Source organism: Globicephala melas, chromosome 17 (genome assembly GCF_963455315.2).
Source record: "Globicephala melas chromosome 17, mGloMel1.2, whole genome shotgun sequence".
Classification (NCBI taxonomy): Eukaryota; Metazoa; Chordata; class Mammalia; order Artiodactyla; family Delphinidae; genus Globicephala; species Globicephala melas.
Window position 1 is genome coordinate 61,757,997 of NC_083330.1, and position 288,358 is coordinate 62,046,354.

At 41.5% G+C, this 288,358-nt stretch overlaps 1 protein-coding gene across 1 annotated transcript; it reads right to left on the reverse strand.

The window, feature by feature from the left end:
* Positions 1-8,948: 8,948 nt before the first annotated feature.
* Positions 8,949-232,707, reverse strand: SNTB1 (syntrophin beta 1). The gene is made up of 7 exons (XM_030875696.3): positions 231,839-232,707; positions 134,208-134,424; positions 92,035-92,242; positions 51,717-51,856; positions 21,135-21,331; positions 13,749-13,939; positions 8,949-10,836 (listed from the first exon to the last, which is right to left on the reverse strand). Exons 1-7 carry the CDS (start codon positions 232,404-232,406, stop codon positions 10,744-10,746), a joined length of 1,614 nt encoding a protein of 537 aa, XP_030731556.1. The 5' UTR covers positions 232,407-232,707; the 3' UTR covers positions 8,949-10,743.
* Positions 232,708-288,358: the final 55,651 nt, after the last annotated feature.

The window sequence follows — 288,358 nt, forward strand, 5'->3', positions numbered from 1 at the left end:
CTGTTCATATTTTCTATTTCTTCCTGGTTCAGTCTCAGAAGGCTGTGCATTTCTAAGAATTTGTCCTTTCTTCCAGGTTTTCCATTTTATTGGCATAGAGTTGCTTGTAGTAACCTCTCATGATCTTTTGTATTTCTGCAGTGTCAGTTGTTACTTCTCCTTTTTCATTTCTAATTCTATTGATTTGAGTCTTCTCCCTTTTTTTCTTGATGAGTCTGGCTAATGGTTTATCAATTTTGTTTATCTTCTCAAAGAACCAGCTTTTAGTTTTATTGATCTTTGCTATCATTTCCTTCATTTCTTTTTCATTTATTTCTGATCTGATTTTTATGATTTCTTTCCATCTGCTAAGTTCGGTTTTTTTTTTTTCTTCTTTCTCTAATTGCTTTAGGTGCAAGGTTAGGTTGTTTATTCGAGATGTTTCCTGTTTCTTAAGGTAGGATTGTATTGCTATAAACTTCCCTCTTAGAATTGCTTTTGCTGCATCCCGTAGATTTTGGGTCATCATGTCTCCATTGTCATTTGTTTCTAGGTATTTTTTGATTTCCTCTTTGATTTCTTCAGTGATCACTTCGTTATTAAGTAGTGTATTGTTTAGCCTCCATGTGTTTGTATTTTTTACAGATCTTTTCCTGTAATTGATATCTAGTCTCATAGCATTGTGTTTGGAAAAGATACTTGATACAATTTCAATTTTCTTAAATTTACCAAGGCTTGATTTGTGACCCAAGATATGATCTATCCTGGAGAATGTTCCATGAGCACTTGAGAAAAATGTGTATTCTGTTGTTTTTGGATGGAATGTCCTATAAATATCAATTAAGTCCATCTCGTTTAATGTATCATTTAAAGCTTGTGTTTCCTTATTTATTTTCATTTTGGATGATCTGTCCATGGGTGAAAGTGGGGTGTTTAAGTCCCCTACTATTATTGTGTTACTGTCGATTTCCCCTTTTATGGCTGTTAGCATTTGCCTTATGTATTGAGGTGCTCCTATATTGGGTGCATAAATATTTACAATTGTTATATCTTCTTCTTGGATTGAACCCTTGATCATTATGTAGTGTCCTTCTTTGTCTCCTCTAATAGTCTTTATGTTAAAGTCTATTTTGTCTGATATGAGAATTGCTACTCCAGCTTTCTTTTGGTTTCCGTTTGCATGAAATATCTTTTTCCATCCCCTTACTTTCAGTCTGTATGTGTCTCTAGGTCTGACGTGGGTCTCTTGTAGACAGCAAATATATGGGTCTTGTGTTTGTATCCATTCAGCCAATCTGTGTCTTTTGGTGGGAGCATTTAGTCCATTTACATTTAAGGTAATTATCGATATGTATGTTCCTATTCCCATTTTCTTAATTGTTTTGGGTTCGTTATTGTAGGTCTTTTCCTTCTCTTGTGTTTCTTGCCTTTAGCAGTTGTTGTAGAGCTGGTTTGGTGGTGCTGAACTCTCTCAGCTTTTGCTTGTCTGTAAAGGTTTTAATTTCTCCATCAAATCTGAATGAGATCCTTGCTGGGTAGAGTAATCTTGGTTGCAGGTTTTTCTCCTTCATCACTTTAAATATGTCCTGCCACTCCCTTCTGGCTTGCAGAGTTTCTGCTGAAAGATCAGCTTTTAACCTTATGGGGATTCCCTTGTGTGTCATTTGTTGTTTTTCCCTTGCTGCTTTTAATATGTTTTCTTTGTATTTAATTTTTGACAGTTTGATTAATATGTGTCTTGGCGTATTTCTCCTTGGATTTATCCTGTATGGGACTGTCTTTGCTTCCTGGACTTGAATAACTATTTCCTTTCCCATATTAGGGAAGTTTTCAACTATAATCTCTTCAAATATTTTCTCAGGTCCTTTCATTTTCTCTTCTTCTGGAACCCCTATAATTTGACTGTTGGTGCATTTAATGTTGTCCCAGAGGTCTCTGAGATTGTCCCCAGTTCTTTTCATTCTTTTTTCTTTATTCTGCTCTGCAGTAGTTATTTCCACTATTTTATCTTCCTGGTCACTTATCTGTTCTTCTGCCTCAGTTATTCTGCTGTTGATCCCTTCTAGATAATTTTTAATTTCATATATTGTGTTGTTCCTTGTTGTTTGTTTCATCTTTAGTTCTTCTAGGTCCTTGTTAAATGTTTCTTGCATTTTGTCTATTCTATTTCCAAGATTTTGGATCATCTTTACTATCATTATTCTGAATTCTTTTTCAGGTAGACTGCCTATTTCCTCTTCATTTGTTAGGTCTGGTGGGTTTTTATCTTGCTCCTTCATCTGCTGTGTGTTTTTCTGTCTTCTCATTTTGCTTATCTTACTGTGTTTGGGGTCTCCTTTTCGCAGGCTGAAGGTTCGTAGTTCCTGTTGTTTTTGGTGTCTGTCCCCAGTGGCTAAGGTTGGTTCAGTGGGTTGTGTAGGCTTCCTGGTGGAGGGGACTAGTGCCTGTGTTCTGGTGGATGAGGCTGGATCTTGTCTTTCTGGTGGGCAGGTCCACGTCTGGTGGTGTGTTTTGGGGTGTCTGTGGACTTATTATGATTTTAGGCAGCCTCTCTGCTAATGGGTGGGGTTGTGTTCCTGTCTTGCTAGTTGTTTGGCATAGGATGTTCAGCACTGTAGCTTGCTGGTCGTTGAGTGAAGCTGGGTGCTGGTGTTGAGATGGAGATCTCTGGGAGATTTTCGCCGTTTGATATTATGTGCAGCTGGGAGGTCTCTTGTGAACCAGTGTCCTGAAGTTGGCTCTCTCACCTCAGAGGCACAGCACTGACTCCTGGCTGCAGCACCAAGAGCCTTTCATCCACTCGGCTCAGAATAAAAGGGAGAAAAAGTAGAAAGAAAGAATTAGTAGAAGAAAGAAAGAAAGGAGGGAGGGAGGGAGGGAGGGAGGACAGGAGGAGGGAAGGAAGGAAAAAAAGAAGATAAAGTAGGGCTTTCCTGGTGGCGCAGTGGTTGAGAGTCAGCCTGCCGATTCAGGGAACACGGGTTCGTGCCCCGGTCTGGGAAGATCCCACATGCCGCGGAGCGGCTGGGCCCGTGAGCCATGGCCGCTGAGCCTGCGCGTCCGGAGCCTGTGCTCTGCAACGGGAGAGGCCACAACAGTGAGAGGCCCGCGTAATGCAAAAAAAAAAAAAAAAAAGATAAAGTAAAATAAAGTAAGATAAAATATAAAAGTTATTAAAATAAAAAAATAATTATTAAGAGAAAATAAAAACAAAAGCAAAAAAAAACCGGACGGATAGAGCCTTAGGACAAATGGTGGAAGCAAAGCTATACAGACAAAATCTCACACAGAAGCATACACATACACACTCACAAAAAGAGGAAAGGGGAAAAAATAGTAAATCTTGCTCTCATAGTCCACCTCCTTAATTCGGGATGATTCGTTGTCTATTCAGGTATTCCACAGATGCAGGTACATCAAGTTGATTGTGGAGCTTTAATCCGCTGCTCCTGAGGCTGCTGGGAGGGATTTCCCTTTCTCTTCTTTGTTCTCACAGCTCCCAGGGACTCAGCTTTGGATTTGGCCCCGCCTCTGCGTGTAGGTCGCCGGAGGGCGTCTGTTCTTTGCTCAGACAGGGCGGGGTTAAAGGAGCAGCTGATGCGGGGGCTCCGGCTCACTCAGGCCGGGGGAGGGAGGGGCATGGAGTGCGGGGCGGGCCTGCGGCGGCAGACGCCGGCGTGACGTTGCACTAGTCTGAGACGCGCCGTGCGTTCTCCCGGCGAAGTTGTCCGTGGATCCCGGGACCCTGGCAGTGGCGGGCTACACAGGCTCTCCGGAAGGAGAGTGGCTGGTTTCTTGGTGGCGGCACACTGCACACTGGCTTCTTGGTGGCGGCAGCAGCAGCCTTGGCGTCTCCCGCCCGTCTCTGGAGCTCCTTTAAGCAGCGTTCTTAATCCCCTCTCCTCGCGAACCAGGTACGTGGGGGATTTCTTGCCTTTGGGGAGGTCTGAGGTCTTCTGCCGGCGTTCAGTAGGTGTTCTGTAGGAGTTGTTCCACGTGTAGATGTATTTCTGGTGTATCTGTGGGGAGGAAGGTGATCTCCGCGTCTTACTCTTCCGCCATCTTCCTGGAAGCCCCAGAAAACCTTTTTTAAAAGAGGATTTTTAAATGCACATTTAAGAAGTTCATGTAATATAGTGGGTATTACAGTCATATGATCCCTGGCCCCATTTCTCAGCAGTAACTGATAGTAAGAGGCCTTTTTAAAAAAATGTATCCTTGTGGACATTGTTATACAAGTACAAGCGTATTATACACACGTGCATCTCTCCTCAACCGAGCAGACCCAACACCCCTTCTAATGTGCCCTTTGCTGTCATCAGGTGAAATTCATAAATACTGGTCTTAGGCCAAGTTCCCTAGAAAATGAAACATGTGGCAAGGATTAGGTGCTGATGCTTTATTTAGGAGGCCCAATTCCAAGGCCTTCACTGAGAGTGAAGACAGGAAGCGGGCAGGAGGCAGAGAAGCAAGGCAGGCGATGCATGATGACACCGGCTGCTGCTTCATGAAGCGCAGAGAGACACGGCCAGTCACCTAGCAGGTGTGCAGTCACATGGGATGCCTCTCAGGATATACGGTGCATGGCGGGTCCACAGGAAGGAGGCAGAGGAAGGTTATCTGCCCAGCTCCTTCCTGTGATCATCTCCCGTTTGGCTCCACAAAGGTTTCAATAAATCGCCTACAGATCAGGGTTGCTCAGGTCATCACCTTTAGCAGCTGCTCAGGACACCTATGCCCTACAGAGCGGCTTTTCATCCAAGTCTGGCATTGATGAGAGAACCCAGAAATGCAAGTATGTCTCTCCTTAGCCTGGCTGCCTGGCAGCAGCCCAGGGGAGAGGTCAGGGGAAGCAGCGTTTATAGGCAAGCAATGGATTGGCTCTAAGTGGCAGAAACACTTAGGTCAAGCAGAGCTGTCTGTGGTGATGCCTGAAGTTGAATAAGCGGGTGAAAAGTCTGGGAGACCAGCCAATCGCATTGAGGGAATCTGAGGAGATACGCAGGATGTGCCTAGTAGAGTAATCTAACTTACATGCACTCAGAAAATTGTTTTAATTGATATCCTCTAATTGTAAAGAAGTTTTGGAAAAGATTAATGATAATAAAATAATATGCATTTCAATATGGAGAAGCTGGGGTACTACTACACTGAAAGACAAAATGAAGTAGTCGAATATTTGACTTTTAGTTGGATTCAGCATGAATGAGGCACATATAATAGCCGTCATGTGTTTGACTCAAGTACCACAAACACACTCGCTACCAGTGACTTGTTTTTATAAAATGTTTTCTAAAATGCCCTGAGCAAAACAAAAACAACCTTTCTTCCATATGCATGGTAGTCGTATACCTAGAAAATTCAGAATATATTGAATCAGTCAAAAAATGTTTTCATTTGTAAAATGTAGTCAGGTCTAGGCTCAGATCATTATATGTGTTTTTCACCTAACTCAGCAGGCACAAAAATTGTGTGGCAAATGGTTCTATTGGATGTGAGGACTGTTGTCACATTGCAGGGAATCTAACCAACCCTGGCTCTTGTTCATCAAACTGATAGCGTCATACTCCTGCACCCCTTACCCCGCCCCAGCCCCATCATTGTGACAACACTAGCACAGACTTCCAAATGCCCCGCAGTACCATTCTTCTTGAGAACCACTTCTTTTTAAAGAACAAATGGACTATATATCTACATATCTATATCTGCATTTTTCAGAACTTGCATTTAGAAATTTTGTCCATATTAGATGGACCATTCTTTGTAACAGCTGCAGAATATTCTGATGCATTGGTGAGCCATGATTTATTTAGCTCTATCGACGGTCACGTGGACCTTTTCAGCTTCTTGTTATGAATGTTGCTGCAAAGATGATCTTTATACATTAGCCTTTGTGCACTTCTGTAATATATCTGTAGGACAAATTCCCATAAGTCAAAAGGTACATTTGTAAATTTTATAGATATTGCAAAATTGCCCTCCAAATATATATCTACTAATGGGTGTATAAATGCCTGTTTTCCCATCACTTCCCACCACTAAGTATTGTGGAAGCTTTAATCTTGGCCAGTTGGTTCTTTAAAGATAAAAACGAGAAAGTTTAAATATCCTATTTAAAGCCATTTTCAGATCATTTTATATTACCTGGGAGCCCCCAGCCTTGATTTGTCTTTTATACAGGACACTCACGTGGAAAAGAGATTGGACTTTCAGTGTTTTCTAGAGTAGAACAGGGTGATGACTAAAATTGACACAGACGTTAAGTTTTGGCTCTACGAGTGTAAGAATTTTCTAACAACTCTAGCCATCCGGCAATGGGATGGCTGGCCTCAGGAGATAAGGATCCTCCTCCGTATAGCTGAAAATTTTCAATTTCAGGTGGAATGAACAAGTACAAGGGATGTTCAGAAAGAGATTCCTGAATTTAGTGGCATATGCTACAAGGTCAATGTTTCTCAAAATGTAGTACTTGGATTATAGTGTATGTGGTGGTGGTACAGATTTTTCCAAAAATTATAATTGGTGTACATTCATTTTTTTTAAATTAATTTTATTTATTTATTTATGGCTGTGTTGGGTGTTCGTTTCTGTGCGAGGGCTTTCTCTAGTTGTGGCAAGCGGGGGCCACTCTTCATCGCAGTGCGCGGGCCTCTCACTATCGCGGCCTCTCTTGTTGCGGAGCACAGGCTCCAGACGCGCAGGCTCAGTAATTGTGGTTCACGGGCCCAGTTGCTCCGCGGCATGTGGGATCTTCCCAGACCAGGGCTCGAACCCTTGTCCCCTGCATCGGCAGGCAGATTCTCAACCACTACGCCACCAGGGAAGCCCTACATTCATTTTTATATGTATTCACCATGTTGCTATATTACTAGCAAATTCCATATCCTAAAATATCAATACTAAGGTAGTATTGCTAAAATTATAGGTAAACTTTGAGCAATAATGCGCTTGATGACCTCTGAAGTCTCTTCAAAACAGATTCTACAGTTCTAAATCTCAATACTACTAAATTTTCAAATAGTAAAAGACTTCTCAACCCCAGCCTGTTACATTTATTACAAGTAACTTAGACACGAACCAAGTTCTACGAGAATTTGAGTTTTTGGAGCTTGGTGTACAGGTAAAATCCCATGAAAATTTAGTTAAAATGAGAGTTGAAAGCCCTAAGCCCCAGGTGAAGACCCATCCTGGAACTATACACACAAAAACACACAAAAAAATTGCTAGTGGCATCATCCCCTCACCTCCACCCACTAGCACCTTTCAAGGCCAGTCTTGGAGGCACAGACTAACAGGATGTGTCTTTACACACCCATATCCCTCTGTGGCTATTAGGAAACCACCAGCCAGCCCACCATATTCAGAGATAAATATTTATTTAATTCATATATCAATTTTACATGATAGCCATAGTGCTATAAACATAGGCACATTTTTTTTTTTAAACTCATGGTACATTCAAAAATTACTCCCTTACCCCAGTCTACTCCAATCCCGTCAAGATAGAGTATCCAGTATTTGTAACAGGGGCCAGAAAGGCCCTGCTCATTAATTTCAGAAGAATCCTTCTGCCCGTTAAGACCTCCTTCTGACTTCAACCAAGCAGGGTCAACAAGCATTTGGATAAAGAAACATGCATTTTTCAGCATTTTAATGCATCAATTGATAGAATTAATGAAATGTCTCTGCCTGAGTGTTTTTTTGAATAGGTTTATAGTTTTGTTCCTCCTGCTTAATTCAAGTCAGAAAAAAAAAACTGATAGCAGTCTTCCTGTTGGCTTTCTTTAAATTCCAACGGGATGGTTTAAAGATATGTCACCACACCAAAGGGCTCACCTAATCACATCTAACAAATGGGCAGCTTCCCACAAAATATAGATTAAGACATCATTCATTGGTGTTGGTCTGCCCCTAAAAGGACAGACATTGTGAGTTTAATAATTCATCAATTCAAATAAGAAACAGATTGAGCACAGAGGGAACTGGACAAAAACCCCCAAAATCACTCAGTTGATTTGCTAACCATACCCACGCACGATCCAGATGTATGAGTTTGTGTTATTCACAACATTCATAACACACATCAACAAGATTAAATCTACAGTGTAAACTTATAACCTGTTGAATTCAGAATGAGAAAAAATGAGTATTTAAATTGATTCATCATAGCCACTCTGATATGATACAATTTAACTTTGAGGAAGAAAAATGATTTATATACACAATTCTCTTAGTAAAATTTTCTATTTCTTGCTAATAACACATTTTAATTCAGAAAATGCATTAACTTTATTCAAATATATTTTTCTAAAATATAAATATTTAAATTAAACTTTTATAAACACAGAGAATGTAGTTTCTGTTGACCCGCATCCAGATATTAATCAGTCCAAAACTCAAGTGATGAAGAAATAATATTTGTAATTATGATCATTTTGTCTATAAATATATAATAGGATCTCTGCAACTAAATTATGAGTAATTAACTCACACTTCATGTAGTACTGAGCACCTTAGATTACACATTGTTGAATTAAGCTATTGGCATTAATATATGTATTTTAATATGTTATTTACAATACACAAGTATAATTCTCTCGTATAACAACAATCCAGTGATTCTGAAAATATATAATGAAAGAGTACGTTACAATTTACAATTCATCAAAGATTTCCTACAATATTCAGGCTGGGACTTCACTCTTTAGCATTTTAAAATAGGAAACAAAACAAAATCAGTGTCCTAAAGCTGTGTTTTCCAAAATGTATTTTTTGTTTTGTTTTGTTTTGTATGTGTGTGTTTTAACACTAGCTTCACAAGATGCTCCTTTAGAGAGGAGTTCTGTAGGTAAGCGTTAGGAATGGCACACAGGATGCCCCCCCCTTGCAGAATCGCAATGTGCAATAAAGTCTTTGAGGAGGCCTGCAATCATGAAATCTGTTTAACATTTTTTAACTCAGTATTGAACAAACTTTTTTTTTTTTTTTTGCGGTACGCGGGCCTCTCACTGTTGTGGCCTCTCCCATTGCGGAGCAACAGGCTCCGGACGCGCAGGCTCAGCGGCCATGGCTCACGGGCCCAGCCGCTCCGCGACATGTGGGATCTTCCCAGACCGGGGCATGAACCCGTATCCCCTGCATCGGCAGGCGGACTCTCAACCGCTGTGCCACCAGGGAAGCCCTGAACAAACATTTTTGATGACCAATCCCTTTAATTGCCCCCTGACAAAACACCAGTCAATCAATGCCCCTTGGAACTTGTATTACATGTTACCTGTATTACTTTGGGGAAACACTGATCTAAAATAAAATGCTGATCTAAAGTAAAACTCAAGAAACACATGTATCTGAGTGAACAAAATCACATTCTTTTAAAACAGTTTTACTTTTTAAAGCTCTTTGCATAGGTATTTGCTAAAATACGGTTCTGAAAAATAACACACAAACCTAACCTGAAACATTTGTCTATGTAAAACTATAGGGGAGAGAACAGTTACAAATACAGAAATTCTAGAGCTAATTTTCAAGATTTGAGAAAAGTGACTTTAAAATCAAATAATAGGTGTGTTTTCAGTGAATTTGTTTTGAAAGATAAAAGCAAAAGTGTTAAATCAGTAATATGCTATACGATGTCTGAAAATATTCTTGTAGAAAAATATCAGGTCATTATATTATTTCCCTGGAATTCCAAAAGAGCTGTTGATGGGTTTGATGGGTCTGATTATAACATTGGCTCTCTATGTAAAACCCAGCATTAACCAGAATCATATAAGGCTGCTCTATTACTTGCTTGAAAATGCATGCATACAAGCACAGGCAGAAACAAGGGCCAATAAATTGCTGAGTACTTCCACTGAAAACCACAAAATGGGGAAAATTAGTTAACTCCGCATGAATTATTTTTTATATATATATATATCCATTGACAATCTTTTAAAAAAATCCATAATTTGCTTTTATAAATAAAGCTATAAGTCATGGCTCTAAGATAGCAGACTTTGGGTATGAGTGTAGTCCCAGAATTAATCATCTTTCACGCACACCACTCTTCAGCAAAGCTTTGCAATTTAAGCAGTCTACTTTGGCTCAGAATCCACCAGCTTAGAGCTCAGATCAGTATCTGATGCTTTATTTAATTCCCACTCATCATATGCTAATAAGAACACTTCAGAATCATTCTATATCACTGAAAGATAATTCATTAAGAAAAAGTAACAGCTGTTTCACACTTAAATAAAAGGTGGGTTTCCATTTGAAGTACTTTTCTTTCCTTACCAGCGAAAGTCAACTCAATTAGAAATAGGAAATAAAGCACAATAAAACAAGGGGTCCTTATTACTGGGGTGGGGAGGGGAGAGGTGAAAAATGTCCATTTCTCATCTATACAGCCCTTGCTTACCTGGGTGAACCAGTTGCCTAGAAACTGGTATGATTAAGATCTGCACATGCTGTTCTAATGTTCATGTCCTTGATTGTCATTATTTAAAAGCTATGCTGTGTATTTCCAATCAGCCTCACCTCTTTACCCTTTTACTGTTCTAAAAAAACAGTTTCATTCTGATAGTCCTTGTGGAATTTTTCTGAAGGTACCCTTTATAGTTGCTGAAATTGACAGAGGAGTCTGGGACTGTTACACAGGACTCTTGGGATCTAAAGCTGACAGTGGCATGCTACATCTGGTGCATCACTGCAAATGGTGTCTGATATGACACTTTTCGGTGGCATCGCAGCCCTCCTTTTCTCAAAGGCAATTCGCTCCTCTGTTCAGGCCACCAACCCCAGCCTTGTAATCTTAGCTGACAGGAAGGAATGAATGATGAAAACAATCGGCTTGGGGCAGGAATGAAGGTCCAGTTGCTGAAATTCAAAAAGAAGAGAATATGAAAGATTTTAAACTAATGCTTGATACAAAATAGTGATTTACACATCAAACAGATCTATGCACTTCCTGCTTTTAAGTGTTAACTGGAGCAATTGTGTTTTTAAATCCTTGCCCCCCCAGTGAGATAAAAAAATAACTCTTTGAGCTTATTCCTTACATCTCGTATATCTTTTTTTCCAAAATAAGTTCTGTGAAATTTATACATACCCATAGCATAAATATCAGTGTTGCCCTTCTTGACTGTCTAAACCATTTATTTTTGGTATCACGATAGTGATATTATTTATGTCGGATTAGGTACAGTATGAAGCAGTACTAAATTTCACATCATAGGTTTCAGTCGTGGTTCTAATACTTTTTAGATGTGTACATAATCTTGGACAAGTCACTGAAAATTTTTCCCAGGCCTGTCTAACTCACAGCGGGTAGAGTATTAAAATGAGATACTGTATGTGGAAATTCCTTATAAACCATAAAATGCAGAACCCAGGTTTTGAAGCAGCTGTGTCCTCACTGTCCTATACTCGTAGATTGTTGTAATCACATACATCACTTGTCTGTTAAGGCCCCCTCTAAAGTTTTATCTTTCTCCGTGTGTTCCTACTGGGCTGGCACGTGGTCAGAGCCTAATAGGCTGAATTTTTATCACCTGACCTAATTCAGGAGCATTGAGTGTGTTGCTCCCAATTCTCATCCACTGTCCCCAATTCTGTTCTGATGATGACACTGTTGGGGAATAACAACCTGATCATAAAATAACATCCAGCAAAGTTAAGTTGTATTTAGCATGAACCAGGTGCTGTGTTAAATATTTTTTATATACTATCTTATTTAATTTTCATAAAATCACTATGAGGTAGCTATCGTTACTATCTCTATGTTTTATAAGGGAAACTAAGATTTGGAGAAGTTATAAAACTTTCTGAGATCATAGATCTTGCAGTAAAGAGAAAGCATGGACTCAAACGCAGGTCTGTCTGATGCCAGAGTCTGGGCTTAATCACCATATTCTATTTCACTAACACAGAATGCAACTTTTAGAAGTAACCTTAGAGATTATCTACTTCAGTCACTGTATTTTATGGATAAAGACTCAGATCCAAAGAAATAAAAGGACTTGCGCAAGACAATTGGTGAGTTAGTTCCACACTCAGAAAGAAAGCAAGGGTCTCCTGACCCTCCATTTATCGCATTTTGTACAGCTCACCTCTGTTCCTTTCCTCCTCCCTGGCACCTGCCTCTGGGGGTTGCATAGCTAGACCCTGGGGGAGCTGTGTCTGAACTTGAGCTTATCAGCCTAACATATTGGCAGCAAAAAATCAGTCCTTCCTAAGTCTTTCAAGTCAGGTTGTAATTACAGGCAGAAAGGCTGAAATTTAGACACAAGTGATTTTTTTCCTCATGGGCAAAAATAGCCTTGAATTTTCAAGCCATGGATAAAACAGGAGACTGCTTCTTGTTCCTTTCCCTGCTGCTAGGGAGCAGTCACCCTTAGGAAAAAGTGCACAGCTGGGTGATGGATAGAGCAGCAACTGAACCAGAAGCATTCTCAGCAAAATGGACTTTCCAACCACTTTCTTCTTTCCAAACTGGTGCCTTCAGGCTGAATTTACTGATTGAACACACAAATAAACAACAAAACTCTAAAAAATTCTGCGGATCCATTTTAAAGGTTAGAAAAATGACTGGCTGGAAATTGTTCTCAGAAAGTGAGTTCAGATCACCTGTCAGCCACGGGGCACTGACTTCGTCATGACTCCTGTGACACCCATAGGAAGAAACCTGGTACTGCACTGGGGCTAGTAGTATTGCATGACCTAGGACAGTGGTGCTGAAACTTTGAGATTTCCGGCTCCTATGCTCTTTCAAGTGTGGCCCTGGCCCTTTCCTTCAGAGAGACGGGAGTAGGGAGAGGGAGAATTGTGCAAGGCTAGTAGCCGAGTTAAAATGACTAGATCTTTAAAATTGAGGTTTATCTCTGCATTTTATATATCCCCTGTCCCCGTTATCAAGTGTGAGTCAACAGATATTTGTTGACTAGGAAGGACCTAGACAGAGACTAGTTCCAAATCAAGGTCCTGTTTGAAGTTCTACATTCCACAGCTTAAATGAGATGCTATGTCTTCTTGAGAACTATACTTGCTAGAAAGTAGAGGAATGTGCCACTTTCACCCTTCAGTGGAACTAGAGTAACATATTTTTTCACTATGGTAGGCGGTAACAATCACAGGAAATCATGATTTTAAATACATGGGCAATTTGCAATGATATGAGAAGTACAAATGTTATGTTAACTGACAAACTTGCTGAGCTTGTTGGACACTTTTTGATATGAGCTCAAAACTTCTGGGTCCTTGTCTGGCCCTCTCTCCATTCAGGTAGAGTTGACCACTTTTGCTGGGTTTCCTCACTGCCCCCTCCACTCTGCCCCTTCCCACCCCCTCCCCGTCTGTACTCTTCATGCTCTCTGCTCCGTTGAGAACCCCCAGGTTGCCAGGACTGGTGTTTTACATCCCTACATCCCTGACACCTGGCGCAATGCCCAGGTTAGATCAGGTGCTTGATACTTTTAAACAATGAATGGTATATCTTAAAGCTGGTGGGACCCTCTTTGAAAAGAATTTAATGCTGACTTTGTAAAGGATCCTTTCCTTGATTCAAATATTTCTGTAATATTCCCATGGGAAATGAGACCAAAGTAAAGAACTGTGAAAAAATTGGATCCCCTCACTGTTTTTAAAGGTTCAATTAAGACATGAACCTATAAGTACTTTGTAAATAGTCAAATGCTAAATAAATACAGGCAGCGTTATGTTTGCAGGCCATAATGGGTGTACTGCAAGACAAAATACACGAAACCACACGGTCTAAAGAAAAGTGCACTTACAAGCTCTCCATCTTTGCCTCCAAAATCTAAATACAGCATCCTGATTCCATCATCTGAAGACATTTTCAGCTTTTCATAAGGAGCCTGTATGATTGTCTTGGGAAAGACACCCTCCTGTGGTTCAGTGGTAATAGAAAATCCATTCTCATAATGTACGGTCAACCGGCACTCCTGGTTTTTATAGGTGCAAGCTGAGAGAGACAGATGGAGACAGAAGTATGAACAATGGAAGTCCATCCATTTTCCCAGGCACTTAAGCTTCTAGTCTTCCCAAACCCAGGGCCCAGCCACCAACTTCTTTCTAAAGTTAAAAATTAATAATCATGCATGAAAATATTCTCCTTAGATTGATTGTGACATTGTAATTTAACTTGCCCTGTGAAACTAAGGGAAATAAACTGAAAGAAATTCCTTTTGCTGGCTTTTGTCTGGGCTCTAGCCCTTATATGACCATCTGACAACATGTATGTAGGGAGACGGGTGTTCCAATGGCCTTGTATCAAGCTGGAAAAAACTGACATTTGATTTAGAGTAAGCTACCTCTGATCATCGTCAACACACACACAGTCAATCAATCGATCAATCAATGCCATGTCTACCACCTGGTGAAAGAAGCAAGCAATCCCCCAGTGACATTACCCAAGGTAACAAAAACACACGTAAGAAGTCAGGAGTGAGTAGTGAAAAAATAACCTGATTTTTAATTTTAAAAAAGTTGAATAAAGCTCATTTTATAAACAGAAAGAAGTGCTTTTTGAGTTTCCCTGATGATCTGATCATCTTGGGTCCTGGAAAAGCTGCTGCTGTAGATCGATGTCAGGTGTGGCACCTTCGGTGAAGGATGCTGTTTCCTCCCTCTGTCCAGTGTGGTATTCAGGAACCTCAGCTGGTGTCCACAAGGTGCCCTCTGATCCAACGGAACAAAAGTAAAACCTTCTGATCAGGTTAGGTGCCAGCATTTTTCTGTGGTCCACCTTGCGTTTAGGAAAAGAGACCAGCGCTCTCAGATTATGAGCTGGACAGGGGGACTGCTACCTGATTCCAAGTTCCCATTAGGAAGACTTGTGAGTGTTTAAAACCCTTAATCAAAAAGTTCTAGGGGGCTTCCCTGGTGGCACAGTGGTTGAGAGTCTGCCTGCTGATGCAGGGGACGCGGGTTTGTGCCCCGGTCCGGGAAGATCCCACATGCCACAGAGTGGCTAGGCCCGTGAGCCGTGGCTGCTGAGCCTGTGCGTCCAGAGCCTGTGCTCCGCAATGGGAGAGGCCACAACAGTGAGAGGCCCGCGTACCGCAAAATAAATAAATAACCCAACAGGGACTTCCCTGGCAGTCCAGTGGTTAGGACTTCACCTTCCAATGCAGGGGGTGTAGGTTTGATCCCTGGTTGGGGAATTAAGATCCTACAGGCCTCGCAGCCAAAAAACCAAAACATAAAACAGAAGCAATATTGTAATAAATTCAATAAAGACTTTAAAAAAAAAAAAAAAGTTCTGGAGGAAATTCCCTGGCGGTCCAGTGGTTAGGACTTGGCACTTTCACTGCCGGCCCCCGGTTCTATCCCTGGTCGGGGAAGTAAGATCTCGCAAGCCACTCGGCCAAAAAAAAAAAAACGCAAAAGTATCAGATTGGATTTTTTTGCCTCACAAAACACATTTAACCGGCCCTGGCAAGTCAATTGGCTCTGGCCTTCATATACATCTGAAAGCTCTTTGGGGATAGGAGGACATAGGCAGTATTGATTACTCTCTACCAACTTCAGCTCAGCTCGGCTTTATATACCAAACTGAATTTCACCTCAGCACACTTTAGAAGCAGGACCTTAGCTTAATATTATAGGTGATAAAAGCAAAGCTCAGAGAGGTGAACATGTCGCAACCCAGTGGTTTAGACTTCTTTCCTTCCAGTCTGTCTTGTACAGCCTCCTCACACGCTGGCGCTTAGGACACGGAGGCGTGTGGGGAGGGATCTTGGCAAAGAGGCTCTCAGACTAATAACTGGGGTGGGGGGAGCCCCTCAGAGTTTGGGGGAAGGAACAGAGTGTCTATCTGCCCACAGAATGAGGTGGCTTTTAATTGGTTAAAACATATACCCCTTCCTTCGACTGACCGCAGCCATCTTTCAACTTGTAACAAAGGGTTGGTATTTTCCAAAGGTGCATTCTCTAATGAGTCCAGGGAAGAGCCCCTTGGCAAGTCTTAAGTTATCCTCTCAGAAGGGCCCTAGACCCCTGCCACCCGTCCAGTTCAAGGATGACCAAAACATAACATAGACACGGCACAGATGTAGTTATGACTTCCCATCTCGAATCCTCGTTTTTGAAAGTTTTCACTTCTAACATCTGCAGAATATGTGGGTGCCTGAGCTCTAAACATGTTTTTTCCCCCTTCCTCTATGTTTGAATTTGAAAGCTGTGCCACTGGATGGTTTGAATTAATTGACTCTGGTTACTTTTAATTTTAATTGACCTAAAGTGGTATTCGTGGCCTTTATATATAATGTAATCAGGTATCTGAAGACATTCTTAATCTACACAGGATAAATTGAACCCATTATCAAGTTAATTGAAGCTCTGATTAAAACATAAGCCCCTCCCCCCAACTCTCTGCAGGCATCTTTCCATTTGAAACTGGGCTGCACCTTTGGCCATTTCCATAATTTCTTCTCTCCCACCACCCAGCTAGCTCAGTCCACACAATTCTTTGTTATTCTCCTTTGGCTAGTCTATTAACAGCCTCATTGTTTTCCTGTCAAAGTAGAGTTCAGCTTACTGAGAGAAGGATTTTATGAAATTTGTGGAATGTAAACTAAACCAAACCCCTTTGGCCATCTTCATTCTTTTCTAGAACACACCAGAAGTTGTTGCAAGGAGTCTGGACTTCTCTGCAATTACACGTATAACTTCATTAAATTTAGTTTTCAGGTGACTTGAGCCTTTTCCAACTCTCAGGTTTGAAACTCTAGTTTTTCGTGCCATACAGAGTGGCTTAAAAAATAAAAACTTCAGTGACACTCCGAGAGACATTTTCAACAATGTTGGAAAATATTGGGGGGTACTAACTAGTTTCAGGATAATTTTTAAAAGACAGTGATTATCTCAGAGATGCTGCAGCAGAAATTCTACAAAACATCTGGTTTTTCATGTTTGCACCAGTAAAGGAAATGTGGAGAAACCCTACTACACGTTGACGTGGGTCACATCTTTTAGAATCCTCCTGGGTGCTGGAGGAAGTTGCACCCTAGTGCAGTACTGCACACAGAGTGGTCCACGGACCAGCAGCACCAGCACTGCCTGGTATCGTACTAGATGCAAATTCTCAGGCCCTGCCCCAGAACTGCTGCGTCACAATCTCTAGGGATAGGCATCAGCAATCGGAGGCTTCTGAGGGTACAACTAAAAAACTTTGTTTTTGTTGTTCTTGTTTTCAGTGTGACTAAAGTTTGGAAACACTGTACCTAAGAGGTCTTTTTTTCTTTTTTTTTAAGGCCAACTTAATTTATTTTAACCTAAAGTAAACACAAAATGTCTTGTTTTTATATGGCATCCCTCCCTGGATGAAACACCTAATTCAGGAACCTCAAGAGACAGATATTCGTTTAGGATAGAGGAATCTCTGCTTCAGAGCAGAGATGGAGAACGGATTTATATTCCACTTGATTCTTTTTAAAAGAATTTTTTTTATTGTGGTAAAAGTTACATAATATAAAACATACTATTTTAACCATATTTAACCATATACTATTTTAACCATATTTAACTATTTAACCAGTTCAGTGGCACTAAGCACATTCACATTGTTGTGCAATTCTCACCATCATCCATCTCCCAAATTTTTCACCTTCCTAAATGGAAACTCTGTCCCCATTAAACACTAACTCCCCATTCCCTCTCCACTGCCCACCTCCCAGCCCCTGGCATCTACCAGTGTACTTTCTGACTCTATGAATTTGGCTATTCTACATACCTCGTGTAAGTGGAGTCAAACAGTATTTGTCTGCATCTAATGTATATTGGAGTGCATTTTTAAGGTTAACTTAATATATGTCCTTCAAACAGATTTTACCGTCTTTCTCCCCGCCCCGTGCTACACAGTAGGCCCTCACCAGCCATCTACTTCATACACACTAGTGTACATACGTCAGTCGCAATCTCCCAACCCATCCCACCCCCGAACTTGGTGTCCATACGTTTGTTCTCTATGTCTGTGTCTCTATTTCTGCTTTGCAAACTGGTTCATCTGAACCATTATTCTAAATTCCACATACATGCATTAATATACGATATTTGTTTTTCTCTTTCTGACTTACTTCACTCTGTATGACAGTTTCTAGGTCCATCCATGTCTCTGTAAATGGCACAATTTCGTTCCCTTTTATGGCTGAGTAATAGTCCATTGTATACATGTGTCAAAACTTCTTCATCCATACCTCTGTTGATGGACATTTAGTTGCGTCTATGTCCTGGCTATTGTAAATAGTGCGGCTATGAACATTGGGGTGCATATATCTTTTGCAATTACAATTTTCTCAGGGTATATGCCCAGGAATGGGATTGCTGAGTCATGTGGTAGTTCTATTTTTAGTTTTTTAAGGAACCTCCATACTGTTCTCCATAGTGGCTGTATCAATTTGCATTCCTACCAACAGTGCAAGTGGGTTCCCTTTTCTCCACACCCTCTCCAGCATTTACTGCTTGTAGATTTTTCGATGATGGCCATTCTGACTGGTGTGAGGTGATAACTCATTGTAGTTTTGATTTGCATTTCTCTAATAATTAGTGATGTTGAGCATCTTTTCATGTGCCTCTTGGCCATCTGTATGTCTTATTTGGAGAAAAGTCTATTTAGGTCTGCCACCCATTGTTTGATTGGGTTCTTTGTTTTTTTGGTATTGAGCTGCATGAGATGTTTGTATATATTGGAGATTAATCCCTTGTCAGTTGCTTCATTTGCAAATATTTTCTCCCATTCTGAGGGTTGTCATCTCGTCTTGCTTATGGTTTCCTTTGCTGTGCAAAAGCTTTTAAGTTTAATTAGGTCTCATTTGTTTGTTTTTGTTTTTATTGTCATTACTCTAGGAGGTGGATCAAAATAGATCTTGCTGTGATTTATGTCAAAGAGTGTTCTGCCTATGTTTTCCTCTAAGAGTTTTATAGTGTCTGGCCTTACATTTAGGTCTTTAATCCATTTTAAGTTCATTTTTGTGTATGGTGTTAGGGAGTGTTCTAATTTCATTCTTTTACATGTAGCTGTCCAGTTGTCCCAGCACCACTTATTGAAGAAGCTCTCTTTTCTCCATTGTATATTCTTGCCTTCTTTATCAAAGGAAAGGTGACCATATGCGTGTGGGTTTATCTCTGGGCATTCTATCCTGTACCATTGATCTGTATTTCTGGTTTTGTGCTAGTACCATATTGTCTTGATTACTGTAGCTTTGTAGTGGAGTCTGAACTCAGGGAGCCTGATTCCTACAGCTTCGTTTTTCTTTCTCTAGATTGCTTTGGCTATTCGGGGTCTTTTGTGTTTCCATACAGACTGTGAAATTTTTTGTTCTAGTTCTGTGAAAAATTCCATTGGTAGTTTGATAGGGATTGCATTGAATCTGTAGATTGCTTTGGGTAGTAGAGTCATTTTCACAATGTTGATTCTCCAGTCCAAGAACATGGTATATCTCTCCATCTCTTTGTATCATCTTTAATTTGTTTCATCAGTGTCTTATAGTTTTCTGCAAACAGATCTTTTGTCTCCTTAGGTAGATTTATTCCTTGGTATTTTATTCTTTTTGTTGCAATGGTAAATGGGAATGTTTCCTTAATTTCTCTTTCTGATCTTTCTTTGCTAGTGTATAGGAATGCAAGAGATTTCTGTGCATTAATCTTGTATCCTGCAACTTTACCAAATTCATTGAGCAGCTCTAGTAGTTTTCTGGTGGCATCTTTAGGATTCTCTATGTATAGTATCATGTCATCTGCAAACAGTGACAGTTTTACTTCTTCTTTTCCAATTTGTATTCCTTTTATTTCTTTTTTTTCTCTGATTGCCGTGGCTAAAACTTCCAAAACTATGTTGAGTAAGAGTGGTGAGAGTGGACATCCTTGTCTTTTCCTGATCTTAGTGGAAATGGTTTCAGTTTTTCACCATTGAGAATGATGTTTGCTATGGGTTTGTCGTATATGGCCTTTGAGGCCATATGTTGAGGTAAGTTCTCCCTATGCCCACTTTCTGGAGAGTTTTCATCATCAATGGGTGTTGAATTTTGTCAGTTTTTCTCCATCTATTGAGATGATCATATGGTTTTTATTCTTCATTTTGTTAATAATGGTGTATCGCATTGATTGATTTGCGTATATTGAAGAATCCTTGCGTCTCTGGGATAAATCCCATTTGATCGTGGTGTATGATCCTTTTAATGTGTTGCTGGATTCTGTTCGCTAGTATTTTGTTGAGGATATTTGTGTCTATGTTCAACAGTGATATTGGTGTGTAGTTTTCTTTTATTGTAGTATCTTTGTCTGGTTTTGGTATCAGGGTGGTGGTGGCCTTGTAGAATGAGCTTGGGAGTGTTGAATTTGAGAAGGATAGGTGTTAGCTCTTCTCTAAATGTTTGAAAGAATTTGCCTGTGAAGCCATCTGGTCCTGGACTTTTGTTTCTTGGAAGATTTTTAATCACAGTTTCAATTTCATTACTTGTGACTGGTCTGTTCATATTTTCTATTTCTTCTTGGTTCAGTCCTGGAAGTTGTACCTTTCTAAGAATTTTTCCATTTCTTCCAGGGTCTCCATTTTATTAGCATATAGTTGTTTGTAGTAGTGTCTTATGATCCTTTGTATTTCTGCGGTTTCAGTTGTAATTTCTCCTTTTTCATTTCTAATTTTATCGATATGAGTCCTCTCCCTTTTTTTCTTGATGAGTCTGGCTAAAGGTTGATCAATTTTGTTTATCTTTTCAAAGAACCAGCTTTTAATGTCATTGATCTTTGGTATTGTTTTCTTGGTTTCTATTTCATTTATTTCATAACCTTAGAGGTCTTGTGGGAAAATCCTGTTCATCCAGAGCAGATACCATCAGGGCTTTCTACCATGATGGAAATGTTCTAGATTTGCACCGTTTACCATGGTAGAAATGACATCTGACTATCCAAGTTACCCACTTTTCCTGAATGACGATAAGGCTTTTCACAATCAGACCCCTAGGTTCCATTTTAGTAGGGCATTCAGTGCCTTAATTTAGAAGAATTTTAAATTTACCTCTGGAATTTAAGTTTATCTCTGGAATTTTAAGTACCCCAAATGGCCAGTAATGGAAAAAATTTTGAGGCTGTGGTGGAGTAGAAGGTGCATTCTTTCCATAAGGATGTGACATCACAAAACCAAAGCCAACGATGCTCACCTGTGGTGACTTCAATAGTGAGTTCAGCTGAGTTATGGCACCCCTGTACTATGCTCCTTGTCCAATGTGAGAGGTCCCTGCTGATCTCAGCCCTGAAGAGATGCGTTTCAATACCCTGCCTGGTACCAGTTCGTGTTGCAAAGGACAGATCTACACCAGCCTGGGGTGATCCTTTCCCTGGACCTGAATGGACCAGCCTGTTGAGAAAAACAGAGAGAGAGAAATTATCAAAATGGAAACTACTGTATTCACCTGATACACCTGTGAAAAGCCCCAAATTGGTGATTTGCTCTCAATTTTCTGATCCACAACCAAAAGGTCCACTATACCCTAATGTTCACCATGGTTTTCTGCCATCTCCTCACCCAGTGCCTGGCCAATGGTAGAGTGAGATTAGCATAGTGGCCAAGAACTGTGCATCTGGTTGACTATGCAGAGGAATTGAATATTGTGACTTTAACTTTCTTTAGACAAATTCAGCTATACTCACTCAACCAGAAAGGAAGATAATTAAGTAAATGATTGAGAGAACAATTTAAATAATGTGGAAAATCCCATCTCCCCCATTCCATTCCTGGGCATATGTATGACCCAGTGAGAGCATGAGACAAGAAAGGAAATCTGTTGTTTCCTGGGTTAGACTTAGTTACCCCCTGTGTTTCTTGTACTTTGGATCATCTGGCTGCACTTCTGCATGCATTTCTCATGCTCACAGCCTCCAAATGCAAGCAGACAACCAGGGGACTCAGCTGAAGAAGTAGCAATCTGTGTATCAGTGTTAAAGCTTGAAAAAGAACAGTAATGCTGGACTTCTTGAGACATGGAGGAGAACTGCATTTTATGGGAGATTAAAGGGATTTTAAAGAGTGATTTTCTTTTAACATCTTTATTGGACTACAATTGCTTTACAATGGTGTGTTAGTTTCTGCTGTATAAAAAAGTGAATCAGCTATACGTATACATATATCCCCATATCCCCTGCCTCTTGGGTCTCCCTCCCACCCTCCCTATCCCACCCCTCTAGGTGGTCACAAAGCACCAAGCTGATCTCCCTGTGCCATGCGGCTGCTTCCCACTAGCTATCTATTTTACATTTGGTAGTGTATATACGTCCATGCCACTCTCTCACTTCGTCCCAGCTTACGCTTCCCCCTCCCCGTGTCCTCAACTCCATTCCCTACATCTGCACCTTTATTCCTGTCCTGTGCCTAGGTCCTTCAGAACCTTTTTTTTTTTAATTTCATATGTATGTGTTAGCATATGGTATTTGTCTTTCTCCTTCTGACTCACTTCACTCTGAATGACACACTCTAGGTCCATCCACCTCACTATAAATAACTAAATTTTGTTTCTTTTTATGGCTGATTAATATTCCATTCTATATATGTGCCACATCTTCTTTATCCATTCATCTGTTGATGGACACTTAGGTTGCTTCCATGGTTTGGCTATTGTAAATAGTGCTGCAATGAACATTGTGGTTTATAACTTTTTGAATTATGGTTTTCTCAGAGTATATGCCCAGTAGTGGGATTGCTAGGTCATATTGGTAGTTCTATTTTTAGTTTTTTAAGGAACCTCCATACTGTTCTCCATAGTGGCTGTATCAATTTACATTCCCACCAAAAGTTCAAGAGGGTTCCCTTTTCTTCACACTCTCTCCAGCATTTATTTTTTGTAGACTTTTTGATCATGGCCATTCTGGCTGGTGTGAGGTGATGCCTCATTGTAGTTTTGATTTGCATTTCTCTAATAATTATTGATGTTGAGCATCCTTTCATGTGTTTGTTGGAAATCTGTATATCTTCGTTGGAGAAATGTCTATTTAGGTCCTCTGCCCATTTTTGGATTGGGTTGTTTGGGTTTTCTGATATTGAGCTGCATGAGCTGCTTGTATATTTTGGACATTAATCCTTTGTCAGTGGCTTTGTTTGCAAATATTTTCTCCCATTCTGAGGGCTGTCTTTTTGTCTTGTTTATGGTTTCCTTCGCTGTGCAAAAGCTTTTAAGTTTCATCAGGTCCCATTTGTTTATTTTTGTTTACTTTTGTTTTTATTTCCATTTCTTTAAGAGGTGGGTCAAAAAGGATCTTGCTGTGATTTATGTCATAGAGTGTTCTGCCTATGTTTTCCTCTAAGAGTTTTATAGTGTCTGGAGTTAAATTTGTCTTTAATCCATTTCAAGTTTATTTTTGTGTATGGTGTTAGGGAGTGTTCTAATTTCATTATTTTACATGTAGCTGTCCAGTTTGTATATTCTTGCCTTATCAAAGGAAAGGTGACCATATGCCTGTGGGTTTATCTCTGGGCTTTCTATCCTGTTCCATTGATTTGATATTTCTGTTGTTGTGCCAGTACCATACTGTCTTGATTACTGTAGCTTTGTAGTGGAGTCTGAACTCAGGGAGCCTGATTCCTACAGCTTCGTTTTTCTTTCTCTAGATTGCTTTGGCTATTCGGGGTCTTTTGTGTTTCCCTACAGATTGTGAAATTTTTTGTTCTAGTTCTGTGAAAAATGCCAGTGGTAGTTTGATAGGGATTGCATTGAATCTGTAGATTGCTTTGGGTAGTAGAGTCATTTTCACAATGTTGATTCTCCAGTCCAAGAACATGGTATATCTCTCCATCTCTTTGTATCATCTTTAATTTGTTTCATCAGTGTCTTATAGTTTTCTGCAAACAGATCTTTTGTCTCCTTAGGTAGATTTATTCCTTGGTATTTTATTCTTTCTGTTGCAGTGGTGAATGGGAATGTTTCCTTAATTTCTCTCTCAGATTTTTCATCATTAGTGTATAGGAATGCCAGAGATTTCTGTGCATTAATTTTGTATCCTGCTACTTTACCAAATTCATTGATTAGCTCTAGTAGTTTTCTGGTAGCATCTTTAGGATTCTCTATGTATAGTATCATGTCATCTGCAAACAGTAACAGCTTTACTTCTTCTTTTCCAATTTGTATTCCTTTTATTTCTTTTTCTTCTCTGACTGCTGTGGCTAAAACTTCCAAAACTATGTTGAATAATAGTGGTGAGAGTGGGCAACCTTGTCTTGCTCCTGATCTTAGTGGAAATGGTTTCAGTTTTTCACCACTGAGAACGATGTTGGCTGTGGGTTTTTCATATATGGCCTTTATTATGTTGAGGTAAGTTCCCTCTATGCCTATTTCCTAGAGGGTTTTTATCATAAATTGGTGTTGAATTTTGTCAAAAGCTTTTTCTGCATCCATTGAGATTATCATATGGGTTTTATCCTTCAATTTGTTAATATGGTGTATCACATTGATTGATTTGCATATATTGAAGAATCCTTGAATTCCTGGGATAAAACCCACTTGATCATTGGTGTATGACCCTTTTAATGTGCTGTTGTATTCTGTTTGCTAGTATTTTGTTGAGGATTTTTGCATCTATGTTCATCAGTGATACTGGCCTGTAGTTTTCTTTTTTTGTGACATCTTTGTCTGTTTTTGGTATCAAGGTGATGGTGGCCTCGTAGGATGAGTTTGGGAGTGTTCCTCCCTCTGCTATATTTTGGAAGAGTTGCGAAGGATTGGTGTTGGTTTTTCTCTAAATGTTTGATAGAATTTGCCTGTGATGCCATCTGGTCCTGTACTTTTGTGTGTTGGAAGATTTTTAATCACAGTTTCAATTTCAGTGTTTGTGATTGGTCTGTTTATATTTGCTATTTCTCCTGTTTCAGTCTTAGAAGGTTGTGCTTTTCTAAGAATTTTTCCATTTCTTTCAGGTTTTCCATTTTGTTGGCATATAGTTCCTTGTAGTAATCTCTCATGATGCTTTGTATTTCTGCAGTGTCAGTTGTTACTTCTCCTTTTTCATTTCTAATTCTATTGATTTGAGTCTTCTCCTTTTTTTTCTTGATGAGTCTGGCTAATGGTTTATCAATTTTGTTTATCTTCTCAAAGAACCAGCTTTTAGTTTTATTGATCTTTGCTACTGTTTCCTTCATTTCTTTTTCATTTATTTCTGATCTGATCTTTATGATTTCTTTCCTTCTGCTAACTTTGGGACTTTTTTGTTCTTTCTCTAATTGCTTTAGGTGTAAGGTTAGGTTGTTTATTTGAAATTTTTCTTGTTTCTTGAGGTAGGATTGTACTGCTATAAACTTCCCTCTTAGAACTGCTTTTGCTGCATCCCATAGGTTTTGGATCGTCATGTTTTCATTGGCATTTGTCTCTAGGTGTTTTTTGATTTCCTCTTTGATTTCTTTAGTGATATCTTGGTTATTTAGTAATGTATTGTTTAGCCTCCATGTGTTTGCGTTTTTTATGTTTTTTTTTCCCTGTAATTGATTTCTAATCTCATAGCATTGTGGTGAGAAAAGATGCTTGATATGATTTCAATTTTCTTAAATTTACTGAGGCTTGATTTGTGACCCAAGATGTGATCTATCCTGGAGAATGTTCCATGAGCACTTGAGAAGAAAGTGTGTTCTGCTGTTTTTGGATGGAATGTCCTATAAATATTAATTAAGTCCATCTTGTTTCATGTGTCATGTAAAGCTTGTGTTTCCTTATTTCTTTTCATTTTGGATGATATGTCCACTGGTTAAAGTGGGGTGTTAAAGTCTCCTACTATGATTGTGTTACTGTTGATTTCCCCTTTTATGGCTGTAGCATTTGCCTTATGTACTAAGGTGCTCCTATGTTGAGTGCACAGATATTTACAATTGTTGTATCTTCTTCTTGGATTGATCCCTTGATCATTATGTAGTGTCCTTCTTTTTCTCTTGTAATAGTCTTTACTTTAAAGTCTATTTTGTCTGATATAAGAATTGCTAAATCCAGCTTTCTTTTGATTTCCATTTGTATGGAATATCTTTTTCCATCCCCTCACTTTCAGTCGGTATGTGTCCCTAGGTCAGAAGTGGGTCTCTTGTAGACAGCATATATATAGGTCTTGTTTTAGTATCCATTCAGCCAGTCTATGTCTTTTGGCTGGAGCATTTAATCCATTTACATTTAAGGTAATTATCAATATGTATATTCCTATTACCATTTTCTTGTTTTGGGTTTGTTATTATAGGTCTTTTCCTTCTCTTGTGTGTCCTGCCTAGAGAAGTTCCTTTAGCATTTGTTGTAAAGCTGGTTTGGTGGTGCTGAATTCTCTTAGCTTTTGCTTGTCTGTAAAGGTTTTAATTTCTCCATTGAATCTGAATGAGATCCTTGCTGGGTAGAGTAATCTTGGTTGCAGGTTTTTCTCCTTCAACACTTTCAATATGTCCTTCCACTCCCTCTGGCTTGCAGTTTCTGCTGAAAGATCAGCTGTTAATCTTATGGGGATTCCCTTGTATGTTATTTGTTGCTTTTCCCTTGCTGCTTTTAATATTTTTTCTTTGCATTTAATTTTTGATAGTTTGATTAATATGTGTCTTGGCATGTTTCTCCTTGGATTTATCCTGTATGTGACTCTGCACTTCCTGGAGTTGATTGTCTATTTTCTTTCCCATATTAGGGAAGTTTTCAACCATAGTCTCTTCAAATATTTTCTCAGTCTCTTTCTTTTTCTCTTCTTCTTCTGGGACCCCTATAATTCGAATGTTGGTGTGTTTAATGTTGTCCCAGAGGTCTCTGAGACTGTCCTCAATTCTTTTCATTCTTTTTTCTTTATTCTCCTCTGTGGTAGTTATTTCCACTATTTTATCTTCCCGGTCACTTATCCGTTCTTCTGCCTCAGTTATTTTGCTACTGATTACTTCTAGAGAATTTTTAATTTCATTTATTGTGTTGTTCATCATTGTTTGTTTTCTCTTTAGTTCTTTTAGGTCCTTGTTAAACATTTCTTGTATTTTCTCTATTCTATTTCCAAGATTTTGGATCATCTTTACTATCCTTACTCTGAATTGTTTTTCAGGTAGACTCCCTATTTCCTCTTCATTTGTTTGGTCTGGTGGGGTTTTACCTTGCTCCTTCATCTGCTGTGTGTTTCTCTGTCTTCTCATTTTGCTTAACTTACTGTGTTTGGGGTCTCCTTTTCACAGGCTGCAGGTTCGTAGTTCACGTTGTTTTTGGTGTCTGCCCCAATGGGCAAGGTTGGTTCAGTGGGTTTTGTAGGCTTCCTGGTGGAAGGGACCAGTGCCTGTGTTTTGGTGAATGAGGCTGGATCTTGTCTTTCTGGTGGGCAGGACTGCGTCCGGTGGCGTGTTTTAGGTGTGTCTGTGAACGTGTTATGATTTTAGGCAGCCTCTCTGCTAATGGGTGGGGTTGTGTTCCTGTCTTGCTAGTTGTTTGGCATGGGCTGTCCAGCACTGTAGCTTGCTGGTCGTTGAGTGGAGCTGTGTCTTAGTGTTGAGACGGAGATCTCTGGCAGAGCTCTCGATTGTTATTACAAGGGGCTGGGAGGTCTCTGGTGGACCAATGTCCTGAACTCGGCTCTCCCACCTTAGAAGCTCAGCCCTGACATCCGGCTGGAGCACCAAGACCCTGTGAGCCACACAGCTGGTTGGCAGGAGGGGTCTTGGTAAAAAGCAGATTCTGGGGAATTCCCTGGCAGTCCAGTGGTTAAGACTCTGCGCTTCCACTGCAGGGGGCTTGAGTTTGACCCCTGGTCGGGGAACTGTGGCAGGCACCCAACACTTGAGAGACAGAAGGGTTTAAAGTTGGAAGAACTGGATGAAGGGGTGCCTCAGTCACTTGCCGGTTGTGGAACCCAGGCACAGCCCTAAAATCCGTGAGCCTGTTTTCTCACCTCCACTCAGCCTCAGGGCTGTTGCAACGTCGTCGTGGCTCTGCCTGTCACCTGGGTCTGATGCACCTCCAAGGGTGATTTTTACTGTACATGATTTCACACTGACTTTAGAACAGACATTCACAGCATAAAATGTGACTCTCACGGTAAATATTTTCTAAAAGGGCAGAGGAAACATGAGGAATCAAAGGCTGTGAGTGCTGCCTTCTGAGCAGGCACTGGCTCCTGCTTCTCACTTGCCCCCTGTAAACACTCAAATCTCTTATGCTCTCTCCTTCTCCTCCATACCAACCTCCTTCTGGGAGAGACTCTCATATCAATAATTTGCAGGAGAGAATGAGTATAATTTAGTAAATATTACTTCTCTCCAGGGTATTTGCATATTCAGCCTTATCTTTTAATACGGAAAGAAACACTTCAGCATTGGCTAGAGAAATTCCAGGTGTCTGTTCACTTGGTGGATGAGAGAGTTATTTTCTTAGGCAAAGGGCTTGTTACCTCTAGATTAAAAACTGTACAGAGGAAATCCAAAAGCTTCTTTTCTCTTGCAAGCTTAAATATTGTACACCAAAATTATCACTGAAATAAAACATACTGTAACCCACTGAATTTCTAGCGACAGGCTCGTTTAACTCTGAGGAGCTTTCTTTTACTTACAAAGTTGAAACTCAGTGGGAGATGTGGTCTGCAATGCTGACTTGAAGCAAAAGGTTAATGGAAAAAGGTTTTCGGCTGTACAATTCTTTGAAGATAGAGACATTACAAATGATAACAAATGTTGGCAAGAATGTGGAGAAAAGGGAACCCTTGTACATGTTGGTGGTTATGTATCTTGGTACAGCCACCATGGAACACAGTATAGAGGTTCCTCAAAATATTAATATTAGCACTACCATATGATTCAGCAATGCCACTTCTGAGAAAATATCTGAAGGAAGCAAAATCAGCATCTGAAAGAGATACCTACACTCCCAAGTTCACTGCAGCATCATTCACAATAGCCAAGATATGGAAACAACCTAAGAGTCCATCGATGGACAAATGGATAAAGATGATGTGGTGCATATATACATAATGGAATATTATTCAGCCTTAAGAAAAGGGAAATTCTGCCATTTGCAACAACATGGATGAACCTGGAAGCATTATGCTAAGTGAAATAAGCCAGACAGAGAAAGATTCTGTATGACGTCACTTATACGTGAAATCTTTTTAAAAAAAAAGGCAAACTTACAGAAGCGGAGTGTAGAATGATGATTGCTGAGGCTGGGGGAAATGGGGTGATGTTGGTCAAAGGGTATAAATTTTTAGTTGTAAGATGAATACGTTCTGAGGATCTAATGAGCAGCCTGGTGATATAGTTAATAATATTGTATTGTAGACTTGAAATCTGCTAATAATTAAAATTTGTGAAAAAAGACGTAACTATGTGAGATGATCAATATATTAACTTGATTGGTAACCAGTTCACAATATACATGGACATGAAAGCATCGCGTGTATACTTTTTATTTGTCAATTATACCCCAGTAAAAAGATAATGCAAGACAGAAGTTCCATGAATCTCACTGAGAGGAGAGTCCAGGACAGCGTGAAGGAAAATGTCTGCTGACATGGGTGCCGCCACCCAGGGATTTAACATGTAGAGACTGAGTCGAGTTCGTCGGGAGGGAGGAGGGTGTTTTGTAATAAGAAGGGAACAAGAGTAACTGAGAAGCTGCTGGGAGGTTTCAAAATCTGGGTGAGAGTAGAGAAAATGGAAAGCACTTCTCAAAAGCCTAAGAATTTAAAGGGATTGAGGGTCAGATAAAACTTCATTAAGAAGAAGTATGTACAGAAAGCACAAATTCCTATTGTGTTTTCTTAGTTGCTCAAAAGTGTTCTTCTCCTCAAAGGTGTTTACGTTTTAGTTGCTTCAAGAAATATATCTAGCTCTTCCTTTTTAAAATCTTAAAATCTGTGTCAGTTGGGCACAGGTGGCAGGCTGCATGGTAAACCAAAAAGGGACATAGGTTTGGGAGGCATAACAAACTGCATTAGAACCCTCTTCTACCATTAGTGAAATGTTCTAAGAGTCACCACCTCATAAAGTAGTGTTATAAAGATCCAGTGAAATGATCTGTGTACCGTACTTGTACAGAACCTAGATATGGTTTGTAATCAATAATTCCATCCCTTGCCCCTACCCTCTGTTTCCTTACTTTAAAAATATAATTCTTGCCTCATATGATTAGGATTAAATATAAGAAAATATATAAAAAAATATACGTTGTGATGATCTGGAACCAAACCCGCAATATCTCCAAGGTCAGCCTGTGACGGATTTGTATGAGTCTGTCATTAAGGCAATCTGAAATGTTGTCCTTAAAATATTTTTTAAATGCTCCTTTTATAGAGAAATATAAGGAGACTGAACCTACCAGACATAAAAATATATTTTAAGGCTGTATTATTCAAAACAGGTTAGTACTCATTCAGGTAGAAATGGGAAGATCAGTGGAACTAAACAGAAGATGGCTGGCTAATCAAAATAACAATGAGATGCTAATGTTAACCAAAGAGAAATGAAGAGGTCAAAAAGTTTGGTAACAGATTTGGGGTATACATTGGGGCAGCTTCTACATAAATTAAAAAGTATGTGAAGGGGGCTTCCCTGGTGGCGCAGTGGTTGAGAGTCTGCCTGCCGGTGCAGGGGACGCGGGTTCGTGCCCTGGTCCGGGAGGATCCCACATGCCGCGGAGCGGCTGGGCCCGTGAGCCATGGCCGCTGGGCCTGCGGGTCCGGGGCCTGTGCTCCGCAGCGGGAGAGGCCCCAACAGTGAGAGGCCCACGTACCGCAAAAAAAAAAAAAAAAAAAAAGTATGTGAAGGAATGTATGTATATTCAAGGATTTTCAATGCCACATTGTTTATAAAAGCAAAAGACTAGGAATACCTGGTTAAATGTCATCATATATATATACTCATAGTATATATACTCAGTTATAATATATGCTTGTGGAAAGAATGGGCTGTATTGATGTTTACAGAAATGAAACATCTGTAATAAACAAAAGTGAATAGACCAGCCTCCCATTTGTTTAAGAAAAGAAGGTGGGGAAGGAGTAATACACACACTTACATATTTATATATGCTTTTGTGTGTTTATAAAATATTTATGTAAGAACATATAAGAAAATACTAATAGTGGTTGCCCTGGGAAACAGATCTGAAGTAGAAAATTTGACTTCTCCTTGTATATCTTTTTCTACTCTTATTTGCTTTTAACTGGGTACTTTTTTTTTTTAGTTAAAATTACTTTTTTTTAAGGAAAGAAAAAACAAACAAACCTGATTCTTTATGTTCCTAAGGGTACATAAATGTTAAATGCATTAAGTGTCATGTTTATACACACACACAAAAAGAAAATATATAAAGGACTTGATCCAGTATTTAGTGCCTTCCCTGTTCACGTTCTCACTTTCTATCCACTAAATTTCCACCCAGAGGACATCAACTTTGTCACAGTCCAGGGATAGTGTAAATGTAACACAGAGGCACAAGTGAAGCAAAAAAGAAGTTACACCACCCTCTGAAGAATGTCACATGTTTGTGAATTTCTTACCAATATTTATTTTTCTCTAGAGAGACTATAAAATTAAAGCCAATAATAACTGGAAAATGCAATTTGTTAGGAATTTTGCATTTGGTAAGTCTGGATATAAAGGAATGAAATTACTAACAGAGTGTAACAAGGTATGAGGAAGCCCTGTATCTAGCTGACCAATACCAGGCACAGGGAGTCCTTGATGGGGAAATTCACCGTGTTACAGGAAATAATGATTAAAAAAAAAAAGCCCTTTGTGGGGAGGACTATTGGTGTACTTTGTTTCATCACCAAATTCTCACTGAAGAAGAAAAGGGAAGAGGCAAAATGGATTTTTTAACTACCCGAGTGTGAATTATCTAACATTTGTATCAAAGAACAAGTTGATTTGCAATCTGAAGAACATGCTGAATTATGTCTTCTTTTGAATATACCAATATTGGTTAATGAAACGTACAGTACTGTATGTAAACTGTGAGACAGAGCAAATTGTCTTTTCTGCTACCTAGTATGCATACTGGTAACAAAAGGATACTTTTTCCAGATGAAAATCAAATGAAATACATCAGATATCCACACAATGCACTTGGGTACACATCTTCTGGATGGGGTACTACACAGTCCCAACAAATTATTTTAGAAACACATATGTGAATATGGAGAAGTGCACCTGTACTCATTGAAAGGCTCCAAATATGCAGTTGAACTCTGTAACATAAAAGCTCAGAAACAAATCCATTAAACTGTCAAGCAATTTCATGCTTGATTTTATTTCTACTTTATTTTTTTAATTCTTAAATTTTTCTCTAAGCAACATATACTGCACAAGGTAAAGATTAGCTTTACAAGGTATGGGACTAAAATGAAACCAAATATTTCACCTTTAATTTCTAGAATCAGGCCTTCCATTGCACTGAAAAATATATGCATTCTGACTCAGTGTGGAATACATGTTTTGTTTGTTTAATGTTAGTGGGAGCTCAGGGCTGGAATACTAATGAACTCATCTGTGTCCTCTTGCATTGGTTTGTGTCTGCGTTAGTCTAAATTGTCCATGTCTAGCTCCTATTACCTGACACCTGCAGCCTGTGGCTGTGGAATAGCCTTTCTCAGAATGAAGTTAACCGATCCATGTGGGATGAAACCTACACTCATGGCCTCATTAATCCCTTACATGAACCTACTGGCCTCCAGCAAGTGAGTCACGAGGGCTGCTGAGACCTGCCAGTTGAAGTTACACGATCCTTTTGGATTCAGGGGTGCACTGGGGGGCCTTCGACGAGCTTCTTGCTCTGTTCAAGCCTCTTCTTCCATCCTTTCAACTGAGCACCAGAAATCACTCAGAACATAATTTGGCGATGAGAGACCGTGTGAGGAATGGGAAGGAGGAAGGGGGCAAGCATACATGTCTGCAGTATCTGTGGAAGTGTTCAAGCATGGGCTGGTCAGCGACTCCCCAGGGATGGTAGAGTTCTCACCTTGAGAGTGTATGGTTAGATCAAAGCCATCCGTGGACTTTGGGCCCTCTTGGGAGAACCACACTTGGAGTAGATGATTTGCTTCTTGGGATCTAAGGTGAGGTAGCGACATTTCCAGCAAGGCTCAGACTGCCTAGGCTGGCAGCCAGCAGGAGTTCTTGGGTGCCCTCTCTGTATGTAAGGTTTGTTGCTCGTGTGTCAAAGTTGACAGCTCCTGGGTAGGAAGATGTTGGGGGAAGCAGGCTTGCTGTTGACAGCACAGTGATTGGCTGGTGCTCAAGACCAAGCATAGCATGGATCTCCTCAAGGTAGGCGTCCCTCCTCTGGACGCCACACATCATTATCAATTCATTTACCCCACTGCTTAAGATCACCACGTCATCTCCCCTAATGTCCTTCAAGGTAGGAGCCTTGTCCCATCTCTCATTGATTCCTCAGTGTGTAGTATCTTACCTGATTCATAGTCGGTGTTCAATACATGTTGGCTGAGTAACGGCATCAATGCAAGTTTTTCAAAAGTTTTTGAAATGTGAGTTCAGTTTTACAAAGAGAAGTGCACACACACACAAACACACACACTCATACACAATTGACCTATTTTGAAATCCTTTGAAATTTGGGGCCAGTGAAAAGCTCCTACTGGGCTCTTCATTTGCAGACTGCATTCGAGAACACATTACAGTAGTCAGATTCTGGATACAGTGTACCAAGTAACTGTCAGCTGGACAGTAAGATTTTAAAAGTCATCATTTGGACTTCTGAAAGGGTAGGGCTAAGGACAGAATCTGTCTGCCTGAGTTTTTCCCATCCTGCCAGGAGCAGCCTTTTTACATTCCTCTCAAGATTCTTGCCAAAGATCTTTCCTGATCTGCAGTCTCGGTGGGGTGGGGGGCAGGGGACTCTGAAACAGCTATTATTTATCTTTCAATTAGTTTACATTTTTAAGCAAGTGTATCCTTAAAAATACGACCATCTGTCTCTTATCTGCAGTGGGGACTACACTACAGAAACCAAGGAAATGCTATCTCCCTAGAGAAGATAACTTTCTTACCCAGCTGGAAAAAATACTGGCGCCCAGGGACAGGGTTTCCAGGTGCAATTCACACCCAATTTCCTTTTTTTTTAAATGTTTATTTATTTATTCTCTTATTAGTCATCCATTTTATACACATCAGTGTATATATGTCAATCCCAATTGCCCAATTTATCAAACCACCCCCCCACCCCCCCGTGGCTTTCCCCCCTTGGTGTTCATACATTTGTTCTCTACATCTGTGTCTCAATTTCTGCTCTGCAAACCGAATAATCCGTACCATTTTTCTAGGTTCCACATATATGTGTTAATATACGATATTTATTTTTCTCTTTCTGACTTACTTCACTCGGTATGACAGTCTCTAGATCCATCCACGTCTCTACAAATGACCCAATTTTGTTCCTTTTATGGCTGAGTAATATTCCATTGTATATATGTACCACACCTTCTTTATCCATTTGTCTGTCAATGGGCATTTAGGTTGCTTCCATGACCTGGCTATTGTAAATAGTGCTGCAATGAACACTGGGATGCATGTGTCTTTTTGAATTATGGTTTTCTCTGGGTATATGCCCAGTAGTGGGATTGCTGGGTCATATGGTAGTTCTATTTTTAGTTTTTTAAGGAACCTCCATACTGTTCTCCTTAGTGGCTGTATCAATTTACATTCCCACCAAGAGTGCAAGAGGGTTCCCTTTTCTCCACACCCTCTCCAGCATTTCTTGTTTGTAGATGTTCTGATGATGCCCATTCTAACTGGTGTGAGGTGATACCTCATTGTAGTTTTGATTTGCATTTCTCTAATGATTAGTGATGTTGAGCAGCTTTTCATGTGCTTCTTGGCCATCTGTATGTCTTCTTTAGAGAAATGTCTATTTAGGTCTTCTGCCCATTTTTGGATTGGGTTGTTTTTTTTAATATTGAGCTGCATGACCTGTTTATATATTTTGGAGATTAATCCTTTGATGATTCATTTGCAAATATTTTCTCCCATTCTGAGGGTTGTCTTTTTGTCTTGTTTATGGTTTCCTTTGTTGTGCAAAAGCTCTTAAGTTTCATTAGGTCCCATTTGTTTATTTTTGTTTTTAATTTCATTACTCTAGGAAGTGGATGAAAAAAGATCTTGCTGTGATTTATGTCAAAGAGTGTTCTTCCTGTGTTTTCCTCTAAGAGTTTTATAGTGCCTGGTCGTACATTTAGGTCTATAATCCATTTTGAGTTTTTTTTTGTGTATGGTGTTAGGGAGTGTTCTAATTTCATTCTTTTATATGTAGCTGTCCAGTTTTCCAAGCACCACTTACTGAAGAGGCTGTCTTTTCTCCATTGTATATCCTTGCCTCCTTTGTCAAAGATTAGTTGACCATAGGTGCGTGGGTTTATCTCTGGGCTTTCTATCATGTTCCACTGATCTATATTTCTGTTTTTGTGCCAGTACCATTTTGTCTTGATTACTGTAGCTTTGTAGTATAGTCTGAAGTCAGGGAGTCTGATGCCTCCAGCTCCGTTTTTTTCCCCAAGGCTGCTTTGGCTATTCGGGGTCTTTTGTGTCAAGTGTCAACATACAAATTTTAAGATTTTTTGTTCTAGTTCTGTAAAAAATGCCACTGGTAATTTGATAGGGATTGCATTGAATCTGTAGATTGCTTTGAGTAGTATAGTCATTTTCACAATATTGATTCTTCTAATCCAAGAACATGGTATATCTCTCCATCTGTTGGTATCATCTTTAATTTCTTTCATCAGTGTCTTATAGTTTTCTGCATACAGGTCTTTTGTCTCCCTAGGTAGGTTTATTCCTAGGTATTTTATTCTTTTTTGTTGCAATAGCAAATGGGAGTGTTTCCTTAATTTCTCTTTCAGATTTTTCTTCATTAGTATATAGGAATGCAGGAGATTTCTGTGCATTAATTTTGTACCCTGCAACTTTACCAAATTCATTTTTTTTTTAATTTTTTTAATTTTTTAATTTTAATTTTTTTTTTTCATTTTAACATCTTTATTGGAGTATAATTGCTTTACAATGGTATGTTAGTTTCAGCTTCACAACAAAATGAATCAGTTATATATATACATATGTTCCCATATCTCTTCCCGCGTGCGTCTCCCTCCCTCCCACCCTCCCTATCCCACCCCTTCAGGCGGTCACAAAGCACCGAGCTGATCTCCCTGTGCTATGCGGCTGCTTCCCACTAGCTATCTACCTTACATTTGGTAGTGTATATATGTCCATGCCTCTCTCTCGCTTTGTCACCGTTTACCCTTCCCCCTCCCCATAGCCTCAAGTCCATTCTCTAGTAGTAAGTCTGTGTCTTTATTCCTGTTTCACCCCTAGGTTTTTCATGACATTTTTTTTTCTTAAATTCCATATATATGTGTTAGCATATGGTATTTGTCTCTCTCTTTCTGCCTTACTTCACTCTGTATGACAGACTCCAGGTCTATCCACCACATTACAAATAGCTCAATTTCGTTTCTTTTTATGGCTGAGTAATATTCCATTGTATATATGTGCCATATCTTCTTTATCCATTCATCTTATGATGGACAGTTAGGTTGTTTCCATCTCTGGGCTATTGTAAATAGAGCTGCAATGAACATTTTGGTACATGACTCTTTTTGAATTGCGGTTTTCTCAGGGTATATGCCCAGTAGTGGGATTGCTGGGTCATATGGTAGTTCTATTTGTAGTTTTTTAAGGAACCTCCATACTGTTCTCCACAGTGGCTGTATCAATTTACATTCCCACCAACAGTGTAAGAGGGTTCCCTTTTCTCCCCACCCTCTCCAGCATTTATTGTTTCTAGATTTTTTTGATGATGGCCATTCTGACTGGTGTGAGATGATATCTCATTGTAGTTTTGATTTGCATTTCTCTAATGATTAGTGATGTTGAGCATTCTTTCATGTGTTTGTTGGCACTCTGTATATCTTCTTTGGAGAAATGTCTATTTAGGTCTTCTGCCCATTTTTGGATTGGGTTTTTTGTTTTTTTGTTATTAAGCTGCATGAGTTGCTTATAAATTTTGGAGATTAATCCTTTGTCAGTTGCTTCATTTGCAAATATTTTCTCCCATTCTGAGGGTTGTCTTTTGTTCTTCTATATGGTTTCCTTTGCTGCGCAAAAGCTTTTAAGTTTCATTAGTTCCCATTTGTTTACTTTTGTTTTTATTTCCATTTCTCTAGGAGGTGGGTCAAAAAGGACCTTGCTGTGATTTATGCCATAGAGTGTCCTGGCCTATGTTTTCCTCTAAGAGTTTGATAGTTTCTGGCCTTACATTTAGGTCTTTAATCCATTTTGAGCTTATTTTTGTGTATGGTGTTAGGGAGTGATCTAATCTCATACTTTTACATGTAGCTGTCCAGTTTTCCCAGCACCACTTATTGAAGAGGCTGTCCTTTCTCCACTGTACATTCCTGCCTCCTTTGTCAAAGATAAGGTGACCATATGTGCATGGGTTTATCTCTGGGCTTTCTATCCTGTTCCATTGATCTATATTTCTGTTTTTGTGCCAGTACCATACTGTCTTGATTACTGTAGCTTTGTAGTATAGTCTGAAGTCAGGAAGCCTGATTCCTACAGCTCCGTTTTTCGTTCTCAAGATTGCTTTGGCTATTCGGGGTCTTTTGTGTTTCCATACAAATTGTGAAATTTTTTGTTCTAGTTCTGTGAAAAATGCCAGTGGTAGTTTGATAGGGATTGCATTGAATCTGTAGATTGCTTTGCATAGTATAGTCACTTTCACAATGTTGATTCTTCCAATCCAAGAACATGGTATATCTCTCCATCTATTTGTATCATCTTTAATTTCTTTCATCAGTGTCTTATAATTTTCTGCATACAGGTCTTTTGTCTCCTTAGGTAGGTTTATTCCTAGATATTTTATTTTTTTTGTTGCAATGGTAAATGGGAGTGTTTTCTTGATTTCAACTCAGATTTTTCATCCTTAGTGTATAGGAATGCCAGAGATTTCTGTGCATTAATTTTGTATCCTACTACTTTACCAAATTCATTGATTAGCTCTAGTAGTTTTCTGGTAGCATCTTTAGGATTCTCTATGTATAGTATCATGTCATCTGCAAAGAGTGACAGCTTTACTTCTTCTTTTCCGATTTGGATTCCTTTTATTTCCTTTTCTTCTCTGATTGCTGTGGCTAAAACTTCCAAAACTATGTTGAATAAGAGTGGTGAGAGTGGGCAACCTTGTCTTGTTCCTGATCTTGGTGGAAATGCTTTCAGTTTTTCACCATTGAGGACGATGTTGGCTGTGGGTTTGTCATATATGGCCTTTATTATGTTGAGGAAAGTTCCCTCTATGCCTACTTTCTGCAGGGTTTTTATCATAAATGGGTGTTGAATTTTGTCAAAAGTTTTCTCTGCATCTATTGAGATGATCATATGGTTTTTCTCCTTCAATTTGTTAATATGGTGTATCACGTTGATTGATTTGCGTATATTGAAGAATCCTTGCATTCCTGGAATAAACCCCACTTGATCATGGTGTATGATCCGTTTAATGTGCTGTTGTATTGTTTGCTAGTATTTTGTTGAGGATTTTTGCATCTATGTTCATCAGTGATATTGGCCTGTAGTTTTCTTTCTTTGTGACATCCTTGTCTGGTTTTGGTATCAGGGTGATGGTGGCCTCATAGAATGAGTTTGGGAGTTTTCCTTCCTCTGCAATTTTTTGGAAGAGTTTGAGAAGGATGGCTGTTTGCTCTTCTCTAAATGTTTCACAGAATTCACCTGTGAAGCCATCTGGTCCTGGGCTTTTGTTTGTTGGAAGATTTTTAATCACAGTTTCAATTTCATTACTTGTGATTGGTCTGTTCACATTTTCTATTTCTTTCTGGTTCAGTCTTGGAAGGTTATACCTTTCTAAGAATTTGTCCATTTCGTTCAGGTTTTCCATTTTATTGGCATAGACTTGCTTGTACTAGTCTCTTAGGATGCTTTGTATTTCTGTGGTGTCTGTTGTAACTTCTCCTTTTTCATTTCTAATTTTATTGATGAGTCCTCTCTCTCTTTTTCTTGATGAGTCTGTCTAATGGTTTTATCAATTTTGTTTATCTTCTCGAAGAACCAGCTTTTAGTTTTATTGATCTTTGCTATTGTTTTCTTTGTTTCTATTTCATTTATTTCTGCTCTGATCTTTTTGATTTCTTTCCTTCTGCTAACTTTGGGTTTTGTTTGTTCTTCTTTCTCTAGTTCTGTTAGGTGTAACGTTAGATTGTTTACATGAGATTTTTCTTGTTTCTTGAGGTAGGCTTTTATAGCTATAAACTTCCCTCTTAGAACTCCTTTTGCTGCATCCCATAGGTTTTGGATTGTCGCGTTTTCATTGTCATTTGTCTCCAGGTATTTTTTGATTTCTTCTTTGATTTCTTTAGTGATATCTTGGTTATTTAGTAACGTATTGTTTAGCCTCCATGTGTTTGTGGTTTTTCCGTTTTTTTCCCTATAATTCATTTCTAATCTCATAGCGCTGTGGTGAGAAAAGATGCTTGATATGATTTCAATTTTCTTAAATTTACTGAGGCTTGATTTGTGACCCAAGATGTGATCTATCCTGGAGAATGTTCCGTGTGCACTTGAGAAGAAAGTGCAATCTGCTGTTTTTGGATGGAATGTCCTATAACTGTCAATTAAATCTATCTGATCTATTGTGTCATTTAAAGCTTGTGTTTCCTTATTAATTTTCTGTTTGGATGGTCTGTCCATTGGTGTAAGTAAGGTGTTAAAGTCCCGCACTATTATTTTGTTATTGTTGATTTCCTCTTTTATAGCTGTTAGCAGTTGCCTTATGTATTGAGGTGCTCCTATGTTGGGAGCATATATATTTATAATTGTTGTATCTTCTTCTTGGATTGATCCCTTGACCATTATGTAGTGTCCTTCCTTGTCTCTTATAACATTCTTTATTTTAAAGTCTATTTTATCTGATATAAGTATTGCTACCCAGCTTTCTTTGATTTCCATTTGCATGGACTATCTTTTTCCATCCCCTCACTTTCAGTCTGTATATGTCCCTAGGTCTGAAGTGGGTCTCTTGTAGGCAGCATACAGGTGGGTCTTGTTTTTGTATCCATTCAGCAAGCCTGTGTCTTTTGTTTGGAGCATTTAATCCATTCACAATTAAGGTAATTATTGATATGTATGTTCCTATTACCATTTTCTTGATTTTGGGGTGTTTGTTTTTGTAGATCCTTTTCTTCTCTTGTGTTTCACACTTAGAGAAGTTCCTTTAGCACTTGTTGTAGAGCTGGTTTGGTGGTGCTGAATTCTCTTAGCTTTTGCTTTTGATTTCTCTATCGAATCTGAATGAGATCCTTGCCAGGTAGAGCAATCTTGGTTGTAGGTTCTTCCATTTCATCACTTTAAGTATATCATGCCACTCCCTTCTGACTTGTAGAGTTTCTGCTGAGAAATGAGCTGTTAACCTTATGGGAGTTCCCTTGTATGTTGTCATTTTTCCCTTTCTGCTTTCAATAATTTTTCTTTGTCTTTAATTTTTGCCAATTTGATTACGTGTCTTGGCGTGTTTCTCCTTGGGTTTATTCTGTATGGGACTCTATGAGCTTCCTGGACTTGGGTGGCTATCTCCTTTCCCATGTTAGGGAAGTTTTCAACTATAATCTCTTCAAATATTTTCTCTGGTCCTTTCTCTGTCTCTCTTCCTTCTGCGACCCCTATAATACGAATGTTGGTGCGTTTAATGTTGTCCCAGAGGTCTCTTAGGCTGTCTTCATTCCTTTTCATTCTTTTTTCTTTATTCTGTTATGCAGCAGTGAATTCCACCATTGTGTCTTCCAGGTCACTTATCCGTTCTTCTGCCTCAGTTATTCTGCTATTGATTCCTTCTAGTATATTTTTCATTTCAGTTATTGTATTATTCATCTCTGTTTGTTTGTTCTTTAATTCTTCTAGGTCTTTGTTAAACATTTCTTGCATCTTCTTGATCTTTGCCTCCATTGTTTTTCTGAGGTCCTGGATCATCTTCACTATCATTATTCTGAATTCTTTTTCTGGAAGATTGCCTATCTCCATTTCATTTAGTTGTTTTTCTGGGGTTTTACCTTGTTTCTTCATCTGGTACATAGCCTTCTGCCTTTTCATCTTGTCTGTCTTTCTGTGAATGTGGTTTTTGTTCCACAGGCTGCAGGATTGTAGTTCTTCTTGCTTTTGCTGTCTGCCCTCTGGTCTCACACCCAGTTTCTAAGTTTTATCTGAAACTGCTTGAGAAGCCGAAGGACATGTTTTGTTCCGGTACAAAATTCAGATACACATTTCCATGTTTGGAAGCAAAGCCACAAACTCTAGCAAGATTTTACACTCCCTGTTAGCAAGGAGTGTAGATAATTGAACAAGTGAATAGGACCATATAACATGAGAAGAGTGGAGCAAGAGAAGAGTGGAGCAAGAGAATAAAGCCGTAGGTAGGAGGGGACATAGCAGAGAGGCAGATACCCCAATGGCTCTTTGCCAATGGTATGACCTTGACAAGTTTCTTAAACTCTTCATGCCTTGGGTTCATCAAGTGGAAACTGGGGTTAGCAACATGTCAGGATGAAATGAGTTACAGGAATACTGTATGGAACAGCACCTGGCACAGAATATATAGTAATAGTCATTATTATAATTAATTTGATCTGCGCAGGACTTATTATTTGATTATCCCCTGCTGTACGCTTAGCACCTAGAACAACTCCAAGCACATGGCAGGCGCTCAGTAAATATTTTTTAAATGAATGACTAAATGAACAGCTAGACTACAAAGAGGACTCTTTTCCAAGAAGTTTGTGATTAATTACTGCTATGAGATATTGACTTCTCTCCCACCCTCAACCACACCAAACAGTAGTTACGGCTAAATCCAAAGAATTTGGTTTGCATCCATTAAAATGCTAATTTCCAGATTAATTCAGTCCTTAAAAAAAAGTGATCTTGAAAGGTATCTGGGATTGGATGTTCTACGAGATTAGTCTAACATCCATTTCCTGTTTCTTCTTTCAAATCCATCTTTAGCAACTGGTGTTTTCAGTAGTAGCTTGGTTGCTTAGGGAGTCTGAGTGTTTTGGGGGTTTTTTTGGTCTGGGAGTAGAAGGTAATCATCTTATCAAAAAAATGAAAGTCATTAAGATTTTACATTCATGGCTAGCATGGATCCAGTGTACATTTAAAGAATTATATATAATTGGGTCCCTAACCCATTTATCTTTCTATAAGATAGAAAGGGCGAAACATTTTAAAATTACTTCCAATTCCCAAAGTGGTGGATTCCATGAGGCTCAGAAGGGCTGTGTGATAAGCCCACTTTCAAGTCAAATTCTTTGTCCAAGATTTGGGGGAACAAGACAGTAGAAATACTCATTCCTGCGGGAGGCCAGGCCACCTGTTTCTCTATCAATAACTGAGGTATGACATAAGGCTGCATATTGTTTCTTGATCCTCAGATATGCCCCTTTTGTCTGACTGGTTTTGAGATAAACAGAAACAAAAAAATCTATCTCACAAGGGATGCTTATGCACTAATTTAATTCTGGATAGGTGTTCACATAAAATGTTCCATAAAAAACATTATTATTAATATCCTTAATTAAAACAAAAACAGTTGCAGCACACAGATTCAGCCAAATTAGTAAAATTACAGATTAGGTAACTGGGTTGCTAAGCAATATTACATCCTCATTTTACTTAATTGCTGTAATTAGCATCTCCCTGCATACCACAATGCAAGACACACAAAAATAAGTAAAGAAAAGAAAAGGAAGGAAGGAAGGAAGAAGAAAGAGAGAGAGAGAGAGAGAAAGAAAGGGAGGATGGAAGGAAGGGAGGGAGGAAGGAAAAGCAGCTGGTTAGATCCCTTCAGTGGTTCTGGTGCTCCTTTTGAATACTTTCATCAACTGGTCACCCCTAATGGGGCTCAGCAGTCAACAGACTCTTCAGGAAAGAAGTGAGGGGAAATAATCCCTAATAACCCCCAAACTATCAGACAGGAAGGGCTGCCCAAGAACAAGCGTGCTGTCCCTCGGCCAAGAATAACTGAACACTTACCTCATTTCTACCTTCTAAACTTCTTTCATCTGAATATGGTGGTAAAAGACTTAGGCAAGTTCCCATCTCTCAGAAAGTTGATATCATTGAGGGATACTGAGTGTAAGCAAAGACCCTCTGAACACAGGAGAATGAGCAGCAAAACAGATTGGAGCCCAGTTTTGACTAGTTAATGGTATTACCCAGGTGCATTTCGAGAGACACGTGATCATCCTCCACACATTCCCCATGGCCTCACAATCATTCAGAGCCAGCTTCTGGCAGTTATGAAGAGGGAGGAAAGTAGATGTGAAAAGTTGCACTGATAAACTATCTCGTCTGTCCTCCACAATGACTCTTGACAGTGTATTATGAGCTCCATTTTCCAAACAAGGAATCCATGGTTCTCTGTGGTAAAGTAGTTGCCCAGGACCACATATTGAGTGTCCAGCATTTGAGCCCAGGTCCACAAGACTCTTTCCATCATACCAGGAAAAGGGGCCAAACTCTACCTGGTCAACTTTAGGTGGGAAGGAAATTAAAGTGAGAGAGTATAATGAAGACTTCAGGTCATCCATGGGCTTAACTCATCCATGTACTTTCCTTCTCCAGGGATAAACAAGACTCACAGTCTGATGGCTGCTGTCACATCATGATCATCCAATGTCTTGGTAAGTTTTTCCTTTCAAGTTAATAGCCTTTTAATTATTTAGCAATTTTAGAACTCTCATTTTTAGATATATTCTTTGAATTGTCTGATTATCTTTACATATTCTTCTATCCCATCTATGCTTTAATTACTTCAACGTATATCACAATGGGTATAGAATACATATTATTAAAAGACCTTCAAGAACTTCTCCATGTAAGGTAATGACAATTAAAATCAGCCCTGGTTTACTGAGAAAATAAAGCCATGAGTGCATAAACTGAACAATTAGCTCTTACAACATTTGGCTTTTATCTCTCGCTTTTTTTTTTTTAATTCCCCTACTATCAGCCTCTAGTACCATGTTGGCTCCTAACAGGAGCCTGTTAAAAGTTTCTTAAATTGAACTGAAATTCCTTCTCCAAGGATGAAGCCATCAGTTAAGCCACCTACCTGCAATGCTGTTACAGGCAGCATTCAGAACTAACTCTGTGATGTGAGGTAAGGGGTTCCAGGTTCCCTATTTCCATCTCACACTTCCCTCTCCCTATAAACAAACCCACAACTGTTAATTAACCCAATCCTTACATCACAATGACTTTGGGACACTACAAGTCCCTGATAAATACAGTATCACAGGTAGGATCAAATAGGTCCAATTACTTCTCATTCATACATTAATGCCAATTATTAATATTTTCCCCAATAATAACAGTTGCTAGCATTTATCAATCACTTATTATATCTCAGTAATCTGCTAAACGTTTACATACACTGTCTCAATCAGTCCTATTAATAACTATATGAAGCAGAAGATACCATTACCTCCTTCATATAGATGAGGAGACTTGTTTTCAGAGAGACTGATATTTTGCCCTAAATCACTTTGCAAGTAGAGGTCTCAGAATTTGACTCCTGGTTTGTCTGATTCCAAAGTCCATGAATCTCCTCACTCTGCTAATCTCCCACTCACCACCTCTGAAGAACTCCTGGATTGGTAAGAAGGAGGTCAGGAGGCTGACAGTTAATATGTGTACTAGGTATATGGGAACAATGGAATGGATGGGTATGTAGGCAAACCCCACACTTTTCAGTTTGACAGAGTGCAGATTCTTGGGCATGTAGATCCTTTCATGCTACCCTAGGGAATGCCCATGGAATATGCCCACATTCTGTAAGAGTGAGGGTTGCTCCTAAGCTTAGCGTGAAAACCAGGGGCTGATTATAATTTAATGTTTGACAAATGCAATTGGCCAGCCTTTTCCAGTGGAAAGCGTTCTTAAAGTGTCTGAGGCTGGCCTGAGGCAGCAGCTACTTTTAGCACTTAGAAACAGGTTAGTTCCTGAGGCACCAAAGATTCCCCCAAATGTTCCATGTCTCTGGTTCCCAAGTGATATCAAAGGAGAGGAGTGCATATCCGTCTGTTCCTTTTTTTGAGCTACTTCAAACCCACAGGTCAGGGAACTGGGCTCAGAGCAGCGTCATTCTTTTTACAAGCTCTGTGCTTCTGAATTTTTCACCAACCACTGGGACTGGGTGGGCAGAACTTCTGGGTTAAACTTCTTCTAGAATTCCAGAAATATTGCAACCTTACTTCTCGCTCTCTGTAGACCTATCTCACTTGCCATTTGTGACGACAGTGACAAAAAACCAACACACTTACTCCTTATGGGCAAGAATACCTTTCTTTTTTTTAATGTTCAGCAACATCAAATAAGCTTTTAGCTAAGCAAAAAATGTTTTCCCAGGGATGCATAAAAAGCTGAAGGATGAGAACAACTAAAATTACAACATGTTTGCAAACTTCCTGAGCACACTGCTATGAACTGCGCCATCAATGTACAGAGGCACCATGGGATTTTGTCAGTGGAAAAAGTGACGCCTGTGACTTCTCTGCATGGAGGCTGACACCAAGACCATTGTGAGCGTTTCTAGGGCCTCTGCCTTGAAATACAATCAAATTTTCATCTCCCAGAAAAATATAAATTAGATGTGCCTGGGCCCCCCCAAAAAACCTCAAAACAAATCAGCAAATCAACTATGAACTGTCTGAGCTGAGGGATAACTTGATTTTAGAAGAAAACTGTTTCCTACTGGCTACAGTCCCAGCCAGTTCTTTCTGTGCAAAAGAAAAGACTATCTCTGACCTCCTGAACAATGCTTTCCAGAACTGCTAAGATGAAGGGAAGAGGACTGACAGCTGCCCAGTCCTGCTATGTGCCAGGCATCATGCTAAATAAGGCTGTAGTTAAGTCAGTGCAATGGATTGAATTCTGCTCCACCCCTACCCTATCAATTCATACGATGAAGCCCTAATCCTCAATGTGACTATATTTAGAGATAGAACCAAGGTCATTAAGGTTAAATGAGATCTTAATGATGGGGCCATGCTCTGATGGGATTAGTGTCCTTGTAAGAAGAGGCCCTGGAGAGCTCAAGTTTTCTCTCTCCTCATGCATGCAAAGAAGTCATGTGAGCCTGTAGCAAGGTGGCAGCCATCTACAAAATCAAGAAGAGAGCTCTCACCAGAAACCAACCATGCTTGGACCCTGATCTTAGACTTCCAGCCACCAGAATTGTAAGAAAATAATTATCTGTTGCTTAAGCCACCCAGTCTATGGTATTTTGTTGTGGCAGCACAAGCTAATACAGTCATCATATTTTAACTTTCATAATCACTCTGCAGTAGACATTTTTCAGACAAGGAAAATGTTTTCAGACAAGGAAAATGAGGATCAGAGAGGAGAAGTGATTTGCTCAAGATCATACAGCCTGTAAACTTGGGCTTAACTGGGCAAAACTGGAGTGTGAACCCAAGTCTGTCAAATCCAATACTGTGATCTTTCCTCTCTGCCATTAAATTAAGTTGTTGTTCTTTTATTTTTTAAGGAGATAAGAGTAAAAATAACTAAATTTATTTAGCATTTACCATCATATCATATGCACGTTACACTGTCTAATGTGATCCTCTTTTTTTTATTAATTTATTTTTGGCTGCATTGGGTTTTCATTGCTGCATGCAGGCTTTCCCTAGTTGCAGCGAGTGGGGCTACTCTCCGTTGTGGTGTGCGGGCTTCTCATTGCAGTGGCTTCTCTTGTTGCGGAGCACAGGCTCTAGGCACGTGGGCTTCAGTTGTGGCACGCTGGCTCCTTAGTTGTGGCTCATGGGCTCTAGAGCGCAGGCTCAGTGGTAGTGGCGCATGGGCTTAGTTGCTCCACGGCATGTGGGCTCTTCCCAGACTAGGGCTCGAACCTGTGTTCCCTGCATGGGCAGGCAGATTCTTAACCACGGCGCCCCCAGGGAAGCCCCTAATGTAATCCTTATAACAACCTTGTCAGGCAGGTACAAATATCATCCACATATTACAAATATGGGGCATGAGGCAAAAAGAGACGATATGATTTGCCCAAGTTTCCAAAGCTGGTAAGTAGCTGGGATTTGGAGCCATGTTTTACTGTCTGAGGGATAATTCAACCATAGAAGAAACCTGTTTCCTACTGGTGACACTCCCAGCCAGTTTCTCTCATGCAAGAGAAAAGACTGTCTCTAACATTCTGAACAATGCTTCCCAGCACCGCTAAGCAAAGAGAAGAGGACTGACAGCTGCCCCGTCCTGCTATGTGCCAGGCATCATGCTAAATAAGGCTGTACTTAAGTCATCACTGTGCAGTGACATCCTGTGCACTGGAGGATCCATGCAGTGGGGCACTGCACAGTCATTCAAAGGAAGCTGAGGTAGAGGGCAAAGGACCCATGGAAAATGCCTATAAGATGAAAAAGCAGGGCAGCCATACTGTACATTCTAGGAGCTGTGAGCACCTGGATCCAGGACACCCTTTGAACTAATTCATCATTGGTCATCACAGCTTGAGGCAAAACAGTGCTTCCGAAGAACCACAGAGGAGAAAGAACCCAGTCCTTGCTATGGCATTTCCTTCCTACCATGAACCCTGGAAGGCAGCAGAGCCTTCCAGGAATCTTCTAAACCAGTGGTTCTTATTAGCCTGCATCAGAAACACCTGGAGGGCTTGTTTACTCACAGATGGGCTGGGCTCCACTTCAGAAGTTTCTGATTTAATTGGTCTGAAGTGGGATGGAGAATTTGCAGTCTGGGACCCTACTTTGAGAACCCTTGGTCTAAGTCCTGGGTAGAAACTCCAGGTCTCTGAGAGCATCCCCAGCTCCGTCCTCACTCTGTTGGGGGATCTGAGTGGCCATCTATTCATGATTAAGTTGTTAGGAGAGCTAAGGAAAGCTTTGAGCAGATTCAAAGAGCCACCAAAACTTCAGGGAATAAGAAACGTGCTCCTGGGACGCTGCAGAGAATGGTGGTTAAGAAGGTGGGTTCAGAAGCAGAATCTCAGGTCTGATTCTCACCAGCTGTATGACTGTGGGTAGTTACTTAACCTCTTAGTTCCTCAGCTTACTTCTTTGTGAAATCGGAATAAACCTTAAACCTTGTAGGGTTGTGAGGGTTAAATGTGGTATCCCTGAGGACTACATGTGCTTGATGCTTGTTAAAAACACAGACTCCTGGGCTTCCCTGGTGGCGCAGTGGTTAAGAATCCGCCTGCCAACGCAGGAGACATGGGTTCGAGCCCTGGTCCAGGAAGGTCCCACATGCCGTGGAGCAACTAAGCCCGTGTGCCACAACTACTGAGCCTATGCTCTAGGGCCCGAGAGCCACAACTGCTGAAGCCCGTGCTCCACAACAAGAGAAGCCACTGCAATGAGAAGCCCGTGCACTGCAATGAAGAGTAGCCCCTGCTCGCCGCAACTAGAGAAAGCCTGCAAGCAACAATGAAGACCCAACGCTGCCAAAAATAAAATAAATAACTTTTTTAAAAAAGGAGCTGCTTTCTTAAACAACAACAACAAAACAGACTCCTGACTCGTAACCCTGGCCTGCTCAGCCAGAATCTCCAGGGCAGGGCCTTGGGACCAGAATCCTTAATAAACAGCCAGGTGATTCTTAAATTGGGTAAGTTTGCAAACTCAGATAGAATCCATGTAAAGCCCTTGGCGTTGATCTATGCTCCCTCCACAAAGGTCAGCCGCTGGCTTATTACCAGCTGGGTCTAGCTATTTGCAAATGGTACTACCATGGCCTTTGTGATAACGTTACCCAGGATGATTAATTAGTAGACACCCTAACCTATAATAAAACTTTAGAAGATGTGGCTCTGTATCCACAAATAAAAATTAATTGAACCATACATTTAAGATTCATGTACAGTACTGTTTATAAACTTTACCTCAATAAAAGGTTTTCAAAAGAAATATTAAAAAGACATGACTCCCCTTCCTTAGAGAAATGCCCTCGAAGACAAATAACGCTACTAGACAGGCTATGTGCCCAAATGCTCATATATCAAGGGCACAGTGCCACATGTGACTGCCTGGAACACATGGAAAGTAAATGAAAGAGTCACCTGATGAACTTCAACATGCGGTCGGGGAAGAAGCCACTGGAAGTACTGGGGTAGCTTCTATAATGCAATGATCCAGAGTTTCCTTGGACTTCTACCGCTTCTAACGGTGGTTTCTCTAAACCATCCTCAGCCCAGCCTCCCACCTCAGAGAACCAGCTTTACCTGCAAGGACACAAGAGTTTCAGTCCTCAGCTGAGATGAACGCTGCTTCACAGCCTGGAGCTACAAAGGGGCTACATCTCCCTCGCGTGATTACACAGGGGAAGAGAGGGGTCGTTTTCCTCGCTCTTTGCCAAAAGTCTTTTTCTAGACACATCCACAGGGTCGAGGAGGGGAGCTGACCATGACCAATGTGTGCAAACCACGGTAGCTGATGAACAAGCCAAAAGGTCAGTGAAAAACCCATTTCCCCAAAGCGCATCTCTCCCTGGGTTTGGCAGAGGGCAGCATTCTGCCTAGTGCATTAACAGATGAGGACTCAGAAGAGGGAGGTGAAGTGATCAGGCGGGGTAAGACTGTTTTCGCGGGAGCAAAACTAGGATGGGAAGTTCAGCTCCTGCATCTCCAGCCTGCTGCTCAAGGACAGACAGCTCCTTACCTACTAGCTCAAGGGGCTGAAGTAAGAATGGACTGCCAGCGCTGCCTTAACATCTTACCTCTGCCTCACAGGCTTCCAGCTTAAGATCAGGGTCATGATTATGGGCCTAATTTTATCATGGCTCCTATGGCTAATATACGCACATCATAGTGAAGTTTTTTGCAGTGCAGAGGTCAGTAATTTGGGAGAGGGGTAGCGAGATGAGAGGTCAAGTATCCCCACTACATCTCCTTTATATTTAGGTGGCAGACATTGATTTTTTAAAACGTTTCATCTTCTGTTCTAAGTGAGCAGTTTGCACTGAATGGGGTTTCCATTTCCTATTTCCATACTGGACGCAGGCTTATGGTTTTAGGCTATTCATGTGTTTTGCTCATAATCCAGACCTGACATCCCTATGGCTCATGAGCCTATGACAGGCGCCCCACCCAAACCTACTCAGATACCCTTCACTGTGTCTGTGCACCCATCTCTCCTTCTGGGGGCTTTGCTTTTTTATGGGTTCATATCTATGATTTTCTTCAATGAGTGCCCTGAGCCACAGGTGCCCCAGTCTGGGAAGATCCCACATGCTGCGGAGGACCATGAGCCATGGCCGCTGAGCCTGCGCATCCGGAGCCTGTGCTCCGCAACGGGAGAGGCCACGGCAGTGAGAGGCCCGCGTACCGCAAAAAAAAAAAAAAAAAAAAGAAAGTGATGGGGATTGTGCTGAATTTTAATGAACCCCAAGACATAGCCTGAATCTTCGCAGGAACATTTCAGGATGCTTGGATTCTGATCATTGAGGTTTTATTGTAAACATCAGTAGTACTTGAATAGCTAGCCTGCCGAAATTTCTGAGGCTTAGGAGACTCAAATTAAATTACTGTTTTATTTCATTTTATTTATTTGATTAATATCTAAGTGATCTAGGCCTGGTTCCTAGCCCCGGAAGGCTTCCTCTGTTCACCTCTGGGGCCAATAATTGGCATTTTCAGGTTACTTCTGCTGTTCTCCATAACCAACCATGAGTGGAAGTAAGAGGGATTTTAGGGAGTTTCAGCTCTATTCACTATTGCCATTTTGAGTTTGTGGTACTTTTGCTCTGCTACTGAGTCTCATCGTCTTCCCTGCACCTGAGCCTTGACTATAACCTGTCAGGCATCTCAATCCCTTCAGAACGGAGAACCCATCTTGATTCTACCTCTTGCTCAGAACAGATGCCCCCAAACCTCAGTCCACTCTGCTGCATCCACTGGACCAAACTCCTTCCAGAGTTTGCCCCACATTGTTCAATAATTCATTCAACAGACATTTAAGGGCCCCAAATTACCAGGCACTATGCCAGCGGGGGCCACAAACATTATGTTAACACACATAGCTTCTAGGTAGAGAAACAGAGGTAACAGGAGTAATGAAAACTGCACCCATTGTCATAAGGCACATACAGAAAGAGCTCGCAGCAGAAGCCAGGCGTGAAGGCAAGACTCTGGTTTGATGTGCTTTCATGCTCAGGATATAGGGCCTTAAAGAAGGGGGTAAGCATATGATGTATTAGGATAATGTCACATGAACAGTAAGTATGCATTGAAGGTGCTAAGAAACAGACCCTGGCAGCCCCACTTCCACGGGCAGCATCACACAACTGCAGAAGAACTTGTTATGGGGTCTCCCGCTGAGTGAGCTTTAAAAAGCACAATGGGATATTCCCACGTGACATTTTTTGTGCCACCAAGTGAAGTCCCTTTCTTAATTCTACCTGAACGTCAAGACTGTAAACACACTGGTATAGTTCATCTCAGAGGGAATGGGATGGAGACCCAGGAAGGTGACTAGGCTGGGACCGTATCACAGATGGCACTGTTCCTTCCTGATGGAGAAGCAGTTTGTTCTCTGGCTTTGTGTTGCCCTGTGTTTGGTCATAAATAATAATCTATCAATAAACGGCTAAAAACGTGTGGCTATATTCTGGAGGAACTCTCAGCTCTTACTGCAAGAGGAAGCAGTAATATCATAATATGCTGAAATAACTGTAATTGATTAAAATAGTTTCAAACAGGCCACACATCATACCCGGACACAAAACCTACCTGGTGGCAAGAAGAGGGTACGTGTGAACTGGGCTGAACCAGGCTTCCTTCCTCCGTGGCATGTTGTCATAAATGAGAAGGTCCTTCTCAGTCAGCACAACCAGGGCTGGCTTCCACTGTTTCTCGCTGTCCCCGGGCACCTGAAACAGAAAGCAGAGACCCATCAAGCAACAGCCTGAGAAAAGAGTACCTGAAAAGAAGTTGGCATCCCCCCATTCAGAAGACTCAACAATACAAGTGCCTTTTGGTTCAGGCTGTAAAAATCAAAATGAGAAGAAACTATTCATGGTTGCATGATTTTTTTTTTTTTTTTTTGGTGGTTCGCGGGCCTCTGTTGCGGCCTCTCCCGCTGCGGAGCACAGGCTCCGGACGCGCAGGCTGAGCGGCCATGGCTCACAGGCCCAGCCGCTCCGCGGCATGTGGGATCTTCCCGGACCGAGACACGAACCCATGTCTCCTGCATCGGCAGGCGGACTCCCAACCACTGTGCCACCAGGGGAGCCCCGGTTGCATGATTCTTGATCCTTGAAAATATGTTTTCTCAAGGGCCCTGGTATATACAGTCAGTGCAGCCAAGAAGTAGCCCAGCAGCCAAACATCTGTCACTTTCTCACCTGCCAGTCAGCACTGAAATCTCTATTTCATAGTGGGACGCAAATGTGTAGGGGAATAAGCACTCCCAGCTGGTCCTCTGGTAGAGTGCATTGTTTTTATTATGAAATGGTAAGGTCTGAAGGCTTCTGAATAAATATCCAAAGGCTCCAAAAATATACCATGGAGGCAAATGTCTGTCTCCACAGGAATGAGACGTCACAGCTCTTCCCCCAGTCTTTCACTCTTAGATTGTTTCTGTGATTCAGGCACCATCTTAAAATTCTTTTGTTCAACTGAATGTTTATTTCCTTTCATGGAGAATACTTCTGTAACTCAAGGGCTGAGATGACCTGGCAGGGATACAAGAGGATTCAAACATCAGCTGGATGTTTGGACCAGATGACCTTTAAAGTTCCTTTCAATCCTGAGAGTCTGTGTAGCTCAGACCTTATCTCATGAGCCATCCCTCCTCTGCCCAGTGTTGATTTGACCAGACTCCCTAAGTGTTCTTCCACCCATGAAAATGCCCTCCTTCCCACTTGAACTCTGGGCCCTGGCATAAATCTTTCTGATCAGTTTGGAAAAGCTCAGTGCTCTAGCCTTGGTACTCCAAGCACAGATCATGTTCCAGTAGCATCAGCATCACCTGGAAGCTTGCTAGAAATGCAGAATCTCAGGTCCATCCCAGACCTGTTGAATCAGAATCTGCATTTTACCAGATCTTCAGGTGATTCTTATCATCATGAAAGATAACAAACACTGCTGTAGACGAGATTAAGATTGTCTTTGATACTGGCAGTTAATCCAGTGATGATTCAACTCTCTCATAATGAACCACCATCTCCAATTTATCCAGAAATAAAAGAAACAGTAAACTAAATAAATAAACAGTAAGCTAAATAAATGATAAAGCAATTTCTTCCCTTTCTATGCTTATCATTATCTTTTCTAAGCACCACAGTGAGATCTGTATTGAGGTGGAAGCAAGTGTGTGTGGCTTTACAACTGACTGATCAGAGAGAAGGTGTGCAGGATGATATGAGGGTTGAGCTTTTGTAGGTTTATGTAGCTTATAGGCTGCCTGACCTGTGTAACTTGGAGCAAGTTGTTATTCTCTGTCCTTCTGTTTCCTCACTGATAACATATACAACAGTATATTCTGGAGCTAGAATGCCTGAACATAAATCATAGCTCCACAATCTGCTACAACATCCCCACAAGACCGTGGGATCTTGGGCAAGTCAATTACTCTCTTTGTATCTCAGTTTTTATATCTGTAAAATGGGGAAATAATAGTACCTATATCAGAGGGTTGTTGTGAAGATTGAGTTACAATGTCTAAAATGCAGATTAAACATCATTTAGATCCTGTTTAATAGCATGGACCTCATAATGCTGGAGAGGAGATTAAATGAGACAGTGCATGTTATGTGCTGAGCCTGGTACCTGGCAGATGGTGAAACTCAGGGTGGGAAAATTGTGGCAGGCACCAATTTTTAAACTTATCAAAAAAAGGTATTCTTTGGAAACAGCAACAATATAACTACCTGCTTTCCCTGGGAAAAACTATAAGGCAAGACACGATTATCTTTGGTGCTGACAATTTCAACTCATTCTCCTCCCAGGAAGAATTCATTACACAATGATCACCTTTACTTTTGAATGCCCACCTTCCAACAATTCCAAATAAACATTTACTTTTTAGAATGAAGAAATCCCCTGTAGAGCTATTTATACTAGAATGTGAATGACTGCCTGGCTTATTTCCCCCTTTATGCATTTTATGCATACAAAAAAATTGAGCCTTAGCTTATTGCTTTTTCCAACAGTATCTTCAAGAGATCAAAATGAATTGTTAGAGAAGGCAATGTACCAGACCCTACAAGGTGAATAAGCTATGGTCTCAAGGCATAAAGTGTTTGGGGGGTTTAGAATAAATTTTTTCCAGCCTCTACATTAAACCTAGTAAATTACTTTTCCAGCTCATTAAATAGGACTGGAGAAGCTACAAACAATCCTCCCAAAGCGCCTGTCTTACTTACCTCGTCACATCTGATCCATTAACTTTGACTGGAACCAGTCACTTAAATGTGCACACAACTAAGCATCATTCTTCAAAAACAATATTAAGTTTGTAAAATAAATGTCAACAGTAAATACCATCAGTAAAGTGCAGACCTTTCTAATGGTGGAATCATAAACTCACCCACATGTTAAGTGGCATATATAGGTATGAATAATCCCAAAGCCCTAAAACATTTTGTGGTTTACTAAGACTTCTGTGTTGATAAGTTAATTCTGCTGCAAGAAGACTCAGAGTGGGCAATCCCCACCATCCTTGTGTACAGAATGTTCGTTTTGATACTATGTGGATGCTCAAAGGTAGAAGTCTGCTCATGAGGACCACCGACTTTCCAAGGAGAAAATATTCATGTTGAAGAACAGGTTTTTAAAACTATGCTTTGGGCCACGAGAGCTCCACATTGTAAAGCCTTTCAAGGACACTTTTCTTCAGGCTTGAATATTTAGGTTGTAGTTTGGTGACAACTTCTGTTACAAGTCCAAATTTCCTGGCACCCAAAGATTCTCCAGTGTCTATGCAACAGTTCTGGGGATGTGTCTGCATTTTACTGAAACGTGACTCCTGAAACGGATGTGACAACTTTCATCTCCACTCCAGCTTCCCGCCATCAGATGCTGCATCGGTCAGAGACTCAAGAACTGATCATGTTTCTAATGAAGAAGGTGAAGCGAAAAAGCAGGGAAACAGACATTCAATTTTGAAATTATTCTGATGCGCAACTGAAGTGAGCTAAATCCCATAGGGGGATATTGCACAGTCACCTCTGCAGAGCATGAGAGAAAAGGTTTATGAAAAGACAAGCAGAATCTAAGAGAGAGTGGTAAGAAGTCAAGGTTGAAAACTGAGGGAAGTAGATATAAATGTATGAAATCAACACGTTGTATACCTTAAACTTACACAATGTTCTATGTCAATTTTATCTCAATTTAAAAAAGAATTGAGGGAAGTAGTCATTGAATCCTCAATTTGAGGCAGGTCTCAACAGTCATCTAGTCATAAAACAAAATGTGAAACAACTGAAAGAGAGTTTGTATAGGGTTGCAGCCGGGTTGGGGTCCCAGACTTTATGGCTTTATCCTCCAACAACTCACATCTCTGAGCGGGGTTCCTAACACACACTGAAACACAGTTTGAAAACTGCTGAACTCGTTTCCTCTAAAATACCTGGAATCTGCAGATTACTTTCAAAGAGATGGTTTTACCAAAGCAGAAACTAACATACCATTGTAAAGCAATTATACGCCAATAAAGATGTTAAAAAAAATTAAAGTTATAAGATAATGAAAAATACAAAAAAAAAACCCCAAAACTTTTCCGTGCCCTTTCTGTAGGTACTTGCAAAGAAAAGAATGATGCTGTTGCCTCTTAGAGCTGTAAAGGTTAAATGAATAAATACACATAAAGAACTTAGAAATGTCTTGAGTACAGTAAACAGGCAAGTCTTAAACACGTTAGGTTTTCTCATGGTAATCATTTTGCAATGTGTAGAAATATCGAATCGCTATGTTGTGCACCTGGAACTAATATAGTGTTGTAGGTCAATTATACTTCAAACAAACAAACTCATAGAAAAAGAGATCAGATCTGCGGTTCAGAGGTGGGGATGGGGGAGGGGGAATTGGAGGAAGATGGTCAAAAGGTACAAACTTGCAGTTACAAAATAAATAAGTACTAATGATGTACAATATGATTAATACAATTAACACTGCTGTGTGCTATATATGAAAGTTGTTGAGAGCAAATTTTCTCATCACAAGGAAAATATATATATTTTTTCTTTTATTTTGTATCTTTACGAGATGGTGGATGTTCACTAAACTTATTGTGATAATCAGTCCATGATATATGGTAAGTCAAATCATTATGCCGCATACCTTAAACTTATACAGTGCTATATGTCAGTTATAACTCAATAAATAAATAAATAAAATAGATAAAAATTAACAAACAATAAGTAAAGAGGTCTATGGAATTAAAAAAACATTAGCTCTTTCTACTAAGAATATCAAATTAAAGATCTGAGTGACCTTGGGCAAGAATTATTTGCCTTTGGAGCTCTAACGTCCTCATCTGTCAAAGGATAGGGTAAGACTAAATTATTGCTAACAGCCTCTCCAATTCAAAATCAGATTTTTTTTTTTTTAGTTTAAAATTCCCTGCTATATAGGCTGGGACTGCTTTAGTTTCTAGACTCTTGCTTTATACCTCTTCTGTGTTCAGTGGACTTTGCTCACAGGGCAAAAAACAATGTGTGGGTCTCTTTTTCTCTCCTCATACCAACTCACTCTTCCCAACATACTTATTTTCTTTTTTTTAACATCTTTATTGGAGTATAATTGCTTTACAATGGTGTGTTAGTTTCTGCTGTATAACCAAGTGATCAGCTATACGTATACATATATCCCTATATCCCCTCCCTCTTGCGGAGGTCTCCCTCCCACCCTCCCTATCCCACCCCTCTAGGTCATCACAAAGCACCAAGCTGATCTCCCTGTGCTATGCGACTGCTTCCCACTAGCTATCTATTTTACATTTGGTAGTGTATATACGTCCATGCCACTCTCTCACTTCGTCCCAGCTTACCCTTCCCCCTCCCCGTGTCCTCAAGTCCATTCTCTACATCTGTGTCTTTATGCCTGTCCTGCCCCTAGGTTCATCAGTACCCTTTTTTTTAGATTCCATATATATGTGTTAGCATACGGTATTTGTTTTTCTCTTTCTGACTTACTTCACTCTGTATGACAGACTCTAGGTCCATCCACCTCGTTACAAATAACATACTTATTTTCTCCTTCTACTTGAGCACAAGGTGAGGAAGAAGTGTTTGGAGCCAAACAACATCTTCAAAATCTGGCTTTACCAGTTCTTAGCAGAACTGCCATAAGCACTTGTTCACTGATGTGTAAGATGCTAATAATGACCTCCTATGCATATTATATGAGGGTTGAATGAGACAATGCATATAAAGCTCTTCCTATACGGCAGGTACTGGCAGCTTAACTCTCTCCATTGCGTACCTCGAGTGCACTCTTCTTCCATCCATCCTGCTCAGGAAGGAAGGTGTAGCATAAGCGGAGTGACTAACAGTAGAGTGAAAGCAGTTCATAAAAGAAGGTCAATCACAGCCTTTGTTTTGGAGACCATGGTTATCTCGACCACTTTTTAATTTATGTCTTTTCACCTCAGGTTGCAAAGTATTTAGAACAAAGGACAAGACAGCCGGGTAAAATAATTAGCAGTTATCGACTTCCAAATGCGTTACAAACATTAGATAATCCCTGCACCAACTCTCCGAGAGGCAGATAAAGATCATCTCCAATTTACCAAAGGGAGCACAGGGAAGCGCTAAGCAAGTCCCACGCAACCTGCAACTCTCTTCCAAGTGGTCCTGAACCACGCCGAGACCCAGCATTCAGGAGCCAGGTGGGTCATCCACAGCCTGACGCAGAGAATGGAAAGAAAGAGAAAGCAAAGGAGAAAGGGGAAGAAGGCTAGAAAAAGAAGGCTCAGGACGGGGTTCTGGGGGAGCCTCAGCTTCACAGGACTAATTTCTCGCCTCTCACACAATTCCCAGATTGTTTGGCACCTGGATTACACGGTGAATTCAAGGGTGGCTTAGAGTGAGCAGCAGACTGAGTGATCCCTTTTGTCTGCTGGATGTCAAGACAGTGATGAAAAATGCTGGAGAAAGCAGAGTGAAAACTATGGCATGAAAAATATAGTCCGACTGTGGGGCAATTAAAGAGGACATCATTTTTATACGCCAACACTCCCAACAACCAACAGCAGCAGTCCTCAGGTTCAAGCTTGCTCTCTTCTGCCAAACTGTGACACTGGGTCTGGACTCCTATAAGCCATATATAGTAATGCCCCAGATTCTGGGCTTATGGTTGGAATGCTCACCACAGTCAACATACAAGTTAGTGAGGTGAGACTCTGGCGCCTGGGTGATAGATAAATCAGTCACCTCAGGTGTCGACAGGACGATGTTCCCTCTGGAGACTCCAGGGAAGAATCCTTCCTTGCCTCTTCCTATCATGTGGTAGCTACCAGTACTCCTTGGTGTTTTGTGGCTTCTTACTGCATGTGTCCAATCTCTGCTTCCATTGTCCCATGGACTGCTTTCTGTGTGTCTTCTTGTGGCTTTCTTATAAGCACACCTGTCATTGAATTTAGAGCCTACTGTATTCCAATATGAACTCAACTAATTACATCTGCAAAGACCCTATTTCCAAACCAGGTCACGTTCTGAATTGGGGGCGCAAGGTTAAGACAAGAAATTAATCATAAGAAAATGGTCTGAACCCACTATATTTTCAGTTTTCCAGTTTTGTCTTTTTTTCCCTTTGAACACTTGCAGACCCAGAGTAGATTTTTTTGAAAGTTATCTTATTTACTGAGTATGCAGAAGGTCAGATGCTAACGGACTCTCCCAGAGGCCTTGGTGGCTCTATTAAAAGTAATGCCTTGGTCCCCGGTATTTCATAATGAAGCCAACCTTAGGGCAGATCACACATATCCACGGAGGTAAGTGCACAGCCAGGTTTTTTGCTTGTTTGTTTGTTTTTGCAGTACGCAGGCCTCTCACTGTTGTGGCCTCTCCCGTTGCGGAGCACAGGCTCCGGACGCACAGGCTCAGAGGCCATGGCTCACGGGCCCAGCCGCCCCGCGGCATGTGGGATATTCCCGGACCGGGGCACGAACCCGTGTCCCCTGCATCGGCAGGCGGACTCTCAACCACTGCGCCACCAGGGAAGCCCTATTTTCAGTTTTTTGAGGAACCTCCATACTGTTTTCCACAGTGGCTGCACCAATTTACATTCGCACCAACAGTGCAAGAGGGTTTCCTTTTCTCCACACCCTCGTGAACACTTGTTATCTGTTGCTTTCTGATGACAGCCATTCTGACATGTGTGAGGCTTATTAGATTTTGAGTCATTTAAATCTGACAATTTAAAAATCTATATGACAAGGAAGAATTCTCTTTATCAAGGGAGGATACGGCTGAGAGAGTAAACACGTATTAAGAGCCTACTCTATGATGAGCACCGTTATGGGTTGTACTGTGTTGCCCCCTCCCCCAAGTTCATATGTTGAAGTCTTAACTCCAATACTACAATATGTGACCATTTTTCGAAATATGGTCATTGCAGATGTAATTAATTAAGATGAGCTTATACCAGAATACAGGGGCCCCTAATCTGATTGGTCTGCTTATACCAGGGGACATCTGGACACAGACACACAAGGAGCACATCACATGAACACGCAGGCAGAGATCAGGGTGATGCTTCTAGAGGTCACAAAATGCCTAAGGTTGCCAGCAACCCAGCAGAAGCTAGGAGAGGAACAAGGAACAGATTCTCCCTCACGGCCCTCAGAGGGAACCAACCCTGCCAGCGCCTGAATCTTGGGTTTCTAGCTTCCGGAACTGTGAGGCAATACATTTCTGTTGTTTAACCCACCCAGTTTGCGGCAGTTTGTTATAGCAGCTCTAGGAAATAAGACAAGCACTGTGATATGTTTCACTTCTTTCAATCCTTCCAACACGATGAGGCATTTATTATTATCCCCATTTTATAGAAGAAACTGTGGTTCAGAGAGGCCACGTACAGCCAAGGTTACATTAGTTCCTGTCTTCAAAGCTGTGATACTTTCGTATCACAAAGCTGTCTCCTACAAGAAAAGGGGGATGATGTGGGAAAATGAGGTAAAAGGTAGGAGGGAAGACGGCTGGGAACTCAGCCATGATGCTTCCTGCAGGCTGGAGAGCCGGGACCCTGTTCTGTGCACCCGCGCAGCAGGCTGTTTCCCACGGGTCCTTCCCTTTGCCCCTCTTTCCCACCTCCTGGCACGTAGGGCTTCACTCAGGCCAGACATCAGTCTAATCCAAGCTCCTGACTTCCCTTCCCTTCATCAAAGCTCTTGACTCCCCCAGTCTCACATCTCATTAAAGTATTTCAAGACTAAGGTGTAAATGTCTCATAACCCATAACAGGTTGTTCCACTAAAGGGATATTTCTATTTAGAACGAAAATTAGTCTCTTATGTTTACTCTTCATTGAACAATTGAGGGGCTAGTAAATGAAACACAGTTTGTTTTCTAAAGGTGATGGAACATTCCATTACACTATAAATTTAATGTGCATGTTTTTGTTATTTTGGTTAACACATTTCCTCATGGGTGGTGTTCACCCCAGTACAAATGTTTGCAAGTTCTAAGAGGGTGAGGTCCAGTTTAACGTGCTGTGTAGTTTTAAATCATCCACATATCATATGTTTAGGGACATATAACAGATGAGTACAGTAGACTATGAAATAGTGTTTGAATATTTGTAACTACCAAACCTTTCTAGATATTGGAACCACTAGGAAGTTAAGTGGCTTCTGACCCTTCCAGCTCATGGCTTAAAATAACGGTCGATTCAAAACACATGCTTTCAGCAATGTTATGGAGGCTATATGAACTACAGAATCTTCTAGACAAGCAGTCACAAATTCAGAGACTACAGAGGACCAGATACAAGAAAAAAACAAGCTAACCACATCCCAGTTATAAGGTAGCTTCTTTTCAGCTTTAGCCTATCATTGCCAGGAAAGACTGTGGGCTCAGCATTGCCCAGTCTCTGATTTTTCAAAAGAAGCCCTAAATCTGTATTATTATGTGAGTTCTCCCTATTTTTAAAAGTTTGTGTATTAGTTTCCTATTGCTGCTCTAAGAAATTACTGCAAACATAGTGGTATTTATTATCCTACAGTTCTGGAGGTCAGAAGTTCTAAAATCAAGGTGTTGGCGGGGCTGCTTCCTTCCAGAGGCTGGAAGGGAAAATCCATTTCCTTGCCTTCCAAATGCTGCTGCCTACATCCCTAGGCTCATGACCCCACATGGCATTGCTCCTTCTGTTTCTGTCACCACATCCTTTGTCTTGATTCTGACCCTCCTGCCCCCCTTTGTAAGAACCCATGTGATGAAATTGGGGCCGCCTGGATAATCCAGGAAAATCTGACCACCTCAAGAGCTTTAACTCAATTACATCTGCGAAGTTCCTTTTCCCACCTAAGGCAGCATATCCACAGACTCTGAGGGTTAGGCTGTGGACACCTCTGGGAGACCACTACTCTGCCTACCTCAGGTGACAACTAGTTCAAGTTAGAAAAATAACGTATGGAATGAAGTGATATGAAGTTTGGCATTTGTTTTGAAATCTCCTGCCCCCTGTCCCCCAAAAGGAAACCAGTTGGACAAAATACTCACGGTTCCATGCTGTATCTAGGTATGCATGGTGCCTACATAACGCCTAGGATACAGGGGGGCGTTCAGTAGATTCTGGCTGAATGCCGAAGGACTGAAGTCATACCTCGGTGTCTCAGGCCCCCGATAAACACCGTAAATAGGACCTAACCGTTACTGCCATTGGAGCCCAGAGGCCTGTGATCACCGTACTCTCCCATGGGCATTCTTCACATACCCATGGCTCCAATTCCTTGTTCCCTTCACTAGGTATGGGCTGTCCATACTCAGCTTCTAGAAGTGAATGAAAGGCTGCTTCTAATCTGGGACACTCACAGATAATTAAATTAGACTCCTCTCGGTCTGCTGGGGAAAAGCTATTTCATACTTTCATTAATTCCAAAGGGCTATTTCAATTACAGTCCCTGTCTGGTAAACAAGTTATCTTTGACTTACAGCCTTCACTTCTCTAATGCCCAGGAAATTTGCCCTCTAAAGGGCTGCTAATAGGCAGCAGAAATTTATAAGTTTTTAAAAAGTTATCTTTTGAAAGACAGCTGACATTATCACTAAATCTAAAAGAGCAAGTTATTAAAAAAATAATCTATGCCTCAGCATCCTTTGTTCTGTTTTCACTGTATCTGCGGGCTTCCTTATCTATTTTCTTACTTTATTTATCCTTTAAAGGAGAAAACCAACAGCTCGTCAAAGGAATAAGTCTCGAGGATGTAACATACAGCATAAGGAAGATGGTCAATAATATTGTAATAACTGTGCATAGTGACTGATGGTTACTAGATTTATCGTGGTGATAATTTCATACTATATGCAAATGTGAAATCATTACGTAATAAACCTGAAATTAAGATTATATTGTACATCAACTGTATTTCAATTTTAAAAAACACTATCAAAGGCAAAAAAATGTAGGGAGTGTCAGCCTCAAAAACACATCAGCATTTTCTAAAGTCATGGCCTAGTCCAACAGCTATTCAATAATGTCAGACACCATTCCACTATTTACTGTATGAAAAAAATATCAACACGCTTGCTTGCTTTCAGTTGGAGCTCTCAGAGTTTTATAACTAAACAAACAAAAGCAAAAAAGGCTTCATTTTAGAGACAGCTCAAACTTTATGTGTCCAAGGACCAAGCAACAAATTCCAAAGTCCCCTTATCCTACTTTTGTTTAAATACCTTCATAAAGCCTGCCTCAACTGGGAAGATTCTTTTTTTTTTTTTTTCCTCTGACCTCCTGAAAGCAAGGAGGCAATCTAGTATTAAGATCATAAATCTTGCTGTCAGACAGTTCTAGTCTGCAAGTCAACTCAGCTATTTACAGTATGATCTTGACCCAGTTTTCTCCATGCTTCAGTTTCCACATCTGTAAAATGGGGGTAATAAAAGTCCCTCTCCCATATGATTATTTGAAGGATGGAGTCAGATACTGTGTATATATGGTTTATAGCACAGTGCCTGGAAAATATCAAGTTCTCAAAAATCAGTGTTTCTCAACATTTGTCGTGCAGATCACCTGCTTTTGAATCAGCTGGGCTGCTAGTTACAAATTCAGATGTCTGCCCCTTCTAAGATCCAGTTCTTCAGAAGCACTGGGGGTGGCACCAGGACCCTGCATTTACAGCAAAGGCTCGGGAATTTTTGTGTCCACTATTGTTTGAAAACATCAACGTGTCAATTACCATGTGCACAATCATACTGTACAGAGCACTCATTTTCTACCCGTGATTTCCAAAGACCAGTGCCCTTGGAGTCTCTGCCTCAGTATCACCAGGGGACTCCTTAAAAGTACAGATTCTAGAATCCCAAATCCACTGAATCGTAATATCTAGGTATTGACACTACACAGCTCTATTTTTTGCAACTTCGTCTGGAGATTCTGATGCACAGCTTGCTTTGGGATTCCCTGGCCCATTACTCATTCTGACACTGGATCATAGCCTTCTTTTTTTAAATTTTATTTTTTTAATATTTATTTATTTGGCTGTGCTGGGTCTTAGTTGTGGCACTCAGGATCTTTTAGTTGTGGCATGCGAGATCTAGTTCCCTGACCAGGGATCGAACCTGGGCCCCTTGCACTGGGAGCGTGGAGTCTTAGCCACTGGACCACCAGGGAAGTCCCTTAGCCTTTTATTTTTTAACCATTTCATCAGTGTCTACAATAGTATGATAAATGTTGCTGAAATGAGTTGACCTGAGTAAAGGTGTGTTGGCCCAAGGAAACCTCTAATCTAGAAAAGGCTCTGCTCAGGGATTTTCCCTCTTCGTTTCTTCCTAATGGGATATCCATGGACATTTGATTCCTGCACAGTAGTTTTTCCAAACTCTAGTCATTAATGTACCATTTTCATGATTTTTTTTGTATTTACTTAATATGGGAATAAATGCTGGCTGCCCACCCAAAGTCTGTTTTCTCCTTCTTTTTATTAAGAGAATTAGAATTACCAAAATTATTAGGAGTGACAATATGTCCAGTTAGGACACTCTACCTCCTAGCTTCAGCTTTCACATTCCTTCATATTCATCCCCTTCTGACAATTCCAACACAGGCATGTCCTCCATCTCTACCCTATTAGGATTGTCTAAATATCCAAGTTCATAGGCATTTGGCGGATCACACATCCAGGCACCTCCTACTCTGAAAAGAGGTCTCTTTCATGTCTGTGGGTGCACTCTTTGTAGGTATCAAACAGGAAACAATATAAATGTCATTTCCAGATAGAAAAGTAACTGTGAAAACATAGGGTGACATGTGCTTTTCTTTCTCTCTCTAATAACGTTTTCTCTTTCAGCTTTCCCTTATGCAACGAACAATCTCTTTGTGATCAACATGCTACTTTCAGGAGTAAAAGAATCATGAGGAAAATTCCAAGGTCATTTGAACATTCTACAATAGCTCAGCAGAATTAAATGAGACACTGTTAAGAAGGCACAGTTTCAAATGCAGTACCAGGTCAGAGCTGCAATCTCTCCAAAGGTGGACATTTTCTGGATGACCCTGAATCTCCCGGGAGGACTTTTAATGACAGGTTTCATATAAAATTACCCTCATACTAATTAAATCTGAGATCTAACTTCAAATTTATAAAACTGCTAATGTAGTACACTATTAAGAATCTAAAAAGAATGTTGTTTTCTGAAAAGAAATGTCATTCTTGTCATTTTTTTCTGCTTTCAGAACTCATTCATTCATTCAAGAAGTATTTATTTACCACAAATTGTGTGCTAGGTACTCTGCTCCCTGTCTCAGGCCACTTAATGGAAGTTAGACGAGGCAGCAAAGAGAGTAAATCAGCAACAAATATAAAAAAGTTAACTTGGCCAGTGTTGTAAAGAGACAAAATAGGCTAATATGGTTTCAGTACGCTACAAACTATAGCTGAAATTTTCATTTAGGAATAGTTTTAACTGCTATCCAGTGACAGTTCAATGTGCTAACTCTGCAGAGAGTTTTGAAATCGAAATTTTTGCCTTCACGTTATTAGTCATCCCTTAGTGCAACTTGGCTTCTCCCTGCTCTTTTCCTCTGGTTTCTAACCAGTGCCTCATGCTGGTCTAATTCAAGGAAAAAACTGTATCTACTTCACAGGATAACTGAGAATCAAATGAGGTAACATATGAAAAGTAGGAAGTATTAGAAGTATTATACAGAGTGTCAATAGGAGTGTGTGTTGTAAAAGTGCACAGTTAATAATGATGCTTCCTGGAATCCCCACAGTTCTCGTTGGCCTTACAGGGCTCATCACATGAAGTGATGCCCACTGTCATATCAGCACATCCTTAACAAGTCTGATCCTGGCTACCCCTGTGCTAATCATAGGTCTCAACTGAACATGACAACACTTTTGATTCTCTGGAATGAATTGTCTTTGAGGTGTTATACAGTCATCCCTAGGTGTCTGCTGGGGATTGGTTCCTTAACCCCGTGGATACCAAGATCCTTATATAAAAGGATCCTTGTATCAAGTCTCTTATATAAAGTGGCAATACAGTCAGCCCTCCATATCCACTGATGCAGAACACACAGACTGGGATGCAGCACACACTGACTGTACTTCTCTAAAGAAAGCATCTGCAGAAGTGGTTAACACACAAAACATACACTGTAACGCATCCGACACTCAGCATCATGGATTCTCAGACACTCGTCTCCTGGATTTTCCCTGGCCCTTGGATCATCAGTAAGTTCTGAAAATTAGCCATCCCCAACCCCACAAGAACACACGTCTTGTCTTTTCCTCTTTCGTTTCCCAAATTTACATCTTCCTATAGCATCTTCTTATGTGCTTTTCATTTACCAAACGCCGTTAGATTTAGTCCACTTCATCTTTGACCCCTAGAGAATTGGTGACCTTTTTCATTAGAGTCACTTTTTTCTCCCATCCGTCTTAAGAACTGAGGATCAAAGGCTTACATGCTATTCTAGATAAGATTTGCCAGAGACGCATAACTCCAGGACCTCCTCGCTCACTGTCAGGAAGGAATGTCTAAGAATAACTCTGGCTTTAAACTCACAGTGTGGGGAGTGTAACGTTTGGGATTGAAAACATATTAACCATGACAACGCAATGGGTTATAGAAGGACTGCAGCTGGTAGCAACAATGGCCCTGTTTTATGAGTCTGTAAAGGCACTCATTCTGGTCTCTTCCCTTGCCTCATACCTCGCCTCCAACAAATTTTGGGGTCCTTTCCAGCCTCATCCCCCTGAGTGTCCTACACAGTCCAGTCTGCACCCTTTTCTCTCCCACCCTTGTAAAAACTCTTTCATCTTCATTGTGTGCAAAGGGGTGTGAGTTAGGTTAAAGGAAGTGATTTCCGTAATATGCAAGCGTTTGGTCTCTGGATGCAAAGAGCCATTCTCATTAAATTAAATTGAACATGAGATCGTTCAGTTGAAGACAATGATGATGAAACATGTAAAAAGAAGAACATAGACTACTTGAGTTTAATTTTACTACTTTCTCATTACGAGAATCTTCGGGGACAATCTCTTCCAACTGCTTCTATTATAACAGTCACTAATGATCCACAGTTAACACCATTCGTGAGAAAAGCTGAGTCATCTGTCAGCATAAATTTTTTTTTAAAGTGTGAATAAAGTCTGAAAGCTTTGCTAGAAAGCTACTCAGACAAAAATGATAAATGAACAGTCCTATGTCAAACTAAGAAGCTGAACAATTTTTAAAAATCCATTCACACCACCAGTACTGGCCATCCTAACTGAATGAGGTAATAAGTATTCATTCACGGGACAAATATTTTTGAGCCCATGCTATATGCAAGCACTGGGCCAGGAGCTGGGCATGTTGTAAGAAGCAGAACCAGACTCCCCAGATGGAGCTTATAGGCTGGAAGAGGAGACAGATGTTACAGAAATCATCAAACAAACAATAAATATCCAATTTTAAACTGTGGTGGCTGCTACCACTCATCATGAGGCTTATATCAGAGTCCCATTGAGTCAAGTCTACTTTCTCCTATTCCGGAAGCGTTGTTATTCTTAGTTCCCCAATTCCCTGTGCATTGAACGCCATTCAAGGCAAGTGCTAACATGGTCAGTGAATTCGATGTGCACACCTGGAATAACAGGTGCGTGGAGGTTGCTACCTTTCTGTAAATATTTCTGCAAACAGCGGATTCCTTTGCAAATGATCCTTCACCCACACCCTGTTCTCATGGTTTTTTGTTTTTGAAAATGTTTATACAGCTGTTAAAAAGAAAAAGGGGGAAAATACAGCTTTTGGGACTCAGAGAGAAAAAAACCCAATAAAACAGATACTCTTGCTTTGATTTTCTATCGTCTCAGACTTTAAAAAATCAGTTCCAGAGAGTTTTGATTTACAGGGTGGGTAATTAAGAAAACTGTGAGGTCAGTAAATTTTTATTATGGCATCAGGTGTGATATTCAAGCTATTTAACCACAGCACAGCCCCACCAACGGAAGTGGGAGCCAAGAGGAAGGAAGCCCTAGATGCTGACGGGTACACATCAGCAGAAGAGCAGGCCTGGGAGGCAGCCCCACCCTCTCACACTGTATTGCCCTGCCTTCCATAATGTTCCAGCACCCTTTGGTCTCATGTCTGATTCCATTATTTCAAGGTCTTCCATCCAATCACATCTTTATTGAGCACATCTGGTATCGTTGTATCCCAGTAACTGGATAGTGACAAAGGCATAAGTAGTCCCTGACCTCATGAAATTTAAGAGTCTGTGGTGGTGACAGACAAAAAAGCACCGAAACACACAAATGATTCCAAACTGTGATAATAAACAAAGCAGGTGATGAGATAAGGGAGGAGGGAGAAAGAAAGTCTTAATTTAAATAAACTCATTCTTATAAAGATCGTTAGGGCTTAAAGGGTTAGTCTTGTATGAGGTATCTGCATCTTAAGAAACCAAATCATTAAGCCAAAGAAATGAATTGCTCATGATGGAGTTTCAGCCATAAAATGGCATAATGAGAACATTATTTGGGGAGATGGCAAGTTGGACAGGGCTTTTTCCTAATCCCATAAATCACCTCATCTAGGAAGGCATCCGGGGAGTCTGTTTTTAAAGCTGGCTCAAATTCACAAATACAAAAAGTCCTTGTCTTGAAGAAGGGAAATACTGAACTGCTCAAGGATAAGATCAGGCAGGAAGAGAGGAAGGGCTTTCACTGTTTACTTTACCCAATTCTCTATTGTTTGAGTTTTTGATGAGCCTTTATTACTTTTGTCAATTACAAAGTGGGAGTCTCTTCTAAAAAGCTCATGCCTTCATGTATAAACCTCAAATGATTTTGATATTTCTGAATCATTTCAAACTTTGAAGTTTGTGGTAATAGCAGCTGTAGAAAAGTAATACAACATCTGGTGGGCGTGAGGGGCATTAATCTGCCCCCCACAAGGGGTGTGATGGATTTTTATAAGCATGTGTGATTTGCACATGCCTGTTTCATAGCCAGGGTTCTTGCTAAATTGGCATTTTTACAGGATGGCGGTTTTCGGAAGTACCAGTGGAAAAATGAGTATCCTTCACAACAGAACCACAAGGAAGGATCCCAATTAGTGAGTTTGCTAATTAATCACCATTTTGACTGGTAAGCTCTTACTGAGGACGTAAGTCATCATTATACAAAACAAGAGTTTGGGAGCGCCACCATCGGTGATCACCATTTGCTGATCTCTGCAGACTGGAAACGATCCACTGTTCTGAGCCACATGGGGCAGCGGCAGGACACAGCCCTGGCCAGGGATGAACCAGTGCTTTCTAGCCCATCTTGCAGCTTCAAAGGCTTAAGATCTGCAGAGGCTTAATGTCCTAAAAAGGTTGTGGATTTACTTATTTACATGTAATTCAAAATAAAACCAAGATTTAATTTTAAAACAGAACACACATTGTATGCTAAAATTAAAAGAATATCTCGGTAGATTTTCCAGTTGCAAAATTCTTCATTAATTCCTCAAAGATAAAGCTTTCTCTTTTGTTAAGGGAGGCTACTTTGTTGATGCTTATAACTGCCCACTGGGTAAACCATTTGCCCACCAGTCCAAAGCTATCCAGCTTTCACTGCATCCCTTTCTACTCCTATCATCTTTACTGGGTTTTCAAAGTCCTGCTTAATCTGCTCTCATGTCATCCCTCCAGGGGAGAGTGTTCTTGTTTCTCAATGAGAACTCAGAGTTTATTTGGCCATTTCTTTTTTCATTCATATCCCCAAACCCCATGTTAATTTATTCTCACCTTTGCACGTTTGCTCATAACAGCGCCCCCTGTCTGTAACGCTCTCCCCTACTTTACCCACTGTCTAATGTTCATGCATTCCTCCAAAAACCTTCTCCAACTTGTCATTAGCTTCAGTATCACTTTGTATACATTTACTCTATGCCAAGCACCCAACTGCGTACCGTGGATACAGCAGTAAAGACGAACAAAGTCCCTACTCCCAGGAGCTTAGTGTTCAGTGAGGGAGGAAAGAATAAAAAGAAGATAAGCCAACAAGTAAATCAAATTGTGATAGGTACGTATTAGTATCCTATGCCTGCTGTAACAAATTACCACAAACTGGGTGACTTAATACAACAGAAATTCATTCTCTTACAGTTCTGGAGGCTAGAAGTCCAAAATTAGTGATACGAGGCTAAAGTCAAAGTGTCCACAGATGAGCAATCGCTTCAGAGGCTCTAGAGAATTCTTTCTTTGCTTTTCTAGCATCTAGAGCTGCATTCTTTGCATTTCTTGGCTCAGGGGCCCCTTCCTCCATCTTCAAAGCCAAAGGCATAGCATCTTCTCTCTTTGACTTCTCCTCTCCACTTCCATCGCATCACTTTCCCTCTTCTGTATGAAGCCTCCCCCTACCTCCCTCTTATAAAGACATTTGTGGTTACTGGTAGGGTCCACCAGGATAATCCAGGATTACCTCCTCATCACATGATTCTGAACTTGATTACATAATCAAAGACCCTTTTTCCATAGAAGATAACATTCACTGGTTCCAGGGCTTAGGACCTGGTTATATTTTGAGCCTATTATTGAAGGTATCACAGGGGTTAGGTAGATAACAAACAAGGTGGGAAGAAAGGGTCCTTCCTCTAAATAAGGTGGCCAGGGAAGGTGCATGCCATGAGGAGACTTTAAGTCAAGACTTAAAGAATAAGAACAAGCCTTGGTTCTTGATCTTTTATCAGTGCCCATTTCAAAATATAAATGCACATTAATCAGAATTCTGTGTAATAGTCAGTTGTGTAATTGTGTGATTTCTAGCTCATGAGAATCTAGCTACTACCTCTGAAAATAGTAAAGTGGACAAAATGACACTATGTGCACATGCAGATTTTTTTGTGTGTGTTTCTGAAGCTAATTGCTGGATGATGCTTTTGCTAAAACCCCTAATTTTATATTTATTTATGCCTCATTTCAAAACACATTTGAAGAATTAAATACCGTTTTGACAATGATAAAAGCTTTGCTAAGAAATATAGGCCATTGGTCAATTCACTAAACATTCAGACTGGCCACTCAACTGTCAGGAAAATGCACTTCCATTCATTTGTTACAAATTGATGGATATTAGTCAATTGGGCCCTGAAATCTATAATTTAAATAATCATGAAGGGTTGGTGGTTATTTTGCAAATGTCAAAGATGTGGTTTTACCTGTAAAGGATAGAAGATTGGTAAGAATTGCTGTTTTTTATAATAGATCCTTCTTTTTCAACACTTTTTTGGTCACAGTAAGAAGCAATAGCTATTGAAGAAGCTCTCTCGGGTGCTGATAATGTTCTCTTTCTTGACCTGGATGCAAGTTGCATGGGTATGTTCAGTTTGTTAAAATTCATCAAGTTGTACTAATAACATATGCACATACATGCATGTATTATACTTATTAAAGTTAAAAAATAGCAATTTATGTATTTCAGAAAATATAGTGAAGCAACTATATTGAAGTACATAAAAACCACCATTACCTCCTCAAAACTTTAACTGGAATGTTTCACTTCACCTATTCTTTATTCATCTGTTGATCTGTCTTGATGTGGCAGATTAAAGATGGATACAAGTGCATCAAGAAATGGAGTCTATTTCCCTTTCCTAGGCTGGCCCTGTGACTAATTTTGACTAACAGGATGCAGCACAAGTGATGCTGTTGTAGCTTCTGAGACTGGGTTTTGAAAGATCTGCAATTTCTGCTTCTGTACACTTGGAACTCCTGGGATCCAACTGCCATGCTTCAAGAAGTCCAAGCCCTACAGAGAAGGCACACAGAGGACCAAGGTGCTCCAGGTGACAATCCCAGCCAAGCTCCCAGCTGACAACCAGTATCACTGGACAGCCGTATGCGTGTGCCATTCTGGATGGGGCAGCTCAATCAAGCCCCCAGACTGCAGCTCCAGCCGATAGCACATGGAGCAGAAGTACTTTCCAGATAAATCCAGTCAGCCCACAGAATTGCAAGAGATAATAAAATGGTGGTTGTTTTGAAGCCACTACCCCAATCAAAAAGGCATTTAATTGTTGTAGATATTACTTAGCAATAGATAGCTGAAATTCTCTACTTGTCTATTATTGTATCTATCAATTTATTATTTAATTGACCTACAGACTGTCTTGGTCAGCATGGTGTAGTGTCTCTACAGCCAGATTGCATGGTTTTGTAGTCCAGTTTCAGGCTGGCCATGAAATGGGGGGAAAACTGGGAAAACTGGGCTTGGTCACGGGGAAATGGATGGGCCGTCGCTGCAAGATGGGGAGTGAAGGAAGCAGAGGCATAAGTCACAGAGCAGGGCTGTCAAGGTTAATCTGACTGGTGGACAGAACAAGAGCCCGACACAGCTATGCACAGCCTGAGAAAAGGGGACTGGTTACACTAAAGCTGGAAGGAGAAGCCAGTAGTACAGAGAGAAGGAAAATCGTGCCAGCACATCCGCACACTCAAGTGGGTAAAAGAGCCTGATGCCCAAGGGACCCAGACAAAGGGGAAGAGGCACGGCAGTCAAGCTGCTTCCCTGTGGGGTTACATCAGGACCGGCTGTCTCCTAGCACTGCTGGGAATACAGCTGGGCCAGGCCAGCTGGGCACTCTCACTCTGGGGAATGATTCCAAATCTCAGCAAAGAACGGGGCCAGCTCTGGCTCTCACCATCAGACTGGTCTCAAGGGGTAGGGGGTGGCCACATCGGGGGCGGGGGTTCATTACCTACCTAGGGATGGTGAATGTCGATGTTAGAATTTAGATTTCACTAGTCTCATGAGGATGAAAGTATCTGAGATCCTGAGACAGCTTACTTGGACGAAACAATATGAAATTACCTTAAAAAAACCTTTAAATTGTAAATGTGTTACCAAAAATACCGCTCAGACATTCCGTACCTCATACCGAGCCTGACCCCATCTCTAGTCCCACTGAGAGCCTCACCACATCCTTCGTGCTAAAAAAAAAAAAAAGATCCTTAATTTCACAGCCCTTTACAAAATAAAAAATACATAGTAACGCGTATCACAGACAACTTCGTCCACTGCTGCGTCTCACCCCATCCACGACTCATACTGTGAGCCTTGCCTGGGGACGCAGTGGGAGCTCAGGAGCATCAGCTAAGCACGGAACTGCTTAAGAAACCACAGTGTTTTTATTTATTTGCTCTTTATTTTTAAATTTTACTGGAGTATAGTTGATTTACAATATTATGTTAGTTTCAGATGTACAGCAAAGTGACTCAGTTATATATGCACAAATATTCATTCTTTTTTAGATTCTTTTCTCATATAGGTTTTATAACCAACAAGGACCTACTGTATAGCACAGGGAACTCTACTCAATATTCTGTGATAACCTATATGAAATCACAGTGTTTTTACGCTTAGAAGCTGCCAGGTCAAAAGAGCCTCCTCAACGAGAACTGCTTTGGCTGCATGTTAATGATACAGGGAGCCTCTGTTTAATCATCTTGATGTGTCTGTGAGATGTGCCTGCCAGCCTACACGTGTTTTCCACTCGGTTCAATCATCCCAGGCTTGGCGTTACAATCCCGCAGACAGTCACAAACATATGGCTGTCTAGAGTAATAACGTTGACAGCCAGATGAGGCTCCTGGAGTCTGGAGACTGTGTTCTCCCCGCTGGGTCTTTAAATTGGAGGCAAATAAAGATTTCCTTGCATTCCATTTAGTGTGCCTTCACCAAAAGTAAGAAAGCAGGTTTTCTGTTTGTTTTGTTGACTTTATGAAGTTTTCTAAAGCCGAGGCTTTCGTACTTTTAAATCTGCGCATCACAGTCATGAAGACATTTTAAATCACAAGCCAGTTCATCTGTGTGCAAATGGAAACAACAGTTTCACGGAGTGATATTTTTACTGTGTGGATGGTAAATTGTTTATGTCAGTTTTATATGTCTGGCTAGGCTATGGAGTGAAGTTGTTTGATTAAACAATCTAGGTGTTGCCATGAAAGTATTTTTTAGATGTGGTCAATATTTGAATCAGAGTATGTCTGAATAAAGCAGATTATCCTTCATGATGTGGGTAGGGCTCATCCAATGAGGTGAAGACCTTAGGAGAAAACACTGAGGTCCCCCAGAGGGGAAAGAGTTCTGTCTCCAGACTTCCTTTGGACTCACGATTGCAACTGCAAATCCTGCCGCAACTGCCAGCCTGCCCTGCAGATTTTGTCTCTGTCTCTCTGTCTGTCTCTGTATATATCCTATTCTTCTGTTTCTTTGGAGAACCCTGACTAATGCAACATATAAAACACATGCTGATATTTTCTATTTCATTCCAATTAATTAAAAGAAAAATATTGCTTGCAACCCACTCTAATTAAAGTCATGACTCTTTGAAAAGAGCTTTATTATCATGTGATTTACATACCACAACATTCTCCCATTGAGAGTATACAATTGGATGATTCTTCATATATTTTTAGAGTTCTGTGGCCAGCCATCACCATAACCTAATTTTAGAATATGTTCATCATCTCCAAAAGCAGCCCTGGACTCTTTAGTATTCACTCTCTAGTTATCACTTGTGTTTTGTTCTAAAGCTGTTTCTCAAAGCGTGATCTGGAACCAGCATCATCAGCATTATCTGTGAACTTGTCAACAGTGCAAATTCTTGGACCCCAATCCAGACCTAGTGAATCAGAAACTCTTGGGGTGGGGCCCACCCACCTGTGTCTCAGCAAACATTCCAGATGATTCTCATGCAAATAAACATTTGAGAACCACAGTCCTGGAGGACAGGACAGGAAGACCATGTGCTCTCGAGTGTTCTCTGTGCTCCCAGGATGAGACAGGGCAACGGCTGAGTCTCCCAGAAGTTCTGTGGGATTCAAGTTTCATTCAGGGATCACGTCGAATGTTCAGACCTAAAATTCAGTTCAATAATCAATTCACTCATCACTTGGGGGATTAGTGGATTGATTGAGCTCTTAGTGAATTGTTGGAGCTCTTTCTAACAGAATAGAAAGTTTGAGTCAAGGCCTCATCTCCCCAGTGTGGATTCTAACCTGGACGGTGAAGAGGTGGCTGCAGCCCTTCTCAGCAGGATGAAGAGAGTCATGAGGTGAAGACTTTGGGTGAAAGGACCCCTGCTCCCCCAAAGGTTCCATGTCCAAGTGTCTGAGAGTGACAGCTGGCTTTGGTTCAGACACTGATTACAAAAAAGGAAAAATGACAAATATGGGACCAAATCAAGAGGGGGCGTAGAAAGTGAGGCTGGAGAGGTCTCACAGAACCCAAAGACCAGGAGGGAAGGTGAGCCAGGCCCCCTGAGAAATGGAAAGGCAGATGGAGTGGAAGCAGCTTCTTCCTCTTCAGGTGTCACCTCTGCTTCTTCATGTGTGTGTTCAGCTGTCTTTGCAGATGGGCATCCTCTGCTTTCTCATGGCTCAGGTGCTCTCAGGTTCTGAGTCCCAATCACCTGTCAGTTAGGCTTCCACATCTAGCAGCTCACTCTAGCAAGCTCCCAAAGTATCAGTTCTTCTTTTCTCGTGTGGTCATGTCATCAGCCACTGCAGTATTAGCCTAAGGATAGGTAGCCTGTGTCCCATATTCATACATCCAACTACTCCACCAACAGAAACATCAGATCTAAAGACTGAACTATAGAAATCATTCCCAGGTAAGACACATAGAAATCAGGATTCAAAGCCAGGCAACTGTCTCCAGTAAGAGGTGCTTCCTTATTCAAGCCATTGCTATTCCAGAGACTATGAATGCATGTAGTGGGTGCATCGTAAGTTGTTACTGAAGGAATGAAAGTGCTTGAAATCTCACAAGGAGGGGCCTCTTGAATCCCAGAGTAGAGGTCCGTGCTGCATTTTAGTCTCTACTTTCCCATGACAAGCATGTGATCTTGGATTGGTAAAGAACCTTCCCACACTTACGTTCCTTCATGTGTGAGGAATGTAGAGCGGGCGATGTACACAATTCCCTGCCCCCCCGTATTCATTTGAATCATCAGTGCTGACTCAGCAGTTCCCTTTCTCCGAAGCTTGGAGGAGCAGCAAGAGATGGGCTGAGTCCTCTGCTGCAGAAGAGCACGAAGACTTCCATCTGCTTTCAGGAGCCTTATGTGCTTCTCCCGCGTTTTGTAACTCACTCTGGAAAAAGATGTTACTTCCTCCAGCTCCCACAAAGACTGCCAACCTCCCAGGAAATAGCCGCAAGGCTAACAGATGGAAATATGTGGCTTCCAGTGACCTTACCACGTCTGCTTGTGCTTCTTTAGAAATGTCGCTTCAAACAAAAGTAATACATCTACGAGACGATCCATGACACACACCTCTGGCTACTGCTTGTTAAGCAGACATGCTGAGTTCAACTCTTTTCCACCTAGTGCGTATTAGTGATCCCTGCTTAGTAAATACCCAGTAGATGCGTGTTGTTGACAGTGATGAAGACGGTATAATGTTTCAAAACTGAGAGTTATAAAAGGGAACCCTCTGCAAAAATTATCTCACATTTGTAAAAACAAAGTCCAGATTAGGACAGGACTAAAGAAGCAGACGTACAGAATGGACTTGAGGACACGGGGAGGGGGAAGGGTAAGCTGGCACAAAGCGAGAGAGAGGCATGGACATATATACACTACCAAACGTAAAACAGATAGCTTGTGGGAAGCAGCCGCACAGCACAGGGAGATCAGCTCGGTGCTTTGTGACCACCTGGAGGGCTGGGATAGGGAGGGTGGGAGGGAGGGAGACGCAAGAGGGAAGAGATATGGGGATATATATATACATATAGCTGACTCACTTTGTTATACAGCGGAAACTAACACACCATCGTAAAGCAATTATACTCCAATAAAGATGTTAAAATAAATAAATAAATAAGTTTTTAAAAGTCCAGATTAGGCAAAACCCCTATAAAACACTAGCATGAATTTGCACCGTAACCCCCATGAGCTGTGTATGGACTTATGCTTTAGGGGAGAGGGTTTAATCCATGGCTTGTGGTATCAGCCTATGTCCTCTTTAAGAGAATTAGGAAAAGGCGCCCTCTTCTGGGAAGAAGCAGCCCTGCAGGTACACCATTTAGCTACAGACTGTCATTATGTTGAAAATAAAGGGCCCTTTCTTCTGGTGGGGTCAGGTTCCTGCTAACACCCAACGCAGGAGGCTTGGCAAGTGGAATGTCAGTTGGATTTTGCCCTATTACTCCCCACTGCTGGGCACCTTTGTGGGGTGCACGAACTGTACAAACTTACAGAGCAGCCTTAGTGAATATCAACAACTGTGTAAATACAAACAGAACAGATGAGGGTTTTTCAGCACTTTATACAAGCATCTCAAAGCAACAGCTATTATTCCCCTAAAAGTTTACACTGAGACATATCTATTCCAGTTCAAAACATTCCACTGCTTTTGGATTTTTCTCACTTGCTTTTTAGTTAAAGAGAAGACCCAATTTGGGTTTTCAATAAGAAATAAACAATAGGAAGTCTGAATAGGAAGGTCTTATTATTAAATCTGGTAACCAAAAGTGGATAAAACTTCCACCGGTATGTACCAGTTGAAGGTCACTGCCCACTCAGGTCCAATTTTCAATAAGTCGTCTTTAAAAGAAAATTAAGCAAATTGGGCATTTTTCTGTGTCTCACAAAACCAGGTGGTGGTGAGAATTCAAGATGACAATGTACAGAAAAGTGCTTTTAAATTCTGAAGACCTACAGAAATGTCAGTTACTTTAATCTGCGAACTAGCCAGTGTCAAGCTTAACAAGAAACCACAAGTGGCATTCCTGTTCAAGTTAGGGAAAAGAAAATATCAGAATGCTTTCTATCCTCACTATTATATAACACTGCTAAGAAAGTACTATCAATCCAGCAAAATAAATAAAATAGGGTCATAAAAAAATTGGAAGACAGAGGTAAAATGATCATATTTGGGGGTTGAGATGACTCTATAACTGGAAAACCCAGGAGAAGCAATGGGAAAACTTACAAGTAACAGAAGAATACAAGTTGGCTAGGTACAACGTTAATACACAGAAATCACAGACTTCACATATACAGTCTGGAAAAGTGAAAACTGAACAGATCCTATGTATAGTAGCTAAAAGTAAATAAAAATAAGTACAAATCCATGTAAAGAAAATTAAAAAGAATAGACTAGAGGGATTCAAAGAAAATCTAAACCAATACTCAGTTCTTGAAAGGGACTCTTCATCATTATAAAGATGTTACTGTTCCCTAGAACCCATCATTTACATTTTCATTCTGGCAGTGGGAGACTAGCTATCTTGAAACACTTAAAAATGCTGGATAAAATCTAACACATATCCTTTTAAATGAATACCTCAAAATCTCAGGTGCAAGAAAAAAAGAGGGAACTGCAAAGCAATGGGTTGATGCTATGGCCAAGCTGGCGTAGAGAGGCTGGGGTAGACTGAAGGAGAGGTTACTGGTTTCCATAACCAAAACCAGGTTTCAGCACTCCTTGGGAATAGCGGGTTGCTGCCCAATGCCATGGCAGGCCATGCCTGCAAGGTGGGAAGTTGTAATTGCTGTCTATGGATAAATCTGAACCCTTGAAGGGCTTCACAGTTAGTGAAAGAATAGACAGAAAAAAATTTCCTTGACAACACCCTGTGATTTGAATAGGATAAAAGGCCTCCTCTGATCATTTATAACCACAGGCTATGGCCCACGAAGGTCTGGGGTCAGCATTTACACTGCCCACATGGTCCATGAAACCCCAAGCTGAGCAATTATCAAAAATGTTGACCTGAGCCACTGAACCTCTGGCTGCACCTGGCAGATCCTTCAAGATAAAGCTGTTCTGTAGGGACACAACTTTGACCCAGGCACTAAGTATTCCAATAATTAAGCCCCCGATGGAGATAAGTTTACAGTCCAAAATTTCACAACACATGATAAAAATCTTCCATGAGAATGGGTTAACAGACACATCATATAGGGTTATCAGAACACTAAGAACTTATGCTATAAGCTTAATTGTGTCTCCTCTAGTCCCCAAATTCACAGTCGAAGTCCTAACCCCTAGTACCTAAGAATGTGACTGTATTTGGAGATGCAGTCTTTGGAGAAGTAATTAAGTTAAATGAGATCATAAGGGGGGCGCTTAATCCAACATGACTTATTCTTTTAAAAAGAGGAGATTAGGAGACAGACACAAACAGAGGGAAGACCAAGTGAAGACACAGAGAAGACGGCCCATGAAGACACAGGGAGAAGACGGCTGTCTACAAGCCAAGGAGAGAGGCTTCAAGAGAAAGAAACTAACACTGTCAACACCTTGATCTCAAACTTGGAGCCTCTAGAAGTGTGAGAAAATAAATTTTCTGTCGTTTAAGCCACTTAGTCCGTGGTACTTTGTTACGGCAGCCCTAGCCAACTAACACAACTAACTATATACAGTAAAAGGACAGACACTAACATAGAAGTCTGTTAAAAATATTAGAAACCATAAACATGGAATAAGATGCTGAAAATAAGAAAAGAACTCCTGCTGAAAAAAACAAAAACAAAAGTGAAAAACACTAAAGAAGTACTTCATCAAGAAGGAAACTGAATTCCAAAGGAAGAAGTGGGGTGTAGAAAGCAATGATGAGCAAAGAGAGCAGTCAACTTGTATGCAAATCTAAGCAAGTGTCTGTTGTTGGATTTAAAAAGTGACCACTAATTTGGGGAATGTAAAACAAGATGGCAAATAAGACATTGAACAAAATAACATGTAGGACAGGAGTGGAGCAAAAGCTTCCTAAGATCCTTACATTTGGGGGAATGAGTTAGAGATATTAATTTTGTTTAGATTTTGTGAAGTCATATACACATATTGAAAATTAAAGGGAAACTACTAAAACAACAGATAAAGGCTATATAATTTACAAAATAAGTAGAGAGGGAAAATAAAAGAACAAAATAAAAACAATAAATCCACTAGCAGGCAAGAAAAAAAAAAAGAAACAGAAAAAGCGAAGATCCTAACATAGGAAGAACTCAGTGTAGAATTGCCTGCTTCCCTCTCGTGTAGTTCATGACCCAGTGTTCCTTAACCCTCGGGAAATAATGGGGTAGACCATGTGTACAGCTCCATGCTGGAGCATTTCTCCCACCAGTGACTTCTATGGGTGATCCAATGACCACCTACCAGCAACAGTCCAGCCAGCAGGCATCAGATGGGAGCAGGATGCCCTGAGTCATCAGAGGAGACTCTTGCTAAGATGTGAAGTTCCAACTCAACCTGCCTCCCCATCATCAAGGGAGTGTCTCTGGGGAGAGCTGCCCGCACTGCAGAGTCACCCTTGCAAAATCCATAATCAAATTAAAAGATGAATGGACAATAGTTTTTACAACAAGCACCCGTTAATTTTCAAAGAGAAAAATAAGTTTAAAAAAATCTCAGAAGCGAGTGAAAACGAATCATGTCACCCTCTCTCTCATTCTTCCTCTTTTTCTGCTTGGAAGGGAGAGAAGAGAAACGTGTGTCACTTTATCTAATATTCAACATGTCTCTGCGCACAGATATTCCAGCAGCGCTGGGCCACAGTTCTGCCTGATGTTTTCCAGGCTTTGTAGGAAATACTTGACAAATTGGCTTGATATACTCTGGAATCATAGCACAGACCTGATGCCTCTTGTGAAAATATGTAATCCCTAAGGGTACTGGAGATGAGACTTACTAAATTCATATTTTCCACCCAAATCTTTCCTTAGGGGCTCTCCATGAGGCTGGACCAATGTTCCTAGCCCACCTGATCTCAGATGTACCTAATTAATCACAGGAAGACTTATACTGTTATTTAATCCAACAGGATTGGTTTTTGCCTTGCACATTTTCTCTGTGGATCATGGTTTGATTTTGAAACTTCTCACTTTGTTGTTTCCTTTTTTGATCAGCTTATAAACTACCTGAGGACAGGGACTGTGTTTTGCATTTGTAGCCCACGTATGCCCTTGAGCAGGGCTGACCCTCCCGCAGGCAATTAACCTAACTTTGCTAAATTTTCTTGATAATGCTAAACAGAGCACTTAAGAAATTAATACTGGCTGTTATTAGTTTTATCCACCACTAAGCTTGGAAGTAATTAGACCTTGCTTCATGGTCACTCTTAGACACTTGCTGGCCAGTGACCAAAGAGTGGGGATGGGAGAGAAGCAGCAAAATCAAAAGTTATTAAATAGCAACTAGAAGCAGCAGGGGCAGGGGGGAGTCAATAAAGAAACTGGAATCATTATTTTAAATTATTTTAGAATATCTACAGGGTTTTTTTTTTAGTGCTTCCTATGGCAGTCTCTGCAGAAAATTAAATCAGAGAAAGAACAGTTACCTTTAGACATGAGGTGACAGGAAGCCAACTCACATAACTACCAAGAAGGCAGTGTCAGACACGTGGTGAATGTCCTGTGAGTTTGCTGGAAGTCCTATTAGGATTGGTTTTTTGTTTGTTTTTTTCTGTTTATTAGTGGGCTTGTTTGGCTGTCACCTAGAAGACATCTACTTCAAAGCTAGCTCAAATATTGTCTTTGTAGAGCCTTCCAGGTGTCCCTCCAAACAGTGAATCCCTGTTTTCATTTGACTTCATTCATATCCCCGCAGCACGTATCGTGGTGTCCATAGTCAACTGCTAAAATTTAACTCCAGCCCTGGACAGAGCACACTTGAGGAAAGCGATCATGTTTGTATCTCCACCCTGTATAGTGGTCCTAATAATAATAGCAATTTGTATGGAGCTCTACAGTTTACAAAGAGCTTACACATGCATCATTATTGCCTTTTTCAGGGTTGCATGTAAGAGTTCAGAGAAACTATCAGTGGTTTGCCCAAGACGAAGGAGCTTGTGTGAGCAGAGTGAGGGTCAAAACCGGGTCTTTTGGGCTTGGTGTCCACTGTTTATCCATGCCATCATAGCAGGTACTTTCTTATATAAACTTAATGCTTAATGGAAGCAGTGCAGTAAAGTGAAAAACCATTTACCTTTCTTTGCCTCAGTTTCCTCATCTGTAAAATAAGGCAGTTGGAACAAATTTAAGAGAGGTGCCTTGTTCAAAGTCAAATAACTGTCTTCTGTAGCATGGCTGAGTTTGTAATCAATTTTCTCAACTCCTTAACCAGTTCAATCCATTTGCCCTGAACTATAAGCCAGCAACAGTGCTAGGCGCTCTGGGTACCATACAAAACTAGGCACGATTCCTTCTTTGACATATTATGTCTCCCAGGATGTGCTGGTAGAAATTTTTGTGCACAACTGTCTTCTAAGGCCAGAGTGGCATGCCCTTTTGTACCTCCAACCTGCCATCTCCTGAAAAAACAAAAAAAACCAGACAACACAGCACTGCCTTGAAATGTCACCAATGTCCTTGCGGTCAGTGCCACGTGGCCATGCCTGAAGGTCTTAAATCTACTGTTACTCAACAGCAAGGCTGGAAGTCACTCAGCTTCCCTTTGGTAATAAAAGCTATTACCTGACTTTAAACATTTCAACTTTCCTCCCTACTTCACAGTTCACAGAGCACCCCTCTGATGCAGAAGGATTTTTTATTTAAGAGGAGATATAAGACATGTTTTTCCACCTCTTGATGGCTTATTACTTCCTGTAAGCTACGAAATGGTGATTCTGCAACACAGCTTTGCTAATTGCTCACGTCTGTTAAGATGTCAGTGCACTGGGTGTCTCGCTGCCCTCCTCCCAACTCCATCTCATGGCTCGTCTGGCATTAGCACTGCCAGAGCCTGGGTTAATATGTACGCCATGCAACTCATTAGTTGCACATTAGTATCAGAGCCAGGAATCAATATGATGAGGCCAACAATGTGTTGGAACTTGGGTCAGAGTCTCAGCTGAGGACTCCTCAAATGCAGAGGCCAGCAGCCCGGCGTGGGCTCCACAGCCCACACCGAACACATCGTGCTCCCAGGAGCCACTGGGGAGGACGACAAATATGGGGCCTCATTAAAAATTGAGGGGAGGAAAAAAATCCCTTTGCAGGACCCACGAGACTTCATGGTTATTCATTTGCCCTTCCACTAACATGAAGAATTTACTAGGATTATCACCTAAATAAGACAGTGCTGAACTGTCAAGTGCTATTATCATAGTTCCAGGAATCAAATGCCATGCATCAGGGATCCAAGTGAAAGTTTTAAGCATGTCTCTTTAAATCCAAATGTTACTTTTATCCTCTGAATAACATAAGCTGGTTTCAATCTAACGGAGGTAAAATTATTAAAGCATGTGTTTCTCTCCCATTCCCTCCTTCCTTCCTTCCTTCTTTCCTTCCTTCACTCCCTCCCTCCCTCCCTCCTTCCTTCCTTCCTGTTTCCTTCTTTCCTTCCTACCAACTTCCTCCTTAAATGGATATAGTAATAAATAGCTCTTTAAAACCTGTTCTTCCAGACTGGGGCCTCTCAGGTCATCCCCGTGATGCATCATTTGGCGCACAAATACTGCTCACACACCCCCTATCACCTTTTCCTGGAGGACAGCAAACCCCAGCAGGACCAGAAAAACTGTATCAGAAAAGAAAGGCTTCGTCAGGTCTCCAAATCCGTCATGTTTCAAAGTAATTATTTAATAGGACATTTTTGGGTAGGACTGTCTTGCTATTACTAAACAGTTTCCCTTTCTTTACGAGTAGAACAAGGAGGTAAAGACTCCCAGCAGTCGGTATGTTAGAGATGATTACCTGACCCTGCATGGATATTTAAAATTAGCTTGATTTTTGTAGGTCTGGTTTGAAGAAGAAAAAAACCCCAACACTCCCTGTTTAAAATTACGGTGCATGCAGTGCTCATATTTTCATAAAACCACTTAAAAACGAAAGGTCAAACTAATCATTCCAACACCGAGAATCGGCTTTCTTGTCAGCACGGTTCAAAGAGTAGCTTTTATTTTCAACGATCACACCTTTTTTGGGCAGAATCCCAATAAGCACTTTTCACCATGACAACCACGAGGCGTGCACAACATCTCCGATTGTGCCTGTGTTCTTTCTGAAAGGGAATGTGTTCCTGCAGAGCAAGGATGTCCCCACCTCTAAACTGGGCACACAGCCTCATGCTCACTCACTGAGAGAACAGAACTCGACTCTGCTCTGGTAGTTAGATGGAGTAGAATCAGTGAGTTCTCAGGAATGTCAAAGGAAACGAAGATGAAATCACTATGAAGCATGAAGCAAATATTTAATTCTACATATGGTCTGAACGTTTCCCTGAAATTCATATGCTGAAAACTAACGGACAAGGTGATGGTATTATGGGGTTGGGCTTTGGGGGAAGTGATTAGGTTGTAAGGACATGGAATCTACATGAATGGAATCCATGCCTTACAAAAGATATTCCAGAGAGGTCCCTGACCCCTTGCCCTTTCCCCCATCTGAAGACACAACAAGAAGTCTGCAGTCCAGAAGACAGCCCTCACCTGACTATGCTGGCACCTTGATCTTGGACTTCCAGCCTCCAGAGCTGTGAGAAATAAATTTCTGTTGTTTATAAGCTACCCAGTCTATAGTGTTTTGTTAAAGCAGCCCAAACAAAACAATTGTTTATTTATTTATTTTGGTCTGTTTGGGTCTTTGTTGCTGTGCACGGGTGAGTAGGGGCTGCTCTTCGTTGCTGTGCTCAGGCTCCTCACTGCGGTGGCTTCTCTTCTTGTGGAGCACGGGCTCTAGGCGCATGGGCTCAGTAGTTGTGGCTCACGGGCTCTAGAGTTCAGGCTCAGTAGTTGTGGCGCACAGGCTTAGTTGCTCCGCGGCATGTGGGATCTTCCCAGGCTAGGGCTCGAACCCGTGTCCCCTGCATTGGCAGGTGGATTCTTAACCACTGCACCACCAGGGAAGTCCAAGACAATTGTTTATTATAACTGGTGTGCTTCCTGGAGTTGGGACACCAAGGAAGAACACTTCTACGAGAGAGACAGTGGAGTGTTCACTTCTAAATCTATTTTGGTACAATACACAAAGCCCTAGGCTATATTTCATAAAAAGCAATATGCTACAGCACTCAAAGGTTTTTTAAAAAAAAGATAGTCCTGAAACAAAACAGAGGAGATGGCAGCGTGGGAAGATGCAGAGTTAGTGTCTCCCTACAACTAGGGCGCCTGCCTGCCGCTGGTGGAGAACTCTGACACCCAAGGAGATGGAAGGAACCCCAAGGTGAACTGGTAGGATGTAGGGGGACTGAGGGGGAAGAAGTGGAGGCCAGACAGGCTCGGCGCCCCTGAGATGGGGAGATCAGGAGAGGCAGGCGGGAGGGACTCTCCGGGAGGAGAGGGAGAGGAGCGGAGGGCGATCACCTGGCCCACTTGGGCTGGGGAGCCTGCTGAGCTCCCAGGCCGCTCCCCTGCCCTCCAAGGTTCCCCCTTCCCCACCGGCCGTACTGGTCCTGGGGGCATAGGAGGGAGGCCAGGGAGATCTGGAGAGGCAGGTGGGAGGGGCCCTCCCAGACCCCAGACCAGAGGAGCAGGAGAGGAGAGGAGGGCGTTTGCCCCGCCCACTCAAGCCCAGGAAGCCTGCTGGGCTCCCAGGTGAGGTCCCCTGTCCTCTGAGACCAGGGTGGGGGGCATGGCTGGGCCCCTTCTGTTCCTTCAGCCTAAGCCCTACCCCCCACAGGCCCCAGGGCCTTTCTAGCCCTGTGGGTCCTGAGCATTGGCCCCTCCCACTGCCCAAACCTCGCCACTGCTTAGGCCCCGCCCTCCACAGCCAAGGCCTCCCCATCCCACCCCTTTTTTTCTTTTCCCTCCTCTTTTTTAATGTTGTGGTACTGATGTACGTTCCAGTTGTTGATTCATCTATATTTTTATTTTTATATTCTTCCTAACATACCTGTTAGTTTCCTAGTCTAATTCTGTTTTTTACTTTGTTATTTTTGTTTGTTTGTTTATGCGGCCTCAGGCAGCTTGCGGGATCTTGGGTCACGAGCCTGGGGTCTGGCCAAAGCTCCTGTGGTGGGAGCTCCGAGTCTGAACCACTGTACTAACAGAGAACCTCAGGCTCCAGGGAATATTCATCAGAGTGAGGTCTCATGGAGTCCCTCATCTCAGCACCAAGACCCAGCTCTACCCAATAGCCCACAAACCCCAGTGTTGGAAGCCTCAGGCCAAACAGCCAGTAAGACAGGAACACAATGCCACTCATAAAAACAAAAATGAGATGGCAAAAAAATATGTCACAGATGAAGGAGAAAGGTAAAAACATATGAGACCAAATAACTGAAGAGGAAATAGGCAATCTACCTGAAAAAGAATTAGAGTAACGATAGTAGAGATGATCCAGAATCTCGGAAACAGAATGGAGGCACGATTGAGAAAATCCAAGAAATGTTTGACAAAGATCTAGAAGAACTAAAGACCAAACAAACAGAGATGAACAACACACACAGCATCGGCCTTGCTTTGCATGTTTCCAACATCTATGAATTCCAATTATCATGGTTTAATGAAATAATCCCAGTCTCTCAACAACATGGTTCAGATTTCAGTTACCATGGTGTATTAGCCTCTGAGCCATACAGTAAGTCAATATTTTGCTGAAAGGACCAGTGCAAATCCTTTTTACTGCATTTAATAGACAATGTGTGTGTGTGTGTGTGTGTGTGTACACAAATTATATTTGTGTGTGTGTGTGTATTCTAGTGTTCCTCTAACCTATCCTACCAAAGATAATTTCAGTCTTTGTAGGACAGGAGAGAAAAGATTTTAGTAAGTGTTGCTCTGTCGTGGTATGTAAATTCCCTCTGCTGTGGAATGAATGTTTCTGTCCTCCTCAAATTTATATGTTGAAGCCCTAATGTGATGGTATCAGGAGGTGGGGCCTTTGTGAAGTGATTAAGTCACGAGGGTGGAGCCCCCAAGATAGGATTAGTGTCCTTATAAGAAGACAGCTAGCCCTTTCTCTCTCTCTGCCACTTGAGGATACAGAAGAGAACTGTCTATAAATCATGAAGAGGGTCTTCACTAGAACTCAACCATGCTGGTACCCTGATCTTGGACTTCCAGCCTCCAGAACTGTGAGAAATAAATATCTGTTGTTTATAAACCACCCAGTCTCTGGTACTTTGTGATAGCCCGAACTGACAAAGACACCCTTTATTTTCATAAAGGCAAACGAAGGATTTGAGTTATTTTGATACGTCTCTTAGTTCTGAAACTGTGCTTTTGGTATGTAGTGGTGCTCTGACACGGGGTTCTGGGGGGGTCTCACTCATATGGACACTTGTTCCCTGGGTCCCTTATTAGCTCAGCTTAGTGGAGAGTTCTGAGCTGTGGAGTTAGAAAGAGGGGTTCAGACTCTGGCTCTGCCACTTTCTAGAGGAGTGATCTTAGAAAAGTTTCTTAACTTCTCCAAGTTTGCCTCCTAGGATAGGGATTATTTCAAGCACATTGCCTGAGACAAACTAGGCACATAATAAATACTAATTACCAGCTTCATCTCTTCCAACAACACCCTGGGGAGGCACAGCTCTATAAAACTGACCATATGAAGGAAACTAGTGGAAATGAGGAAAGCTGAGAATTGAACTTGCATCTCAGAGCTACGAATGGGGTATTTTTTTTTAATTGTGTTGTGTTTTTAATCTGACAAGAAATGTTTGCAAACTGAGATAACAAGGTAAAGCAAAGACAGTAACCTACAAACTGAGCACAAAACAGAATTTAACAATTCTGCCATATCCCTGTTTATTATTGTTTTCTTAAGTAGTGAGAGAGTCACAACTTTATTTTTTTTCTATTTATTTTTTCTTTATTATTCCTTATTTTATTCTCTTTTTTTTTTTTTTTTTTTTTTTGGCGGTACACGGGCCTCTCACTGTTGTGGCCTCTCCCGTTGCAGAGCACAGACTCCGGACGCGCAGGCTCAGCGGCCATGGCTCATGGGCCTAGCCGCTCCGCGGCACGTGGGACCCTCCCGAACCGGGGCACGAACCCGTGTCCCCTGCATCGGCAGGGGGACTCTCAACCCCTGCGCCACCAGGGAAGCCCTATATTCTCTCTTTCTTTTTCTCTTGTCTGAAATTGGACCATTGAAAACACCTCAATAATTACTGTAAGAAGATTAACTGAAGAAAGATGATTGAAAAAACTTGTTTGGAGCATAATGCATTTTTATTGTTAAGGGTAGGGATGAGCATTTATGGGCCTTTTGGGGCAACTGGGGCTTTGCAAAGAGTTAAAAGGCTTGAGACTAATATGATCACAGGAAAGACTTTATATTGGTGCACCTGGCCCATCTACAGGTGAGGGCACTCACAGGGGAAAGCAGTCCAGGACCTGTCACTGTGGTGTCGGTTCACAGGACCGAGGACACCAAGGAGACAAGGAATACAGCCGCACTCAAAGGCGACTGCAGAGCTGACCTTGATTCTGTAGAGAGTTCAGGGCATGGCTGCCAGAATTCAAGGAAAGAGTTAAATTGATCGCCATGAATGAGCTGCACTGGATTCTTTTAAAAATTAAAAATTATGTCACAGCACTGTCCCATTCACTAATTATTCCTGTATCTTGACTTAAAGTGTGACCATAAATAAACCACCTTCCATTTTCTAGGTCCCAGAGTTCAGGCTACTGTAACACATTACCACAGACTGGGTGGCTTAAAGAACAAACATTTATTTCTCACGGCTCTGGAGCCTGGAAGCCCAAGATCAGGGTGTCAGCCTGGGGTTCTAGGGAGGGCTCTCTTCCTGGCTTAGAGAAGTCTACCTGCTTGCTGTATCTTCACGTGGTAGAGAGAGAGCGCTCTGGTGTCTTCATCCCTTATAAGGGCGCCAATCCCATCATGGAGCTCTCCATCCTCATGACTTCATCTAAACCTCATTACCTCTCAAAGCCTCCACCCCCAAATTCCATTACATTAGGGATTAGGGTTTCAACTTACGAATTCTGGGGAGACACGTTCAGTCCATAGAGGTCACTTCTAAGTTCCCTTCTCTCTGATTTTCTACATGAAGATTTCCTATTGCTGCCAAATCAAATTCAAACCATCTGTCCAGCTTTCAAGATCTTCCATAATTGGGTGCCATCCAAGGTAACAGATTTGCTTACCGCCTTCCTTCAGGATGACCCCACTTCCCTTTAGACCAGTCTCTGGTCTGCTCTCCCTACAAACTCCACTTTTTTCTCATTCTCATTCTCCTCTCTTGGAGTGTACTGAACTCTCCCCATTGACTCAAGACCTAAGCATTTCTTAGGAGACATTCTTCTAGTCCCTGGACCATCTCACAATGAAGAATAACGTTAAATATAAAGTTTTCCTTCTGTGTAGTGTAGAGGAAGTTTTAGGGTTTGCACTGAATAGGATTTTAGAAGGGAAAATGTTGCTTCATATTGTTTTAGTTCATGTAAATGCGTTTTAAAAACTTGAAATTGAATAATATGTACAGACCTTGTCCTAGAGCTACTGTTATTAATCCAAAAAAATCAAAGATCGACAGTATAGGAAAAGACAAAGGATATCAATTTAAGGTAAATTACAGCTGAATATATATAGGATCATACTTTATATCTTTACAAATACCAAGTGAATTCTCTGATATTTGTGATAATATAAGAAAGCCACAGTATTAAGGATTTGCCATTCATTCTAACATTTTGCTAAAAACCATTCATATGTCTACACACTAGGATTCAGTATTAAATATTTATTCAAAAAATTCCAGTTTGCATTTGCTCCCTTGGACTTGATCTATGGTAATCTTTTAAGAAGTTCTGAAGATGAAAGCAATAAAAGACATCCTTGCCTCTGATAATTATCCATGATAACTCATTACTGATTGCTCTTATGGATAAAGCGCATACTACAATTTAAAGAAACATCTGTAATGATGATCTGAAATTACATCAAAAGAATAAGAATATTCTAAAAGCAGAAAGCTTTTTATGCACCTTTATGACTGCTCCACAGGAATGCTTAACGTGTCTACTGATAATCTGGGATAAGCAAAAGGCATAAGCAGACAATTTATAAGTGAGAAAATGGAACCTTTGGAAAAAATGTCAAGATCACTACTAATGACACAATATCATTTTTCAACTATCCAGAGAGTAATGGTTTTAAATGTAGTTGGTATTAAAAGAGATGAGAGAAAAGTAGCTTCTAGAGTTGAGACCATCTCAGTTACTTGCAAGGTAGAGGGATGTGTGTTGGACAGCCTCCTTTTGCCCCTAGATCCATGCTCCATCCTTTTCTGCCCTGGTCGGAGCCCTGGGAGTCTGACCCTAACAGAGCCTCAGTGGGGTTCTCTTGCCTCTGGCTTCCGATCAGCCTCAGCCAATGGGAGACACCGCAGGAGATCGGCAGGCAGGGATTGGCAGGCAGGGATCGGCAGGGGTTGTGTTTCTCTCCCGAAGACCATAGCTCTTAATGGATGCCTTTTTCTATAGCTACAAGTCTTGCTGGTTTCAGGTAACTGCTCCCGTTCCTGGCCATTTCAGGTTAAAGGATGGCAGTGACCTCTAACTGTTGAGCTCTGGAGTGCTTCTCCATCCCTTACTGGTTTTCCTTGCCTCGGCCACACCTTATAAATTATTGCTATGTTAAATCCCTTCCAATCATCCCTTTTGAGTTTGCCATCCACCTCCTGCTGGATCCTAAAGTATGCAGTACACTTCCACGTCCATTCCGGACCCTAAAAAAGTGAGGACACTTTTCATCCCAATCAACTCCTCCCCTTTTCCTTCTATAGTGAATGTCTATTGTTTTCGCTTTCCCAGAACCCATTCAGTCTTTTCCTTGCACAGCGGCCTAACTTTCCATGGGAGAACCACCTCCCTTCAACAAACGGGGCACATGGTTTGGGTCAGGCTGATCTTAGGACTTCTGTGGGAACTGACGAGAGCAAAGAGGTTTCTATTCACTGAAATAGCCACAGCTACAAAAACAAATCAAAACAAAACCGCCCCCACGAGCCTGAAACTCTTAGGCCAAGTAAAGGGGGCTTGCTAGGGTATAAACCAACAAAGTGGACAGGGTACAAAGAGATGGAGAGGCAGGTCTATTATTATTATTTGAGTCCCTGGATCCCACCATGCCTGAAGCTTACCCTTGGACACTGCAGTTTTCAGAAGTGGTAGGTCCCCTTTCATGCTCAAGCTGAGCTGAGCTTTCTGTCACTTGCAACTGAAAGATCCCTGACTAACGAGACTACTCCTAATAAAAACACATACATTTGGAGAGAGTAAAAAGCGGAGAGGGTTAGAGAACGACTTCTGAAATGCTATCATCCAGACCTGCAGTGTTGTTTTCGTCAGGAATCCCCACACACGGTGTCATGAGAGACTACCTGTGGTTTTTGTTTATTACGATCTTGGTGCCACCACAACCTGCACTGTCCCTTTAGTCCTTTGAAACCTGTGAGAGATGGGACAATACCAAACCAAACAGCCCACTTTGTGTTGAACTTTGTGGCTGAGACCCACACATGAACTGATGCGAACAAAGAACAATGGTGGAAAACTGCCGAATGCTGTGTTCAAGTATTATTTTCAGTTGCCATTGGACTGGGTCTTCTCAGATGACATGATTCACTGGCAGGAAAGCTGTTATTGCAACAATCATTATTCCCATTTACCACCTATTAGAATGTGAGTCACTGGGAGGTCAGACTGTCACCAAAGCCCAGTGTTCTTGAGCACTGAAGGTCAAGTTCAAGGGACAGCAATCAGATGTAAGGGCAATGGCAAAGGTTGAATCCTTTGAAATCAAGAGGAGCGTTAACTCCCAGGAGATTGCTGCAGTGAGTTTTACTATCTTCAACGTATCACACCACTTGGGAAAAGAAGTCAAAGTGACAGTGTTACCATGACCCTAGGTCCCTTCCACAGCAGCTGTCCTCCCTGGGGAAAGACATTAAGCATTTTTTCATATTTATACACCTCTCCCCAGTCCTGCCTAGCACCATGCCTAGCACAAAATAGGTGCTCATAAATGATGACACATTCAGAGCCTGCTGGCTTAAGAATACAACTTAAAGATAATATATAAGAGTCAGCATGGAGTAGCTGCTTAAGAAATCCTTGCTGTTATTATCATTGTTATTATTTGTAAATGCGTCGATGTTAACCAGCAGGTCCATCAGACCCCACACGAACCCTCTTTTAAGCAACAATTTCAACTTCCTTCCCTCCCAAGGAGACAGCTGTGTTGTGAGTCTGAGTTATTTCCCCTGCCCTTCCTGTGTACATGTGAGAATCAGACTCTCCGGTCACTTTCTCACTCATTCATCCATGCAACAGACAATTAGTGACCACCTGCATTTTGCCACATATTGGACCGTCTGTGGGGAATCAAGGTTGCTGAAGACACAGCCCCTGCATAATGCAACGGAAAATCTGCTGGAGACAGACGAGAAATCCCAATGAGAGAATCAGCCTGTGGAATGAGGTACCTGACTTCAGTGGTTGCAGCAAGTGCTGGGAAAGCCTGGGGAAAATGCCTACGACGGGGGGGAACGTTTTCCCTACCTTTTCTGCAAGCCAGCCAAGATGCCTGATCTCCCGGCTCCCAGCAATGCCCGTCTTCCCCAGCTGCTCTCGGACCTCGGTGATCACTCGGGTGAGCAGGTCACTGACGTTGCCATGGATGGCAGTGAACCAGGCCTGGGCAGTGGCTGAGTCCTTGCTTCTCAGGATCACCGTGTGCTTAGCATCTGGAGAGTGGATTTCAAGCTGCCTAGAGAAGCAAAGAGAGAAGCGTTGGAAGGTTCCCTGGCAGATCATGCTTCCTAAGTCCTGGGCCTCAAAGGTGAACTAATTCTTTGTTTTCTTTTCCTATTATACATTTTATTTTAATTTTTAGCTTTTCAATTAAGATTTTTGATTTTATTTTTCAATTGAACAAAAGATTCTTTATAGTGCTTTACAATTTTCAAAAGTTTCACACAGATGAGAGTTCATATAATTCCGTAATAACCTTTTTCCCCACCTCCTACCTCTATATTGCCTCTCCCCGCTAAGTTGAACTAATTCTTTACTCTTACTTTTAACTTGTTTCCCATGGTTTACCTTAATGCCCCCATCATTCATTCATTCATTCATTCACTCACTCATCCATTCATCTACAAACACTGACTGTACGCAGGCATTGGTCGAGGTACTGGGGGCCTAGCTATCCAATCATCCAATCACCTGAATTAACGATGTCTGGTTTTCCTGTTACTCAGCTGAGTGGGTTTTTAGTAGTATCGTATTAAGACTTCCAAACTGTGAGCTGATATTAATTTACCTTACCTCTCAATCCACAGAGGATTTTAACAATATACTCACAACCTAGCTGCTGCTGGTGGGAAGTAGATTGAAATATCTACCCACTTGCTTAATCCTACTGCTAGGGTTAATTGTGAATTAGCATCAAAGACAACCAAACTGCACTCTTTAAGAATCCTGTCTGTGGCTCATTTCCCTACCACTTAATACTTGGACAAGTGTAGTGCAGGAGTGAGTTGGCCGAGGAGAGGGTAACAGTGGGGAGAGAGATGCACGAAAAGTGTTGTTTATTTATTTTTTTTGGCTGCATTATGCAGCTTGCAGGATCTTAGTTCTCCGACCAGGGATCGAACCTGGGTTCCCGGCAGTAGACGCACGGAGTCCTAACCACTGGACCACCAGGGGAATTCCCAAAAGTGTTATATTTAAGTCAAATACCAAAGTTTATGCCAGAACTCCAAAGGGATCACCTGAGATTCAGAGTGAGATCTACATACTGTAATTATGGTAAAAGGCAGAAATTCTAGACAAATCCTTTTAGTTTCTAAATTTTGTTTTGAAATACTTACAGATTTACATGGCATTGCAAAATTAAGACAGAGAGCTTCAGTATACCCTTTACCCAGTTTACTCCGAGGTTTCTATTTTACATAACTCTCCCCCCACTCACCCCTCACAGTCACAAATGCTGCCCTCCCCTCCACCATCCCAAGTCCCTGGCAACCATTAACCTGTTCTCCACATCTATAATTTTTAGACAGATAATTTTTATTGCAGAGAGAAAAGCATACATTTTATTTATTCATTCATGTATGTATACATGCAAATAAATAACATTTCTTCACTCATGTTTGCATTAGAAAGCTACAGGGATTGGGAAATTCAAAACTAAATGAAATGATCCATGTATCAATTTCCCTTCATCCCTCAATAATTATGCTAACATTAACTGAGTATTTACTATGTGTCAGGCAAAAATTTAAACCCTTTTATATTATTTTTTATAATTTTTGTAATATCCCTATGACTCATATTATTTACCTCATTTAACAGGATAAAAAAAAACACAAAAACTAAAGTTTGGAGGGACAAAGAAAGAACTGACTCAAGGCCACAACGTTGGTGATACTGGGATTCAACCCATGATGCTGAGGCTCAAAAGACCATGAATTTAAATACTGACTTACAATGCCTCTCCTTTTAGACTGGATGGCATCCAATAAGGGAGCATCCATTGTCTTCTACAGCTGTCTCAAGGCATCAGCACCAACAAATATGCCCAACAGTGTCCTACTTAGCTCCTAAATTTAAAATAACGGTTTTGCAGATCACCAGAAAATTAGAAGTCCCAGTGTAACCTGGCCTCATTTACATTTGAAACCAACATTTTAGAGTGAGTAAACCTTTTCTACCCGTAAACTTAAATGATAGAAAAAGAATTATTTAAAAAGTAGAATATCTCTAGGGGAGTTTTAGCAACAATTAGCGGATTCTTTTCGGTAAGAAATTTGCAAAACAAGTCTTCTCGCTAAGACTTCAAAGGTTTTATGTGATGAAACGGGGAATTTTTTAGGTGACATGTGTTCTTACCCAGAAGAAAATACTCTCATGCCTCTTAGGCACTTTTCAAAGAAATGGGTGGTCAATCTAGGGTGAGTTTTCCTTCCCTCCCAAAGTTCTCAGTAAACTTGAGTAGCCAAACACAAACTAGGATTCTCCAAAAACATTACTGAGAGCTCAACTTGCTTTTCAAATTATTCTATCAATATCCATTATTCTAGGAATTTAAAACATGCAAATATTTCTCTTAGAATATTTTCCTTTGAAGACCTGGATTTTTTTTTCTTAATGACAGTTTGGGAAGCAGCCACTAGCCAGGTACCACACACACACACACACACACGCGCGTACAAAAATGATGCCAGCAAGAAAGAAAGAAAGAATAATTTCTTTGTTGGGTTGCCAGCGTAACCAGAGGAAAGCTGGCCTATACACAGAGGTCCAGGCTAGTGGAGGCCCATTTTCCCCAGATTTTGACAGCATTTATCATTACTATTAATTTTTAAGTAAGCTTTTAAAGCGTAACATATAGAAAAGTGCACAGATGGTAAATGTATTTTCACAAAGGGAACACATTCCTGTAACCACCACTCAGATGAAGAAACAGAATATTACAAGTATCCCAGACGTCACCTCACACGCCCTTTCCAGTTATTTTCCCCTCAAATAACCACCAGCAGAATTTCTGTCACCGTGGATGACTTGTTTCAGGCAAAATGGGTGAGGTTTTGTTTGCCTGTTTTCATTTGTTGTTGTTGTTGCCTGCACTGCAGGGGGGATTTTGGACTGTTTTTGAGGCAAAGTTTAAATACCAGGTCCTATGCCTGTTTAGTGGTGGTTCTCAAAGTGTGACCACAGGCCAGCAGCAGCAGAATCAGCTGGGAACTTATTAGAAATATAAATTCTCAACTCGTACCTGGACCCACTGAATTAGGAATTCTGGGAGTGAGGCCCAGCGATCCCCCTCCAGGTAACTCTGACACAATTTCAGTTTGAGAAGGGTGCTCTATGGGGTCCTAAGAAAAAAGCATTGAGCTTGGTTGTTTGCCAGGGTCCCCAGTGGCTGAAGTGAACATGCTGAAAAGTGAACTGACCTCACCCCGCCCCATCAGTCTCAAAGAAGGAACAGAGGGGATACAGAATAGAGAGGCTTGTGGCTTTTTATAGTCAAAAAAAGAAGGCAGCAGAAGTTCTCCATCAAAAGTATTCTTCAGGAATCCCTGAGTAGTTTTCTTTTTCTTTTTTAATCATTTAATTAAATGCAGATGTTTGGGGCTTCCCTGGTGGTGCAGTGGTTGGGGGTCCGCCTGCCGATGCAGGGGACCAGGGTTCGTGCCCCGGTCCGGGAGGATCCCGCGTGCCGCGGGGTGGCTGGGCCCGTGGGCCATGGCTGCTGGGCCTGCGCGTCCGGAGCCTGTGCTCCGCGACGGGAGAGGCCACGGCGGTGAGAGGCCCACGTACCGCAAAAACAAAAACAAAACAAAACAAAACAAAAAAATACAGATGTTTGGACCCCATCCCAGACCTATTAAGAATTTCTAGAGGTTGAGGCCTGGGTAAATGCTTTACATGTTCCACAAATTATATAGATTAAGGATCATGGCAGGCCTTTCTGAGCTCAAGCTCAAACCACCCCCCAAAGAGCTATGCCCGTAGGGGATTGTCACCAGAAGGGCAACACAACAGAGGGCTCTTGGAAAGTGTATTAGTAATCCACTGCTAAGTAACAAATCCCCCCAGAATTAAGTGGCTTAAGACTCCAAACTTTTGGGACTTCCCTGGCAGTCCAGTGGTTAAGACTTTGCCTTCCAATGCAGGGGGTGTGGGTTTCATCCCTGGTCTGGGAGCTAAGATCCCACATGCCTCGGGGCCAAAAAACCAAAACAGAAGCAATACTGTAACAAATACAATAAAAGACTTTAAAAAATAGTCCACATCAAAAAAAAAAAAAAAACTCCACACTTTTGTTATCTCACAAAAGTTGCTTGAGTGTCTTCATGACGTGGTAGCTGGTTTCCCCCAGAGAGCAAGAAGAAACTACTATTCCTTTTATCACCTGGTTTCCAAAGTCATATACCATCAGTTCTGTTTCATTCTTTCTTTTTTTTCTTTTTGATTTGAATTTTATTTTATTTATTTATTTTTATACAGCAGGTTCTTATTAGTTATCTATTTTATACATATTAGTGTATATATGTCTGATTCATTCTTTGTGTTGGAAGTAAGGCACTAAGTCCAACGCACACTCACGAGGAAGAGTTAGGCTTCACTTCTTAAAGGGAAGAGAATCAAAGGATTTGGGGACATATCTTAAAACCACCACAGACAGGCCTTGGATGAAGTAAGGCTCTGGAGAGTCTGTCCTGAATGTAAAGGGCGAGTGTTCGGGGTTGTGAATCAACAGCCTAGGAAGGGCTTACAGATCTGAGTGAAGAGGGAGACCATTCTTTCTGACAAAGCTGCAGCTCTGTCAGCTTTATAGATTCTGTAAAGAGACAGAACGTGACTCAAGAGAGGGGTCAGTGTCAACAGGGCGATGAGAAAGAGCCTTTCACTGACAGCATACGGGAGCAGCATGAAATCACCAAAAAATGATAGTGGGTGAAGAATTGTTGGCTCGTCTGGCACAGAAATGATGTCAATTATTTGTGCAATGAATAAATGAAAGAATTCAGTGATCCACATTCACTCCTCCCTAAACCCAAAGGGGAAGGAGGAAGAAGAGTACAACCTTTCCTTTTAATACCAATGTACTCTACACGCTAAAGCAAACAAGTAGCTGGTAGCACGAAAGTCCCCAGAACTTCCGAGAGACAACTCAAGATTCTGGTCAAGGTCATGGAGTGACTATGCATATATATGGTTACTTGTCACACTACCTAGCACAAATCTCAAACACACACACTTTGGCTTAATTTGTCATTTAATATTATTTTGCCAAAATGTAAATGTACCAGGTGCAATGCATGTCTTGGAGTATAAGGAGAGAAAGAAATCCTATTCCTGGGCTGGCTGTGCGGTAGTTTTTTCAGTAGCCCATTTTTAAAGAAAACGATTCAAACCCACATGTGTCAGGAAGTAGTTGTTAAGCATATAGATTTTGGGGTTCAGGCTGACTTTAAACTTGTTGGCTGTGAGCCAAATTCCTTAACCTCCCTAAGCTTCAATTTTCTTATCCGTAAGATGGCTCAATCTTGCCTCTCAAGATCATTGAAAAGACGAAAATGAGATAACATATGCATGGGATATCACAGTGCCAAGCTAATCTTGATCAATTCTGGTTTGTATTCTGGTTTACAATGAAGAGTCTTCCCAATTTGCGTACAAGAGGATGGTAGTGGTCCCATGAGGCGAGGAAGAGTCCTCCAGGGGCCCTGAGACTCTTTTTCAGAGTACTTGGACTTGAAAAATGCAAGCCCCAGGAGAAACTAAAAAGTTATACAAGGGCTATTTCTAACATCTTGGGATGGAAAAAAAATAACTTTGGGGAGAGATGCATGAGTTTCTTGAGAGATACTGGAAGATTTGGGGCAAACCTGATTCTACATTATCCCTTATCCCAACTTCCTAATTTGTTCCACCTAAAAGGACTTTATGAGGTTTATGTTGAGTTTTAGCCATAACTAGAGCTACAACTATCTGTTGAAGTCCTTTTGCTTTCTGAACTGCCTGAGCTAACGAGTGACTCTGGGGGTGAAAAGAGATGTGGAATGGTTTCATCTTACTGAAGTATTTTGCTGACAACCTACCCCAAAAGAACCATTTTGTAGGGTCAAATATTTCAGGCAACTCATTCTTTAAAAAGGCACTTTCAACTCTGATAATTACCTCATCCATTTTTAAAGGAGAGATAAAGATGAGGAAATAAAGTAGGAAGAGGGGAGGCGGCCGGGGTGGGGGGAGAAAGAAAAGAAAAGCTCAGGGGTGGAAAAATAACTAGGTGGTGTGTAAAAATGGCACTGTGGTTGGGTGGCTGAAGTCATGAGAGTCAGAGAACCAAAAAACGTCTGATACAGTGGACGTGAAAAATGCACAGGGCCGACAGTGAGAGCAGTATCATACCATTAATGTAAAAATGATCCATAGAAATGTTTGTAAGTGTGGAGACTATGCCTGGAGAGGTGTACAGGTAGGTTCAGTTAGGAGGGAAATGGAGTGACAGGACAAGATAAGAAGGGAAACTTCCTCTTTTTTAAAAAATTTTAAAAAAATTTTATTTCCAAAAAAATAGTTCTATGCTAGACTTTACATATGGAGACATAAACATATACACATTTAATAACAGAAGAGGTACAATAGTCCCCCAAAGCCAGGTTCTGTAATCGAAGCCATTATCTTCACAATAGAGATAGCATCAAACTATGTTTGCAAGCCACATAAAAACACAGCCACATTATAAAAACTGTCTTATTGGCCCGCCTGAATACAAATGCCAACAAGCAACTGAGAACACAATCAATCCTTGCAGAATGTTAGAACCAAAATGAATCAGCAAACCCACTCACTTAAGAAGGGAAACTTTCACAGTATAACTCTGTATTTTCTGAATTTTGTTCCATGTGTACCCACTGTGTATTCACTGTATTTGAACAGAAGAGGAGGAGGGGGGAGGGGAGGGGAGGGGGAGGAGCCAGACTGGCCTGTTGGTTAAAACAACATTGTCCCAAAGCCCAAGCTCTGTCATTTATAAACTATGCTTCCTATGGACATCTGTGGTTCTGTCTGCCCAGTTTCTACTCCCCCCCTTTCTGGTAACAGGCTTTACCTCCATTCTCAGTTTATGTGATTTGGGGGCTTGATGGGTTAAAGGTTGTAGGCGTGATGCAATTTGGCCAAGGAGAGCCAGGCCCAGGATTTCTTCAGGAGTCGTCGTTAAGATGATGTTTTTCTCTCATCATATATACAGAGGGAACAGTTATAATCATGGATCTGCTGATGGCCATCTGGCCATCAAGAGGGGTGGTCTGCCTGCAGATGAAGCCAATACAGAGGAAAGCAGAGCTGAAAGATGAGAGACCTGGATCCAGCCGTACCTGACACTCAGCATATCCTTGTATTTTCTTCCATGTTCCCCTTCTGCAGAAGCCAGTTTGAGCTGTGTAATTTTCAAACACAACTACAAGTCCTGAATCATACACAGATCGCAAATAGGTCACAGTTTCTATGAGCCTTGAGTTTCTTTATTCCTATCAAACAGGAATGATGATGATGATGATGAAAGTGATAATGATCATTATAATGAAAGTGATAATAATAGCCTTCATGGGGTTATTACTAAGGAACCAAATGAGATAATAACTGTGAATGTGCTTCGTGACTGGTAAATCCTGATGTTAGCAGTTGTCATTTAAGCTTTGGGCATTTTAAGACTGTGTTGTTGTCTCAGTTACTGGAAAAAGAAACTATATTAGTGGACGCAATGCTTTTATATTATCTGGACCCATGGGCACATATAAGCAAGTCAGCTCTCTCTTAGCTACACTATTAGTAAAGAGACAGTCATGCCTATTAAAACAGAAAATGCCAGTAAATCTCTTGGGTTACAAAATGGAGTTGGGAACATGCAGCGATGTCTTTACCCATGCACACAGAAAATATGCTGTGAGTACTGGTGAGTCTTCCAGACACTCAATGTGTGTTGGGTGCTGCAGAGAAAAGTAGAATGCATGGTCCCTGCACCCAAGAAGCTCACCATGTGTAGATGGTTGCATAGTATCTCCCCCAATTCATGCCTATCCAGAAACTCAAATGTGACTGATTTGAAAATAGAATCTTTGCAGAAGTAATGAAAGTAAGGATGATAATGAGATGCTTATTTTATTCATCTACCCACTGGATTAGGATGGGTCCTAAATCCAATGAGAGTCTCAGTAGAAGAGACAGAAAAGAGACACAGAGACACAGAGACGAAGGCCTGGTGACGATGCAAGCAGAGACTGGAGTCAAGCATCGCAAGGTCAAGGAACGCCAAGGATGGCCTGGAACGGTTTCTCCCTCACAGCCTCGGGAAGGGACCAACCCCGCCAATTCCTTGATTTCACACTTCTGGCCTCCAAAACTGAGAGAGAATATATAAAATTCTTTTCTTTTAAGCTTTCAGTCTGTGCTCATTTTGTCACTGCAGTCCTAGAAAACTAATAAACCGTGGAACTATCTTCCCGTGCATAGCTGACCTGGGACTGCACTAATGTTTAAAATATATGATGCTTAGAGCCAAGACAGATTTTTCATGACATCATGTGAATCACTCCATCCACCCAGGCCTGTAGTTGGAGTCACCCCCTTGAACTTCCTGGTTTCCCTTTTTCATTTAAGTAGTTTGAGTTGAGTGTCTGTCACTTTCAAAGAAAAGAGTCCTTAACTACTTTTTCTTCCTGTCTTCAAGATGGTCTTCATAAAATATTTAAAGTTAATTTTTCCTGGGTTTCTATTACTATTTATGTTTATGTTATTTACTTGCTACTTGTTACATTTATATACATGCACATCTTCTTGTAAATGAATAATGTTTTGAAATTTAAGAAATTGAAATTATTATAGAGAAACTTGGAAAAATCAGCTGCTATCCTCTGTTCAGTTAAAACACAGTATTTTACCGTGGTTTTATCTTGTATAGCTCAGTGTTTTATTACAAAGCAAACACCCATTTAACCACTACCAGAACAAGAAACAGAATATCGCCAGCACCCTATATATATGTGAATGCTGAAAGGAACCTGTAAGATGCAGACCACTTAAAGCTGTGGCAATCCTGCTTCCATTCCAACACATGTTGGTATTAAAAAATCTTCTCCTTGGCAAAATAATCTTACTCCCTACTCACATTCAATTCTACAACCCGAAAAAAAAGGGAAGCCTTCTAAAATGAGACGCATAGATAAAGCACCCGGAAGATACTGGCTCACAGTAGGTCTACACGCAGTAAACAGACTGAGGGGCTTCCACTTCCTCCTTGGTGTAAAAAAAAAAAAAACCTAGACAACTTCTTTGAGAGCTGATGATTTCTACATTTCTGGAACTGGGGGAGGAGGAGGGAGGGAGGGAGGGAAGGAGCAATAAAGTCTCAGGCTGGCTGATTGGAGCTATTTTCAGCAGGCCAGTCTTTTCTAACTCCTGTTTTGTTCCCCAGTTGAACTGACCACTGCTTGATGAATTGTGTTTATCTTTATTCAGCGATAAAGTTCTCTTTTAATTCCCTACTGAATAGAAATATTTCGGGCAATGCCACAGCTGTGTTTATTCTCACACTCCACCACAGTTATGTAAATACTGCCTATGGAACTATTTCTGATAAAGGCCCATACCAACCCCGAGGAATTATATGCTCGCTCTAGATGTCTGCCAAGATGAGCCGTTTCCATGCAGCCTGGCAAGGCCTATGAATGATATCACAGCTTCTCAGAGATCATTTGGCAAACCTCACACCAAAAGAGTCATTTTCTTCCCCTCTCACTCTCTCAAAGGCTCTCACAGAGCCAGATAATATTTCCCAGCATCCTCTACTTCCCCTGTTTAGAAACACAAGGCTGACACACAAAACTGAAGCCTCCTAACACAGTATTAATAAATAAAACATAACTTGCAACCTGGCAACGAAGGTTTCAAGTGACCTTTCCCCTCCAATGTGAGGCTGGAGAAAACACAGACGAAGGTGGTGAGTAGGAAGGTGGCCCATGGACTTGCAGAACTACAGGGAATCAAGGGGAACGCAAACCACATGGTTGTTTACTGTTCCACAAATCTGTGACTCTGGTGGTTGCTACAAAATTTCCCGACAAATACATGGCAGACCTTTAACAGTGGCTACCCCTAGATAGTGGAATTCCGAGGCATTTTTATTTCTACTTTTCTGCTTTTCTACAATTTCTCATCTTTTTGCAATGTAATCAGAAAAAAAATACTAGAAAAAAAGTTGAAGACAGTGAATGCTTGCATACCTTCTGCGATATGTCGTTAGTGAAACAATTCACTAGAAAAAAGATAGTCTTCTGTGAAAAAGACAACACTAAAGAAAGAGGTAAAATATGGCAGTAATAATATTCAAAAGGAGGATGAGGATTTGTCCTGTGGGATGTAAACTCCACCACCAAACGAGTTCACTGTCCTCCTTTTATCCTTATCACCGTCCTATGAGGGGAATGGTATTAATGTGTCTACAGCACAGATGAGAAGATTGTGCCTCAGAGGGGCTAGGCTTGTCCAATCTCCCAGTTAGTAAGAGGCAAAGCTAGAACTGGAACCCAGGTTCACCTAACTGCAAGGCTTGTGTCTCAGTCATTACGTTCCATTTAGCAGGACGTTTGTAAAGCATGGTCTGTTGCTTAAAAGAGTAGAGAAGAATTTTCACGCTTTGCTCAATATCTTTTGAACACCCTTCCTGTGTATTTGGAAAGTTTTCCAAACTCTGAGTTGAGCTTCCCCAAAGTAGAAGCCAGAATTCCAGTTCTCAGCCCTCCTCACCGCTAGGGCACCGAGCCACTCACTCAAAATGGCAATTCTGAAGGAGGCAATGTGAGAAAGTAGGTGAGTACAGGGTTCATCCTTTGGCACGTATAGTGGTGGAGGCACCCTGCTCTTGATGGCAGTAGTGGTAGAGCTCGGCCAGTGCCAGCTGTCACAGGAGCAAGCTGAGGCAGCTGTGTGGGCTGTGGATGGTTGTTAAGCGATGGCAACGGTGGCATTTCTTCTAGAACAGCCTTCACCATGTGGTTGGATGTTGAACTTCCTAGCCTGGCTATCTGAACTCCGGGAGATATGCGAGCACCCTAATATCCTCAGCCAGAGTTGATTCTGTTGCTTAAAACTACACTCCCCAGCTAAGAATGGAGATTTGGGAATATGGCTGCCATGATGGGAGCTGACGAGATCATCTAAGGAATGTGTCAAGTGTGAGCAGAAGCCAGAAAAAGGTGTTCTGCTGTTTTTTCACAAAACCCCATTTCAAAAACAGGTCATGCATGATACAGTATTCTGCTCAGCTCTGAGGGAACCTGACAATATCTCTCACGTTGGCTCGTTTCAGTGTTTCACTAATACATAAATTTACACAATATGTGAAGAATTTCAGCACTTTGGTCTCTCCTACGGGAGCGATATCGTTATCAAAGTTTTGGAAGAGGAGACAGCTAATGTCAAACTAGAGAAAACATTTTGTTCTTCTACTCCACACTTCATCTGTACCTCACAAAATATTCTGTGGTTTGACCTTACTCAACTGGAGTTTTCTTTTTTTAAAGCCATGTAAATATACAAGGTGCAATGCAGGTCAGATAAATATACATTTGTCTCTAGAATCTTAGTACAATATACTGACAAAATAAACAATCCACCCCATGGTTCACTCCAGAGCATAGCATTTGAAGCCTAAAGACATATTTCTGCTTCTGTGTAATCAGATTATTTGGGCTAAGGTTGCCAGATTTCACATATAACAATATAAGCTGCCCAGTCAAATTTGATTTTCAGATAAACAATGAATAATTTTTTACTCTAAGTATGTCCCGCACAATATCTAATGGTGGAAATCGTATGAAGTACATGGATTAGAAATGTATAGAAAACAAAACTGATAGGACTTCATGATGGATTAGCTATGAGGAGTGAGGAAAAGGGAAGAGTCTATGATGCCTAGTTTTCTGGCTTGTACAACTGAATGAATGACAGTGCCAATCACCAAGACAAAAAAAAAACAAAGTCCAGATTTGACAAGAAACATTATAAATGCTCCATCTTCATTTAGGTGTCTTGTAATAACTTCATACTTGTAGAATATACATATACCAGCTACTCTCCAAGAGTATTCTGTGGTTACTCTGTCTTCACAGCATCAGCATCCTCCCAATAATCCAGGTTGGGTGACCCAATCCTTGATGCCTCCTGTCTTTTTTTTCCTGGTGCTCATTCAGTCTCCAAGTGTTATCAGTATTATCTCCCTTTCAGAAAAGCTAGCCAGACTGTAAGTTACCAAATTTTCATAGTGGAGCTGGAGCAATATCTCAGGTGGGATATAAGTTCTACTTTCTAGGTCAACTTTGATTAAAAAGTAGTGGTTTCCTGAAATGATGTCTTGTGAAGGAGCCAGAGGTCTCATTCTAGGCTCAATGAGGTGAAGTAACATAATCATACATTGCTGTCTGCCATGGGCATGGCAGTGAGGATTGACAGCACTCATGCTATCTGTTTGATATTTCTAGAAATATCTAGAAAGCATTTTGACATGTAGCTCCTTATTGCCCTACCTTTGGAGAGGGTTCTCATTTTTAGTCATCTGATAATTTCTTTCAAGATTTATCCTTTTATAGTTTATCTCCCCCATCAGACTATAAATTCCTTGAGGGTATGACATATAGCAGAATTATCTTCATTTCACCCCCACTGTCTGGCACATGGAGGAGGGTATTCCATAAGTATTGGTTGGGCTAAGTGAATGGATGGCTCTGTCTACTAGTAAAAGATTGTCTCATCTCTATAGTAACTCCCTTTCCAGATAAAGTTCTATCACTGCCTGCACTGACATTTTTATTTTTTCCCTTACTAGAAATTAACCTTTTTAGTCTTGAAGAATAGAATTTAATTCTATGGTACAAAGTATCTTCAGTTCTAAGTCATAAGCTTGGTACATTAAATAAAATCAAACATGTTTTAATGTCCCACGAGAAGGCTAGTTTACATGGGTGAAGTGCAATAGCATTCAGCTCAGAAATATTTATTGTATTTTATTTCATATTATAATGTTTATCACACAATTTGCCATAGATGATTTTCTTGGGCTAAAATAATCAATTTGTGATCTTGTGAGACTTACCCGGATTAGATGTAAAAGCAGGCAGCCTTGCAAATGTGTAAAACAGGGTAAAATGATGACACAGAATTGAAGCAACGAGGAATGCTAATTCAAAGTGCTTATCTCTGAGAGAGAAGAATAGAAGTGGATGTCATCCAACTCTTCTATGTCAGAGTTTCATGTGAAAAAGTAAGACTTATTGGTCTGCCTCATTTACAAAATTGTGAGATGCCTTTTTCATTTATTTCCTTATCATTTTCTGAGTGTCTGGTACCTACTAGACATGGCATTAGGCACATGAGGAGAAGGGCAACTCAACACGGATATGGTTCCTGTAATCACTAAGATTACTGTCTAGCAATCTTGGACAAACATACACACTTTCTTAAGTTTTCAAATATCATAAGAAATTCCTAACACAAGAGAAGAGTTTGTATCTGTTCAAGGAGCAGAGAATCTTTTGTTAAATTCTCTATAAATTACTTAAGCAATAATTAACCATGTGAAACTGGCAGCTGCTTACATAGAGAACAGTACTTCACTAGCACCAAAATATCACTCATCCATTTAGTTTTAATTTTGACTAAGTCTTTCAAGGAGGGAGGAGAAGAAAAGGGGAGAATACAAGGGCAAAAGCACTACTGTATGTCTATGACCCCTATATAAATAAAGATGTGTTAGCTACGGAAGGCAGCACCTTAAACCATTAATAGACGTGAACCCTTCAACAAAGATTATTAATAGCCACCAGCCAGCAGAGAAGAGGGCCCCGAGAGAATGGCGAAGAGGAGACATAAACTGGATGGGACAAGAAAAATTTGAAGAAGTTCTACCACCTGAAAGGACTAGAGCTGCCAGGGAATTTGGATTCAGGAAGTGGAAAAGACCATTGGCAATTTTCGTTAGCATGAGAGAACTAGATAAAGATAAAGAAAGGCAGAAACCAAAATTATCGTAGTTTAATGTATGAATGAATGAGTGATCAAAGACAGAATTAGCAATCCAGAAGGAAGTTAGAGGTCATTTAAGCCAACCACTAGTTTTAAAGATTAAAAAAAAAACAACAAAACCCTAACTTCTGGAAGAGGAGAAGTGATTTAGCCAAGGTCACACTTACAGGCAGTAGTATCAATATTACTGAGCCTCGAATCCAACTTCTTTTTATTATAAAAATTTATTTATTTTTGGCCGCATTGGGTCTTCGTTGCTGCATGTGGGCTTTCTCTAGTTACGGCGAGCGGGTGCTACCCTTTGTTGCGGTGCGCGGGTTTCTCATTGCGGTGGCTTCTCTTGTTGTGGAGCACGGGCTCTAGGCACACGGGCTTCAGTAGTTGTGGCGCACGGGCTTAGTTGCTCTGTAGCATGCGGGCTCTTCCCTGACCAGGGCTCGAACCTGTGTCTCCTGCATTGGCAGGCAGGTTCTTAACCACTGCGCCACCAGGGAAGTCCCTAGAATCCAACTTCTTAACAACCATGTTAAGTTCCAAGTTCAGAGAATAGGGAAAGAATGGAGAACTCATGGTGTGCTGGAGCCAAACAACTTTCTCTACCATTTTCCAGAGGGTTGATCCTGAATTTGAGGCTAGTAGCTCTTTCTGTGTTTGAAACACTCACTATAGTATTTTGTAGATATTTCACTGTCAAGGTATTTATGGAAATGACAGCTTCATAATTATTTTCTCTGTGAAGGCTTTGCTCAAAGACACTTTCACCTCTTTTGTAGATAGCAATCATCATTTTCATTACATGAAGGATTTAAACAAGCACGAACAAATGAATCAGCTACCCACAAAATTGCTATTTAAAAAAATCTATATCTGAACTATCTAGACAAGTTTTAAATTGTCATGCAATTCTGTACTGGTTGCAAGAGAGGGTGAAAATCAGAATAATGCAAATGATCATCCTGAGTTTCAAAAGGTCACGCTACACGAAATTCAATCTTCCTCATTCTTATAGTAAATGCCAAGGTGTGAAACAAGTTGGAAAGAGAGTCAGTTTCTCTGTGAAGCAGCAAGGCTGTGGGTTAGATTTGTTTGATTTTGTTTTGACTTCATTTGCTTTTTTTTTTTTTTTTAAAGAAAATATATGTTAAAATAGTGGAACTGGAAAATTGTTACAAATGAAGGAATTAACTCAAAGCTCTCTACTTCTTGGCATGGGAGTGCATGGGGTAGGGAGGTGCCGGGGACTGGGGTGGGTGACAGTGGGAGGGGGCAGGCCTTGGAGGGGAGAAAAGAATGCAGTGACTTCTATGGCTGCTGCCAGGGAGACTTGCCTCTGCCTCAAGGCATTCCAAACATTTGTTCCCTCCAGATGTTCAAGGCAACTGATTAAACTTTATATCCAGCTTTGTACCCTCGGGCAATCTGCATGAGGACTGCTTATCAATTAGCCCAGACTGCTTTTACCGAGACTTCAATATACTTCCTCCAAAAAAAGAAACCGAAAGAAGACAGATTTGAGGCTGGCGCAAGTACATATAACCTTAATCATGTTTGAATCATTCATTCAAAAAGATTTATTGAAGGTCTGCTCTCTGCCAGGTAGTCTGCTAGGTGCTAGGGACACTGAGTCTGACAATATGGCCATGGCTTTCGAGGAGCTTATTGTCTGCAGGGACTGAAAGGTGAGGGGGGAGTGGGTAGTGGCAGACAAAGAACTCAATGACTGGGCTTCCCTGGTGGCACAGTGGTTGGAGAATCTGCCTGCCAATGCGGGAGACACGGGTTCAATCCCTGGTCCGGGAAGATCCCACATGCTGGGGAACAACTAAGCCCGTGCGCCACAACTACTAAGGACGCGTGCTGCAACTACTGAAGCCTGCGCACCTACAGCCTGTGCTCTGCAGCAAGAGAAGCCACCACAATGAGAAGCCCGCGCACCGCAACAAAGAGTAACCCCCGCTGGCCGCAGCTAGAGAAAGCCCGCACGCAGCAAAGAAGACCCAACACAGCCAAAATAAATAAATAAATAAATAAATTAATTAATTAAAAAAAAAAAAGAACTCAATGACTGCCCTCCAGGAAAGGCCACATAGCACACTGGTTAGAATATCGTTGATGGAGTCAGTTGGCTAGCCCAGGGAAGAGTATCCCAAGGAGAGGGGCAGCCTGAGCAAAGGACAGTAGAGGAAATCCACACTGCACGTTATGGAAACTCTGTGTGGGTCTTGGCTTAGACGAAGTGTAGGGGAAATGTGGGCAAGAAAGTGAAGGGACAAACAGGGGAGAGAGGCTGAAGGGGACCCACTGACAGAATTTCATTTCAGCAAGTGACATGACCAAGCTGTTTTTTAGGGAGATCATGCTGGGGAGATGGGACTGGAGGGGAGAGACACCTGCTAGGACATCTCTGCAGTTATGGGGGTACCAGCAGTAGAAATGCAGAGGAGAGAACAATTTACATACTAAAGGTTAAACTACAGCAGAGTGGAAGAGCATTCTATCCTGACCATTTGATTTATGAATTAATACTTGTATCTTTGGAGAAATGGGTCCACCAAACCATACATGGATACAGAAGTCTGCTAGGCATGGTGGGGCACGGTGGGATACAAAGATAAGCTGGATGTAGTCCATTTACAGCCTAGTGAGGGTGGTGGCAGAGCATATGGCAGAACAGGTATGCCATTAAAGAAGCATAGGTTATCCAAGGAAAGCTGCTAGATGGCAAGGATCAGGAAATACTTCTGGAAGACAAAGGCATTTGAGATGGGGCTTATGGAGTAAGTGGATTTTGACAGGTGGAGAATGGATGGAGGGCATTCCAGTCTGCGGGACAGGGGGACCACGACCAGGGACAGAGAGGCGCAGAAGCGGAGGATATTCTCAAACAGCAAATAGTCCAGTTCATTGGAAACTCTTTCTATAACTGCATTTCTTTTTAAACAGCGTTAGAGTTATAATTGACATACAATAAACTGCACATAATTTTTTTTTAATTTTTTTTTGCGGTACGTGGGCCTCTCACTGTTGTGGCCTCTCCCATTGCGGAGCACAGGCTCCGGACGCGCAGGCTCAGCGGCCATGGCTCACGGGCCCAGCCGCTCCGCGGCATGTGGGATCTTCCCAGACCGGGGCACGAACCCGTGTCCCCTGCATCAGCAGGCGGACTCTCAACCACTGCGCCACCAGGGAAGCCCCATAAACTGCACATAATTTTCAGTGTACAAGATTTAGACACATGTATACCCTCCATGACTCTTCTTCCCTCCATTTCTCTTACTATAGCTTAGTTTGCATTATGTAGGATTTTAATAAATGGAATCATACAGTATATATTCCTTTTTATCTGACTTCTACACAGCACAATTATTTTGAGATTCATACAATGTTGTAGCACATGCCAATAGTTCATTCCCTTTTATTGCCAAGCAGTAATCCATTGTATGAATATACCACTGTTTGTTTATCCACCACCTTTTGATCGACATGTGGGTTGTTTGTAGTTTTTGGTTATTACAAATAATGCTGCTATGAACAACTGTGTTTTTTTATGGACACATGCTTTCATTTCTCTTGGGTAAACAGCTAGGAGTGAAATTGCTGGTTCATATGATAGACGTGTGTTTAACATTTTAAGGAATTGACAAACTGCATTGCAAAGTGCTTGTAACAATTTTTCATTTCCAATCAGCAGTGTATGGAGGTTCCAATTCCTTCAAACCCTTGTCAACACTTGGTATGATCAGTCTTTTCAGTTTTAGCCAGATAAATGTGCGTAGTGTTATTTCGTTTGTGGTTTTAATTTGCACGTCTGTAATGACTAATGATGTAGAACATCTTTTTATGTGCTTACGTCCTATCCATCTATCTTCTATGGTGAAGTGTCTGTATACATTTTTGCTCTTAAAAAACTGCATTATTCCTTTTTTTATTATTAAATTTAGAGAGTTTTTAATACATTGTTCTGGATACAAGTTCTTTATCAAGTATTACTCTGCAAATATTTTCTTGTGTTTTCATTCTCTTACGAATAGGTTTTTAATTTGAATGAAATCCGATTTACCAGTCTTTATGGATTGCACTCTTGGTGCCATATATAGGACCTTTGCCCAACTCAAATTCACAAAAGTCTTCCCTTATTTTGTTAGAAGTTCTATAGTTTTAAGTTTTACATTTAAGTTGATGATACATTTGAACTAATTTTATATACTGTGTAAGGTACGGAGTGGTTTTCTTCGCAGTTGGACATGCCATTTTTACAGCACCACTCACTAAAAAGACTATCCTTTCTCCATTACTTTTGCATTTCTCTTGGAAATCAGTTGTTCATCTACGTATGAGTCTTTTTCTGGACCCCTATTATTTTCCATTGATCAAGTCATCTATCTTGAAGTTAGTACCCCACTGTTTTGATCATGTAACTTTATAAAAATGCTTGAAAGAGGTGGTGTTAGTCGTCTCACTTTGTTTTCTTTGAAACTGCTTGGCTATTCTGGGTCCTTTGCATTTCCATACGAATTTTTTAATCAGTTTGTCAATTTCTATAGAAAACCCTGCTGAGATTTTGATTAGTATGGTATTGTATGGTATACAGCAAATAACTTTGAAAGGAACCAATTATAGGACTTGGGTATGACCCATGCTTTTAATACTCCCTCCTTTGTTCTCGTGCCTGCCAACACCATCACTCATTTTGCATCCTGGACAGCTAGAGGAAATAAGGAACTCAAGTCACATGATTTTACTAATTGTAAGCAGCCCTTAGGCTTAGACTTAGGGGCAGAAGTTGAAACTCTAGAGGGAAATATTTTATGCTAATGAGCTTCCCTGTTTCACACTGTTATTCTATTGCCATAACCATAACAGAAAGTTGGCTCTACTTCAGATGGGAGAAAACAAAGCCTCAAATGGTTCCACCTTAGATCCTGTGGGAACAAAGCAGGCTGGAGTAAGGGTACAAGGTTGATGACATTGAGGTGTTGGCTTACATATAACCATCTTTATAGTGCTTCCAATTTTGAAATGAGCATTTCTTTCCTTTTTTTAAAACAGCAACTGGCTTTTTTTTTTAATTAATTAATTAATTTTTGGCTGCGTTTGGCCTTCATTGCTGCACGCAGGCTTTCTCTCGTTGCGGCAAGCAGGGGCTACTCTGCCTTGCGACGCACGGGCTTCTCATTGCAGTGGCTTCTCTTGTTGTGGAGCATGGGCTCTAGGTATGCGGGTTTCGGTAGTTGTGGCACTCTGCCTCAGTAGTTGTGGCACACAGGCTTAGTTTAGCTGCTCCGTGGCATGTGGGATCTTCCTGGACCAGGGCTCGAACCCGTGTCCCCTGCATTGGCAGGCAGATTCTTTTTTTTTTTTTTTTGCGGTACGCGGGCCTCTCACTGTTGTGGCCTCTCCCATTGCGGAGCACAGGCTCTGGACGCACAGGCTCAGCGGCCACGGCTCACGGGCCTAGCCGCTCCGCGGCATGTGGGATCTTCCCGGACCGGGGCACGAACCCGCGTCCCCTGCATCGGCAGGCGGACTCTCAACCAATGCGCCACCAGGGAAGCCCGGCAGGCAGATTCTTAACCACTGAGTGGCAAGTGGATTCTTAACCACTGCACCACCAGGGAAGTCCAAGATGAGCATTTCATAAAAGTTGTTTGAAACAATATGTTGACCTTTCATGAGCTGGAGCAGCTGACATTTTGCCTGGATCTGAGCCAGGTTGGGTGCTGTTCTAAACGAGAAATCAGTCGTCCCATCTGCACTGAAGGAACTTTTTCTGATCATTTGTTAAAGCTTTATTTCCAAGGCACTGAGTGAATTTAATTAATTTCACCACCACCATCCCCTCCTTAATAAATTCCTCACATACGTGGTTTCACTAGGAAATTGAATGTCATCTTTAGAAAACAAAAACAAGGACAGTCAACCAAAGGATGAGAGATTAATTTGGTGAAAGCTCAGTGATTGAGTCAAAATGAAAATGCCTCTCAAACTGTAGTGAGACGAATCATAGTAAAATGCAGGTTCTGGTATAACAGGTCTGGAGGGGGTGCCTGAGATGTGGCGTTTCTCACAAACCCACAGGTGATGCACTGCTGCTGGTGTCTCTGTATCGTACTTTGAACAGCAAGGAGCTCGAAGACATCAAGACATCATTCATGTCTTATTTTACCACTAAGTCACTGCTGTAACCTGGGAACCCTCCTCAGCTGGGCTTCAGTTTAGTATGAATTGTTCTCTAAAGTTCCTTCCAGCTCTTAAAAATGTATCGTGTTCTTGAAAGCATGGGTCTAGCTTCCCTGTCTTCATGAATTCACCCCTTCTATTGGCAGACATGTACTGAGCACCTACCAGGGCTCAGGCACTGAATAAGCTACTGGCTAGTTAAGTATGCACTAGATCAAACACCTGCACTAAGAAATCAGTTCACAGAGAGAATCAGGCAATGATAACAAGATGCCACACATGCTATAAAGCTGCTTAAGCAATGGTTGTTAAGAGTACACAGAGGGCTGAGAACCTGTGTTTTGGAGAGCAGGTAGGAGGGAGTGTGCATCTTTCAGATGACTGTGCATCTGAGTCATCTGTTGGGCTTGTTAGAATAGAGTTGGCTTGATCCCACCCTCAGATTTCCAAGAATCTGCATTTCTAATACATTCCTAGGTGACGCTGATGTTGCTGTCTGGGACCATACTTTGACCTCTGCTCTATTATAAATCATGCATTGTGCTAGGACACAAAAATGAATGGAACATGGGGTTTTGCTCTGGAATGGATGCCTAGAAGGTCAGAGCTCAGTGGAGGAAATAGGCTTTCCCCCCTTTCCCCCATCCAGAATGGTTAGGGCAACTTTTTTTTTTTTTACATTTTATTTTTAAATTTTTATTTATTTATTTTTTCAGTTTTAAGTTATTTTTTAAACATCTTTATTGGAGTATAATTGCTTTACAATGGTGTGTTAGTTTCTGCTTTATAATAAAGTGAATCAGCTATACATATACATATATCCCCATATCTCCTCCCTCCTGCATCTCCCTCCCACTCTCCCTATCCCATCCCTCTAGGTGGTCACAAAGCACCGAGCTGATCTCCCTGTGCTATGCGGCTTCTTCCCACTAGTTATCTATTTTACATTTGGTAGTGTATATATGTCCATGCCACTCTCACTTTGTCCCAGCTTACCCTTCCCCCTCCCCGTGTCCTCAAGTCCATTCTCTACGTCTGCGTAGGGCAACTTTAGAAGGGGGTTGAAGACAGAGAGAGAGAGAGAGTATGTGAAGTTATGGTTCTATGCCATATGAGCTTTGGAATAAAAGGGCTGGGCTCAAACCCAGTTCTGTCACTTACTGCCTTGGTCTTAATACAGTAAGTGCTGTAAAAATGATAGCCAGGGTTCCTCGGGATAATAATAGCAATGATTCTGTCTTGAGAGAGGGAGACCGCAAAGACTTCCCAGAGTAGGTGATATCTCCCCTGGTGTGATGACTAAAGAATGACCGGAGTTTATGAAGTCCATCTGTTAGGAGTCAGTGGGTAGGGAGGTGAATAGGTGGTTCTAGGTGGAAGACGTCAGCAAGGTGTCAAATAACACACTGCTCTATTCATTGAGTACTTCTGCTAAGTAGGCATGTCTTACAGCTTTGTGAATAGAATCAAATTTATAATTCTTTGGAGACACCTAAGAAATTCTTTAAAGAATTCCGACGTAGACACCTCTGTGAAGTCAAAAAGAAGACAGATTTCGGGCTTCCCTGGTGGCGCAGTGGTTGGGAGTCCGCCTGCCGATGCAGGGGACACGGGTTCGTGCCCCGGTCCGGGAGGATCCCGCGTGCCGCGGAGCGGCTGGGCCCGTGGGCCATGGCCGCTGGGCCTGCGCGTCCGGAGCCTGTGCTCCGCAACGGGAGAGGCCACAGCAGTGAGAGGCCCGCATACCGCAAAAAAAAAAAAAAAAAAAAAAGAAGAAGACAGATTTCAATGGAAAGTTCATGGTGAACACAGACTAGAAAGTTCTAGATTCAAGTCCCAGATCTGCCTCCTAGCAGCTCTGCCACATTCAGGGTTCATGTACACATGTTCTTTCCATTTTTAGAAACCCTACAATGTAGCTGACATCATTACTACCATTCTACAGATAGGGAGCCTGAGGCCCAAATATGCCCGAGGCTATAAACTAGTGAATCCCGGCACAACCAGTATTTGATCTCAAGTCTACTGGAATCAAGTTTTATATTTGGGGATTTTTGCTTTTGTTTGATTATTTCAAAAGAGGATTTTCTATACTTAACCAATGATTAGACGTGCCAAGAAAATGTGTTAAAACTGCAGATTTGTATGCTCTTTTTCTGGAGGTTCCAGTTCTGTGGGTCTGGGGTAGGCCCAGGAATCTGTATGCTTAATCAGTGACTCTCTCCCTCCCCATACGAGTGGCCCTGTGCCCTGGATGCTGGTACACCCCCTCCCTACTTTGTCCCTTCAGTCTAAGAGAGCTTGCTCAGCTCTGGGTGGTCATATCACCCCTGTTGGCTTCTCAGCTCTTCCTTCACCAGTATAACCAATTTCCTGCCTTTCACTGCCTCTGTTTAAAATGCCCAGAGTAGTCTGTTTTCCTGGGTGGACCTTGAATGACATCTGTCTGCAGGCTGGATTTTGATTTCCTGTGGTTGGAAGCCATCCTCTCTGCCTGGGTTACGTAGGGCAATGGAGGGACAGCTGCACCACCTGGAGTGGCACAAACTCCGTCTGATTCCCAGAATGCCTGGAGCTGGGGTCCTCTGGCTCCATTGGGACTGATTAGCTCCAGGACCTCCTGGAAGAGGAGGGACACTGACTTCCCAAGGCCAGTCTTTAGTCCAGTCCTTCCCCCCACCAGTCCTCTGGGCCCAAGTTCATGGCTCTCTGGGACAAGTAATTCTAAGCTGAAGGGTTACAACATGCAATTAGAGCACTGGCTACATGGAAATAGGGAAGGTACAATATTAAAGCTATCCAACTCTTACAAAGAGGCCAACAGAGGTCAACCGAGGTTCCCTTGAAAAAAATGAATTCTCTGCCCTTTGGTCATAATTGGAGGGTAGTTTTCCTCTCATAAATGGTGCCTCATGGTTTTTGCAATCTAACATACTGACTGAGGCAATCATTGTAAGGAAGAATTTTTCCATCTGGGAACCAGAAGTACCTTGGGGAACTTACAAGGTACCATAAAGATCATAGTTGAAGAAATTCTAGACATCTGTTTGGCCCATCGATGGTAACCTGCAGACTACAGAAATGCTGGACAGGAAAGTTGAGAAGCGCTTTCCTATCTCCTGGGTCTTTCTTGTGTTCTTTTTCTCTCTTCCGTTCATCAATCCATTCATCCATATATCCCTACATATATACATCCAATGACTATTTATTCAGTACCTGCCCTGAGCCAGTCACTGATGAGCAAAAGCAAACATGGCCAGTGAACTCAGGGAGCTAGGGGGAGAGTCAGATGTTAATCAAATAAAGACACAAATAAATGTAAAACCTTCACATTGTAACAGCTGTAAAAGGGTGATTCATGGAGACTCAAGTTGGGGAAGTTGTGGGTTTCTTTGGGCCTTGATGAAGGGGTGATGAGATATAGACATCTTCAGTGAGGTATGTTTTTCTCTTACATTCTTATATCTTTATAGATTGTGAACTACTTTAACATACATTATCTCACTTTATTTTCACATCAATTATGCAGTGACAAGATTAAAAAAAAGAAGCTTGAGAATTATTGTAGAGAAGCTAATATAGATGAAAACTTGAGAGAATGGGTAAAGGGGCAAAGGTAAATTAGAGAGGAAAGTGTTTTCAAGTCTGTTCTTCATTGACCAAACAGGTGTCCTCTGGCCCCTGAGGGAAAGAGCCTTGGCCACAAGTAATAACAGTCCCCAAAAGCAACAGCTATAATTGCAACAACGAAGGATGCTTTTCACATGTCCTGAGTGTGAAAAGGCCCGATGGTCCTTCATCTGGTAACTCTAAGTCATGCTCATTCACATGCTCATTCACTAAAAAAAAAAAAGCAATATGGTTGTTTTTGCATTCTAAATTAAAAACTATATAAAGTGGGAAAGAGAAAATTTCATTTACTGAAGACTCCTAGCTTCAGGAGAAACACGGGTGTCTTCCAGTAAATATCAATCAGCTTGACTGACTGGTTAGCGCGTTTACAGGCTGATCGCATTAGTCATGATGGGATAGGTTTAATGTGGTATCAAATGATCCTGGTATCTCAGTCATTCCACATAACCAAACTTTATGAAAATAACATGCTATATGTCCATAAAGGGTCCCAGGTGGGTAAGGTGGGGATCTGCTCATGGAGTCACTCAGGAAGCTCCCCCATTTTGTACTTGTATCTCCAAGAACACATGTGCCCATCACAGCCTCAGCCCAGAAGTGTGCCCATCATTTCTGCTCATATTTCATTAGACAGAATTAGTCACAAGGCCCAACATAACTATAAGAAGGCCTGGAAATTCAGAGGAACAAATGGATGCGGTGAGCACTACTGTTCCCGCCACTATCATCTATTTCCAAAACTCTACAAAACTGATCCAGGAGAGGAGGTCCTATCTTTGCCACAATTCCCCAAACCATATCAAGGCACAGAATTTCCTTTAAGCTCTTGTTTTTGAGTCTTTACAGAAAAAGAGAGGAGAATGAGCTCCCACTATGTAGCCAACACTGTATGTAATGGATACTCTGAATTGGCTAACTCAGCCTCATTATACCCTCTCTATAACGTAGACTGCTTAGAAAAACTTATCCACCTTTCCCGATTCTGTTGCAGCTAGGGTTCTGGAGACATATAAGATTATGCCAGATATAGGTTTTATATATTCCCATGAGATTTGGGAGGTGGAAGTGAAGAGGAGGACAAACTTCTAATGTTTTAACTGCCACTGCTGGCAAACAAGGCTGGCAGCATCAAAAGGAAGAGGCGATGGCAGCTGGCTTGGAGCTGTGGTGTCCAATCACCAACTTTCTATGTGTCACAAGGCAGATGCAAGGTTCCAGCATCTTTATTCCAATTTCCTGACTCCTGGATCACTGCTCTGGTGCTATATAATTTCAACAGTTTCAGTGGCAACCTCCTGGTTCCCCACTTTCCTGATTATATCAGTATTATATAGTTCTGAGGGTCATTAAGGGAGACCCATTCCAAAGGCTTCCCATTTTTTGTAAGCAGTGAATTCCTTATATTAAATCCCTCTCTGTTTAAGTTACCTAGGCTGGTTACTATTGCTTCACTGTGATGTGACGGACAACATTTGCTAAATACTGTTATATATATATAGGTTCTTCTAACAACTTTCTAAGAACTCTTAATTGTTGAAATGAGTAAACTTGTACTTTCAGGGAATCTAGGTTTGAGCTAAAATAACTCCAAGCATAAATTTGTTTGAAGTCCCATGTTTTGGCTTTAAAATTCATGTGAATGAACTCCATAATAAATTCTATTCTCCCAAAATTCAGAGAAGAATTCGTGCTCCTGGAAAGTACACTTCTTCATTTACTGGTCTTATATATTCCCTGATAAAACCTACTTTATCTAAGAGGCTATGCATACCTCATTTTGAGAGGTATTTAATCTGTGTAACAACTCTGAAAAGTAGGTCTTATAATGCCCATTTTATAGATGGATTAACTGAGGCTTAGAGGGATAACATAAGATGTCCAAGATCCAAAGAGCCAGGATGTAAACCTAGGTCCCTCTGTTTTCAAAGGCACAAGCTCTTTCCATTACAACACACAGACCTGGAGCAAAAACTCTCAGCTGCTCTGAACGTTGGCTTGTAATGGAGCTTTGGTTAGTTCATTCAGCTCAACGCCCGTATGTTTAGTTAGTTCTCCTCTCCTCCACAGACATCAAAAACTATAAGCATCTGCCTGAAAATGGTGCATTTCTCACCTTATAAACACTATCAAACTCTTAGAGGAAAACACAGGCAGAACACTCGATGACATAAATCACAGCAAGATCCTTTTTGACCCACCTCCTACAGAAATGGAAATAAAAACAGAAATAAACAAAGGGGACCTAATGAAACTTAAAAGCTTTTGCACAGCAAAGGAAACCATAAACAAGATGAAAAGACAACCCTTAGAATGGGGGGAAATATTTGCAAATGAAGCAACTGACAAAGGATTAATCTCCAAAATTTACAAGCAGCTCATGCAGCTCAATATCAAAAAAACAAACAACCCAATCTAAAAATGGGCAGAAGACCTAAATAGACATTTCTCCAAAGAAGATATACAGATTGCCAACAAACACATGAAAGGATGCTCAACATCATTAATCATTAGAGAAATGCAAATCAAAACTACAATGAGGTATCATCTCACACCCCTCAGAATGGCCATCATCAAAAAATCTACAAACAATAAATTCTGGAGAGGGTGTGGAGAAAAGGGAACCCTCTTGCACTGTTGGTGGGAATGTAAATTGATACAGCCACTATGGAGAACAGTATGGAGGTTCCTTAAAAAACTACAAATAGAACTACCATACGACCCAGCAATCCCACTACTGGGCATATACCCTGAGAAAACCATAATTCAAAAAGAGTCATGTACCACAATGTTCACTACAGCTCTATTTACAACAGCCAGGACATGGAAGCAACCTAAGTGTCCATCAACAGATGAATGGATAAAGAAGATGTGGCACATATATACAGTGGAATATTGTATATTCTACAGCCATAAAAAGGAACAAAATTGAGCTATTTGTGATGAGGTGGATGGACCTAGAGTCTGTCATACAGAGTGAAGTAAGTCAGAAAGAGAAAAACAAATACCGTATGCTAACACATATATATGGAATCTAAAAAAAAAAAAAAAAATGGTCTTGAAGAACCTAGGGGCAAGACGGGAATAAAGACACAGACCTACTAGAGGATGGACTTGAGGATATGGGGAGGGGGAAGGGTAAGCTGGGACAAAGTGAGAGAGTGGCATGGACATATATACACTACCAAACGTAAAATAGATAGCTAGTGGGAAGCAGCCACATAGCACAGGGAGATCAGCCCGGTGCTCTGTGACCACCTAGAGGGCTGGGATAGGGAGGGTGGGAGGGAGGGAGACGCAAGAGGGAAGAGATATGGGGATATATGTATATGTATAACTGATTCACTTTGTTATAAAGCAGAAACTAACACATCATTGTAAAGCAATTATACTCCAATAAAGATGTTTAAAAAGAAAATAAGAATTCAAAAAGAAAAGATGGATGGAACATAACAGAAGAATCTGCACATCCAGAAAGAAATGACTAAAATACACGTTCTATACTGCTGGTCGCCCATCAACAGCACTGCTATAACTCTGTACATAGACATAATGATAATAGATTTGTGAAGCCTGGAAAACTGATGCAAATTGAAGTCAGTAGGATCCTGGGATTACTGTGGTATCCGCAGAAATATTTTGGTTTTAATTCCTACTCTGGCGCATGCATGCGCTTTTTTTTTTTTCTATCACTCTCCTTCTCTACATATCTGACAGCTGGCTAGGGAATTCTTCCATCAAGACTTATTGGAATATTTCTATAAAACTGTATGTGGCCTTGGTAGGAGTCTACCCCTTCTTAGTGATTCAAGTCCTGTCTCTTTCTTTCCTGGAGAAATCAATCTAAAGATACTATTTACAGACTGACCCAGTTCTTCAGACTGTCAACTACTACAGATGCGGTATCAGACAGAACTGTATAAAATCACGATGGGGTTTTCATCTACCTAAACAGGTATTTTATACTTTCGAACTCAATATTCTTCCCAGGGCTTTCCCAGCACTTAATAAAACTACCTAAAACATTCTTAACATATCTTCATGACACTAAAAGACTCTCTTGATAATCTTATTAGGGTTGGCTATTTCTGCACCAGAAAAAAAGCTAAATGGGAAGGGATTAAGTGCCTACTATGTGGCAGGTAACTAGGCACATACCAAGTTATTTAATTCCTAAAACAGCACATACATAGAAATGCTATCACCCTCATTTTATACATATATTAAAAAATTCAAAGAAGCTAAGTAAATTGACCAAAATCACCCAGATAATAAGTAGAAAAGCTAGCAATGGAACTCAGGTTATCCTGGCCTGAAAGTCAATCATCTTTTCAAGATGACACAACACATCCAGTAAAAAAATATTGCCAGAGAGCTTGAGAAAATAGCTCCGAGAATTCTAACTTCTGGATCTAGTGTTTCATTTCCAAGTAACATGAGGAAACATCTTCCAATTGCCTGAATATTTAATAATACAGGAAATGAAGCACATTGTACTCCTTGGCCTTTACTGTGTGTTTCATAACAGAGGTAGAGGAGAGGGTTTTTATTCTAGGGGGAAAAAAAAAGCACCATATTCCAAGTCAAAGCGTGTCTCTAAAGGGTCAGTGATGTGGCATTTTAGAGCAGAGCAAATGCATGTTAAAAAGAGTTTTCAGTTTTGATTCCCACTGACCAACGGGTACTGCTCAAATGTACCCCCGGCTCCTCACATCTCCATCTGTCTACCTGTTGCCTTTTTATGGAGACTTCACTGTCAAAAGCAGCTTGGTATAGTCACAGCATTGCTCTCACCTGCCCTTTCTCCAGCCCTCAGCTCTGTCATAATGGAAGAGGACACCCCCTCCAGACCTCTGCCACTTTCCGAAGAGATGACAACAATGATCATCAAGGCCATTTCTTAGCTATGCTGCCCTGTCCACTCCATTTCCCTGTCCTTCTGGCAGCTTCCAGCCTGCGTAAAATAAACTGTCTTTTTCTCTAAGCTTCTCAATTGTCATCTCTATATCCAGCTCGCATCACCGTGGTGAAAAGAAATCTTGATCAAAACTCTAGACGGGGGCTTCCCTGGTGGCGCAGTGGTTGAGAGTCCGCCTGCCGATGCAGGGGACATGGGTTCGTGCCCTGGTCCGGGAAGATCCCACATGCCGCGGAGCGGCTGGGCCCGTGAGCCATGGCCGCTGAGCCTGCGCGTCCGGAGCCTGTGCTCCGCAGCGGGAGAGGCCACAACAGTGTGAGGCCCAAAAAACTCTAGACGGGGCATAACACCATTTATTAAGCAGGAACCTACAAATATTGGCTTGGGACTGTCCAAGACGTTTTTATCCAACAAGATCAGGAAACGAAGTGTTGGGGTCAACCACATTTTTCTTATAACTAGTATATAACTTGTATATAACTTGTCATAAACATATCAGACCTATGTTCAAAAAGGCAGAATGTATATACACTTTTGTGATTTTTTTCTATGTTTGCCTCCAGATTCATTCTCTGCCCTTCTCTGCCTTGCTCTGTGCTCCAAAATGTCAAACTCTAACTAATCATTCAGGCTCCCTAGCTTCTGGCTCCCAGTTGCATGCAGCCAATTGGAAGCATCGACAGGAGATTCTAGGGCAGAAGAAGAGGAGGGTTGGGCTTTCCTGGTGGCACAGCGGTTAAGAGTCTGCCTGCCAATGCAGGGGACACGGGTTCGAGCCCTGGTCCAGGAAGATCCCACACACCACGGAGCAACTAAGCCCATGCGCCACAACTACTGAGCCCGCGATCTAGAGCCCGTGAGCCACAACTACTGAGCCCACGTGCCACAACTACTGAAGTCTGCATGCCTAGAGCCTGTGCTCCGCAACAGGAGACACCACCACAATGAGAAGCCCGCACACCGCAGCGAAAGGTAGACCCTGCTCGCCATAACTAGAGAAAGCCGTGTGCAGCAATGAAGACCCAAAGCAGCCAAAAATAAATGAAATAAAATAATTTATAAAAAAAAAAAAACGAAGGGTTGAGGGTATTGACCTACCCCCAACGCTTCCTGGGCCACTGTGCATCTCCCAGGGTCCTCACTGGGCTGCAGAAACTTGTGCCCTCTGCCCCTCGGTCCCAGGAGGTAGGAATAGCTTCCTGCTGTTGCTAAATGCTGGGCGCCTCTCCATCCGTTGTTGGTTCCTTTAACCCAGCCCACTCTTCCATAAACAGTCCCTTCATTAAAAGCTCTTCAGTTAACCCTTCAAGACAGACACCTGCCAGGACCCTGAGTGGAATCACTGCAGTTGCCTTTCTATATTTAGCGAGTGATTTCTATGTGGTCTTCTAAGAAATGTGGCAAATGCGAAAGAAAGCCAAGCCATGCTACTGGTCCTCAGGATGCTTGTGAATCCAGGTAGGGACATAAAACCATCCAAAGGTGTCATACTCACACTCTCAATGGAGGCAGTATCTCCAAAGGCCTAAACTTGTTCTAAGCCTCTACCTACCCCCAACCCTGTACCAAAACATACGTGTCCTCAGTCCCGTTCACTCAGGGCCAGTGTAATCGTCTAGGAAACAGTGGCCAGGTGTGTGGCTCTGCTTCCATGGATTAGTTCTGGGCAGCTTCTTTCCCCTCATCCCTCCAAGTCCATTTTATCATGAACTCCTGCAGATTCTCTTTCTTAAAATCTCTCAAATTCGTCCAACTTCTCCTTAGTGCCTCTGTCCTACTCTGGTAGAAGCTGGGATTATTTCTCACCTCCATTTCTGCGAGAGCCATCTCACCGCTCCCCCAGCCTCCAGTCTTGCCTTCCACTTCCAGCCCCTGCTTCACCGTGAGGCCCGAGGGATCTCTGTCCTGTTGTTCCACTGCTCCAGACCCTCCCAGGATGAAGTCTAACCATAAAATGGCTTAGCTCAGATTGTGACAACCTTTCCAGACTCTTTTTTTTTGGCTGCTCTGGGTCTCAGTTGTGGCACGCGGGATCTTTAGTTGCAGCACGTGAACTCTTAGTTGTGGCATGCACGCGGGATCTAGTTCCCCGACCAGGGATCGAACCCAGGCCCCCTGCACTGGGAGCGCAGAGTCTTAACCACTGGGCCACCAGGGAAGCCCCCTTCCAGACTCTTGACACAGTCTTCTCATCGACTGCTCCAAAAAGACCGATTTCTTCCAGTTCTTTATCAGAACTATGTCTTTTCTTGCCTTGGTGCCTAGACTCATACTATTTCCTTTGCCAAGAATCCCTTCTCTGCCTCCCTGCAGTGACCTTTGGCCTAACTAACTTCTATTTTATGATTCAAGTCTCAGCATAGACATCACCGCCTCCGACAATCACCCCTTATTGCCTGCACCCACCCCCTCCAAAACCAGAACTTTGGATTAGGTAGTTGTCCCATGAGACAGCTTCTACAGCATCCTTCACTTCTCTCGTCACCCTTCCGTAGTATTGTTTTGTAATTGCCGGCATGCTTGTACCTATTTCCCACCTGACAGTAAGCTGTGTCAGGGCAAGAACTCTGGCACTGCTGCCGCTTCAACATCTAGCAAAGAATGATCAAAACTATCTATTTAAAAGTTGAAATTAAGAGAAGGAAGGAAATCTCAACCTGGTTTGAAGGACTGGCAATGTCAAAATTCCTATTATTTAGAAACAGAGTATCTCTCAACAGTCACAGGCTCTGTATATCCAAGTGGGTGTTGTTCTAAATGTGTCTGCAGCTCTTTGTGCCCCAAACCCATCCTCTACTAAGGAGAAAAAAATTCCACGCATGCGTCAAAGGACCGAAGGGCAGGGACTGCTCTGTGAACCTCCCTCTCTCCCCCTTGTCCCCATTGCCCGGTAGGTGATGCCTGCTTGAATAGAGAACGCCTGCATGAGAGCATTGGAGTTATTTTCAGAAGCTTCATTATCTCAGCTGGAAATCCTGGGGCAGCTTTTTGCAAACCAAATGGAGTTCAATTAATGAATCAAGAGCAAAGGATCAAGACCTAAATATTGAGAGTCAACATTAGCAAAAATCTCTCAGCACCCAGATGGTCAAGTTCAATGTCCCAAAGTGCGCTTAGAAGAGGGGAAACTGAGATTTTCCTGGAATGGTGTTTAGAGGCACAGGAATGGACTAAAATGAACTCATTTTACTGGTGTATTGATGAAATCACAGAACCATGCTTGGCAAGTCTTCTCCTCAACTCTTTTTCTCAAGGCTAACTAAGGATAGTTGGAATTCCCTTTTGTAACTTGCTTACCATTGCCAGGGAAGCCTTACTAATTCATCTCCCACTGGTTAAAAATGGATGATAATTAGGATGAATACAGTCCTGAAGTGTATCTATGGAGGAAACTGATTTTCTTAAAAATAACAAGGCTATGAAAATGTTTTTTAAGCTCATTAAAATGAACCTTTGGTGCACCCTGTTGTATACAGAGGTGCAAATCGTGTAAGGGTTCTCACTGGGAAAAACATAGTGGCTTGGCCACCCATGTTCATCTCCCCTCCCTTAAAAGATCCCAGGAAAAAGACAGTAAAATAGGTATAAAACCCACAAGAAAATAAGAGAGGCAAGAGTTCAATGCATGTGTGAAGGACCGACGGCAGTGGAACCAGGTAACTGACTACAGAGTCAGAGGCAAGGAATTCCTCTTAATTCCTTACTAAGAGGCAAGGAATTTACAATTTGAAGGGCTGAAGACAGGATTTCAGTGAAGTGTGAGCCCCTTGGATCTGCAAACCTGCAGGGGCTTGGAACCTCCAGAGAGAGGACTGGGGATGATGCAGGGCTCAAAACAAGGGTCCTGTGTGAGGTCTGCAAGCTGAGTGGTGGGACAGTGAGAAAGCTGGCAGAGGGAGGTTCTCCACTCTTCCCACCACCCACACCCACAGAAAGACTAGATGGTTCTCCCCTAAGTAACTCAAACTTCCAAACACCAACATTTGCAGAATCAGAAGGGGCCTCTTAGGATGGCTGACTCAGCAGGCAGCAACTGTGCATGAATTCTCAACAATGATTAAGCCCCACTCCTCACACACATAGGTTCCAACAGGCTTCTTAGTCTCTCCATGTAAAAAATGAACAGATAGCAATGGGTCACCAGCCATTTGAGGAAAACCTCCAGCAAGGAATATGAAATCGAAACAAGCAGAAATAAGGTAACTGGAGAAACAAAGAGCACAATGAAAAATAAACAAAACTAATTAATAGTCTACAAGAAGTAAGAGAAAATATGGGATCCATAAAACAAGAACAAAATTCTCTTAAAAAAGAACATTCAGAGAACAAAAAGAGCTAAAATATAATAGTTGAAATTTAAACAAGATATATTCATGAGAATGGTCAAAAAATAAAGTAAAAAAATATGGTGGAAATAGAGAAAGAAACAGACTTAGAAAATCAATCTAGGAGGTCCAATATCCTTCCAACACGGGAGGCAGAGAGAAAGAACAAAGAAAACAGAGGAGAATTTTATCAAATAAATAATATGAGGAAATTTCCCAGATCTCAGACATGAGTCTCTGGATTGGTTTACAAATGGGCTGCAGATTAATGGTAAGAATCCATTGCTTTTTTTGTAAAACAAATCTTTTAGATTTATTTGATTTTTAAACTATCTGCCTTTATTGTTTTTTGATAAAATTTAAACTTTCATTTAAAATAACTTTAAAAAGGGAGCATCTTACCTATTTTCTTAGGTCTGTTTTATGAATGCTGTGAGGCATGCCTCCTTTGTCTCACTATGTACACTTAAAAACAATACAACTGATTAGGACTTTATTTCCTATGTCAGATTTCTGACTAATTCAGCCCAATCTCCCTGAATTTCCCCTTCCCATTATCTTTAAACAAATTGTTGAAATAATAGTATATATTCCATTTCCTATATTTCCCAAATGCAGAATGTGAGCACAGTTGAAACAAACACCAAGGCCATCTCTTGTTTTATGTATATTCTTCCTACAGTAACAAAATAGTTCACTGGGCTTGTCTGAGTAAGAGACAAGAACAGAGAGCAAGATAGGTAGAAAGAAAGATAGATAGATAGATAGATAATGTGATTGATAAAGATGATAAATAAGTAGATGGATAGAGAGATGGCTAGATAGATAGATATAGATAGATATGTGATTGATGAAGATGATAAATAAGTAGATGGATACAGAGATGGATAGATAGATAGATAGATAGATAGATAGATAGATAAACGGACAGGTATAGACAGATGAATAAGCATGACCAAAATTGTGCTCTTGGTGGTAGAGGGAAGCCCACATTTTCAAATGAAAGTGGTAGATCATCCAAAGGTTAATACTCAAATTGTTTGTTTTTAGTTTTCAACATGATGGTAAAGTTTAACTTGTTTTTCTAAATAAGTTGAAAAAATAGAACATTGACTTTTGTTCATGATACACATGGCCAATTACAAGCAAGTCTGCAGTCATGAGAGGAGGCTTCCCGTTCCAGCACAATGGTGGTCTACACAGATTCAGAAACCCTTCTGCTATGAACACCTAGATATGCTGGATAAGATATAATAAGAAAAGTTTGCTTCTTTATGTTTTAATGTAATACTGAGCTTGCAAGAAAGAAAAGGAAACTCCGAGGTATAAAAAAAAGGGTACAAGGGCATTGAAAACCAGGAGGGTGAATATTCAGTCTGACCATGAGGCATCCCTGATGAAACGGGGTGGAGTGGGGTGGTGTCAGAGAGTGCATCAGGTAGTGGTGGGGGGCTGAGGACCGTCTTGATACATAAATGACAGCTAAGGCTTCGTGAGCCCAGGAGTTGGGAAACTGGAACTGAAGTTTCTGCAGAGAGCCAGACGTCTCAAAAGGCTAAACCCCTCTGTGAAAGAATGTCTTACAAAACAGCCTCTGCTCAACAGCTTGGGGAGATCACCTGGAAACTTCTCTGCTGGAAAAAACTCCCCCCACCCCTCTTGCACGCAGGAATAAGGATATTTTGATCGAAAGCTGCATTTATGCCACGGTTATGCTGCCAGGAATTAGAGGATATCTACATTAAGTCATCTAATCATCACAACAATCGTATGTGGTCAGTATTTTAAAGCACATTTTATAGATGAACCTGGGAATCAGAGAGATTAGATAATCTGTCTCAAGTTAAAGGGAATAAGTAACAGAATTGGGATTCAAACTCACATTTTCTAACTTCAATCTAGAGTTTTATTCATTGGTATTAGTTAATCTGGGCCTCTGTTTTAGATATTTAAACTGTGTCCACTTACTACAGCACCAATATAATTGATTTTTCATTTTTCCTTTGTTTCCAAAATGTAACATCAATCATGATCTGCTGGTGGTATTCTCAGTTATGAGGCCACCATGATGTGTCCAACCAAGAGTGAAGAAAACCGAACCAAGAAAATACATGTTTTGTGAGCCTCTTAACAGGAGAAACACTTTTCATACGCAAGAACTTACTGTGGAAACAAGGTGGTTATAAGTACCTCATGAATCTTCTTTCTGGATGTACTACAGGAGAGGATTTTTCACTAGTATTCTAAGTTTAGAGAGTATAGTTTAAAATTCTACATAAGATATGGGGGGCGGGGGACGACAATAATGTGTCCCCAGACAATGGGAAAAGGAGAAAATAAGGTGAAACCAGTAAAATGATTACTGTTCCGCTGGGGGTCACTAAAAGACCATCTGTTTATAAATGTGTAACTGAAGTATTTGGGATCACCTAAAACTCTGAACCAGGGGATACTGGAGCAAATTCAGGGAGCCAGGGCTGGAAAATCATATAACTTGATCAGCAAAAATTCAGTCCACTGTTCTGATCCCCATCAGGTATAAGATCATGTGAAATTAAGGGGACAGTGGAGAGCCACTTGGGGGAACCCCGGGCCATTTACATACAGACCAAAGGAGATGGGAGTCTGAGTAGAGCAGAAATTAACATAACGGCCACGTGGCAAAGCTCTTCTGATGTAGGAAAGGACAGCTTCCAGCTTCCTCATGGAAAATATACTTCTTATGGTCGATTGGCATATCTTGTACTGATAACCTTGGTGACAATCTAATTTCTCACATAGCTGGCCTACATGGAGAGAATGCATTGCTTAGGCTGCCTTGAAAATCCACGGTGTTTTTGTTACTTGGAGTTCTGGTATTCTGCTTATTATTTACATTTGTCTTCTAATACGGCCTGCCCCTAACGGGGACACACAGATCCTCCCATGCAGGTGTTTACATCTGTTTGACAACTGCTCTGCCCGTTACAAGTGAACCCTAGTTTGCTTGGTTAATATGAGTCCACCCCTTAGAGATGGATCCAACGTCACTGTGCCTCCAATTAGGTTTCTGATCCTCTGTGGCAGAAGCTTGGGCACTGGATTATGGGGATATCACCAAGGGCACTTTGTGGGAACAAATCCATGGGTCCTATAGGATTTATGAGATCCCATCCCTCTGAATCATGGTGTGATGAGCGGAGCTTTTCCACTTGAAACCACAATGACGCTTTCTGTGCACTTTTCACTTACGTGCTGTAACTAGAGATGTGCACTGTTTTTCAAGAAAGATTGTGTGCTCTGTAATTTAACCATGAAGATCTACAGTGGGATCTGTTACTAGTACACAGAGTCATGAACAAAGCTTTGTAAACCACCCACTGCATTGGTCCATCTGCTTTCAACGGGCTTGGTTAATGAATTGTCTTGGTTTAAATTTGCTGAGCGTGGCAGGATAGAACCGTGCTTTTTCTTTTATTTGCAAGAATATTTAGTAGAAGATTTTTTTAAAAAGAAGTTTTTGAAAAGGTAAGAATAGCAAAACTGGGCAGATAAATATGCCATTTATCATTTATTAACATCGTATATTTTTGAATGCCTGCTTTATATCAAGCAATGTTCTAGAAAGCTGGGATTCTTATTTTTGGCAGTGTGTGGATTTTTCTTTAACTTTTTATTTGGAAATAATTTCAAATTTACAGAAAACTTGGAAAATTAGCAATTGTGCCAAGAATATATGAATACCCAGGTGTACCTACTGTTAATGTTTCCCTCCATTTACTCTATCACTTGCTGCTTACCTCTCTTCATAATAAATTTTAGAAAGCTGGGATATCAAAGTAAAAGCATGGGGAATCCCAGACCTCAAGGGTCCTCTGGCTTTAAGAACTGGGTAATCATGTTAGGGAAAAAAAATCACAAGTCATTATAAAGGATGCTATCATGAATGGATCTATATACAATGTTTAGCAGGACCTGTGCTACCCCTGTGTTGAGGCTTAAAGGGTGACTAGGAAGCTGTCAGGGTGGCAAGTGTAGGGTGTGCAGAAATTGTTGAAGGGTTCCTGGAGCATAACGGATGAGATGCAGAGGCGCTGGACAGTTAGGAAAGATCCAAAATCTCATGGGGATTTTATGCAATACTGAGGAGTTTCATGATTAGTGAAGGTGACGGAAGCCACGTTGACCAAATGGATAAATTTTGAGTGTTTCACACTCCCTTAACTAGCTGAGAGTAGGGTAGATGCTAGGGGATGGGGGAGGGGCAAACTAGAACCTTGGAAGCATCCAGTAGAAAATATGTCCCAATAGTCCAGAGGACTTGGGATAGTCTGGGCCTGGACTAGGGCAGTGGCCATGATGGCAAAGAGCTGACTGTGAAACACAGGAGATATTTACGAGGTGGCAAAAGAACTATTGTAATCATTGACAACCAACACTAGCAGTGACATATTCTTGTGTATTCAGTGCCTGCTGGGTGACCTTTTTTACACAAAGAGCAGCAATGCTACCTGCTGTTCTATGGCTGTTTCAATTTGAGAAATTGAACATTAGAGCTTTTTTTTTTTTTTTTTTTTGCTGTACGCGGGCCTCTCACTGCAGTGGCCTCTCCCGTTGTGGAGCACAGGCTCCGGGAGCACAGGCTCAGCGGTCATGGCTCACGGGCCCAGCCGCTCCACGGCATGTGGGATCCTCCTGGACCTGGGCGTGAACCCGTGTCCCCTGCATCGGCAGGGGGACTCTCAACCACTGCACCAACAGGGAAGCCCGAACATTAGAGCTTTTAATGCAAACTATGAGTAGCTGTGTGTCACCAACCGAGGGGATTAGCCCCAAGATGCTGAGGTTTTAGCATCCAGGAGACTGTTAATTCCTGGCCATGGTGCTTACAGTTCAGGTGAGCTGTTCTGCCAGGCGCTAAAATCAGAAGCAATGGGGTGTCATGTTTAAGAAACTGAGCTTGGTGCCAGCCAGGCCTGGGTCTGAATCTCAGATTTCCCGTTGGCTTCAACTCTTGTTTCTGAACGAAGTTTCGTTGTCCATAAGATAGAGATTAGAGTACTTATGAGCTAGGGTTGTTATCGGGATTAAATGAGATACTTGCTTAAAGTCACACGTAAGTGGTGGGGCTAAGATTCCACCGTAGATCTAGCTGACAGCAGAGGCAACACTCTCCCTTTCAACTTCTTTCCCTTTTATATTTAATATTTGCATAATTTTCATTATTTTTAAAAATGGTACACTTTCAGTTTCTATTTCCCTTTTGACCCAAGAGTTATTTATTTCAGAGAGAGCTTTTGAAACTCCATGAAGAAAGGCTTTCTGTGCTTTGGTTTAGTTATTGATTTTCTAGTTTTATTCCACAATCATCAGAGGATGTTGTTTGTATTACTTCTACCTTATGGAACTTACTGCATTTTTTTGTGACAATCTATGGTTAATTTGTGAATGTTCTATGTGGATTAGAAAAAAAAAAAAGTGTACTCTTTATTATCAGGGTACAAAGACTGTGATGTGTCCAGACATCCCTTAATTATGTCATTTGGGTCTTCTGTATCTTTATCTTTTGTCCAATTGCCTTGTCTTGGATTGAGAGTAGTATTGAACTACCTAATTTTAGTATGCTTCTATTTCTTCTTGCATTTTCTGCATATTTTGCTGTAAAGGTTGCTGCTCTGTCACCTGATGTGCATGCGTAACTGCTGAATTCTGTTCCTTGTGAACTCTGGCCTTTAACATAAACCAGTTCTTCTTTGTCTTGTTCTGTGCTTTTCAGTCTGCACTTTACCCTGTCACATATCAAGATCAAAACTGATGCTTTCTGTTTTTGCTGTTAGTTTGCATTTGCCTTTTATAATCTGCCCAGCCTATATTTTTGGCCTTTTAAAATCACTTTGTCTTAGGTGTGTCTCATACTCAGCACAGAGTTGAATTTTGCAGAGTCCATATTTCTGACTGGTACATTATACTCTGCCCGGCATGTGACTGGAGTTCCCTAAAATACGTTTCTTTTTTCTTTTCTTCTTTTATTCAACCAGGGTCAAGACTCAATTAAACCCCTAGTCTTTTGGGGTTTTTTTCAGTTTTAATGAGGTATAACGGACAAAATTGTAAGATATTTAAAGTTCACATCATGGTGATTTGATACACGGGCACATTGTGAAAGGTTAATTTACTGTCAGCAGTTTTGTATCTGTTTGGACCAAAATCCCCTCCTGGACCCTCTGGCTTAGCTGGATTCTCTTTTTCAGTCTTGCCCTACTGGTTCTCACACCCCAGCAGGACAGGCTTTCCCTTACCACCTAGGAGGCCCTACATACACTTATCAATGGTCAACTTGAAGAGCACCGATATAAAAGTTTAAAAATGGGAACTATATTCAATATCTTGTGATAAACCATAACGGAAAAGAATATGGAAAAGAATGTATATATATGTATAACTGAATCACTTTGCTGTGTAGCAGAAATTAACACAACATTGTAAATCAACGATACTTCAATACTATAAAATTTTTTAAAATGCATCCTCTCTACTGGCTTGACAAAATGAAGCTTCCAATATTTGAACTAAGGCCTGATATCTCCCCAAATATTCTTTACAATGTAATTAAATGATTGGGAGAAATATGATAGCATGTAAGTCCACCGTTGAAAGGAACCCTAGAAATCATCTACTCAAACTCTCTCCCTAATGTATTAACCACTTCTACAATATTCCGAGTTTTCTAGTCTCTGTATTTTTCTGGGAATGGTAAACTGACACTGTCACCCATTCTATAGGCATGACATTAAAGACCAGTTGTATCATACGTTAACTATATGACCACAGGAACTTACATAAGCCCTGAGCCTCAGTTATTTTTATCTGTAGAGTGGGGATGATGTTAGAAACTCAGAGGACTAAACACGATTACAAATTCAAGGACAAGGCAGGAAATGTGAAGACCCAGGCAGGTAATTAACTGAATCCCCTAAGTGTAAGGCAAAAGGAGTGACTAGGGGAGTTCATTCCCTTTTCAAAGGATAAGACTCTACTGGGCTCCTATAGATGGGAGGCCTGCCTGCAGCAATATAGATCTAATGATATCATTAGATCTTCTTATTTTTCTAGAAACGTAGAAATCTGGCTTTTTTTTTTTAATAAAGTAATTTCTTATAGCCCATGTGAAAGTTGCAGAAACCTTTTTTTTTTCTTTTCTTTTTTTTGGGGGGTGCACCATGCAGCATGCGGGATCTTAGTTCCCTGACCAGGAATTGAAATTGTGCCCGCTGCAGTGGAACCACACAGTCTTAACCGCTGGACAACCAGGGAAGTCCAGAAATCTGGCTTTTTAACGTGAAATTTTCTGACTATTCAATGTGGCAACTAATTCAAATTTCTTTGCAACCCTAGATAGACCACTAAAAAAACATATCTGTGGGCTGGGGACACCTAAAGGCTGCCACTTTGCAGTCTCTGGGTTGAAGTAATTAGCATGCTGCCCAGCACAAGACAGCCACTGGATAAATTATGAATTCATCAGATCTGAAACCTTAGACCTCAGACCCTTGGGAGAAAGGACTTGTTTGACTGAGTGGGTAAAAGCCCAGGGAAGAGGAAACTCAGGAACCAGGATGTCAACTGGAGGCCCAGGAAAGTGGTAGAAATTGGGGGGAGGGGAAGCAAAACAGAGAACGGGTGGGAATGGACCATCTAAGAATTCTGCCTCCTTCCCAATCTGCCTTCTCAGATTCATCTTTTGCTAATACCCCCTGGCTCGCTCATACAATGGCTGATCTCTGATCCCTATGCTGATAGAACTGACGGGCGGGGAGCAGGGTAGACCCTGCAGCTGACTGGGGTCAGAAGGGCTAGCAGCTTCCTTAGCATAAGTTTACTGGGAAGAGAACAAAAAAAGCACTCAGCTGTGAGCCAAGGAGGCAACTTTCTCCCTGCTCTTATTTCCTTTGGGTTTTCCCCATCAGCAGCTCGGAACCCAGCCAAATACTTCCTCGTTGGGTTGGGGTGGGGTTGCAGCTGTCCCACTCATTTGTAAATAAGGGCCAGTAGAGCTGTTTCTTTTTCTAGCATTTGAATGAGGATGCAAAGGTCACCACGATTCCCCCTTCTCTGGCTCAATTTCTCTCTCTCTTCTCTACATGTCTTTTATTTTCCTTCCAGATGTATGTTTTCTGTCAGCAGAGATAAAGGAAAACTTTTGGGGGAATAGGGACCCCAAATACTGGCTCATCTTGCCTGGATTCCTTCTAATTGCCATGGATTGGGTTATATATCTATCCTGTGGCAAAGATGTCATGTATAGGCTTTGGGAAATAGCACTCCAGGCTTGGATGGAGGCCACTCCTTTTTCTCTCTTGAGGATAAAGAGAGCTTCAGAGCCGAAAAGTGTTAAGGATGCTCTCATCAAACCCTCCAAGTACACAGTTGAGAACACCGAGGCCCAGAGAGGCCTAGTTGCTTATTGTTACCTAACATCAACAATACATAGTACTGGGGACCTCCCTGGTGGTCCAGTGGTTAAGACTCTGTGCTTCCAATGCAGGGGGCAGGGGTTCGAGCTCTGGTAAGGGAACTAAGATCCCATATGCTGCATGGTGTAGCCAAAAAAAAAAAAACCAATAGGAATAATACATAGTATTATATAGCTTATATTCATGGAAGGTTTTCCTGGGCTTAGCAGTTCACATGGATTTCCTCATTGAATCTTCACAACTCAACGAGGCATTGATTTCAACTATTTCCATTTTACATACGACAAAACTGAGGTTCAGTGCTCCGAGAGACTTGCCCAAAGTTCCATATACTGGCAGAGGCAGACCCAGGGAAGACACATAAGATCCTGACTCCACTGATTCAACTCTTTCCAGAACCAGAGCTTAGTATACAGATTCTTCATGAGGATAAAAGGAAGAAAAAGAAGGATGGAGGAAGAAAGAGAGGGAGGCCTAGCTTGACATATACATTCCTGCATCATGGTCCTTTCAGGCTATTCTTTGGAAACCGTCCAGTGTTTCCAGACACAAGTACAACCTGATAAAAGCTCTCTTTCAACCGCAGAGGCCAAAGAGCAGTGAGATACGGAGGAGGGCGTTAGCCATCCTTACCTGTTCTCAGGGTCAGCCAAGGCCATGCTCCGAGTGACGAAGCACATCTTGAGAGGGATGCTTTTCCGGTCTCTATGGAAGGAGAAGGACTGCGATGACAGAGGATCTGAGGACCCGCCGCCTAACCGAGGGGATTCTGGCGGAGGCGTTTCCCACCCGATCTCGGATACTGGGGAGCCTTTCTTCACGTAGGGTGTGGCTTCCCGCATATACTTCACTGCAAGCAAAAAGACAACAGTAAGCACTTTTCAGTACATCAGGGCTGAATTTCTGGAAAGTCTGATGGCATTTTTGAAACTTGTATTAGATAAGCTCTTAAACAGAGACTCTTAAAATCTGAACAAGATTCAGAATTTCTATTCCTTAAATTATGTACCAACGTGGTTTTTAGAACTTGCCATAAGGATAACCTGAACTTGAGAATTACTCTCAGCTTTTTTCAATTATGACAATTTCTATCTTTTCTGATTATGAGGTGCATTCTGGGAAAGAGGCTGAAAAACAAATGGGCAGAGAGTGAGAAAGCATATCTTAGGCTAAAAGACACACAGTTATTCAGTATAGATGTAGGGAATCTGGTGGCCACATTAACTATCCACGTCTCCATTATTCTGTTGAGACTCAGGGATAGGCTTTTCAATTTAATAGTATTAAGAACATATATGCAGGGACTTCCCTGGTGGCTTAGTGGTTAAGAATCGCCTGCCAATGCAGGGGACACAGGTTCGATCCCTGGTCTGGGAAGATCCCACGTGCCACACAGCAGCTACGCCCGTGCGCCACAACTACCAAGTCTGCGCTCTAGAGCCCTCAAGCCACAACTACTGAGCCCGCATGACACAACTACTGAAGCCCATGCATCTAAAGGCCATGCTCCGCCACCGCAATGAGAAGCCTGCGCACCGTGATGAAGAGTAGCCCCTGCTTGCTGCAAATAGAGAAAAGCCTGTGCACAGCAACGAAGACCCAACACAGCCAAAAATAAATAAATAAAATTTTAAAAAATTTTTAAAAAAGAACATATATGCAAAGAAATACATAGAATAACACTTATTTTGTAATGGTAAAAATCTGTGATGGCAAAAATATTACTTGTATAAGCCAAAAACTAGAAACAACCTAAATGTCCACTAAAAAGAAAGAGGACAGGTTAAATAAATTGTAAGACGTTTATACATTCATTAAAAAAAAATGAGATAGCTATAGAGGCGTTGATGTAGAAAAACCTCTAAGATCTATTAACAGTCTAAAAAAACTTTAGAGAACAGTGCATATACTGTACTCATTTTGTGTATAAAATCATAGATATTTATCCTCGTATAGCTACAACTATTTCTGGATAGAAATCCAAGAAAATGTTAACGGTAGTTAGCTCTAGGAGTGGAACTGCAAGTCAAGACGATGGAAAAATAGACCTTTACTATTCATTTCTTACTCTTTTATACCATTCTCATGTTTAGCCATATGCATATATTACTTTATAAAATTTAAAGAAACAAAATCGTTTAAAAGCTGAATGGAGCGGACTAAAATTCTGCTCTTTGATATGCTTACTAAGGTGGTATTTGCCAATTCTAAATTTAAGCATTTGGTCCTTTCAAGTGGACAGGGAAACTGGATTCTTGGAATATGCAATATAAGCTTCCATATCCTTCTCTCTGTCACTTACATGGTAAGTCCCTTAGAGGTATTTGTTATTACAAATGGCAGTGGATTGGAATGGGTGCAAACCAGGGGGCACTTCCTCCAGATCTCTGGTGATTCAATTCCACAAACTAGTGCCTTCCCTGTGTAAGACTTGGACTCAGGTTCATGGAGACTGCAGGAATAAACAATACGTGGCTTCCATACTTAAGAGTTACAAAATCATGGCTGACTGTAGTGGGTGCTGTTGGTGTCCCGGCAGATCCTTTTCGGCCGCTAGGGCACCTATATCCTAGCTGCTGTGTGTTGGCTGAGAACAATTCTTAGCTACTCTCCTGCTCTGGAAAACTGCTCTTGGACCATCAGAAGCCGTCAAACCTGGGAGACTATAGAGCTGCTGCCCGATTCCCCAGACAGAGGCTCTGCTTCTAGGGAACCCCACCTAAGACAGTCGCATAAAACAAGTACATAAACTGTGGCATAAAGCAGAATGAGCTATAATAAGAATAAAGGACCTTGGAAGAATTCATCAGACAAATGGATCTAGGGGCTTGAGTGACAGGTTAGGTTTGCAACACTTTAATAAGCAGACCAAACATACCCACATGCATGCAATATGGATCTATATATTGGAGGACCCAAACTAAATATCAAAACCAGCCACATGAATTTAAGACAGAGGAGATGTCATTTAGCACCAACACATATTTAAAAAGAAGATTTCAGAATTTTCACTGAATATAAGTGCAACTGGGAGAAAACAGCTCCATGGTTGCTGCAAACCTGTTAGCACAGGTTGCAGTAACAGAAGAAGAAAGGTGATTCATGGACAGTGTATTTCAAGGAATATTGTTTATTTCTGGGCAGTGTATTTAAAGAGGAGCACAGACATACCTATAAACAAATGTAGAAAATTTAGTGGGACAGAATTAAGCTGTCTAAAAACTGGAATAAATAAATTCTCTTTTGAAGGTACTGAATTTCCATCTCTAAAATGCTTTTGCAGAAGCTAGAACTCTGCTTAGCTTTGTATATTGTAGACTTATACTTATTGATATATGGGAAATTCAAGTATCAGCTGAGATTGAAGATTCTACTTTGATTGTATTATTATCCTTCTGGCTGGAGTAGGGGGTGAGCATTGTGGAGGTGAGAATCTAGGGATGCTTCATGGAGTAGGTGGCATTTGAACTTGGCCTTAAAGGGCAGCTAGGACTTTTAAAAGTAGAGGTAAGAATAACAGTCCTTCTTTTATATAATGTACTCTGATTTATAATTTCTATCACAATTCCATAGGAAAGGAAAATTGGACCTCAGTTTGGAAGGGGGATAAAGAAGAACATTTATCATTACTCTCATGATGTACCAAGTATGAAATCAGACACTCTTCCTTAGAACCTATGTTTCCTCTGAGAGCTTTAGATGTCATCTCTCCTTTTCACCAGTGTTGGGAAGATGGCTCAGCAAAATCCCTAAATGAGTCTTGAGATCTCTGGCACCGCCAGAAAATAAGATTCAATTTCAAGGAAATAAAGGAGACTAAGAGATTATCATCATTGCTCCTAAGCAAGATACACTAAGATCACTGAACAATTTCCATATCTATCCTGAGGAAGAACTAGCAACACCACCACAATCCTGCTTAAAGTTCCTTTGTTTAGGAGGCCTGCTTCTTTTTGATATTTATAGGAAGTGGAGAAACTTGTTCTTGGGTATAGCAACGAGAGCAAAAGAAAATTGTCTTGGATTTGTCCAGGGGCTCACAATTTCTGGCCCAAGGGAAGCAATAAAATTGTCAGACTATCCCTTCTGAGGGATATTACAAGTAGTTTCTACAAGATTTGGCCATCAGTTATGAGCGTAATTCTACTGTCAAGCGGTGCCCTCTCCAATCACCAACTGAGGCCTGAGGCTAAGTCCCCTCATTCAGACAGTAAAAGCACTGCAGCCACGTCTGGGTGTTGTAAAGCAGTGCCTCTAATAGGAAATTAAGAGTGTGTGAAAACTTTCCGTGGTTCTTTGTGCCTTAGTGTCCCGAAACTTCTACACATTGCAATCAAAATAATGAATGTGGTCTAATTCAGGGAGGGTAAGATGTTACCTCAGACTAGATCTGACAGCAATAGGTGCCCCAAATTACAGTGTATTAAATAATATAGAGGTTTGCTTTTACCAAAAGTCTAGTGTGAAAGAAAAGGGCTGTTAGGGCAACTCTGCTCCCTGAAGTTTTTAGGTCCTCAGGCTTCTGCTCCTTTCCTGCTCTACATTGCTAACCTGCCATCTAATGACCCAAGAGGGCTGCTTGGGTTCCAGCCATCGTGACCAAATTCCCATCGTGACCAAATTCCCATCGTGAGGTAGAAGGAAAAAGTCAAAGACACACTACCCTTCCTTCAGGGTCATTTTTCAGAAGCTGACACACTATCTACTTACAACCCATCAGACAGAATTTAGTCACATGGCCACTTCTACATGGAAAAGAAATTTACTCTTAACTCTGGACAATTCTATGCCAACCTGGCTAAAAGTTGGTGTGAGGGGAGGCTATTACTGTGGAAGAAAAAGAGAATAGACATTAGGGGACAATTCTTAGCTTTTGCCACAGCGAGATATCCCTAACCGTGCCAGCTTAACACAACTAGATTTTATAAGATATAACCACAAATAAATGTATTGGAGCAATCAGTAAAAAACATAAGAACTAGGTTTCATGAACTCTGATAAGTGTTTGTTGTGTACTAACTCACTTGAACCTCACAACAACCCTAGGATACAGACATTGCAATCATTCCCATTTTACTAAAGACTGTGCAATAGAGAGAGAGAGAGAGAAACTCATAAACTCAAGTTAGAGTGCAGGAAAGTGGCAGACACATGAGTCAAATCGAGGCAGCCTGGCTCCAGAGTCCTTACCTTTAACCATGAAGCAATACTGTTTCTCGCACTTTTAAAAAAATTAACTGGATGAGTGTGTGTGTGTGTGTGTGTGTGTGTCTGTGTCTGTGTCTGTGTGTGTCTGTGTATTTAAGCCAACGTTTTCATGTACTGGGAGAAAACATCCAATTAAGAGGCTATTTGCCTATAACATAAGAGAGCTGGATTTTGTAAGGCTGAACTAATAAACTGGCATTTCAACAAATGCCTTTTAAGGCACTGTCATATGTATAATACAGGGTTTAACCTGGCAGATCTGAACAGCTAGTGTCTGCATAATTAGACCGCCATGTGCTTACAGACAGTAATTTCAGGCAAAGAACTGTTGAAACTGATCAAGCAGCAGCCAGGCCCAGGCTCAGGGCACTTCATAATCAGGACTAATTAATAAACCATGCCCTTTCTGGGCATCATGAATTAAAAACCATGGCTGAGCAATTAAAATTCCAATCTTCCCTTACAAAATAGGGGTAGAAGAGAAATGAGAAGTGGTCTCCAAACCAATAATGCACCAAGTCACTTTCAATATGTTTCCAGTTTTTCATCTGAAAGATGCACAGTTGTGAAGATTTCAAAAGAACATTCAGGAAACGTACGTTTGCAAAGGCCCCAAGTTGCCACAATTAAATCTTTGTTGAGGAGGCCAGGTGACATCTGAAAGGAAAAGCACACACAGGCTACTAATGAGGAAATGCTTTAGGCAAATCCAATCAACTCTCCTACCAGGCTGGTTTCTGAAGAACCAGCAAGTCCCTCTGTTATGTGCAAGTTTTCTTCTTAAAAATAACAACAAAACAACCAAAAAAGGGATTTCCAGATTACAGGAGGAAAAGAAATATTTCACTACTCTAGGGGATGTGAACATGAAATGTACATTTTCTAATGTGATTAAGGGGAAAAGGCATCAGCTGGAGCCAAGAAACCTGAGTATTAGGACCTTCAGTGAAACTTGCAAATTGGGTACAAGCTGGTGACAATGGGGTTTGCTGACTCAATGAAATACGCAAGAGACTTCTCTTAATGCCATTTCCTGGGTCATCTTAGGAAAGATGCAGAGGGAGATCATCAATATTTCCAAAAAGACCAAGAAATGATGAAAGAGGTAATATAAGCTTCTCAGAAACTATAGCTAATCTCTCAGGAGGCTGAGCGGTGAACTGGAAAGAGAATTGACCCTGGGAGTCAGGGACCTGGTTCCAGTTCCAGCCCTGTCGCTAACTACCTCTCCAGCCCTGGGCAAGTTATTTCACCTTCTAGACCTCATTCTCCTCACATGTCAGGGGTGGGAAATAGGCTCCTACCCTTCAAACATTCGATGATCCCTTGGGAAATCGCTGTTAAACATTTAACATCACCGTTAAAATGTGTGCCAAATCCTGAGGCCTTAGGCAGATGTGCCTTCTGACTTTTTACCAAGCCCTATGGGCACCTGACAAATGAAAACAAACCTATGTTGAGCTTATATACTTAGGTTACTTTTTCTTTACTTTGGCACAGTGGCCTAGAAGAATCATTGTTTTCATTCACTTTCCAATATTTTTTTCACTTATATTTTGCCAGGTGGGTCCTTGAGGGTAGGATTTTCAGACATTTGAAGGATGACCAAAGGTTCGCATGAGGTCACAAGGACATTGTGGGTGAGGATGCTGAATTTTCATATGTGGAGTCAGAACTAAAATAAACTGGTTATGAATTTGCTAAGCCTCTACTTTAAAAACTAACTCAAAAATTACCCTATTTTCTACAGCAGAGTCATCTGAGGTGACCTCCTGCCTTGACTCTTCAACAAAGCAAGCTCATTGTCACCAGGGATGACAGGTGGACCCAGGGAAAGTATCCTATTCCAGAAGGATGCTGATTGGTTTAGTTATCCATTAACTGAACAAACATTTAATGAGCTCCTGCTATGGGCATGGCCTTTAGTGCTGGAGTTATTTCAGTGAACAAAACAGACTGGGTGCCTGCCCTTGAGGTGCTTACATTCCAGTGCATATGAGCAGGATTGGGGTGTGTGTTTGACAATAAACAAACAGATATAGAACTCTGCTCTGAAAGAGACACCCACTAAAGGACTTGGGTCTGTCCCCATTCCTACAGAGCCATTCTGGCCCTGCCCACTTCCTATCAGTGACTACCTCTTGGGCCCCATTGTCTGCAGACCAGCCATAGAGAAATACTGTTTAATTCTCTGAACATGCCTCCGTTCTTTGCACATGTGTTTTTTCCTCTGCATGGAAAGCTTTCTGGCAAACTCCTCTTAATATCAAGTAAGTCTCAATTCAGGTAAGATTTCCTTCTTGAAGTCCTCCAGGCATGCCTCCCTTAAGCTCCAACCATGGTTTGTGGCGATCCCCACTGATATTAACAGCATCAGGACCTAAACATTATGACGACGGCTTATGCCACGCAAGGCACTGTGCTGGTTCATCTTACAAATATTTAAACACACATCACGTGCAGTTATCTGTTCACATATAGGTCTCTCTGGTGGAATCATAAGGTCCTCAAAGTTGAGTGACTACAGTAGAAGTGAAAACTCTACACTCTGGAACCACACTGCATAGTTTCAAATCTTGCCACTGCCACCTGCCAACTGTGTGAGCTTGGGACAATTTTCTCAACCTTTCGGTGGCTCCATTTCTCCATCTGTAAAGTGGGGATAAAGAGTAGTGCCGGCCTCAAAGAGTTGCTGCGAGGATTAAATGAACTAACACATATAAAGGGCTTAGAACTGAGGTCCGCACATGCTAAGTATTCATTAGTGTTAGAAAAAATAAAAAATTGATATTCTCATCTATATCCACAGCAATTAACACAAAAGTCTGGCTGTAAAACACGGAAGTTTTGAGCAAATGAAAGACAAAGTTAGTAGGATCTCCAAGATACGATTTTTCAGAGATTTGTTCTTCAGGAGAAGGAGGCTTATAACAGAAGTAGCAGAGGCCAGAGAGTATCTGTCACTGATCCAAGGTTTCAAGACAAAGGAGTAACTGACGAGGCTCAGAAATCCTTGTCCTCTATCCTGAAGAATGAAGGTTGGCAAAAACTTTTTCTGTAAAGGGCCAGATATAAAATTTGTTGGACCTTAGGGTCTTGGTCACAACTACTTCCCTCCATTGTAGCATGAAAGACACACAGATGATATGTCAATAAATCAGCGTGGCTGCATTGCAACAGCATTTTGTTTACCCAAACAGGCAGTGGGCCTTGTCTGAACAAAGGCTTTAGAATACTAACTAGCAGCTATTGACTACTCACTATGCATCCGGCCCTACTCTAAATGTCTGAAGTATACTAGCTTATTTAAGAGCAATTCTATGAAGTAGGACTATTATAATGCCTACCTCACAAGCTAGGGGAGTGTGGCATGGAGAGCTGAAGTGACTTGCGCAAGGTCACACAGCAGCAATTGGCAGAGCCAGATCTGAGCTGAGGGAGTCTGGCTCCAAAGCCCCCCGTCCGAACCTGTGTTCTTTCCTGTACTCTGGATGCTGCCTCTACACATGGCTAGATGCTTGTGCCTGAATGAATCCTGTTTGTCCAACCATGAAAATTTATAAGTCATGCTTTTAAAAAGACTTTTTTGTCTGGAATGTTTTTCTTATACTCCTTTTCTTATATGAATCCAAATCTTACTCCTATAATTTGTATTCTCTGATGGTGGCTTTATTCTGCAGAGTACACAAAGCATTTAGAGCACCTTATAAACAGATAAAATATACATATTTGGCTTTACAGAAAGAAAAAGACAAGCCTGGCAAAAAGGAGGCTGGAACCACTAGTACCTTCCTCATCTGATATCCAGTTGTTATCAGGTTCCTGGTCCACATTCTCTCAGGGCCTAAAGGAGTTAATGGATGACCTAATGTATGACAGGCATCATAGACGTTGCTTTTACTATTTTAGGTCCCTAAAGAGTTGCTGGAAGAGGGGCCTAGTGCCTTAGATAACAAAATAAGGATTTAAGAGTTTCACCCAAGCCCAAACTAAATAAATGAAATATAATAGGGAAAAGATGGAAAGTTCTGTCATTGTGTATTCAAAATAAAAATCATTGTAACATGTAGGATAGGAGAACTGTATTATAAGCAGTTTTGTGTGTAGTAAGGTTCTAGGGATGGCCATGGTTATGACTGCATAATAAAGTAATAGGACATTAGGCTCCAATGATTCATGTATGGTGTTCAGAAGAGGATAGTTCCCCTCTTTGTCACCTTGATCAGCCCATACCTGAAGCCCTAATGGGTTAGACAATGTTCGAATGAGGGTAAAGAGGGTAATCGGCTTGTCAAAGATTCAAGAAATAAAGAAAACATAGGTTAAATGAGAGGCATTAGCTCATAGTAGTGAAGAGCATAAACTCTGGAGTCTGACTGCTGGGGTCCAACTCCTAGCTTTTCTATCACCAAGTTCTTGAGTAAATAACTTAGGTTCTTCATGTGTTATTTCTTTCACTCATCTCATAGGTATTGTGAGGATTTAATGAGTTAATATAAGTAAAAAAACTTCTAAGGAACTTGGCATAGCAAACACCATAAGGGTCAGTTACCATTATTAGAAGGTAACCTAGAAAAGCGAAGATTGATGGGGCCTGAAGAACAGAAAGCTGTGCCGAACTCACTCTGTGTATCTCTGCAGGGTAGAGCCACAGTCAGTGAAGACAAATTATAGACGTTATATTTGGGTTCAATGTAAGAAAACACTGTGAAGTAGTGAGTTCGCTATTGCTAGTAACATTCAAGCAGAAACTGGATGAGCTATCTCCCACGTTGCAGAAAAGATTCTTTTACTCTGCAGAAGAACAGATTGCTTCTAAAATCCCTTCAAGCTGTCATGTTCTATGTTCTTCCTGGAATGTGGTTCATTAAGATGCAGAATCCAATGACTCCAGTACAGTGAGGGCAGGTCATGGTTGTATACCATGCAAAGTCATGCTGTACATGTCTTTGTTATTATATGCTTATTAGCTACATATTAGTTATGTGACAATGGGACAGTTAGTTACAATATCTAAATCTTAGAATTCTCATTTAGAAAATGAGGAAAACAGTGTCTTCTTTAGAGAGACAATAAAATAAACTAGTTTAATAAATGGGCTCTAGAGTCACAGAATCTGGGTTCGAACCCCAAATCTTCTACTTTACAAGCTGGGCTTCTTTGAGCAAGGTATGTAACCTCTCTGAACCTCAGTTACCTCACCTGATAATAATACGACCTATCTTGTAGAACTGTCATGAGGGTTAAATAATTTTTAAAATGTATGCAAAGCCATTAGAACAGTGCCTGGCACATCCTTGGCACTCACATATAACTATTGCTATTATGTTGCTGTTACTGTTGTTAGGAAATTTAAATGAGAACATGTATTGCAAGAATACCAATCTCTTTTCTAACTCTAGGAACTGTCAAAATCAGCAGTGCATAAAGTATCATTTCATTCATGCATTTACTGCACATAAATTAAATTTGGGGTTTGCTACAGCATATAATTCAATACACACACACAATTGGACTGAAGCGTATTCATTAGGTATTAATAAGTACTTGAGAGAATATGGATTAACAATGTCTACAGACTTGATCCTCCAACAATTTGCCAGTAAGCTCTTCACCATCGCAAATAATCATAGTTTCTCTTCCTTCAGAAAATACAGTAACTGTTTTAACAGCTATACCCTAACATCTGAAGACAGGAAATGAGTAATGGGCAGAAAGGATGTCTGAATGCTCAAGCCCTAATATTGTTCTTACTCTTTCCTAGACAGAAGATCATGTGTGAATAGGACTTTACGTCAAAAGGCAGGAAGTCCTGCTCTCACTTCCTCCTGACAGGTATCTCTGGAAAATAAACTTCTATTATTCCAGATGTAGCTTGGTAATAACATCCTGCAAATCAGACTTGGGGCTCAGTAAACTTGCAGTTACTTTTCAGTGGCAGAAGCCCAGAGTCATCAAGCTTTTCCGAAAGAAACCACATTAAGTAAACAAAGTATCACGACCAACGGCAGACTCAGGCCGTGTCTGAGATTTTTTATTCACCCTAACCTGGATATGCTGCAGACCTAAAGCGACTGTAGAAGCATCCGAGAGTAAAGGAGATGGGGGTGCGGGCTTTGAAACATTAGGGTCCATTAAACTGGACGATGTTATGAATACCTGCCATTTTCAACAGGCTTTACCGTTTAAAACACTTCTAAGGGCACAATCTCATTTCATACTTATTGTCATCCCCGCTGAACCGTGCACGATCTCCAAGTCCTGTAAGAATCTGGCTGTGCATTTATTTGCTTGAGATTTCCATGGCCCAGGAGGCAAGAGCCTAACAACTTTCCCCACCAAATTCTACCCCCTCCCAAGCACACATAAGTGCACACAGACACATCTTGCTCAACAGAACTAATGCCTATTGGTCACACCTGATGCACTGGATTTTGTCCCATAGGCCAAACTTAGCTTGACCTTGCTTACGAGTCTTTTGGGAGAGGAGTTGCCAAGAACTACAAGAACCGATCAGGATGGCAGAGGAGAGGCCTAAGCAAGCTTCTTGGATCTAAATGCCAGATCCAGGAGACTAAAACCTCGCAAGTTTTTCCTCTAAGCCTCCAGAAGCTTCTCTTGACCCTGAGCAGCCAAGATAGAAGGGCTTGTTTTGTTGTTTGGTTTGTTTTTTAAGGAGGCAAGGAAGGAGTGATGGTAAGCATCAGAAAAGAGATACAACTCTTTGTAATAAATAGACCCATAGGAAAATTTAACAATAAAAAAGGTGGACAAATTGGGGTTCAGAGGGCTTAATTATCTTACCTCAAGGAAGAAGCAGACCTGGAATCTGGTCTTTTATGTTCTAAATCTAATATCTAATCGAATAAACCTAATAACCCCAGCTGTAGCAATGCAAATGGTCCAAGTGACATGGAGACATAGGCTAGGTTATTGTGACTAATAACTAATGAGTTGCTATTGGTGCTGGAAAAACCTGTGGATATTGGGAGGATTAAATTAATAAACATATTCTGTAAAGATGATATCAGAATTCAAATTGTCAAACTATTCCACATCACAAGGGAAAGATCTAAAAGCAGCAAAGGAAAGACTGAAAAAATAGAGAGCCTCCTGGCATGTTTGATGAAATAAAAAGAGGTAACAGAAAACCAGTATTATAAATAAATAGAAGGGGAAATAACTACAGACACAAGAGAGACTAAAAAGATAATAAAATAAAACTTCGGACATATTTAGGATAATGAATTTGAAGACTTAAATGAAATGCACAAATTCCTGGGGCAGGGGGCGGGGGGATCCTTACTAAAACTAAGTAGAAATAGGAAGCATGGCTAGTCCTATAACTTAAAGGAATAGAAACACTGGTCAATATTCTTCCCACAAAGAAAAGAGAACCAGAGTTTATTAGTGAATTCTGTCAAATTTTCAAAGAATAGATGATTCAAATCTTAATCAAATTATTTCAGAAAACAAAGAAAGAGCCTTCCCAATTTATTCTATGAAGCTAATATAACAAAATCAGACAAGAAAAATTTCAGAAAGGAAAACTGCCAACCCATTTCATTCATAAATTAAAGCAAAAATAGTAAACAAAGTATCAGCAATCCAAGCCAAATAGTATATTAGAAGACAGTACAAATCTGGATTATTTGGAGGCGAGATCGGTTAAATATAAGAAAATGTATAAATGTCATTCAGTATGTTAACAGAAGAAAAGGAGAAGAACATACGATTACTTCAATCAGAAAAATCATTTTATAATATAAACCAGCAAGCAGTTTTAATGAAACAAAAAAGCCCTTTGTAAACCAGAAATAGAAGGTAGTAGCTTCCTTAACTTGATAAAACAAAACACACACACACACACACACACACGTAAAAACAAAAGAAAAAAAAAAAAAACACTTGACATCAAACATTCTAAATGAGGAAATGCTGAAAGCATCTCCTTGAAAATCAGAACCAAAATAATGATACCCATTATTACCACTCTATTCAGTATAATACTTGAGGCCCTAGGCAATGTTAAAGGACGAGAAGCAATTAAAAGTATAGGATTGAAAGGTTTAAAAAAAATGAATGAATAAGTGAGAGAGTGAAGAAAGAAAGAAAGGAAAAAAGGAAAAAGATGTAAGGTAAAGTACTTAGAGCTCATTATACCTGGATTTCCATCCTGGCCGGGGTCCTAATTTTCTGTGTGGTCATTAGCAATCATTTAACCTCCAATGTTCTTAAGCTTCCTTATCTATAAAATCCAAGCTTTCAAATACCTTGGTTAATTAAGTAGACAGTGATGCCATTAAAAAGAACAGAAAATATGTGAAGAAGTACAGATTTGGGACATGACAGTAAACTATTTCGGTTTCGAAGATGTAAAGTTTGAGATGTAGACAGACCATCCATGAAGACAGAGATCAAAAGGCAGTAGAACTGTGAGTCTGAAGCTTTGGGAAGTGGTGAGAGCTTCATCTCAATCCCAGGGGGAGGAGGGAATATAACAGTCATAATGGTTAACACTTATTGAGTGCTGACTAAAGGTCCAGAATTTTACATAGCTTACGTCTTTTAATTCTCACAACAACCTTGAAAGATAGGTACTCTTATTACTCACAGTTTACTGATGAAGACACGAAGTCAATAAATTACTCTAAGGCCTCACAGCCTCAAAGTCATGGTGTTTCACTCAAGCCTGGATCTAACTGCAAAGTCCTTCCTCTTCCCCACTGTGCTGTGCTAAGCTGCCTTTTGAAATCCAAACTAATGTAGAATCTACTCTCCTGAATGAGCTCTGAGATCTCGAGCAAGTTGCTAAACCTCTCTAAGCCTGAGATTTCTCCTCTTCAAAATGAAGAAAATAATACTAATCACATGGGGCTGTTGTGTGTATTAAACCAGATACTATACGTATAGTGTCTGTTATTTTAAAAGGCGCACGTAGCTCCCTTTATCCTTTCCAACCAAGGCAAACTCCCAGAGACAGACATAGAGAACTAGAACACTAGGACAGAGGGAGCTGGCAGGTGTGTATCATCCTAGAGTCATTTTAGGGATTCCAACCTTAGTGATATTTTCTTATGTTCCAAGTAATCCACATCTCCACCACCGCCCCCTGCCCCATCTTCTTTGCAGACAGCTAAGGGCCAAGCAAAGGGCAAATGTAAAGATCAAAGCTTAAGAAGGAAGTAGCTGTTGAAATGAACAGATGACTTAAACTCTTCCTCCTGTTCTAAAACACTATCTATGTTCCATGATCTAATCTGGGAGCAGGAAAGAAGAAGGAGGAGGTTGTGGGTGTTATGAAGGGAAAGCTCAAACTAAACAACAGGAAAATGATTGGGTTATTCAAGAACCAATATAGTTTAGGTAAAAGATTACAGATTTGAGAGTCAGTCCAATCTGGCTTATGCTACTGATTCCTCCACAAATGGCTATATGGAACATTTCCTGACCTCCCTAAGCCTTAGTATCTGCACCTCTTAAATGAGGCTAATACATGTAAGTCATATATTTACTATAAATCTTCAATTAGATCATGTTTAGCACATATTCAGAACACCCTGAAGAGACAGCTGGTCGACCTTGAAGGGCTATTTCCTGCACTTAGGGAAGAATGCAAACCGAAAATCCTTTTGGCTTGTGCTAGGGACAAACCATTACTTGTGGTGAAACATTGGAACCAGGTGTTCATTGGCAGAGGCTAAAACCAGAGTTTTAACAAGCCTGGGACAAGCAGCCTGAAAAATATCTCAAATCAATTTTGTGGTTCATAACATTACTTATAGGCAGTACTAATATGATGATATGGTTAACTGACTCTACGTATGAAACTCAACAGTTTTCTACAGGCTGAAAGAGTACTTGGACTATCTTAATGTAAATAACATCTATAAATATTGCATAGTTTTAAACAAATCATTTAAAAAAATCTTTATATACTCTAAATTTTGTTACCCCAAGGCAAAATCTCCCCCAAATCCCTCTGAGGCAAGGTCCTACAAGCTCCACCTCACCAGCTGAAGGGTTGCAAAATGGAAAATCCTGGTTGTGAATTATAGACTAGACATTCTTATTGTCTATCGTCCTGGGTATCCAGGGTTCGCTCCATGCAAACATGCCATGGAAACAAAAGCTGCAGATGTTGTCAGGCATCTTGAACCAGAAAGTTTAAAATATTTCTTCATGAAAAAAAATATATAAGTGCTTTATTTCCTATCAAGCTCCAAACTTTTCACTCCTTTTTTGTTCAACAGATAGTGCTTATCTAAAATATATTACCTTGTTGGACAAGCCTAGAAGTCATGCAGGATTTGTGACCTGAGCCAGCTAAAGAGGGCTCTGATATATAATAATCAAACATTTATAGTCTAATATGCTATCTATAATAATAGAAGTGAAGCTGGAAAAACAAACTTCACCATCAAAGCCGTATATTCTGGGCTTTCCTGGTGGCGCAGTGGTTGAGAGTCCGCCTGCCGAGGCAGGGGACACGGGTTCGTGCCCCGGTCCGGGAAGATCCCATATGCCGCGGAGCGGCTGGGCCTGTGAGCCATGGCCGCTGAGCCTGCGCGTCTGGAGCCTGTGCTCTGCAACGGGAGAGGCCACAACAGTGAGAGGCCCGCGTATCGGGAAAAAAAAAAAAAAAAAAGCCATATATTCTGTTTATCATGTCTCAAAAAGTCTTCTTTTTTTTAAAATCCTTGAGGAATACTCAAACACTTTTTAAATGGAATATCCTGCTTTAAGAAAGTCTACCTACATTAAACTATGTAATATACTAATTACTTCCAAAAGATGGTCCCTTCCAGTTCTACAGTCATTTACAAACATTAAGCCATTCCAGTGAATCATTCCCCGAGTTCATGGAATCATAGATTTATAAGTGAATTGTACTCAGAATGAATTTTCTTCCAGAACTTGGAAAAATACATGACATTATACACACCGCATATGAAGTACATATAGTAATAAATTGTTCGACAATGCCTGTTGCCAAAACAAGGAAGTCAAGGAGAGAAGTACTGGAACTACTGACTCTTAGCTTTACATGCATTTCTTTAATATGATGATAAGTTAACTATGTAGCCACTTGGACAGGTATAGGAGAGACAAAGATTTCACATTATAATACATATAGGTAAATAATACAGTATAATACAGTAAACCTGTGAATAACACAAGGGCATTTATTCCTCCTTTAACCAAAATTGTGACTAATAATAGCAAACATTCATTGATAATTCATAGACACCTATGGACTATGAATGGCTATATTTATGCCTCATAGCAACCCATTTTACATATGAAGAAGATGAAGCTCAGACAGGTTTACCTGCCCAACGTCACATGCATAGTCAGTTGCAGAGTGAGAATTTTGATTCCAGCACTAGCTATTAACCATTACACATGCTGTGAATCTGTGATGCTGGCCCCCTTCTCTTTGCTCATTCCAGTACCCGCTCATGTGCTTTTGGAAAGCCATCTCTATTCCCAGGAAGAAAAGTTCTGAAAACTCACTGACCTCATAGTGGAGTCATGTAAATATGACCATTCTTGGAAATTGTTTTAGAGTGGAAAAACCTGGACTTATGAGTTACGTCATCTGGGTTGAGGCACAGTTCTCTCCACAGCTACATGACAATGGACAACTCATTTGGTCTTTCTAAAACTCAGGCTCCTCATGTATATATACTAATAGAAATCATAATTTTTAAAATTTAGGTGTAATTCACATAAAGTAAAGGGCTCAGATCTTAAACACATCATTCAGTCAGATTAGAAGAGTGCATAAGACGACACAGAACATTTCCATCCTCCTAGAAATTTCCCCCATGCTCTTTTTCAGTCAACCCTCCCTACTGCCCACTCCTAAAGCAACCTGATTTGCTTATTCTAGAATTGTCTATAAATAGAATCATACAGTATGTATATGTGTGTCTCTGGCTTCTTTGACTCAGCGTAATATTCTTGAGATTCACCCATGTTGTAGTGTGTGATAATAGTTCATGCCCAATAATAACAATTTGACAGAAGCATTAAAATAATGTACATTATTACCTATTAAAGGCTCTACCAAAAAACAGTTATTATTATTCAAAAGAGGAAACCCAGGAACATGAGCGTGCTAGAGCCAAGAGGAGAATATCTAAACCTATCACAGGTTGGAGTATATTTAGAGAAAGGAGTCCATTATTAGCATCTCTCATATCGCATTCTTTGTATGTTTAAGGACGTCCCACGTCAGAAACACATATATTTGGAGTTTGGGTTGGAACTGGATTGAATTTAGCCTTCCAGAGGAGAAATTAATTTTTTGCTATGCAGATATGCCAAGAGTATCTTCCCAGTGTATTTCTGAAACATTCCCTTTTGCCTACCACAGAGATAGCGGCCGACCTAAATCAGAAGATTACATTTGAGAGACCAGCATGTGAAAAGCCATCCATAACGCTCGCCTTCAGCAAAAGCCAAAGCTTATGCTGTCAGTTCTGGCCAGCTGTGTAATTCAATTTTTCCAAGGGAACTGGAGCCTGGCCCGCATAAGTATGACACCAATACTGCATTTCACAGAAGGCGATTTGGCCACAATAAATAGATACACACTAGAAAGAAACAGAATCATTGAGATGGATATTTTAAGTCCTTTCTGGCAGAGACATTCTTCACTAAAAGCATGGTCTTCAATCTAAATAGGAAGCAGATACTATTCCCAAAGAGTTTTTCCAAGAATCAGTCTTAGAGGATGAGGTGTCGGTATAAATTCCAAACCCTCAAGCAAAAAGTTCAGAAGCCTCTGTTAAGTGAACTAACAGAACAGTTTTAGAAATGACCCCTTGTTCAGGCGGCAACTTGGGCAAGAATGATGCCCTACAGGGAAGCAACAAGATACACAAAATTTATTAAAATACCAAGTCACATTTGGAGCGAGGTGTAGAAGAAAATCTCCTCAAAGTTACTGCAAGCCTGTGGGTTTAAGTTTCTCTCCTGCAGAAACAAAATCTGCTCTTACATTCAACCCAAGCCACCTCTGATATTTATTGCATTTGCTGAATGCTGAAAGGATCTGAAATGTTAAACCTCTTGATCTGTCAGCACTCTGGGATTTCTGTGAAAAGATGAGCTACATAATAGCACAAACTGGAGGAATTTCACGTACCCAAAAGGCGTAAATCCCCATCACAGTGGAATTCTCTTTCAATACACAACTCTAGGAGTCGTAAAAAAATAGATCCAACCTTTATCTTGTAATTTTCTCTTCTTTTCATTTTTCCTCGACATGCATAGCTCCATTTCCTTTAATAAGTAAAGTACATTCAAGGTCATTCATTCTCAACTTAAGCCACTCACTTCTCCAAAACAAGTTTAGATTGAACGCATGAAAGTCAAAGCCTGTGTTTGGTCTCCTTAAGCTCACAATATCCTTAGGAGAGAAACAGGGAATTTGGTTCATTATCGTGTTAATGAAGGATAAGTTGCTGATATTTAAGTGAGGTTTACAGTGTATACCTACCCAATGCTCAGGTTTCCTGATTCTCATCAAAATGTGAGGCTGGCAGTATTCAACAGAGTCCAGAAAACAACAGCAAACAAGCCTGCATCACATGAGCTGTGCATGGGGGGGGGGGGGAGTACTTTAAAAGAGAAAAGAATAGAGTTGGGTTGTATGATTTAAAGATGTCCCCTTTAAAGAAGTGATAAACAAAAGAAGATGCCTAGAAGTATGATAAGCAAAGAAGATGGATAGGACTTGAGTACATTTCTATGCAAGATTTCAAGTGATGTCAAGTACTGAGACCAACTACTTGGCAGAGACCAGAGGGTCCCATTACCAGAGGTTGAAATAACAAGTAAGAGAGGTGGCATTCTTCTCCTTTCTTGTTTCTCTCCTCCTCGTTTCACATTTATTAAGCACTCCCTGTATTCATGATATCATCCTGCTTGCAAGGCAGTGGGGGAAACATTTTGAGAAACTAACCAGAGTCTGGACTAATCAAAAAGCCAAATCTCTAACTCATCAAGGGACTAGGGTTTCTGAGAAAGCAACGAAGAGAACTAGCTGACATCAATATATGATGGTCCCATTTACCTTGGGAAATTCCTTCTGATTTAATCCAGGTACATTTCCTCAGTCCTGGTAGAACCCCAGGAATCCTCTTCTCAGTGAGCCACAGTGAGTGATTTAAATCATCTTCTCTCTGACCAGATTCTGGGCTCCTTCATAGATGAAAAAATTTAAGTCTTTCTTCTGGCTATTTTAGGGCTGAGTTGGTGCCGAATAAATGTTTTATGAATGTATAAATAGATACACATATATATGTATATATACATACATATATGTAAATATATACGTGTAACTAAATCACTTTGCTGTATACCTGAAACTAACACAACACTGTAAATCAACTATACTTCAATAAAAAAGTAAATATAAAATAAATGAATGAATGAATAAAGGAATACATTTTCTCACCTTAAGCATATCTGCCACAGACTAACTGCCCAAGGATAAAGTATATAGTCTGTGTGGAATTCTATTATTATTATTACTGACAATTTTCACTTGAAATATACTTCAAAGTATTGTCCCACATCAGTAACCTTAATTTTTTTATCCCTATTTAAGCTATTCACATTATATTCTGTTATTCTCTTCACACCGTCACACAGAACAAAACTGATTCCTTAGCCAGCATTCTAGGCAAACGACTCTATTTTGTGAAGGTCAATACTGATAGTTAATCATCTTTTCCAGCAGCTGACTTTGCAAATATGTGTGCTTCCTCACTCAGAGAGGATGCTAGAGATTAAAATATAGGTCTCTGTTTTGGGACAGTTGATGTTCCGGACTTCAGGGAATAAGAACTTTTAACCATCAGAAATGCCCTCAGCTACAAGCAGTGGGTTCCCTGTCAGGGGAGGTTTCTCACAGAGGCTGGAAGTCCCCTGGGCAGCCCCTTGGAGAGGAACTGAGCATCACAGTTTAGATGTCCTTGACCTTCTCTTCAACCTGAAATTCTGCATCACACTTCTGTTTAGATGCCCTTACCTTCTCTTCCACCTGAAATTCTAAAATTTCATGATTTTGCACTGGAAATAGAAGGTGTTGCTAGCCCTACGAAGTAGTTCTGAGGACTGCTAAGTAATTCACGCAAGGGCAAAAGCTCGAGAGGTCCAGAGCCTGGGCTTCTCTGAAAAGCAATTTTCTTACTGATCCCCTCACAGGAGTTCTCGCAGATTTTAGCCAAGAGAGCCGATCCTCTCTGCAGAAATCCTTAGGTTCCCCAGAAGTGGCCCTTTCGTTCGTAATACGAGGCCCTTTAACTTGTCACTAGCCTTTCCCTGGCTCAACACGCTTCAGGCTTTCTTGTGGATGACTTTTTCCCCTGTGAAAGGTGGTTCAGCCTTCCTGTGCCAACTAATCCTAGACCTGTAGGAAGCTGCCCAGGAAGACATTAGGCAGACTGATAAGAATGCTCTGATTCTGACCCACAGGCCACTAAGGACCTCGCTGATAATGGAAATGCAGTTTAATGTTCCTTTCAGTCCTGCCTAGATGATATGTAATATCACCGGCTACCACAGAGCCCGGGATGCAGTCCACTGAACCCCATTCAAACGGCCCACTCTATATTAAGACTGTTCTCCCACTGTACAAGTTTAGAGCTAAGTCACTGAGCCTTTGCAGAAAGGCGGCCCGAGACAAAGGAATGCTTGGGTGACTCCAGTGGCCCAGGGAATATGATTAAAACTCACCAGGTCACCAGCTGCCTTTTTGTTCCAACTTTGCCACGACACACTCTCTCTCTGATTTCAGTTTTACTGATGGAGATTCTCAGCTAGCAAATAATGCTAAGCCTCCAGAGCACGAAGTTTGCCTTCTCCACCTCTTGCTGCAGAGGCTGGACAGGAGTCTACCTAGTTGGCCTGCATTATCAGATGAGACCTGCCCACAGCACTGATGGTAAATAGCCAAGAATAATGTCCAGGGTGGAGGGAAGCCAGGGAGAGTCAAGATGAACTTTCTGTTGTGTGCTCCAGACACAGAAATGGGGTCAGGGTTAGAAGCTGCTTATTCAATGCCCACACTTTTAGAGACAGGATCTTCAGGGTATTTTTAGAGAAAATAAAAATGAAATGAAAAACAGAGCCCTCTTTCCTCAAGTGGTTCAAACAAGAGAGCACTTCTAAGGGTACCTGAGGACAGGCTGAAGTTGGGAGAAAAGAGGTGTTAGATGTATCCACCCATCCGCTCTGAGAAGTCCTGCCCTTTGAACCAGGCAAGAGAGGACATCGCCCTGTGCTCTACTCTTAAAGAGGTCTGCTCTGGTCCTTCTCTGGCCACACCCTTCCCCATGGGGTGATGAATCCTGCAGGCCAAGGGGATTGCCCAGTTGGAGCTTGTGACTCCCTTCCTTTCAGTTCCCTGGAATTTGCTGTCTCACTGGCCCCTGTCTTTCTTTCTGAGGTTGATTGAGCCAGAGTATGCCAACCTCAGGCTCAAAGAGGAGCAAAAGTAATGCATGTTTGTAGAGGCAGAGCTTAGACAGAGTTTGTGTGGGCTTAGTTGTCCACTCACATGAGCACAAAGCATGTAGTGGCGTCTGTGAAGCCAAGGGTGGAGACAGAGAGGATGAAGGTGTCCCCAGGGCCACTTCTCTGCCTGCTCTCCCACCAGCTCTCCCCTACCAGTTTCTGGACTGGAACTCCAAGGGATCTGAGAATTTTAAATATGATCCAGCAAAGGAGATGGCCAAATAGATTTTATTTAATTTTTAAAATCTGTTTGAAAATGTTAAAGTATTTAGGCCAATAGCATGTGGATCTCCACTTGCATTCATGCCCAGGGCTCTGAAAATATTAGGAACGGGCCTGCTTCTGACACATCCCTTGCTCACTAACTGCTCTTGGGAGGGAAAGGGAAAGAAAGACTAAGCATTATTTGGGAGGTGGGAAGTGAGGGTTTTGGAGGGCTGAGTACGAGGCACAACAGAGCTACCAGAACAGATGAAGAGGTTAAGGGAAATTAAAACCACCAAGAAGAAAGCAAAATAGAGCACATTTTCCCCTTGTGGGTCCTTAGAAACCCCAAATATTACAAGCATTGAGGGAAAAGAATGTCAATTGTCTACAAGAAAGGAAGAATAGAATACTTTCTTCTGCCTGGGCTTTTGTGACTCCAGAAATCCACTGATACCACGAGTAGGAAAGTGCAATGGAGGGCATCGATCTGGACCTGCTTCCAACCCCAACTCTCTCACTGCGTCAGAAGCAAACAGCGGGGTATAAGAAAGACTTGTCCAACTGCCGAGGAATTGAACAGAGAAGCAACTCATTAACCTGGTTGTCCAAGTTGTCTACAACCGGATCCAAGCCACTGTTCCCAACCCTCCCTCACTACCCCCTGTGCAAGTTCCCTGCTCCAGGAACACCCCTGCTTTCTTGGATGCATGGATAATTGGCCTGGCCAAGTCTCCCTGGTTTGCTCAGGTCAAGATGCCTGTTTCGGCTGATGGGCCTGCCTTCGGTCATCACCCCACAGAATGTTCTCCCAAAGCTGCGGCACACTCAGTGGAAGAAGATGGTCTCATCGTCAAACTCACTTTCTTACTTTGGCTTCCTCCCAAGAGCAGAGCCCCAGATAAGGACCTGGGTGCAGGTGAATTATTTGGAGGGTAATTCCAAGAAGCACAAGCAAGGATGTGGGGAGAGAGAGGGACCAAGAAGGTAGAAGAGCCAATATGGTGTGCTGGGGTCGAAACGTACTTATTCACCCAACCTTCACCTTTGCTCACACCATTCCTCCTATCACGGGATGTGCCTGACTTTTTTTCTCTCTCATGTAGGAACCCAATTACATGAATAGGGCCCAAGGCTCAGAAAACCCAAAGCTCTTGTTCTCCTGTTTGTAAAACAATTTCAAACTATCCATATATTTCAATAAAAATTTTATACTCACTATCAGGATTAGAACAGCTGCAAATTCTCTTAGAAGTCTGGGCTACCACCACACCTTCTGGTGATAGGTGATGTAGTGAATATATGGGCGAGGACAAAGGAGCAGACAGCAAGATAAGGCAGTGCTCTCTAAATAATTTCAATCACCTCCTGGTGTGCCATGTCCAGAAGAACCCAGCTACCCCATAAGAGTGTGCGGACAAACCCCCTATATATGCCCTCTGGGGTTGCCCAATGCTAAGTGTATTAGAACTTGCCTGGCATCCAAACTCTGAAGCTTTGCTTTCTTCCCAGCTCCCTACTTGGCTTCTGTCCTAGGGGCCAGCACCCTGGTTCTCATACAAGCCCGCCATAAGCCAGCAAGGATAGATTTAAGCACCCTCAGCATAAGACACAGCCCATCAGTATCAAGTGCTCTTGACTCTCTGACCTTGTGACCCCATTCTGACAACTGGGTCTTTTCCTTATTCCTCAGATCAGACTTACCATTTCCTTCCATCCAACTTCCCAAACAACTAGTTGGCTCAAGTGGACAGGTCAAGTTACGGGCTTTCCCGTTCTGCCTGACTCACTGCAACCACCTGTATCCTGGACTGAGCTATGACAAGATGGATGAGAGACACACATAAGTGCTATGAAGGGCATCAACCAGGATCTTTTCCAAACCCAAACTCTGAAAACATATCAAGTTAAATGTCTTCTCTGTTGAGGTGACTTAAAGAAGTCACTACTGCTTTGGCAGGATTTTGGGGCTAATCAGAAATGATGCTGCCGAATCCCGGGTACCCACGATGCTACGTCAGGAGTGGTGAGAGAAGACATATTTACTTGGTGAGAAGGAAGGTGACCAACTACCTTACCCCTCCACAGAAGCCTCAAGCTACCAGTCACGAAGGATTTTCTGAGAACCTCTATCTACTGTGCTGAATGCAGGCAGCAGCTTAAGAGACTTGAGTCAGGCACGAGGAAAATTTTTCTGACCATAATGAGGGGATTTAAATACTTGGGTGTATTCCTGAAGCAGTCTTGGGTAGCCTCCCTGTCTTCCAGCTTTTATAAATTTATTAGACTTTGTGGGGGGATGCTCTATCAGTGGTTTCCTAGCTGAGTTCCAGAAAACTCTAGAGTGTCATGGAATCCTAGATTTCTACAATGCGTGCTTTAAGGGGTTACACAAATATTGTTTAAGATTTTATATTTTAGTGAAAATTTACCTTCGACTATTTTTTAAAATGATAATAAAAAGCGGTACTCCCAGATTTCAATGTGTCTTATATGAAACTCTGACACATTGGCACACACCAAGCTGTGGACTTCTGCTACGAGGTTAATTCATGTTTGTACAGACCTTGAACTCAAGCTTCTCCTGCCGCACATACTCAGCTAACTGCGGTGGTTACATATTGATGACCACTCACAGATACTCAGCTGTGTGGTCCATGATCTTCCCATCACAGCACAATCGAAACAAGATGCCAAGGCACGCATAAAACTTCAACTGCCATCCCTAACTTCCAACTAAAAAGGGCTGTCTAGACAAAACAGCCTTATTACTCTAGTTGGTTGCCTTCTTAATAAGTAAATGTGTAAAGCTGCAGTTATGAAGTAAATTCATACAAATATAACCCTACTGCCGTTTGTTGATATTCTTTATAGATTTATTTGGAAAAAAAATAAGTCATGGTTAAAAATGAGTTTGAAACCACCGCTTTAGATGAAGGTGGGTGGTGACTTCAGAAAGTCCCTTCCAATCTGATTATTTTATCACAACACTTGTTTCCAGCTATATCAGAGAAATGATATTTTGATATGGAAGAATATTCATAGCGTTATGTTGTTACATGAACAAAGAAGGTTCAGATGAGCTATATACAGCACAATATTTTATATATATATATATAAATACACACACATATATACTACATATTGTAAACGCTTAGAAAAGACTTAAAGTGTATATGCCAACGTTACAAACCATACAGAAAGCCAATTGGAATTATTTTCAGAAAGCAAGGCAAAGGCTCTTCCTCAGTGTAGAAGGATGGGCGTGATTGGCATTACTTCCAAATGCAGAGTGTAAATAAGTGTGTGAGACGAGCCTGGGGTTTGCTAAGCCTGCTCTGTGAATTCCTTCATTCACTCCTAGTTGGTTGCTTGACAAAGCGACACCATACAGCTCACTGGTCATATACTCTGGCTTAGACATAGAGGCTACTGGGTCCAAGTTCCAACTCTGCCCCCTCAAAAGCTGTATATCCTTGGGCAAACTTGACCTCCCTCAACTTCAAATTTTCCCATCTACAAAATGAAGATAATAATACCTTCCCAGCAGGACTACCGCAAAGAAAATGAAATATGCTTACAGCCGTAGAACCATGCCTAGCTCATACTGAATGTCCAACAAACGGCAGCTGTTATTCATCCTAGGATGTTTCCTGCCACAAGGTGCTTCCAGTCTCACGGGAAGACAGCAGACATGCAAACAGATAAATGACACTACAACGCCATCATCGCTGCTGCAGAAGCATAAACAATATGTTTTGGGAACTCAAAGGAGGCATATGCTTGATGGAGCTCGAGCCAGGGAGTCCGAAATTCTTGCTCATTCCCCATGAAGGAAAGAGATTAGTTCAGTCTCTGCAAAGATCGTTTGGGTCCCTGTAGTTGGAAAGGAAACTGACAGACAACAGCAGAGAGAAAAAAGGCTTTGGACATTGATGAGCCTTTCTGCTGCAAAGGTTAATTCATGTTTCTACAGACCTTGAAACAGACCCCCGTTTCAGGGGCACCAAACAGCATGTGTGTGGGTAATTTGAGAGTCAGAGCTCTTGGACACCCTGACAAGGTTCGGGTTTAGAGTGACAGCCATGGGCCTGGGCCTGTCCGCTCTAACGGGCTCTAGTTGGCGTCCATCGTACATTCCTTCACTGCTGCTATAGAACATGAAGTCCCATCAGCTCGGGCCACCTGTTAAGCAGGGTGTGCGTCTTCCTGCAGCTCTCAGAATAAAGCTCTCTCCCCACCAAGCCCAAATCCTCAAGCCACACCACATTCCGGCTTCCAAATGCTGAAAAGTTATTTTCAGTAGCGATTCCCTTCTAGGGAACATGGAGTAGGGAAAAGAGTAATTTGATGGAAAGAAAGCACTAGATTTTAAAGCGACAGCTGCAAATTAGCTCACGGTATTTTTACGATCACTAACCCAATGTAAGATTTGAGCTTTGGAAACCCATCCCCACCCTTTTTGTTTTTGTTTTTTTTTTTTTTTTGGTCTTTTTCTGTTTTGATGAAATGGAAAGCAGATTTAAAAAACGATAAGCCCCCAAACAAGGACGATATCACCAATAGAGGGAGAAAAGCAGGGGTGGCAGAATTGCACAGTTGAATGAAGATAGACATGGGGATGAGGGGAAAAGCAAGGAGACTTAGGGACCAGTGAAGGCAGTGGGTTGAAAAGTACAAGGCAGAGAGCAAATGAACAGTAGTGAAGTGGGCTGTGGGGTAGAGAAGAAGGGCTGGTGGGTAAAAGGAGTTAGAATATTTGGGGAGCTGCTAATGGGGGCTTCGTGCCCCCTCCCTATGGCCTCCTGTGACTTGAACCACGTCTGACTTCATTTAGCTCCGGCTGTGGTGGACAGGTCTTTAAATACTGAGAGCCTCCCATCTTAAGGCTTCTCAACCTCTCTGCCTCGGAACTTTCTCCAGAGCTGCGGAAGCCATTCATTCAGTGTGGAGGAGTTAATGAGAAGGCAGGGAAGGGGGAGGTGAAGAGAGGGAACAGGGGCAGGGGGAGGAGTTGGTGGATGATGTTGCAGCTTTCAAACCTATGGCGAGGGGGGATTATTCTGGGTCCATTCTGAACAATTTCTTAAAGGGTCCCCAATGAGATTAAGCCCCAGTTGCCCAAAGTGGTCACCAGCTCAATATTTCAATGTTATGCTCTTCCTGGACTTTCCATTTTTCCCTGTATCAATCTCTCTGCCCTCATTCCAGCTTCTTGAGATCACCTCCCAAATAAAGTACCTGTGCCTAAGTCCTCGCCTCAGACTCTGCTTTCAGAGGACCCCAAACTAAAAGAGGATTGGAGGAAGGAAGTTAGTGGCAGCAGCTGCAGCAGAGAAAGAACAGTTGTTATGCCTACAAGAAGGTCCGACCATACACAATATTAATTATAGTAACATACGCTGAAAGGACTCTAAAGACATTATCTAGTCTGTCTTCTTACCTTAAGACAGGTGCTTCATCAATCCTAGGCAGGAGAGACTTTCTTAAAAGTTGCGATGTGGAAATCCTTTAATATCATTAACAAAATCTATGAAGTTAATCATTATCGTTAACACTAATAATGAATTAGACCCCTAGTACCAAAAGCCTAAAAAATGATATGACCGTTGACTTGCTATAAACCAATCTAATCAACCTGATCAATGATCCTTTGGGAGGTCAGCATCTCATTACACTGAAACTACTCTCCTCTCCCTTCCCACCACAAGAAGGCTTCTGTTTCCACCATATACTTAACTGGAACCAAAGTTTTCCCTGCTCACTGGTGCAGTATAACCAAAACTATTTTGCTCATCCTTACTTAAGGGCTCTGTGTTCATTTAGTTTAGAAAATCTATTTTTTAACAGTTACATTTCTTTTTAAAAAATGTTTATTTTATATTGGAGCATAGTTTATCAACAATGCTGTGTTAGTTTCAAGTGTACAGCAAAGTGATTCACTTATACATATACATGTACCTATCTTTTTTCAAATTCTTCTTCCATTTAGGTTATTGTGCTCAAAATTTACATTTCTTTAAAAATCATCAGCTATAAAAAAAAAAATCATCAGCTATCACTTAAAAACCCTGAATATTATTTTAGCCCTTAGATGCTCTCTTCCCTAGTTTCTCAGATGTCCTCAGAGACACTGTTGGCCACTGAGTATAAATTTTATTGGATAAGGAAGGATTCGATTTGTTGCTCTGTAAAGAACCATATATTCCAATAGCAAAGCTATTTTCTTGATTAAATCACCCTCTGTGGATTAAACTCCTCTTTCAACATCGATATTACAAATATGTAATTCCCAGAATTATCCAAATGGCGAAATACATTTATGAACAGATTTCTGATACCATGTAAGATGAGGGTGGACATTTTGAAATAGACTCCTGTTTAAATAATCGTTACAAGGAAAATCACTCTTCTGCAGAAAGATGAGTTTCATCCGATTTTTGTTTTCATGGTACATAAGGAAAAAAAATGAGTTCTAAGAGGGAAAACTGGAGCCGTTATCTGGACTGTTTGTGACAGTGCTGTGGCGTTAAGAAAGCTATTAAAGATCCACAATGTAGAGTGTGAACGTAGCTGGTTGTAATTGACAGTGAACTTCCATAGTGTTTGGAAGAGGCACTTGCGGGCCATGTGGGATAGCAGTGGTAATTAAACAGTCAGAAAAATCTGAAACCGTAAGGCTGACAAGAAAGTGTCCGGGCATTCCTAGCACTAAGAGTCTAACAGTCAATCTGCAGCGCTCCTTTTCAGCCTAAATAACGTTTGCTAGAATTCTCAGTCAACACTTTTCTCCCTTTCTTTTTGCGTTACGCAGCAAGACTTGCATGGCTCCTGCTGTGATCAAGAGCTGGAAGGGCTCCTGAATGGAGGGCTGGAAGATGAGAGTAGGAGAAATCAGAAAATGCACCTCAGTACAAGCCCTTACCTGCTGACCAACAAAGTAAAGAAGAACGCTGACATGTGGGCTCAAGGTGTGACTCATCTTGTTACTTGTGTTTGCAACAACTTAACGAGGTGTGTAAAGCTGCATAAAACTTCAGGGATGTGTGTGGAGAACTAGACTGAGGTGGTAACAAGTTCATTCTTGCCTGTGATGTCCAAAGGCTGTGTCTACAGCTGTGAAACTATCAGATCCAGACAAGGAGCAGGTGAGTGTGTGAGAAGTATGCATGTTGGTTTCAGGCAGCTCAGAGTTCAAGTCCTGTAGCTGTCATTCACCCAAGGGGCGACTGTGAGAAAATTATTTTACTTTTCTGCTCAGTTTATGGTCTGAAAAATAATGGTAATAATCTTATAGGGTTTCGGTGAGCCTTAAACGTGATCATGTACGCAAAGTGCTTTGCACGGTGCCTGGCACAGAGTAACACTCAGTATATGCTGGCCACTGCTTTCAGAGGCCAGAAAAACTACGGCCAGATTTTTTCCACAGTACGTAGAATATTGCAACAAGACCCAGGTTGAAGTAGAATGAAAATACTGCAGAGGAGATTCATGAAAGACCAGGAGTTTCTATCGTTCCTGCGTCACATCCACCATGTACCGAGCACTGGGCTGGGTAGTTTCCTATGAGAATTCTCAGTTTGCTGATCACTGGGAAAATCAATGGCTAACAAATTCAGTATGAGTTTGATTCCAAGCCCTGTGATCTTTTACCTACACCTCATAGCTTCCTACTGTAGCACAGAGGAACAAACGGAGATTAGAAGCCAGCTTCCTACGGACATCTTTCTGAGCTTTACTGGGGAATGGTATTACCAGCCACGCAAATATTCTTTCCCCCACCCCCTCCCTCTTGCTGTTGCCTTTGTGGATTAATTTGTTAAACAGAATATTTACTAAATGACCCTTCAATGCTAGACACTTTTTTAAAATCCTGTTTTCCAAGCAAGGTATAGGATTGTATAAAATGTACTACTCTTGGTGGAAAAAAAATACATAAATGCCTAAGTGCTTATATATGTCTAGAGTATCTCTGGAATATTCTGGAAGATGCCAGTTGCTTCTGGGAGGGGAATTGGGTGAATGAGAGGGAGGGCTGGAGGTAGGACTTTCGGTAGTTGTTGAATTATGTACCCCATGTATGCATTAACTCTTGAAAATTGTTTTGAAAAATAAGATTTCCCTATGTAGGTACAACTATAATCATTATCAATTATAGTTAAAAACTCCACACTTTGCCTACATGCTCTATGCCTTTCAAAGATCCCCAAAGTGAAAGTCATGTCCCTTTCAGAACAGGCTGAAGGACCAGGGCAAGGACCATGTCTAACTTATCATCAACCTCCCACAAGAGCGAGACTATTGCAAAACATGTCTGGAGAGAAATCTGTTTATCAGACCTAATCTTTCCACCAACATATTTTAAACACAGAGTGTGGGTTAATGTCCCAGTGTCCCCACAGGCACCGTGCCAATGACCACGGTATCAGGTCAAAGTGCAAACACGGAGACTGCCATCATCTCAACTCAACATCAACAAATGCACTGCCGATTCTATCACCGACCCCATACTGATGTCCCATACATAAATCCCATGTTTATAAATCCAAGCATCTGTTCAACCAAACTGAGAACCTACCCTATGCTAGGGGCTACTGCAATGAATTCTAAATCCTTGGGGGGTGAGTTTAAAATGAGTTTCATTTTGCAACAAACTGTTTTAGAAATGGAAGTGGAAACATTACCACTACCTACATCTCCTCAATATGTTTTATACATATTGATATATACATGTATAGGATATATATCTGTGTATATATACAGTACATTGTGGTTAGGATGACTGGGATGAACTGGAATCTCAGTTCCATCACAAACTGAGTGACTCTAGGCAACTTAATATCTTTGTACTTCAATTTCATCTTCTGTAACATGGGCATAATGACACCTATCTTTCATGATGATTTAAAGATTTTAAATAGTATGTCTAGAAAAAGAACTTAGCCCAGTGCCTGGCATGGGGTGGCTTAATAAATAATAGCTAAGAAAAGAAAAGGTTAAAGAAAATAATAGCTAAGAAGAAAAAGTACAGTTGTTTTCCATTCAATGAATAAATCGCAGTTTTATAAATCCAGGTCAAATTATACCCTGTTATTTTAGTTTGTTCAAGAAAAGAAAAACAAGAAGAAAAAAAAGAATGCTTAGCTCTGTCTTTTTTTCTCTTTAAAAACAAACTATACAATCACAATATTAAGGAACCACACACGTTCCATAAAATGAAGCAGTAGCAGCTCCTTGGTTTCAGACCCAGAGAGAGTGAAAGGGGGTCAATGGCAGAGCATTAGAAATGGACCAGGAGAACCAATATCATCTCTCTGGGCCAGTTTATGACATTCTGGATGGACGGGGCTTAGAAGAGATGACTTCTGAGACCTAACATCTTGATTGCTTAATATTGCATTAGAAAAGTTTAGCTCCCTGGTCTTGCCAGGAGTCACAGAACATTGGTGCAGGAAAGGACATCGATGAGTATGCAGACATCAAGTCACGTCACGAAGGAGGAAGCTGGGGTTCACTGAGAGGCGACTTGTCCTGAATCGCTCAGGAAGGACCAAAACCCAGAACTAGAAGCCAAACCCGCAGATGTCCATGGCAGAACTTCCCTATCATTCAGCACCCCAGCTGTTACTAGATACCATGGGTTTAATTCTGGGTAATTATTATGACTTGTTGAATTTTTAACTTCCCCTAATAAGAACTTCAACGGAAAACACTCAACATTCCCCAATGCTGTGTAATTTCTGCAAAGGCGACTAGAATGACAATTTTATTTCATGGAAATGGGAGGGCTGTATAAACAGTGAGCAGTGTCTCAAAACTCAAAAAGCCATAGGAAGCAATTTGGCTCTTTTGAAGATGCTTATCTTTCCACGAGGGTATGAAAATTAAAAGTTGGAAAGCTCAACACCTTTGTAAAGATTTTATTACCCACACTTTTCATAGGATGTAACAGCTGTGTTCTTTTCTTCAAAGCACTGATATGACTCGTTGGTAAATCAGCTACTTTTTTTCAAGTCTCCCTTGGTTATTAAATAGCTTCCTATAACTTTTGGTTATCAAATACCTTAACTCTCCTCATTTCTGCAACTTTGAACCACTGAGAGGAAGACAGCATTATAGCTTATGATGGGGAAAAAAAAAAAAAAGGAAGGACATTCAAAATGATATTTGTTGTCTCTAGCAGAACTTATATTTAAGGTAGACTTTGCTGGTTATTCCTCACCATTAACCAGAAAAGCGGAAACCTAGCTCAGGGGATGTGGGTTCTGGGTTCTTGAGCATGACAAGTCCTCCTTTTGCTTTCACATCATTTTGTCATTTCCCTCAGTGCAGAGTTGATCGTTTCTATTTCGAGCCCAGGAATATTTTATGAATAGAGAGCACATACACTATTCCTCTGAGACTCTTGCAGGCTGACAGATAGAAAGGGTGCAGAAGTTTATGTGATGGGCAAAAGTCAACCCTTGTTTGCCTATGCCTTCAGGAGTTTATATCGTACTTTAGAGTAAAACACACCTTTGCAAGGGACAGTTAGAACTACAGCTATTAGGCAACGTCAGCAATGCTAGTTCATGTGACAAACATCACCGGGGTGACAAAGGAAACTAATTTCACCCAAGAGGCCCTGATTGGGAATAAAATTATATGTGTGCAAAGTATTAGGCAGGTAAATATCACCTCTGAGAAGTACTCACAAAGTGGTTTTAAAAAAAAGTACAATAGTTTATTTCAGAATCATTGGGTGGCCTGTTCCTTCTTCTTCCTGGAGTGAGTCATTGTACCTGAGGGATCACTTTGTACAGACAAGAATGTCTACCCATATTGAAAATCTGGCTGTGGTTTTTAATGGAGGGCTAGGAAGGGTAGCCGTGGCTGGCAACTGGTGGTGTACGCATAGGCATCTGTATCATTTTTCTCTCTAAAACATTATTTCTGTGTTCGGTATACTGCTCTGCGGAGTCGCACGGCCCAGGCAGGCTCAGTGAGTCTGGATCTCCAAGCAACAGGTCTGTTCTAAATTCCTATTCCACCAACCAAGTAACTGCCTTCTGTAAGGATGCTGGCTGGGAATTCCAAGCTCTTCGGTGCCTCCTGAAAGAAAGACTGGAGTTTGGGTCTGTGTGTCTTCTTTACCAGGTGATAATAAATAATCAGCTCTAATCTAACAAAATACAAATGACCATATGCTTTCCACTCTCTTCCTTCTCTAAGCTTTCCGGATTTTCACTGATAAGAGCCCTAAGGGATGCCAGAGGTTGGGGATATAATTTCACAACATGAAGCACTTAGCAATAGTAAGGCCAACTCTATTTAAACTCCAGGATCCCGTGATCACTAGAAGAAGTAGCCAACCACCTCCAGTAGAGGAGGCTGATGTGATGACTATTGTAGTCGAACATCTGACTTTCCCACTATGCTGCAATCTCTGGGAAGAGGCTACAACATCTGTCTTATTCAAGGCTATACTCCCAGGATTGTAAAGTTCTGTTCCTAATAATACCCACCGCAAGGCTTACTGTGAGGAATCCAGTAAGATCAGTGAATGCAAAGACCTTAGCACAGTGCTTAAAACATACCACTTATTTAATAAATACTTTGTTGAATAAAAAGAGGAGCACAAAGAGGAAGAAGGAAGCTTCTAACATAAAAAGATCAAGACTGTCACGACGTCTTATTGGCATAATGGTCATGAAAGCTAATATTGACTGAGTGCTTACTACGTGCCAGACTTTAAGCTACCGTATTTAATGCCTGACAGCAGCACTAAGAAATAGGTACTCTCATTATCACCACTTTAGAGATGAAGAAGCTTGAGACCTTTGGGAAATAATACTCCTTTAATGAGGGGCCATCATAAGGTTTAATTCTAGGCAATTCTAGGATTTACCCCAGGGCCAGAGGGATCAAACCCATGCTGTATTCCCTAATACAGGTTGGTGTAACTTCCAATGAGATATGACTGAAGCATTTGGACATTCTGGCCAGCCCTAGACAGAACAATTGCTACCTTTGAATTGTCCAGGAAGTCCTGGAGGAGGAAAGAGAGCCCCCCACCCCCAGCATAGAGATTCTGAGAGTTTGCAGATGATTCTAGGATGAACGGCTATAAGCTGACAAGGAAGCTTTGGCATTAAACACAATGCCAATTGTTTTTCAACCCAGCCCATGGAGTGGATGTGTGAAATTCCAAGAAGGAGGATATATAAAATAGAAAGAGTGTGACAGGAAAAGCAGCCAAGATACTTAGGCGCATCTGAGAGAGAACACACACATCTGCCCATTTTATGTCTTAAGAAAAAGAGTCATCACTCTGGTGGAAGGGGGCCATAGTCCAACTCAGCAGTGGCCGCGGCCATGTTGACAACATGAGGTCAATGCAACAAAGTCTGCGCAAACCCGAGTCCGCCTGGAAGTCAGCAAATCTTCACAGGAGTCAGAACACAGGAGAGGGGCTGGCAGAGGAAGACAAGAGATCTCCATGAGACAACCCCTGGCGGGAGGTGAGGCCAGAAAAGGAACAAACAATGGAGGCAGCAAAGCATGAAGATTTGACAGCTGTCAAGGTGCTATGGGCTAAACTGGGTCCCCCTCAAAATATATGTGTTGAAGCCCTAACCCCAGGACCTCAGAATGTGACTGTATTTGGACAGAGGGCTGGTAAAGAGTGGATTTAGTTAAAATAAGGCTGTTAGGGTAGGCTCTAACTCAATGTGACTAGTGTCCTTCTAAGAAGAGGAGATGAGGACACACAAAAGCAGACTGGGGGTGCTTACGGAGGAAAGATATGGGAGGACCCAGTGAGGAGGTGGCCATGGGCAGCATCTGTGAGAAAAAGGAAAGAGGCCTCAGGAGAAACCAAACCTGCCACCACCTTGATCTTAGCCTTCTAGCCTCCAGCGCCATGAGAAAATAAGTTTCTGCTGTGGAAGCCATCCAGTCTGCATATTTTGTTATGGAAGCCCTAAGCAAACTACTACACGAGGCAACAAATGAGTCACCTGGGATTCTCCAAGGATGCAGGGGGAACGTGGGGGAGGCAGGAAGAGACTGGTTCAAACAGTTCCAGAGCTGTGTCACAACATCCCCCCAAGTCTCCTTATTGTTAACTGTGCTCTTTGGAAGGTAGCCCTTAGGCTGGTGGACTACAGGGAATAACAGCTTAAGGCCCAGCACAAATGTTGGGACTCTGAAGAGACCTTAGGTGAGTTAAGACTTTGCAGCAGGCGGAAGTCAGAGATGCTGAATGATGGTAGGGGGGGCCCCAAAGAAGAGCTGGGAACCAATGAACGTGAGTCTACTTCCCCTCAGAATTCCATCAAGGTACCGAAACTTCTGTGGCTGGAAATGACATTTCCATGATGTTTGTTGGGAGGTCAAGAAACAAAGTAGATATAAAAAGACTTCACAAAATTTTCAGCTGAACCAGTTTGGATTTTATTAGAAGACCTCTCCCTCCCCTGGGGCCCTCCAAGGATTGCCATGCCAACCATCTATTAATATGCAAGGTCTGATGCAGCAGGGCTAAAACATGGAAGCCTAAGAAACTAGAAGCTGGAGGAAAATTAAATGCGCTTCATTCCCATAAGCCCTTTGGTTACATACCATACTAAAGCCACACAACCCCCCCCACACACACGCGCGCACACACACACACACACACACACACACACACACACTTATTTTTTACGATATCCTAACTGTGCCTAGATGAAGTACTTATTATCTCTCACCTATGTCTTAGCAAGTCAACATTTTAAAATCTCTCTTAGGACTTCCCTGGTGGTGCGGTGGTTGAGAATCCGCCTGCCAATGCAGGGGACACGGGTTCGAGCCCTGGTCCGGGAAGATCCCACATGCCACAGAGCAACTAAGCCCGTGTGCCACCACTACTGAGCCTGTGCTCTAGAGCCTGCGAGCCACAACTACTGAAGCCCACACACCTAGAGCCTGTGCTCCACAACAAGAGAAGCCACTGCACTGAGAAGCCCGTGCACCACAACAAAGAGTAGCCCCCGCTCACCACAACTAGAGGAAGCCAGTGTGCAGCAACGAAGACCCAACACAGGCAAAAATAAAAAGCTCTCTTAGTCTGGTTGGGCTGTTCTAACAAAATACCACAGACTGGGTAGGTGATAACAACAGAAATTTATTTCTCACAGTCTGGAGTCTGGAAATCCAAGACCAGGGTGTCAGCAGGGTTGGGTGAAGGCCCTCTTCCAGGCTGCAGACTTCTCATTGTATCTGTGATGTGATGGAAGGGGCCAGGGAGCTCTGAGGGGTCTGTTTCATAAAAGTGCTAACCCCATTCAAAGGGGTCCCACCCTCATTAGCTAAGCACCTCCCAAAGGCCCACCTCTTAGTACCATCACATTGGGCATTAGGATTTCAATATATGAATTTGGGGGGCACACATTCAGACCACAGCACATGCTTGTGTTCCCCCTCTCTTCTTTCTCTTTATGTCTCTCCCTTTTCCTCTTTTTGTCTCTGTTTGTTTCTCAACAGCTTGTGACATGGAATCCGAACTTAAATGTCACGTGGTTTGACTGTTCATTGCCATGTTAGCGTGGTGGAGAGGCAGTCGGACCTACAGATCCACCTTTGACTTGTCCTGTAACCTTAAACATATCACATAACCTCTCTGAGTTTGTTTCTTCATCCATAAACGAGGGGCATTAGAAATATGTGTTTTTTGTATGCCAGGGGGCTAAGCAGAGTGGTTGATAAACATTGTCTCATTTAATCCTATCAATCTTGGGTGACAGGTGTATATTACTACCTTCCTTTTCCCCCAAATACTTAGGATACCTACCCACAGAGTCAATGCTCTAAATTAATACTTGAAAAATACTTTGTCAACTATGAAGCATTAAAGAAAAGTTAGCTATAAATTTGTTTAAACAAATCTCATGACTTGTATAGCATATACTCCTTCTATTGATGTTTTCTAAGAGGGGAAAGAAGGGCAATTTGGGTCCAAACCTGACATTATCTCCTATAAAGCGACAAGTTTTGATAGAAGAAATGAAAACCAAAACAAGCTCAGAACGACCTAACCATAGGACTACCCAGAGATTGGGGAGACGTAAGAGTTCTGAAGTTGCTTAAGGGGTCAGAGCAGTTGTTGAATTTTAAGGCTGAAGGCAGTTCTAGGGCCAGCCTGGACGTCAAGGTCTATCTTTGTTTAGTCTGGCTTCAACCTACTCCTGCAATGCAGTCCTCATTTTCTCCTTGTTGTTCTCCAGTTCAGAACTCTTCTCAACCCCTTCTTATTTATCAGAATATATAATCCCATTTTTCATCCCTACTAGGTCTCCCTAGAAGCTAACATGTAGGTGGCTAAACCAATCCAGTTACTGTGTTGATGAGTCCTATGGAGTTACTGTGTTACCCCCGAAACTGGGAATTTCACAGTGCAGGAGGTCAGTGAATGAAACAATTTTGGCTGGGCGGACTTTCCATGCATCATCATAATATAAGCAGTAACACCCACTAGAACTTCTAAAGCACTTTTTGGATGAAGTAGGACTTTCACATAGAGGTTACTGCAGGGGATCGAAGACCTTGTGAGACAAACAGGGTAAGGATTACAATTACCTTCATTTTTCAGGTAAGAAAAGCAGGTCTTGACGAGGTTAAGTAGCTGACTTCTCTCATTCCCTCCCTCCATGCATCCTTTCTTCCTTCCTTCTTAAATGTAAAAGAAATACCACCCGCAACTCCCAATCACTCATCACAGCTGTCTTCTAAAGCTGTCACTGAACATCATCACCCCAAACCCTCAATAATAGTACTTTAAAGCCGAGAAGCACGTGGAAGTACGAGTCCTATGCAAATTGCAAGGCGCAATACAAATATAAGATATCTAGCCTCAGATAAATGCAAGCATCACCATGAAGTTAAAAAAAAAGCACGAGGTTTTATTGTTTCTTTCTTTTTTTCACCAAACACATGTCAGCCTCAAGTATTCCTGAATCTATGCTCTATTCTGTTCCAATAAAAAGTTATCAGAAGACTTCACTCATCAACCATTTCTGCAATTTAGGAATAAACTAAAACTGCAAAACAAATCATTGTTCATAAGAATTGCTCTTCTGTTGGGCAGCTGAGGTGGGTGTGACCTGGGCAGAGCGACAAACACTAGAAGCAAAAGCTCTCCTCAGAGTGTGGCAAATCTCCCTTGCGAAACCGCATCCAGACAAGTGTTTACTGAAAAGCTCTTGTCATTTCAAAAGAACAGAGTTAATCTGGAAAAATCTCCATGCATTATTAAGTGTCATTTTTAAATAATCCCCCTGCCGCCTTCATTTACCTATACCGCTCCTAGCCTCAATCAGGAAACCTTGCTGACAGTAGCAGGCGCTGGGTCTCATTAGTGACAAGGACCCAGTAGGGTTGTGAAGCTGGAAGGAAATGCCTTTAGCCTGTCCGTGGAATAAGCTAGCCTAACGAGGAGGGAGGACTTCCAACAATGGGGGCTGTTCTGTGATAAAGGCATTCAGTCCAGTTTGAACACAAAGGGATATTTCTGTCAAAAAAGGGAATTTCCTAGTGAAGCCTAAGTTCTTCTGTGACAGCATTTAGGAACTCAAGATGGACAGCAGGACATCGGGGCACCTCATAAGCTAAAATTACCCTTTGCTGAGGAATTAAAATGAACTGTGATTTGATGTTGGGTGGGAAATATTTGGGTATTGTGAAAGAAGAGAAATAAGAAAAGGAGAAAGGGGTCAGAAAAGTTCAGGGTCCACAGTGTTTGGACTGGGAAATTAAACACATCTAAAGAGCTGTCATAACAAAAAGATGAATGTTGGGTTCCATACTCCCCTGACATTTACCTCAACTACTAAGTATTAAATATTTACAAAGTATTTGGGCTTATAGAGTGCTTTCTAATTCTTCCTCACATTTTTGCCTTCTGCCCAGATGTGGAAGTGTTGCTATTACTCCTATTTTATTGGTGAAGAAGCAGAGGATCATAAACACAGAGCAACTTATTCAAAAATTGCAAAGTTAACGGAAAAGTTGGGGGTTGGGATGAATGAAAATGACACAGTCATGCATGAACCCATATTCCTAGACTAACCCATGCAGACCAAGGGGAAATCAGCCAATGGTCCTAAAAGAAATTTAACAGGAAAGCAGTTTCTGCATCTTTCCCATAAAAAGGTTTCTGTGATCTGTGTTTGCAACAGACAAGATACTGGATTCTTTAATTCTAGTGACATGAAGAGAGCTGGAAGGAAAGGGAAGTGATGGACCCCTTATAAATAGGGCTGAAGACAAGATTAGGAGAGAGGCTGCTGCCCTCATCACTTTCTCTGTCTTCTGAGTCACGAAGCTGTCATGGTCAAGAACTTGGCACATGCTCTATTTCATATTTTATACAGGAAAGAGCACCCAGGTTCAGGTTCTCCCATCACTTCCACATCTTTCTTTCCAGAGAGTGATCTCTTAAGAAGGCATCGTCCATTCCCTTTACTGGATTTACAAGTAATAAAGCATCTACCACGTGCTACACACATTATAAGCAGTTTAAATCTATCGACTCAATCTTCCCAGCAGGACTATGAGGTGGTTACAGTTATGACTGTCATTTTACAGATGTGGAAACTGAGGCCCAGGGAGTTTAAGACTGATGACATCACAGCTAGTCAGTGGCAGAGCAAGGATTTGAACCCACAGCTCATGCTCTTAATCTCTAGGCACAGTAATATCACATCAGTCTTCTGTCCTCACAAAACACTGGGCAGTGAGTTTGCACACAAGGATGCATTGTCTTCTTTTTTAAAAAATTGAAGTGTGGCTGATTTACAATGCTGTGTTAGTTTCTGGTGTATGGCAAAGTGACTCAGCTCTCTCTCTCTCTCTCGATATATATATATATATATATATATATATATACACACACATATATATGTGTGTGTGTGTATATATATATACATACTTTTTCAGATTCTTTTCCATTATGTTATCATGAGGTATTGAATATAGTTCCCTGTGCTATACAGTAGGACCTTGTTGTTTATCTATTTTATGTACAGTGTGTACATGCTAACCCCAAACTCCTAATTTATCCTTCCCCCCTTCCCCCTTTGGTAACCACAAGTTTGCTTTCTATGTCAGTGAGTCTGTTTCTGTTTTGTAAATAAATTCATTTGTATAATTTTTTTTTAATTTATTCATTTATTTATTTATTTTTGTCAGCTTTGGGTCTTTGTTGCTGTGCGCAGGCTTTTTCTAGTTGTGGTCAGTGGGGGTTACTCTTCGTTGCGGTGGCTTCTCTTGTTGCGGAGCACAGGCTCTAGGCGCGCGGGCTCAGTAGTTGTGGCGCACGGGCTTAGTTGCCCCGCGGCATGTGGGATCTTCCCAGACCAGGGCTTGAACCCATGTCCCCTGCATTGGCAGGCGGATTCTTAACCACTGTGCCACCAGGGAAGTGCCTGTATAATTTTTTAGATTCCACATATAAGTGATAGCATATGATATTTGTCTTTCTCTGCCTGACCTACTTCACCTAGTATGATAACGCCTAGGTCCAAGGATGCATGTTTTTGGTGTTCAGTGCATCCACCTCCACTTCTTATAGCGCTTTTCCTTTTGGATGAAGCATTATCCTAGGATGATTACATTCCAGACATATGACCAAGTCTACCAAGTCTCAGTGGCAACTACTCATTAATTTTATTTCCCTGCATTAAAAATCTCTAGGTAACTTTGCTTCATGTTCTTTCTGTGCACTGGTACTCAGAGAAAGATAGTTAGAATTAGGGTACTTGACCCCTTCTAATTAAAATATACATGAATCTGACCATCTTCCCATGTTTACTCTTTTATACCCTACAAGCTGTAGCCCACAGACCGATCTGACGGGCTCCTGACCTTACTTGTATGGCTGGCATGCTAAGAAGGAGTATGTGATAAAGACTGTATGTGACCTACAAAGCCTACAGTATTTACTATTTGGCTGTTTATAGGGGAAAAAAATTGCTGACCTCATGTTTGATATAATTTCTAAAGTTCACCAGAGCAATACATTCTATATTTTCTTTGGGCATTTTGCTCTGTCCATTGCCACAATCGGAGTAATGTCCTCTTCATCTGATTAGCTCAGAGTTGAGGAAATAAACCAAAAGAGACCATGGGTACGACTGCAGCAACAATGAGCAGTGTGCTGGGGCTGGCCTGCACAACTGATTTTGTGCATCTTTTCCCACATCAGCATTTGATGGTTTTGTACTGGCAGCCTGGAATCAGCCATGGTGGGAGGATTTATACCGTGGAAATTGGCAAAGGCTACCAATTTACTAACGGGAGAGAAACCTTCTATATGGGAGAAAAACACATCATATTAACTCTTCATTCTCCAAAAACATCCTAGGGTTAGGACTGAAGTTTGGTATGTGTAGGAGATGCAGAGGTGACCGTGTTACTATTGTCTTTTATCAAGTTGAGAAAATAAGAGTTTAAATCAAGAGTCCTGAGCCCAAATACCCACAGGGGCTGGGCAGGTAGAACACATGTGAATGGCCTGAAGGAAAAACAGTAGGAAATGGCAGGGTCTGTGGAAACAAGGGAACAAAATCAAAGACATTTAACTAAAAAAAAAGCCAAGCCATCTACCAGACAAGCAAAACACTGCCTGCCAATTTACGGCCCTTGGCTTAAGGGAAAGCATTTTGAGGTAGAAAACTGTGCCTTTAAAAACCCTCTTCCTACCTCTCCTGGACATTATATTGTATTGGCTTGAAAAGCAATAAAAAAGATTTTCACGAGATATAAGGAAAAGTGTACCAACCTAGGATTATTGAGTAAGGGATACACTATTGAGAGAGGTGACCCGCTCCTGTTCTGAAGGAGGTTTCCAGCTGAAAGCATCACGTTCGTCTGAGGCCATTTATTTTCCTACAGAAGGCAGAGGTTTTGATTGGCAGATGGCCCCTGAGCAGCCTGCCCCAGCTGTGTGACTCCCAGCCCAGCTTCCACCTCCATCTGCGGGTAGAAGTTCTCCATCTTTCCGGCATTTGTTAACTATTTCAAGCCACACTGGTGGCATTTCATTAGGCTGTCTCTTTCAGGAGCTTTAAGTGATCCCCATACAGGCTGAAATAATGGATTTCTCTTTCAGAGTAAAAACTTTCCTTTCTCTTTATGGAAATTATCAGACTGATGTGTATTTTTTAGACGGGGAACCCCACACAAACATCAGAAGAGGTCCCAAACGCAGCATGAATTTCTCAAAACTAAGCCAGGGCTCTCTTGTGGTTCTTGCCAAAGGGAGAGAGGAGGACAGATCAACTCACATCTTGCGGGTGGGAGACAAGTAAAACCGATAGTGATTCCCAGCAGATTTTTAATAATAATTGGGAAGAGAGAATGTATAGAGATTTCCAAGAGGGCAAAAATAAGACATTCCAAAGAAATGTAAAGTGAGTGGGGTTACAATACAGGACTCTTCAGGTCCTGCAGAGGGTCCCCAGAGGGACTGCCTCTTCCCTAAAGGCAAATGCAAAACAATGCATTTAGGGAAAAGATGACAACTGCACAGAAAGGACGCTGAACCAGCCTCTGCAGTCACAGAAAAGCATGGAGGAAGCAAGGAGGCTGCATCCTAAAGCCACCACACAAGGCTCGGCACAACAAATAATCCGTTCTGTCCTTTTTGTCCCCGGTCACGGACATTATACCTATTATCTGTTACAATCAGAAAATGCTGTAGCTAAAATGGTATAAAATAAAATGACTAAAAAGCCTTTTTTATTTGTTTGTTTTTACTATTGCTATGGACTGAATATGTGTCCCCCCCCCATCCTCCCAAATTCATATGTTGAAATCCTAACCCCCAGGTTGATGATATTAGGAGGTAGGGCCTTTGGGAGGTGCTCTACCCTCAAGAATAAGATTAGTGTTCTTATAAAAGAGTTCCAAGAAAGCTCCCTTGTCCCTTTTGCCATGTGAAGACACAGTTCAGACACAGCCGACTATGAACCAGGAAGTGGGCTCTCACCAGATACAGAAAGTACCAACACTTCTATCTTGGACTTTGCAGCCTCTAGAACTATGAGAAATAACTGTTTGTTGTTTATAAACCACCCGGTTTATATGGGGGTTTTTTTGTTGTTATAGTAGTATATGTTTTTGAATAGACTAAGAGAACAATCAGTAGTTACTTATCAGGAGGCTGAAGACCCTTGACTACACGCACAACCAGGTTACAGACTTACTCTGCTGAACAGGGGTGACAGCTCATCTTCTGCAGAGAGTGGGGACTGGCTTTGGGTTCTTAAATGTAAGGCAAAAATCCTGAAGGGCCAAAATTACTGCTGAGAAATTTCTCTAAGTGCCCAACATGGTATTGTGTATACAAACTTTTAAAGTACTTCTTGTGCACAGTCAAAACCTGAGAGTCACAGAACTCCTAAAGGAAAGGTCAAAAGTTCTACAAGCAGATGTCGACCAGATGAACCAGTCATCCTTTGGGATAACTATCAAAACTTCAGCTGTTCTTGGAAGATAGGTAACATCGAACATGTTCTTACTTGCTAGGTTTCTGGCCATTCCATTAATATAAGCCTAATACAAATGAATAGACTTGTTTTTCTCTTGTGAGTATTAAAGAGGGTTTGGAGTTGGCAACTTGCTCTGGCACCTTTGGGTCCTAAGTCAGTGACCGTACTATGGAAGCAAAAATGCTTCTTTCTAAGTCTTTCTGCTCAATAGTCCTGCAAGGAGACCTCTGATTAGTAGGGACAAAGTATGTAAGGACAAGCGCAATGAAGCTTAATCTTCAAAGGATACAGTTCTTAAAATGACACTGTCTGTGTTTCATTATCACTTGGAGTCCGGAAATTGCATGCAATACAGAGGTAATTACAAAAACACGCTCAGCACCCTTTCCTTGGCTTCTCAATCGATGTTCCCGATACCTGGCCAGCATCACTGTAGTTAACTGAGACCTGTAATGTGAGCAGGAGTAATCAGCCCGTATTAACAGAAAGCTGAGTGAAGGCTCACGCAAAGGTCTGTGTTTAAGGGGCTGTGCATCCGTGAAGGAAGTTGAAAATTTCATGGAGCTTGTTTTGCAGCAATGGTACAAGTGGTAATTCTCTATCTCCTGATAGAGTAAGATCCTCTTGCAACCTATGAATAAAACATTCAACTAACAGCAGGTAGTCTAGCGACTGAGGGGCTTTGGGAGGGGTGGGCTTTTGTGGGTGTCATCATTACTATGTTGGCAGATGGTGCCGAAATAGCCTCAATCTGTTCCTAAACTGTGTGTCTCAGGCTAAAGCACAGAGCACACTACTGTTATCGCACTGGGCCAAGAAAAGAAAATGTTGTGCTTCTTTTTTGGTCCCGGAATCCCTCCGACAAGAAACTAATGTGCTGGGGAGACATGTCTTCACCTCCATTTATTTCCAGTTTCATTAGGAAGAGAATCTGATTCAATCAACCTTGAGAAGAAGGTGCATCTACATCTCTTACACTAAAAATTAACTAGTACCTCCCCCTTGCCTCCAAAAGCCAACAGATGCACATAAGTGAAGATCAGTGTTAATGCAATTCCGTACAACAGACAAATGTACAGATTCCTAGAGCTACACAAGATGATTATGACCTAACGTTTGTCTTGGCCCCTCTACCAGCCTCGGAGGCTGACTCTTCTGGAGAAGATGGATCATTCACACCAAATACAGATCATACAAAACCATCCTTTTCAGCTGCTCTTAATATGTTTGATGTAGCATAAGTTCGATGTTTCACCAGTAAATGTGACGTATTGCTATAATTATAACTGCTGTAATCAGCCATAACATTTTCCTTTTATTTTAATATTTTATTATTATTTTTTAGTGTTGGTAGAGTTTTCCCAGGACAAAAGAAACTTTGAATAGATGCCACACATCGATTAATTAGGGGCATATTTTAGCCTCCTAAAACCAGAACAAGAGCAAGCAGCCAGTACGAATCACAGATGTATCTGCTGTCCCCTCTTCCTCTCTCCGTCTAAAGCACCTAGCACTGTTGCCATGTTTAAAACAAAAAATATGAATAATAAAATATGGTTGTTCATTAAATAATTTGGCAGATTTATTAAAACCCAGATATCCCAAGGCCTTCAGTTTTCTGATATATCTTCTATTATTATTATTATCCAAATAAAGTGAATAGTATTCTCCTTTACAACTCTTTGCCCCCAGGTCATTCTGCTCCTCTTGGTGTACTGGGAGACTGACCTCTGGGAATTCCACTGCCCAGTCTCCTTGCCCTCTGACTTTTACTTATTTGGTCTGGCCACTGGGAGCACAGGCAGGAGAACAAAGATGGGAAAAAAGAGGTCTGAGTGATTATTTTAACAGGCCCAGCCACCTAGATGTCTACTCTGATCTAGGCTGCACACAGCTACAAGCAAAGGCAAGCAGGTCCCTCTTAGATGGCTCCAGCCCTCATCAGCCCCTGGTGACATGATTCTCTCCCGTACCTCCCCACACCTAGGGGTGCTGATGGCTCTCCACTCTTGCTGGTCCCTGGGCCCATCCCCATCTTGGCCGGTTCCCTTAGCCCTGCCCACGACTCTGCTCCAGCTCTGCATCTGTTTCCTGCCAGGACGCTGCCTGATACAGCCCCATCCCACAGATGGAGAGTAGAGTCCAGCATTCCGCCAGAACTTCTGAAGATTCTGAGGGAGAAGCAAGATCACATTCTCCTGTCACAATCTGCCTGGATCCCTTCTCTGGTTTAATTCTCAAACACTTGACTCACCACAGCCAATGTCACCTCTTCCCACCCCTGGAACTGGTCCTGTTGCCCTCATTCTTCCAAAGTACACAACCACAATGTAGCAAGTGTAGCAAAATCTTACCAGAGGCTTGAGAAAGATGGAGGAGGCCTCCTGTTTGGAGCATAACAGGAAATAAGTTAAAATTAATCTTAGATGTGATGAAATTCCTCGGCCAAATTTATTCAGCCACCCCCACCAGAGGGAATTGCTCTCTGGCAGGCTTCTCCTTAAGCCTTGCTAACTGCCCTGATACTGGACTCATCTGAGTTCTCTCCCACCTCCCCCAAACTTTCGCCCCCTCTAATTGCTGCCCCTCCTACCAAGAGTTTCCCAAGTACCAGTTACTCTATCCTGCGAGGCACTACTGTTCAGTCTTTGTCTCAATCTTATCCTTAAAGACCATGCTGAGGGTCTAGCCTAAAGGTTGGCAAACCATAGCGCCAGAAGTCAAATCCACCTGTGTTTGTACATCGTTGTGCTGGAACACAGCCATACCCATTACCTGCAGAGTTGAGTAGCTGCAACAGAGACCTGCTGGCCTACGAAGCCTAAAATATTTACTATCTGCCCCTTTACAGAAGAGAGTTTTCCACCCCCTGGTCTAGCCTTTCTCACCTAAAAAAGGTCAAGGAGGCATTCTCCTATATAAAAGTTGCAGTCTTAAGGCAATTTTTGCCAACCAAAATGAATAAGTCGCTGGCTTTTAAAATGATGATTTTCTTTTTATTACTCAGGACCATGGATATTCAGTATTAGTGAAGATTAGAGAAATGGTATTTCCTATATTCAGACTGTAGATCTTTCTGAGGACAGTTTAATCTTAAATATATGCAGAGCTTTTAGCCCAATAAACGCCACTTTTATTAATTCATCGTAAGGAAATTTGTATTGAATAAGGATTCGCCTACAAGAATGTCAACATGGATAGTTTATAATAGGTAGGTAGAAAGCAACATATATAGCCAACAACTCACATATATCCACTCAAGGAATTCTCTGAAGCAATGAAAAACAATCATGTAAAAAAAAATTTTTTTTTCCTGGAGTTCACTGGTGGCTTAGTGGTTCGGATTTTGGGCTTTCACTGCTGTGGCCCAGGTTCAATCCCTGGTGGGGGAACTGAGATCCCATAAGCCTCACAGCACGGCCAAAAAAAAAAAAAAAAAAAAGAAAGAAAAATAATATTTTTTTCAACCAGTGAAAGAGGTTCATGTTGTATTTTCAAGTAAAAAAAGGCAGGTGAAGATACAGAATATGTAGTACGGTCCTATTTTTGTTTAAAAAATATATATGTATATAAGCATACCCATACACACCTATGTACGTATACAAACAAATTAATCCAGAATAATACACCGATTTTTAAACATGTTTGTCTCCGAGTGGAGAGAAAAAAAGTGATTATTTTTTCCTTTTCCTTCCCTCTATTTTTCCCCCAAAAGATACATTTTACACATTGCTAGGCATTGTCTGTTCGATGAGATCTTGAATGGACTTCTTTGCCAGTGCTTAATTGTTTGATACCTGCCAAAGAGTAACTGTTGACTTCTCTAATTAACCCAAACCTTTCATCCCCCCTTTCCGCTCTGAAGCAGGTGAGAGAAATTACATTCTCACTCTATTCAAACAAGTTCTGGGGACTTCCCTGGTGGCGCAGTGGCTAAGATTCCACCCTCCCAACGCAGGGGGCCCAGGTTCAATCCCTGGTCAGGGAACTAGATCCCACATGCATGCTGCAACTAAGAGCCCACATGCCGCAACTAAAGATGCCGTGTGCCACAACTAAGACCTGACCCGGCGCAGCCAAATGTTTAATAAATAAATAAATGTTTAAAAAAAAACAACAAAGAAAAACAAGCTCTGTTGTAGCAACTGTTGACATCCTGTCCATTCCACTGAACGTAAGGACTCCTGCATTCTCTGTGTTAGATCAGGGAGTTGTTTGCTCGGGAGTGCGTTTTTTTCCCTCCTCCTTTTTAACTGACTCTAAAAATATATCTATCCACAAAAAATTGAGCTGATGGAATATAAAAATATTTTGGTCCTCATCCTTCCGCAATCTGGGAATTGTGGTCTGGAAATTCAATACAAAGGATCTGTTTTCTGAAGCATCTGGCACATGCAGGACTTGTAAAGACTCGAGAGGGAAAAGGAGGGTGAAGTGATTTGCTGTCTGGGAAAGTCAAATTCCTGCATCGGGGGCCACAGGAACTCTTTGGAGCTGCCCAGAGAAGGGGAGACATGTTAGTGCTTGAACTGACTATATAACTTCAAGGCAGTGAATCCAAAGGAAAATAAAATATGAAAATTTCTTCCAGGGTAATGGTGTTAATACTTCAGTGCTTAGCAAAAGACTAGCATGGTGCTAATGACATATCCTTGTTCACGGCAAAGGGTGGTGTTCTGGTTTCATTAAGCCCAGTGCAGTGGAAATAGCCCAGGCTCTGGAGGAAGACAGACTCAAGCGTTTGAGTCCTCAGCCATGTGACTTCACAGCTGTGGGACTTTAAGTCATTTGCATCCCTCTGGGACTCAATTTCCTCTTCTAAAAATAATAGAAATAATACTACCAACCCTGTACTGATTTTGTTATTGTTAGTAATTATATGTGCAGTGGGTAGTATGGTCCCTGGCACCCAGAAAGGAAATAATAAAGGCTAGCTATTTCACTAATAGTTTAAATATAAGTAATAAAAATATTATTTCACACACTGGTCATATTAATAATAATCTTCTAGTTTGCCTGATTTTTCAAACTCGGTATCAGAGGAAGGTCTGGAAAAAATTTAGAGGACAGCCTTCCAGGGATTAGTTAGAAGGTCTGGGTCAGAGCCTATTTCCAGCTAGTTTTTCCAACAACCTGTTTTCCTCAACTTTTAAAATTAACTGCTAGGGCAGACCTTCAACAGTTCACTGGTTGCAGGAGAAAATAAAAGAGAAAGGAAAAGCATTCTCTTTCCTCTTTACATGTTTGCAGAATCTTGTTGTGATGGAGGCTAAGTCTCAAATAATTCCTTTCATTATATGCTAGCAGTTGACCAGACTGCTTGCTGAGAAGCCAAAACTCTCTTTTCTTAAAGACTACTTAAATGTATTGGTTTCTCCATGTGTAGGGAATGGATCAAGATACTCTTTATAAACCACTACAGTCCCTCTCTGTATGTGCCTGGTGCATTTTATTCTACTTCCCTGGTAGTGTCTTGTGGTTGGCTGTCTGTACGTTGTGAAGAGGCCCCTGTCTTGTGGTTGCCTGTTGAGTGTTATGGTTGTTATGAAAGTCTTGTGAAAAATGCTGATAAAGGTTTGCAATGAAGAAAACTGAAACAGACTTATAGGAAGTTAGGAGCCAGCTATTTTTCTCATCTTTACATTTCCACCGAAAGCCTAGCTAGCTGGTGCTCAGCAGCTGCAGTATTGAACTATTAGTATGGAAAAGTCTGTGCTGGTCTTGGAATCCCTGTCTGGTAAAGTGCCCATTTTGAACTTACCTAACTCCTTAGGAGTCCAGATTCTGTTTCTTCTTTGGACAAACAGACCGTTCAAGTCTTTGCATCAAAGCTGTTACCTGATTCTTTCCGAGCTTTAAAGCTTTCACTTTATAGAACTCTAGTAATCATGGGATGTGGATAGAAACTTTTTCAATTGAATCAATCATAACCATGATTATTTTCATTATTAAGAAGTATTAAGAAAGCTCATTGATCTTTCAAGGCCAGGCCTCTCTACTGCAGACAGATCATTCCATCACTTAGGCTAATAGTTCTTCCTTCTTCCTTCCTTCCCTCCTTCCTTTCTGCTCATCCTTTCCTGTCTCCTTCATTTATGCGCTCATTGATGGGCATACAAAGTCAGAGACTGCTCTATCCCTAACTCCTAAAACAATACTAGGCACATAATGCACCTCCAATATATACGGTTGGAATGAATGGATAAACCAGATTCCTTTGCCCATACAGCCTGTCACTCTGTCATTACTCCTCAGCAATAATATAGCAGTGATTATACACCACAGTATTATTACTATATGAAGCATTATTTTTTATAATTATTTTTATAAGTTTTACTCCACGGCGATAATGTGACTCATACAATATGGTGGTTACTATGCTGCTACCTGCTTGGGGTTGGGACAGGTGATGGAGTGGGCAAGACAGACACAACCTACCCCTGCTCTCTTGGACCTTACAGCTGAATGATGGTGAGGGCCACTGCACACATAATTACACAAGCAATAAAATTGTTACATTTTCTGTGGTGGAGAAGCATAAGGATGTTTTGAGAACATACATAGGAAGACCATATCTTGTGCAAGAAGACAAAGGGAGCATGGCCAGGTCAAAACGAGGTACCCTGAGTTAGTGATAATTAAGCTAGGACCTGAAGGGGGGGCCAGAGCTTGTCATAGGGAAACTAAGATCTAGGCAGAGAGACAGCATGTAGGAAGACCTGAGGTGAGAAGAAACACATCTAGGAACTGTGCAAGGGCTTGGAAGGAATGTAGTGAACAAGAGATGAAGGCTGGAAAGGAATGGAAATCAAGGAATACTTAGAAGGTGCAATTAGCAGGGCTTGATAATAAATTCATGAAGGGGTAGAGACAGAAGAATCAAGGATGAACTCAGGATTCTGGCCTTAGTAACTAGGTGGCTTTATCTTGAACTCAATTTTTAGAAGCCATTGTATCGTCGTCTTTTTGAGTAGAAGGTGTTGCCGAGAGAAAGAGGCTGTAAATGTGCCCACATTTCTTAGCTCGCCAAGCAATGTCTCCCATGATCTGGCCTTGCCTTCTCACTCCAGGAAAAGATATCTTCTTGCTTCCGGCAAAACCTCACAGTTCCCCTAATGGCCATCCACCATTTACCACCTAATTAAAACTTCAGCTTTTAACAGCACTCAAGACTCACTTCCTCTCTGACACCTCTCAAAATAGGACTGACTCCTTCCTTCTTCGTTCCCCACGGTACCCTACAGCAGCCTTTTCAAACTTAAACGCTTAGGGTGGCAAGGACGCATATATGCAAAAGAAGGTCACTTGTATATAACTGAACTTGTCTGTACTGTGCACGGGTGGGAGCGGGGAACCTGGGGCTAATCGGAGATGGACCACCGTCTCTAAAAGGCTACTCAGCATACACCAGATATCATAATGGGAATTAGGGGCTCATCACCAGATATCATAATGGGAATTAGGGGCTCATGTTGTCAGGTTTGAGAGATTCAAAAGAAGCTCAGAATCTGAGGGGTGCATGTGTGTATGGGGGTGGGTGTGTGGGTGTGTATGATCTCCCAATTTTTCAAAAGAACACTTACTTTTTAAACTCTGAACAGGTCATTGTAAATATGCCAGTTTTGTAACCTCTGCTATATAAATTTCATTTTCGTTATTTGTTCTCGTGTGTCTTCTAATCATCTTTATTATGTTGATTTGTCTCATGTGTCTTCATCTGAGCTTCCTAAAGGCCAGCACTATGGTATATTCATTCACTACTGCATGCTATGGCAGCATCCCCCCACCTCTATAATCCCCAGGCTGAGCCCAGTGTCTGGCACATAGCAGGAGCTCAACAAACATTTTGAATTAATGCATTTACATGGTTAATCATTCAGCAGAGATTTACTAAGTATCCACAATGTGAAATAACTTGCTGTGTTCCTAACTTCCAGTACCAACTGGCTTGCCTGAAATTCCTTCATTTGGGATGCATTTGTTGAGCTGATTTCTCTAGGTGTTGCCTATGGAGATAGCACACGAAGAGCTTACCATCCATTGATCAAAATCAAATTTGTCTTTTCATATTCACTCTCTCCTAAATCACCGTCCTCAGATGCCGTTCACTGTGCTCCGACTTGTGATAATGTTGCCAGTATAGTTCGTAAAGTGCTCTCTGACCCTTGGAAGAAAGATGCTGCAGAAAAGGGAATTGATTATAAAATAACTGAATACACTGGGGTGTGTCTGGCCTTCTGTTTAAATGGAATTGACTTACTAAGGGTCACGAATGCTCATTTGCTTAGAGAAGAAGGATGCTGAGCGATAAGAAGGAGAAGCGGAAGAGACATTTCCATCTGTCATGAAGTCAGGTGGAAAATGAAGAGCTGGCTTCCATTTTACAAGCAGAACCAGCTCTATGCACAAGCAAAGGGGACTGTGATTTAAGAATGTGGGAAGGGGGCTTCCCTGGTGGCGCAGTGGTTGAGAGTCCGCCTTGCTGATGCAGGGGACGCAGGTTCGTGCCCCAGTCCGGGAAGATCCCACATGCTGCGGAGCGGCTGGGCCCGTGAGCCATGGCCGTTGAGCCTGCGCGTCCGGAGCCTGTGGTCCGCAACGGGAGAGGCCGCGGCAGTGAGAGGCCCAGGTACCACAAAAAAAAAAAAGAATGTGGAAAGGCTCCTGAAGAATTTAAAAGAACTCTGTCTCTTTCCTCCAGCCATCCCCCCCGACCTAGAATATTATGATTCAGATATTGAAAACTCAACAGAATTAGCCTGCTGCTTGAATATTACCACACTGTGTGCTAAGGAGGGGAATCATATTATCTATGGCTAAGAGATTCCACCTAATAACTGACCCTTTATCACCCACTGTCAGCTTTAGAGAACAAAGGAGTGAGGGACAGATTCACAGAGTGGAGAAGTGCTAATGGAGGGGATGAGGAAGTGAGATTCAGTGTAGAAACGAAAGGCCAAGTGAGGACACTAAGTTATCTCAGGGTAGGAAATAGGAGGCAGTGGATGTGAAAAGACAAACTCTGAATTTTGATGAAATCTGATAGGCTATGAATGTGTTGCCCACATGACGATGACATCTAGAAAAAACGTGCAAGGACATTAGTCACTAATGAAGGAATTTCAGACGTGACAACAGGGTAGAAGAGAGAATTTGGGACGGAAGGGTTTACAAAGCCCCTCATGCCACTCCTTATATGTGTTTATTTCCATTTCTTTTTCATACAGCTCCTTCAGATATCCACACAAATTAAATCGTAAAGGCTAGATTTTATGTGCAAGAAGTCTGTCCCCGCTGATCGTACCTCTACCTGCAGTGGTGGCAATATTGTTGTTGGCACTGGAAGAAAACTCCTGCCTTTACAGCTGGTCCCGGTTTTTCTTTTCCCTTATGCGTTTGGCTCGTGATTAAAGCTTTCTTCCCTCGTGGGCCAAAGAATTATTTTATATTTTTTAAAAAACTTCTTAAGCCAGCAGCTCCATCACGTATTAGTTACAACCTCTTGAGCTACCGACTTAAATTCTGTAAGCTTCCATTTCTTTTTCTGGAAGCTGGGGATAATAACTGTATGAGGATTAAAAGAGAAGCATCATGTAAGAGTTGAGTACAGTGTCTGCACACAGTGGGTACCCAATAAATGTCAGCTGTTACGACCGGGTAACTTTTCCAACCCATTCTCTTTCCTTCACCTTGTTCTAGCTTAAAGCAGTCAGACACAAACGGTGCCGCCCAGCACGCAGCTCACTGTGTCATTTGAGATGTTTCAGAGAATCTTGGCATTGTAACCTGCGACCCGTTGTTGGTGACGGTCTTGTTTTTTTTTTTGCCTATAAACCTCCCCCAAACACTATGTCATGACACACAGCGTGAGAAAAGAAGAATATCCAATTTAAAGAGATAATTAACAAAAGCCAAGCCTTGGGACCTCCCTGGTGGCGCAGTGGTTAAGAATCCGCCTGCCAATGCAGGGGACACAAGTTCAAGCCCGGGAAGATACCACATGCCGTGGAGAAACTAAGCCCGTGCGCCACAACTACTGAGCCTGCAAGCCACAACTACTGAAGCCCACGTGCCTAGAGCCCATGCTCGCAGCAACAAAGACCCAACGCAGCCAAAAACTAAATAAATAAATACTAAATACATTTAAAAACAAAAAAAATCAAAAGCCAAGCCTAGTAGAAGGGCAGTTTTACTTGGTTCATTAGACAAAAGGGTAATGAAAAATCCAATCTGATCTCAGGTCAGGCAACTTGGCTAAGTTAAAGTTCCCAGAAACACAGGGGTTAGCAAACACACACACACACACACACACACACACACACACACACACACACACACGTACTATATAATTTAAAATAAATAAAATATATAATTAATTAATATTAAATATATATCATTTAAAAAATCTCCTCTCTGAGATGGCAGCAAGTGGTGACATGTGGTTGAGCTAGAATTCAAACACAGTTTAATCCAACTCCAAGGCCCATGCTCTTAAGAGCAATGGTGTATTGTCTCCATGGCTAGACATCTTTCAGAGAACGAGGTGGTATTCCGGACTACCTAAACTTCCACTTCCCATCCTCCAAATCATTAAGAGTCTAAGATTCATAATGAGTGTATCTAATAGCGTCACTCCCTTACCCTTCCCATCCTCAACATCATTTGCTATGTCCTCACTTTGCTTTAGTTTTCAGCACAACACTTAACACACCTGACATTAAAGCATCTCTTTATGTATTTGTTTTCTGTTTCTTTCACTAGAATATAAACTCCACGAGACCAGGAACTTGATGTTGGTCACATCTAGCACCTGGAACAGAACACTAATAACAGAATAGAACAAATATTATCTTATTCAATAGATGGACAGATGGGCATGGATGGATGAACGGATAAGGTGGTAAAGATGGATTTAGTTTGGTGCAGGACACCCACTTGGGTAATGATATAGGGAAATTTCAGAGGTACCTATTCACAGGGCGAGCTTTGGGGACAGTAAATTGACGTTTTCTGAATGGCAGAAGGTAAGTATTAGAAAGTAAAGGGAATTAAAGCTGGAAAATTAAACTAGAGCCAAAAGTTGGAGAGCTTCAAATGCCAAGACATTTACCCAGAGTAATAATATGAGAACCGTCTTTCTTCAACTGAGCTGAATGAGTTGGGCTGACACTTGGCTGACAAGAAAGCCCCAGAGAAGAATCATCTCTACCTTTAGGGTCTCTAATAGCTGACCTGGATGGAATTTGAATTCTGTCCAATTCCCTAGCTTGGGATAACAGAGGTTTTATTTCCCTCAAGACAATTGGCCTAAGACCTGAGGTAGAAAACAAGAGAAAATCAACTGCTACATTCCCAGAGGCACAGAGATTGAAATCTAATGCCTGCAGGGGAGAAAGAAATTGAAGTCCCAAGGTCCAACTTGTGCCTGCCAATTTTTTCCTTTTCCAGGTTAGGAAAAGTCTCATCTTTTTCTCCATGGACAAAGGCTAGAGGATCTGGTCTCTAGCCACATGCCCCTCACCTATGGGATGTCAGGAATTAAGGTAATCATCGTGATGACAATAACCACAGCTATCCTTTATTGGGTGCCTACTCCATGCCAGACCTTGGGCTAGGGACTATGTGGAGGTATTAGTCCGTAATCCTCATGACAACACTGCAAAAGGCTAAGTCAATTTCTCAAGGTCACACTTTTACTCAGTGGGAGAGATGGAATCAAAACAGATCTATCAGGTTCCCAAACCTGTTTTCTAATGAAAGAACTGCATTCCTACATGATACTGGGTAACAGGCCCACAGCTGCCAAGGCCAGCTGAGCCACGATTAAGGGGAACTCTGGGGACTAAGGTGGAATGACAGGGTGAGTAAGGAGGCTAAAGGAAAAGAGTAAGTAGGGAGACATCCAAGAAGGTCCTATTGGAGCCGAAAGTGAAAGGAGAAGGTCACTCAGAGACAGGAGACATAGGCCAGGAGCTTGTTGTAAGAGGCCAAATGGTCAGACGTGGAAGCTGTATTTACATATTTGAAAGGTCACAAAGAAGAAAGGATTGATGCATTTTGTGTTTCAAGAGAAGGCAAAACTAGGAAGTACAAGCACGCAGTTTTAATTCAGGAAAGCATTCCCAAGCACCCAAGATGTCTCTAATGTGCATCCCTAGGTTCATCAGCCTAACACTCTTCCCTTCCTCTGTGAAAGGCTTTCCTTTATTCCAACCATAACATTGCAATGGGGGTGTCCTTCCTTCCTGGCTACTTTGACTGCGCGAGTATAGACACCAGATGAAGGTAGGCTAATCAGATCTTTCCCCCTGACTGGGAACATGGGAACCAGAAAGAACAAACAGCAAACCCTTTCTAACTGTGAAGCAGGGATATATGAGCTTGGGAAGTTGCTGGTGGCCGTGTTGTCTTCCACTAAGTGGAGAAAGCCCATCTCTACTTAGAAAGATGGAAGAGAATAGAGAAAAATCAGAGAGGGAAAGAGGAAATGAGGAAAGTGAGGGAGGCAGGGAAAGAGATGGAGAAATTGATTGATTTCCAGTATTCAAACCTAGCTTCTACTCAACCCTGAAACCTGCCCTTCCCAAGTTTTGTCAAGAGAGCTAAAAAATGTTGCTTTTCCCTAAAACGAGTTCGAGTTTGGAGTCACTCGCAACCACAAGATCCCTATAACGTAATCATTAGTGGGCCCTAATGCATATGGGTTGAGGTGAGGGCATGAGTTCCCCACCTCTAGACACATTCAGAAGGGACCTGGATGATGATAACAGAACACAGGTTTCATGAAAGTGATCTCTGCATTGAGTTGGAAGTCCTCGTCAAGTCTAAATTCTATGAGAGCTGCAAGACGGTCAAGAATATGCTCTTTATTTGTGCCTCAGTCACTTTCTTTTTTTTTAAAATTGGGGTATAGTTGTTTTACAATGTTGTGTTAGTTTCTACTGTACAGCAAAGTGAGGTAGAGTTCCCTGTGCTATACAGCAGGTTCTCACTAGTTATCTGTTTTTCACATGTTAGTGTATATATGTCAATCCCAATCTCCCAGTTCGTCCCACCTGCCCCCTTTCCCTCCTGGGTGTCCATACATTTGTTCTATACGTCTGTGTCTCTATTTCTGCCTTGCAAACTGGTTCATCTGTACCATTTTTCTAGATTCCACATATATGCGTTAATATAAGATATTTGTTTTTCTCTTTCTGACTTACTTCACTCTGTATGACAGTCTCTAGGTCACTTCTGCATGGGTCATTTGCTTCATTATTTCTCCAGCTCCATTTACACGCAATGTCATCTGTTGATGGCTCACTTACAAGACTTCCTGAGGGGATTTCACAATCACTCCGATAAAGAATCTAAGAAGAAGGTAAGGGAATATACCTTTGTTCCCCTGCCAAACCACAGCATAGTGTGCAATCAGACTGCAGTTTGGGGACACAGCCAGAAAGACTCAAAGCTACTATTAAATCAGGAACTCGGCTGACCTTAACACTTAACACAAAGAAGACCCAAGAGGCTAGTGTGGTCATCTCTCTTTCCTAAAGACTCCAGACCTCACTGAAGTTATCTTCAATGAATAAGGAAATCCAGACTGTATTATCTACGTGTTGCCTACACCCACCCTATTATATAAGCCCATCACAGACCTTCCTCAGCATCAACCCACTTAAGATCAGGAAGTGTTTCTGATATCTTTCAGCTGTTATACACATAACAATAAGGACTGAAAGAGTTTAAAACAGGTTATGGCCATGAGTTCTAAAGTTGCTATTCTCTATGGAGATCATAGTAGACTCACTCTGCATTATAGGATATATATGAGCTCAACAGTTAGTGGTTTAGCTTTTTTTCTGCAGGAAACCCAAAGCAAGCTTCAGAGGACAGAAAGAGAGCAGCAAATATGACCAACAGAGTTAAGACCAACCTGGAAATGTTCACATATTTCTACTTGTTTATAAACATTTAGGGAATTCTCCTGATTCACTGGTCATTAGGTTGGTAGTCTGCTTCAAATACTTTTTTGATAAATGAGCACACTCCCTCCCCAAAGCAATATACTTCTTGGTAACATAAGAACTGAAAACCACACTGGACACAGTTATGCCTATTTGAAAGTGGCATTACAATAGTGAGGTGGCCACAGCAGTCACGGGGCATCCACCACTGTTAGCGATCGACACTGAGTAAGGAAGTACAGCACACCAACGATCTCCTGACCTTGGCACTCTAAGAAGACCCAGCCCTTGGCCCATCACCAAGTACTTCCTATTCTCCCCGATAGGCTGGGCTCTAATGACGCTCTCTGGCAAGCTAACTCCAATGTCTTTCATTCTGAAACAATCCAGTAAATGCTTATTTGGTTGACCCTTAGTCTGCCCCACAAGCCTGTAAGCTCCCTGGGGGCAGGCCTATGTCTTCACTCATCTCTGAATATGATGATCCTGTCCCATACTTGATAGGTGCTCAATGTTGATTTCCAACTCAAGCACAGTGTCAAAAAGGATTTGAACTTAATCAGGACCTGCACCCAGAATGTGCTAAACCAGAGGTCAGCAAGCTTTTTCCATAAAGGATCAGAGGGTAAATACGCTATGCTTTGCTGACCATAGAGTCCCTCTCGCAACTACTCGATTCTGCCGTAGATAATATATCAATGGATAAGAGTAGCTATGCTCCAGCAGAATTTGATTTCTGGGTACTGAAGTTTGAATTTGATATAATTTCTACAAGTCACAAAATAGTCTCTTTTAAATTTTTTTCAGCGACTTAATTCTTAGCTCATGGGCTGTTCAAAAAAGGGTGGTGGTAACTCTCGCTTTCTGGTTTGACACGCGAAGAGCTAGGAAGTTGTCGCTCCCATCCTCACAACAGGAAAAAAAGATGAGAAACTACAAATCAACAACTTTTCTTAGGTCATTAGAGAGTTGAGGTCACAAATGTGTGAGAGCAAATCACCATGCTCCCACAAGTGGCCAGACAGGTAGCTATAGAGATTCACATCTTACCAGGAGCACAAACTCTGCTGGAGCCAGCATTGGGTAGGAATACCTAAACTGCAATTGGCTGATTAGCCTTTGATTACTAATTATTAGAGACTGGGTTTGGCCTAGCTTGAGAGATTAAAACTCCTGGAGGCCTAGACTTGAGGGACTCCCACACTTTCCTGAGTTTTATCTCCGAGAGCTCCATCAGGTTCTCAACGTGAAGACTGGAAAATGAGCCCTTCATGCCTCCAGCAGGAGGAGAGGAAAAGTAACCATTCTGAAATACAGTTGACCCTTGAACAATGTGAGAGTTAAGGGTGCCAACCCCCCACCCCATCCCACCGCCCCACTCCCCACAGTCAAAAATCTGCATATAACTTTACAGTCCGCCCTCTGTATCCATGGTGCCACATCCACCAACCAACCACCTGAAGGTTTGACCAACTTCAGATCGTGCTGTACTGTAGAACGTATTTATTGAAAACAATCCACGTATAAGTGAACCCATCCAGTTCAAACCTGTTTTGTTTAAGGGTCAACTGTATACCCAGACTCTTCTGTTCTCCTTAACAAGGCCTGTCTTCAAGGGAAACTATTTTACCGGAGGCTAAACTACTGGGGTTTGATTAGAACCCAAACGAGCTAAGAGAAGGGAAATACCCAACTGCAGCCCTTCCTCGTCTTCCTGCTTCATCTAAGGGGTGAAAAAAACTTCTGAGAACCACTTGTGAAGAACTGTATATAATCAAATGTATTCACCTTTTTTGGGGGGTTTTCTCTGTGGATAAAAAAAGAGCATAAAATCAAAAGAAAAATGGGAGGGCTTCCCTGGTGGCGCAGTGGTTGGGAGTCCGCCTGCCAATGCAGGGGACGCAGGTTCATGCCCCGGTCCGGGAGGATCCCACGTGCCGCGGAGCGGCTGGGCCCGTGAGCCATGGCCGCTGAGCCTGCGCGTCCGGAGCCTGTGCTCCGCAGCGGGAGAGGCCACAACAGTGAGAGGCCCGCGTGCCACAAAAAAAAAAAAAAAAAAAAGACAAATGGGAAACTAATGTGAGGCTAATTTCCTTAAACGATAAAGAATGCCTACAAGAGTTAATCAACCCAACAGAAAAATGAGCAAAGAATATAAACAGGAAAAGAAATTAAAAGGCTCTTAAATCTGCAATGATGGAGACTAAGGACTGAGACCTAATCATAATCAAAGGATAAAAGAGTGTTTCCCCTCGCACACATGCTGCCACCACATCAGTGTGGCTACTGTATAATAACGGGATTGCTGCTAACTGCAAGGCTCTGATCATATTTCTAAAGGAGTCTCTAGGGAAACCCAAGACAACAGAGCAGACAAAAACAAGGACATCAGAAGAATTCAGCCTCTGACACCTTCAGTTCCAGGAAACAATAAACACAGCCTAATTCCTAGGCAGATAACCCCCCAAAAAACGTGGTGAACTGGAATTGGCCCACAGGTCATAGTTAACCCACCCCTATGCTTGGTATAGAACACCCTGTGAGGCAACCAGAGACTTTTAATAGAAGTGTTTCTTTTTCTCAAAATGGTAACTCAGACCAGGATTTGCAGGATTCACGTAAATCCATGGGTTCCAGTTACCCATGTTGTTATGGTCTGAGTGTGTCTCCCCCTGCCCCTCATTTCATATGTTGAAATCCTAATGCCCAGTGTGATGATATTAAAAGGTAGAGCCTTTGGGAGGTGCTTAGCTAATGAATGGTATTAGCACTCTTATAAAAGAGACCGCAGAGAAATCCCTCGCCCCTCCCTTCCACTATGTGAGGATACGATGAGAAGTCTGCAACCTGGAAGACGGCCCTTAACCCCACCATGCTGACACCCTGTTCTTGAATTTCTAGCCTCCACACCTGTGAGAAATAAATTTCTGTTGTTTACAAGGTGCCTAGTCTATGGTATTCCTGCAACTCATGGATTGCTGGTTCTTAATAAAAATAAAACCACTGGAAAAGAACCCATATGATTCTTTACACAAATATCAACCTTTTTTTTCTCAACTTCTCAGAAGTTTTCAACTTCCAGTGAGACAATACCCGCGTTTAAAACCACCGCTACTATGGGTTCCAGAGAACTGAATTTGATTACTCATTATGCCTTGGCTTTACTTTCAGAATTGATTATAGTGAATTTCAAGAGTCACATAAAAGAGCACTAACAGCACCAGCTGGCATGCGGCATGAGACACACCAGCATTTTCATAAATGTCCCCCCTGTCACTACAGCTCTATTCACTGACAAAGGCCCTGCTGTTTTCCACCAACTGCAGGTCCAGCAAATTGCACTTAACTAGGGTGGCAGTTCTGTAAAGCAGGCAAAATGTTTACCAGGATGAGACCAGCCAGGAAACCCATTTTCTTTATCCTCTAATCAGGATGAAAAGAAGGACTGGGTTCATGAAAGCCTGTGCATTAGGACCTGATCCCGTGCTGTCATCTCTCGTTACGTGCATGAAAGAAGGGGACTGTTTGGGCTTGGAGGGTGCAGAGGAAGCTGCTACTTGATTTTCCTACCAGCTGTTGTGCACTCACAGGCTTGGTGCCAACATAAGGTACTTTGCTCTATGTGCCACTCCTTCTCTAGTTTGGATTATAATCTAGAATTTGTACAGTGCTTTTGGCTTTATTGATCTAATTAGTATTTTGTCCCCATACTTCTGTACAACCTAAGACTGTGGTCTTTCATGACAGGTACCTTGTTTAATCTTCTTTATGCCCCAGAATCCAGTACAGTGTTCAGTACCCGGTGGGCACTCAATAAATGCTTGCTGAAAGAAAAAAAAAAATGCTAGGCAATGGAATTGTACCAAAACAGGATAGTAATAAAAATAGCTAGTATTTATCAATCATTTAAACTTTCAGGAGTGCCTGACTACAATCCCTTGGTAGTATTACTATCCCTATTCTATAGATGAAGAAACTAAGGCTCAGAGGTATGTGTAGCCAGGCCCACAGGCCCTCTGACTCTGAAGCCCAGTCTCTTATCACTGCAATGGACTATCTCAGAAACGTCTACTTCCAGCACAAGGTATGTGATTCCCAGGAAATTCATTTTGTTATTTAGACAGTATGAGTTCTACATATCCCATTACTACATGTGCTTATTTCCCAAGAACTGCTTGGTTAATGATGCTCATTGTAAAGTGCAAAGTTCTTGAAAAGCAGACAGAGGAATGCAGGCTTCCTGGAATACTCAGAAAAATAGCTTACTAAGCCACAAAGAAACCTGCAAAAAGGAGGTGATGCCATTGTTGGTCTCTCTATTTGTTAAAATGTTCTTTCTTCCTGGAGGAGCGGAAATCAGTTTCCTTGTAACTAGTAGTTCACGGGTCTTTGTCCTAACAGCACTAACATATTTCTCTTCAACAACCACCTTGCTGGTATCTGGCACTGGTTGCCTGGTCTTATCTTTGTGTTAGACACCAAAAGGCATGGGATTATTAGTACAACTGGGTTTTAGTACATAAAATGTAGAGGTCATTTTAAAACAATACACCTTCAACAAAATAAATTACAGAAGGATCAAGACGTAAATTTAAACAATGGAACCAATAAATATTAGAAGAAAAATGACCTTTTAAAATAATCTAAGGTAAGGCAGGCCCTGCTACATATGACATAAACCCTGAATGTCATTTTTAAAAGATTAATAAATTTGACTATATGAACATTTTTTAAATGTCTTAATGAAAAAAATACTATTAAGCAAAGTCAAAAGATAAATGGGAAACATATTTTACAACTAACAAGAGGCTAATTTCCTTAAACTATAAAGAACACCAACAAGAAAATGGGCAAAGAATAGAAATAGGAAAAAAAAATTAAATCTACAATATGATGCTTGACCTTACTCAAAATAAGTGAAATGCAAATCAAAGTTTCAATGTTTTTTTTTCCACCAATTAGATAAGCAAAGATCAAAAAGTTGATAACACAATGTAATGGGCAAGAGTATGAGGAAAAATACATTCTCAGCACTTTGCTGGTGGAGAGTAGACTGGCACCATAGCTCTGGAGAGTAATCTGGCAATAGTCTCCAAGTCATAAGCACACATACCTTTTGACTCAGGATAAATTCTAATTCTTGGAGTACTTTCACACGTATGCAAAGTGACATATTTCTAAGAATATTCATTACAGTCTTGTTTCTGATAGCAAAATATTAGAAACTCTCTAATGGCCATCCAAAAAGATGTCATCAAGAGAACAAATAATGGTACATCCAAGCAGTGATATATTAAACAGAACAGGGCTCCTCTTCCCCTCCCTCCCTCCCTCTTCTCCTTCCCTTCCATTTTTTCCAAAAAATTAAGGGACCTGGTGGTGAGGGACGGCTGACTACTGTGGGTTAGTATTTGACCTACATTCCCTCGCTTAATCCTCACAACAATGAGGTTATTTCCATGTTTGCAGATGATGAAAATGAGGTTCCGAAAGGATAAATAATTGGTCCAAGCTAATAAACAGCGAAGCCATGATTCAAATCCAGGTACGACTGATTACAAAGCCCATACTCTTACCACCAATTTATCTTTGCATTTCTAACAGTTTTTGCTCCATATGTTTTATAGCAAAGCTCTTTGGCACATAAACTTTCAAATCTATTATGTCTTCATCATTGATTATATCACTTATCAATGTGAAACCACCACTCTCTTGTGTATAACACTTTTTGATTAAATACTATCTTCCTCATATTGTTATCCACGTATTATCTTTTTATTATTAAATCATCTAACACATATTTGACAACAATATACCAGCTATACACTGGCAATACCAAAGTGAATAAGACTTAAAGTCTGTCTTCAAGGTAATTAGAGAAGATATTAACTAATAAAATACTGTACAATGTGACAATTGACTAGACCATTTTAATTCACCGGGTAATGAATGCAAATGACTGAATATTGCTTTTTAATCCACTTTGAAACATTTTATGTTTTAATAGAAGAATTTAAACCTATGAACTTGCCATACTGCATACATTTGGGGGTTTACTGTTGTTCTCTTGTGTCCTTGCTTTTTCTTTTCCATTATTTTTTTTTTCCTTTAGAGGCTCTTTTACGTCCCATATCCACTTAAAAGACAGGCGTCTTATTTTTAATTATATGAATGGTTATCACAGAGTTTTTTCACAAACACACAAAAAATCTTATTTACCTAACCAAAACAAATGAACAAACAAAAACGGGTTTGACCGTGGTTTATAGATGCCCAGGCATTTAGTGTCTATACTTCTCCCAACCCCACTCTCCTCCATTATCCAGCCTTTATTCATTGACTTGGGTTCCCAAATCTAGTCATTACTCTGTGTGTGTGTTTTATTCCCTTTTAAGAACCTTTTTTGTCATTTGTGTTCTAGTTTGTTTCCATGGTTACAGCAATTATTAACATCAGTTCTTATGCTGGTTGTTAGTATTTTTATTCACCTGACCTTAAAGTTGAAGCCAACCTGAAGGATGATTCCCTGGGAATCCCTGCATTGGGTGGGAAGCTGGAATAGACTGCTTCTAAAATCACTTCCCACTCCAGCGTACTTGATAACTGTGAGCAATGTCTATAAATTGTTTGCACACGCACCATGCTTATATAGTTGAAGAATACAAAGAGCTTACATCTTAGATGCATTCATTGACTTGCTTATACACTCTTTAGACCTTGAAAATGCTATCAACAAAAAAGCAAAAAAGGCAGTAGAAAGATCTAGTGGTATAGTTGTTTAGAACTCAGGCTCTACAGCTAAAGTATCTTGGTTCAAACCTGGGCTCTGACACATTATTGTGCGACTTTTGGGCCGATCACTTAGCATCTCTGTGCCTTAGGCTTCTCATCTGTTACACAGGGGTACTACTTCCTCAGAGGGTTGTTCAGAGCCTTTGATGTGATAAAACACAGAAATCCCTTGCAAGATGCCTCAATAAAGCGTTTCTTCTATTACTAGGTTTTTATCGGGCTTTGTTGTTTCTTGAGCATGGTGGCATTATTATTAATATACTATATATATATTAATATATCCTTCTGCACTTTCCAACTCTAACCTCTCTCATTCTCGATAAATTGCAACTAATGACTCTGATGAATGAAAAGAGAGATGCTACTTCTCTACTCCCCACAAAAGACCTGCAGGCATCACTGGGGAAGATGGTCACGGCCCAGCCAAGCAGCTGGACCTTTCTGGGGTCTGCATTATTTCACTGCAACTGCATTCAATTGCTTTGTTGATCCACCCAAGAGCCGGACAATGGTTTTGATGTTCTGAGAGCTCTGCTAGAAAGTGAGGCAGTTGTTTCTGTCTGTGAAACTCACCGTAGAAAACAGCAGCAAAGCCCGGAACAATTAACCTGAAATGGAGACTAACCCACCTGTACATCGTCACACCACTGAGTCCCATGGAACACATCGTCCTCATGCCACTCAAGTTCTAGCAAAACGGCACCAACCATTAGCCCCTCGCCTGTGTACTGGCACCCTAAGGCCAGGAGTGATGGATACCCAGCAGCCCACATCCTCAGAACTTCATCATGGGGACATCCTAAAGTCATACCGAATACTATAGGGGACACAGTGGTACTTCCTGTGTGCAAATAACACTAGCTTGTACTTGTACCTCTTTTATACTCCAACCACATCATTTACATTTGACCACATTCTAGTGAGAGGGGCAGACAACACTCACATGAAACAAGTATGCATGGACTATACCGGATGGTAATAAGGGTTCTGGAGAGAAACAAGCAAGGGAGGGTTGCAGGAAGTAGTGTACATCAGAGGGGGGTGCTGGTAAGGTTTGCCAGATGTTCCATTTAAAAGGTGCTGAAAGAGAGGGTATGACGCCCTGACAGCATGCTCTACTCTTTGTCGGCTTGTGACCCTGGCAAGTTGGTACATCTATTCTGAGCCTCAGTTTTCCTCCACTGCAAACGATGACCATGGAATTGTAAGAGAGAATGATACGTGGTTGAAGTTACTAAGCATTGGATGGTTTGTTGCACAACAGATAACCAGCACATATAAAATGTCTAACAAAATGCTCCATATATTCAATACCTATGATGTTATTATTATTATGTGATCAACCCAAACTCACATAGCAAATTTGCTGTTGGGCAGGGCCTAGAACACAGGCAGGTCTGCACTCCTAGCCCAGGGCTCTCTCTGCTACACATAGTTGTTCTTGCTAATCACTGGGCAGCTGGTTATCATCAGCCATGGTATTTTGTGAGAAACATTTCTATGCATCCCAGCTGTCTTTTCCATCATGAAATGCATCTCTTCCTACCAGTTTATGTCTATAACTGCTGCAACATCTGACTCTATAGTAATCAGTCTTGTGATGCTGTCTTCTACTAATCCTACATTGCCAAGTGGCTTTTCCTTCCAGCATACATTGATCCCAGTGAAGGGACTGACACAAAAAGGCAAGAAAAACAATCACCATTCACTCTGCAGAACGTCAAGTCAGTGTGGATCTTTTCCTTACTTTCCCTCACCTCATTCCCTATATCCACCCCGGCCTTCATGATAGGAACCATGCATAATAATTGGGCATTTCTTTGCCTGATTTCAAGTGCTTACTGAAAATTTGGACCTCAAACCAATTTAATCTTCAATATTAAAAGGGAGACTATAAATCCTGTGTCCAAGATGTACCTCTTAAAATGCAGACTCATCTAATGTAAATGGATCATGCTTATTTTTTTAAGCAATTTATTTCTGGTACCAATCTTTACCTATGTTTACATTAAACTGGGTTATGGGAAAGACAGACAGAGGTATGGAGTAATGATCTCAGAATTCTAACAGGAAGAGTCACTTTGGACCATCTATTTCCAGACTGTTCACTCAATGGAAGGGTGAGGGAAGGTGTTAGCTGGGGAGATCAGGAATATTTGACAGCTGCTGTGATACCGGATTTGTGGCTGGACTAGAATGGAGCCAGGCGCCCAGGATCTCTGAGAAAGGAAACTTCTTGTCCCAGAGGGAGGTGAACAATGTTTTGGGAAAAGAGAAAGGTCCAGGGATTCAGTCAAAAATTAGAATCTCAGACTCCAGAGAATAAGATAAAAGGAAATCAGAATTTATGGAATTAAAGGAAACCCTGGGTGGCATTCTCTTTTAGTCTCTATTATTTCTGTTATGTGAAGAATGGAGAAACAATTATTCTTTAGGAAAATGCACCTGAAAATTTTGTTTCTGTACATAAATAAAGAAAAGGACAGATTCAGGGGAAAATGTATAAGTAATTTCTGTTCCCTTAGATCACAAGCATTTAGGTTTCTTTGCTAAGAAAGTGAATACAATGAAGATGATGTAAATGCAAGTGCTGTCTGCTTATGCTTCTTTTTAATAGTCAACCAGTTTGAACTGGAGAAGCCCTTGACTGGTTTGTGTCTTCTTCCCAAACAAGAATCATTTTCAACTCGAGGATCTGATTTGAAAACAATGGAAAAACATGTGTACAACAAATATAATCATGCCTTCTTTGAAACTTAACCCAAATCATACAGCTTTAATTTACATCAAGCTCTTTGAGCATCTTTAGAACAGAATTTAGCCCTTCTAATAGAAATCTTCCAAAAGAAGCTTCTCTCAGGACTTCTGGTGGGTAACAATGTTACAATACATATTTTATCTCTGTCCTATATCTGTCCTGTCCAGAACCCTCTGGATTGCCTTTCACATATAAGGTTAGGGACACACTTTTTTTTTTTTTTTTTTTGCGGTACGAGGGCCTCTCACTGTTGTGGCCTCTCCCGTTGCGGGGCACAGGCTCTGGACGCGCAGGCTCAGCGGCCATGGCTCATGGGCCCGGTCGCTCCGCGGCATGTGGGATCTTCCCGGACCGGGGCACGAACCCGTGTCCCCTGCATCGGCAGGCGGACTCTCAACCACTTGCGCCACCAGGGAAGCCCAGGGACGCACTTTTTAAAAAAATATAAAGTATAACAAAGGACGCAGACAAATGTCTGCAATACAACTGGGGTCAACTAAACTGAAATGAGGATAGGGAACACTAAAAATTGTGTGCCCACCACAGACAGGACAGAGGAGAGAAACTCCTTAAACTGACAGACTCTGGGTCCATAGCAGGAATGGAAGCTCTCTAGTCAAAAGCAGTGATCAACCACATTCTTCAAAAGCTGGAAGAGCCCTTGGAGGGAATGGGAAGAGAGGGAAGGAAGGGGAAGAAAAGACGCTGCCATAAGAGGCAGCCTGAGAGGTAACACGTTTCATTAAAAGCACTGACAAGTGTGTCACTGTTGTTGGTACCAACAGCACTCACAGACCAGGGAAGAAGGCAGTCCCCTCTGTTGACAAGTCTCCAATCCTACAGGGGATACACTTGCAAAATCATCATAATAATAATGGACTTTAAAAGTAATAAAACAACAGGAACTGAGATCTAAAGGAGAGATCTGAATGGACCTGGGGTAACATGGGGGGAGGCTTCCTAAAGGAGCCAATTTTGAATGGATCATAAAGGGTGATTGGCATGGACAGGAGAACGGGGCAATGTCCGGGAAGGAGCCCAGACTGTATTGCTAATTGTGGTGCAGAATGAAAACTTCGGATGAAATGCTCCTGGCTTTATCCATTTGAAGAAATACCTTCTGAATGTTTATTCCATGTTTCCTGGTCGTCGCTGAGGATACACGCACGAGTATGGCATAGCCTGTTCCCTTTAGGAATCTTCAAGTTAACAGGAAAAGAAGAATGTAAACAAATAATTGTGATATAGCATGGCAAGTGCGGGGAAAAAAGGATTACAGCCAACATCCATTGCATGACTACTGTGTCAAACACAATAACTTTACATTTATCTCATTTAATATTCCCAAGCAGCCTACAAAGTAGGTTCTATAATCACACAGATGAGGACACTGAAAGAAGAGTAATTTGCTCAAGTGAATGTCATTGCTCAAGGTCACTGATATGAGTAAGTGGTGGTGCTGGGCTTTATACAGCCACATGCGCTGGATTCAGGGCCATATTCTTTTAACCGCTGTGCTATGTATCTCTACAGTTTTGTGAGAAGGAAACTGGTATTTATTGGAAACAGTGCCATTTTGTTTAATCCTACCAATGAGTCTACAAAGTTGGCACTGTGTCGATGCTCTGAATGAAACAACTGAGATTCAGGTTCCAGCGTTTTTCTGTCAATGGTTGTTCAGCAGTTAGCTGTGATTTTGATGTTTCCATAAGAAGGGGTGAGCCCACGTCCTTCTACTCTGCCATCTTGAGCTCCCACCTTTGTAATTATCCGCTGAATGATAATAATTCTGTATTTATGATGCTGAGTCACACATAAGTATTCATCTAAGGCAGTTTCCGTAAAGGGCTCACAACTGAGATTCAGAGTGAAACGCGTTCTCAAGATCTGTTTGGTCTAACTCTGAAGTTCATGTTCTTTCTAGTAAGCCACACTCCAGGTAAAAGGATGAAGCCACCAACGATTGAGAGGCCTTAGAAGACTTGATAAAGAGTAGAGAGATGGGCTTCCCTGGTGGCACAGAGGTTGAGAGTCCGTCTGCCAATGCAGGGGACGCAGGTTCATGCCCCAGTCCTGGAAGAGCCCACATGCCGCGGAGCAGCTGGGCCCGTGAGCCATGGCCGCTAAGCCTGCACGTCTGGAGCCTGTGCTCCACAGCGGGAGAGGGCACAACAGTGAGAGGCTTGTGTAACGCAAAAAAATAATAATAAAATAAAGAGTAGAGAGAGTTGAGCTGAATCTGAAAGAAAGAGCAGAATGTGACTAGCTGTAAAAGTATATTCCAGGTGATGCAACTAACTAGAGCAAAGATACAGGGGCATTTATGATCACACCCCGTGAAGGCCTGGTCGGACACTCAGTGTGGCTACAGGTAACCCCGACAGGGCTGCAGCGTGGCTCTACCATGCTTCAGGGTATAGACGTGATGCTCTGACTCTGGGGGATGCTCAGAGCTTTTTAGGAAGGAGAATGGCACATTCGGCTTTGCATTTTGGACAGATCTTCCTGGAAGCCATGTGGAGTACAGGGTGGAGAGGCGGCAGTAATTGGATTCACAGACGTTTAGGCGGGAGAATTGACAGAACACGGTGCGTGAAAGGAGTGTAGGCTGAATCCAGTGTTTCTAGCTTGGGATCTTGGTGGCAGATTTGGAAAACTGAAGAGGATGAGCAGGTTTCTAGAGGAAAATGGTATGTGCAGTCTTGGCACGCTGAGTTTGAAAAGCCTTTGGCACACTGAGTGTGCTATCCACCAGGCAGCTCAAAGATAATTCTGGAACTCCAGGGAAAACACAGAGTTAAACTTTTGTCATATTGCACTTGTCTAAAACCCAAAGAAAGAGAAATAATAAGAACAGGACAGGCAGGTAAATAAGTCACTCTGGCCTAGTTTGTCTTCTCTGTGTTTTAGGTGGAGAAGGGGGTTGCTTGTTTGTGTGGGTTTTATTTTTTTTAACTTTTTATTTTATATTGGAGTATAGCCGATTAGCAATGGTGTGATAGTTTCAGGTGCACAGCAAAGGGACTCAGCCATGCATACACATATATCCATTCTCCCCCAGACTCCCCTCCCATCCGGGCTGCCATACAACATTGAGCAGAGCTGCCTGTGCTATACAGTCAGTCTTTGTTGGTTATCCATTTTAAATATAGCAGTGTGTACATGTCGATCTCAAACTCCCTAACTATCCCTTCCTCCCACCCTTCCCCCCTGGTAACCATAAGTTCCTTCTCTTAAGTCTGTGAGCCTGTTTCTCTTTTGTAAATAAGTTCATTTGTATCATTTCTTTTTTAGATTCCACATATAAGCGATACCATACAATATGTCTCTTTCTCTGACTTACTTCACTCAGTATGACAATCTGTAGGTTTATCCATGTTGGTGCTAATGACATTATTTCATTCTTTTTAATGGCTGAGTAATATTTGTGTGGGGTTTTTTTTCTTTTCCTCCCTCTCTGCCTTACGTAGTTGGGACCTACTGAGAAAAACTGGTTGCAGGTTTTTAGTCCAAGTGATACTCATTCTGCAACAGGCTAACTGCATCCTGGCCATCCCAGCTCCAGGGAGGAGAACACACAGCCTCAAGTTCACTGTTGTGATAAAGTCCTGCTCTGGCCCCAGGCAGGAGAGTCAAGCAAGATCAAAGCACATAACACAAATATTGTTCTGATAAAAACCAAGCTTTTGGCTTTTGATGTGGGCCAACCTCTATTGTTAGTAGAAACAATGGACTAGTGTAGTGAGAAGACACTGGCAGTAAGTATAAAGCAGAATGTACTCAATTAAACAAGAAGGAGAGAAAGTGAGAGAGACAAAAAGAAAGAATGAGAGGGAAGGAAGAAAGGAAGAGAGGGAGGAAGGAAGGGAGGGAGGGAGAGAAGGAGTGAGGGTGTGGGAGAGAGAGGAGGGCAAATTGAAGTCAATCTGTATCCTAAGGAGTGATGTAGGGGACCATGCAGCAAGGTAAAGCACCGTATCTTTCGTTGAAGGTCCCCTTCTATGGAGGAAAGAGAAGAGCACATCAGATTCGGAAACCTTCATTCTAGTCTCACCGTGCCATTAACTGCCCAGGGGGCTTTACGATGTCCCATACCTTTTCAGTTCTATTCCCCAGAGGCTGTCTCTTGCCCCTTGCATCTAACATTTATTTTCCACGGCTGCTGCCAGGAGATGCTCCTTCATCCCGGCAAACCACCTTCTTTCTTTCTTGGGGGAAAGGATGCCTGATCTTCTGGGGGGCAATGAGACACAGGAAGGGTGTCAGAGCCATTCCTAAAAACTCTCAGAGGTGGTACCTGGCCCAGGTCACTTCCTCTTTCGAAACTCCCAATATGCTATGGAATTAAGACCTGCCAAAGCAGGATTATCAGAACTCTCATATAGTCTAAAATGCTTGTATTTCACAAATTACCCTTATTGACAGCCAAAATAAAACTTCATTTGGGAACAAGGTCAGGAGTCTTAATTTGAGGCCTTTTATGAACATGAGACCTAGAGCTAAAGAGCCCACCTGCCCTTCCTCCTAAGCCTGGCCATCTCAGCACCCCCAGGAGCTTAGCACATGTTGTCACATGGTGGGTAATAAGGAAGTACTTGCGAAATGAATAAATGCACACATGGATGAATCAACAGTCTGCATGTCCTTGGGCTCTGCATACTTCATTAGGAAAATAATAAGATGGCAATATGGTTATCTGAGAAGCATGTTGATTAAAATCAGGCCCTGTGACAGGGCAGATCCTCAGAAATCACCTTCAATTTATAGATCTAAGGGACAGAAATAACACTCTCACCTAGAAGTAGGAATAATACCCCAGTTTCAGCTATAAGCGTTTAATCCCAATCTTCAACTAGGATGCATTTCTACTGCTCAGATTTAGAATGAAGAAAAGAACTCTCCGAAGCCAGAGACTGGGCCTCTTAAAAGAGCACCTGCCATGGTTTATTCATAAATATTTTTGAGGAGATTAGAAAACAGTTGGTTAAACTAACCCTTACCCCTTGGATAAACAGGAGCCTCAAAAAACTGATAAAACATGTTGAATTTGGAACAACCTCAAGGTCATGCGTCACGGTCCTGATGTTGTAAGTATCTCTTCCCCACCCCATCCAACAGTTGCTGTTGCTTCAAGTTTTATTTTTCAGCCCATGTCTCCTTGCTAGATTTACTCAATGAGGACTTTTGCTTGGTGGCCTTAAAGAGCCGTCTTGGAGTTACCAGAAAAAAAAGAATCAGCTGCTAAAATATGTTGATTTCACAAAGCTCAAAATGGTAGGGTCACTTCCCAAGATTGGCCATACATGTGCTTATACAGCCTGTGCAAATCTGTGTTTCGAATTCACAACCCCTGGAAGGAAGAAAACGCGACTTGACATCTACCTTCCTCACAGGGTTCATGGAGAAGATTAATGAGTTAATAAGCATTAAGTACTTTGCAAGCCACGGGTGACTGGCAAACATGATTAGGGCCACATTTTTCCTACCGAAGTGGTTCAGGCTTTGCACAGGAGGTTAAATCCCAGGAGGAATGTCTACTTTAGTACAGGGAACATGAAGCCAACTCTCAAGTAGCAGGCTGCCTGTTAAAATGCCCTAGGTTTGGGGCTTCCCTGGTGGCGCAGTGGTTGGGAGTCCGCCTGCCGATGCAGGGGACACGGGTTCGTGCCCCAGTCCGGGAAGATCCCACATGCTGCGGAGCGGCTGGGCCCGTGAGCCATGGCCGTTGAGCCTGCGCGTCCGGAGCCTGTGGTCCGCAACGGGAGAGGCCACAGCAGTGAGAGGCCTGCGTACCGCAAAAAAAATAAATAAATAAAAATGCCCTAGGTTTTCCAGTCACTGGTGGCAGGAACAGACTTAGATAATACAAAGGCAATGGTATCCCCCAAAGCACTATGGAAAGTGACTGAAGTAATAAGCAATTCCAATTCACAGTGGCATCTGCAGTAGCAGCAGAAACGCTTTGGTGAGATGGATGTTTCTCAGAACTCTCCCTTTCTCAAGTCTCCAACTTATTTAGCTGTCCTGCAAACTTCAGCTCTGTTGACAAAGTCCAGTCATTTGCGTCAGTCCACACTCTATGTGCATGTGAACATAACCTCGTCAAGCTGCAATAACCGTATTTATATGCTACAACTCAGGTAATTTCCAAGACCCCTTAGCAGGGGAAATACACTTATTAGGCTCACTTTAGGCTTAGACATGTCTCCTTCCTGCTCCCAGGAACATTTCCTCTTAACTCTATATTTACTCTCAAAGTACAAATACTGCAAAATGGTTAGGCAGCTAAAATTTATTGAAAGATCTCCCATGCCCCACAAAATGACATTCTATTCATTTTGCAACCTAGGGTGCCTACATCTCTAAAACCATCAGAGTTACCAAAAAAGGGAAAACTTCAGATGCTTTCAAAAGGGCAACAACCTCTAAATCAAGAATCCTGACCTCTGATTTCATCAGTGTTCTCACATTTTTGCAAACCTTTCATTTTTAGGTCAAAAGAATTAACCTAGCAGGGCTGTGAAGAGTAGATTTTAGGATGAGAGAGTGAAGACAGGGAAAACGCCTATGAAGTTATTATAGAACTTCAGGAGAGATATACTGAGAGTCTGAAAGAAATCAGTGGTGGTGGGAATTCAAATGAGGGATGATTTCCCATGTGCACCAAGCTTTGTGTTCGGGGTTGAGTCTTCATTGCCCTAAAAGGTCCAATTCTCGGTGAATACCCAGCACACACGTAAATAACCATGACGGATATTAACTGCTGTGACTGTGGTGTGAATAACACATCCCCCAGTCACAAACTGAGAGGAAACTGATCACGTCTGGATAGTCATGAAAAAGTGCACAGTGATGACACACTGGATACCATTTCATCCATTCTAGAAGGAGGGAAATAGCTTTCCTGGCAGCATGAGACGAGTGTATCTTTGGCGCTCAATACCTGTTGAGTCATTCATTTGGTCATTCTTTCATTCATTATTCATTTATTCATCAGGCGTCTACTGGGTGCCAGGTCCAGTGGGGACAGATGAAGAAATGGCGGATGTCAGGCTGTGAAGTTTTGGTTGTAGCCTGATAGTCACTAGGGATCTAGCCAAGGATTTCTGAGCAGGGAGATGACATGATCACAACATCTACTAAGTGAAACAGTTCTGGCAAAAAATAAAATTAAACAATGGAGGATTACGGAAGCTGATGACTGACAGCCCAACTATGAAGATGTTGCTACAGCCTAGAAACAGGATGATAAGACCTGAGTAGGACAAGAACAGTGGGCACAGAAAGAAGCATCAGGATTTGCAGACTGTGTGGGTAGAATGAACTGAACTCTGAGAGATGGGCAGGGGCAGAGCCCAAGCCTCCGTTTCCTGGGTTGGATAAGTGGGCAAAGCATGAGTCTGTAACCCAACCGAAGGGCACCGGGAGGAGGTTAAGTTTGAACAGAAGAGTGAAAAATGACAATTTTGTTTGGGGCATGTCTCATTTGAGAAATTTCCGGGTCACTCATGCAGGAATGTCCAGCTGGCATGCCAGAAGTTCAGGATAGGAGCAGCAGCTAGAGAAAGGGATCTAAGAACTGTGTGCAAATAAATAACAGTTAAAACTATGGAAGAAGAAAAGAAGTAGATTACAGATGGACACTTGCCAAAGCCTATTAGGGACATATAGGGGATGGTCTACCAAAAAAAAAAGGTAGGTGGTAGAACAGGAGAAGTCAGAAGGAGTGCTATTATGAAGTCAACAAGGCAAGACAGGAAATTCCCTGGTGGTCCAGTGGTTGGGACTCCATGCTTTCACTGCTGAGGGCCCAGGTTTGATCCCTGGTGGGTGAACTAAGAGAGTTTCCACAAAGGGGGTTGGTAAATAGAAAAAAGTGCTGAAAATCCAACCCTTCCTTCTACATTTCTTTTCACCTCACCACCAAATTTGTTTGTCTCATTTGTAGACACATCCTTTAACATCTCCCTTTAAGCTATGAGTTAATATGTATCTATGTGGCTATGGTCTACGTGGCTTAATGTATATCTTAATATGTGGCTATGGTATATATGATAGTTAAATTCGAAACTCTATTAACATCAGTGTTTCCCGTCTCCACTTTGATGAGACATCTAACGTGATCAAGAGTTAGAAATGAACAGCAGACGCGTCAGATTATTTGAACAGGTTCAAAGAAACCCCAAGTTGTCAACATGACAACCTTTGTAAAATGTATTTTATTGCCATCATGGATGAAAAAGAGGTTTTCTAAATTATAAGCCAATGTCATTTACTTAATAGCATTTCCAGAAAAATCTGTATTGCAGAAATGCTGTGTTTCCAAGAAACAGTAATGGTTTCTTCAACTCCGTATCTTACTCTTTGGATAGCCAATTGCAATTTTCCAGAAAAGGGAAGTTGCAAAACCAAATCAAACTAGTGCCACAAATGAACACCAATTGACCCTTTCAGAGCAGCTGGGTTAGTATTTAAGAACCAAGCATCTAACCTGTCAAGTATCTCTTAATTTCTTTTTTAATCAATGATGAGCTATCAGGGTAGATACTTTTCCTTTTTATAAAAATAACACACAATATTTTGTTTTATTTTACTTCTTTTAAAATAAATATGTGCAGAAAAACAGAAAGGAGGGACTTCCCTGGTGGCGCAGTGGTTAAGAATCCGCCTCCCAATGCAGGGGACACGGGTTCGAGCCCTGGTCCGGGAGGATCCCACATGCCGCAGAGCACATAAGCCCATGCGCCACAACCACTGAGCCCGCGCTCCTCGAGCCCGTGTGCCGCAAAAAGAGAAGCCACTGCTATAAGAAGCCCGCACCGCCACGCAGAGCAGCCCCCGCTCGCCGCAACTAGAGAAAGCCCACACGCAGCAATGAAGACCCAACACAGCCAAAAATAAAAAATAAATTTAAAAAGTATTAAAAAAGAAAAAGAGAAAGGAGTAAAAACTAACAGTTCAGGCCCAATTTGAGGCTGAGTAATTAAACCAAACTCCTTCCCGACATCTTGTGTTATGCCCTGTGGAAATCATCTAATCCCTGGTTTCCCTTTGACTGAAGCTAGAGTTCTGTTCTCAAATTAGATCCACAGAGAGTGAGACTCCTAAAGGGACCTGTTGACCTACAGGCATTAGGAATGTCTGCTGCATCAGTGATTCTTCACTTTAAAACTAGTGAGCGTTGGGGAGTGAAGAGCTAATGTCTGGACCTGATCATCAAGGAAATGTAGCATAAACATATCATTAAAGATAGGGTGGTAACCACTAAAAGAGCTAAATATGGCAAGTGTTCAAAGTGGTTTCCTCTGGGAAGTGAGCTGGAAGTTAAGGAGGGTGGGGATTCTTCACTTGAAAACTAGTTAAAACTAGGCTGAAGCAGGAGGCTGTGATATTCATTATAAGGTGTTCTGTACTTTGCAATTTTTTTTTGTAACCAACGGCATTTTTATTTGGAGAATACGAAAGTGGAAAAAGGCTATTAAATGTTATGATTACGTGTATGCTTACTTTGTCTTATGTAGTCTAGATTTTTGAATTTACATTCACGGAGTCACAAAAAGATAGAGAAGATCTTCTGTTTTGCAAATCAAAAGACTGAGACTCAGAGAAGTGAGCTGTCCAAGGCCACACAGCTAACAGCTAGAGCCAAAGCAAGAATCCAGCCTCTCTACTAGTTCTGTACCTTATCAACGCCTTCTCAACCTGCCTCTTTTTATGAATTCTGCAACGCAGGGAAGGGATCCATTCTTATTTAGGAAGTTTCAGACTATACGACAGACTTCCCTGGAAAATTATGATATCACAACTCAGCCTCATCAGACATTATAAATGTCTGATGTTAAAGAGAAGAAGCGAAATACCAGGAGGTGGGGTATGGAACTGGAATTTCCAAAATGAAAGTCAGTTTCTAGCGAGGGGGGACCCACGGCACCCTGTATAGCCACCCCTGCTCATCAGATTACATAGCCAAGTGGATTCATTTGCTAGAGCTGCCATAACAAGGTATCAAAAACTGGGTGGCTTAAGCAACAAAAATTCATTGCCTCTCAGTTCTAGAGACCAGAAGTCCAAAATTATGGTGTCAGCAGAGTTGGTTCCCTCTAAGGGCTGTGAGGGAAGGATCTGTTCTGGGCCTCTCTCCCTGGCTCGTAGATAACTGTCCTCTCCCTGTGTCTCTTCCATGGTCTTCCTTCTATGCATGGCTGAGTGTGCAGATTTCCTTTCTTATAAGGACACCAGTGACATTGGATGGGCTCACCCTACTCCAGTATGACCTCACCTTAACTAATTACACCTGCAACAACTCAATTTCCAATAAGGTCACCTTTTAAGGTACTGGGGGTTGGGATTTCAACATATGAATATTGGGGGAACACAATTCAATCCACAAAACCAGGCAATGACCAGATCCTTGAAGCCTTCCTCCGAACAACATTTACAGAATTTACTGAATATTTTCTTTTTCTAGGAATGTCCCTTTAAAAATTAAAATCAATTGGAAAAAAAGATTTGAAAGAAGTTCACTTTACGTTTACCCACTGTTAACTCCTCTACTAAATAAAATGGAAAATGCTAACCATAACATTACCTCCTCTAAATGAATACATACTCTAGGATAATTTAGGATCAAAGGAAGTAATAATAATTTAAATTATAAATAAATATGCTTGCATTTATATATAAACATAACAAATGTTATACAACAAAGTCATCATCCAAAAGCATCCACCCGATAGCTATACTGGAAGGTTCAACCCTCGAGTGACTATGTCACATTTTAAGGGGTCTTGTCAATTTTAACTGTACAGCTGAATGAAGCCTGAGCACCTCAAACTGGGGAAACACACATAAAAATTTAAAATCCATTTACTTTTCCATTCGACCATGATGTTTACCTTTTGCTCTCCACCCAGAAAGAAAAGCAAGGATGACAAGTTTCGCTTTGATTTCTACTCAACTCTTCCTGGACAGGTCTTTACAGCAAGGGCACTTCACAGGAAGTTTACAAGGGGAGAATTTTCCTCTTATTTGGTTTATCTAATCGATAGTTCTCCTATAATATGCAATTGTACATTTGCCTAAAAAGCTTTTGCAAATCTGTCTATCTAACTTGAGACAACTAATCTGGGTTAATTTGAAAACAAGCTCTGGCAGCAAACCAACAGAGAGTAGCAAATATTTCTCACAAGAGTCAATTATATAAAGCTGATAGTTTTCCAAACACACCCACTTCTCACTCTCAGTTTATATGTTTTACACTAACTCACTCGTTCACTCACTCACTTTTCACTGAGTCATTCAACAATCATGGGTAAATCCGAACCTAAAAGTGGGTTACTTCCCTTCAATTTGTAACACTACTGTTTGGAACTGGAATGCATCATTTAAAATAAAAGCAATGTTACCCATGCAGACTCGGTCTTATGTATTCAGTAAATGCATATCTGATCACAATGAGATAACGAGAAAAAAAAATGTCAATACCCATAATTAAGCATAAACTAAAATGAATTATGTTTACTTGTGAAAAAAGATTCTTTCTCCTTATCTTCAATCTTTTCTTAAACACTCCCTCCTCCTACTTGCCCTGACGGAAGCCTGGCTTTCCCCTGAAAATACCACTTCCTTTGTAACTCTTTCCAATGCTGGCCATTCCTTCAACCTCTGTCCTACAAGGGCGAAGAAGGAAAATCAACAGACTCCTTGTTCCCTGCTGCCCCTTCCAGATACTTGATCCTCTACAATCTCTCAATAAATTCTGCTCCTTAAGCCCAGAAGTACAGCAGGTCATACTCATGACACCCTTCCCAGAGCAGATGCTCCAAACCCCTGCTGACTGACCACCTGGCCCTGGACACGATTTCCCGGACACAGCTATCTGGACAAAGGGGAGACCTCACCCAAGCCATACCAGTCAGATTTCCTCTCTCTCTCAGAAATTTGGAATTGAAATGGAAGAGGAAATACCTACATTCATATTGATTTTTTTCCTCATTCTCCAAATATTGACTAATTACCTGCTGCTAGCCAAGTATTGTGGCAGATCCTATACTTGTACAGTGTTTTTAGGAGGTAAGAAGAAGAGTTTAGCTAAAGCCTAGTGTTCATGAAGGAAGAAGAAAGTAGGTTGAGGCTAAAATTGTAGCAGGTTCCCACGGCCGACCAAAGATTGAGGGTTGTATCCTGCAGTTAAAATTAAAAGGTAGCTGGTTTTACAAAATGTTTCTTAACTGACTCACATCAAGAAGTCCTGTGCTTCTCCTTCACTTGCCTTTCAAGACTCATACTTTGAATGTGACCAAAATTGACTGAAATGCTATTCCAACCCACCCTTTTTATTACTAGGCTTGAGCTATCTGTTTACACCATGGTTCTCCCTGACGCAGCGCAAGACAAACTCTAACGGAAGAAAAGAGAAAAACATGGCTACTCTGTAGGTCTTTTCCCCCAGTGGATTGACTGGAAGCCCCTTGAGGACTTGCTTCTACCTCTGGAAGCTGCTGTAATGCTCATTACACAGGAGATGCTCAGTCAAAATGTGTGGACTGAAACCAAATAAGAAACATGCATCATGAGCTTGGAAATGCAACTGGAATGGAATGAGTTAAAAAAAAAAAAATCATCCGGGATTTCTGAAAGAACACCTTGCTCGGTGTGGAGAGTAAGTCTGGGAAATGTGCCTTCTTTGGCATAAAGAGGGGGTGGGAGGAAAAAGAGGTAGAAGGAGAGCCAAATACTTTCAAAGAACAACATTATGTCCTAAGGAGAGAGTGGTTTAACGGTATGCAACACACCTGTGCTTGCCCAGCAGTACGGTGATTAAGAAATACTGTTATCGCCTTCAAAAGGAAGTTTTCCGAAACATTAAATATGATAACCTCCTGCTGGATTTTTCCACTGCGACTGCAGTCGCCACTTCTAATCGTGCTGCTGAAAAGATAAGGCAAGATCTAAGAGAGAGGACACCGGGTGCCCATGAACAAATGCTGTCCCCAAAGGTAATCTCTCAGCATACAATCTATTAAATGTTCCACTCAAGGGACCAACTCTAGTTCAAAAACATTTTTTTTTTCTTCCAGAGTCCTTGGCTTCTGATAACTGGAATTATGAAGATTTAGGCAGTGAGGGTCCGGGGAGTTGCGCAACTGCAACTCAGCCTGTTTAACTTCAAACCCCACTTTGTTTTAACTAGTCAAATACAGATTTTTTTAAGGTGATTTTTAAAAAATCCTATTTACAAGATTCTAGAACACATTAACAACCAAAGATTTAATCTGAATGTTAATGCTGCTGCCAAGGAACGAAAAAATTATTAGGTGTTTTTTCATCTTTATATATTTGCTATTTGAAGCACATGAAAGAACTTTCATAAGTGTGACTAGCTCACAGTGTCTTTCTCAATGATAAATATATGCTTCAACTTATTTTTAATATAGGTCAAGCACGATCATGTTTTTTTAATGCCGCAGAAAAGAAAAAATCCTGCAACTGGTTTAGTTATGGCAATAATAGGGTAAGATCCAGGCGATGAAACTTTTCTTCCCATATGCCTCTGTTCCCCTTCACGAAACCAACTGGAGGAACCAGGAAATGGCTGGTGAATTCAGTATTAAGAAGGTTAACTTCACTACTAGTTAGCAAGAAGCTGCAGAGACTTTGAGAAGTCCTTTAGACCATACAATGTCTTGCAGCCTGACACAACTCAAAAACTTGGAACGGAATGCTAGAAAGTTTTGAAAAAAGGACCTTTCCATCTCTAAATTTCTCCCACCATGCTCTCAGCCCCCACTAGCCCAAATTAATTCACAACAGCAGAAAATTTTCAGAGCTTCACATAGAAATCTCAGAGGGTCAGCCTTTCTTTTAAATTGACTAACTAAAGGGTCTTCTGTAAAGCCTTGGGTTACTTAAAGAATGCCATTTACTCATTCATTCATTCAGTTTAACTAGTATTTACTGAGTGTCTACTGAATTCCAAGTAATCCTCTAGGCACTGGGAATAGAGCCTCCAACAGAAGGAATCTGACAAGAAACCAATAAACAATATACAATATATGCACTATATATAAATATATACACGCACACATACATACATACATTTGGCCCTTGTATCCACGGATGTGGAACCTGCAGATACCAAAGGCTGCCTAGACTACCCCGTTTTATATAAAGGACTTGAGCATCAGTAGATTTTAGTATTCACAGGGGTCCTGGAATCAATCCCCCAGGGATACTGAAGGCCAGCTGTACTAAGGAATAGAAGTACTATGGGTATGACATGCTAGAAAGAAATCAGGGTAAAGATGTAAAGGGGGGGGTTGTTAGTAATAACAATCTTGTTAATTAGTTTTACACCTACAGCATCAAGATGCCAATTCTTCAATTTTCAGATGAGAACTACTTCAGGTCACAGTGGTAATATTAGGTTTTAGCCACACCTTCTGAGCAGCTTCTTGGTTTACTTGTATCTTTACAAAACCCTTTCTAAATGATCCACCCTCTGATTGGCTTACTCCAGTGACTCATGGTTTTGTCACTGGCTGGCTTTAAGGCTACAATGTGGAAAGCAATGTAAATTGGGTTCCCAGCTTTACCAAGTCAAAATGCAGGATGCCCAGTTAAACTTGGCTTTCAGGTAAGCAGCCCAATTTTTTAGCCTAACTATGTCCCACGCAGTATTTGGGACATACTTATACTTAAATTTTTTAAATCAAATAACTGTATTGCATCCAGCAACCGTATATGTGAACACTTGGGGAATGACATTAATGATTTATTCCAGTAGCGCGGATATCAGGTTTTGACACAGCCAGAAAGTAGAGAAATTGCTTCCAAGTAACAGTACTCACAGCAAGGCTAAGATGCATGAGAGCAAAATTTTGCAGTGCTGTATGCATCATAACAGAGAGCTAGTTCCCACCTATTTCATGAGCACAGATCAACCTGCAACAGCCTTTACCATTGCTCAGCCCTACTGGTGCTGACTTACACACCTAGAGGTGATGAGGAATTTATTTGAACACTTAGAAAAGACAGATGGTGTCATCAGACATTTGACAAAGAGAAAAAAATGTGCTAGAACTCAATGACTATGCACCCACTCCTTAAACTCCTTGCCAAATTTTAATGGAATTTATTCTAAAACCTCCTATAGGGGGTGCATTTGTTTGCTAGGGCTGCCATCACGAAGCACCACAAACGGGTGGCTTAAACGACAGAAATTTATTCTCTCACAGTTCTGGAGCCCAGAAGTCTGAAATCAAGGTGTTGGCCAGGTTGGTTCCTTCTGAGGGCCATGAGGGAGAATCAGTTCCATGCTAACAATCTTTGGAGTTTCTTGGCTTGTAGAAACATCACCCCAATCTATGCCTTCATGTTCACAAGGTTGTGTGTGTGTGTGTGTGTGTGTGTGTCCATGTCCAAATTTCCCCTTTGCATGAGGATACAAGTCAGGGCCCACCTTGTTCCAGTATGACCTCATCTTAACTAACTGCATCTGCAAGGAGCCTATTTCCATATGTCACATTCTGAAGTATTGAGGGATAGAACCTCAACACAAGAATTTAGAGGGGACATATTTAACTTAAAACAAGGGGTGGAATCTGTAAATGTGTTAGAAAGACTGGAGAGGAAAGCCAAAGATGAAGGAGACCAGTCTGGATATGAAACCTGACAGAGAGAACCTGGGAAGTGCGAGGCTCCCAAGACCTGGGACCGGCCCCCAAAAGTCTAACTATTCCAGCCTGGGGGGACGGGGCTGATGAGGAAAGAGATGAAGCCTGCCCTGCAAGCAAGCACCCTACTTCTACCCAGCGTGGAAGGACGCAGTGGCAGACAAGAATGAACCATCTGTGTCCACTTCAGGCCTTGGCGCTGTAAAAGCATTCCGTATTGTCCACAGCTTTCAGGATTCCTCCCTCATTATGTGTGTAGCAGCACTTACTGTCCACAACACTCATTTAGCAAAGCTGTCATATAGTGTCATGTGTGTTTTCTAGGTATGTTCTTTCTCTACAACTATATCAGGGAAACTTTCCATTTTCCCAAAATATATTTTATGTGCATATTTTACATTACATGCCCACACGTATATAAATATGAACATATATAAAAAAATTAAGCAGCTGAGAATGGAATTTTACAAATCAGTGGCTGAGATTCATTCTTTAAAACGTTTCTTCTTGGGGCTTCCCTGGTGGCGCAGTGGTTGAGAGTCCGCCTGCCGATGCAGGGGACGCGGGTTCGTGCCCAGGTCCGGGAAGATCTCACATGCCGCGGAGCGGCTGGGCCCGTGAGCCATGGCGGCTGAGCCTGCGCGTCCGGAGCCTGTGCTCCACAACGGGAAAGGCCACAACAGTGAGAGGCCCGCGTACCGCAAAAAAAAAAAAAAAAAAAAAGTTTCTTCTTTCAGATCATCCTTCCACACCTTATGGACGTTTTCAAAGGATAGACAACTTAATTCAGTACTTGGAACAGTTGTAAAGTTATATTCATTTTTTTCCCTGACAAATACAGATTGATAAACATACCATATTGGAAATACAGTCTCCTGTCATTTCATAATTATTGAGGCAAAGATAAATTTGTGGAGAGTACGTTTTCTGGCAGAATGAGAAATAATGATTCTGGGACATGAGGTATAATTTAAAATAAAATGTACCCACGTAAAAATTGTAAAGTGTTCAAAATATATTTAAACCAGCAAATCCATTTCAAAATTTTATTTTCCAGGTGTTAGAAGGATTGGGACAGAGCATCTGGTTTTGTTAATTTAGGCCCCTCTTTCAACCAGGTACTGATAAAGACCTACGACATGGAGACACTGTTAAATAATTGTTGATCCAACACCACGTACATTATTTAACCATCTGTAAATCTTACCAAATGAAGCTGCTTGTTTCTTAGTTTTGCCCAAATCCTGCTGTTTTAGGGCCATGGCTAATGACCAACAGACAACTACCGATGAGTCAATTCTGTTTGGTTCATTGAAGTTCTTAAAGTAGACAAGGCCTGATCCCTTCTCTTATGATCATATAATCTATGCAGGAAGACAAATATATCATAATAGTAACCAACACACTTTGATACTTTGATACAATGCACAGTACTAGATATTGTACTAAGTTCTGTATTCACTCTTTCCATTCTCATATCAGCCCCACAAAGTACTATTGTTATCCCCACGTTAGCCATGAGAAAACTAAGTTCTCGACAGGTGAGGCTATTGTTCAAAAGCTAGTTTGTCCACTCTGCTCATGCCTCATCTACACTTTTGACCGTCCCTCTGAGACTCAATAGTTCCTTTGTCCCTGGAACAGGAATCGTATTATCAAAAGAGGGGCTTGCTGTTCATGTATTTTGTGCACTCCAAAGCGTCAATAAAGGAAAATCGCAAGTTCCAGAGACAAAACAGAAAAGAGATCTTCCTCCACATGGCAATAAGAGCCGAAGTTGCCCACCTTAAGATGACATTGGATTAACCCAGTCCACCACGGGCCCCACCACTCCTGATTGCCTTAGACTCTGTTTCACTACTTTACAGTTAATGAGCAGATCGATTTGGCCAGTGGTTCTCAGCCCTGAAGGTACATTAGAATCACCTGGGGAGCCTGTAAACCGCCTAATACCCAGAATAAATCCCTGACTAGTTAAAATTAGGATCCCTTAGGGAGGGATCCAGTCATGAGGTTTTTTAAAGCTTCCTAGGTGTCTCTAACGCATGGCCAAGTCTGAGAACCGGTACTATAGGCTGCACACCAGTGCCTCTCAATCAGGGGCTATTTGCCCTCCTTGGGATATCTGGCAATGTCTGCAGACATTTTTTGTTATTATAAGTAGGGGCAGAGGACGCTACTTGCATCTAGTGGGTAGAGGCCAGGGATGCTGCTAAACATCCTACGTCACAGCAGACGGACCCTACTCCCCAACAAAGAATTATCTAGTCCAAAATGTCAATAGCACTGAGGTTGAGAAACACAGAGCTCCCCTTTGGTTCAATTAATCTAACCTGTGCATAGCCTACTTGCAGGGATTGTGCAATCAACTAAGTGGAACTGCCAGCCTCTCTGCTAACCACACACTCAAAGAAATTAAAAATCAGGTAAAGGTGGGCAAAATTTTGCCTTACAAGGCTTCCCGAGGATAATATACTCCATCTTGATTGTGTCTGAACCAGCCTTTACAAAAGATTTTGGGACAGAAATGGGTCTGAGCACAGTACATCTTCCATCACGATTTCCTCCGAACACTTTTAAATCAGGAAATGAGGTTCTGATGAAGCCCAAGTTAGTATATCATGTCTCCTCTGCAGTCAATGTTACATGCAGAGAAGGCTGCTTAGAGTGAATACCTGCAGTTCTCTGCCTGGAGGGCATCTTTTTGGCAGGAGGGTACTTGTGACCCTCACAGAGATGCCAGCAAGAGTATCAGAGAGGTAATACCCTCAGCAGTCAACCTTAACGAAATGATGATGGCGAGCTGGTGAATAAGTTTCACCCCCTTCCTCACCCCTCAGTTAGGATCTGATGCATTCCAGAGTGGCTTAGTGGCTCACGGTGGGGTCTTTATGGATTTGTTCCAATCACCGTCTTACATTCCCACTCTACTACCAGTGTTTTCTGTGATTCCACCCCAAATAAACTTCTTACACTGAGATACTCTTATCAGGCTCTGCCTCTCAGGGAACACAAAAATGGAACAAATCTCAGAATACGTGACACTATCAGATATGCCTAAACACACTGAAAAATTAAGTGGACAGAAAGGTACATTGAGACATCTGAGCCAATATTAGTGCAAAAAAGAGTCTTCAGGAAACTATTATTCATGGGTTCTTAGCAGCAAAGATATTGTATCCACAAAACAAGAGAATGCTATAAGAAAATGAACAATGAGACCAAGAGAATGTTCTGGAGCTTAGAGATAGAACAGATAAAATTTTTTAAAGATTCAATACAAGAGTTGTAGATACAAATCTAGTAATTGTTCATGAAAATGAACAAACATGAAAGAGAAGGACAACTGGAGAAAAAAAGAAAAAAAAAGATAACAACAAAAATTAGTTTCTTAGCGTGTCCATACAGAGGGTCCAACATCCAGCTATAAGATTTCCACACACAGAGAGCAAAAACGGCAAAGGAGAACTGTCAAATAAATAATACAAGAAAACTGTTCCAGAACTGATGTGTAAGAGCCTTTGGACCACAAACCCCAATCTACTCGGTAAATGGCACCCTAAATGTCTTAGTTATTTTTTTCATGACACTCATAGGCCCAAAGAAACACCTACCAATTCAATTTTTTAAGCAGTTAAGTCCAAACAACGTAGTACATCTTTAAGTCCTAAAAACTTAGCACTTGTTGGGCACTACACAACTTCTAAAGCTTTGGAATCATGTGGATACTGCCACCTTCATTTCATGTGGTACTTATTTTTAATTTAATTTAATTTCTTATCACAGTAATCGCAGAAAACCCGGCTTTGCAAAGATATTCACATTATTGAAGGAATGCAGCAATCTAATGTTGAAACTCCCTTTAACAGTTTGCCTGGTATCCAAGAGATGGTGCTGTTTTCCTTGAAACTTTAAAATATTCCATGGTACCCTTGTGAGTTCACTGGGGCACCCTAGGATATCTTGGCACACAGTTTGGGAACTATGGCTTCAGCCTACTGCTGTCCATTAAGTGCTTGGAAAATTGATTACCAAAAGCCTCACACCAAGGCAAGGCAGTCTATACAACTGAGAATATCAGAGATAAAAAGAAGTATTAGGGCTTTCCTGGTGACGCAGTGGTTGAGTCCGCCTGCCTTTGCAGGGGACACGGGTTCATGCCCCGGTCGGGGAAGATCCCACATGCGGCGGAGCGGCTGGGCCCGTGAGCCATGGCCGCTGAGCCTGAGCGTCCGCAGCCTGTGCTCCGCAACGGGAGACGCCACAACAGTGAGAGGCCCGCGTACCGCAAAAAAAAAAAAAGTATTAAACGTTTCCAGTAAGGGGCTTCCCTGGTGGCGCAGTGGTTGAGAGTCCACCTGCCTTTGCAGGGGACACGGGTTTGTGCCCCGGTCCCGGAAGATCCCACATGCGGCGGAGCTGCTGGGCCCGTGAGCCATGGCCGCTGAGCCTGCGCGTCCGGAGCCTGTGCTCCGCAACGGGAGAGACCGCAACAGTGAGAGGCCCGCGTACCACAAAAAAAAAAAAGTTTCCAGCAAAAAGAAATAGTTCACACATAAAAGAAAGCGAACGAGAATGGCCTAAGACTTCTCACCAGCAACCCTGAAAACTGCTGAGGGAAAATGACTGCTACCTCAGACCACCACAATCAAAGGACCAACCCAGTGAGAAAACAAATGAAAGATATTATCACATATTTACCTCCGAAACATTCTTTCTCAGAAAGCCACGGAAGAATGTGCTCCGGGGCTTCTCTGGTGGCGCAGTGGTTGAGAGTCCCGCTGCCGATGCAGGGAACGTAAGTTTGTGCCCCGGCCGGGGAGATCCCACACGGCGCGGAGTGGCTGGGCCCGTGAGCCATGGCCGCTGAGCCTGCGCGTTGGGAGCCTGTGCTCCGCAACGGGAGAGGCCGCAGCTGTGAGAGGCCCGCGTACCGCAAAAAAAAAAAAAAAAAGTGCTCCAGCAAAACTAGGGAGTAAACAAGAAATGAAGGTGATAGTAGATTCGGGAAAACAGACACAGGATAAAGCCAAGGACAACCCGAGGAAGATGGCCACACACCAGGCCAAGACAGAACCAGTCCAGAGTGGCAGGGCTCCAAGAGAAAAATAAACAGAATGGGTGGATTATTTGATATGTGTGAAAATCTGAAAAATAATTATTGCTAGAAATTTGATACATTAGTGCTGCATTTGGGGAAAAAAAAATTGAGCTAGGCATAAGAAAACTAAGCAAATGGAAAAAAAAGAAAAGCTGTTAGTAACTGCAAAAGACCTGATCATAGAATATTACTTGGCTGGAAAATGGAGCAATACTGACATTATCATAATTTTATAAACAGAGACTGATTTAGTCAATAATGGCTAAATCTGATATATCAAGAAATAGCAGTAATAGGCATATTATTCAGAATATTAGAATATATATTCTAGTATGTAAAAAAAAGTATTCCAATATTCTAAATCATATGCCCATACTGCTATTAGAATATTCTAAATAATATGCCTATACTGCTATATATTCTAATATTCTGGGGAACAGGAGAGAAGATATGGGGGAGGGTAGGCGAAGGAATGCTATAAACATGTAGTATTTTGATTTAGACAAATTCTAAAAATGAAGTACAGAACAGAGGACAGTATATGGATATCGCAAGCAAAAAAGAAAAATCATTAACCTTGATTTTCATTGCAGATGAAGGACATTTCAGATGAAAGTATTTGAAATGCAGGGCCCCAGATAGCCATGTAATTACCTATATTTTAAATTTCACTTTGCTTATGTAATCCTACTCTCAAGTCACCTTTTCTGTGAAGCATTCCTTTCCACTTCATATATCCTTAGTACCTTCAGATATTCCATAAGTTCTGTCACAACATTTACTCCTTTATAACTTTTTATTATTATAGAACTTATTGTAATTTACATAAATGTAGTTTATTACTCTACACCTGTCTCCCCTCTGGGGTATTCTATTTTAGAACAGGAATTTCATCTCATCCCTCTACAGATTTTTGCTTCAATCTACCAACAAGGTGCCACCTTACAAACATTAAAAGAAAAATTATTTTAATAAATAGTTGTGTAACAATTTTACACCATACCTCATCAATTCAAACTGCCCATTTCTTTTCATATTTTATCATCTTTGAATTGGGGGATGGGCCTTAAAATCTCTGAAGGTGGGGATGGAAACCAAGTTCTTGCAGAGAGTATTTATAATTTCTCCTATCATTCATCGGGAGCTCTCTCTATCTGAAAACACTTTAGATTATCTGCCTAAGTACTTTTTAAAACTCACACTGACATTGTATATTCAGACCTAAATATTTATTAGAACCAACCTGCAATTCAAAATTATTGGAGATATATTCTTCCTTCCTTCCACCAGTACCAAATTTGAAATGAGTGCCTTCGTTGTCCCTTTTTGTGTGATGGGTTTATTTTTCATTTATTCCTGCATTGAAGGCATAGCCCTTTGGTGTCCCAACTTTATGCAGGTAACCTATCAGACTTCCCATCTTAGACAGTTTTTTCTTTCTTCAGGGTACATAAACAATGACATATCTTCCACTGGATGGTCTCTTGGAGACCATGAAACACAGTACTAAATAATAGAATAAAAAACTAAAGTATATTTCTGACTTAGTAATGATTATATAAATATTTTACATTTTTTGTAAAAGAAACATTTGGGTTTCTTTGGGTTAATAAGATCTCCACATTCCTATAATTACTAGAAAAAATTTTAAAGAGTTTTGAATTTTGCTGTGTAGGTTAAATCCCTACTTGCCTATTGTTCCTTCACAAAACACTCCTCTGCATATCAGCATTTTAAGACACAGTTCACATTTGCCCACTAAAAGCCACAGCACCCTACACTGTGGTTTGGTTGATGGAAAGCATCTGATGCGACTAAAACTCATCAGTGAAATACACCCTTGTGGGATCATAATTCACACCTGCGAGGCAAACGAACTCTCCTAAGCCATCACTTACATCATTTGGTTCCCCAACATGGCAAATCCCAAGCTGTCCCTTGTGCCCCCCAAAAGGCTTTATAGAACATATGATTGAACCCTTCATTTTACTTATAGGATTGAACCCTCTATCCAAAAATAATACTTAGATAAGCATGAGACCTGACATATTACACAGTTACTAATTATTTAGTGCAGACTACTGGTTCCAGGCAATGAGCTAACCACTTTACATACATAATCACTCTACTCCTTACAATGAACCCACTGATTAAGAAACTGAAGCTTGTAATTAAGTAACTTGCACAAGATCACACAGGGAGAAAGAGGTGACTTGCAAATTCAAGCCCAGACAAAATAAATCCAAGGCCCACCCTCTGAACCATTGTCTTTTACCACTTTGAAAAAAAAAAAACAAAATTGCGAAAGGAAGAAACAAGAGCAGTTTGAACAGCAATGCAAACAAACTGGACATGTCAGCTGCAGTCATCCTCAGCAACCCGTTACATTTTAAACAGAGCCTCCCACACTTATGAACATGCTAAGAACGACACTTCAGTCCACAGGGAGGAGCAGTTTTTAAAAGTACTGAGCTAAAGTACGGGTCATCCTTTTAAGATCCATGATAATCATTATTAATCATGAACCTGTCCATCTTGTCTATTCTGCGCTGGGAATGCGGCTCATTTGTGCGGGTCTGTTAGGATATTTACTTTGTGGTGCACATTATATATTTTCTCTTAAGTTTCACTCTGCAGACCAGGGCTAAAGGCAAGCATTATTATAGATCAAAGCCAGTGAAGTGGGTAATGAGGTTTGGTACATAAAACACCTGTTACAAATACAGGGGGAAATTCTGGCTTTTCTTTAACATGAACTGCTTTGAAATGCATCATCTGAAGTAGAATTCTTAGCAGGCCACTAGCTGCCAGAGAATGATTTCCCTTCGCCAAACAGAACACTGGTAGCTTTGGTTAGATGTCTTTCACAAGTGTGGAGCCATGTGCAGCGAGTTATTTTTATACATACTTCACGGGGCGACGGCTAAAATGCACCACTGAACAAGAAGAACATCCCCTACCCCGGCAGAAAGAAGGAACTGAAGGACCATTCCGATCAGCTTCACTTAAGGAACATGGTCTGAATTCTCAGGCTGATACATAAGCTTAAAAAAGAAACAATTAAAATATCTAAGCAGAGAGTTTTCATCTCCTTGGGTAGAAAGCGTTCTTACTTATTCAGATGTGGAGGTCCCTGTGCCACAGCAGGGCAAAGGCAAAGTGGTTATAAATATAACACGAAAAGGATAATTAATTACATTTTCGGATCACTGTTAAAATCATGCCTGGCTCCTCTTTTGGGAACTTTCAAGACTGGTCTATGTTAAGTAAGTGCTTCCTAGGTTTATAAAGTCCCTTCTTTATTCCTCTTCTCTACAGGAAAAGGTATAGTTTTCATTATCGGATGCCAGATGTTTATCACCATAGTCCAACAGCAGGAGTGCTGGAGGATGGGAGTCATAAAAAAAGGGTCACTGCTAAATCCCCCAATTTTTTCTCTCCCTCCCTCCCTCCCTCCCTTCCTTCCATCTGTCCTTCCATTTTTTCCTTTTCTAACACATTTTAACAGCCTGATGTCTGCCAGGTACCATGCTATATATGCTGGGGTCAAAATCACCCTATTTGTCTTACTAATCTCAAGTATTTCACAGTCAGCCTCAAATGCCCTGCCTCCCTATTTACTGTAAGGCTCCCCAAATCAGAGGCCAAGGCTTATTCCTCTGAGACTTCTTTTAGTCCCCACACGATGTCTTGAGTTTGTGTAGCGCGCAGCAGGAGAGCTGATGGGGTGTTAGATAATCTGATTTCCAGCTCTGTCACTGACAGGTAACCTGGGACCAGTCACCTAACCCTCCTGTGCAAAAGGCAGATTGTAACACCTGTCCAAGCATCCACAAAGGGGTGACCTGGTGACAAAACCGTAATGTGAGTAAAGCCCCTTTGCAAACCTAAGCCTTACTCATGGAGTTGCCCCCAAGTATAATTCAGGGTCAAGTGGCCGTGTCCCGGGGCAGCTGGGTGGAAACAGGGAGCCAGTCATTTCACTAAAGCCCTGCCAACCTCATGCTAGAAGCACCGCCCTAGAGAGCGAGCTCCTTGAAATGTGAAACCGAGCGTGACATTTCCCTGCCTAAGACACTTCACCCTCAGAATGAAATCCAACTCTGTAACAAGGCTTACCAGCCTTGCCCCCTGCTCAATTCTCTGGTCTTTTTTCAGTCTTGCCCTTCATCAAGGTCTGAAGGTCACATTCTACCCGCTCAGCCACACTGGGCTACAGCTGATGGCCAAGCTCTTTTTTAGGCTGCCCTGAGGCATTTGCCTTCCCTAGCCCTAGAGGGGCTCAGCTGCCCTTCCCGCGGGAACCCACAGCATCCCATAAAACCCCGCATGTTGCCCTTTTCACTCCATCCTGTAGTTGCCTGTACGGTGCTGATCCGGTGCTGATCTGTGTCTGTCACTCAAATGTTGCTTCTTGAGGGCAATCCCCTAGTGGCGTGTGGCACATAGAAGACACGGAATAAATAACTCGTTAGAGGCATAAATAAATGAATGAATGAAGAACTCTTTTGCAGTGAGACAGGAAGTGATTCTTTACTGTGGTTCCGTGTATTCATGAAGTCCTACCTGGGAACTCTGCACCATTATGACTTTAGCAAACCAGATGTGGTAGCAGAAAAATTATCCCTCTCCACCACCCCCTGAAAAGAAGATGCCTAGCCTCCAGATCCTGTGAATATGTTACCTTACAAGGCAAAGGGGAATTAGGGTTGCAAATTGAATTAGGGTTGCTAAACATTAACTTTAAATGGGGAGATGATCCTGGATTATCTGGATGTGACCAATGTAATCACAAGGGGCCTTTAAAATGCAAGACGGAGGTATAATAGAGGTTGGAGTGATTAGAGGTGAGACGGACTCAAACTGCTACCCCAGGCTTAATGGAAGAGAGCCATGAGTCAAGGCAGGAGAGTGGTCTCTAGAAGCTTCTGGAAAAGAGCCTCCAGAAAGGAATGCAGCCCTGCAGATACGTTGATTTTAGCTCAGTGAGATCAGCATCGGGCTTCTGACTTTAACAGACTGTAAGATAGTAAATGTGTGTTTTAATTTACCAGGGTTTCTAGTTATTTGTTACAGCCATAGTAGAAAACGAATATTTCAAACAAGAAAGTAGAAGACAGGCCTCATAAAGACAAATCATTCCACCTCTTGGAGCTTCACTTTCCTAATCAACAAGTTGAGGATAAGCATCCCTAGTCCGCTTATTTTGTACAGCTGTTCATGAGGATCAAAGGCTTTAAGGCTTGTGCTTCAATCTCAGCCTCAGCATTTATTCACTGTGTTTCTTTGGCAAGTGGCTTAATTGATCTGGGCCTCAGTTTTCTTATCTGTAAAATAGACATACTGATAGCATCAGGGTATTGTGAGATACCACTGATTTGGTCCAGGTAAAGTGCTAAGAACAGCATCTGGTACCAGGTAAATATTATATAAGTGTTAGGTACGATCACACGTGTAAAAAGAGTTTACAAGAGGTTAGGCATTATAAAGTAGAATTAGCATTCTTACAGAACACTGGTTCTTAAGAGGTTGGTTCTTGCCCTTCCCCAATAGCAGTTCATAAACTTATGGAGGCATTTTAGAGGTCAAGGTGGGTCATGCTGGCATACGAGTAGCATTTAGTGATAGCCGCCAGGGATCCAAGACACCTTGCAACGTCTGAGCCAGTCCTTCACAGTGCAAGATTTTTCCAGATCCCAAGTGATACTACATACCCCTACCCATCTTCATTTGTAGCTATGCATCGACAGTAATTTTACATACAAGTCCTAGCATCTACCGCCTTCATTATGACCTCTGGTGTAGTTGTACCATGTAGTTATCTGTTGAAACATATTTTTTATAATTCACTTCATTTCTCCATTTTTTCATGTTAATAATAGGGCATTATTTTGATTTTAAACTTAAATTAGAGTTAGGTTATATTTATGAAATTCATTTCATGATAATAAAAGGGGTGTTAGAAAGATTTGTTAATAAAAGTGTGTTGGGTCTGAATTTATAAGTTATGAAGTGAAATAAGGTTTAGAGATGGCTTACTGCAGCTTTCTAGCTTTCCAATGAAGAAAATTAAGGTCCAAAGAAATAAAGTATATTGCAAAAAGTGTAATTATTAGTTAAAAGATAACTCAAGTTTCAAGATTCTAATTCCAGGGTTCTTGGGTATTCTTTAAGAATCTGTACATCCTAAATAAATTAATATTCTTTAAACTTCAAATTCTCATCCAATCCTGAGACTGAATGCCAGCAATATCACTGCCCTTCCCTTGCACCCTGCCATCTCCCTGCCCCATCATCCCTACTTCCACCACTGGAGAAAGTGATTATGAAAGTGACATTTTAGATGATCTCAGCAGACAAGCATTCCTGGGAGTAGTACTGAGGGAGGAACTCTGATGGAGAAGGTTAATGCCAACAACTGTCTCTGACTTTCTCCTTTGCGTTTCTATTTTTTCTAGTCTAGTTCCATAAGTGACCTCTGTACCCAAGGATAATTCTGTCCACCCCTCACCTCCACTTCCAGAACATTCTGCACTCCTTGATCTCAACAAAGTTCTGAAGAAACCAATTTTATTGTCGCTTCAGTTACAAAAAGGTTGATATAGGCCAAATTATGATTTTACTATTAATATAAGGGCAAAAACTTCTTCCCCCACCCCCCCTTCTGTACCCAAAGCTGCCAAAGACGTCTATGCAGGTATTCCCTGCCCAACTCCAGAGGGTGCACCCCTGGAGTTGTGAGGTTGAATATCTGCATGGCTGAATGCAGGGTCCCTGTTCCCACCTCCCTAAAATGGGAAAGGAGTTCACAGTGTGAAGATTTCTGATCTTAACTTTGATGCACGTTTGGGTTAACACTGACTTCACTGACATAGTTTATTCACTCTTTAAGTCTGAATTGCAATTTCGTCTCTTTGCCCGCCATGTGTTTAATGATGGAGGCTCAGTCACATTGTAAATTTGGGCCATATCGCAGCCGCTCCCTCTTGATAGCCAGACACTTGGTGATGAGGGCTTTGAGACTCAGTCCTCTTTCCTGTCTCTCCCTTTTGAGCGGTCCACACAATTGCTGTTTCCTGCTCAAAGCCGTCCCAAGCATGTCAGCACATTCGAGTAGTGGGGAAGGACATCTTGAGCCCAATAACTGATGAACTTCAACTGATTCAAGCACGCAGTTGAAGCAGAAGCTCAGAGTATCAATTTCACCTGGAGGTTTTAAGTATGAGCTTTTAAGTCTGATAGACCTGGATGCCTTCTAGCTCTGGTAGTTTATGCAAATAACCTGTAAACTTTAAACGTGTAAAGTCTGTAAACTTTAGTTTCCCATCAGTAAAGTGCAACAGTAGCACTAACCTCATGGGGTTACCAGAAGTGTACACGAACAAATATAAGTAAAACCTGGCACATATTAAGTGCTCAAGAGATATTAGCTGTTGCTGTGATTCTCTTTTCCCAGAGCAAAGGTCTCCTAACATTACAGTTCTATAGTACAAAAACAACAACAACAAAAAAACAATAAAAATTTAAAAATATAAACTCTAGTAAAGGAATAGGAAAGGTGTGTCCCTTAGATGGGGCAATTTCGTCTTCATGTGAATTGTAAAAATAATCACAGCAGGCATTTGATACATTCTGTCCCGCCCCCCTCCCCAGGCCTTTTTAAATTCTCAGAGTGCTCTTCCATACAGCAGCCCAGTAAGTAAGCATTTCTTTATTCTCATTTTTCAGAAAACACTGAGGCTCAGGGAGGTTGACATCCTTCTGTGGCAGAATCTAAGACTAGAACGCTGGCATTGAAATTTGCTGGGCGGGGTTTCATTTCACAGGATGTACCATTAGTAGAGGCAGTCAGTCTCCACTAGGGGGCGCATGTCATGTAATGGGGGTCATATTGGCTGCGGTTGAGGGATGAAACTAGTCTCCAACCGCTCCCTCAAAAATCATACAAACCAAAAAAAGCAATCTAAATAGAAAACAGTGTCTTTGCCATATAAATATATCTTTAATACATCTCCCTTAGCCCTCTGGTCCAACTAGATTACATCAGCAAAGACTTTCCTATGTAGAAATTCTGAAATCAAGATGGCATTTCAGTGCAGTAGCAAGTAGATAGGTGATTTTATTTTATTAAATATTTTTCAAGATTTTTTTTTTGATGTGGACCATTTTTAGTCTTTATTGAAGTTGTTACAATATTGCTTCTGTTTTATGTTTTGGTTTTTTGGCTGTGAGGCATGTGGGATCTTAGCTCCTGGACCAGGGATTGAACCTATACCCCCTGCATTGGAAGGCGAAGTCTTAACCACTGGACCGCCAGGGAAGTCCCGATAGGTGATTTTAAAAAGCCCTTCCCGTGATTCTGAAAAGTACCTTCAGCTGGGAATCCCTGTACTAGGCCAAGCTACAAAAGAGAGGTTTGTGTGCTGTTTGATTTGATGATACATGATCATTCCCACCTCATTTCGGACCAATACTCTCAGAAGAAAAGACACTGTTTTTTTTGGGGGAGGGGGAGGGTTTCTTACTTATCTTAATAGCAGTCAATTTCTGAAAACTCAGGCTTGGAATAAGACTGCTGCCCAAAGCCCAGGTGGGTCGTGTCTAAGAAGCCCATAGGTCTGCCCCTAGAGGTCCTGCCTGGAACACACAACAATCCGTTGTAAGAATGTTACCTTCAGAGATTTTTACAAAGCTCACTTTTCAGTTGCTGCACCAATAAAGTCAGACAACTGCTTGACTTTTTTTCTTTGTCTAAGTTTATTTTAAACTGTAGAGAGTCACATTTTCTTCCTCTTTTGGGGTGAGAGAGTTTTGTTTTTTTTTTTTACTTCTTTGCTAAATCACTATTCATTAAAGTGAAACTGAGGAGAAGAAGAGACATAATGAAGGGCAGTGCCTGAAATAGAAGCGACCTGCCTGTGTGCCCCCTGATATTTTGCAGTAAATATTACAAGCCAAGCAGGTATTCAGCCGTTTATAGTCTAAACTACACTTGCTCCAGATTCCACCTGCACCTTGTCACATAAGCCGACACACACTTGAATCAAGAAAACTTTTTTTGTTTACTTATGTTAACCATAAAGCCAAAGCAAATAGCCTTCCACTTTCTGGATCCTGGGTAGCAATTAAATATGAAGACATCACAAATCCTCTAGACAAATAAGGGGGGGGGACGTGTATTCTAGGCCAGGATGTGGGCCATGTACCAGAGAGTTGCATCAGCTGTTACAGGGAACAGTTGGTTTCCCAACTTCGAACTTTCTGGGTTTCACACACCAGCACCACAACTGATGAGCAGGAAATTGACTTAAGTTCTTAATTTAGGCTTAAATCAACCACCTGGTTTACAAGGTCTCAGTTGAAACATTGTTTCAATGGCCATGGGTTCATTTATTCGTTGACTCAGCAAGCATGTCATGGAGCTCAAGGGAGATGACCCAAACTAAATCAAAGACCCCAGATAACTCAATCTACAGCAGGGGAAAAGCTGAATAAATAGATATTTCCATTACATTAGTGCTGAAAGAGCTATGTACAAAGCAAGCTAAGGGGCAGAGTGGCAGGCATCCAGTGAAAAATGCAGCTGTAGTGGGAAAGGAGAATGTGTCATCCCCTTACCACTGCCCTTCTGCCCCACGTAATGCCCCACAGTCACAAAAGCGCAGAAAACGGTGCTACCTATTCTGCTCACATTCGGTAACTAGGAGAATGGGGACATAAGATCGCAAGAGAGTAGTTTCTAAGACACCTCACACGCAGGGGAAACTGTTTACAAATGCAAAGTTGTTTCCACATCACTCCGGGGGAATGGAGGGGAAACACCGGGGGAAGATGCAGGCAGAAACACCACTTCACCAGCCCTCCACCGGAGCAACCTGGAATCCAGAGGCACCGGCCAAACACCTGGCAGCAGAAGTGAACTTTTGCATACAGCTGCACCTCACTTCCCAGCCCTGGGCACAGCTCCCGAGCCAGAAGCCCAGTTTCCAATTTGAAAGGAGGAAATCGGGAAGGGTGGTGGGAGTTCTAGCATTCACACGTTGCCACCCCTCTCTGGCCCCTTTGAGATTCAACCCTTTTTTTTAGCTGGGCAGCCCAGGCTCCTGAGAAGAAAATTGTGCCAAAGCAGAAAACTGTCAGAGTTGCTATTACTCAGTGAGCTCGCTTCGGAACGCGGGCGCGTACACTTCATTGCCAGTTTCACTTCCAGCCCCTACACTACACAAGGATTTTGCGCGGATAAAAAATGAGTCAACATCATTACGCCTCCGACCCGGTGCTCGGCACAGAAACCCTCTTCGCCTAGCCCTTTCCTACACCCCTGACGGGTCAACGCCTGGGACAACCCTAGGGAGGGAACAAGTTGCCCCCAGGTGGGCAAAAGTTGTCAAAACTCCGCCAGCAGCGCGCTGCGGCCCCCTGGTGGGTGACAGCAAGCGGGTGGGTGTGAGGATGCGGCTGCGGTGGGGCGGGGGGGGGGGGGGGGGCGTGCGCTGCGCATCCCGAGCGGCCCGCCCGGCGTTAACCCCTCACCTTCCAGCAGCACTTCCTTGCCAGCGCGCTTCAGCGCCTGCACCGCCTCGTCGTGGGTGGCGTCCCGCAGGTCGGCCCCGTTTACGGACAGGATGGCGTCCCCTACGTACAGGGCTTGTGTTTGGTCCGCCGCCAGCCCCTTGAAGATCTTGCTGATGAGGATGGGCATCTTGTTCTCCTTGCCCCCCTTGATGCTGATGCCCAGCCCGCCCAGCTCCTGCTTCAGCACCTTCACGCCGCGCTTCTGGTTCGAGATGGATTCGGGCACCTGCTCGGGCAGGTCGGTGAAGGCGGTGCGGACCCCGGCGGGCGAGTCCGGGGGCTGCGCGCCGCCCGCGCCCGGGTGCCCCGCGCCGGCGCCCCTGCAGAACGAGCCATTGGTGGCGGTCCCGATGCCGTTGTACGCCGCAGCGCCCTCCTCGCAGCTCAGAACCAGGGCGTCCTCGCTCAAGTTCACCAGAACTTTGTGCCAGCGATCCCGCACCAAAACTTCCAGCAGCCCGCTCCGCTGCGCTCGGCCGCCTCCCCCGCCGGCCGGCCCGGCCGCCGCTGCCGCCGCTACCGCCATCTTTCCGGCATTCTTAAAATGCCATGTGATTGCAAAAGGGGGGAAAAGTGGGGAAGGGTTGCGGGGGGAGCAAGGAGAGCGCGCCCCGCAGGGAGGAGGCGGGACGCGGGACTCCACTCCGGGACTTCGCCAAAGCGCCCTGCGCGAGTTGGCAACCGCGGTGCGGCTGGTTCCCCCTGGCCTGATCCTGGGCGGGGTGGAGCAACCTAAAAGAAGAAGGAGAGACAGAAACAGAAAAGGGGAAAAAAACCAGCTGCCAGTGGCAAAACCCCAAACCGAGGGGAAGCCGCGTAACGGCTAAGCGCCGGCGAGGGTCGGTAGGGGGAGTCGCTCCCGGGGAAGGGCGGGGACCCAGCGCCCGGCGGCCGCTCACCTGTTCCAGCCGCCGCAGCCTCGGCGGTCACACGCCGCGCGCCCGCTCGACCCTCCCCGCCTCCCTCCTCCGAGCGCACGTCGCCGCAGGGACAGCTTCCCCTCCACCCCGCCCCAGGCGTCTCTTCTCCACCCGTCCTTCTCCGCGGGCGCCCACACCGCACGTTGGCGTGGTCTGTGTGTCCTGCGTTGGTCCCCTGCCTGATGCTCCCAAGCCCCCTCCCCTTTCACACCCTTTGTAGAATCGCCTCTCAGTCCTACCCCCCAGGGGTGTCTAGATTCAAATCTCCTCCCTCTGGCTTCCTCAAACCAAATCTCGGCTTCTCCTGCTGAGTTCTTACCTGTCTCTCCTTTTCGCAGGGACTGTCAGGTAGACTCAGGCAGAGGCCCTGGGTTCCCTGAGAGTCACGAGGGAAGGCTGTCCCAAGACCCCAAAATGAAACGTCAGCATAACCCGAGTGCGGGAAACTTCTTTTTAAATGCAGGACATCTTTCTGCCGGGTCTCTGGAGAGGTGTCTTTGCTGGCTGGGGTTTTTAGCAGGTCGCTGCCTGCCCCAGACCCCAGAGACAGATGTTCTTCCATTTCTGGCACATTATATGCTCTCTGCTTCTGACCTATCTTTTTTTTCCCCCCAGTGCCACCCAAATGCTTCCTGTGACGTTCTCTTTCTTCCCGAGATCCAATATAGAAAGTCCACCATTTAAGAACTCAGTTGCAATGGACTGTCTCTCAAAAGTTCCTTTATGAGTGACATATGTGGAACTCTAGCTGCATTTTTCCTGGGAAATGATATTATAATCATTGGTTACTTTCCCAGGCCAATGCGGAAATGCCAACATAACCCATGTCTTAGATGAACCTCCCAGAACCCTCCTGGTCCTTGAACCTCTCAAGTTCTCCCCGATCCTAAGCAGGTCTCATGGAACTCTGGAAGTGTTTCACACTTCTCCTTTCCCTCCTTTTCCCTCCTCTCTCTGCCCTCTCTCCAAAAACCAAAACAAAATTCACAGATCTGAGAATTCCTAAAGGTAAACCCAACCCAGCAAGGTGTCAGGAGGAAAGAAATCTATTGAACACATTCCCACTGATGTGTATTATCATTGGAAGCTCTCTGACCCTTCCAGAATGACTCACACTTTTAATGGAGAATGTTTAAAAACCCAGACCAATCCCCAGAGATCGGGTGGTTGGTATTCCAGGCAGGGTCCCAGAATGAAATGGAAACATTTGAGTTTTGGGTTTTTTTGTTTTTGAGGAAAATAAGTCACTGCAGGTAGGTCAAGGGGAATGCTTAGATTTATACTTCTGCTGGTAGCAACCTTATTTCCTATATTTCTAACCCACCAGTGTTCCAAAAGCTGTTTATTCTTTCATGTAAAGGTACTCACGGCCGGGACAGCACAGGCGGCTCCAGTGTTGGGTGGGAAAACCGTCTGGGGGCTGCCCTCTGCTTTAGAGGCTGAGGACTCACACACGTCGCTCTTCAGGAGCCTGAGTGCTGCCAAACGCACTGAGGTGGAGATAGGCACCAGGATGCCAGTGTGATGATTTAGAAATCAAAACAGATCGCCCTTGGACTGAAATCGTCCATTCATATCACACCTGTATCTTGCCTCTGTGGTCAAGCGATGTCAGAGGCCCAGGCATAACTAGAAGTAATGTATCAATTTGCCATAAGAAATTGCAAGCTCCGGGATGGGAATTTCTCAGAATCTCTGTGATAAGCACATTTTTTTTCCGGGTAAGCAGCCCTACATGGGAAGCAGTAGGTTGCTTGTTGAAAGTGGCATCAGAAGGAGAAGAGCAAATATTCAGTATCATTAGGCCTGAGGCATACATGTCAGCCAGAGATGCCTTCACCAATGGAATTAGAATAATAGCCCCTATTCTAAGTGCTTTATACATGTTCACTTAACCCTCCCAGTAATTCTTGGGGATACTTACTATTATCATCTCTCCTGTTTCACAGGTGGAAAGGCGGAGGTACAGATTGTAAAACTTGTTCTGGTCCTGTAGCTAATGAATGGCAGAGTCAGGATACAAACCCAGGTGTGAAGAATTTGGACCTTAATCATTGTCCTACACTGTCCTAAAAATGCTCAGAACCTGTCAGCCCCAGTGTTCACCTTGGACTGAGGCCAGCCTTTCCACTGGGAGGAAAGCCCTGAGGGTTTAGACCCTTCCCCTAGATGTGTGTAGAAAGGGGCAGCCAGCCTTGTCTCTCTGGCCTCTCCTGCTTTCCAAAGTTAGAGCACACCCGGCCCTTCCAGAATTGACACATTCTTTTCTTTAGACATGTTAGTAAGTTGAAGCTGATGACTACTGTGGTCTTGCTGGCCTAAAAGCCCTTTCTTATCCCTCACACAGCTCTGCATATCTGGCCCCTGAGCAGTAAGGCTGACTCTCAAAGGTAAACTTTACTTACCTCATTTCTTGGTTCTAGATGGGACTACTGCACCGCAGCCCTGTAATACTTACAATTAGGACAGATTATGTTCTCTTAGGTCTCCCCTTTTGAAGAATGGTCACTGGACAGGTCTGAAAAGACTACTAGCTTCCTCACTTTATGCGTGTGGCCTTTGAAGCTCAGAGAAGAGCAGTGACAAATCCAAGGCCACGTGGTGGGTTTGTGACAAAGACACAACTGGGTTATGAATCCCAGTCCAACTTGAGCATTCCAGATATTACAGCTGAAGTCCCCTCCTCCTTTTTTTAACCAGATTTCTTTTACTTAGCTCTGTCTCCAGTTCTGTTTCCTCCTTCTGTCCTAAACTTTTGACTTCCATTTCCACCCAGCCCAAAGTGGGATCTTCCCATGGGTGCCCCTTTGCTGTGGGAGGTGCATTTTCCTGCAGATGTTTGGGTGGACTTAGGCTTGCAAAAACAGGCCACGAAATCCTCAGCAGCACAGAGCAGAGGATAGTGATGGAGCAGTAGCAAGAAGGGGCAGTGTTCCTCCCTCATTCCACAAAGTTTGGTGGTGCATCTGTCCTGTCCCAGGCACTGTTCTAGGTGCTATGATATGCGAGCAGACAAATGGTAGGATGTGCCCTATGAGGCTTACATCATAGTGGGCGGTAGGGTGGAGGTGGAGAAAGACTGCAAACTTAAGACACTTTCACAGAGAAGTAAATACCAGGAAGAAAATAAAACAGAGCAACAGGGTCTAGAGTGACGAGGGGCAAGGCCACTATTAAGGAAAGCCTTTGTGAGGAGGTGACTTTTGCCTGAGACATGGATGGTAAGAAGAGGGGAATCTTGCAGAGATTTAAGGAAGAGGGTCCCAGTGAGAGGGAAGAGCCAGAGCAAAGCACCTGAGATAGAACTAAGCTTGCCTGGTTCAAGGGACCAAAGGAGGCCAGCATGGCTGGAGCAGCCCCTGGGAGGAAGAGAGAGACCAGAGGGGAGATCAGAGAGATAGACTGGGCCAGACCACAAAGGAGGGCCTTGGAGGATTACAGCACAATCCATTCTCCTTGTCCTCTTTGAGCCTCAACCATCATACATTTTGGATTGTCAGGAACTGTCTTAATTACAACTACAGTTGGCCCTCTGTATCAGCAGTTGGTTAAATCCGTGGATGTGGAACTTGCAGTATGGAAAGCCGACTGCTCTATGCCATTTGATATAAGGGACTTAAGCATCCTCAGATGTGGGTATCCTTTGGGGTTCTGAAACTAATCCCCCTCGGATAGCGAGAGACTGTATTACTTCCTAATACCTACTGAGTCAATTTTTACTGGTTAGAACACATGCTCCAGTGTTAACGTTTGGAAAATAGGATCATTGTACTTTTGATGCTGTTTCCTGAAGATAGGTTGAGCATCTTTAGGGGGATTTATCCAATTACAGAATGGAGTTTGGATATAAGGTATTTACCTTGTGAAGAAGAGGAGGCAGAAAGCTCCTTGACATCTGAGGGGAAATTAGAGAACAGAATGACAGAGGGGCAGGAGGGTGCTTGAAATGTAGAGCTCCTAAGCTGAGGCCTACCTGTGTACCTACGTGTTGACCAAATGCTTACTGAGTACCTGCTCTTATAAAACACTGTGGAAGGTGCTGGAGACAGGCACACCCAAGGATACAAAGATAATTAAGACAGCAAGACAGACATGTACATAAAGAGCTCATGGGGAGAATGAGAGGGCTGCAGTACTGAGTGTGAAATGAATGGAAGCAGCCAGATTCCAGACTCTGAATCATAATTCTCGTTAGTGACTCTTATTTTATTTCTTCTTCTCACTATTGAAACTAAAACTGTGCAACTCAGATTGGGACTTGAACCCTCAGGCTGGGACTCAAAACCCAGACTGGGGCTTGAACCCACGCATCCAAGACTCAAAGTTGGCCAAAACCCTGATTGGGACTTGCATCCACGTAGCTGGGACTTGAACCCGGCCAAAACCCACAGTCTTTCAACTGAGATCACACACCTGGTCGCAGGACTTAATGAAGCTCAGGTTCTTGGTGTCTCATCACAGAAAGAATTCAGTGAGAGACAAAGTGACAGGTAAGAAGTGGATTTATTTAGAGAGAAACACACTCCATGGACAGTGTGTGGGCCATCTCAGAAGGCGAGAGCAGCCCCAGGGTATGGGGTTGTCAGTTTTTATAGGGGTGGGTAAATTTGTAGGCTAATGAGTGGGAGGAGTATTCTAGCTATGTTGCATAATGGGTGGAGATTCCCAGGAATTGGGCCACCACCTACTTTTTGACCTTTATGGTCAGCCTTGGAACTGTCATGGTGCCTGTGGATGTGTCATTTAGAGTGCTGATGTGTTACAGCGAGTGTATACTGGGGCTCAAGGTCTGGAGGAAGTTGACTCGTCCACCATCTTGGACCTATTTGGTTGTAATCAGTTTATGTCGTGTCCTCAGGATATGTCATTCCTTTAAAGGTTGTGCCCTGCCCCTTTCCCTACTGTTTCACTATTTTTTGCTTTATTTATTGCAATGTCTTTATTGCATTACTGGAGCAAGCTGGCCAGACTGTCCCCTCTTGGGGAAGGTAAAAAGCAAAAAGACCAAAAAAGTATCTCCCCTCCCCTTCCCTCCATCCTCCCCCACAACTGCACAGCAATGTCTGAGCGCGTCTGGCAACAAGAACGATTTGCAAAAGTCGTCTAGGAACTACATTTTGAACTGTCCCAACACAAGACATATAGTTGGCTTCCCTGTGAATCAGATATTTTTATGTAACTACATGAATGTTTTTGACCCCATCAAAGACAACAGAAGAATAGGTTTTTTACAAGTAACGACATGGCTGGAAAGTCACAGGCTGGAATTTGTAAGGAAACAAGGTTGTCATTAGTGGCTGCAGCTAGAGCAAGCTGAGATTGACAGCAGAGGGCTCAGTCAGGCCCCCATCTGGACCCTCTGCTTTGAGGCCACTGAAACCTCACAGAGACCTACTGAGGAGTCTTAACTGGCAACAGAGACCACCTTGAGAAACGAGGAATTGCCCAGATGCAATTCTTAGCCCAAGGGGACCCTTGAGGCTACTTGCTGCAAGAAGGGGAGACCCACGGAAGACTCCACGTTGGCTCTCAAAGTTTCTTCAAGGCACAGGAGGAGTGACTCTTATTTTAAAGATGAAGCACTGAGACTGGGGCACAGCGCTTGAACAGAAGGCTGAGCAGGTTCCTTCTTCTCTGGCGTGCCCCAGGAGGCCTACAGGCACATCATCCATTTCAAGTGCGGTGGCCAACACACTCTATTGCATAGACCTGGTGGATAGCTGGGTGGATCCTTGGTAAACTAGATAGACGACCACCCAGGCTCTCAGCCAGTAGGTCAGGTGAGTTATCTGATTGCTCACTGTGTTTAGAATGTTGTAGTGGTGACTTTGGGCAACAAGACTAGCTCGAGGCAGAATTGTAGTTATAGATGCTTATCCTCTCTCTTTTCTTATTGAGTTCCACTCTCTCTCGTTCTCTTCCATAACTACTTCTGCTGAAACCAACCATTTCCAGTCTTTTAATATCCATGCTGTAAATTTAAGTCACTTTTCCTAAGGGATATAAATTTGATTCTTTTTTATAACTGTAGAAGGATAGGTGAGATCCCATACTGAAGACATGTTGAATAAAATGACTCTGAAATTCTAGTAGGCAAGGTATATCCCACCACATACTAAAACTTTAGCAAGTTGGCCTAAGTAGGCATAGAAGACGTCCCGGTGCAAAGGTAAAGAGGAATAAGAAATCAAAATTTCTTCCATACACGTCTTTAAAATGTGGTAGCAAGGAAGTGAAAAGTTAAAGGATGATGCTTAAAAAATGTTGAAAGCAGAATTGATAGGGTCTAGCAATCGATTTGAATATGGGAGCAAAGGAAAAGTGTTTAAGGGGAGAGAAATTCATAACTATATGCTAACTTTTGAATTGCTTCTCTGCATAATTAAACTAGAACTATGCAAAAGTAGCCCCAATTAATTGCAAAATTTGGAAACCCAGAGGCGGAAGACATATTTAAAGGCAAAGGGCTACTACCCTACTTCTGGAATGAAAATTCAAGCCCTCTGAGGCATTGCAAGACACTGTATTTACACGCAGTGTCCACTGGACTAAACTCGAAGTTGGCAATCACTGCCTGAAAGCTCTGGTCTGCCTGGTGAAGGTACAAAAAAAAAAAAAAAAATAGAGCAAGCAAGAGGCTGAGCCTGGAGGCAATCCCAGGCAGCTGCCTCCTTTTCCGGTCTCCACGGGTGATAAGACTTTGCACTGCAGGGGTAGGGGATTATGGAGAAAGTAAGCAGGACTTCTCCTAGGACCACGCTACAATAGAAAGGCAGGTTTCAGGAGTAGCCGGAATGACTGATATATTAAACAGCGAGGGAAAATACTTTCAGAAGTGTTTTGAAGGAGAAAACAAATTGTCACAGGTTCACTAGAATTTCTATTTTTCATATATTTCTATTAAGTATTAGGTTCTCCAGACCTGGGGCTATGTTTAAGATTCAAGGCTATTATAAAATTGAACAGTGTCAAGGAGACACCTAGTATTTGTTCCCAGTGGTTGGAGGGAATTAGAACCACCTGAGGAACATGTTAAAAAAGCAGGTATCATATTCAATAATTTCTTCCACATTTATTATTGCTTCTGAAGCAAGGAACTTTTTTCTATATACAGTGATTTTTGTTGTTGGTTTTGAATTTCACTGTGATATAGATTATTATCTAATGCGCTCTAACTCATGACTATCATTTTTCTATTTTCTGCTTAAATATATCAAATATGGCCAGTATGAACCTCTTCAAGCTGCCTCTTGTGTTCTTTTGACAGGTCCTCATTATCAAGCACTTTTTTTTTTTTTGCTTTTTGCTTTCTGGCATAACAAGCTATTTCAGGATCAACTTGTATTTTATCTGCCTAGCCCTGGGATCAGCCATTCCTTAAGGACCCCTGGTTCCTTTCAGTGTGAAATGTGATTTAAAAATCAAGATCTGGAGACTAGGTGTGCTGATTTAAACTATGATGATAGGTAGATAGAGTTCATACTCCTATTATCATTTCAAATTCTACACCATGGATACTTTCTTACTTTTCCTTATTCCATATTTGTGTCTCCCAATATGTGAGAAATCTGGTTTTCATACATGTCAATAGAGTTATTCATTTTGGTGTGTCCTACATTACAAAAAGAAATTGTTTCAGAATTACTATTACCATCCTGATAGCAGTACCAAAAACAAACCTACTTAGTAAGTTCAAAATTTCTCTGCAGTTCATTTTGTCCTTAGAATATATTTCAGTAAAGGTGCACAGATCACCATACAGATGCTTGATCCAATCTACCATCTAAATATCTAAATATGGGGAAACAGGCAGATCCAGATTGCAGGGATTCTATAAAATAAGTGACCAGGGCTTCTCAAAAGTGTCAAGTCATGGAAGACAAAAAACAGGGTGGAATTTTCTAAAAGAAAGGAAGCTAAAGGGACATGAAATCCAAATAAATTGCAAGACCTTGGATTCAATAATAAAAGAAAAACTACAAGGAATTTTTTGTGTGTGGCAATTAAAGACATTTAAATACAGACTGTATATTTGATCATATAATTGTATCCATGTTAATTAAGTTTCTTGCAGGTGATAATCGTAGAAAGTTTTTCTTCTTAGAAGATACGTGCTGATGCCTGTAACTGACTTTCAGATGGAGAAAGGGAGGGATTACCAAGAAAATGTGGCAAAGTATCAACTGACTTTCAAACATAGAGACAGAGAACAAGAGAAAGAGAAGGAGATCTATGATGCAAAATTAATAATAAGTTAATTTAGTGAAAGATAAATGGGAATTCATTGTACGATTCTTTCAAATTATTGATAGGCTTAATACTTTTTTTTTTTTTTTCTTCAAAATAGAGTTGGGAATAGTAATGCAGAAACGTAAGCCTCACTCCAAAGGATTCTGATGATTCTGGTCTTTGGTAGGGTCTGGAAATTTACATTTTATCAAGGGGGTTCTGATGCAGCAAACTATGGTCCCTGGTCCAGCTCTTTGTTTTTTTTGTAAATAAACTTTTATCGTAACACAGCCACAGACATTTGTTTATATATTATCTGTGGCTGTTTTCATACTACAATAGCAGGTTTGAATAATCTGACAAACGATAGAGCCCTTTGACCTTTGAACCCTTTGACAGTAGAGATGGTCAAAAATATAAAAATATTTCTAACCTGGTCCTTTACAGAAAAAAAGAACGACTCCTGCTCTAGTGTATTCCAATTTAGGAAAGGGACTAGAGCAACTTTAAAAGCAGGAGAAAACTGGAATGTAGGTGAAGGGGCATCGGTCTGGCAGATAGTAAACATTTCAGTCCATGTTAGCTAACATTATTATACATAAAGGAAACAAACAAAAGAATCAGAATCAACACTTGAATGTGCCTACAATGGGTGAATTTATGTTTTCTCTGTGAAGCAGAAGTTATCCATGTTTCATAAATAGGGAATTGAAACACAGAGAAATAAGCCCATTCTAGGTCACATTAATTTTGGGTGGAAGAGTTGAAATTCAGACTGAGGCTTGACAAACTCCACATCCTGTCCCCTTTCCACTGGGTCACCCTGCCACCTTCACTATATTTTAAGCTTCAGTTGATAGAAACTCAGATTTTACATCTGCGGTCCTCTGAGTGAGGGCCTTTACAATCATTCTGAAAGGGAAACCCACAAGAGGATCAACCTCTCTTCCAAAGAATGAGTCTTTGGCAGCCCTAACACTGGTATGTTTTAAACTCTGTCTCACTGGCTTTCTGAAAGGCTAAAAAAACTATGGCTATTCTTTTCAATGTCACCAGCACCAATGCCCCCAAGTAAAGGCAGCTGTAGGTTACAGTCAGAGCAAGGCAGTCTTATTTTTTTCACCAATGCAAAACACTTTATTGCCATTTATTTTCTTACCAGAAAATCAAGTGACTGAAAAATGTGTTTCAGGCTGGTTGGGGATTTCTTTCTTTCCTTCTTCTATCTTCTTTTTTTTTTTTCCTTTTAAGAGAGAATTTTGTTTTCCCCAAAAGAATCAACTTAGAGTGAACTTAGATTCTGTCACAAAAAGTCAATTATAATCAGTAAGCTCTGCAAGTTTTTCAAGGCTAAAGTGATTTTACCTTGGGGAAGAGAGAAGCTTATGACCATAGGATGATGATGATAGATAAATATATATATATATATATATATATATATATATGTATTTGATGAGGATGTTTATTCTTTACCCCCAAAAGGAAATATGTCCTCTTTCAGTTTTCTTAAAATACTCTGTCCTCTAGTTTTCTATTAAATTTTCCAAATTTTGATAGAGACATAAGTATAGATGAGATATTTCTCTGCAAACACCATGATAATGATCCCCGTGTTGGATAATAATCAGAGGTGAGAGATACGCAAACCTGGAGAGCACAAGCTCCCTGTCAAGAGCCAGTGTTGTTCAGGAACAGGCAGTGATTGCTGTCATTTGGGAAAAGCATAGGAGCCAGATGCTCTGATTTGCCAAAACAATCAAGAAATATACTTTTAAATGACTTTCTAAATTTGGCTCAACCTGTTAGAATGGCTGTTATCAAAAAGACAAGACCTGGGGCTTCCCTGGTGGCGCAGTGGTTGAGAGTTCACCTGGCGATGCAGGGGACACGTGTTCGTGCCCCGGTCCGGGAAGATCCCACATGCCGTGGAGCGGCTGGGCGCATGAGCCGTGGCCGCTGAGCCTGTGCGTCCGGAGCCTGTGCTCCGCAACAGGAGAGGCCACAACAGTGAGAGGCCCGCGTACCGAAAAAAAAAAAAAAGACAAGACCTAACAAGTTCTGGCGAGGATGTGGAGAAAAGGGAATGCTGTGCACTGTTGGTGGGAATATAAATTGGTGCACCCACAATGGAAAACAGTATGGAGGTTCCTCAAAAAATTAAATATAGGGCTTCCCTGGTGGCACAGTGGTTGAGAGTCCGCCTGCCGATGCAGGGGACACGGGTTCGTGCCCCGGTCCAGGAAGATCCCACATGCCGCGGAGCAGCTGCGCCCGTGAGCTATGGCCGCTGAGCCTGGGCGTCCGGAGCCTGTTGCCCTGCAACGGGAGAGGCCACAACAGTGAGAGGCCCGAGTACCGCAAAAAAAAAAAAAAAAAAAAAAAAAAAAATTAAATATAGAACTATCACATAATACAGAAATCCCACTTCTGAATATATATCCAAAGGAAATGAAATCACTATCTTGAAGAGATATCTGCACCCCCATGTTCATTGCAGCATTATTCACGATAGCCAAGATACACAAGCAACCTAAATGTCCATCAATGGATGACTGGAAAAAGAAAATGTGAGTTATATGTGTAATGGAATATTATTCAGCCATAAAAAAGAAGAAATCCTGCCATTTGCAACAACATGAATGGACATTGAAAGCATGATGCTAAGTAAAATAAGCCAGACAGAGAAAGAAAGATATTCTATGATTTCATTTACATGTAGAATCTAAAAAAACCAAACTCATAGAAACAGAGGGTAGATTGGTGGATGCCAGATGGGTGGGGAAGAATAAGTGAAGGAGGTTAAACGTAGAAACTTTCAGACATAAGATGAATAAGTTCTGGGGATCTAATGTATAGTATGTGACTGTAGTTAACAATACTGTATTGCATACTTGAAAGCTGCTAAGAGAGTAGGTCTTTAAAGTTCTTACCATTAAAAAAAAGAGATAACTCTGTGAAGTGATGGATGTGCTAACTAACCTAACTGTGGTAATCATTTCACAATATAAATGTATATCAAATTATCATGTTTTACATCTTAAACTTGCCCAGTGTTATACGCCAGTTATACCACAGTAAAGCTGGAAAAACCTTTGGCTCAAATTTGCATAAAATATTATTTAGCCCCAGAAATAAAATAAATGACAAGCAAAACAAAGACTGCTGCAGGCTGGATTTGAACTTTGGGTCATGACTTGGTACCTCCCACTATACATAACCGAATTGGAGCTCTGGATGTTTATATCAGTCTCTGGGAAGTTGGCATACGTTTGGTCTGTCTTCAGTCTTCAGTACATAATCTGTTACAATCTCATGTTCTCACAGCATAGAATGAAACCTCTGAGCTCCAAGGAGGTCCCATCCCTGCTCATACAGTAAGTGTAATGCTACAAGATAGGTTTTATGGCAACTAGCCAGTTGGACTTTCTTCTGCTTCATGGTATGCGCCTTCAGCCTATACCACTGTCCAAACTAGTGACAGAAATAGGATGCTAGACCTTCTGTTTTCTACTGTATGGTTCAACACCAGACTCGATGTTTTTCTATTAGGTTCTCGCCCAAAAGGCATGGTGTGGCTATCAGATTGTAACTTTCCACCTCTTTCCCAACTCCTACTTGTCAAGAAGCAAACACTTCCACAAGCTTGCAGCAAAAGCAAATGAAAAGAAACCAACCTGACCCAAAAAGTGCTAAAAATGGGACTTGTATAGAGATAAATTGGGGGTTTATTTGAATCTATAGGAGTCTCAGAATTCTCTGCACTGTACATTCTTTGTAAATGGAGTCAACCCAGAGAACATTTCTGGGTAAGTACCTGGATTTTGCTCCCCATAAAGTCTCCTAATATTTTAGAAATTAGCTTTTAGCCACTGCAGGGTTAACTTGGGCACAGGAGCAGAGTGGAAGGGGCTAGCAGATCTGGTTCTGAGCAGTCTTGGGAAGTACAGCCTGACCCTCTGTCATCCAGGGGAGGATCAGATTATGTACACATTTCAAGGCTACAAATCCTAACAATGTTCAGACACTGGGCAGTTTCCAGGAGAAACAGCCTACCTCTTTCTTCCTTTCCTAGGTAATCTTAAGGAGTCTAATTTACCCAGCCATTCTCAGCTCTTTCATTTTTATACTATATTTTACTGTTTGAAAATGTTTTCATATAGATGGTGGCAGTTGAACCTCAACATGTCCCAGAAAGGTAGGCAGGTTTTGTTAAGCATTATTTTCTGACGAGAACCCAAGGTTGTGTGACTTTACCAAGGTTGCCAAGGTTATTATAACTCAGCTTTTCTGAGTCAAACTTGAGCATTTTTCTTCAGTATCTGGAGAATCATGCTCTGTACAGCACTGTACCAGTTCTGTTGAGGCCATCAACTCTTACACGTGATTCCCATCTTTCTCACCTTTTACCATAATATTGTCTAAATATTCCAATAATTTCAGAAACAGTTATTGACTAATCCATAAACAGCCTGGGCTAGACACTTTTATGGGGTTTAAAAAAAACATAGGACTTGGTTTGTGATCTCAAAGGATAGACAATTTGGATTTGAAAGAAAAGGATTATGTGAAACTACCAAAAAAGAGAGGTCAAGCTAAGAATAATATTTAGATCTCATAGCATGAATCAAGCACAGAGCTAAGCACTTTACATAATTATCTGATTTAATCATTGGAACAACTTTCCAGGGCAACTGTGATTATCCACCCGACAACGGAGGAAACTATTATGTACCTTGCCCAAGGTCATAGGTGGCAAATGCCAGAGCTGGGATTCAGCTGCACCTCTGCCGGATGTCAAAGTCCTGGAGAGTTTCACCGTGCCGTTCTGACTCTGTGAACACAAAGGAGCCCATCGCGATAGGGACCGAACCCTTCAGTGTCCAGGAAAATGTGGAAGGTGGGCACCCTCAGAGAAGGACAGGGTCAGAACAGTAAGTGTTGTGTTGGAACTTGAAAGAAACGGAGAGCAGGACTGGTGCAGACCCAGTGGTTTGAGGAGGGCACAGGGGGGTTGGAAAAGCATGAGTAATAAGTGGGTGATTGGTTCAAACTAAGTGATGCACGGTCTGTCTCAGAGGTCAGTGGTTTTCCTCGCTGGAGAGCGCTGTGGGTTAGTATGGCATGTTCTCAGAACTGCATTTACAGCTGTGCCTCTTTGTTCTAAAGGGGACTTTGTTGCTTTTGCCAAGTGCCCCAGCTTCCTGAGTTCAGGTATTCTCTGAAGGGGATGAAAAGCAAGATTTTGCAGCATCCGTGGGAGAAGAGGGAAGGAGCTTCCCTGAATAAGGCAGAGTGGGTTGAACCATGCTGTTTCTTAGGGACAGTGAAGGAGCCTATAAGAGGCCTCTGGAGGGTTTTATACATGCTTGCCTCACAACACCGGGCTTTGCATAGGTTCTTACAAACAAGTTCTTCAAATGGTGTACCTACCAAAATTATGGCCCACAGATGCACTTTGCAAAGCCAGAGCTTGGTTTCGTAGACTCCACTTTCTCTAGTATTTCCTTTGTATTCTGAGGCTTCAGTTGCTTCTGAGAGGTGCTTCCAGGAGCTCTAAGAAATGTATTAGCCAGAGTCAACCTTGTGAGCTAAAGACGGCCCCGGGCTGGGGAAACCTTATTGCCTGGAGGACCCTGCCCCTCTCAACCATTCCTAAAGGGATTCAACTCTGACATAGCATGACAGTAGGATGGTAGAGCTTGTTGGGCTTTCTGCAAAGTCTTCACTTAAGAGTAATGGTTTCTCACTAGGAAATGTGGTGCTGTTGGAGATCTTGGACTCTGGGTGAGGATTCACACCAGCTTGGAGAGGCCTAAGGTTATACAACCTATTCCTCTGACTCACAGAGGAGATATGACTTAGGAAAGAAGGGCTATAGTTTTTCATTCTGTCACTTAACCCTTTTGGATGAGTGTGTCCAAACCTGCCCACCAGAGCCCCTCTCCCATCTACGTACGAGGGCAGTTGGAACCAAGGCACTCAGGCCAAGATGCCAGCTGAGAGGCTGGTGTCAGAAGTCAGAAAGAGATTGAATTACAGCAGGAGTCCCTATGCATGGTGACCCAAGGCACACGGAGCCAGAGTCCTCGAGGAAACGGCAAGATTCAAATACTGGAATGACATAAACAAAAAACATCACATTAAAAAATTTTTTTTAAAGAAAAAACAGATAAATGATAACTTTAGCAGAAGCTTCTCAGCTCCACTAACAATAAAAATTAAACAATAAAGCATTATGTTTTTAATCTCTCAGGCTGGCAAAGATCTAAGACATTTGATAATAATCTTAAAGACAGTGTAGGGAGATTGAACTCCTTTCCCTATCAGTGGGCTATACATTGAAACAAAATTTTTGGAGAGCTTTTCAGCACTACTTATGATGCTTGTGGACTTTGACCCAGCTCTTTCTTTTCAGGAATTTTTTGACAGATATACTCACACAAATGCACAAAGGTACTGTGTTTTTTATAATAGTAAAAAACTGGAAACAACATATTTGTCCATGAATAGGGAATACAATGCAAACATTTTTAAGGATGTCAAGATCATATTAAGTCAAAAGGTACGAACTTCCAGTTTTAAGACAAAGTCCTGGGGATGTTATGTACAATATGGAGTATTGTATATTTGAAAGCTGCTAAGAAAGTAGATCTTTAAAGTTCTCATCAGAAGAAAATAAATTTGTAACTATGTGTAGTGGTGGATATTAACTAAAGTTATCATGGTAATAATCATTTCACAATATATTCATGTATCAAATCATTATGTTGTACACCTAAAGTGAATACAATGTTATATGTCAGTTACATCTCAATAAAATAATAATATTGTCAAAAAAGCAAATAATAGAATAGTAGCTATAGTAGGAGCTTTTTGTATAAAACAATAGGATATGCATATCCATATGTGTCTCTCTTTCTCTCTCTACATATGTGTCTCTCTTTCTCTCTCTACATATGTCTATGTATATTTTTCCATGCATGGAACATATCCAAAAGGATACATGTACAACCGTTAATAATGATTGAGGGCTTCCCTGGTGGCACAGTGGTTAAGAATCCATCTGCCATTGCAGGGGACGTTGGTTCAAGCCCTGGTGTGGGAAGATCCCACATGCCGTGGAGCAACTAAGCACATGCACTGCAACTACTGAGCCTGTGAGCCACAACTACTGAGCCTGCATGCTGCAGCTACTGAAACCCATGTGCCTAGGGCCCGTGCTCTGCAACAAGAGAAGCTACCGCAATGAGAAGCCCGCGCACCTCAAGGAAGAGTATCCCCCGCTCGCCGCCACTAGAGAAAGCCCACGCGCAGCAATGAAGACCCAACGCAGCAAAAAATAAAAATAAATAAAATAAATAAATTAAAAAAATAATGATTGACCCTAGGAATCATAGTGAAACCAACATGTTAAGGAACATTTTGAGTTTTACTTTATTGACTTATGTGCAGTTTAACTGTTTTTAATAGAGAACGTTTATTTCTTTTATAATTAAACAATTTTTTTTTTCAGTACGCGGGCCTCTCACTGTTGTGGCCTCTCCCGTTGTGGAGCACAGGCTCCGGACGCGCAGGCTCAGCGGCCATGGCTCACGGGCCCAGCTGCTCCGCGGCATGTGGGATCTTCCCAGACAGGGGCACAAACCCGTGTCCCCTGCATCGGCAGGCGGACTCTCAACCACTGCGCCACCAGGGAAGCCCTAAACAATATTTTAAATGAACTTACAAAGGATAAAATAGTAACTCTATACTAGGAAGATCAAGTGCTATCAGCATCAAGTCCAAAGCATCAAAGATACTAATGATGATAATATTTATAATAACAGCACACAGACAGCACCTCTTTGTTTCAGACACTGTTTAGCCTACATTAACTCATTAAGCCTTACAATAATCCTATGAAGTAGTTACTATTTTAGTGATGAGGACCTGAAGCTTAAAGAGGTTAACCTACTTTTGGACACACGGTTAGTAAGAGGTTGAGCAGGTATGGGTGGGTCATGGGTTTCTGCTCTTGACCTCTATCCTACTCTGTGTCCCTATGTAAGATGGAAAACCGTGAAGTTCATAGCTGAGCTGAGAACTGATCTGACGAGTGGGAGCCAGGAAGTTGCCGTAACTGTCTCAGAGGTGCCCCTGATCATCTTTACTCACCGCTAAGTACTTGGTGGTCCATGATTTGAACTTCCTCAAAAAGTCAGAGATTCAATATTTCTGCCTGTATGAGTTTGGCTAACATGATGATTGTATCAATTGTAACAAATGATGATTGTTAGACTTCGGGGAGGGGCGTGTGTGTGTGTGTGTGGTCAGCTGTGTATAATAGTAACCCAATAAAGTGGTTGCTTAAGTAAGATAAAGATTTATTTTTTGCCCATGTATAAAAAATCCAGAGGTAGTCCAGAACTAATTTGATGACCAAATGAAATTAGGGACGCACGCTCCTTTCAGCTCTCCACCCAGCATCCCTTGTGTGTGGCTTTCATAGTCATTTTCAAAGTGGCTACTGGAGCAACAGGCATAGCATCTTTATTTCAAGAAGAAAGAGACAATAAGAAGGGAGAGCAGGGGTGCACACCAGATACCTAAGTATGCTTCTTGAAAGCTACTGAATACAGTTTGCCTTGTATATCATTGTTCAGAACATAGTCATTTCTTCACAAATGGCTGTAAGGAAGCTAGGAAAATTCATCTTTTTTCTAGACAGTCATTTGCCTGGGTAACAATTTTGGGTTCTATTACTAAGAAAGAAAGGGAGAATGGACTTTAGGATAAGCGACTAGCAGTTCTGCCAAAAAGGATCCATTCCTGGGTGTCGGAAAAAAATGGAGTTCTCATCATTATAGTTTCGAAATACCAAAGGCCATTCTGCCAATGGCTTTGATCTGAGTAGTTGAGCAAGGGGCGTTTTGAGGACCCTGGGCACCTAAGTGTGCAGATAGGTAAGAGGGGCTGAGCAGGCACAACAGCCTCTAAGAAAGAATGGAAGCGCTCAGAAAGTAGGTTCTACCCCCTCACCATTATCACAAGTGTCAGACTTGAACTTTGACAATTTTACTTTATTTGGGCCTTTCCTACAAGGAGGCTTCCATACCACCTTGTCTACTAGAGCCTTTAACTTCTCCTCTTTGGAAAATGGAAGGAATGTTTTAGGGCTCACCCAACACCTCCATGAAGGGCCATTTTCTGAAGTCATCACTTTGCTTATTATCAGTCTCCCCGTCTGGACTTATAAAGGAATGAACTTATTGACTCAGAGGAATGTGCCTGGGAATAACAAGGTAGAAACAAAATGGGCTGGAAGAGCAAGAAGTAAAGTTCTGCCAAGTGTTTCAGAGTCACATCAGGGCAGAGAGACTGTGATGGGTTCTAACTGGCGCCAGCATCAGTCATGACTTTTAAAAAAATATTTTTATTTATTTATTTGGTTGCACCAGGTCTTAGTGGTGGCAGGCGGGCTCCTTAGTTGTGGCACGTGAACTCTTAGTTGCGGCATGCACGTGGGATCTAGTTCCCTGATCAGAGATCGAACCTGGGCCCCCGGCGTTGGCAGCACAGAGTCTTATCCACTGCACCACCAGGGAAGTCCCAGCCGTGACATGCTTACTTTCAGCTATGGGGCACTTTGGGAAGGTGAGAAATTATTTTCTACCTTAGAAGACATCAAAGAAAATCCAGTAACTCACACTTTAATAAAAATCAACTAAAACCAACAAAGGTCCCCACCATCACAAAGGAGAAGGAAAACTGCAAGCAAGCATCAGAGAGGAAGTCTGGTAGAAAATGATTTAAAGCGGGGATTGGCAATGGACGGTCCAAGGGCCAAATCTGGCCTAGCACCTGTTTGAATATGGCCTGTATTTTTATGGCTAAGAATGGCTTTTACATTTTTAAATACCTGAAAGAATTCAGAATAAGAAGAAGAATTGATTTTAGTGCCACAGAAAAATTATATAAAACTCCAATTTCCGTGTCCATAAATAAAGCTTAATTGAAACACAGCGATGCTCACTGATTTATGCAGGTTCTCTGGCTGTTTTCACACTATTCCAGCAGAGTTGAGAGTATCTGCAAAGTCTAAAATATTTGCTATCGGTCCCTTTACAGAAAAATTTTGCTGAATCCTGATTTAAGTACCAAAAAAAAAAAGTGCATATGCCTCATCACTGACAAGATGTATGAGCTGGAAAAACATAATGTACTTTTTGAGTCTCAGTGTCCTCCGTGTTCAGATGGGAGTAATAATCTACTTCGTAGATTGTCATGAGGATTAAATGAGATAATTCATGTAAAGCATGTGCCTAGAACATGGCGCATTGTCAATAAATGGTAGTTTTTGTTGCTATTTATTGCCTTGATGCTAAATTTTAATTCTCATTGAAGACTCAGCTTGCTTCTTGAGCTTTCTTTGAACCCCTCAAGTTGGACGAGATGTCTTTTTCTGTGTTCCCCTAGTACCCAGTGCTTTTCTCAGTCACTCCTTACCACTTTACATTGTAATTGTTTATGTGCCTGGTCTCTCCTATGAGCCATGAGTTTCTTGAGTGAAGGGACCATGATTATTTGTTATGGGTATTTGTATTCCCAATAGCTCACAGTGAACATGACACAGTAGTGTTGGACTGTTAAGGGACCCCACAGCCAGGCTGGAAGATGTTGCTTCCTAATACTGAACTCTAGGATTAGACAGACGTACTCACTCAACCACAGAGTCTTTGGTCCAAGACAGCTTCTCCAATCCCCATCACAGAGGCAGGGCTAACCCAATAGTTATTAAGGAACGGAGTTGTCCTGTCTCTTCTCCCACGTTCCTCAGTTGCATAAATCATTTCTCTGCTGGGAAGGAGTGAGTAAAAGGGTAGGGAAGGAGGCCAGGGGTGTTACTTTAGTGGGACGACCTTTCTGTGGAAACATGAAGTCGTGGAGGATAATGTTTCTGTTTAGCAAGTGGCTGCTCCTTATATGAAAACCAAATAAATGACTCCGACGGAATGGGACTCTACATTACCTCATCGTCTTCACTGTGCTCTAGAAATTTGTCACACTTGCCATGTGAAAACCCACGGTGCCCTTTAGGCAGTCACGTAAGCCATAGAGCTGTATGGGAAATATAGGGAAGGGCTTCTCAGCTGAAGAGGATCAAAGGAGAGAAGGCTAGAAATGGATACAAATACTTTTTTTAGTGGGTGAAGCAAAAAATTGAGTTCTGTCAACATGGAGATGTGTTGAAGGCACCAGGGTCTCACCCCCACTCTGTCTTATCTTTGCATTTATTTTTCTTCAAATGGAAGCTGATTTTGCAGGCTTCGTGGGACGAGCAGAAATTTGCAGACTCTTTTCACATTAGAATTGGTAGGGAAATGAACAGTCTTGCCATCAAAATTCCTCATACAGAAGGGTAAAGAAAATAGGTGCACTGACTTTTTGTTTGATTAAAAGATGTTTGAAATGTCCTGGATTGCATTCTGCTTGTCTGATGCATGTACCATTGAAGGTTCAGACCATGACTACGAGGTCTGTTTGTTTGCTGTTGAGATAGTAGCCATGTTGATAGACAAATTTAGATGGGCAGCCTGAGAAAGTGACGGAGATAACTTAAATTTGGCAGACCTTGGGAAAGGTGGGGCCGATATAAATCTAACTGAATACTCTTCATTCATTAACTCATTTACATAATCTATATTTATTGAGCCACGTCCAATACTGGTTACTAGAGACAGGTTAAAAAACAAAGGCGCCATTATTTAAATCTGTGGTTTTCACAGTGTTGGTCCCAGGTTAATTGGTTAAAATTTTAATTTTCTTTTTTTTCCTACTTGTTGTACCGCATCTTGCCTCCTGTGTCAGGTAGGAGCCAGAGCCTGAAGTCAATAATGCCTTCTGTCGTTTATAAAATACTGTGAGTATTTAAAAATATCGTGCCCCAGAGAAAGAGGTGAGATGATGAAGGTTTTTGAGGGCCAGGAAATGAAAAGAGATTCCCCTGAAAGTGGAAAAGGAGAAAGATTTGTGTGTCCCCAGACCAGTGGGCATCTGTATACCATACACTGCTCTGTGCCTGTCCCTAAAGAGGAGACAAGGACTTAGAAGTTAGGACTATGATGAGTGCATAAGGAGGTAGAAACTGTATTGTGAAGGTTCTCAGCTTTAGAAAGAGTTCCCAGACTCCATGAGTGGCACATTAAACTACAATAAACTTGAGCTCTGAGACTTCAGTGGTCCTCATATAGACTGGCGATTAGAAGACCTTCCCTGTATCTTTAGATCCCATACTGTGGTGCAAACCTGGGACGGAGAGGAGACCCCAATAATGCTTGAGATTGAATAGTCTGCCAACCTGGTGGGTTGGAGTAGAGAATCAAATTAAGTTGAATTTAAGAAAAACAAGGGAACTGATATTTCTTACAGTTCTTATTCTATGCATTCTGCATCATGTACATCTTCTTTCTCAGCATCCCACTCTCCTGACAAGTAATCTGAAGAACAGGTAACTTTTTAGATTCTCAATAACTTCCCAAAGCTCCCACCGCTATGGATTTTGGGGCAGAAAAATGTTCCTCTTCTTATAGGGAGTATGACAAGGTCATCTGTGGTATCAAGTGGACTATGGAAGCTGATGATTTTTCCTTAGGAATGATTCATCCTGTGGAAAGCAATAATGTCTCCTCAGTCTAACACCTTGTTTCTGTGGGTACAATTTAGAATTAGCTGGGAAGGCTAAGAGGCTAAAACTGAGCTATGATTCCTCCTGCCCAAGTCCAGAAAAGGACAGAACCAATATCTTTAGTAGCAACAAACATCAAAGCTAGCAAAGGCAAATATTGACTTCTGTCCAAAGGGCAGAAGAGGATCCCAAACAAGACATGATACTAAAGATCAGAAGCCAAAAGTAAACTGGACTTGAAAGAAGTTTGGAAATAAATTGCAAAGGAATCTGGAAAACTGTTTTCCAGGGAAGCTCTCAGTGTTTGCTGGATGGAGGCTCTTTTTCAGTTTTTTCCACTGATCACACTAACTTCTTATTTATTTTATAGCACAAAAGCAACAACTGGTAACAGAGATTTAAGAAAAATTCATGAACAAAATATACTAATGGGACTTCCCTGGTGGTGCAGTGGTTAGGAATCCGCCTGCCAATGCAGGGGACACGGGTTTGAGCCCTGGTCCAGGAAGATCCCACATGCCGCAGAGCAACTAATTTCGTGCACCACAACTACTGAGCCTGCACTCTAGAGCCTGCGAGCCACAACTACTGAGGCCACGTGCCACAACTACTGAAGTCCATGTGCCTAGAGCCCGTGCTCTGCAATAAGAGAAGCCACTGCAATGAGAAGTCCGCGCACCACAGGGAAGAGTAGCCCATGCTCGCCACAACTAGAGAAAGCCTGCGTGCAGCAACGAAGACCCAACACAGCCAATAAATAAATAAATAAATAAATAAAACAAAAACAAAGTAGTTAAAGAAAATTCTTTTATTTGACTTTCCCCCTCTGAAAATTGAGAAGAAACAATTATTTTATATATATATATTTTAGTGGTAGATCACCACTGTCTACTTCCAAGCAGTGTTTAGAGAGAAATTTTGATAACAACTCTCCTTTACTTTGTTACACAGCCCCGGCTGGTCCCTCTCTCTCTGCTTTTACTGCTTCCTGATGGGTGTGGAGTAAACTATGTGACAGGCACCATCTTTGGCACAAAAGACATAGAAATGAGAAGTCCCTAGTCTAGAGCACTGTCCAGTAAAAATACAATGCAAGCCACACATGTAAGCCACATGAAAGGAAACAGATGAAAGTAATTTTAATAATATATTTTATGTATACATATATATTTATTTAATTCAATGCATAAATATTATTTTAACTTGTAATTGATATAAAAATTACTGAGATAGTTTATATATATATATATTTTTTTTTTTAGTAAATTTGTGAAATCCAATGTACATCTTAAGCTTATAGTTTAGTATAGTATATAATGATCTCAATCATTACTAGCCACATTTTACATGTTCAATAGCCACACGTGGTCAGTGGGTACCATACCAGGCAGGGCAAGTCTACAGGAGCTCACTTTATACCCACACACCACAAGGTCACGAGAACTCCTTGAGGACATGAACTGAGTCTGCCTTGTTTGCCATCATGTCTTCAGTGCCTTTTTCAATGCCTGGCATGTAGGAGGTGTCAATACTTGTTGAGTGAATAAGTGGAGTTTTCAAGTTTCTTGTCTCTGGTTTTAGTAAATAAGTCACTCCATGTAATCACTTGCTGCATTTGGAATTGCCACTTCTATTGCTTTGTTTTGTATCTCATTCAGTCATGATCACTCCCAGAGACCAAATAGTTTTCACAAAGCTCTGAATAGCTCTCAGCACCTGTTACCTCGCTGTGGACCACGGGAAGAGGGGTTGTGATGACCGAATCCAATGTGCCATTTTTGCTATCCTTTGGATATTTAGTTTGTTATATCAAATACAGAATTAATATTATTTGTAATATCTGAATTTTTATGAGCTATTTTGAGCACTGTTAGTTCATCAAAGCTTTATTTTCTATTATTTTGTTTTGAGAATGTTTGTTATGTTTCTGTGTGTTGTGTTGTTATATCTTAGGGCCGATCATTTTCCAAAGGAATTTACCTCCAATTTTCTAACATGAGTCATTGGAAAATTAGGAATTGAAAATGACATCAAAACAGTTTAGATACTCAGTTTCTATTTGATTCCATGAAGATTCCATCAAGCCCTCTGAGGTGGACACACCCTATGGTGACACCTCAATGAATGACACTCATGTAATTCCCTCCTCGTGAGTGTAGGAAGAAGTAGTGGTTTCCTTATAACCAATAGCATATGGTAAAGGTGATGGGATATCATACCTTTGATTAGGCTGCATCATATAAGACTTTGTCAGTGAGAGAGACTCTCTTCCTGACTCTGAAAAGCAAATCGCCATATTGTGAACTGCCTAAGGAGAGAGCCATATGGTGGGGAACTGTGGGCAGCCTCTAGGGTGGGAGGGTGACATCTAGCTACCAGCCAGCAAAGAGCTGGGACCCTTCCTCATACAACCACAAGGAAATTAGTTCTACCAATAACCTGCATGTGCTTGGAAGTGAATTCTTTTCCAGCTAAGCCTCCAGGTGAGCACATGGCAGTAGATGCCTTAACTGTATCCTTGTCAGACCTTGAGCAGAGGACCCAGCTAAGCCTTGGCCAGACTCCTGACCCATGTAAATTGTAAGATAATAAATATATGTTGTTTTCAGCCATCAAGGTACATAATACACCCTTCTTATAATTTGATTCTAAGTCACCTTTTTTAAAAGGCTGAAATGTTAACGTGTAAATATATGTATGTGTGTATTTTGGGAACCTCAGTTCCCATTGTTCTCCCAGGTATATTTAATGCTCCAATCATACTGAACTTATACAGTTCTCCAAATCTGCAATCCTATTTCATACCTCTGCTGGGATGCCCCTTGTTCCCCTTGTCCACCTACATTACTCCTACTCAGCTTTCAATCTGACTGCAAATACCTCCTTCAGAAATCTTCTCTGAGCTTCCCAAGTACAATTGATCGCTCGTTTTTTTCCTGCCATCACTGTTTTATAACTGCGGATCTACATGTCAGCCTCCCCTCTGAACTTCGGACCATTATCTTATATTCACCTCTTATGTACCCAACACCTAGTGCCATATGTAAAGGTAAACATCCAAATTTTGAATTTCAGACACACCTGCAGCCCCTTAAAATGCATCTAACTAACTTCCTTGATGGTAGAGAGTTTCTTGGCCCAGGTATTTAACATTCCTTATTTAGGCACAGTGAAATTTATTATAGCACGGAACCTCATAAACCAACCTGATCGATTTTTGAAATTAAGAAATAAGACTTCTGTTTAGAAACCAGATTCTCAACATTATATATCATCAGATTTTTAAAAATTTCATTTAGATTTATGTTATATATGAACCATGTAGATTATCCTGGGATAGAACCTGATTGTTGACAATTATTTAGGTGTTTTTCATTGCTCTCTTAGTTTTTTGACTCTGGGGCACCATTTCATAAATGGGTACTTAGCCCATTCAAGGGCCTCTGGATCCACAAAAAAGTTAACTGAACACCCCCAAATGCCTACTTTACAGCTATCAAATTGCTCATATACTAGGCTGTTTTATTATGGAACAACGACTTCAAAACTAATTCTTTTGAAAAGAGACATTTGGATTAAATTTATTTCTAGAATATTCTCTTAGAACAACCTTTTTTTTTCTTCAAACAAGTGTCATGAAAAGGTTTATTTTTAGATTCAAGGTTTATAAGAGCTGTAGTGTACTTGGCTCTCTATGCTAGATTTTTATAGCCCTCTCACTTTTCTCAGAAGAGAAGGCTATTAATGTTGCCTTCCAAATAGTTTTGATTCTGTAGGGAAGATTTATAAAAAAAATCATTTTAGCCCTTGGGAAAAAATTAAGTCAGTTCAAATGCCATATCAAATATTTGATATCCAATGAAATACAGAGTGGATAAAAATATAATTTTGAAAAAAAATGCCAAAGAATCTTTGGATAACATTTTAGAGAGCATAATATTCTCTTTGCATGTTAGAGAAGAACCTGAGAGAAACTTTCTTGTTACTGCTAAGTTACTCGTTACTGTTATTTTCATTTAAATGCTGAAAAAAATCATTTAATCGTTCTTTCCCCTCTATAGACATAGAATAGAACTAGCTTAAAACCATATTCATAGGCCAGTTGTTGGGAATGGACTACTTCAGTAAGGTCTAGTCTGCTGAGAAATATGAAAATATTTTTCTTATGTATAGAAACAATGATATGGAAACAATGAGAATAATGGGTTTTCTCTTGTGGTTCCCACACAAGCAACTTTCTATTTTCAGGAGGTGCACAGCATTGCCAAAATGTTCACTTTCATTGCAGTGACTTTTCATCGCTGTTGTAACAGTAAAATTATATATATTTCTGCCTATGAAGTCTTTATTTATGAACTCATAAGTAGGATGCCTAGGTATGATGTTTCCAGTCATTAATGCAAAGGTGAAATTGTTCTTTCATGGCAGGTGGGCCAATTAGCATCTTTAAAAGGAGCCATCATTATGTTAACAAAAAACTGGGTTTGCTGATGAATAATGGTTTCATCTCAAAAAGCACTTTGAAAACATTGCCTAATTAATATGACTCAGAAGACTCAAATAAAAATATGTTCTCTGCTCTTAGACTTTTAGTTTAACAGAAGCACTTTGGGAAGCAAAGAATGAGCAATAGGAAAATTACATTTCTCATTTGTCAGTTGTAAAGCCAGTTGCAGTACAACTTTTTTACAACTGTTTGTGTCAGGATGAGGAAAACTTACATTTTACTATGGAAAAATATTTTAAAATAATAGTCATACTTTTACATCTGGAAACATGGTGGAATATCAGATAGCCTGAAGTGAGAGAGAGGCATGGACACATTGACACTACTAAATGTAAAATAGATAGCTAGTGGGAAGCAGCTGCATAGCACAGGGAGATCAGTTCGGTGCTTTGTGACCACCTAGAGGGGTGGGATAGGGAGGGTGGGAGGGAGGCTCAAGAGGGAGGGGATATGGGGATACATGTATACGTATAGCTGATTCACTTCGTTATACAGCAGCAACTAACACAACATTGTAAAGCAATTATACCCCAATAAAGATGTTAAAAAAATATATAGACAACATCCTTTTGAGTTCATAGCTTAGGTTTTCAATGAGTAAGGGTAGACATGAGGTGTCAATGGAGCTGTAAAAAAGTGACTTGATATTATAGGACTGTGGAAGTCCTGAAGTTGGTGGTTGTCAGTCTTAGTAAACTAGGGCGTTAGGTGCACATACTGGGACAGGACAAAATGAACCTACATGAGAAAAAAGTTTATAACTGAGACCACTGTATTAAGTCTGACCCTTCAAGGGCTACCATTTTAGTGAAAGGGTAGATTAGACACAAATGAACCATTGGCACAGTAAGATGAAAAGGAACCTTGTCTGTCATCCTGGACTCTGAGTGGGAACAAAGTTCCTTCTGATAAATTTAACCATTGGCATGTTCGCACTTGGATGAGAGATTGTACTTTTTACTGCCTGCATGGTTTGAGGATTCCATGATGACAAATTAACACAAAAATAGTTCTGGCATTTTTCAGAAGGCCAAATTTTTCTTCTGAAGGATGTACTCTCAACTGTGATGCATAAGATTTTTACTGAGAAATTCTTTCTGAAGAAAAACTTACAATGATAAATCATAAATCAATTTAAGAAAATAGTTATCCTGAGAATCAGCAGACACAACAAATAGCAGGAATTCAAATGATGAAATAAGAGCATTTAAGATAATTAAAGAACTACAAAAGAACTTTAGAAAAAACTAAAAATAAGAAGCTATAAAAAATAACAGGCAAATCTGAAAATGAATCAAATAGAAATTCTGGAAATGTAACCTGGAGTCATTTATATTAGAAACTCAATAGATAGGTTAAATTGTAGATTAGTTACATTGAAAGAGAGAATAGGGGAAAGTAGAAGGTAGAGCTGAGGAAATTATCAGAACGGAGGGGTAAGTAGATACTACAAAGAGAGGTTAAAGAGATGCAAGTTAGGATGAAGAGGCCTAACGTATGTCAAAAAGGAGGACAGAAGGAAAAGAGGGAGAATAAGAAAGAAGCAATGTTTGAAGAGAAAATGGGTGAGGATATTCCAGAATTGATGAAAGGCACAGATTCTCATATTTGAAAGTGCAAGAAGGACATAACAGTGCTACTGAACCAAACTTGGGCCCACTAATCCAACATGCAGTAAAGCCAATCTACTGACACTGGGTTGTGATAAAGGAAAATATAGCATTTATTGCAGGGTGCCAAGCAAGATGAATAGGCAGCTTGTGCTCAAAAGACCTGAACTCCTCAATGACTTTCAGGGAAGGGTTTTTAAAGACAGTGTGAGGGACAGGGTCACAGGGTGTGTGGTCAGCTTATGCACAGTTCTCGATTGGTTGATCATGAGGTAACAGGGTGATGATTTGAGAATTTCAATCATTAACCTTCTAGTTTCAACCACTCTGAGGTCTATGCGCTGGTGATCAGCATGCAGTTAACTTCTTCCACTGGTGGGGGGTTTTGGTATCTGCAAAACAACTTAAGGATATTATCTATGGCCCTTGAGGAGGAACTAAATGTCCTTGACTTGCTTGATGGCTAAAGTATTATAATTTTGTCTTGCTTGACTGTTTTCTTTTGTTTCTGCGTTTTCTCACTTCTCTGATTAAGTTTGCTCTTTGGAACTGGTGGAAGGCCTAGGAGGCTAAAGTTTTTCTACAAATAAGAAGGGGGAGACACAGGGAGTCTGTCCCCAGGAAGGTCCCACAGGGACCTGCTTGGTTTCAACAGAAGTGGGGAGGGGCTAGATACATCACTGTCAAACTGCCGAATAGCACAGACACAGAAATGATCTTAAAAGCAGCTAGAGGGCTTCCCTGGTGGCGCAGTGGTTGAGAGTCCGCCTGCCGATGCAGGGGACGCGGGTTCGTGCCCCAGTCTGGGAAGATCCCACGTGCCGCGGAGCGGCTGAGCCAGTGAGCCATGGCCGCTGAGCCTGCGCGTCCGGAGCCTGTGCTCCGCAACGGGAGAGGCCACAGCAGTGAGAGGCCAGCGTACCGCAAAAAAAAAAAAAAAAAAAAAAAGCAGCTAGAATGACAATAAGAGAGCATCCTCTAAACACTCCAGTATGCAGAGGCAAGCCACACGCATGCTACAGGTGGTGGCCAGGCATGCAGGTCTGCAGGACAGGTGGAGCGCTGGCGTGGGTGAGGGGTTACCATATATTGTTCCTGTCTGGAGGGCTGTGGCATCAGGAGGGCTGCTGGAGACAAACTTCTCAGAGCAGGGGCAAGCAGTGAGAGTCAGGATGCCAGAGTGTGTGAGAAGTCTGGTACATGGGCCACAGGTCATAGGAGACAAACCTCAGGGAGAGGGAGTATTGCAGAGGGAGTTAGGGTGCCAGTGTGGGCAGAACTCACAGTGTCCCTATTGAGACCATGACAAGTGATCACTAGGCTAGACCAAAAAGCCATATATGTTCTGGGTGTGTGGCTAGGGCCAAGCACCATTGAATGTCTTAATGCCTATACCCCTCACTGACAGTACATCCAGATAAAACAGGAGCTCTCCTCCCTACTGAAGTGCCCATCCATGCCCTCTATCCAGAAAGCTTAACTCATTGTAAAGAAGAAATATTGAAAGGAATTTCTTCCACTATTGCAGAGCAAATATTGAAGGGTGAATTTCGAGCTAGGAAGCAATAAATTGATAGCTGACATAATAAACTTTAGATAAAAGGAAGTTGAATATAGAAGAAAGAAGTGTGATCCAAGAAATTAGGTGTGTTTTCAAAAAACAACAGACAGTACTGTGGGCAAATCTAAATGGCAATGGCTGTATATAAAACAATAAAGAGAACAGTGATTCATTTGGTGGGTGTAAAGCAAGATGGAAGTAAAATACTGGAAAACTAATACATATAAAAAGGAGAGGCATGATAAGAAAAGTTTTCAAAATCTCTTTAGTGTTATGGAAAGAAGGAAGAGATTAACTTTTTTTGGAGTCATGTTTTACTCCTTTCTTTATCTCATACTCCAAGTGTATTTAATCTGTTTGCAAATCTTGCTAGCTATATCTTTAAGCCGTATTTGAATACATTCATCTTACTACCTTCTCTGATACCATTCTGGCCTGGGCTCCAATAGTTTTTTTGTTTTTTTTTTTTACATCTTTATTGGAGTATAATTGCTTTACAATGGTGTGTTAGTTTCTGCTTTATAACAAAGTGAATCAGTTATACGTATACATATGTTCCCATATCTCTTCCCTCTTGCGTCTGCCTCCCTCCCACACTCCCTATCCCACCCCTCTAGTTCACACAAAGCACCGAGCTGATCTCCCTGTGCTATGTGGCTGCTTCCCACTAGCTATCTACCTTACGTTTGATAGTGTATATATGTCCATGCCACTCTCTCGCCCTGTCACAGCTTACCCTTCCCCCTCCCCATATCCTCAAGTCCATCCTCTAGTAGGTGTGTGTCTTTATTCCTGTCTTATCCCTAGGTTCTTCACGACATTTTTTTTTCTTAAATTCCATATATATGTGTTAGCATACGGTATTTGTCTTTCTCTTTCTGACTTACTTCACTCTGTATGACAGACTCCAGGTCCATCCACCTCATTACAAATAGCTCAATTTCATTTCTTTTTATGGCTGAGTAATATTCCATTGTATATATGTGCCACATCCAATAGTTTTTTACATGTACATTTCAATTACCTTTTAACTGTTCTCCCTGGTTCTGCCCTTTGCCTACTGCAGCTGTTCACTCTCCCTCCTGCCCCCCACCAAAAGATATCCAAATGACCTGTTTATGATTTTACTCATATTAATCACTCCACATGCATCCAATGACTTTCCATCTCACTTAGAATAAAAGCCAAAGTCCTGAAAATAGCTAAAAGTCCCCGTTCAGTCTCCCTCCTCACTGTAACCCAGCAGCCTTCCTTGCTGAAATCATCACGCCCTAGCCTCTCCCTTACTTATTCTGTGGTAGCTTCACTGGTCCGTCGTGATCCTTGATCCTACCAAGTGTGCTCCCACTGTAGGACCTGTCTACTTGCTAATTTCTCTGACTTCAGAAATCTACTTGGCTCACACCCCCACTTTCTTGAGTCTTTTCTCAAGTGTATCTTTCTCAGTGGGCCCTTTCTTGTGAACCCCACATATAATCCAGACCACTTCCCTTTCCCATCCTTGCACTATTTATCTTTTTTCTTTATTTTTTCCATTGTTCCTATCACCACCTGTAATTCTCTGCAGCCATCCCTCAGTATCTGAGAGGGACTGATTCCAGAACCCCCAAGGGTACCAAAATCCACTGATGCTCAAGTCCCTTATCAAAAATGGCACTACAGTCAGCCCTCCGGATTTGTGGGTTCCACATCAGCAGCTGGGTGAATCGAACCCTCAGATACCATATACCTCTCCATTCTTTTTCATTCCTTCTTTCTTCCCTCTCTCTTAAATTATCAGGGTTTCCCCCATAGGAAGCCTTCTGATGACAGGAACTTTTGTTTTTATCGTTTCCACAGTATCTCAAGGTTCTAAAGTAGTGCCTGGCCGGTAGTAGTCACTCAGAGCATTGGTTGAGTAAGTGAATGAGTGAATGAATGAATCAAGCCAAAATAAAAATGAGGAGAAACATAGAAAAATTAAAAAACTCGACTAAGAAGCTTTATCTAATGGATTTACAACAAACTCTGTATTTAACGATTAGCAAATGTACCTTTGCTAATTACACTGTGAATATATATTGATCATTTGCCAGAACCAATTATGTATCTACCTCCAAAGCATGCCTTAGTGAAAACCAAAGTTTCAGTAGTAATATATTGACTCTTTTCTACAACCCCAATGCAACTAGAAGACTAAAACAAAAATAAAACTAAATAATTACCAGACATGATTGGAAAGCAAAATGAGCAAATAAAAAAATTAAACTTCATTTTTACCCATTGATTAAGTAGTAGTCATTATGGAGCTCAGAAAATACCTAGAACTGAAATACATGAGTTTTTTCCTACCAAAAATCTAAAACTGTACTATAGGGAAATTTGTAGCCCTTGGAAAAAACCCAGCAATTTAAACATAAAACAAGTAGAGGGAAGAAAAACAATAAGTTTAAAAGCAGAAATAAGTGAAGTAGAAAACAAAAACTAGAGAGGATCAATAACTACCAAATTGATTCAATGTGAAGAGTAATAATAACATAGAAAAAACTGTGAGTCAATTGATTAAAAAAAGAGTGAATAAACAAGTATACATGACTGGAGAAAAGGGGTACATAAGTATACAGAGAGATTAAAAAAACTAATTACAACGAATATTTTTATGCTAATACATTTTTAAACTAAGAGAAAATGGACCATTCTAAAAATGATAATGAAATTATTTTTCCAAGTTAACAATTAAAAAAAATTTTTAAATATCTCTGAATATTAAGTTTCTAGCGAAGGCAAACATTAATTTTTTGAAATCCTTCTAATCATCTTTGGCAAAATGAGTAAAAGGATATATTTTTCAGTCTCTTTCTAGGGGTTAAGAATTCTAACGTGCATTAATCAAAATCCATTTAGTTACAATCTCAAATCAAACTTCTCTAGGAAAAAAGGATTTATTGGCTCATAAAACTAGAAATTCAGAAGTGTTTCTAGCTTCAGGAAGGCATCCAGTAGCTCAGATAATGCCACCAGTAAGTCACCTTGTTCTCTCTCTCTATCTTGGCCCTGCCTTCCCCAGTTTTGGGTTCATTCTCATGGAAGTAATGTGGCGGTTTTGGTCACCAAAATCTCTAGGCTTACATCATTCTCACAGCTAATGATCACAGAGAACAAAGAGCTCCTCTTTCCTGAGAGTTTCAGCAAAGTGCCGAGGGTCAACACTAATTGACCCACTGACGTCATGTGCCCATCCCTCAATTGATCCCTTTGAACAACGGAGGGAGTTGTCTGGCCATGTGACACGCCCTGGATCAGGGGGATGAAATTCATCCTTTCCATATCACATGGACCAAGAGTTGAGAGAAGCCATGTTCAAAAAATTTCCAACTCGCTCCTATAGATTCCATATTAGTAAAAATGACACAGAGATTACTAGATAATTATTTTTACCTGCTTTATCCAATCACCAGCAATGTCTACAATGTAAAGTGGCAGAAGACATACTTTTGTCTCCTTCCTTTGTCCAACAGCAGCAGTGAAGCTGGGATGTCAATCTAATTGGAATTTACCTTTATACATACAGCAACCTGATTTGCTGCTATTCTCTAGCATTTCCAAGTGCCAGAAACATGGGACAACATCAGCATCACCAACTAGTAACTAATCATATGGTACGTACTCAACACCAGTTGAACTGATAACTAGTTGCACTCCTAGAACTCCCCTTCTTTTTAGGATCCTACTGGAAGAGAAGAAAGTGCTGGACCTTAGTGTCCAGGGGGAAGGAGGAGAGAACACTGGATGAAAAGAATGGGAGAAATTGGAGGGAGATGGAGAAAGAATTCTCCTTGTTTACAAGGGTCATGAGCTGCTTTAATCGAGGACCATATGAGATTAGGTAAAATTCAAGGGGACAGTGAGATCAAAACATCCTATGTTGAGATTATGTTAGTTAAGTGTTTGATAAACTGTAAGTTACTATGTGAATGTGAGAATTTCAACTATATCTTATCTGGAGTTCTTACCTCTTTCTTCTTCTTCTTTCTTTTTTTTTTTTTTTTTTTTTACAGGTATAACTGAGCAAAGTGTGTTCCACAGAACATTCTGTGTCATAGACTGTAAGAAAATTGTTTCCATGATCACATAAATCTGGTAAAACCAATGTATTCTGTACTCATCTTGTCTTACCACTTCCATTCACATATTAAAGTCTACAAAATTTCAAATTTTATTTAGCCCAATAATGACTATAAGACTTCCTACCCCACCCCTCATTTTTTTTTTTTTTTTTTTGGTGGTGAAGCCTATTAACATCATGTCTTTACACATACTCTGGGAAAGACTGATTTTTCTCCCTTCAAGGAAGACCTAAATGTGGAAATTGGTAATTGACTTACAAGTAGATTTTTGTAGTCTCCCATGCAACTGCTGCTTCTTTCTCTTTTATCTTTCCCTTTCCAGCTCCCGTTTCCATAGCTCACTGATCTCTGCTATTGACATTAATCATGAAATTGCTGATTGCCTCCAGGGAGTCTCCTTCAAACTTCACAGTGAAGCAATTGGTATGTTTCTTCACTTCATGAATGAAGGATGGAGGGGTCAGAAGCTGAGATCATGTGACTAAAGACAACAGTAATGACCCTGCATTATTGCTGGAAACAAGAAATAGCAGCTGCATTGTGAGGGTGTTTGTAAGAAATGTGGTCTTGCTGGAGACAAGGGGTGAAACTTCTCTTTCCTTCTTCCTTAATCTTCCAGTTGAGTCCTTCTCATATGTGGAAGTCTGCTCAGTTTTTTATTACCCCAAACTTTGTTGCTTAAATCATTGTTCTCAAGGATACTTGGAGACAAAAGAATATTCATGCGATCCCAACAGACACAGTTGTGCAAATTATGTGGACTGGTAAACAACATACATGTTTATCCAAATTAGCCAACAAAAATACCTATGATAGCTAAGATGGAAGGAAAGTTCAGGATTTGGAAGACATGAAGGAGCCGCAATTTCAAATTTGACACTGGTCAGATTTGGGGTTTCTGCTTTTGGATGCCGGGAATGGGAGTATGGCCATGAATTTGCTAGTCAGTGACTGAACAGGATGTCTGCCTGGACTTCAAAGAGTTCAATAATTATTGACCCCTAGGAGAAAGGAAAGCAGGGAAGGATGGAGGAAGAGGGGGAAGGGACTGAGGGAGGGAGAAGGGGAAGGGACCGAGGGAGGGAGAAGGGAAGGAAAGCAGGTGGTAAATACTAGAGGTCTGTCTGCTCAGCTCCAGTGTCCTGTTCTTCCTGCAACACGACATTGAGTCTGTTAGCCTTTGCCAGGCGAGTCACTTAACTTCTTGGAGGCTTTGTTTTTTTAATCTGTAAAACGGGAGTGATGGTACCTTCTTCAGTTACTTTACAGGATTGTTTTAAGGCTAAGCAGAAAGAGACAGGACATGGAAGGGGTTTGCTATGAGTGAAAAGCAACCCAGATGTCTTTATACATTTCATGGAACAGTAATGAACACATTTATATCCAACTTTGTACTGTATGGCACGATAAACATAACACACAGGCGACATACGTGCGGGCGAAGTGAAGATTTGTGCTCAAGTGAGCATTCTCTCGGCAACTGGAGGATGGACTACACAAAGCACAGAAAAGATATCTTAAAAATATGAATTTTTTATAATGGCATAATTTAATGATTTTAATAAATTAATTAAAAGCCATTTTTAGGGCTTCCCCGGTGGCACAGTGGTTGAGAGTCCGCCTGCCGATGCAGGGGACATGGGTTCGTGCCCTGGTCTGGGAAGAGCCCACATGCCTCAGAGCGGCTGGGCCCCTGAGCCATGGCCGCTGAGTCTGCGCATCCGGAGCCTGTGCTCCGCAACGGGAGAGGCCACAGCAGTGAGAGGCCCGCGTACCGCAAAAAAAAAAAAGCCATTTTTAGAGTTGAGAAAGAGTGATGTTAACATTGTTTTTGGACAGTTGTTTGGAATTGAGCCTTCAGCTTTGGTCTTTGCTGTTTTTTCTTTCCATTTGATATGTTCTTAATTTGAGGGATGTTTCAGGCACCCAGAGGAAGCCAGGTGGCAGATGAGCACGTCTGATGAGTTGATTTTTCTCCGCCAACACACGTCTACCTAAAACATATATATATAACATTTCAAATTTGCCGTAGGTTAAGGTTTGGATTATTACATGGGAGCAGGGCTGTGGCTGCAAAGTTTCCAGGTAATGATGGAACTGTCTCCTTGATTTAAGTCAAGGCTGCCTGTGAAGTTGATTTTAATCCACTTTTGCACATAGAACCAAAATGACACCTTAAAGGAAAGATGAGAGCAAACCCACAGAAAATTTCTTTTCTAGGTAATTCTTCCTAGATGTTTAAATTTCTAATTAGAAATTTTTGTGGTCAGTTGTTCAGGCTTGTTTTTTCAGTTCATTTGTTTGATTTGTTTTTGATTTTGCTATTGATTTTTTTGCTTGTGGTTAAAAAAAAGAAAGAAAGAAAGAAGTGTCTAGGCCGGCAAAGGTCAGTTCCTGAAATTTGTATTTGTATGAACTCCAGGTAAACTTTATTTATCTGAGTTTATCGTCCTGAAATTGCCTGGGCCTAGATACAAAAAAAAAAAAAAGGTTTTTTTGACAGTGGTGACCACACATCTCTTGATTAAGCTGTCAAATTTGAAGACTGATTGACCTGGAGATATGATTTCAATTATTGCTTTTGATGGTTCTAGAATTTGTATCAAGAGATAAGACATCGGGGTCTGGGAGACATTTTCTATTGCTGGGGGTAGGGGAAGTAGGTCACTGTATGTGCATAAAACTTTACAAACCAGTTTGGTTACTTTGCTCCAAGAGTTTTATAGTCATTTATGGTTCTTTCTTGCTAAATTGAAGTCAGTTCTGTTTTGTAGAAGTCACGTATGCATGGTCTTCACTTCAGAACTTAACAAGTCACAGACATGGTTTGAATCCCAGATCCTCTACCTTCTGGCCTTGGGAACTTGGGCAAACATTTCACTTCACTGTGCCTCAGTTACGGCAGGTTGTAAGGAAATCATGCTGCCTGTCTGGCAGGATGTTGGGATGATTAAAAGATCCTAGTACAGGAATTCGCACATTATTGTTATTACTAGCATCCCTCACAAGGACTGTCTTTAAAATCGTTGTTTGCATTTGAAACGTGATTCACAGTTTATAAAGTGTTGATATTTCTTCTGTGTAAATCTCAAGGCAAGTATTAAAACTTCCCATTTTAAAATGAGAAGACCAAGGCGAGACATATAAAACTGATTTTTCAAAGTTCATGTTGCAAATCATGACAGAGCGGGAAACCTGCCTTAGCTCAGCATCATCCCTTATAACCTATAACCAAGATTCTCTTCTTGACCGAACTACTCACGCTCTCCTAAACTCTTTTTCAACTAGGCTTCAACTCTTGGATTTACATGTTTATTTCTGCATTGTCTAATTTTAGCAAGAATCCTCCTATGTCTGTTTAGCCAGAATCCTCAAACCTCAATATCTGATCACTCTTCTTTTTGTTTTTAACATCTTTATTGGAGTATAATTGTTTTACAATGTTGTTTTAGTTTCTGCTGTATAACAAAGTGAATCAACTATACGTATGCATATATTCCCATATCTCCTCCCTCTTGTGTTTCCCTCCTACCCTCCCTATCCCACCCCCCTAAGTGGTCACAAAGCACTGAGCTGATCTCCCTGTGCTATGCAGCTGCTTCACACTAGCTATCTATTTTACATTTAGTAGTATATATATGTCCATGCCACTCTCTCACTTCATCCCAGCTTACCCTTCCCCCTCCCAGTGTCCTCAAGTCCATTCTATACATCTGCATCTTTATTCCTGTCCTGCCCCTAGGTTCATCAGAACCAACTTTTTTTTTTTTTTTTTTTAGATTCCATATATATGTGTTAGCATACGGTATTTGTTTTTCTCTTTCTGACTTACTTCACTCTGTATGACAGACTCTAGGTCCATCCACCTCATTACAAATAACTCAATTTCATTTCTTTTCATGGCTGAGTAATATTCCATCATATATATGTGCCACATCTTCTTTACCCATTCATCTGTCGATGGACACTTAGGTTGCTTCCATGTCCTGGCTATTGTAAATAGAGCTGCAATGAACATTGTGGTACTTGACTCTTTTTGAATTATGGTTTTCTCCGAGTATATACCCAGTACTGGGATTGTTGGGTCATATGGTAGTTCTATTTTTAGTTTTGTAAGGAACCTCCATACTGTTCTCCATAGTGGCTGTATCAATTTACATTCTCACCAACAGTGCAAGAGGCTTCCCTTTTCTCCACATCCTCTCCAGCATTTGTTGTTTGTAGATTTTTTGATGATGGCCCTTCTGACCGGTGTGAGGCAATACCTCACTGTGGTTTTGATTTGCATTTCTCTAATGATTAGTGATGTTGAGCATCCTTTTATGTGGTTGTGGGAAATTTCCCTTTCTCTTTCTCTTCTTTGTTCGCACAGCTCCTGGGGATCAGCTTTGGTTTTGGCCCCGCCTCTGCTTGTAGGTCACCATCAGGCATCTGTTCCCCTCCCAGACAGGAGGAGGTTAAATCAGCGGCTGATTAGGGCACTCTTGCTCACTCAGGCCAGGGAGAGGGTGGGGTACAGTAGTCATAATTGGAATGCGGGGCGAGCCTGTGGCGGCAGAGGCTGCCATGACATTGCAACAGCCTGAGGCATGCCATGTGTTCTCCCAGGGAAGCTGTCCCTGGATCACGGGACCCTGGCAGTGGCGGGCTGCACAAGCTCCTGGGGGGTGTGGGTGTGGTAGTGACCTGTGCTTGCACACAGGATTCTTGGTGGCAGGAGCAGCAGCCTTAGTGTTTCATGCCCGTCTCTGGGGTCCGAACTGATAGCCGCTGCTTGCACCCATCTCTGGAGCTTGCTTAGGTGGTACTCTGCCTTCTGTGGGCACACGGGAAAGGAATCCTCTCTCCTTGTGCACCCCGAAACAATGGTCTCTTGCTTCTTCAGCGGGTCCAGACATTTTCCTGGACTCCCTCCCGGCTCGCTGTGGTGCACTAGCCCCCTTCAGGCTGCGTTCATGCAGCCAACCCCAGTCCTCTCCCTGGGATCTGATCTCAAAAGCCCAAGCCTCAGCTCTCAGCCCCCACCCGCACGGTGGGTGAGCAGACAAGCCTCTCGGGCTGGTGAGTGCTGGTCAGCAGCGATCCTCTGTGCAGGAATTGCCCTCTGCACCCCTGTTGCTGTGTTCTCCTCTGCGGCTCCGAAGCTTTCCCCCGCCCACTCCCTGTCTTCGCCAGCGAAGGGGCTTCCTAGTGTGTGGAAACTTTTCCTCCTTTACAGCTCCCTCCCAGAGGTGCAGGTCCCGTCCCTATCCTTTTGTCTCTGTTTATTCTTTTTTCTTTTGCCCTACCCAGGTACGTAGGGGAGTTTCTTGCCTTTTGGGAAATCTGAGGTCTTCTGTCAGTGTTCAGTAGGTGTTCTGTAGGAGCTGTTCCACATGTAGATGTATTTCTGGTGTATCTGTGGGGAGGAAGGTGACCTCTGCGTCTTACTCCTCCACCGTCTTGAAGGTCCCCCCCAATCACTCTTGATATCTAATTGGGTTCCTCACCTTCCAGCATCCCTCAAGTGATGTTTGATCACCCTGGCCTGCCTTCAGCAAGAATCCTGTTAGGTTGGTTAAGAAAGAATCTTCCCTCACCCCAGATGTTTCCTCTTAGTAATTTTCTATCTACTGACCCCCACCCTGCTCCTTGGCTATAAATTTCCACTTGCCCAGGTTGTGTTCAAAGTTGAGACCAATATCTCTTCTCCACTACAAGACCCTATTACAGTGGTCCCCATACTGATCTCAGTAGCCCCCCTCTGAATGAAGTCTGCCTTTCATCTTTACCAAGTGTCATGAATAATTTTTTCTTTAACACCTAGAATAGGATTTGACTTTTCATAGGTCTTAAGAACATTTTTGTTGAATAGATGATTGAATGAAGTACCTAAAGCAAAAATTCTCTGAACTCCAAGTTTATTGCTATTTTTTTTGTGTGCTCAATCTGCATATCTAAACCAGGGTCGTGTTTTCTTCTAATGACAGCAGAATAATGGGTATTCAGATAAAGCAGAGCTTTTTTGATGTAAGTGTGGACTGAATCACACTTATATGTTCCACAATATTAAAGGGACCCCCCTTTTTTTTCCAATGAGGCTCATTGAGTATGCAGTCTTCAGGGCACTGTATTGAGATGGCTGATGTACCCTCAGCTTCTGGGAAGAGTGATTTAACAGCAACAAACCATTGACCAGGACACCTAAAGGGGGTGGACGCTTTATAGCTAATGTCCACACAAGCCACCAAACAGGCTGCATCAAGAAACATGCCTGTATCTGAAAGAACAACACATTCCTTTGATTCCCTGAGACTGTCCAGTGTACAAGGACTATTTTTCCTTGAGTGGAAAAGATAGCATTGATTCGACGAGAAGGCCATGAGAAATTTGACTGGACTCCATATTTGAGTAGTAAGAAAAAAATTGCTGGGAGAATATACTTACTTGGCAAGAAAATTTAATGGTGAATTACAGATCCCTCTAACAAAAATATTTCTGATGGCACAGGCTGCTATAGTGAAAAGAATGCTGGATGGAGCACAGAGACTGGTTCTTAATTCCAAGTCTGTCATCAAGTAGCACTGTTGCTTTAGCCAAGTACTCAGCTTTTCTGAGCTGCATTCTCTTCTTTAAGTGAGTTGGTTAAATAAATAATATTAGAGGTTCCTGAAATTCTGAATTTATATATTCATGAGAAATATTTTTGATCCACAACAATTTGTTTTTTTAAAAAAACTCTCCTGCATTTAAAAACAAAAGGAACTGAGTGACAATCAGCATTGAAACAGAAATTAATTCATTAACATTTAAAAATATCTCAATGGCAATATTTCCCAAACAATGACTCCCATTGATGACATGAGTGGGCCATTGTGCCTTCTGCCAGTAGAACAGACACCACTTTATTCTTAGCAGCTGTGATCCCCAATTGGAAAGGGGACTGGTCCAAAAATGATAAAGGGAAATCACAGCACAGTGCTGAAAAACAGCGTGGAGCTTAGGGGCGTCTACTGCCTTGGTCACTGTTCTTCCCTTGAGCTTCCTGTCAAGGAACTTGCCCTTTGGAGACTGAAGCCCCACAGTGGCTCAACTTTTGCTTTGGGGGTATTTGCCTGAAAAGGCTCTTTTTGCTCTCTTTATTGCTAAAAAGAGTATAAAAGGGTCTTATTCATAGAACCAATTCTTCACCAATGCAGTGTCCCCCATACTCAAGCTTTACTTAAACAGTTTCTCCTATTTTCCATTTCCAAATTATTTTGAAATAGGGCAAAGCAGAAGAGAATACATTGATTCTTGAATCAAGTATTCAAGTTCCGAAGACAGATGATTCTCTAGATTTATTAAAGTAGCCATGAGTTCTTGCTACTCCCTTTGTTGGGGAAGCTCTTTAAGTGAATGCCCAAGGCTCTTCCCTCACCCACTTCAGAGCTTTGCTCAGATATATCTCCTGGGAGCCTTTCCCTGTCCAGACATGTGCACTACCTCCCACCCCATTTCATGTTCCCCATCCCCGATTTATTTTTCCTCACACCATGTTTTTTCCCCAGGATCTCATCAAGTATAGGATCTTTCTGGATATTGGCTGGATCTCAATACCTAAAACAGTGCTTGATACACAGTATGCAACCTGTATGTATTTGTTGAATGACTAAAGGTTGGATGGCATCCAAGAAAGTACTGTAATAAATATTTCATAAAGTGATAAATGAATCATTAAGAAAGGGAGTCCTTTGAATTCCCACTGGTCCTTTGATTTTCACTCTGGTGAAGCACAGAAGTAAATTGGCTTGCCATTTGGATGTAGCCTTTCTGAAAGTCACCTACTTCTACAGTGTTTCTTCACTGCTAGGAGTGATTTCACTCTCTCCAGGAGAGGAAGGCTATTGAACACCAAAGGGACATGTTGAAACTCGCTGTTATGTCCCTCTGGTTCTCTTTCATATCACTCAGTTTTGTCCTGGTTTCTCCTGGAGGTTTCTTTCCTCCTGTCCTCTCTGTGGATTTCTTATCCCACATTCAAACAGGTAATGGTATTAAAGTACGAGAATATAGAATGAAAGCATGTTAGATTCAGGAAGAACCACTTAGTCTAGTGGCTTCTAAGCTTCCCTGCAACCTATAAACATTTGGAGAGCTTTTGTAAGTACTGCTACTCAGACTTCACCCCAGACTATTAAACCAGAATCTCTGGAGCCAGCCCCACATCAGAATAATTTGAAAGCTCTCCTGCTGATGGTATCGTGCAGCAAGAGTTGAGAATTGCCTATCTATTCTGTCTCCCATCCCCAACTCAACAGATGAAAAACTTGGATTCAGATGTATTGAATTACTTTCCCATGGCTGCTGTAACAAATTATCATGGCTTAAACTTAATGGCTTAAAACAGTAGACGTATTCTCTCAGAGCTCTGGAGGCCAGAAGTGGGAAATTGGTATCACTGAGCCAAAATCGAAGGAGTTGGCAGAGCTGTGGTCTCTCCAGAACTTCATAATAGAACCTTATTTGGAAATAGTCATTGCAGTTGTAATTAGTTAAGATGAAGTCATCAAGATGTAGAGTGGGCTATGAGCTAGTATGACTGGTGTCCTTATAAAAAGGGGAAATGTGGACACAGACACATTCAGACAGGGAGAACACCATGTGAAGATCGGAGTTATGCTGCCACAATCCAAGGAACTACCGGAAGCTAAGAGAGAGGCTGCAACAGATCCTTCCCTAGTGCCATAAGAGGGAGCATGGTCCTATCAACTACTTCATCCTGGACTACCAGTCTCTAGAGATGTGACACAAAGAATTTCTGGTGTTTAGACCACTCAGGTTGTGGTACTTTGTGATGGCAGCCCTAGCAAACAAATATAATACCCCTAAAATGGTGTTCCTTTAATGAGGACTGCCTGGATGTACCATTTTTATAGTCCTCTCACTTGACAGATTCAACAATTCCATTAGAAGTCCGGACAGTACACAGAATAGCACGTTAGTGAAGATCGAGAAGATGGGTTCTGTTTTCCAATATGCAAACTTCTTGATTTAGAGATAAAACTGAATCCCAGGGAGGTGATGTAGTTTGTCAAGAGGTTCTCAGGACTACAGTTAAATGTGTCAAATTATTGGATCCCAAAGAGTGGCTGATTGCAAAGTCCCTCCTAGTGTTGGTGGGGGTGGTATATATGGATGTGGGCCTTACTGAGTCATTCAATCAATTATTACTTATTGCATGTTGGTTACACAAAGTTCTGATCTCCTCCCTCAGAACAGTGAACATTTTCATGGAAAAAAAGTTGTGGTCAGAAGCTGCTGACTACCATTTTTCTCCACATTTGGGCATCCTGAAGAGAGAAAGCAAGAAGGAGGGTGAGGATAAACCAATCTATGTGCCCTACTTTCTTTTCTCTTCTCCCCACGTCCTTTCTCAACTCAAGATTTTCCTTTTCACCCACATGCCTCATCCTAGATTTGGGCAAGAGGAGCCTTTGACCTAAGACCGTTTTAGAAAGTCTCACATAACACACACAACCCAGGCATCAACAAAACATTTTTCCACTCCCTCTCCTGGATGGGACAAGATAGTGGAGACAGACACTGTATCAGGGCGTGGAAATAATTTGAGTGGCAGAACTCTTAATTAAGAGAAAGAAAAATTAATTAACAAGTTCTTTCTCTCAGGTAGCATGAAGCCAATTTTACATAAGGAGATAGGGTTTCCAGGTAGGGACAAGAAGGCATACATTAACGTGCCAAATGAGAAATATTTTACAGTGTGAAAAATTCATATTACTTTTAAATTTGTTTATATGCAGGTCAAGATCTATGCTGTCCAATATGGTGGCTATTTAGATTTAAATAAACCAAAATTAAACGAAATTAAAAATCCAGGTCCTGGGACTTCCCTGGTGGCCCACTGGTTAAGACTCTGCGCCTCCAATGCAGGGGGCCAGGATTCGATCCCTGGTCAGGGAACTAGATACAGCATGCCGCAACTAAAAGATTCTGCGTGCCGCAACTAAAAGATCCCGCGTGCTGCAACTAAGACCTGGTGTAGCCAAATAAATAAATAGATTTTTTGTAAAAAAAAGAGAGGTTATTTAAAAAAAAAAAATCCAGGCCCTCTGTCCTACTCACCACATTTCAAGTGCTTGTTAGTCACACGTGGAGCGTGGCTACCATACTGGACAGTTCAGATATAGAACATTTTCATCATTGCAGAAAATTCTATTGGACAGCATTGGTCTAGATGTAATGAATGTGGAGCATGATACTGATTTTTCACATTGGCAATTAGATTGGTATCGAAGCTAGGATTGCAAAGTTGTACTTTATAAAAATATTTAATATAATTTAACAAAATTCTCAAAAAAACGATTCAGCTTATTTAAGTAATTAAAAGATCAATCAGGAAAGGCCTAAGATAATGGCATCAAATGGTGGGTAAGGTGATAAAGTGTGCAAAGTAGAATGTTGGCTGAAATACAGAAATATTTCGTGTGGCATGTAAGGTACATCATCTGAATTTGTTACTGGGAGAATGGTCTCGATGTTCATAGCAATGACACTGGGAACAAATCAGAGATTACATATGTTTTCTGGATCTAGGCAATGGAGGAACATGTTGATGAAACATATCAAGTCTGACATCATAACTACTCTCAGACACATGCTGAGAATAATGACTAAATCATTCTTAGAGCAACAAAATTAAATTTAGATAACATATGAGATTCACTAGAAGAGAGAAATGAAACGCACGTCTTATGAATTTGAATATTTCATAAAGAGATGCTAAATTTACAGTGCATTTGTGCCTTATATGATAAAATTATTTTATGATATTTTTGTGATCATAATTTATTATATGTGACCACATCAAAAATTTTTAAATGACATGTAAAATTATGATTACTTTCTGAATCTGTTTTCCTTAAAGAATTCATTGACAATGCTAATTGCTATTGTCTCGGAAGAGGGAAATTTCTCTACATTGAATTGAATTTAAAAAACTAAGAACTCTGATGACTCAAGAAAGTTTGTCTAATTTGGCTTTGCTGGCAGTAGATCCCAGATTATGTGACAAATCTTTAACAGTGTAATTAGTGATGTGCTGAAATAAAGGCAAGGCATATTTTTATGAAAAACATAATAATTTATGAATGGCATGTCTTTAGAACTCATTCTGACATTGGCGGCTTACCAACAGAACACTGTAACTTGAATTAAATTCAGTTATCTTGATATTATACTGACTTACAATCATTTAAACTTAACAGTATTAAAAATATTGTTCAATTTTGTCATTATGAAGGTGTACTTTTCAAGGAATGTGGATAGAACATACTTTAACCAACAGTCTGTCAGCTTGATTTATACCTTTAAAATATATTGTTATATGGTATGTGGGCCTCCATTTGTCTCCTGGCCTTTGGTCTGGGAATAATAAGAGTGAGCCTGGCTGTCAGTCCTTCTGGAGGAAGTAAAAATGCCTTTCCCCACGGGTTAGTTAGAGCTTCCCGTTTCAGACCCCCAGGGAGTTTACAGAGACAAGTTCACTGGGTTCTAGTTCAACTTCACGGTTCAACTTCACGGTTTACCTATACCAGTCGCGTAGTTTCAGACATTTGGGGCGAGAATATTTAGAGATTGTGCTTAAGTATTTGCAATGGGTCACACTTCAGTAGATACTGACCAGTCTTATGGCACCTCTGCAATTATAGAACAAGAGGAAGGGGAAAGGATTAGGCTCCGGTGTGAGGGATTTCACTTATGCCCCAGGAAAAATGTATTTGAGAGCTGAGTATCCTTAAACCTTGGACTGGTTGATTGAGGGGAAAGGTGGGAAGCTCCACCCCACTTCCCTTGGGCTCTGACTGGATTTCTCTGATTTGCATGTTACGGATCTTGTGGAGTCTTGTCTGAAAGCAGAGGAATGGGACATATGATTTTTTTTCCAGTTTTATTAAAATATAACTGACGACAATTGTAAATATTTAAGGTATACAACTTGATTTTTTTTTTTTAATTTTTAAAAAAATTTTTTGTGTTATGCGGGCCTCTCACTGTTGTGGCCTCTCCCGTTGCGGAGCACAGGCTCCGGACGCGCAGGCTCAGCGGCCATGGCTCACGGGCCCAGCCGCTCCGCGGCATGTGGGATCTTCCCGGACCAGGGCATGAACCCGTGTCCCCTGCATCGGCAGGTGGACTCTCAACCACTGCGCCACCAGGGAAGCCCCAACTTGATGTTTTGATATATGTACGCATTATGAAATAATCAATATAATCAAGCTAATTAACATATCCACCACCTCAATAGTTACCATTTTCTTTTTTCTTTTTTTTTGGTAGAGTCCTTACAGGTCTAAAAGATTAGGATTCTGTGGCCTGCTGTTTAAGCATTGCACAGTCACATCACTGTAGCTCAAAACAGAAATGAATTTTACCCCAGTTTACAAGGAAGCAAATAATAGTCTCCACGAGCTGTAGAGGTACACCCTCTTGACATTTTGCATTCTTGCTAAAGCCAAAGGGAGCCCTTCTACACTGGGGACCTTTGGGTTCTGTTTTACCAGTGACCTAATCCATTGTGAATGACCCCCAAAAAGTGGCCTGAATTATGCTCCCACTGTTCACGTAGCTGTGACATTTCGTAACAAAGACCGGCTTCTCAGACATGTGTCCTGTGTGAAAGTGAGCTCTAGCCTGGGCTGACTTTCTGTCCATCCCAGGCCCAGAGGGGAGGGGAGTTCCTGGAGCCACTGCTTGAAAGGGCTCTGGGCTCAGGTTTCTCAAGAGCAGCTGCTGGTCGTTTAGGCATCTGAAACCTTTGAATAGAACGCGGGAGGTGTCTGTCTGACTTGCAAGGAAAGCTCGGCAGCTCTGAACTCAGGGAATGAAATGGCTTTGGAAGGGAAAGATGAGAGGTAGCAGGAAAGGGGAGAGGCTGCCGGATGAAACAGGCAGGTGTCTGTGGGCTGAGTGGCAGAAAGAGGGGCATGCTTCCAAAAAGAAAAAGAAATGACTTCAAATTAGTTTTTGCTGTGTTTTGATATGTCAGAGGGAAATGCTTGCGTGACAACTGGCTAAAATGAAGGCCTGGGGCCCCTCAGAATGTAAGCTGATGAGCCAGAGATAAAATGAAGATAGAACCTGTTTAGCTCCCTGCTTCAGGGCCAGGCCTGAGATAGTGAGTGTGTAGGAGGTGATCAATAAATGCCTTCGAATTAACCAGTGAGTGAATGGCTCAGCAAACCTGTGAATTTCATGAGTGGCCACATGGCCTACTGGAAAGTGCTTGAAGGTTCGAACAGACATGTATGGATTTGAGAATAGTGGCTCCTCTTGTGTGATCTCAATGCTTTCAGCCTTGATTTTTCCATTTTTAAAATTTGCTTGGTGATAACCACTTTGCTCAGTTGCGTGAGAACTAAAAGTGCCACATGTAGGGACTTCCCTGGTGGCGCAGCGGTTGAGAGTCCGCCTGCCGATGCAGGGGACGCGGGTTCGTGCCCCGGCCCGGGAAGATCCCACATGCTGCGGAGCGGCTGGGCCCGTGATTCATGGCCGCTGAGACTACGCGTCCGGAGCCTGTGCTCCGCAACGGGAGAGGCCACAACAGTGAAAGGCCCGCGTACTGCAAAAAAAAAAAAAAAAGAAAGAAAGTGCCACATGTAAGTTCTATATATATTTATTTATTCTGAGGACTTAATTCTCTTTAATCCTTTTATTTTTTCCTTTCTAGCAGCTGGGGAAGTATAGTTGTAATAGACCAGCCCATAGAATCTGCTTCTTGTTCTCAAAATTATCTGATACTTAGGAATAAGGCAAAGAGGACTGCGTGTCCTTTCAGTGTCATTCTGGAACATTGACTAATAGACCTACCCAATGACTACTTAATAATCAAGGAGAAAATGCCTGTATTTGATATTGTATTTTTTATGGATCAGGGCCCTAATTCTTTCATGTTACCTTTTAACTGGTAGATTTTTGTTTAATAGAGATGCAAATTTCTGTTTCGTAGAAAATTTAACTACAGAGGACAGTTTACTCGTTTTCTACCTAACCTAGCAATTTTACTCCAATATTCTTTCTTTAATCCCTATAAATTCTCAGTTCCTCAAATGCTCTTTGATACTATTTTACGATTCTGCTGATTCCCTTTGATTGTTCCTTATTAAATTAGTTAAATAAATTGATCATATGAGTCATGTTTTTAACTTTTTGAAAATCATACTTTGCAGTATTTAGAGATCTCCAGCTTTTGCTAGCAATCCTAGAACATAGTGGGCACTCAACATAGGTTTTGTGAATAAATGAGTGAAGAATAAACTAAAGCATGAACTACTAAAGGAGGACAGAAGGAACCCTGAGTCCCACCAGTTTTTGAGAAAAATAAAATATTTAATGAGTTTTTCATAATGTTAAGTTTATAGCAGAATTTTAGAATTCTGAGATAATTTCCTTCTTACTGGGGTTAAAATGTGCTTTATATTATGGAATTATGGTAATAATAGTTTGAATTTATTTTTGAATTCTGTCATTGAAGACCAAAAATTGGAAATTTGCATCTCTGTGCTGGTTCATAGTTTTTAGAGATGTCTCTGGCCCTTGTAATCCACTTGATCTCTCAGATTTCCTCTTTCCCTGATATGATCATTATGGGAAGATGAAATCTCATTTACTTTAAACAAGTCATGTAGCTTTCAGCAAGATTTCCAAGACTTGCTATCATTAAGAGAAATGGCTGTTTTTGAAAGACATTGTGCATGCAAGCTCTTTTATTTTATTCCCACTAATTCCAGTTTTTAAGTAGCTTCTAGGATAAAGAAGAAAAAAACCACCTCCTTTTACCATAAAAAGAAACAAGACAGTATAGTCTATGTCAAAGTTTCATGTAATATTATTAAGCAGATACAGTGCCTGGAATATATTAGGTGATCACTTCATGTTTGTGGAATGCCTTTAGGCAAGGTTTCTTCTTGTTTCCTGTCTTTGATTGGTCAAGCCTCACCCCCTAGGGTTTTAACTTATCAGCATTTTACATGTTGGTAGAAAGAAAAATATAGGCATCTATAATATCTCTATATCATAAAACATAACCAGTAATAATCCTATGGGTATTACATGAAAAAATTATGGGAAGCATTAAAAAAAATCTTTTTATACTATTGTCATTATTAGGAAATGATAGGAGTGAACTGTAGCAATAACAAGTAAAGCTAACCTTCTAAAAGAGGAATCACACATGACTCACATTCCCTTAGGAGGATGAAGCAAAGATAAAAGTGCCAATGGAGGGTTTCCCTTGTGGTGCAGTGGTTGAGAGTCCGCCTGCCGATGCAGGGGACGCAGGTTCGTGCCCCGGTCCGGGAAGATCCCACGTGCCGCGGAGCGGCTGAGCCCGTGAGCCATGGCCACTGAGCCTGCGCATCCGGAGCCTGTGCTCCGCAACGGGAGAGGCCACAACAGTGAGAGGCCCGCGTACCGCAAAACAAACAAACAAACCAAAACCCACACTTCATCCACTCCTTTGTAGTGTAATGTCAGTCAGTAAATACTTCAGTATATCACATCAGTGGTTCTCAAGCTTGACTGCATATTAGTAGAATCAACAAGGGGTCTTTGACATTTTTTAATGCCCAAATGACATCCCAGACCATCTAAATCAGAAACCCTTGGAGTGATATTCCAGGTTATTCCAAAGTGCAACCAAGTTTGAAAATCGGTGGACTAGATTAGATGCTTCTTATGATGAGATGCCCTTGGAATGCATTTACTTTCTAAAAATAAAATATTTTAATTTTTATAAATGGCCAAATTTCATACAGGCTTATTTCTGCTTCTGACTGTGATGGAGTAACTGTGATGGGACAGTAAACAATGAGAAAACTGCATGAAATATATGAGGTAACTGTTTCTGGACAGTAGACAACAGGCAGTGCAGGACTGTGATTCATGAGAGAAGAGAAATAAATAATGTGAACTTTATGTTCATCTGGGCTGTCTGTCCAGAGGCACTTCCCAGATTGCAGTGAAGGGAGGGGAAACTCAAGCAGAGCATAGGAGGAGATGGAGGCTGGAATTTTGGAAGAGTGAGGTGTCTGGAATTTAAGGGTCAGAGTACCAGAAAGGAGGGAGCTGCCTGGAAAAAAACTCTCCAAAATCTGCATAAAGGCCCCCTTGAATATAGTGTTGAATAGTAACCTACAGATGTGAAAGGTGAGCCTCCATGAGGCTGGGCAAAGAAACAACCAAGGAACTGTAAACTGAAGGGTTCCTAGAACACACACGGGGCTCGGAGATGTCTGAGTTTTGGTCAACCACAGTAAAGATTTCGTGTTGAAGCCCTCAGGACACTGGAGGGTCCTGCCTCACGAAGGAGAATAAACTAGCTCTAGAGTTAAGGACACTTGAAACCTGCACTAAAAAGCTTGTAAGAAAACGTGGCAAATTTCAAGCTGAATAACAAGTACAGTAATTTAAGTGCCTGCCTGAATGAAGTCCAATGCCTTTTAAAGGAATGTATCTTAAAAGGAAATCCAGCACTCAACATTATAAAATGCACAGGGTCCAAGGTCTAATAGAAACAAAATACTAGACATGTGAAGAAGTAGAAAAAGTACAACTTACTACCAGGAGAAGCATCCATTATTATAAACAAAACAAAAGTGATAAAGGTAATGGAATTAGCAGATGTGGATCTTAAAACAGCTAATACGGGCTTCCCTGGTGGCGCAGTGGTTGAGAGTCCGCCTGCCGATGCAGGGGACACGGGTTCGTGCCCCGGTCCGGGAGGATCCCACATGCTGCAGAGCGGCTGGGCCCGTGAGCCATGGCCGCTGAGCCTGCGCGTCTGGAGCCTGTGCTCCGCTGCAACGGGAAAGGCCACAACAGTGAGAGGTCCGTGTACCGCCAAAAAAAAAAAAAGAAAAAAAAAAAAAAGCTAATATAAATACCTTCAAGGATTTAAAGAGAAATATAAGCTAAATGAGATATTTTACTCTCTCTTTTTAGTACTAAATCTTTGAAATCCACATGTGTTTTACACCTACATCACATTTCAACTATTGGACTAGCTACATTTTAAGTATTCAGTTGCCACATATGGCTAATGGTTACTCTATTGGGCAGCACAGCTCTGGTCCATCAGCCTGGTTTATTTGCTCAGTTACATTTGACCCTTGAACAACAGGGTTTGAACTGCTTGGGTCCACGTATACATGGGTTTTTTCAATAAAGCCGTACTCCAGTACTGCAGGATCTGCAGTTGGTTGAATCTGAGGATTCAGAACTGGATACAGAAGGCTGACTGTGAAGTTATACTCAGGTTTTCAACTGCACAGAGACTCAGCACCCCTAACTCCAACCTTGCACATGGGTCAACTGGATTTATTGCCATCTGAACATAATAACACTTCGGATTCATTTTTCTGTCTCACCCTACTAGACTATAAGCTCTAACAGAGAAAGGACATTGTCTGGTTCACTGCTGTATGCCCAGTGGCTAGAAGAGAGCTCAATACATGGCAGGTACTACTATTTATTTCTTGAATAAAAAATGTTTCAAGAGAAGACCTCAATACTATATACAGCAGATAGGGATTCTAAGAGATACATTCTAAGAACAAGGATGGCCCTTAGAGGAGGTTTAGTCAGTGAAGACTTTGAAATTTGATGGATATGGGTTTGAATCTCAGTTCCTCACCTGCAGTTCTATGACTTTGGGCAAGTTATTTAACCTCAAGGCAGGGCTGTCCAAGGTGGGTGTGGTCCAAGAACAGTTGGAGAGTATTTTATCTTCGATAGTGTTTTGAATTGCCAGGGCATTATGATAATAAAAAGTCTTATTTTTCTTATTAAAAAAATCCAGCATACAATGCATCCCCTCACTGTCTACACATGAGAGTGTGGCACTCTGCTCCATCTATGCTATTGCCACTGTGAGCTTGTGTTTTCTCATCTTTAAAATTATTTTTGTCATTTTTATTTATCAAATATGTTTATAGCCCTTCGTATGTGCCAGGCATATTTTCAATGCTTTATATATATAAATCTGCTTAATCCTAGCAACAGTCCTGGGAGGAATGTTTTTTTAATTCTCATTTTATAGATGAAGAGACTGAGGCCCACATTTACGGAGCTGGGAAGAAGCAGAGCCAGGGTTTTAACTCAGAATCTGACTCCAGAGAACACAGTCTTGTGCTGCTTCTCAATAATAAGACCCTGCACACAAGGCTGGAGATACTGTGTGCAAAGAGGAAGGCACAGTGTCCAGCTCATAACAAATATTCAGTAGACAGAAGCTGTTCTCATTATTGCTAGTAATAGTATTTTGGGAATCTGAAATCATAGGGAGGGTACCTGACTTGTCCAGGTGCACACTACTACTCAGAAGGCAGCAGGGGCTTAAAGTACAACCTGATGACTACCAATCAAGCCAGGTCTGTCCTCAACCCTTACAGGAAACTAAAAAGAAATAACCACTGGAAGAGTAAGGAAAGTGTTGACATTTTAAATAAATTGAGAGCTCACATTTTTCTCATATGGCTTGAAGGTTCATCTTATCTGATCCTGAGAATTCCCTAATACCTTCCAGAAGGATTTTTATATGGAGGATGTTCTAAAAGACTCTCAGTCTTTTAGACTGAGAATGTTCTCTCAGTCTCTTATCCACAGAACAAGAATAGTATTTAGTATTCTAAGGCTGTGATACATCATAATTATTTTATGTTTTTCATAATTTTTAAAAGCATGATTTAAACTTTGAAAAATGTTAAAATTATGGTATAATTTACACACAGTAAGGTGCAATGATTTTAAGTGTGCAATTCGATGGATTTTTACATGTGTGTGTGTTACCACCACCCAGATCAAGACAGAATGTTTTCAGTGCCCCAGAAGTCTCCCTCATGCCCCGTCCCAGATAATACTACCCACTGAAGAAGCACCATTCTGACTTCTACCAACTTAGATTTGTTTTGCCTATTCTAACACGGTTGGAATGGAATTTGGGGTCTGGCTTTTTTTGTTCCACGTTGCCTATGAGATTTATCTGTATGGTTGTGGGTAACAGTAGTTCATTGTAAATTTCTCAATAGAATTCCTTGGTGAATATATCACAATTTATTTCTCCATAATAATTTTTGTGTTTGGACATTTCATGAATTTCCCATTTGGAGGTATTATGAATAAAGCATCTATGAAATTACTGTATATTTTATTTGATGGACATAAGACCTTATTTTTATCAGATACATACGTACACATAAAACTGCTGGGTCATAGGGTTAATCGTACAAAACAAGGTTAATAATGCAAAAGAATTTTCCGAAACAGTTGTACCAATTTACACTCCCACAGCAGTGTAGGAGAGTTCTTGTTGCTCTCTATCCTCAGTGATACTTGGTATTGTTACCTTGGCTCTTTAGAATAATCTGTATTTTGAACCTTCTGTTTCATTACCATAGCATGTGTCAGATTACATGCAATTTACTAATCAGAAAAATGCTACATTATTATAATTAAGGCAATTGTATTTACTGATAATTAAATTACAGCAACACAATATTTCCACTGATGATTAAATCACTAGGGCCATAGGCGATTTTTTCCTGCACTCTATTTTTAAAAATAAACATTATTGAAGTGTAATTCACACATTATAAAAATCCACTAATTTAAGTGCAAAATTTGTTGAGTTTTGATAATTGTATACAGTTGTGTAACCTCTACAGTCATCATGCTATTTTCATCATCCTATAAAGTTCCTTTATGCTTCTTTAAAGTCAATTTTCTCTTCCTGACGCCTGGTTCTTGGTAACTATAAATCTGCTGTCTTTTACTATAGTTTTGGCTTTCCTAGAGTTTTACTTGGATTAAATCATACAGTATGTAGTCTTTTGTATCTGGATGTTTTTACTTAACAAAAGTGTTCTTGAGATTTACTCATGTTATTGCTTTTATCAGTAATTCATTCCTTTTTATTGCTGAATTGTACTTCATTGTTTCTATATACACACCACAATTTGTTTAGTTATTCAGATTTTGATGGAAACTTGAGTTCTTTCCGATTTGGAGCTATTGTGAATAAATCTGCTTTTGAGTATAAGTGTAAACTAATGTTTCCATATCTCTTGAATAAACACCTAGGAATGGAATTTCTGTGTATTTTGTAAGATTATGCATAATTTTAAACGAAATTCCCACTGTTTTCCAGTGTGTATTTTCACTAATGATGTAGGAGAGCTCTCATTGTTCCACATACTTGTCAATAGTTGGTATTGGCAATCTTTTTGATTTTAGCCATTTAATAGGTACATAATGGTATCTCACTGTGATTTTATTAATAGTCTGCCTAATGATGAATGATAAGCATATTTTCGTGGGCTTATTTGCCACCTTATTTTGTGAAGTATAAGCTTTTGCATATACATATATTTTTTAAAATCAGGTTATTTGTCTTCTGATTATTGTATTGTAAGAATTCTTTATGTATTCTGGATGAAAGTACTTTGTAAGATATATGCATTGTAAATATTTTATTCCAGTCTGTGACTGCCTTTTTAAGTCTTAAAAGTGTCTTTTGAAGAGCAAAACTTTAAATTTCAATGAAGTCAAATTTATCAATTTTATTTATTTATTTTTTTTGCGGTACGCGGGCCTCTCACTGCTGTGGCCTCTGAGCCATTGCGGAGCACAGGCTCCGGACGCGCAGGCTCAGCGGCCATGGCTCACGGGCCCAGCCGCTCCGCGGCATGTGGGATCCTCTCGGACCGGGGCACGAACCCGTGTCCCCTGCATCGGCAGGCGGACCCTCAACCACTGCGCCACCAGGGAAGCCCAAGACATTTATTTTTATTGAAAATATGTCTTAAAATGTATATATAGACATAATTTTATAATTCATAAATGTTGTCTTATTATATTTGTTGTTTTTGTCTTTTTGATTACCTTTTCCTCTTTTCTTTCTTCATATACCCGCCAGATAATTCTCTTTTTAAACCTGATCTACACCCTTAATGTATTCTTTGTCCACGTTTATGTGATAATAATATATAGCAGTTATATGCATATTTTTAAGCTCAGACATATTGGACATTTACTAAATATTAAAGATTATGCTAAATCTTTATGTGAATTTTCACATTTCATTCTCATGAAAATGCCCTATGTGGTTACTATATATTACCCCAATTTTAAGGATGAAGACATTTAGTCACTGAGAAATTAAGCGATTTGGTCAAAGTTACTCAGCAAGCAAAAGAACTGGAACTTATACTTTAGTTGATAAGTGTATATTTTAAAATATTATATACTACACAATGCTCAAAAGCCTTATTTTTCATTTAATAATACATTGTAAATATTTATTTGGATAGATATTTGTTGTAATGCTACTATATGTCAGATACTGTTCCATTCAGTTTGACTTTCATTTCCATTAAATCAGATTGAAGGATGGAGTCTGAGAGTCCTTTCTCTCTTCGTTTTGAATAGCCCGAAAAGATAGCATCTACCCTTTCGTTGAACAAAAGGGAAAGCAGACTAAAGGTGGTCAGGCAACAGCTTGCCAGGGGGCCATTTGGAGGGGCTAAAAATTATGTCACACTTCTGTGAGGTGTTCACGGCTCTGGCCTTAAAACCCCATATCACATCAAGCCCTTTCCTTCCTCTGTAATGGCCAAATATATGCTCATAGTTAGACCCAATCAGCTCCCAAAGGGGACAGATTTTTTCTCTCACCCATTCGTATAGCTCCCCAACCCCAAGATGAGTAGAGTTGACCCCCAGACATTTGTTCCCATGGAAACCCAACAGGCGCTTAGAAGCAGAGTCCAAAATTATGCCTCTTTCAGGGGGCAGAATCCATTAGGCCTGGATATGTGGATATAAGTTCCTTTATATGGTTATTTTAAAGTAATGAACCTGAGCCTTTCCAGGGTCTGATTCATGCTTTTAAAAGGCAGTAAGAGAACACTTTCTCAAAAAGAGGTTATCCTCAGTCTATGTACATCAGTAAGGTAGCCTTTAAGATCATGCACTGGGTGATGAAGCCCTGTCATCCTGCTGTCATTTGGAAGCTGGCATCAGCTTAAAGCTTTGGCCTGACAGGATATGTGCAGAGACACTGCAAAGAGTTCTAGAAGCTTATTCGTTTTCTGCCTGATTTATTTCCCTTCCTGAGGTATTTCTCTATCCCTGATTGTATTCTTTTTTTTTTTTTTGCGGTACGCGAGCCTCTCACTGTTGTGGCCTCTCCCATTGCGGAGCACAGGCTCCGGATGCGCAGGCTCAGCGGCCATGGCTCACGGGCCCAGCCGCTCCGCGGCATGTGGGATCCTCCCGGACCGGGGCACGAACCCGTGTCCCCTGCATCGGCAGGCAGACTCTCAACCACTGCACCACCAGGGAAGCCCCCTGATTGTATTCTTGGAGCCAGATCATGTTAGGCATAGAATAGAGTGGGGTGAGTGCTACATAAGGAAAACATCGTAAAGGCAAGAAAGTAACTGGTGTTCTTTGAAGGTCTACTATTTCCCAGGCCCTCTGATAGGGAGATTGTGTGTGTGTGTGTATACACACACACACACACACACATATGTATAATACACTAATTATATTATATATAATATTATATGTTTATATACAATATGATATATGAATGTAAAATATAAAAATAAACAAAATATTCGTTTTTTATGTGTGTATGTTCATTACAGTTTTTACCAGTATAAAAGATACAGGATGCACAATTTACAAGTAATAATAAAATATGCAACACTCTTTACTGTAAATTCCATGTAGCCAATTAATTCTCAAAGAATGCTTTTGTTGAATTTTATCAAGCTCTTGTATCTGTAGCCAACCTATATACTTCTGCCATGAATGCTGACATTTTTATCTGTAGCCATT

What these genes read in the sequence shown, in the direction of transcription:
- SNTB1 (XM_030875696.3), bottom strand. Translation starts at nt 232,406, where the DNA reads ATGGCGGTAGCGGCGGCAGCGGCGGCCGGGCCGGCCGGCGGGGGAGGC. An exon ending in CAAGGAAGTGCTGCTGGAAG is followed by an intron (nt 134,425 to 231,838) that starts GTGAGGGGTTAA and finishes TTTTGCTTGCAG; the next exon opens with TGAAGTATATGCGGGAAGCC. An exon ending in TTGGCTGGCTTGCAGAAAAG is followed by an intron (nt 51,857 to 92,034) that starts GTAGGGAAAACG and finishes TTTCTGTTTCAG; the next exon opens with GTGCCCGGGGACAGCGAGAA.